This window comes from Chlamydotis macqueenii, chromosome 22 (genome assembly GCF_036417535.1).
Source record: "Chlamydotis macqueenii isolate bChlMac1 chromosome 22, bChlMac1.mat, whole genome shotgun sequence".
NCBI classification, from domain to species: Eukaryota; Metazoa; Chordata; class Aves; order Otidiformes; family Otididae; genus Chlamydotis; species Chlamydotis macqueenii.
This window is the reverse complement of record NC_141577.1, coordinates 2744884-3020028: the sequence shown is the minus strand read 5'-3', so window position 1 is coordinate 3020028 and position 275145 is coordinate 2744884. Positions and strand designations below refer to the sequence as shown.

General features: G+C 54.1%; 12 protein-coding genes across 20 annotated transcripts in view; 4 read left to right on the top strand and 8 right to left on the bottom strand.

Annotated features, from left to right (window-relative positions):
• THRAP3 (thyroid hormone receptor associated protein 3) overlaps positions 1–31619 on the bottom strand; it is a 32579-nt gene extending 960 nt beyond the window's left edge. Inside the window, exons 1-13 of one of the 4 annotated variants that reach the window (XM_086765296.1) lie at positions 31573–31619; positions 26406–26471; positions 20614–20699; positions 14311–14471; positions 9760–10665; positions 7636–8376; positions 6735–6907; positions 6170–6281; positions 5841–5925; positions 3292–3476; positions 2489–2681; positions 1682–1831; positions 1–602 (exon numbers count right to left, since the gene is read on the bottom strand). The exon at positions 1–602 is cut by the window's left edge and continues 960 nt beyond it. In XM_086765296.1, the coding sequence (XP_086621422.1) occupies positions 381–602; positions 1682–1831; positions 2489–2681; positions 3292–3476; positions 5841–5925; positions 6170–6281; positions 6735–6907; positions 7636–8376; positions 9760–10665; positions 14311–14447 (2904 nt within the window). In that variant the 5' untranslated portion in view covers positions 14448–14471; positions 20614–20699; positions 26406–26471; positions 31573–31619 and the 3' untranslated portion in view covers positions 1–380. Of the gene's footprint in view, positions 603–1681; positions 1832–2488; positions 2682–3291; positions 3477–5840; positions 5926–6169; positions 6282–6734; positions 6908–7635; positions 8377–9759; positions 10666–14310; positions 14472–20613; positions 20700–21076; positions 21204–26405; positions 26472–31572 lie in introns of those variants that run through there. The other 3 variants (XM_086765299.1, XM_086765298.1, XM_086765297.1) reach the window with 3 other exon arrangements.
• A 757-nt stretch (positions 31620–32376) lies between these two features.
• MAP7D1 (MAP7 domain containing 1) lies at positions 32377–47644 on the bottom strand. 2 transcript variants are annotated; one of them, XM_086765213.1, is made up of 18 exons: positions 47489–47644; positions 40554–41213; positions 40371–40439; positions 39537–39700; positions 39110–39224; positions 37368–37478; positions 35779–35901; positions 35496–35638; positions 35240–35373; positions 34882–35141; positions 34625–34799; positions 34400–34559; positions 33986–34090; positions 33808–33861; positions 33638–33695; positions 33395–33497; positions 33115–33320; positions 32377–33025 (listed from the first exon to the last, which is right to left on the bottom strand). In XM_086765213.1, the coding sequence occupies exons 1-18, from the start codon at positions 47547–47549 to the stop codon at positions 33015–33017; spliced, it is 2712 nt and encodes a 903-aa protein (XP_086621339.1). In that variant the 5' UTR covers positions 47550–47644; the 3' UTR covers positions 32377–33014. The 2 variants fall into 2 exon arrangements, with proteins under 2 accessions (XP_086621339.1, XP_086621340.1); XM_086765214.1 differs by lacking the exon at positions 37368–37478.
• A 3418-nt stretch (positions 47645–51062) lies between these two features.
• On the bottom strand, positions 51063–55234 carry LOC147598076 (uncharacterized). Its single transcript, XM_086764948.1, has 14 exons — positions 54952–55234; positions 54638–54798; positions 54347–54506; positions 54037–54207; positions 53871–53962; positions 53622–53779; positions 53438–53541; positions 53132–53356; positions 52907–52992; positions 52609–52745; positions 52357–52446; positions 51924–52132; positions 51584–51790; positions 51063–51464 (listed from the first exon to the last, which is right to left on the bottom strand). Exons 1-14 carry the CDS (start codon positions 55180–55182, stop codon positions 51177–51179), a joined length of 2319 nt encoding a protein of 772 aa, XP_086621074.1. The 5' UTR covers positions 55183–55234; the 3' UTR covers positions 51063–51176.
• A 2543-nt stretch (positions 55235–57777) lies between these two features.
• Positions 57778–63718, top strand: TRAPPC3 (trafficking protein particle complex subunit 3). The gene is made up of 5 exons (XM_086764949.1): positions 57778–57896; positions 60640–60737; positions 60967–61066; positions 61182–61364; positions 62027–63718. Exons 1-5 carry the CDS (start codon positions 57855–57857, stop codon positions 62144–62146), a joined length of 543 nt encoding a protein of 180 aa, XP_086621075.1. The 5' UTR covers positions 57778–57854; the 3' UTR covers positions 62147–63718.
• Positions 63719–79606: 15888 nt separating this feature from the next.
• Positions 79607–106619, top strand: COL8A2 (collagen type VIII alpha 2 chain). Of its 2 annotated transcripts, none has more exons than XM_086765075.1 (3): positions 79607–79702; positions 99589–99771; positions 104671–106619. In XM_086765075.1, exons 2-3 carry the CDS (start codon positions 99606–99608, stop codon positions 106590–106592), a joined length of 2088 nt encoding a protein of 695 aa, XP_086621201.1. In that variant the 5' UTR covers positions 79607–79702; positions 99589–99605; the 3' UTR covers positions 106593–106619. The 2 variants fall into 2 exon arrangements, with proteins under 2 accessions (XP_086621201.1, XP_086621202.1); XM_086765076.1 differs by lacking the exon at positions 79607–79702 and adding an exon at positions 99165–99254.
• A 5271-nt stretch (positions 106620–111890) lies between these two features.
• On the bottom strand, positions 111891–116293 carry ADPRS (ADP-ribosylserine hydrolase). The gene is made up of 6 exons (XM_086765212.1): positions 116059–116293; positions 115004–115100; positions 113992–114199; positions 113697–113881; positions 113506–113606; positions 111891–112962 (listed from the first exon to the last, which is right to left on the bottom strand). Exons 1-6 carry the CDS (start codon positions 116291–116293, stop codon positions 112670–112672), a joined length of 1119 nt encoding a protein of 372 aa, XP_086621338.1. The 3' UTR covers positions 111891–112669.
• Positions 116294–116928: 635 nt separating this feature from the next.
• On the bottom strand, positions 116929–123613 carry TEKT2 (tektin 2). Of its 2 annotated transcripts, XM_086765211.1 has the most exons (10): positions 123575–123613; positions 122688–122859; positions 122187–122312; positions 121390–121595; positions 120676–120819; positions 119999–120113; positions 119422–119529; positions 118852–118995; positions 118516–118595; positions 116929–117361 (listed from the first exon to the last, which is right to left on the bottom strand). In XM_086765211.1, the coding sequence occupies exons 2-10, from the start codon at positions 122841–122843 to the stop codon at positions 117148–117150; spliced, it is 1293 nt and encodes a 430-aa protein (XP_086621337.1). In that variant the 5' UTR covers positions 122844–122859; positions 123575–123613; the 3' UTR covers positions 116929–117147. The 2 variants fall into 2 exon arrangements, with proteins under 2 accessions (XP_086621337.1, XP_010114661.2); XM_010116359.2 differs by lacking the exon at positions 123575–123613 and having other exon boundaries at positions 122688–123053.
• Positions 123614–124010: 397 nt separating this feature from the next.
• On the bottom strand, positions 124011–162770 carry LOC104485254 (argonaute RISC catalytic component 3). Its single transcript, XM_086765295.1, has 19 exons — positions 162617–162770; positions 153902–154073; positions 150783–150903; positions 150011–150219; positions 148681–148817; positions 145972–146106; positions 143747–143834; positions 143454–143601; positions 143027–143146; positions 141642–141764; positions 141307–141440; positions 140648–140832; positions 140233–140392; positions 138948–139038; positions 138263–138457; positions 137775–137909; positions 137030–137131; positions 136115–136314; positions 124011–135493 (listed from the first exon to the last, which is right to left on the bottom strand). The coding sequence occupies exons 1-19, from the start codon at positions 162633–162635 to the stop codon at positions 135385–135387; spliced, it is 2583 nt and encodes an 860-aa protein (XP_086621421.1). The 5' UTR covers positions 162636–162770; the 3' UTR covers positions 124011–135384.
• A 2908-nt stretch (positions 162771–165678) lies between these two features.
• Positions 165679–191845, bottom strand: LOC104481146 (protein argonaute-1). 2 transcript variants are annotated; one of them, XM_086764922.1, is made up of 19 exons: positions 191733–191845; positions 182901–183084; positions 182002–182122; positions 181687–181868; positions 181239–181375; positions 180970–181104; positions 180580–180667; positions 179027–179174; positions 178570–178689; positions 177606–177728; positions 176960–177093; positions 175488–175672; positions 175161–175320; positions 174781–174871; positions 172611–172805; positions 172350–172484; positions 171344–171445; positions 170329–170528; positions 165679–169923 (listed from the first exon to the last, which is right to left on the bottom strand). In XM_086764922.1, the coding sequence occupies exons 1-19, from the start codon at positions 191755–191757 to the stop codon at positions 169815–169817; spliced, it is 2574 nt and encodes an 857-aa protein (XP_086621048.1). In that variant the 5' UTR covers positions 191758–191845; the 3' UTR covers positions 165679–169814. The 2 variants fall into 2 exon arrangements, with proteins under 2 accessions (XP_086621048.1, XP_086621047.1); XM_086764921.1 differs by having other exon boundaries at positions 165679–169916; positions 170359–170528.
• Positions 191846–193352: 1507 nt separating this feature from the next.
• AGO4 (argonaute RISC component 4) lies at positions 193353–209433 on the bottom strand. Its single transcript, XM_086764866.1, has 18 exons — positions 209152–209433; positions 205875–206040; positions 205058–205178; positions 203821–204002; positions 203315–203451; positions 203099–203233; positions 202839–202926; positions 202247–202394; positions 202047–202166; positions 201692–201820; positions 201404–201537; positions 200448–200632; positions 199977–200136; positions 199063–199378; positions 198689–198823; positions 197783–197884; positions 197359–197558; positions 193353–197252 (listed from the first exon to the last, which is right to left on the bottom strand). The coding sequence occupies exons 1-18, from the start codon at positions 209168–209170 to the stop codon at positions 197144–197146; spliced, it is 2586 nt and encodes an 861-aa protein (XP_086620992.1). The 5' UTR covers positions 209171–209433; the 3' UTR covers positions 193353–197143.
• Positions 209434–212851: 3418 nt separating this feature from the next.
• On the top strand, positions 212852–227634 carry CLSPN (claspin). Its single transcript, XM_086765093.1, has 26 exons — positions 212852–212875; positions 213627–213756; positions 214303–214787; positions 215466–215630; positions 215980–216069; positions 216312–216384; positions 216915–217023; positions 217685–218241; positions 219251–219442; positions 219896–220080; positions 220633–220681; positions 220850–221003; positions 221304–221368; positions 221765–221970; positions 222442–222602; positions 222699–222925; positions 223152–223266; positions 223946–224027; positions 224353–224444; positions 224860–225024; positions 225114–225235; positions 225456–225583; positions 226084–226192; positions 226872–226954; positions 227150–227311; positions 227521–227634. Exons 1-26 carry the CDS (start codon positions 212852–212854, stop codon positions 227632–227634), a joined length of 4044 nt encoding a protein of 1347 aa, XP_086621219.1.
• Positions 227635–244159: 16525 nt separating this feature from the next.
• On the top strand, positions 244160–247701 carry C22H1orf216 (chromosome 22 C1orf216 homolog). Of its 2 annotated transcripts, none has more exons than XM_086765053.1 (2): positions 244160–244218; positions 245451–247701. In XM_086765053.1, exon 2 carries the CDS (start codon positions 245467–245469, stop codon positions 246295–246297), a length of 831 nt encoding a protein of 276 aa, XP_086621179.1. In that variant the 5' UTR covers positions 244160–244218; positions 245451–245466; the 3' UTR covers positions 246298–247701. The 2 variants fall into 2 exon arrangements, with proteins under 2 accessions (XP_086621179.1, XP_086621181.1); XM_086765055.1 differs by lacking the exon at positions 244160–244218 and adding an exon at positions 244984–245364.
• The last annotated feature ends 27444 nt before the right edge of the window (positions 247702–275145 follow it).

Sequence of the window (275145 nt, the reverse complement as noted above, 5' to 3'; positions counted from 1 at the left end):
GACTACTGGGTTAAGATGGGCACAAACCAAAATCCACGTTGTCTTCAAAGCTTGTTACCAAAGGGATAACCGACCATTCCCTAAGGTCACGGACGAGAGAAAAGCTAGGATCTCACCCAGGGCTTGACCTCATTCAGTCCAGAAGGGAAGTCTTTGGGAAGCCGGACTCCACGCGTGGATCCGGGCAGAAATGATTTCTCAGTGCTAGTCCACTCCTGGGCAGGCCGGACTCTGGGAATGCAGTTAACTTCGGGATGGTGTCAGAGCTCCTCTCCAGGGCTCTGCTCAGCGCTCCTGTGGCCCTGGCAATCTCCAGCACTAGCCTTGCGCTGAATCCCTTCCCTCCTGCCAGGGCGCTGGGAAACACGCAGACGGCGCGGCTATTCAGCCGTCGTCTGCAAGGTGTCCTTTTCCTCTCTGTTTTCTGTTCCGCTTTCGTCATCTTCGATTTCTCCTTCCTCTCCACTGAATTTGTCGTGAGCCCACTTGGGGCTGGTGCTTGACTTCCGGAACATGAAGCGACCTCTTCCTCGGGGGAAAGCACCCCGACCGCGGCCTCTGTTCACCCACTTGTCCGCGCCTTCGCCCTCCCGGTCGTCGTGCTGCACAGGAGGAAGCCAACGACATCAGGTGAAACAGACTGACTAACTCGCAACGCAAGGGCGGGAAACCTCCGGCTCGTGACACGCAACGCGAATGCTGCCGTCTAAAGAGAAACACTGCCTTGTTTTGGGGAAGAACAGCAGCAGATAAAGGCAGGGACGCACAACCGCCACGCAGGCTCTTTGTGCACGGCAACCCGTCCTTGCTGGCAGGAAGCTCTCTAGAGAGCATTTACGGATGGACAGGGGAGGGGTTTCTAGGCCTGGGGGACCACTGCTGGTTCTGCAGCTGCAGGATTTAGATATTCCACACATTTCCCCTTTACTTTCTTGTCAGTCAAACCACTCGGGCAGCTTCAGTCCTTACTGCTGTGTACTCAGGGAGTTCAGCACGTGCCGCTTTCAGGAACGCTTTGTGTGAGCTAAGGCAGAGACAACGGGTACAAGCTGACGCTGACACAAATGGATTCATTTCTCTATTACAATTCTGCCCTCAATAAGATCAGAGAAAAATACAGTTTAAAAACAATAAAAAAATAAAAATCAAGGCTTTCTTGTCTGAGGTACAAGACTGAAAATACTGCATTCCTTAATGAGAAGATCGGGGATCTCGAGTACTCCAGATCAGGAAGAGAAAGTCAGTTAGTGTCTTTAAAACTACCCCTCTTTCGAAGAACAGTCACACCGGATTCTCCTAGAGGAATGCCTGTCAGTACGGCAGCCAGCTATTGCCAGAGATAAAGGAGCCGTACTAACCCGCCCAGGCAGCTGGACGCTTTGTGGGGACAGAAGAACCAAGAAATGCAGGCCACGGGCAACACAGCCTAACAGATTTAAGCTGTGTTTTCCACAACGCTGTGAAACTCTTTAACTGGCCTTAGGATCCGCTTAACGGCAAACCACTCGACAGTGAACAGAAACAAGTTCTCTTTAGTCGTGAGCCAGCAGCTTCTTGTGAAGCAGTGTCACACGAAGCCTTAACCTGGAGGATTAGATCCTTTAATGACAGCTGGGGCTTTCACCTCTGACATGTTTAAGAACAGATACCCAGAGCATGTTGCAGTACTTAAGCCACATACCAAATAGTACTTCTTGCTCTTGGGTGTGTACTCTGGATCCCACTCCTCATCTCTGTTTCGTTTCTGGAAGTCGTTGTTGCCCCCACTGTTGCTGTTATTGTTGCCTGAAAAGTTGCCTCTGCCCCATCCTCGCCCTCTTGCTCTGAACTGCTGCAACAGCAAAACATGGGAGAAAAATAAAACGGGTGCAGTGGCAGTGCCCTCCCACCCCCAGACAGCTTCCAGGGCTACCAAGAGAGAAAATATCCCTTCTCTAACCATCCAACACCTTCAACCTATCATTAAAATAAGAGCTCAGTCCATTTTAGGGTTTTCTAGCTCATCTGATCCCACAGTGCATTACGGTTTCAATAAAGCTGCTTAAGGTCATGTAGAGGCATTTCCAGAGCGCCCAAGGGACAGCATCTGACAAACACGATACGAACGTAAGACAGCTGTGTAACTAAGGCACACAAAGTGCAAACAGGGAGCGTGGTTACGACCAGATGAGTCACTTTGGTAGCCTAACCCAAACTGATACACATCACACCGCCCGCCGGGGCTGCTCAGCAATGACTACCACACAAAAGCTTCCAGCCTTGATTCTGCTCCAGGTATCTTCAGCTCAACTGCCCAGACTGAGACAGCACCCTGGTTTGTGCTCCAGACCCGGAGCGATCACATTCTGGCTCATCATCCACAACCAGATGATGTCCTTGCGGTTTCTCCTTCACGGTATGCTTTAACTGTGAAAGAGCAACACACAACGGCCACTTTTTGACCGCTTTGGGAATTGACACTTGGGGCACGGGGGCGCAGAACACTTACAAAGGTCCCTCTAGCTCTTCCTCTCTCATTTGGACCAGTGAATTCTTTAGTCCCAAGCCGGGACTTGTCAAAGCCTGTGGTGCTTTCCTCCCTCTCCTCAGTCTCCTCAGGATATTCCTCCGCCTTGACTGAATGAGAGGATCGTGAAGATGATGAGCTGGATCTGGATCTCTCACGCACCCTTCGGTGTTTCCTGTTTCAGTGACAGGAAATGGAAGTGAGGGGGACACAGTCAGCGTTAATAAATCAGTTGTGACTTGCTTGTTACAGAACCATTTCTTTATCACTTCCCTATCAATGCAACGCTCTCCTTTTCCTGCTACAAAAAAGGAAAAGCCATAGTAAGAGCTCAGCATCAACTCCAACACACAGATCTAACACAGAACCCAAGTTTTCTCCAGAAAGAACTCGCTGCTTCTTTCTAAGGTGTTTACACCATCTCCTACAGGATAAGCATGCATCTACAAAGTTTTAGTTAAATGGAAAATTAATCTAATAGAAAAGGATTAAATTAACATTAAAGCAAAGTAATTTAAACATGGCTGTTCTCTGTAACACAACAGGAACGAGAAGAAAAAGTGACTCACCCATTCTGACACATGGAGCCTTCTCATTTACCTTTAACAATTACTTAGTGTTTCAGATAGATATAATGATATCAAGGCGACACGCAGAGGAATAATTCACGCCACTGGAGCAGCTATGTCAAAAGGTGTACAACTGTATGTACACGATGTCATCTCCAGCCTTAACAGCAGAAACACGAAAGGCAGAAGGAAATGGCTATTAGGTTTCCTACATACTTTTTCTTAGAGCCTTTGTGACTTTTCTCCGTTTTCTCAGTTGATCTTTCCCTTGAGTGACTTGAATCCCTTGAGTCCACCGATTCTCTGGATTTATCACGTTTAAGATCTCTTTCCTTATGTTTTTTACGGCGTTCAATATCAAGGCGCAGGTCAACAGGGTCATCCTTATATTTCCCTTCAGCCTACAAACGCAGGGAAGAGGGGAGAGTTTAATACAAAGGTTTACGGCGCACTGGCTCAGCACCACTATGCTATTGACTTCTGGAGAACAGGAGTTTATACTAATCAATAATCCATTTTAAGATGTAAAATAATGCACGATTAAAGTAAGCTTTTATTTGTCAGAATTCCAGTTTCCTAGTGCATTTTAAGATCACTGCTTTTTAACTTTCAATCTCTTCTTTCAAACAGCATTAGCATAAATAGTCTGGTAATAGGGGAGGGAGAAACATGGCAGCTGACACTTATCGTACACCACAGCCAGTGAGAGATGAGAACAACTTGGAAATCCCATCCAGCTGATTATGTATCAGAACTACAGCGTGTCAAAAGTCTCTTAACAGCCCATGGACGTTTGCTACTGAACAGCAGCATGCTCACTATCCTGCTGACAGACATCATCTAGCAGGGTGGAAGGAATTTTAATCACCAGGTCTGGAAACAGTACTTCAGGAGAAGCAAAAGCTGTTTGCTGCTTGGAGATACCTAAGATAGCGATTAGCGATCAACGTGGTAAGAGATGGAGGCCACTGAAATGCAGCAACCAAGTGCATCTGGGAGAATGCCAACATCTCACTGATACGTAGCCTTTACTACGGCTGTCAAGAAGATTTACTCCGTGGCAGATGTCACTTAGAGCACTTCTTCCCCCTCGACTGGGGGCACCGTGTGAAAGATGCCAAGAAGTCACTGCAGACAGAAGCATGCGTTTCTCCACACAATCCCAGCAAGTCTACTAATGCAAGCTGACCCTGGTGTTTCACACAGCAAAAACCAACTAGCTGTATGAAAAATACTCAATTAGCTTTTTTTTTTTACATTGTTAATTAAAAAAAAAAATCTAGTAACGCTTGCTTTAAGTTCTATTTAAATTGCTGCTTAAATAATGGATTTTCTGTGGAAAATGAGAGGTTGTGTTACCTGTGTGTGCTTTAAAACCAGTGGCACCTGGATGAGATTCTGCTGACTGCACACACAGAGCAGCAAATTGACAGTGGCTGTGGTTCTGACAAACATTTGATTGAGCAGCAGTATGTCTGCGGGAAGCCTGTACGACGTTGCTAGCAAAAACACACATACAGCCTCGCTGGCTGGGCTCGGCGATTGCTACTTTATTTACACAGTGCTAATCTTGGGAACTGAACGACTTGATATGCAACAAACATCATATTAATCGTCTTGAATTAAATACAAAAGGATTAGTAATTCTCTAGCTATTAAATTTTTTACTTACATGAGTTTCTAAACACTTTTTTGTTTAAATAAATATGTCAAATAACGCAGGAGTGAGAGCAGGCGTTTTGTTTTGGTATTTTGCTCTTCTACTTTCCCCAGGCAAAGAGCTTTAATTTCTACTCTGAGAATAAAACTGCTCCCAACACGATGGATGACAGATAAGAGACAAAATCAGCAGCAGCTCCCTTATGTGGTACAGCAAACACCTATTTGGGTTTGTGAGGGCACGTCTGTTTCACGGAAGGCTGGCGAGCTGTTTGGAAACCACGTTTATAATACACTCTGCCAAGCTGATGCTCAGAGTTCAGGCCCATCAAATCCATCTCACCATCGTCCATGTCAAGCCACAAGTGTGTTTGGAAAAAATCGAAAACAAATATGAAACAAGTAAGGTTTCAGCAGGACTGTTTAAAATCTCTTCAACGTTCAATGTAAATATGTATGAAGGTGAATAAACAACGGTTAAAATCCCAAACATTTTACGTTAAGCCATTTTTATGATTGTTTACAGCGAGTGCAATGGCTTAACAGTCATCTACTCAGAAAAGCTAACACACTAAATTCCAAATGGTCTGGATCTACTAAGACAAGTGCTGAATGTTAAAGTAACAGCAAATCAACAGAAATGGTACAGTAAGTTGTTAGAACAAAATTTATCATCTGCTTAATAGTGTATTTGGCTTAGATAAGTATTAAGTTTTACTTTCCTCTTTTTGACATGCACGTCTTTTTGAAAACATGGTTGGAAATATCGCATGTATACAATTGATTTAATAATACTTACAAGCAGAAAAATATCACAAAAAGTCTCTTCTCTCATCATGGGCACTTGTTCCAAAAATCCTCTCTTTTTTCTCAAGCTCACCTCAATTGACTTTGGGGTCATTTACCATAGTCTAACCACTTCACAAAGGTTGTTGATATATTTTTAATAAAAATTAACCCTTTGTAGTTCATTTTTAGAATTATGCCCATCCTTAAAAGAAAAACACAAACTTAAGTAGAGAGTAATTTAAACAAAAACATCACTGTTAAGTTCATGCCCAATGCACTCATTTTGTTGAATTAAACTAATCAGAGTAACAGTTCACCTTGAAGCCAGGATCTCTGGAGCTTTTTGTTTCCTCTTGAGAGAATCCATGTTTTCTAAAAGTACTGGGAGATATATCTATCCTCCTAAAAGTAAAAAAAGTACAGATATAATCTTGCTTGTAAGAAGAATCTGAAGTTTTTAGATCAAATGTCACACAAAACAGAGCAGTATTTCCAAAGGTACTTAAAACTGCCCATATTTTTCCTTTTTTTTTTTTTTTTCTGAAGCTAGTTATACACTTGAACTATTCCAGAGTTATTCTGGAGGTTAAGAGAAGGAAATCTGAAACACCCCTGAAATGTTAAAACAGTATCTAACGGCACCAACCTGTGGATTTCAGGGCTCTTTTTGTTTTTAGCTGCATCTTGTTCCATTCCTTTCTTTAGATATTTGGTAAAGCGTTCATTCAGTGTCATTCCTGAAGACCCAAAGTGATGCTCTGTTCGGGGTTTGAGTAAACAATGCCAAGATATTAATAAACGCCATTTTTGTAACTAGACAAAGCACATCAGTCCTACAGCTTGGTCAAACTGAGACGCAGGGCACGTGAAGCACAACGGTGATGAGCTCCAACTAACGCTGCTGACAAATTTCAGTTGCAATCTTGAAGTTAACAATTTATTCAAGCGAGTCAGAAATTCACTAGAACAACAAATTCTGAGTCACAGTTTCTGTGACTATTGCTCAGGTGAAAACAAGAATGCCTCTTCTGCCTTTCCAGAAGAAAAGTTATTTAGGTAAATAAAGACGACTCATGATTGGGCTGCTGTTCTCATCTACGACACATCTGCTGTAAAACAACTCTAAGCATTAACTAGAGTGCACGAAACCCACTGACGTGGGCAGGGGAGGAGGGAACCTTCATCTGAGGATACATGGACTGCTGACCTACCTCTGACATGGTGGACTATAGTCACTATATGTTGAGCAAACAGTTCAGAAGGACTTCGCTGAGACTGAGCAGACTGAATGTGATGGAAAATGGAACGAAATTCTTGCTCTTTTTTGTTGCTGTGCACAAGGTCACGACACAGCTTGCGTTCCTGAGCCAATATGCCACTCGGGCTAGGAAAAGAACAGACCGCATGAAATAGAAGAACAGGATAAAGGGAGGCAGTTTAAGATCATTAATGTTTCAGAAGTCAGGAGCCGACTGCATTTTTTTATGTAGCTTTATGAAGGCAGCTAAGAACATTTCATCATACGAGCAGGACATTTATTTAAATATCTCTAAAACATCCTGACCTAGGTTACTGTAACAATTCAGGTCACTTGTTATTCTGTGTTAGGAGGGCTGTGCAGGTATTAAACCCTGACATCCTACAAAACACAAGCTCATTCTCACACCATGACCTGGCTGTGATCTTTTGACACTGTTCCTAAATTCTAGATTAACCTCTAACATCCCACAGAACATATTAAAACTTCCTGGCTACTGCTGTACAAATGTACTTTCTGGAATAACTTTTTACTGTCTTAAGACTTCTTGAAGCAATGCTGCAGTGGCTCTCAGAGCTTCCCAGAGTTTCAGTAACACTATGTTGAGAATAAAAGTAATTAAACATATCCCAAAGAATAAAAATGGCATTTAAGCAGCACCGTAACTTTACCATACCACTAAGCTTCTAGCGGCCAGAAGCCACTGAGTGGCTAACTCTTTCCAGAGCCCTGGAAATTGTGAAGCAATATTATTTAGCTTTCCTCACACTTGGCATGCATTCGAGGATCTCAGGAAGAGAAACAGAAAAAAAAAATCACTACTTAGACTTCTCAAAAAAATAGCAAATACTTACCGTGCAAGATCTTCATCAAAGGAATCCATTCGAATATTGACCTGGGCCTCACGAGTAATGGAAAAGGAGGATTTGCCAGGAGCTAGCCCCTCTACTTTGGTGCCTGGTTTCTCTTTCACCTCGGAAGTCTTCCTTGGTGGAGGGGAAGAACTTTTTTCCTGGCCTGATTTGTAAGTGGTCACTCTAAAATTCTTTTCAGGAACAAATCCCCTGTGACCTGGTTCAGCTCTCTTGGATGCTGGTCTCTCTTCTTTTTTAGATCTTTCAGAATAGCTTTCCTCCTCCATTTCATCAGGTTTCCTTTGCTTCTCTTTTCCAGGTGGCAAGAACACCACGCCTTCCCATTTTCCTGGCCTGTCCTCTTCTTGACTTTTACTTGCAGTTGCTACAACTTTAGACATAAATTTGGGCTCATCATCAAACTCCGAATCTTTTCGGCCCTTTGCCTTGTCTTTCTTTTCCTGCTCATCCGTTTCCTCTTTGCCATAATGACTTTCCTTGTGGAACTCCGGGACCTTTACCTTGTCAAAGTCATCCCGGAACTTGTAGCGCTTGGGTGACTGGCTGCCACGGTACCCCTTCTCAGAATCGGCTTTGGATGCATAGGAGTCAGATTTTGCCTTTCCATCTGTTGATCCCAACTCAGAGAAATTCCCTTTTTCTTTAGTTTTTTCTTTTTCAACATTTGTTACTTTCTGTTCTTTGTCTTTCCCATTCTCAGACTTCTGCTCTTCCAGATACCTGTTCACAAAACAGACAATACAGAAGTTTTCTTATTAAAAAAAAATCAACACTTCAGTTGAAAGCAGTCCAATTTTAGACAATACCAAGCTATGCATGTACAGAAAGCTGTCTCTAGGCCCTAAAACAGTTAAAACGTAAAGCAGATTACTCAGCCTGGATTTAGACTTTTAGTTCTCAACAAATTCAGCAAATGTAAAAGAAAACGGATACGTAGAACTGATGAAATGAGGCTTAAGAACACACAAAAAACAGCTTACCCACAGATTCATTTTAAGGAAAATAGTAACGTCTTACCCAATCGATTTATTTACTTACAAACCTGGTTCAGGAGAACAACACATCAAAACTTTCAAACTGGGCTGTTCTGCTTTAAACAACACACTGGAAATAAAAGCCTCAAAAGCTACTTCAAATTTTGGATGCAAGTTTCATAGGTAAGCTAAATATTTCATGACAGACTGCAAATACAAATAAAAGCAAAAAGGTTAACAGAGAAGAATATTTCTTTTGCTGGGAGAAGACAAAACACATCTAGTGAAAACAACAATTTAGGCAGTTTAAAGCATCAGAACTACGTTTTAAAGCATTCATTAGGCAAAACCCCGGCTTTGAGGAAACAGCAATATAGCCCAAGGACATTAGTTCAGTGCTTTGGAAAGTGCAGCAGTTACAGCTTCCCCCCCCCCCCCCCTTCTTAAATTTCAGACATCCTTGATAGAGACTCAGTTCAAAATAACTTCAAAAATAATAAAAGATTTAAAAGCACTTGTGAATGCTATGGTGTCTTTTAAAACAAAGCGTCACCTTCAGGCACGAATCTGTACTGACCAAGCACCCAGAAGGCGGTCCCTTGATGAAGGATGTCTTAATTTTGTGATGATCCTGGCGCTTTAGTTTCTCATACTACTCACGTACTCAGGCTCAAGCACTGCAACCACACCTGCCTTCGGCTGCTTGCAGCAGGACATGCAGGAAGATTTAATGAAATTTTGCTAGTTTATAATATCTAATGCAATTCAAGAATGTAATGCTAAAAAAAAAAATGTATTTAACTGAAAAGTAAATAACTTGGAAAGGCAAGCTTCCAGAGTGTGCTGTTAGGTTGCTAGAAAATCTCATCAGGCACATCTTCACAAGCTATGAATGTTTTTGCAGTGATCCTACGCAACCATTAGAACTATCCAAGTCCGAAAAGTAACTCCAGCTTCATTCAGCACAGGGCTAGGTCTGTGTTTTGTTCTGCAATTTAGACAGCACCAGGCCCCACTCTAGCTGGAACCTGCACAGACACTGAGAACCCTACAGTGCTCACGGAGGGCACCTACACAGGCGAGCTAGCTTGTCAAAAACCACTGAAGCACACCGAAACTCATCACTTGCCTTTTTGAGAAGGCTCCTCCTCCAGGAGCTGTGGTTTCCTCCTTCTGAGATGTACTGTAAACCGAACCAACTGGTGTTGGACTTTTGCACACAGGGCTCTTCCTCGTTGGGCTCAAACCTGCCGAGCCATGGTCAAAGGGACTCTGATGAGAGCCTGCCTGAAAGGAGGTGCTGCTGCTTTGTAAAGCAGAGCTCATCTGTGACGTGTTGGACTGTGGAGGGCTCGACTTTTGCAATGGGCTTGGCCGAGGAGAACGACGCCTCACCACAACTGACTGGAGAGGGCTTTTTAATGCAGGACTGCGTTCCCTTGGGCTAAGTTCAGACACAGAAGCTCTTGACGCTGAACTTGTACCATAGGTGGTCATATCTTGCCACGGTTTTGATCCCTCAGATGCCTTGGCATCTTGAGACGCTGCTCCTGAAAACGGCTGCTCCTTAGACTCATCACCTTGATTATCTCCTGCAGCCTGAGATGCCCGGGCATCCTTGGAAGATGACTTTTTCTCCTTTCCAGATTTACGCTTGGAAGACTCAACTCGGCTATGATTTGAGGAAGACCGGGAAGAGGAAGACCTCCTTGACCGATCAGAAGATGACTTATCAGAATTTCTAGAATGACTTCTAGATCTTGGTGAAGGAGACCTTCTCTTAGGTGAACGAGAGCGTGACCTCCCTCTACGAGGGCTGTACGCTTGGCGATAATTTTGCCAGTTTGACCTGTAATTCCCATATCCTCCTCGATTATACTGGCCCCATGGATAAAACCCTCGATTTCGGCCACGAAAATAATACGGTCTCCTGTATCCTCTATTATGACCTCTGAAATCTCGGTTTTGATAGACTCTTGGATGGTTCCTTTCCCTGTTATGAGACGGAGAATAGGATCTCGAACGGGACCTAGAACTGATAAAAGAGAAAAAATTACACAAATGTTTTGAAGTTTATTCTTCTGTCATAACTTTTTACTTGAAGCCTTATAAAAACATTAAAAAGCTCAGAAATTGTTTTTTTTCAAAAGTAATTTCTTCGGTTTACCCTCATCCCACTGAGGTATTACACTTTGCCCTCGATAAACTGCAGAGGAAATAACTGGTATCTGTGATACCGCCAGACAAATATTTGACTTCAGGATGATTGCAGAGACCATGATGAGTACACGTTGCTCTTCATTTTTCCTGGGATGAACATGGCTGCTACCCAGCTTCAGAAAAAGTGACAGAGCTGAAACTTCCAGCCCTTTACAGCTGAAGGACAGGGTTACACCTCACCTTAGGTCTCCTCCGCAAAGAAATATTTCTTCACGTATGTCATGCTAACATTATCAGAACAGATCCAAAAATCTTCCTTCTATGCCTCAAATTCTCATGTGCTTTTGAAATTCTTACAGTCAAGATGAAACCTCACTTGCTTGCCAGGTGAGTTAAATAAATTGCCACACCTCAAAACGAGATGGGCAGCACGGGAGCAAACAGCGCACTGCTCTATAGTTTTAAGTCTCAAAAGGTGCACTCCTCGCCATAATTCAGGAGCTGGAGCTCCAAACAGGCAGGAGAGCAGAGGGATACGCTCGCTCTCCAGCCTGACGCCGCGAGATGGCACTGTTCAGTGTCCCTCTGCTCGCCTCACGCCATGCAAGAACATTTATAAAGGACAAAACTGAATCCAAGACAAGCATATAGTCTGTAAGAATACAGATTTCAGCGGCAAAACATTAAGGGTTCATTGTTCCCATCATCTCTTCCCTTAAATTTTTGGAGCTGCAGTTGTGTAACTGTTTAAAAGCCCCACTGTAGCTCAGGATTAAATCTCGGCTTTACAGGAAGTATTTCACAGCTGTTGGAAAAACAAACTTCCACTGAAAGTCTGAGATTTTAGCAAATTTGCATTAGTAAAACAGATAAAGTGTCCAAACTAGTAGGTTTAAATAGAAGAGATTTTTCCAAATGCAATTTTAGTAAATCATATTAATTGAAATCATTTCCACAGTCCCTTCTTGCACGCAGAGAGATCTGCCCCTGAACCACTCGCTGGTCACACCCCAGACGTGTACTTTTACAGACTGGCAACACCCAACTCGCTGCTGCCCCCTCTCCGCTCACACCGCAAACCCCTGCAACGTAAGGGAATACAACGCTGCGGTCAGAATTCCTACAAGGTTAGCACACGTGCATGCAGTCAGAGACAAACTTCAGTTCTGTTTTTATTTTTTCCACCTATCAAATACGTTACAGTTCAGCAGAAAGCAGCTTACTCGTACTATGTCATTGCTAGTGAACAGTTTAATAATAATTTTAACATACGCATCATCCTTTACCTCAAATAACCAAAAAACCCTAAGAAACTTATCTGAGCCGCTTCCTCATTCGAACAACAATGACAAGAAAAGCAGAGAGGCAGACGGCAAGAACCAATGACAGCAAGCCCTAGTCAGAAGCACTGACAACACATTCGCTCCCGTTTCAGACAACTGCTGCATTTGTGACTAATTACTGGCAAGGGACCTGTTGTACACCGCTTCCAAAATCTGTTCTATCATTTTAGAGAGGCTTGCGGCAGGAAAATTTCACTCTAAAAGTTCCAGAGATTATTTACAAGAAATCTTTTTAGAAAAATACAGTAAAGGTTACACAAAAACTCTACAAGAAATAATTGTCCCAACTCTGCCAGCTCCCGCAGCTAGCCAGCTAACGCACGCTGCTCCAGCTCCAAAGCACCTACCATTTTAAAACAGGCAAAAATGAAAAAGAAAGTCATAGAGAAAGCAAGATATATTAGGCAGACTCTAACATGCCAAACATAGAACAAACAGTAAACCTACCAACTGAACAGTAAAAGAATTTTTGTGGTGTATGAAGTACACAATAACGGACTTTTATGCCAAGATACCACGAGACCTACCTCAGAGAACATCCTAACGCCACACAATACGACTTGTCTGTACCAACCCCCTCCATTTATGATTATTTTCTTAAAAAATGAGTTATTTACAAAGCACCGAGTAGATTCAGCAGCAGCACAGAGGAAACAATCATGTTTGCACAGGGTGCCTTTCTTTTCAATTGTCAAAGTTCCTTCATAGCTAGGCAGATATTCCCAAACGACTGCGTATTTCCAGCACTCCAGCTTCCTTCTGCCCAGCTCGGTTTGACTCAAGTCTCCGCCTCTAAATTAGTTTTGTCATGTCCTTCTCTCTCCAACTGTACATTTATTAGAGCCTCTGCATTTAAAAAAATCTCTTTAATTGTTAACAGTTGCATGTGTTTACAGTCCAATGATTTTCAGAATATGTGTTATTAATTTAAGATTAGAGAAAAAGCAACTGGCCATCATTGTAACCAGTCCAATTGGAATGCCTTTGCCAGATACAAAATGCTTAGCCAAAAGAAAAGGAAAAAAACAGATATCCTGATATATCCAGGGCAGATATAAGGCTGATCAGAAGCAATTCAGGGAGGTAAGAACAACTATTACGCACATTAACGATTTCATAAATTAACTGCTGTGAAATTAAGTTTATCTGCTTTATCCATCCAGAATAATTTCTGTAACTGACTCCTGTATGTTGAGGGGAGGGGCAGATACAACAACAAAAACTGCCCCTACCTTTCGTAGCAGTACCTTAAACAGACATTAGAACTGGTTTGAATTCATTTTTAGAAAGAGGGGGAAAGCATGCAACATGTGCCAAGGCCGCTCAAGTCTGGGATCAATGACATTAGAAGCCAAAGATGTTTAACAAAACAAGCGAGCATGTTTTTGCTATGGACCTTCCCAGCTCCTCTTCCCCACTCCAACCACGGCAAATGCACTTAAACTCCCTCACTTACAGCAGCAGTAAAACAAACATCAAAAGCAAAATCTCAAAATAATCTCAAGTCAGGATAAAAACCTATGGTTTTTTGGCCTCTGTCATGCTTTGGCAATTTCAAACGTTATTATTAACCCAAGTTAATAGTGGATCTTGGAGATTGCGCGTACTTAGCACTAGGAAAAGCACAACAGGCCATCCCATTACATACAGCAGCAGTTAATAACTGCAGAAGAAAGTGGGGAAAAACAACACATGCATTTTGACACATCTATTAATATTTTTGAGGAAAAACAAAGTACAGACGTCTTCTCTAAGGGCCCAGCCTAAAAAGGCTGGAACAACTTCCCTGTGGACTGTATCGGTGACAAAATGAGCTATACTAACAAAACCACCTCCTCATTTCACTGCACGTTAGAGCATCTGTTGGTATTCATACTAGGGGAAAGAGACCTGCACAGAAAAGTACAATTATTTTTCACCAAAAACATACTACAGAGACCAGATTCAGGGCTCAAAAGAAGTATCTTGACAATGGTGAGTCGCCATTTATTTTTCCAGCTCATTGAAAACACTTCAAAACAGCTCAGGTTGGCAGGAAACAGCCTAAAACACAGGACATAATCTGTCCTAGAATCTAAACAAAGTCTTTATCTAGAAAAGAACTAAGTGGCAAACCATCTGAACAGAGAGGAAAAAACAGAGTTACACCCTTCGGCTTCAGAGCTGCGCGCACTTACCTAAGTCTGCGTTTTCTTGATCGTGAGACAGAACGAGAACGGGAGCGAGATTTGGAGAAGGAACGCGAGCGTGATCTTGATCCCGATCTTGAACGGGAAGAACGGGATCCCGATTTTGATTTGTTAGTTTTAGACATCTTTGCAAGCACCTGTCAGGTTACCTGAAGGAAACAGGGAAATAAAAATATTTGAAAAACTAAATCACCTGGCAGATTTGAGAGAACAGGCAACATCTGGCAGTCTGACAAACTCCGGAGTGACGTGAACCTTGATAAGACTGGAAATAGGAATGTTTGAAGTGGCTGCCTAATAACAGATGAATGGTGTTGGGCTCAGAATAGAAGGTTTATTTCAGTCTAAGGAGGAAATCTGCAGAAAGAATAAAAGGTTTACAACCCAGAGGAATTACAAATTTGAAAGCTACAGTTGAAAGCGGTGAGTTAATACAAAACCCAGGAACAGGCAAAGACCATGCTGCTAGCTTAAATAAGAATGCCTTTAAAGAGACAAACCGTTTCATTTCAGTCACACCACTGTCAATACAGCCAGCTGTCACTGGTTTAAGGAACAATGAAGGAATAAAAGAGCTTAAAATAAAAAAAACCAAACAAACAACACCCCACAAAAAAAAAACCCAAAAACTAAACCACCACCAATCCCCACCTCCTCCAGTTTTCTTTAAATTTTCTGAAAGAATCATGAACAAAAATTACAACCCCAGATACACGACCATAACTCTATTTGCAGAGATCTGCCTCGTCACAAACGCTCGGGTTAAACCCTGGATATACGTGTCCCGCCTGCTTCTGCAGTTTATGCAGTTGCTATGATCAGTTACAAGCGTGTATCGGCCAGCGAGGAGTTCTGTTGCAGCCAAAATAATTCAGATGTCCTTCCAAATATCCACAGAGTCATTCAAATGCTAAAGACAGAAGAGATTACATTGTAGCATTAAATGACTTGAAAAAGCTATTATTATGAATTACCTGGGCTAATTTCAGGCAAGTATCCAGGTAAAGGTTAAAGAGTCCCTTAAAAGCTGTTTCAGGGAATACAGTCTGACCACATACTCGTTTCAGTTACACGCTATCTGATCTGTTCTCTTGTAAGCATCAACAAGCAAGATTTTCTACAGGATTTTCATGATCTCTTACCCCTACGGAAAAAAAAAAAATACTCAAGACTATTAACTGAAGAGGGGGAGTGTCATATTGTTCACATTTGAAGGGTGGTATACACGTTTATAAAATTCAAGCTGCTGTATTTCTTTCAGCTGGTCACATTTTCAAATCAGTATCCAAGAGAGTCAAATGCCTAACACACAGGTTTGTGGCTTCAGACAGAGGCCTTCATAAATTTTCCTCTGCATGCTACCAAGAACCTTCTTTTACGATCTCTCTTCCACGAAGGGCTACGGAAGCAAACCCAGAACATCCGAGACGGCTCCGCAGAGCTCTAGTGCCTTTTCTGTCCAGCCATTACAGTGCATCTCAGCTGCAGTAATAGCTGACCTATTTAATCCAGCCATAAACAAAACCCCTTACAATTTAAAATTTGATCTACTGCAAAATACGCTCTAGCTTTTGAATCTCTGTTGGTTCCAGGATAGTTCCTCAGCTTAAATGGAAAATGCTTTGGCCTCTGACTTGGCAAGGAGGAAGGGGACTCCACTCTCTTGCTCCTCAGATTAAACTCCCGATCTCCTTTACTTCCATTCCTAGAAACTGGAGGTTTCCAGTAGTGGGCTGGAAAAGGGACTAAGGGCTAGTTTGAGTTAAGGGTTTGGATTGTTGAGTATTCCACATTAGCAGCTGCTATTGAGATTTGAATTCTGCAATTCCAGAGGCAGCTGTCGAAGCTGAGAAGAAAACCTGCTCTCTTTAAACAATACATAAATTTCATTCACTACATCAGAAGCAATTTATTTAGCATTTAGCAGAATTCTTTAAGAATTTCTACAAGAAATTACATTTTGACCCCTCAAAGTTGGTAAAATACTGCATATCTCTCACATTACTTACGGAAGATCAAAATACATGAGAGCCACAAAAGCTCATACAGTAAAATCTAACGAATGTTTTTAAAATACACGACAGTCCACAAATGCCTGCGGCTCTCAGACTCCTTAACAATCTGCTCCCTTTAAGTAAGCAGAAGTCCTTGGCCTCTGCTGCCCCAGGAGAGAAAAAAAATAAACACCGTGCAAGTACATGAGATCACGGAGTCCTCAGGAAAACCGAGTATCAATAATTGTTGCAATAGTCCAGAGATTACACACTCTAAGTTATTTTAACTGCATATTTCAGTGGCTGAAAAGCATCTCAAACCACGAAATTAACAAAGAGGCATTTTGACAACAAATTGCTCAAACCTGAGCATCTGCGAAACAAACGCTCTGCAGCGTTCATCACCCACATTCTAGAACAAGGGGAAAAAAAGAAGATTGCTCTAGGAAGTAGGAAAAGGACTGTAAAGACAAAATTTGCATTAACTGAGTATTGGATAAAAGTTATCAACAAACTTTTCAGCAAGTGACTCATGAATAAGAGCCAGAAAGAAAAAAAGAACTATATTAGAACAACTTCATCCTTTTTTTCACCTACTAATTAAAAATAGAGACATTGAGGTATATAAACACAACCGATCGAGTACTGCTGCTGCTGTATCCATATTAAGCAAATTCCAGAGGACTGACTTGCAATGTCTTCGCTTTCAGTCGCTCCCCAAAGCCAAATTACATATATGGTTACCAAATACTCCAGCTGCTGCCAGGGCGTTTTCAGGAACAGCACAGCACCCGTCACAGGAGCAACGCCTGGGAAAGTGGGTTGATCGTCATCATGAGAGCTGGTACTTTCCAGAAATGGGAAGTTGGCTTTTATTTTAAAACTCACGTTACGTGTTCCCATTCTTCCATTTCACTATACTAAGATACTATATCAAGTATTTTAATATATTCCACATTAGAAAGTATGTAAGGAAAAAGATCTTAATGTTTCCTGTTCTATTAGGAAAAAAATAAATTGCACTAGGGATGAAAATTTAAGCACTGCCACTGAAGCAGCAAAGTTCATTCTTATCCTTGGTCAGTTTTCGGAGAAAGAATGTGTGAAAGGACCCTTTATAAATATTTACTTTAAATTTACTAAATATGTCTGTTGAAACTGCAACATTTCCTAACCTGCTGGACAAAACAATCAAAAGTTTAGCACAGCAAACCAAAACATAGAAGAAAAGCAGAAGCTTAAAGGAAAGATGGGGAGAAATTCTTTAGCAGGGCCTGTTGTGACTGGACAAGGGGTAATGGTTCTGAAATAGAGGGAGGCAGATTCAGGCTTGATGCTAGGAAAAAAATTTTTACGCGGAGGGTGGTGGAGCACTGTCCCAGGTTGCCCAGAGAGGTGGTGGAGGCCCCATCCCTGGAAACATTCCAGGCCAGGTTGGCCGGGGCTCTGAGCAACCTGATCTGGCTGGAGACGACCCTGCTCCCTGCAGTGGGGCTGGACTGGGTGGGCTTTAAAGGTCCCTCCCAACCCAAACCATTCTGTGATTCCATACAGGAAGATGATTTAAACTGCCTCTCAGAATCAGAGAGCTGCTCCCAACTGAATCCTGACTTTAATACAACAAAACCAGAAAAAAGCTACATTCTGTAAGCGATTTATTACAAATGTATCCTGTAACTTGTGTAATTTCAGGATAGTTCTCTATCAACTTACAACCCTGTAGCTCAAGAACAAATTACACTTCAACCTGTAAGTGATCTTTATTTACACTGAACTTAGTACTGCTCAAAATACTTTAATAGACTAATATTAAAACAGCTTTCACCACAGCTCTTCTCTGTTGCAGTCTCTTCTGAAATTTTTTTTTTTTTTAAAAAGCACATAGATAGAGCTGACTGACCAAGTAGAGCAGAAGTGGCAGTAACTCTCAGTAAGCCCTGAGATGGCTCCAAAACAGATTTTAAAAGCATCACTTGCTTTGAGCTGTTTGAGAGTATTTGTATTTCACTTTGCTCCCCAGCTCTTACTAGCCAAACATTAGTTTGGTATGTGTGATGTGCGCCAAAAGCTCTCTTGTCTTAGAAGGTTTTTTTATCTTTGTCAATGTTTTTGAAGTTGATTCATTCCTAACATGTGACATAACTCCAACTGGAATAGACACCGAGTTGCCATGCTCTATCAGCACTCAAAAAGTTAAACAAACTAAATATTGCAGTCATTTCAGCTCCCCTATGTTAACAGTGCAGTTGCAAACTTATTGCGATATACATTCAGTTCTTCTAAGAACTAATGATTGACTTACTGAGATAAAATATGTTCAGCTGGTAAGCAAAAAAAAAAAAAAAATCCCAAACTGTTCTGCTCTGCCAGAGGTCACGTCTCCTTCCTGCTTTCAGCTACAGAATTCCTTCTCATGACACTGGCTCCACCTCTACCTTGAAAGGGACACAGTCGATCCCTGCTGCCTGATCCAGGTCTCAGCTCCCAGCAGAGAGAACGTGACTGCACACATCTGCTGGAGATGCGCTCCTGGAAACATCGCCAGGAATTTTCAAAATTGTTCTTTTTGGTTTGTCCTTCCTGAAGACCCAGTTATAAGCTGTCCAGCAGATCTTCCCAAGTAGTGTAGCCTCACATACAAAAATACCAGCACTGATCCTGAGTGTGCTGAAAGTAAAACTTCTGGTAAGGTATTGCCCTACTGGAAAACAGACAGCTTGTTTATCTGCCATAAAACCACACTGTATAACATACCTCATAATACAACACACACTTCTGGCAGTTCTGGAGCTGCTTTAAGGGTTTTTTGGTTTTGTTTTGTTTTTTTTTTTCCACACTACAAACAATACCATCCAAAAAGGGAAGACTCTTACAAAGGTGCCTAATACAGTAGAAAATGAGTTCTGGTCAAGAACAATAAGATTTTTGTCTTTACAAAACTATTGTGAGTCTTTAACATCTACAAAGAAAAAGCAATAAAAGCCTGGTTTCTATGGATGTTATCCAAATAGGATCCATACTGGGAACTACAGGCAACTCAAGTAATCTACCAAGTGAAGACAAAGGCCACAGTGAACCTTTTTTGATGTTTAACAGTAACCTTTGCAGATGGTATTCTGCAGAGATCCACTTCTACCCCATCAAGAACTAGAACAAAACCACAGATGTGGCTGCCTGGGGCTATTTCTGCTGATGTGCAGTTTGACTACTTACCGCCTTAGCAATGGGGCCCACGTAGAGAGTTCCTATCCTGTCAACAGAACAAACTGTTCATCTACATGAACTTCATCCATGTCATGACGGAAGTTACAAATGTTCCGCTTTGCAAGACTATTTTCAATCCAGACCAGTTCTGTGACCCCATTCACATGAGCCCCGCTGACAAATAAGGCAGGGCTTGAGATGGAGAACCAACCCCTGGAAGCCTCTCACTCTCAAAGTGTGTGTTTCCTAAAACTTGGAGGGTATTTCAAGAAGCAACATTTGCCTTCTCCATTTCTAAATCCTCATAGCAATCCATCATACCACTCAAAGGGGTGAAAATAATGTAAGAGTGAATGCTCCCACTAAGACATCACAATGGACTTTGCCCGGAAGACAAACTTTTGTCAATGAACAGTGACAGGAAAGTTAATGTTTTACCTGTTTTAAGTCTCCTGACAGAAGTCAAAAGAGCAGCTCAACTCTGCTCCACAGCAATGGAAAAAAGGCACTGTCAAGAGTCTCTTACTGCTGTACACTTCCACTAGCTTAAACAGCTTCAGAATTTCATTATTCAGAATAGTTAAGGAGTTTTATGGCCACTGACTGAAGTCAGTAAAAAAACAAATGGAACGGGGAGCAGACACCACAGAGGTTTAACAGTTTAAATCAGTATGACGTTTAATAGTCTGGCCAATTAAGGTATACAGGGGGAAGCACTCCTTTTGTCCCCACATTCACCAGGGTGTAAATCCAAAAAAAAATGACTCAACATAGCACTAAAAAAAAAAAAGTAGGTATTACTTCTTCCAGGACATCCAAGATTATGTAACAAAATTGTTCTGTTTTAACCTTATGTTTACCAGCTATTTGGAAAGACAAGCCAAAACATTCCAAGACATCAGGTCAAGTTTTTTTCTTCAAATCCCGTATACTCCTTTTTGCACAGCAACAGTAACAGTGAAAAAAGAATTCAACAGATACAGTTTAACTTGCAGCACGACCAGGATAGAAGGGATGTAAGAAGGTATATGCCAAATCCCAAGGCAGGCAGTTTTACCACTTTTGAAGATTTTATTTTCTATTGCGTGCCTACCTGCTTCAGCAGGCTCACGCCTTGCACCCTTCAACAGTCAGGTTTCACCGTCTCAGCTTTGTCAATTATGAAATCAGGAAGCAAACCTGAAATGAGAGGAAAATGCACTGAAGGATCTTTGTTTGTACTTTGTTGTGCTTACTGTCACCGACGATCAACAGGAATCAGGCGTCCTTAAGCATTCACCCAGTGCTGTACCCGAAATGTTTATCATATCTTAGTAGTTCAGAGCACATACATTGCAAAAGTTCCTCATCCACCATGAATTCTTTCATGTACTTTTACGAATAACAGTTTCTAGAATGGTTATTCAGGCTTTCCAAATTTTAAGTCTAAGTACTCTCTCCTTCCTCTGTCTCCCCTGCCGCTACCCGATCTCACGTTATATACATACTAATTGCTGTCATTACATCAGCACAGTCATACTGAAGTAATTTCTCTCAGCTCACTTGTATGGTCTTACTGGATTCAGGACCAAGGATTTTCCCATATTGTTAAAGAGGGGACAAATTCAACCATCAGCATATCGCTGTCTTCAAAGGGTCCCACCAGTCCACTGGGAGCTGTTTTGACAGGTCTACAATTACATTTCAGTGTCCTTCCATGCACTGCTAGAGAGGTGTAACTTTTAAAAAAGAAAACAGTAAACACAACCTCATAAATTACTCCATGTTATTAAAGCCCTGGTCTAACAGCAAGAATGTAATTTACTCTGTGTTCAACCATAAAATAAACTTGTTTAAAGCTATTAATTTCTTCTGTTTACTTCATTGAAAAAAGGTTTCAAGGCTACTTGAAGATTATACTTTCTCTGAAATGGTGATTAAGTCCTGTTCTGACCCAAGAGGGAAGTTTGTATTGCGAGGTTTAGTGTTTGCTAAATCACGCTTTCCAGTCTTTGAAATAAGCCAAATAAAGAACAACACACCACAGACATTTGTTTTACTGTTGTCATATCTGTCTGTCTAAACATTGATGAAAGAGAGGTGTCTTGCCTTTTACCTTACAAAGACCTTTGACATTCAGCCTTTCACAGTGGCTACCAGAAAAAAAAAAAATTGCCAGAACCATTTCTTTTCTTGGTTTGTGACAAAACACTTGGGGTTTGTTTGTTTTTCCCAAACACCAACATAACCACAAACTTCTGGTACAATCCACTGCACACAGATGTCATCCAGGTAAAAAGCTGGCTGAATTACCCTCTGTAGAAAAACACAGTTTTCACATTTAGAGCACTACTACAAAAAAATGAACCAAGACAACACACAACAAGCAAGAACAGCTAACCTTTCTTCCAGATATGGAAAGGAAAGTAGGAAACGTGCACAACGCTCTCTGCTGAAGCAGAAATCATAGTCCAGGGGTTTCGTATTCCAGAACACTGTAAAGAACATTTCTGTACGCCAAGACATGGGTCAAATGAAGAACATTTCTAGTTTTCACAATGCCTTTTTCCAAGAATTTGTTTCCTATTTCCAACTGGCCTGTATTACTCTAATGACTGCCTCTTTCCATCTTCCACTCCTTTTTTTGAAGTCTTTCAAGCAGTACTCATCATTATTTCAGACCTTCCACAGATGTTAAAGCAGAACAGAACCACCACGGCCTGTACAGAAAAGCCATCTAACAAAATGTTACAGCTGAAATCGCTGCATCTCAAGCGTGCCACTGAGGATTGCTGCACCACGTAGCACCACGATTTGCCAGCTCAGAGAGAAAAACACAGCAGCTATGTCCCCACCAAAAGAAGCAATTTATCTGTCCTCACATCTGTTTACAATACACTGAGCATAAACACCAAGAATATCTGGAAACAAGCGAAACGGCTCATGTACCTACCTTAGAAGTGTGCACAGCACCGCAAAACTGGTTACAGTAGTTTCACTTTATTACATAGTGTTTATAAAACATTAACTTGCAAGTATTAAATCCTTTGTAAAAGCATATGTAGAAAGCTCTATATAACTGTGGTAGGAAAACAAAAATTTACTTGGTCGTTTCTGCCCAACTTTTAATAAACCAGTTACAGTTTATTTTGCTGTAAGACCCAAAGTAAACAAGATAGCACCTCACTAGAGAAAACATTCCTGCCTGGGCATCTTGTCATCCTTTCAGTGTTCACTAGCACAAACATCGAGCTTGGGAAGAAACAGTTGAACTGCTACTTTATTTGCTCGCAATGGCCTTCATTATCAGGGAAGAAAAATAATTAATTCTTCTCCAGCCAACTCTAGAATTCATAATCTTAAGCTCCAAAACCCAAACAAGATTAGTCAATTCTTAAAAAAACCAAAAAACTATAAAATGTACTTTGCGTAAGAAGGCAACAGCAATCACTACAGAAATAAACTTGTACAAAAAGTCACAGAACTACAGAGTAAAAAATCAGTTTCATTTCCCACAAAACAAGCTTTTTTAACATATCGATAAGATACGTGAAAGGCTTACATTCATTTAAACTGCAGTCTTTGTCCTCTACAACTTTAAAATCCCAGACGATAAGAAGTACTTCTTGCTGATTGACCCTATATTTAGGACTCTACAAAAATATTAGAAAATGCTGACACAAACAGAAGTGTCGGCACTGTACTCTTTTTGAAAGCACTGCCAATAAGAAAGTAGCTGTTTATAAACTTAAAGGATAGTAATCACCTAAATCCACGCCTAACAGAGGCAGAGAATCTGATCAAAAATTTAAAAATCCAGTCCTATGCATGATCTTGTACTTCACAACCCCGCAAAAGCACCACTTCCACGCATTTCAATTCATCTGCCTCCCGGAGAAGCAGAGGAGGTAAGCGGCACCTGCGGCTACGTCAGACTTGGGTAAGAACACCACTGCTAAGAACCGCCAGTATTAATTGAGATACAATGACAAACTCTAGGAAATAAAATGTGTCAAATAAAACACAACAGTAACTAACAATCGTCAACATATTTTAAAGCTAATTTCAGTATAATCGTGTTTCAATCTAACTACCTACCTCCAGAATAAGCGTTGTACTATGCCCAATACCAAACTGCTACTTGGTAGTAACACTGATACGAACAAATTGGTTAAATAAGCCAAACGTGAGCTCTGGGGCTTAGGTAAAACCACACATGGAACTGTAATAAAACTGGTCCCTAGTGCTTCCTCTTGCACTCAGGCTCAGTACTCTTAGTAAAAGCAGCCTGACACCAGTGCCAAATCAGAGCAATCTTTGTTTACCATACACGTACCTGGCAAAGAATAGAAGTGTTTTGAGTTTGGTTTTGTTTTTTTGTTTTGTTTTGGTTTTTTGGGGGGGGGGTTTGTTTTTATTTTTTTTTTAATGCAAGAGGTGCCCCAAAAGGGTATTTTTCACACTGCACATTAATTCCCTGGAAAGATCCGCAGTCCTGAGCAGCACTTTGCACTTACGCCGGTTGGGGCTGCTGCAAGGATGGCAGCACACTGGCAGTTCATGCAGAGGGACACAGCCCGAGAACACCCCAACACCCACCTCCCTCCAACCCAACCACGGTTAGCACCAGGACACAACATCTGCTCCTTCCTTGCAGCTCCCAGTTTTATCAAAAACAAATCAAAATAATGACCACAGTGGTTTGACTATCACAAATTCCTACATTAGATTAAAAGTTTAAAATAATATTCCTACACCAGTTAAGATTGACAACCACCAATATACTGAAGTGAAGTAAAGCTCCTGTTCTAAAAGAGCAGCCCAGAAGCACGACAAATTAATCTTGCTATGCCTGACAACTACGTAAAACCTGCTTCCCAACAAGCTTTGTACTGCAGCTGCACGAGATTTTGCTGTGAACTTTCTTGAAGTGGAAAAAAGTTGAAGCTATCTACACGTCAGAGCACACTGGACGTGCCAGCAGCACACACTGGTTTGGCTAGTTCAGAAATCAAAGTCTAATAATCTCACTTTCTATTTGATTCTTCCTTTTCAAGCTAAGGTTTGGTCTTGCACCAAAAATTAAGTATGCTCTTGATATCAACAGAACACTTAAGGGGAAGAAAAAAGAGCCACCTGCGTAGCTCGCACTGCCAATCCAGTGGACTGCAAATTAAAATGCTATTTCTCATCATCCAGTTCAAATTTCATTAGGGTAACAAAAAGTAGAACAACTCTTCTTTCCAGATCAAGTATCCAGCGTATGTTTTCAGGAGACACAAGTCAAACTAAAGCCTACAACTACATCTACCAAGCTCCTCAATGAAAATTTTCCGTACAACACTGCTAAATCAAAACCAGCAAAAACCCAAATCAAGACAGCCTGTTCCACTTTAATACACGCCAAACACTTTCAGGGGGGAAAAAAAAAAAAAGTTCAGATCATTCTGCCATGGCAGGAGAAGCACTAGTTTGCCAATAGCAGTTCCAATTTCTCTCTAGTCTATAGGCTTTCAAAATTAAGATTCTCCTTCAAGCATGTTTGGGTTTTCACACAATTAAACTAATCCCTACGGAAGTTTAACACGGCGCTCCAGCCCTGGTTTCAGGTAACAAGAAGCAGGTTCTACAGAATGGTTTAAAGACTATTTCAAGGAATGACTGACTCTGCAAACTGCAGTGCTGAACAATCCTTTTCCAAATAATCTGAGCAACTATAAACACCAATCGGTGACTTTAATTCTGACACTAGTTACTGGACTAAAAACTATTTTATATATCTTTGAGCTCAAAAAGTCTTATGTTATTATCCAGACTGTTTAGTGACAAGGAGCTCACGGAACACAAATCCAAGAAAAAACTGATTAGAAATCTCGATATTTTTGTTACAAAAGTCAGGCAGCTTGATTTTCCATTAAACATAGAAGAAAACATCTATAATTTTTTTAAAAGAGAGAGAGAGAGAGTGAGAGAACCTGTTTAATCAGGTTTTTGCTTCCAAACCTATACAACGTGGGAACAGACGAGCAGAAAAGTCAGACCTTCCTCAAAACCAAGGGCTTCATCACAGCGCAGCCCTACTATTTTAAGCAGTTTTGGGATGTGAACTGAACCCTTGTTAAAACCGTTGGGGGGTCTGTGAATCCTTGTGCCTGCAGTTTCAGAACCCCCAAGAGAAACAAGAAACAGTTCGGTTTACTTTACGTAAGAAAACCATTCACAAATCAGTTAACCAAAAGAATTCAAACTTGTGCATAATTGAATTGTGCTACTCCCCACACAGCAATGGAAGAATAAACTGTGACCTCCAGTGAGGTTTTCAACCCTCTCAGGTCACTGCAGTCTGGAAACCAGCAGGCTCCACACACCAGTATTTCCTTCATTAGAGTGACCGCGCTGCACTTACAAAAATGTGGAAGTTATGCTTCCAAAGAAACAGAAAGTCACGTAAAAAAAACCCAAACAATTCAATGTGAGGCTCTTGGGAATATCATCTGAAATACAAAGTAGAGTTACAGCCAAAACTGAATCTGTCCTAAAGGACTGCTACTCTTCGTACATTTACCTCATGAAAATACAAGCTCTAGCAACTTTCATTTAGAAGCTGCAAAAAGCAAAACCATTCACCCATCTATTCTCAAGCCAGCACTGGATTTCTCTCTTTCTTAACTTGACTCTCACTACCTCCGGGGAAAACAAGGAAAAGGATTTCCATGACTTGGTATAACATTAAAAGCTCTCTAAAAAGAATTTAAAAATCATGGAGTTATTGCAAGCACAAGCCCTCAGAACAGGCTATCCCTACACTCTGCTAGGCTACAAAACAGAGGTGAATGCTTGTCCACAGAAATCTTGTATGTACGGAGTAAGTTTCTTCTAACAGTTTTCAGAGCTGTGTTTACGTACCTTGTGTAGGTCTCCCGTCAATTATGTTTCTGAATACTGCTTTATTAGAAACGATTGAGCTCTCACCTAAATAAAAAGGGAAAAAAAAAAAAACAAACTTAAACCAATCAAGATACTGGCAAATCCTCATATTTTACAAGCAGAGGAAAGGATTCTGATTTAGCCATTCATCCCAGCACCATTTCCCAGTAAAAAAAAGGCTGCCAAAATTACTTAATCTAATCAGGTCGTGCATACACCGATCCTTACCTCAGGAAACCGAGCCCACTCACAGCCCTGTAGGAGCAATTAACTGTGAGAATTTACAGATACACACGGCCTGAAATAACGAGGTACACAACCCCCACAAGATACCATGTGTACAGCCCTCTGTTAAGGCACAAGTTAACATCAGTAATACTGAGCCTAATTCCCTTAAGAACAGAATTTCAGCTTAACAGCCCCCACACCCCCAAGCCGTCACCTTTGGTGCTCTCAGAGCACACACCCCTATGGGGTTACCTGCCGAGCTTTCCTTTCTTCCTTCCACTCAAGCAAAGGGGAAAGCGAAATGCAGGCACGGTGGGGAGAACTTACGCTGGCTAGCTGTGCAAGCGACAGCACCCCTCGCATGACAGCAGGGGCTTTTTTGGGTTTTGTACAGCCACCTTACACTGTAAATCACGACAAGCTAAAAATGGCCGGATGACAAATTTGGAGCTGAAATGATGAGCAGTCCATTCCCTCTTGATCAAAGGAGTAGCTGCGAGCAGAGCTTTGCAAAGAGGCCTCATTCTTGTACACGTACAACAGAGGAGAAGCATACAAAGTATTTTCATACGTGACATGAAAAAAGGACAGAAAGCTTCCTTGGGTAGGAAACTACACCCCTCCTCAAGGACCCAGGGCTCCAGCGCTCCCGCAGCGAGGCTGGGTGTCATTTCTGGGTGCCATTATTTTTTTTCTTATGGACATGACAGCTTCCGGTTACCATGGAGTGAAACAGCGCAAACACAATTCTCAGCTGGCATGAAATGTAATCCCATGATTTTACTATTCATAGCTCTGACACGATAAAGCTAAATTAAGCAGGAACTCTAACTTTCTCAAGCCTAATAGCAGCGACTCCCTTCACCATTTAGCCTCTGCTAATGCTCTGTTTCACTAGGAAGAGGGAAAGAATATTTTCCTTTATGGTAAAGAGACTCCAGACCTACAAACCTGGCCTGTCATCCAGAAACAAAATGGCACCTGCTTGTTCCCAGGCACCACTTCCGTGTGACTCCAGCAGGAACAAAGGAGACAAGCTGAGCTCTCCTGCTAAATCCAACACCTTCTCCTCACCCTGAGGCCCATTACAGAAACCCACAAAGCAGTTTTAAGCCATGCTCCCAGGCGTGCCCAGCAGTGAGTATTTGCTGCACGAGAGCCCGCCAGCACAGGAAGAGGGGTCAGCTCAAAGCACAATAGGAGATAGGCTAAGCAGAAGGTAAGCCAGCACAAGCCCAAGGCCTACCGTTAGCTGTTTACGCAGCCTTGCAGGATTACCTTGCACAAGCTCCCCAGGGAGCCAGAAGAGCTTTTGCAATTAATACCACTGTTCCTCTCCCTTTCAATGCCCGTGGCCTAAACTACACGACTAAAAATACAGCAGGAATCCTGCCACACAGAGGAACTCTCTGTACCATCATCATCCAGAGGAAACCATACGGCCCGAACCCCACGTTACTGTACTGGCACACGCAGCCATCAAACTCAGCTCAGTGTATTGTGAACTTTTCCAGATATGGAAAAAAGTTCAAGGGCTATGTTGCTGCTTAAACAATTAACAAGTTCCGACATGGCAAACTGGAATTCCAAAAAGACAAAGTCATGTGAGCCAAGGAAAAAAAAAAAAAGAAAAAAAGAAAAAAAAAGAAAAAAAAAATCAAGCTTCCAGCAAAACTGCACTATTCTTTCAGGGAGCTAGGGATGCAAGTACAAACCACCACAGTTTTACAATGAAAAGCATCCTCGGGCTTAACCAGTCCAGCTCAGTACTTCCTAGGCCGCTCAAAGCAAGATTTCTTTTACAGTAGAGAAAGTGGAGCAGGTTAAAAAACAAATTACATCTGCCGACTTGCATGGATTGCCACCCATTTTATATCCTGGTGTTTCATACACGTAATGTTTTTGTTTTCTACGTCAGAAGGTGTTCACTAGCTTTTCTGAACCCACAGGGCACAGCACTGGCTTGACCCAAATTACTATTTTCTGAAATAGTTTACAAAGCTTCCTGGCTTAAATAAGCTGGAGAAACCAGCGAACAGCTAAATGAGATCGGCGTAACCCTAACAGCAGAACCTCTGTTTAATTTACAATCCACATGACAAAACTTTACTTTTATTGAAACAGAGTTAGAAAAAGTTAAGGTCGGGCACACGGCTGCTCCGAAATGCCAGCGTCCAGGGAAATCTCTTTCCAGACAGCTCTTGCTGAAGCGCTAAGAGCAGAACTACGTTTTCCAGAGATACAGAGCTTCCGGAGAGACAGGGAATTAAGACAGAAGGAAAAGAAGCAGGAAGAGACCAGAGCATAACTCAGCAGAAACGCAGGCGTGACTTCTGCAGACAGGGAATTACACGCAGAATACGGGCACGGCTCCATCGCAACGCGCAGCTGCCGCTGCCAACGCACGTTCCGTACGGACACGCTGCAGGGCAGCGAGGTCTGCCACCCCCTAACGCATTTACAGCGCGCGCGCCTCAAAAAGAAACCAGGTGGATTGCGCTCTAGATGCCTCCTCACCAGGGCCAGGTTGTTTCTTTGCAGTAAACTAGCAGGTAAAAGGCATCATCTTTTAATTCTTGGATAAAAAAAGGACATAAAAACGCGGGCGTTCAAGTTTGCACGTGGCAGGGCACCCTCGCTGGCGACAGCACGCTGCCCTGCGCCTTCCTCCTTCCCACGGGTAGGAGCCCCAGCTGAAGGGGAAGGGTGGAACGCTGCAGCCACCCGTTCAGACTCCAGAACTCTGCAAAGCCCCTGCGCTGAGAGCGTCCCGTTTACAGACCACGCACCCTCACGTGTAATCAACATCCGTTTTGAAAAGACATCTCGGGACACTGAGGCCTGTCTCCTGCAGCACTGCCTTGGGAGCAGCATTTTTAACCGGCAACGTCAGCTGCTTAAGGACCTCGGAAAGAACTCTTAAAGCTGACCTCTCACGTGTGCCCCTCTCTGTTCTTGCTAAAGTTGGAACAACTCATTCACACACAGCAAAAATATAGTAGGATCCAAAGAAAGTTTAGATATGATCACAAGGCCCCAGACTCCACAGAGGATCCTGTGCCACACGAACACGCATTTTAGACAGCTCTCTGCAGTAACTGCCTTATTTTACAGAATCATAGAACAGTTTGGGTTGGAAGGGACCTTTAAAGCCCATCCAGTCCAACCCCCCTGCAAGGAGCAGGGACATCTCCAACCAGATCAGGTTGCTCAGAGCCCCGGCCAACCTGGCCTGGAATGTTTCCAGGGATGGGGCCTCCACCGCCTCTCTGGGCAACCTGGGACAGTGTTCTATAACTCGCATTGTAAAAAATTTTTTCCTAATATCTAATCTAAATCTACCCCCCACTATTTTAAAACCATTACTCCTTGTCTTATTGCAACAGGCCCTACTGAACAGCCTCTCCCCACCTTCCCTGCAGCCCCCTTTGGGCACTGGGAGCCGCTCTCAGGTCTCCCCGGAGCCTCCTCTTCTGCAGGCTGAACAGCCCCAACTCTCTCGGCCTGGCCTCATAAGAGAGGTGCTCCAGCCCTTTTATCATCTTTGTGGCCCTCCTCTGGATAAAGGCTCTTCTCCTTCCACCCATCAGCCAACAACCTGTAACGTTTTCCAAATGGTTTTACACACTGTGCATTCCAACGAACAGATCTGTTCTTACACCACAGCAATCAGACACACCACCGCATGTTTAACAAAGCGGCACAAGTACCCAACCTCCGACAAGTCCCGAGGAAACGCTGCTGCACACACACCACGCCACCACCCACTCCGTGTCTACAGAGTCCTCGCGCACGCGAGCAGACAGAAGCGAACCTGCGCCTCCCAAGGCTGCTCCACGGAGGACTGCTTACTCCAAACTCATCGCGTCACCTTCCGGCACACAAACGCGCTCAGAAAGCCGTTCAGGAAGCAGTTACAGTGACAATTACCTTGTGCGGATTTTGAAACGTATTTGTAGAAACCTCAAACACAAAAATCTCCCCAAATCAAGAAGAGTTAGGGAAATGAGCCCTCGTCAGCCTGGTGAAAACAAAGACTCGGGGCTCACACGTGCCTCTGTGCCACTGCAAAGCTCCTTCCACCACATTGTCACCGAAATCGGGAATCGAAACTCCCGGGGTTCTACAAAACTTGTAGAGCGGGGAACGCGAGTGAACAGATCCATCCTGCTGCACCGAGAAGCGCACGGTGCTGAGCGCCGCTGCCCGAGCTCAGCGAGAGCCGCACACCGCCGGGGGCCCAGCGCCAGCTCACGGGGCCACGGCCGCAGCCTGGACAAGTCGCCGTCCCTCGCCCCGCGGGCCCAGCGGCCCCGCCCGGCCTCCCTCGGGAACACGGGCAGCGCCTCCCGTGCCGCAGCGAGCAGACGGGGACGCCGGACACAGCCCGTGACCGCGGCGAAGGGAGGAACCCTGCGGGGACAGGCCTAAGGCCCGAAGTGGCGGAGGAATCGCCGAGGACGGGGCCCACAGGCTCGTGCGGAGAACGGGAATCTTCGGGAATGGGCCGAGCCGGGACAGAGGGATGAGCCTCCAGGGACAGGCCCGGGGCGGGGTGGGACAAGGCCAGCCGCCGAGGACAGGCCCGGGCCGGCCCCAACCGGCCACGGGAACGCGGCCAGAGGCCTGGCCTGGCCCAGCCACGAGGCCCCGCTCGGGCCGAGCCCTCGGAGCGCCCGGCGCCGCATTCGATCCCGGCCCGGGGGGGGCCGCGGGGCCGCGCCCGGCACATGGCGGCGGGGGGGCAGCGCCGCGCTGAGGCCTGGGGAAGGCGCGGGGGCGGGGGGGGGGAAGGCGGGACCAAGGCTCGGCCGGAGCGAGCGGCGCGGCCGCAGAGGGTCCTCGGTGCGAGGGGGGAAGAGAAAGAGAAGAGCCCGGTAGCGGAGGGCAAGGCCGGGCCCAGCCTGGTCGCACTCACCGGCCCCCGCTCCGCCCGCGGCCTCCTCAGCAGCCAGGCGCCTCCACCTCCTCCCCACGCACTTCCGCTTCGCGCCCGCCCGCTGCCCGCCCGCGGGGGCTGCTGGGAGCGGCAGTCCCGCCCCCCGCCGAGCTCATTGGCTAGCTGCTCTGGCTTGACTACAACTCCCAGCGAGCTCTGCGCTGACGCTTACGTCACTTCCTCCCTGACTCCGCCTGCCCCTGGCGCCACGGAGAGGGCGGGGCTTCAGGCGGGAAGGGGCGGGGCTCCGGGGGCCCGGCCGGGAAATGGCGGCGGCGGTGGCTCGGGGACCCATGAGCCTCCTCCCGCACCGCCCGGTTCTCGGTGCTTCCCCCGCTCTGGGCGCGGAGCAGCCGGTCGCTGAAGGGGCCCTGTGGGCGCTCGCCCGCCGCCCCTTCCTGCCCGGGCCCCGGCGATGCAGGCCGCGGCCCTCGGGAGCCTGGTTTTCCCCGCCTGGCCTGGGCCGGTTGCGGCCCCCGAGGGCCCAGCTGCCGGTCCCCGGGCTCGGAGGCTGGGCCGGGCAAGGCGCCGCTTTTTGGGCAGGGGCCTGCTGATGTGTGAGGGCAGGCAGGGTGAGGCCGCCGCGTCCCCAGGAGGGGAGCGGGGAGCTGACAGGGCAATGGGCGCTGGGGGGCTCCGGGGGCGAGCCCTGAGGTGGGGGTGAACCTACCCCCCTGCTGCCGGGGGCCCGGGAGAGCGCCCAGCCCGGCCCGGCACGGCACGGCCACCTCCCCGCAGCCAGCGCGATTCCCGCCCCGCGAGGACGCGGCGAGGCGAGGCGAGGGCGGTTGTCCACTTTTATTGTCGGCAGAGGTTGTCTGGATGCATAACACTGTCACGACGGCACGGAGAGCAGCGTGGCGCCCGCCAGGCCCTGGGCGCCCAGACACGCGTGGGGACGCGGGGAGCGACCTCCTCCCGGCCGGGCTGCGGCCCCGCTGCCTGCGAGCGCCGGGCAGCCCCCAATCCTCCCGCCCCGCGCAGGGCCGGGCCAGGCGAGCGTCCCGGGTGCCTGGGCGAGCTCTATTTACAGTATTCACATACATTGTACCCAGCAAGTTAAATAACTACATTATTACACCACAAGTCTGGGGCGGCTCTGGCAGGCTGCTAGGGTGGGGGTGTCAGTCTGATAAGGTGCATATTTAAAAAAAAAAAAAACAAACAAACAAAAAAACCCACAATGAAATAAAAACAAGAACAGAGAGAGAAACCAGGCGTCCCTGCGGTGGGCAGGGGGCTGGCGGCCGCCTCGCCGGGGTCCCACGCGGCTCAGGCCCCCCGCGGCAGGGCCGGGCGCGCGCGGCAGGCAGGGGAGAGCAGCGAGGTTTTTCTTCTGACAACAGCTACGCTTCTGCACCGGCGTCCGGAGTCGGGACGCGTGCGGTGGCCCCGCGGGGACGTCTGCCAGGGCCTGGCCCTCACAGCACCTCTGCGGGAGGAGAGAGGGCACGGCCGTGAGACCGGGCAGCCATGGCATCGCCCTGGACCACCCCCCCCCGTGCACCCCCTGTCTCTCACCTGTCACCTGGGGGGGCTTGACCACGGCCTGCTTGAGGAAGGGCTCCTTGTCACCGAAGGGGATGATGCTGCTGGGGCTGCTGCCGTGGTGGGAGAGCTCCAGCAGCTCCTGCGACCCCTCTGTGCCCGAGAAGCCGTTCTCGTGCTTGCCGGGCTGCACGCCGTTCACCAGGGACGCCGGGGACGCCATCTCCTTGGCCGGGGAGCTGTGGGGTGGGAGGAGTGGGGTCAGCCAAGGCCCCGCCACGCCCCAAATCCCCCCAGCTGTCCCCACGCTCACCTGGGCTGCAGCCCCTCGCCCGCCAGGCCCTTTGGCGTGCTTGGTGTCTCCGTCTCGGGGAGCTCCTCCTTCTTCGGCATCGGCCCCGCACGCTTCTCGCGGCCTGGGGAGGTCGGCAGAGCCCCCTCTCAGCCATGGCCACGGGCGGGAGCATGGCTGGGGGTGGGGAGCAGGACGGGGTCGCGGCTCCACGGATCCCAGGTGCCCTGGAGGTGCGGCAGGCTGCGGGAAGGGGCCACGTACCTGGGACATCCTCCTGCTCGGCCGCTTTCCCATTCACCACCTTCTTGTCCTCCTTCTTCTGCAGGGAGAGGAGAGCCGTGAGGGGCACGGGCGGCTGCGGGCAGGGGCGGGAGGGCTCTGCAGAGTCCCCCGTGTCCCCAGGTGCCTCGGGACAGGGGACAGGCACCCACCTTGGCATCAGCTGCGTCCGACTTGCGCGTCCTCTTCATGATCTCCTCCAGGCGCTGCGGGGCAGAGAGGGGCTCGTGCACAGCCCTCGCCAGCAGGACCGGCCCTGGCTGCTGGGCAGGACCGCTCGCAGGGGAGACCCCTGCCCTGCCACACGCCCAGGGTGCCCTCGGCCCTCACCTTCTTCCTCTCCAGCCGCTCCTGCTCCTCACGCTGGAAGTGTTTCTCCCGCTCCAGGCGCTGCCGCTCAGCCTCTTCGCGCGCCCTCGCCTCGGCCTCTTCCCTCTGCGGCACAGCGAGGCGGCAGGGACGGATGAGACAGGGCAGGGACGGACGGGATGGGGCAGGGACGGGGGGGACGGGCTGCCTGGGCGGCTCGGCACAGCCCTGCCCCGCGTCCCCTCCTGCCACCCGGGGCATCGAGGGGCTGGGCTGGTCCTCGCCCCTGCATCCCTCTGGTGCGGGGACCGCAGGAGAGCATCCCTGCTGTCCCTCCCCATCCCTGCCTTCATCCTCCATCCCACCTCTTCCTCTCCGGTCCCCTCCAACCCGCCTCCCCTGCAGCCCCTTGCCCCCGCGCCCGCCACCCCAGACCTGTCTCTGCAGCCGCTCTGTCTCCTCCCGTTCGGCCCGTGCCCTCTCCTGGGCCTCGCGCTCCTCCTGCAGCCGCCGTTCCTCCTCTCGCTGGCGTGCCAGGGCCTCCCTGCGGGTCTGCTCCTCCGCCGCCTGCTGCGCCCGCTCCTCCTGCAGCCGCCTGCGGGGAGGGGACCCTCAGCAAGGTCGGGGGCCGGGGCCGGGGGCCGGGGGGGCAGCACCCACCTCTCCCGCTCCTCCTGCTCCCGGCGCTCCCGCTCCTCGCGCTCCCGCTGCTCGCGGGCCTGGCGCCGCTTCTCCGCCAGCAGCCGGGCGGCTTCCTCCCGGTCCGTGGTGCCGGCTGGGGGTCTGCTTGCGGGGGTGGCCGGCACGGGGCTGGGGGCTGCAGGGGCCGGAGGGGCTGCAGGGCGCACACAGCATCAGTGCTGCTCCCACTGCCGCTCCCCCCAGCCCCACTGCCCCCCCAGTCACCCCGTACCCACCTGATGTTGGTTCTGCGGGCACTTTGGGGGGCTCTGGGAGGGCTGAGGGGGCTGGGGCCCGCTCCTCCTCCTTCCTCTCACGTGCCTTTGCCTGGCCCTCCTGCTCCCCCCGCTCCTCCCGGGCCCTGGCCCGCACTTTGGGAGAGGAGTGGGCGCTGCGGGGCAGGGGCGGCTTGTGGGGAGAGCCGAGGGCTGGGCTGGGGGACGCCGGACGGGCTTTGGGGGTGGCAGGGGATGAGGGACGGTTCTTGGGGCCGGGGCTGCAAACGGAGCGAGAGACGGCGTTAGCGGGGCGCGGGCAGCCCCCCATTGTGGCAGGGCCGGGGGCCGGGCAGCCCCCGCGGCGGCGGGTCCCTACCTGCTGTCCGCTGCGGGCAGGAGCCGGGGCTGTGCTGCTGGCAGCGACTGCCGCTTCTTGAGGCTGCGCTCGCGGGACAGGGCGCTGCGCTCCTTGGCGTTCTCCCGCTCCTTCTCCTTCTTCTCCTTCTTCTTCTGCTCCGGCCGGGGAGAGACAGGGACAGCATCAGCGCCGGGTGCTCCGGCTCGGCCGGGAGCCGTGCTGTGCCCCGCGGCCACCCTGGCACTGAGGGGTCCCCAGAGGAGGTGGCACTCACGGGCGAGGGCTCGGTCCTGCGGCGCGGCGTCACGTCGGGGCTGCCGGCTGTCCCCTTCCGCCTCTCCCAGCAGCGGTGCTGCAGGCGGTGGTTGTGGCAGGGGCTGAGGGGGCTGGCGGAGGCCGAGCGGGGGCACACGGGCACTGGGGGCAGGAGCGACCACGCTGTCAGGACAGAGCCGGCGCGGCACCGGCACCAGCTCTCTGCTGGCCTCAGGCTCCCTCGTCCCAGTCCCCCGCCTGCCCAGGACCCGCGTGGCCCTGTGCCCTCTCCAGCTGCTCACCCTGCTCCTTGCCGTTCCCAGCCAGCGTCACCGCGCTCCTGCTGCGCGCGAGGAAGGACAGGGTGGGAGTCATCAGCCGGTCCACGATGCTGCTCTCCCAAGGGCTCAGCTGCAAGCTCCGGTCTGGGGAGGGAGAGGGGCGCTTAGCGTGCCACCGAGCCCCCAGGCAGCAGCCCCGGCCCCCAGCCCCACGGCCGCCTGCCAGGAGGGAGCAGCTGCGCGGCTGCAGCAACGCTGGGGCGCGTGCGTAGCCCCGGGAGCGCCCGAAGCTCAGCCGCACCGGGGAGGGGTCCCCACTGCCCTGCACGGCCAGCTGAGCGAGACGAGGGGCTGTGCGGGCGCAGGGGTGGGTGCACAGCTGGGCACCTGCGGGACGGCGCTGCGGCACGACGACGACGGTGTCCCCGTGTCCTGCGGACACCCCAGCCACCGTGCACCCACAGCGAGCCGCACCAGCAGCTGACAGCAGCCCCTTCCACTCTGGCCCTCTCCTTGCACCCGGCGCTGGCGTGCACCCTCCCTGCGCCCCTGTCCTGGTGTGGGCGAGCCCCTGGCACGCCGCAGCTGCCGCAGGGACCCCACAGAGCACCCTCACCCCGAGGGAGCGGTGCCACAGTCGCCGAGCGTGCCGTGGGAGCCACGCCAGGCTCACGGCACCCAAGGACCGGTGGTCTCGGCCACGCTGCTGGCTCAGCTGGGCACGGGGCTGCCACTGGCAGCGCACATCACCAGCACCAAACACCCCACGGGCACAAGGGAAGCACCCACAGAGACAGGGCCCCCCGGCCCCTCTCCATCTGGGCCCCCGATCAGGCCGGGAACAGCACCCGCTGCCAGGAGGGGAAAAAACAGAGCCATGGGTGCAGCGATGGGGACATGGAGCCGGGTCCGGCATCAGCCCAGGGAGGTGCTGCTCCCACCCAGGTGGTGCCCACAGCCCCTGGGTGCCTCTCCCCGGGCTGAGCCCCCAGCACAGGGCTGGCGGGAGCCGCCTGCGTCACCGCCGCCTGCAGTCGCCCGCGTCAGCTGCTCTGGCTATTTATACTGGGCCGGGAAGGCGCGCACGCATTGCCAGGCAACCCCGAAACACAACAGCAGCCCCAGCGCTGGACGCATCCCTCCAGCGCGGCCGGCAGCCTCGGGCAGCTCGCCCAGGGCCAGGACGACCTCGCAGCACCCGACACAGCACCGCGCCCACGGTGCCCTGTGGCACCCAGCCCTGGGTGCCCGTGGGGCACAGGCATCACGGCGCCCAGCCCCGAGAGGGTCCCGTGACAGGCAGCCCTGCACCCACTGGAGCTGCCTGAGGGCAGGGAGCCAGGGCTCCCGGTCCCCATCCTGGCTGCCACCACGCAGCCGTTCCTCCTCCTCCTCCTCATCCTCATCCTCCCAGCCTGCACGCAGCCTCAAGGAGCCACCAGCTCGCTCCAGCCTCCTCCCGCAAACAGCAAACGGCTTCTCCTCTCTCCGCAGGCACCGTGCTGCAAGGCAGGGCCTGGGGATGGGGGACCCTGGCCTCGGGGGTCCCCAGCGCTGGGCGGGGGCCAGGCTGCACCCCCTGCGCTGGGGCAAACGCAAAGGGCTCTTACTTCTACTGGGAGAGTTCCAGAGGGTGGCGGAGGATTTGGAGAGCCGCTTGTTGATTATAGAGTCGACGTGTTTGGGGAGGTTTACAGCGGACACCGAGCACCGGCTCGCACCTGGAGGAGGGAAAAGACACAAGGGCATTAAGGTCCCGGGGCCAGGGCCGGGCCCCCCACATGCAGCATGCACGGCCGCGGCGGGGCACTGGGGCGGGAGCGGGACGCAGCACAGACAGCGGGGCTGGGAGATGCTGGTGTCCGGGGACACGACGCACGGCACTGGCAGCTGGCACGGAGCAGTGCCCGAGGCCTGGGGAGTCATGCTGGGATCGTGCAGGGATCTCATCCTTGAGGAGCCAGGGCGGCTCCAGGGCCCCGCCATGTCGGTTCCCCCAAAAGCAATCCCGGGAACTGGGAGCCGGGTGCCCAGGGACGTCGGCAGCACTGGGCGAGCAGCGAGCCCAGGGGAGCAGGTTGAGGGCGACAGGTCCAGACAGACACGGGACAATGCTGACACCGGGGCCGGGTCCCTACGGCAGTGCCAGGAGGACGCTGGTGGCCGGCAGTGGTGCCAGGACCCCTCCGTCCCAGCCGGGCTCCTCTGGTGGGGGTGGCCAGAGGAGATTGCTGCCGGCAGAGGCGAGGAGCAGCAAGGAGATCGGCGAGCGAGAGCCGGCAGCAGCTCCGGCAGCGCGTCCCGCATGGGAAGGTGCAGGGGAAGGTGTCCCCTTGCCAGACTCTGCGGGTGCCGCACCGCAGACGCACGGGTCTGTCCCTGAGTGTGCCACAAGCCATGGCCAGGCACAGGGCGCCCGTACGCGTGACCTGTCTGGGCACAGCTGGCCACAGACCAGCTGTACGCACAGCCCGCCGGGCACGGCCGGCACCCCACACTGGCACGCGCAGTGCCGACGGGCACGGCCGGGCACACCGTGCCGGCACACGCAGCCTGGCCAGGCGCAGCTGGGGCTGCCGCAGCCGCCCCACGGCACAAACAGCGCAGACGGGTCCCAGGGGTGCAGCACTCCCCTCCATGCCATCAGCCTGCCACTGGACACGCCAGGCAGTGCCAGCACCCGCCAGCGCAGCCCTGTCCCCTCAGCGGTCAGGGGACAGCAGAGACGCCCACGTGCCCAACCCCGGTGCAGACCCCTGTGGGGTGTCCCCGCCGAGAGGCACCGGCTGGGCTCAGTGCTGTGGGGCAGCGGGCACAGCGGCCGCCGCAGGGGCACGGCACGGCACGGCGCAGTGAGGCACGGCACGGCCACGCGCACCCAGGGCACACGCAGCCACGGTCACCCCCACGCTGGGGCTGGAGGGGCCAAGCGCTGCCCCCACCCAGCCGGGGGACAAGGGGACACGCCGCAGCACAGACCCCAAGAAGAGACGGCAACAGCCTCGCACGGCTCCACAACCCGCGCCCAGCTGCGAGACCAGCGCCGCGGCCGCAGCGTCCCCGCGGGCAGCCGGGGCCGTCCCCACGTGCGTCCCTGCGCAGAACCGTGACTGTGACGCACAGCCTCCAGCTTACGCCCGGCCTGAGGGACACGCCAGCCGAGAGTGGGGAAAAGCCAAGGGACCCCACCGGGCCCTGGCACAGCCCGGGGTGGGCAGCACAAGCCCACAGCAGAGCTGAGTTTGCGGGGTCTCAGCCTCCCTGCACAGAGCGCCGCAGAGCCATGCCCAGCTGCCCCTGCCGCCGGCACAGCCGCGGGGCCCTGGGTGCCCTCACCCAGCCCGGCACTCACCGTCCTTGTGCGCGGGGGAGCCGTGGTGCAGGGCTCCAGCCCAGGACCACCGCTGCTGCCGGATCTCTGCCCACGTCTTCTTGGCCGACCGCTGGATCGCCGCCTCGTAGCGCTCCTGCCCGAGGGAGAGGGACGGGGTGAGGCCAGCGGCCGGGGGAACAGGGTTGCGACCAGGCGGAGCTGCCTGGCACGAGGATAGCGCAGCGATGGGGATGCTTGGAGGGAGACAGGGCAGTGATGCCCACCCTGGCCAGGGCATGTGCGCTCAAGGAGCCGGGCGCCACGGAGGCCCCGCACCACGAAGGATGTGTGCCGCGGAGGATGGGCACGGTGGGCAGCTCCCATACAGCTGCTGGAGCCACAGGGTCTCCCCAGCGAGCGCATCCCCGGCCCCCCACCCGCTGCGCCCGTGATCCCCCATCCCCACCTTGTTCTTCTCCAGCTTCTGCCTCTGCCGCTCCTCCAGGACGGCGCGGCGCTTCTCCGCCTTCAGCCGCTGCTCCTCCAGGCGCTTGCGCCGCTCCTCCAGCTGCTTCTCCCGCAGCAGCCTGGCCTTCTCCTCCTTCTCCAGCCACAGCACCCGCTTGGCGGCTGCGGGAGGGAGCCGGGGCGGCAGGGTCACACCCGAGGCACAGCCTTGGCCCCGCTGAGCCCCGCAGTTGGGACGCGTGTCCGTGCCGGCGGCGTGGGGCTGAGAGCTGGCTCCGGCAGGGGCACGCGGCTGGGCTCCCTGGGCGAGCGGGGCAGGCGGCATCGCGGCCGGCCGGCAAGGGAGGGGTTTGGGCGAGGACAAAAGGGAGGCCGGGAGCCTGCCGAGCCGCGCCGGCAAACAATGGGGGAATGAGGGTGGAAAAGAGCGCGGGGACCAGGAGGCCCCATGCGCGGCGCAGGGGCCCCGCTCGCCTGCCGCCCCATGCTGCTGCGGGGCTGCCTGCAGCTGCCTGCAGACGGGAGAGCGCTGGGCACCGGGCTGGTGGCATCTGCACAGAGCGGGGGGCACTCATGTGCCCGGGGGGCACCCGGACCGCGGGGAGCAGCCAGGGCAGCGCGGCAGCGGGGGCCGCGGCATGGCGGGGGGGCAGCACCGCCGGCACAGTGGCTCCTGCCCGGGCTCAGCTCAGCTCAGCGCAGCTAATGGGATTGCCCGTGACCCGGCAAAGCTCCTTAGCTCCTGCCTCCCCGCCCCCGTTCACTTTCCCTCCCGGCAGGCGCCCAGGGGCTCGCCAGCCCCACGTCTCACCCCGCTCCCCCAGCCCCGTACCCAGGTACTTGGCCCGCTCCTCGCGCCGCTCCTTCGCCTGCTTGTGCCTGGCCTGGGCTTTCTGGGCATCTGCAGCGGGGAGACAGGGTCAGAGCGGCGCCCGGACCCCCAGCCCCAGCCGGGCGTGGAGGCATCAAGTAGCACCCGCGGGGTGCCAGCACCCCGGCTCCCCCGGGCACCCACCTTGCTTGGGCCTTGGGCTGGCGGCAGGAGTCGGCGAGGCTGCGGCTGGGGTGCTGCGGTCGCTCCGGGGCGGCGCATCCTTTGAGGGCCCCGCTGCGCCACCCGGGGGGCTCTTGGCATCGGAGGGGGCCCCTTCGCTGGCAGCCGGGGCTGGGGGATCGCTCCCACGGGGCAGCGTCTCTGCTGGGCAAGGGGCAGCGGGGACAGGGACCGGCTGGCCGGCAGCGTGGGGAGATGCCTCTTCTTTGGGGTGCTCCTGGAGGAGCCCAGGGGGGGACTTGTCACACCACGGTGGGACGCTCTCCGCTGAGGGGGCCACGGCTGTAGGGACGGGGGAGACGGGCTGTCCCGACGGCGTGGCGGCTGGAAGGACGGGTCGGTCAGGCTGCGGGGTGCCGCTCTCGGTGCGGGGTGTCACGGCCGGGGGGCAGACGGGCTGCCTGGAGGGGGTGACGGCTGCCGGGACGGGCAAGACGGTCTCTTTGGAGGGGGTGACGGCTCGTGGGACGGGCGAGATGGTCTTTTCGGAGGGGACGAAGGCTGGAGGGACGGGTCGGTCGCGCTGCGGCGGGGTGCGCTCTCCCTGCACGGCGTCCCCGGGCGAGGGGGGCGGCGAGGTGGGGGGGGGCATGCTGTCTCCCATCTGGGACGGTGGGTTCCCTGCAACACAGGCAGAGCAGAACAAACGGTCACTCGGCGGGGGAGCCTGGGGCAGCCCTGTCCCCCCAAACACAGCCCCCAGGAGCAAGGCTGTCCCTGGCCGCAGGGGCTGGGGATGGTCCCCAGTTTCCCCCGCGGAAGGCAGTGGGACCCCCACCCAAGCCCTGCCGCTGCACCCATCTCAGTGGGCACCCACGTTGGGTGCCAGGCGCTGGGTGCACAATGCACAGAGCGACCGGCCGGGGCTCTGCCAGGCACCGCCGCCACAAAGCCGCCCTTCTTCCCCCGGCAGCTGCCACCCCGGCCCCACGGCGGGGTGGACGCAGGCACGGGAACCCACGCGCTTCCCCGCTGCTCTCTCCAGAGGATGCGGGGCCGCTTCCGCCGGCGCTCGCAGCATGGCCGCAGGCAGGATGGGCGCGGGCCCCCGCGGCCTGACGTCACCGCTCCGGCCCATGTCCCCCAGCGCCGCGTCGTGCCGCAGCCAGGCCCGCGCGCAGCCATGAACTCACGTCCCAGGAATGCACACGAGGCCGCCGCTGCCAGCAAACAGCCCCCTCCCCACGCGGTGCACAGCCGCTCGCTGCCCCACCACGGGGCAGGCGGGGGGGCACGGTGCCTGTCCCCGCATCCCGAGGGGAGCAGCCCGGGGAATCGCATCCCATCCCGGCCAGTCCTGGGGAGCGCGCTGCACGCCCCGGCGCTGGGGACGGTACCAGCCGCCCCGCGAAGCCGCAGCACGTGCCCTCTGCATGGGGTGGATGTGCCGGGACCGCCTGCGGTGACCAGCAGCGGTGATCCCCCCCTCGCCCCGGATGTCCAGCCCTTTGCAAACGCACCTTCGGGGTGCGTGCCGGGATCACAGCCCTGAGCCCTGCGCCGCGGGCAGCACCCTCGCTCCTGCCCGAGAACAATGCCCGACCCACGCCGGGGCCGCGGGCACCTGGTTCCGGCACCCTGGGCACCACTGCAGCGCGTGGCCGCAGCTCCGGCAGCACGCGATGGCGAGGACGCCGGCGACCAGCACCCACCAGCCCCCGCGAGCGGCTCTCGCCATGGGGTGATGTCATGCACCGGGCTCGGCTGTGTTTGCAGAGCTCTCCACAATCTTTGGCGAGGGGCAAAGTGTGGGCTCCGCAAACACGGGCCGGCGCCGCTCCCTCAGCCCCAGGCTGGCAGTGAAGGTGCCACCAGCCCCCCCCTGCGCCGCGGGCATGGGTGCACCCCCACAGTCCCTCAAGCAGCACCCACAGCGGGACACAGCACCCACAGCAGCACCCACCTGCCCAGGGAGGCGCTGGGGGTCTGGCTGCAGCCCCCCAGCATGCAGGGGCTGGTGCAAGCAGGGTTGACCCACCCGGGCTCCGTGGGGGACACAGCCAGCCCCAGCCCCCCCCGCAGACCTGCGCAGCCTTCCGGGTATTTTCTGCCGCAGGAAGCCGGCCCATCCCCTGGCCCCGATCCTGCACATCCCGCGTCCCCATCGCTGCGCCCTGCGAGGCAGCCGGGAAGGTGCCAGGGCTGCAGCCGGGGGCTCGCCTGCCCTGTCCCCCCAGGGCTGCCCCAAATCAGCCCTGCCCCGAGGCAGGGGAGCTTGGCAGCCACCGGACGCCAGGTCTGAGGACCAGACCCACGCGTGTCCCGGCCGGGAGAGGTGACCTCCCAGGCAGTGGCACAACCGGGTGCTGCCCGCAGAGCCGCCAGCCGAGAAAGCTTCAAGGCCAGGCTGGCACCCCTGAGCAGATAGAAACGCCTCGGGGAGCCCCGGACACGCGGGGAGCGGTGCTGGGCGACGGCGGGTGAGGCACCACCGGGCACGGAGCCCTGGGAAGGATCCGTCCCGCTCCACCGGCCGGCGGGACGGTGGTGCCCATGGCCAGGGCAGGGCTGCCGGGTACAGCCAAAAGCCCCGCGTGCGGCCGGGGCCAGCCCTGCCGCCATCTGTCCCTGTCGCTGCTCCGGCACGGCAGCTGCCCTGAAACCCAACGCTGCCTGTGGCCCAGGCGGCGCGGGCGGCCCCTCTCCCCCGGCCGGGGCATTCCGCAGAGGATTAGCTCTCCGGCCCCCCAGACACACAGGCATGGCTTCCCCGCAGCCCCCAGCCCGGGTGAGCCTGCGCGGCACCAGCACTGCTGCTGGCACCGGGACGGCGCTGTGCCCGGCCGTGGGGTGACGCGCTGCCACTCGACGCCAAGGTCACCCAGCCCATCCCGGCTCCTCTCGCGGGTCCGTGCGGCACCAGCGTCCTCACCACCCAGCACCAACGGCACCTCCAGCCCGGCGCTGCTCCGCAGCCGGCACATGGCTGGGGATGCTCAGCCAGGCAGAGGCAAATTCCCCGGTGCTGTGAAGCGAGAGCACATCGAGGCCCCGCAGGGTGCTCCGGTCGGAAGGCGAGCAGCCTTCGTTAACCGTCCGCCGCACATCCCCGCGGGGCGCTTCCCACGAGGGTGGGGGGCACCCGCCACGCTTTAACCTCAGCTCCCCCCGTCCGCCGTATCCTCACGTACCCGCTCGGCGGCACGGCCGGGGCTGGCCACGGGATGCTCCATGTGCACCACACACCCTGGGCTGGGGGCATCGGATGGGGCCAAACCCTACCCCAGGAGGAGAGGAGGGCAGGGCCGGTGGGCGCAGCAGGGGCCCACCAGTGACCACTGCAAGGCCACCCGAAGGGGCTGGTGTCACTGCGCCCGGCCGACGGACCCCCGCCACCCTGGCCATCGCACACAAGTCCCTGTGAACCCCAGGGATGAGGTCCCGAGGGGAACCCCAGCCTCAAGAGCCACCGCCGGCTGCGCAGGGCTGCTCCCCACAGCCCCCGGGGACACCCGCACGCCCAGTGCCCCCCGCTTCGATGGCAGCCCCACAGCCGTGCCAAAGGAGGGGGAAGGACGGCTCCCCAGGGCCTCTCCTCATTGCCAAGAGATCCCGGCGCTGAGCGGGGAGGCAGCCGAAGCCCCGGGACCGACCGGGATACTCTGGGTGCCAGTCTCCAGCGTGGAGAGCGGCTGCCCGAGGCCACCGGAATGCCGTGGGGTGCACAGGGCTGCTGAAAGCCCCTGGGGGTGCTCGGAGCCCTGCTGCTGTCCCTGATCCCACCCCGCCTCGCCACGCCTCAGGTGTGCCTCGCAGCCGAGCCCTGCCCCGTCCCACCCAGCTCCCGGGATTCCCCTGCGCTGCAGCACCCCTCACACCTGGATGACACGGACAGTGAGCAAGCGTTCCCAGCACAACCCCGGCACGCACGCGGCACGTCCCAAGGCGCGGGTGCAGCGCTGACGCCCACCCTCGGCCCAGCTCGCGTGCGTGGGCAGGGAGATGCGGGCGATGCACAGAACAAGCGCCAGCAGCCCCGCACCGCGGGGATGCCCAGTGCCACCCCGGCAGCGGCACCCCGTCCCGCGTGGCAGGGCGTCCCACGGTGCTGCTGCCCACAGCCACGGGCTCCCTGGCCCCGGGTAGCACGGGTGCTGCAGCCCGAGGCTGGCTCCTCTGCCCGCCGGCCCAGAGCCAGCAAAATGCAGCCGGCAGCGCCAGGGCACGTCAGGTGTCGTCCCACGGCGCCCCACGCGCTGCCCGCAGCCCCGCTTCGGGGACGGGCCCCCAGGGCCAGGCAGGAGCAGGGCACGGGGACGCAGGCAGCAGGGCAGGAGGGGCGGCACAGCTGGATGCCCATGGTGGGCGCCGGGCCGGAGGAAGGGGCACGGCAGGGCATTGCCCACCCGGCTGGGCCGCGCTGCTTTTGCACCCGCTCCTGGGAGGGCTGGATTGGGAGGGGGCTGCACCCGCTGCCCAGCCCTCCCGGCACAGAGCACCCCCTTCTCGGGGTCTGTACCCCCCCAAGGCACCGGGACGGGTCGGGGGGCATGGGGGCAGCCACTGGTGAAGCACGCCAGCCCCTGGCAGAGGCCGCTGAGCTCCTGCAGCTCAGCACCCAGCCGGCAGTGACGTGCCAAGCTGGAGAGCAACAAGGGGAACTTGGGAGATGGGATCTCGTGGCCAGAGCGGGGCCAGAGCGGGGGGGTTTCCAGGGTTTAAAATACACGCGGAGGAAAGAGCCTGAGCCCGCACCGCCCCGGCACCCCCACAGCAAACTTTCCGTTCGGCTGCGGTCACGGCACGGCCCCAGCCAGACGGAGGGCCGGGGCGGGCAGCACCTGCCTGCCATCCATCCGGGCAGTGCCAGCCGTGCCCTCGTCCTTGGGGCGACCCGTGCGGAGCCGCCAGCGCAGAGGGCAGCCAGCCCAGCCACGCTCCCGAAAACCTGTCTGCTAGCATCACACTGGAAAACAGAAACCTGGCTCGAAGGCAGGGCACAGGGCTCCGTGCCTGCTGGGATCTGGCCTCTTGGGGAACAGGTGCCCAGCACCTCCGAAAAGCGAGCCCTGCCTCACAACGCGGATGCGGGCACCTACCGGGACTGCGGCCGTGCAGGATCAGGCTCCGCTCGCAGCAGGCTGCCTGCCCTCCTGCTCGTACCTGGTCGGAGCCCTCCGACAAGCGAGAGCTGCGCTAACTATTTTGGACATGGCACCACGGGACTGTCACATCACCGCTCCGCACGTCGCGTCACGTTGCTGTGACGGTTTCGCAGCAGCGGCTCTGCTGGCGTCCCCGCACTGGGAGAGCTCCCGAGCTGCCTGCTCCCAAACACAGGCCCTGGCTGGCACCCAGCTCGCCCCGCACCCTCCCTCTCTGCCGCGCCAGGGAGGAGAAGGGCTGGAGAAATCAGCGGGCACTCGGATAAGAACCAACCCCCGCCTGCTCCCTGCCCTGGTCCTTGCCCCTCTGCCCACCCGTGGGGCAGCATCCCACCCGGGCGGCTCCGCACCCTGCCCCATCTCCGAGTTCCTGCTCCGCTAGTGCCACCAGCTGCCCCACGCCACGGCGGGTCCTGGTCCCCAGAGTGCAACCCCAGCCCCGCTGGTGGCCAGGACGTGGCACACTGTGAGGGGCTAGGGGCTCTGACCCACACTGGGTGGCGAGACAGGACCCTTGCCCACACGAGTTGCCCAAACGAGAAGGGTCGGGGACGCTCCCCAGGGCGGGACATGCTGCAGAGCCCCCGGCGCTACCGCCATCCTCCTCCGCTCGCAGCAGAGCGGCAAGTGCCTCCGCGCACCGGGGAATCCAACCGCCCGTGGGGCGCGGGGGGCCCATGCGGCTGCAGGAGAGGCTGGCGCAACTGGGAGCAGCCATCCCCCCTCCCCGGGGCAGCGAAGGCCTCGAGAGGGAAGGAAAGGCCGCAGCGGCTGCGTGTGCGGCGGGCGGGAAGGCTGCGGAGGCGGCGAGCGGGACACAGACAATATGTCTGCAGCGCAGGACGCACTGTTTCGGCAGCGCGGCCGGCGATCCGCGGCCGGTTCACCCGAGAGCCGCCGGTAACGGGCGAGCGGCGTTTCGGCATCGCTGGGAACCGGCAGCCATCCCTCCCCGCCTGCGACGGCCCGGGGTGGCCGTGGGCGATGAATCGCGGAGCGGTGGCGGGCACCGGGGACAGGGGGGAGGGGAGCTGCCTCTCCTCTTCCTCCATCGGTGGGAAGCAGCTCCGCCACGGAGCCCTGCTTAGTCACAGCCTAGAGGGAGCGGGCGGCCCGGCGAGGCCAAAGAGCGCTTGGCTGGAGCCCTGTGGGGAAGAGCCAAAACAAACCCTCGCCCCGAGACTCGGCCTCGCCGGCGGCCGCCCTCCCGGCTCCACCGAGCCCAGGGTTCATCCCGGGGCAGCACCGGGACGGGACGGGCCTGGCCGGGACCCCCGGTCCCCGGGGTGGGGGCGAGCGCAACCGGCCCGGGGCAGGCGGGGGGCAACGCCTGCACCCCTCAGCCCTCGGGCTGCGGGCTCTGCCCCGGGCAACGCCGGTCCCCTCCGACCGCCTCCGGCCGGGTGCCACCCGTGCGGTGACCCCGGCCCAGCCAGGGTGCGGACCCCAGGGTCGCCCACGCCCCACGGCACGAGTGGGGCCGCCCCGGCAGGCAGAGCAGCCGGCCTGGACAGGGCCTGGGACCCCGACCCCAGAGGCGGCAGCGGGGCCCTGGGACCCCCGGCAGCCGCGTTTGGGGGGGGCTCGGGGCCAGGCCGGCATCGCCCATCGCCCTCCCCCACCCGGGGTTGCGCGGCTCCGTCCCACCCCAAGATGGAGCGGCCGTGCCCGGGCTTTGTCCCCCCCGGGCCCCCGCCCCGCTCTGCCCCCCAGGCGGCGCCGCACCCCCCGCTCCCCGCCGCATCCCCCCGCGGCCGCATCCCGGAGCCGGTCCCCGCGGCGGAGCCTTACCCTGGGCCGGCTGGGGCTGGGGCTGGGGCTGGGGCTGCCGCCCGGCGCGGCCGCTCTCCATGGCGGGGCGGGGAGAAGCAGGGGGCTGGGCCGAGCCCCGCCGAGCCGAGCCCGGCCCCGCTCCCCCCCGCACGGCGCTCCCCGCCCCGGCCCCGAATCCACCCAGCCCCGGGCGGGACGGGGGTGCTCTGCCCGGGCTCGCCTCTCCCCTGCCCCAAACGCGGCCCCGCAGCTCCGGCCCGGCACCGCCCCCCCCCCCCCCCGCCCAGCATCCTGGGGCTTTGCTGGGGCACTCGCCCGTCTGCAGCCCCTCCTCTCCCAGATTTTGGGGCTCGCAGCCACCGTTTCCCCTCCGCACATTTTAGGATGCTCGGGTCGCCTGCGGAAGCGCTGGTCCCGCAGCGGACACCCCCTGACCCCGCTGTGGGTGCAGCCACGGCCAGCAGCACTCTCATCAGCTGCCTGATTTCCACGCACCCCAAAAAACCACCGATTTCCCGTGCCAGAGTCCCACCTTGGCTGCTCTTCAGGCTTCAGAGCTGCTTCCCCCGCCACCCACCCGTCGCACGTGAGCCTTAGTCACCGCCAACAGCCGACCCCGCTCCCAGGGGCGCGGGCTTCGCCCCCACGCATCGCGCTCTGCCTCGATAACAGGCAGATAACGAGAGGCCTCGGCTCCGGGGTGAAACTCCTCGTGGCCTTGAGAGAGGCGGGGGTGGGCCAGGAGCACAGCCCCTGTCCCGGCCCCACGCAGCATCCCGCAGCAAACGCACCCACGCACCCCGGTGCGGGTGCCTGCCTGCCGCAGCAGCACCTCCAAGGGCACGGGACACGCAGGCAGCAGCAGCCGGGAGGGGAAACACCGCTTAGGGCTTTGCTGGGGCGGCGGGAGCCAGGGACACGTCCCCATTCACCACCCAGCTGCCCTGGACCCCGCAGAGCACCCATCCCTGGGCTCACGGGGATGCGTTGATGAACAGATTGAGTTTTCTGCGGGCAGCGCCCATCAGAGATGCCTGGTTTTGGGATGATGTCACCGCGGGGCCAGGAGATCCCCTGCCACCCCATCCTCCCTCACCTACTAGGCAAACAGGTTTCCTGAAATCCCAGCCCTCTGCTCCGGAAGCACGTTCCTCTGACTCAGGGGATGGGGAGCGGGCAGGAGGGCTCCCTGGCAGACAGGGCGGCCCCACTCTGTGCTGCTGCAGGGGTGCTTGTGTGCCCCAAATAACCCCAAATACCCCAGAGCCCTGTGCTGCGGCCAAGCCGTCACCTTCCTGTGGCCTGCAGCCCCACCGGCTGCTCGCTCAGCTCAACCGGAGCAGAGGCTTCCCCGAAACTCCCGACAGCCTCACCCACCGGCTGACTCCCCGCCGGGGAATGCTGCGTGGCCGAGCCGCGGCTCCGGGAGCTGTGCAGCCCCGGGGGAATGGCGGGGGACAGAGTGCATGTGGCGCAGGAGCGTTTCACTGTGAACCCACAAACACAGGGAACACCCCGGGACAGGGAAGGGGAACAGCCCCGCTCGCCTGCGTGGCCGACCTCCGAGGGGCTGCGGCAGGGCCCCTCATTTCCATGGCACCTAAGGGACTCAGCAGAGTGGGGCCGGGGCCACCCCATGGCCCTCTGAGGGTGCCGAGGGGGCGGGGGTGGCTCCCAGAGCCTCTTTGCCTGCTGGGGGCCATGGCCCTGTGGTCCCGGCAGGGTGGGCAGGGGTCCCAGCACAGCATCGCCTGGAGCGAACAAGGATCCTGGGACTCCAGGACAGCCGGGCACTGGGTCTGGCCATGCCCGGGCTCCATCTCCCCACCCCGGGGCCAGCCCGGAGTAGGGGGCACAGTGGGGAAGGGGCAGCCTGCGGCTGTGCTCTGCCGGCGCTCCTGGCGCGGGCAGCGATGCAGAGGGCTCCTGGCCGCCGTGCCAGCCCCAGTCGATGGGCTTACACAACAAGCAGGGCATCGATCGATCGCTCCGCTGCAGGCAGAGCCCCGCCGCGTGGGGGTTTCTGGGTCCAGCCCCCCCCCATTGCCGCAGATGCCGGGAACAGCCACCCTCCTCGTGCTGATGGAAAATCCGATGAGCTCATGACGAGCATGCCGCCCAGCCCCAGCAGCTGCACGCCCCACAGCACCCTCTGCTCCTCGGCGCGGGGTCCCACACCACCATGGCTCCCTCGGGCTGGCCTGGGGAGGGGGCTGCGCCTGTCGGGCTGGGGCCCGACCATGGCTCTAGCCCCCACAGCAAGCCCAGCGCCTCGCCCTGACGCTGCCTGCGGGGAGCCAACGGGGTGCCAAGCCCCCCAAAATCGAAGGACAATTACGGCTGCAGCTCAGCCGCTGCCCTGCCAGCACACACAGACGCTGCCGGAGGCCGGGTGCAAACAGGGATGGGGACGGCAAACAAACCCCGCCAACCGCTCTGGGCAAAGTACTGCGGGGGACACCCCATCCCACCCGCTCCCCACCCCTCTGCCCCACACCTCCCTCCTCCGGCCTTCGCCGGACTTTGCCTTCGCCCCAGGCTGCTTCCACCCCACTGCTCCATGCGGGCAGTTTCGGCGGCCACGCAGGGCCAGCGCCAAGCATGGAACCATGGCTGGGAGGGCTGATCTTAACCCCTGACCCCAAAATGCTCCAGCTGACCCCCACCAGCCACAGGGCAGCGACTCAGCAGGAACCTGGGGGCCAGGGTCTGTCCCTGCATCCTGCCCCAGAGCGCACGGGTGCGGTACCAGGCGGTCGCCAGTGGTGTGCCGGGGCAGCCGCCAGCCCCTGAGCATCTCGCCGTGGGGCCAGTATCGCAGCTGGCTGCAAAGCCCTGCTGCTGCAGGACAGTGCCTGTGGGTGCTGGTGACAAATGGACCAGCCACGGGCTGAGCCTTGCCCTGCCCTGCCGCGGCCCTCGCGCGCTCTGTAATTATCCTAGGCTGCATCTGTAATTAGTGCCCTGATGTCATGGTGTCAGGCCTGGGCAGCCCCACGCGCTCCCGCCAGCCCCACCTTGGCCCTGAGGCTGAAGGAGATCCTGGCCCTCCGACGCCATCCCGGGGAGCTCCTGCCCGGCTCTGGCTCCCCATGCTCCCTGCCAGCATCACTGCTGGACCCCCGTCCCGTCCCTGCCCTGCAGCACCCGCGCTGCTGCAGGGCTGGATCCAGCCCCCTGCCCAGTGCAGGGCTTGGCCGCTCCCACTGCTGCATCCCTGCACCCCCAGCACCCTGCCTGCTCCTCTCCTGGCTGCACGGCTGCCACCCTCCTGCGGATGTATCCTGCCCTTCCCAGCCCCCCAGGCTGGGGATGAAGGCAGCGCTGCCGGTCCCCCGCCCTGTCGGCATGGGAATGCGCTGGAGTGGCTGCAGCAGCTATAAATAGAGCGGGAGGCGCAGGCGTATGCCGGCCAGGGCGCACGTGGGTCTGGGCGGCCGCTGGCCCTCGGCCGGCGTGGGGCACGGGCAGGGTGTGGGGCTGCGGCAGTGCCCCAGGGTGGGACAGGGACGGGCAGGAGGGTGAAAGCCCCGGGCAAGGCAGGGGCACTGCCATCCTGCTGCGGGGAGGCACCCACGCAACCGGCGCGGAGCAGCATCCAGCTCTTTATTGCGACAACCACGGTCCCCATGGCACACGCAACCGCCACGTGCCTCTTCTCTTCGCCAGCACCCCAAGCTGGCTGGTCCCACAGCCACCCTCACCTCTAGCACCCGCGCAGGGGCTGGGCTGCGCCGGTGACGGTGAACCGTGCGCTCAGCACCTCTGAGGGCACCTGCGTCTGCTGGCCCGGCTGCTGCCCGCCGGCGAAGAGGGTGAAGGTGCCGGGCTCCAGGCGCCAGCCCCCTGCCCAGATGGCACGCTGCTCGGCCACCACCTGGAAGAACAGCTTGGTCTCCTGGCCGGCCGGCACGGCCACGCGGCGGAAAGCCACCAGCTGCCAGCGGGGCACCGGCACCGACGACTGCTCCCACCGCAGGTACAGCTGCACCACCTGCTCGGAGGGACGGGAGTCAGCGCTGACGGGACCCCCTCGCTGCCCCCTTGGCAGTGGGGACCCTGGCTGCATTCATACGCTCTACAGCTGCACCAGCGCGGAGTGGCTGCACTCACCTCCTCGCCATCCCGCTGCCCCGTGTTCTCCAGCACCACGGATACGGAGAGGTTGGCGCAGATGGGCAGCGCCGGGGGGCTCAGCACCAGGTCCCGGTAGCGGAAGGTGGTGTAGGACAGCCCGTAGCCGAAGGGGTAGAGCGGGGCCTCCTGCCCGTAGTACCGGTACGTCCGCCCCTCCATGGTGTAGTTCTCCATGGGTGGCACCTGCGGGAAGCAGGGCTGGTGGAGCGGGGCAGGGCTGGGCGGGCACGGGCAAGCATCAGCCCCGCATCCTGCGGCTCCCCCGGCCACCGAGGTGGGGAAGGGCTACGGGTGCCACCAGCTGCCCCAGTCTTACCTGGTGCATGCCCGCGGGCCAGGTGGCCGGCAGCCTGCCAGCCGGGCTGGCCCCCGTCTCGCCCAGCAGGACCCTGGCGATGGCCAGACCAGCGGCCTGGGCGGGGAAGAAGCACGCCAGGATGGCCCCCACGCCCTCGTGCGCCTGCGCCCAGCTCAAGTCCAGGGGCCCCGCGTTGAACAGCAGCAGGATGACGGGGCGCCCGGCGGCTGCGGGGACACGGCTGTCACCAAGAGCCCCGTGCCAGCGCTACTTGCATGGCTTTGGGCTGCCCCATGGATTGGTTACGCCTGGGGGGGTTGTGGTCCCTGTCCCTGCACCCCAGCCCAGCACCACCACCCTCTCTGGGCCGACCCCAGCCCCCAGGACACCAGCCAGTCCCCAGGCACGGGCGCGCTGCCCCGGCCGGGAGCCGAGCCCCGCAGACCCCTACCCGCCTGCACGGCGTCCTGCAGCAGCTCCAGCTGGTGGCCCGGCAAGGACAGGTCCCTCCGGTCCTTCCCCTCAGTCTCCACGGCCATCCCTGTGTGGGGACATCCCGAGGACAGCCCCTTACACCCCACGCCGCAGATGACGGGGCAGTGAGCACCGACCGCCTCGGAAGGGTGATGGGGACCTGTTCGGCTCTGGGGTGCTCCCCCTCCCCAGGCAGTGCCCACCCAGCGCCCTCCCTGCTCCCACCTACCTGTCCCCAGGCAGACGACCACCACGTCAGCCGCGCCCGCTGCACCCACCACCTCCGCCCGCGAGTACTGCTGGCACTGCGGCTTGCGGCAGCCCGCCGCGAAGCTGACGTTGGCTGGCAGCGTCTGCAGCCCCCTCCTGCGCCGGGGAAGAGCAGAGGGCGCAGGGGCTGCTGAGCCCCAGGGTCGGGGCACCTTGGGGACACCCTCCCTTGCCCCAGCAAAGGGTCCAGCGGCTCCAGCAGCAGCCCCGGGCAGTGCCCAGGACCGAGGGACGGCGGCGGCACCGCGCTGTCTCACCGGGGAGTGTAGATGTACCGCGGCTCCGGTACCGGCGCGTAGTCCCCAAACAGCACCTGGGGGTTGTCAGCGAAGGGACCCACCACCTGCGGAGGGCAGGGGGTGAGGGTGGGCACCGGCAGCCCTGTGGCTCTCCCAAGAAGGGGATTCCTGTGTGCCCGGGGTCCGGAGCCAGCAGCCCCTGGGTCACCGTGCCCCCTGCCCGCTTCCGTGCGCGGTGCTCACTGCGAGGCGCTTGCCGGGCAGGTCCTGGGCCCGGAGGGGCAGCGTCCCCCGTATGTTCTTCAGCAGCACGAAGCTCTTGACGGCAGCTTCCAGCGAGAGGTTGCGGTGCTCAGGGCTCTGCACGGCGCTCAGGTCCAGGGCGCTGTAGGGGTTCATGGCCGGGGGGTCGAACTCCCCCAGCCGCATCCGCGTGTAGAAGAGGGGCCGGACCCGGTCACGTAGCGTCTGTGAAGACCTTGATGTTAAAACCTCGGCTGTGCTGGGTGGGGGGCAGCCCCGGCGCTCCACCCGCTGCCCCCCGCTCACCTGCAGTGTGATGTTGCCCATGGCCAGTGCCTGGGGGATCTGCATGAAGACATTGTTCCTCGTGCCGTAGGAGAGCTCCAGGTTGCAGCCCGCGTTCATCGAGGCTGCCGTGCCGGTGAGGAGAGAAACTCCCCGTCACGGCTGCGTGGTGCCCGGGGACCCCGCGCCTGTCCCGCGAGCTCACCGACTGCCGTCTCCAGGAAGGTGCGCGTGTAGCGGTGCCCCAGCATGATGAGCTCCAGGGCCCCCTCGTCGCTCACCACGTAGCCCTCGAACCCCCACTCGCCGCGCAGGATGTCCGTCAGCAGCTTCTTGTTGGCGCAGGCGGGAACGCCGTTGATCCTGTCGGAGAGGGGATGGGGCAGCCCGGCCGGCGGGGCACCGGCCACCCCGCGGGCAGCCCGGCCCACGCAGCCCCCGCCACGCTCGGTACCTGTTGTAGCTGCACATGAAGCTGTAGGAGCCAGCGCGCACGCACGCCTGGAACTGGGGCAGGAAGGTGGTGCGCCAGTCCCGCTCCAGCACCTGCAAGCGCCGCGGCAGAGAGGGGTCAGTGGCCGGGGGGGCTGCCTGCCATCCTGCGGCCCCACCGTGCTCACCTTGGCATCGAAGCTGAGCCTGGAGACGGGGATGTTCTCGGGGCCCCCGTGCACGCTGAAGTGCTTGCAGCCCGCGCTGGCCTTGACGTAGCGGGGGTGCTGGCCCTGCAGCCCCTGCACGAAGCTGCGGGCCAGCTCCCCACTCAGGAACGGGTCCTCCCCGTAGGTCTCCTGGCCGAGGCGCAGGTGGGTCACTGCCGGGACCCCCAGCCCCACACCCCGGGGAGCTGCTGCCACCCTCCAGCCGGTCAGCCACGGTCCTGCATTGCCTGATCCCAGCCTGGGGTCACCCCCTGCCCCATGCTGGCACCTGATTCCTGCCCCACAGCGGGTGCCTCATGATGTTCAGGACAGGGCTGAAGCAGCTGAGTCCCGTGTGGTCATCGTAGCGGCCGGTGGTGGCGAAGGCGTTGTGCTTGGCTCTCACCTCGGTGGCGGTGGCGTTGGCCACCCGGTAGACGAGCTCGGGGCTGTGGGGAGAGTGCAGGGGTACTGGGGAGCGCAGACGAGGCGAGGGGGCCCAACTCGCAGGGCCACGTCCCGCATCCCCAGGTGCTCCATCCCATCGGGGCCAGTCCCGGATGGATCCCGGTGCCGGTACCTGAAGGCGGCGGCGAGCCCCAGAGCCTGGGGAAAAGCCGTGGCCCAACCGGGCGCTTCGGCGTCCCCCCGCAGACACTCGGTGTTCCAGTTGTAGGGCGCAATGCCCAGCCGCGGCACCGGGGGCGCGGGGCCGTTCCCCATCGCTCCCCCCCTCGCCACCTGCGGGCCAGCGGCGCTGAGCGGGGGTCCCGGGGAGGACGGGGTCCCGAGCTGGGGGTCCCGGGGGCGAGGTCCCCGGGGTGTGGGAGGTTCCGGGGGGGGGGGTGTCCCGGCGGGCGGGGGTCCCGGGGCCGCCCCCCGCCGCGCCCTCACCTGCAGCACCAGCTCGGCGGGGCTCAGCCGGTCCAGGAGGTCGTCGAGGCGGCGATGCCAGGGCAGCGTGGGGTCCTGGAAGGGGAAGGGGGAAGGGGAAGGGGAGGGCTGTGCCCGGCCCGGTCCGGCGCCCAGCACCCCGCACAGCAGCACGGCGGCGGCCCGGAGCCCTGCCAGCCCCGCGATGGCCGCTCCCGGGGCCGCTGCGCTCCGCCGGGCTCGGTGCGGCATGGCACGCTACGGCTCGGTTCCCGGGATCGGCCCGGCGCTCCGAGGGGCGGGGAGGGGCGAGCTGCAGCCCGGCCCTGCGCTCACCGGACGGGGCGGGGCGGGGCGGAGCGGGGATACCGGTGCGGGAGGTCCCGGGGCAGGAGATGCCGAGGCCAGGGATGCCGCTACCAGGGGGCTCGGGGGATGCCGGTGAGAGGGGTCCCGGGGTAAGGGATCCCAGTCCCAGGGGTGCCAGGGCATGGGGATCCTGGTGCTGGGGGAAGCCGGTGCTGGGGGTCTTGGGGCGCTGCCGGGCCCCGGCCGCTCTCCCCCCTGCCCAGGAAGGCACCAGAGGAGCCCCAGCCGTGTTCCCCTGGCAGAGCGACCTGACCCGGTGCGGGTGCGGCGGTCCGTGCATTGGGGTCTGCGTTTGTGGGGCGGCAAGTCCCAGCTGGCAGCACCAGAGCACCATGCAAGGTGCAGCCAGGCTCTGGCTCCTGTCCTGTGGCTCCAGCGCAGCGGCAGATCACAGCATTTTGGTTCCCACCCCATCGAGTACCTCCCGGTGTGGGCACGTCTGCGAGCAGGAACCGGCAGAACTGCCCGGTGCCACCAAACCGGCTCCCGGCATCACCTCAGCTGCAGCGGGGCTGCCCACGGCTCCGGCACTGCCGGCAGCGGAGCTGGCACGGCACGGCCCCTGCTCGGGGCTGGGGGGCAGAAGTTGCCCCACCAGTGCTCCTGTCTCAGATACGGGACGCGGGACGATGAGGAAAAGGGCCTTCATTAGCACGCTGCGCTTTAATGAGAGCCATGGTGTGTGATGCCAGCGCAGGCCGCCTGCGTGGCCCCTGGTCCCCGGCGAGCTCAGCGCAGCAGGACCCTGCCAGGGCCGCAGGCGGTGACGGGGGACACGGTACCTCTGGCGGGCACCCGCGCAGAGGGGCAGCCACGATGGCTGTGGTCACGCTTTCGGCGCCCAGGAGTCGAGGCTGCTGGTCCTCCGCCCTGGCCCCACACGCGCAGCCTGGGGACACAGCGCAGGGCTGGGCGGCGGCTCTGGTGTGAGGACACCGGCAGGGCTGCGGCCGGACCTGGCACGCGTCCCAGGGCCCAGCCAGGGGACTCCCCGGGCGGCGAGGGCCGGCACCGCGTGATCCGAAGCAGCACGTGCGGCTCGGGCAGCCCCCGGGCGCGTGGCGGTGTTTGTTCTGCGGCTTTCTCACGCGGTCGTTCCCACAAGACAACGGGCGCGGCGACAGACGGGGTTTGGCGTGGCACCGGGCAGCCCAGCCTCGCCGCTCGCAGGGCAGGAGCGGCCGCGGGCTGGGCACTGCCTGCGTCTCCTCGTGGGTGAGCTCACACATCTGCTCAGGGGGCTCGTGCCCACCCCAGCACCACGGTTTGCACTGTGTGCTGCGGGGTCTCTGCTCCCTCCACCTCTGCGCTCCCCTGGATGCGGCTCTCCAACCGGGAGACGCACTGGGGGCGAGAGGAGAGCATGGAACAGCCATTTGCTCGCCGGTGCTGGGACGGGTCCGGGAGCAGGAGGGGAGCCGGCGCTCGCAGGCTGTTAGGGCTGGGACACGGGGGAGCACGGACATCGCGGCCTCTCGCCGGCACCGTGTCCTGCTCCTGCCAGAGACGGAGGTTCCCCACCCCAGATCGACCACACCGAGAGCTGGGACCAGGCCTAGGGCCTCGCAGCCACCGGCAGCCGAGCGAGCGCGGGCCGTGCCGTCCCCGTAGCCATGTAAGGCAACGGCAGGAGGTTGGCCACAGCCGGCGAGAGCCCAGCTGGCCCCTGTTGCTCGGCGGTGACAGCAAGCCGTCACCCAGTTGCCGGATTCCGGAGCAGCTGCCTGGGGGTCCCGCTAACGGCTCCAGAGGCCGGCGCTCAGGCGGCCACGCTGCCCGGGGGAGGGCCGGGGGGACCTCATTGCACCGGTAAATATTTACCGCAGTCGCACGGAGCCCCAGCCCCAGGTCTCTGCATTTCCACCGGGCTGCGTTGGGTTTCTCACTGCGTGTAAAACCCCACGTCGAGCGGCTTCCGTCCCCGCACCGAGCCGCAGCCCCGGGCACCGAGCTGGCCCTGCCCCGCCAGCCCCGGGCTCACCCCGTCCGCCCCGGGGAACCGGTTTCTGCCAAGGCCCACAGGCCCTCGCTTTGACGACCGCCCTTCCCGTGAGGATTCGTTCATCCAGCAAAGACCCTGGGGCTGCGGGCACTCCCGGGAGGCCTCGGGCCGCCATCCCGCCCGCACCGGGGACCGGCCGCGGGGAGCGGCGCCGCCATCACCGCTCCAGTCCCCGGTCCTCATGCAGGGAACCGAGGGCTGGGGGAATCGCTCGGGGCGGCGGGGCCCGGGCGGCGGCGGAGCGACCGATCCGGTCGCTCCGCCGCCGCCCGGGCCCCGCCGCCCCCTAGCGGCGCACACCCGCCCCCACCGGGAGCGGCGGTCATGTGACTTTCCCCGCACGCCAGGATTTGCTGGCGCCCGTCACGTGAGGCAGGGCACACCGCGCAGGGAAGCGTCGCCACCGCAACGGCGCATGCGCACAGAGGAAGCGGCCGCGTTGCCCTCTGGGACACGTAGTTCAGCGGCGCGGACTGCGGACTGCCAGTCCCGTCGTGCCCCGCGGCGCGGTGCGGGGAAGCGGCGGGGCCGGGAAGGCGGAGGGCCGGGCAGGATGTCGCGCCAGGCCGGCCGCGGCACCGAGAGCAAGAAAATGGTAACGGCGGGGCCCCGGCGGGACCCTGCGTCGCCCAAGCCCGCGGGGTCAGGCCTGGCGGGCCCGGGGCGGGGGGGGTGCTGGAGGAGGCGGAGGCCCAGGCCCCGCTGTCAGGCCCGGTCCCGCGGCAGGGCCCGGCCGCTGGGCCGCGCTGCCCGCCTCGCTTGGCGGGGTGGGCTCGGCGGGACCCGCCCCTCGCCGGGCCGTCACCTGCGGGCGGGCACCAGTTGCCGCCTTCCTCCGCCTCTCCCGCAGGCCCGAGGGGGCTCGGCCTAAAGCATCCGGTACCCGCAGCCGTGCCTGGGGGGCGGCCCGAGCGTCGGGATCAGAGATCGGAGGGGAGCGGGGGTTACGGAAAAGCCTCGCGTTAGCTTGACAGTCAGAGCGCAAACGCTTTCCTCGCGGCTCTCTCCTCTCTAACCCGCCTCCGCGTTACCAGTCCAGCTGAACCAGGGAGGAGACGGAGAGCAGAACTGCAGGGCTGAGCTCTAATTCCGGCTCAAAACAGATCGAATTCATTCATTTTTGATGCAATGTCAGTATTTGAAAGCAAGTAACAAAAATAAAATCCGGTTTTTTTCTCCCTCTTTGGCCACGTTTGTGGGCAGGTTGAGGCTCAGCGGAGGCCACGGAGCTGCCCGCTCCTACCCCCTCCACACGGGGAGGGGTCCAACTCCTTAAATACGATGATTTCTATTTAAGGAACTGGTGTTACTTCATCGGGATCCGGAAATTTTTGTAGCCACGGAATGGTTCTGGCACGTTGAGGCTATACACTGGTCTGCAATATGAAAAAAATATAAATAATGGAAAAGGCATTAGGCACTGTAATTCCACTAGATGGGCTGAAAAGGAAGAGTTTGTTTACGAATACGAATTTAGAAGTTTGCCTTGGTACAGCGCTTTAAAGTTACGCGTTGCGGGCGATAACCGCGACCCGCGCAGGGTTTGCACACTTTGGGGCTGATAACAGTAGGTGACGGCTTCGTGGCTGTGCCCAGTAAATGACAGCATCTTGGACTGGTAACAGCTGGATTTCCTCCATCCACTCACCCCCTACTCTCTCCAGCTGCCAAGCCCTGTCTTGACTAAAATTACTGAAATCCTTAAAAATAACGTAACTTTTCTTGCATGCTTGTTAAATTCTCTGCCAAATTTCTGACTCTGCCAGTTGAGCTGGAGGAGACTTCCGCCTTGTTTGCTCGAGTGACGTGAGCTTGCACAACCTTTCTCTTTCCAAGATGAAAGCAGAACTGTAAGTAAAAACCCCAAAGAATGCGTCAATTCTTTAAATCTAAAATTGGGCCAAAGAGCCTGCCTGGTTCTTTTCACCCAAAGCCTTCTGGTAGCTGATTGCTGCCGACCTCTTGGATCGCAGTGACAAGGTGGAATTCCCTCCGTCTTCTGACGAACCCGATTTCTGTCTGTTGAACGTTGCGGTTTGGGAGCAGTTCCTCTTTCTGTTCGTCCTGGCTTTGTGTAAACGCGTTTAGAATGCTGTGTGATCCTTGTTGTCACCTAACTCTGATGTTGTCTCTTTTCCCTTCCTTTCTGCCTGCCTGCTTTCATGCTGTAGTATTGGTATTTGCCATTCATTTCACCTTCTGCATCTATGCATCTCATGGTAGGTGATAGGCTTTTAACCTGAGATCAGACTCTCTGAAATGTTTCTGAATGCTAAAACTGAAAGCAGAAATAAATGATGGTGGTTTATTTGTTCCTGAAAACGCTTCCTTCGGGTTCTGTGAAAAGCTGAGGCCTTTTGTAGCTTTTTGTTTCGCAGCCTTTAATCGCTGATCTGGCTTAACGACTCCCAAGAAAACGCACTTTGACGTCGTTGCTTCAGGTTGAGGATTGGTGACGGTGGTGGCTGGGAGAGGGAACCTCTTCCCTTGGTGTTTTCTGCAAATCTGGCAGCTGTGCAAAGAAAGGCCGAGTAGCTTTGATCCTAGCCAGGCGCAGAAGGCGGATACGCAGAGCACGTATGCTGACCTGAAATTGTCCTTGCTGTTCCCCTTCTGGGTCTGAGGAGCTGATTTTAATGTATGAACCAAATTATGTGCCCAGATAACTTTCTAGGGACATTCTAGAGTCTTGTTTTTTCTCAGTAGCAGAGCGTAATAAATCTGTGAACGGACGAGCATTTTTTTGTCCTGTTGAAAGGACCAGAGATAGAGCCTGACGAGCTTGCCCTGCCTGTTCATAAAACACAGATAACGGACGGCAGCTTGAGGCAGCTTTCACCTCCAGGTCAGTGGCTGAAATAAATTCAGGTCCCTAGCGGCTGCACGTTCAGCCGTTCAGGAGGTGGTGGGTAGCACACAAAATGACCCGGAGGTGTCATTCCGGTTATCCCGGGATGCGCTCCCTAAAAAGCAGGGAGACGCTAATTGGCAGCTGAGGAGAGTTGCCGAGAACGGCCGCAGAGTGCGAGCGGCTGCCTGGCTCGCCTCTTCAGGTCAGATTTGGACACGTTAATGGGAATTGCTGTGCGTGCGGAGAGAGAGGGAGAGAAAAAGTGCTCAGTCGTTCCCAGTCAAAGAGGATTTCGCTTTCCAAGGAGACTGAAGTTACCTTGCCAAAATGTGAGCTGGGATCTCTCCTTATTAAGCAGTAAATTCCTCTGAGACAGCAGGTTTCTGTTCCCTCTCTCTGGGCCAACGGAAGCGGCGCTGGACAGATGCAGCAGTGCTCAGTCAGTTTTCGCTTTGGCTTGTGCTAAATCCCTTTTGCCTCTCTCTAGAACTCTGAACTCTTCACGCTGACGTACGGCGCTCTGGTCACCCAGCTGTGCAAGGACTACGAGAACGACGAGGACGTCAACAAGCAGCTTGACAAAATGTGAGTGGTTCTGCTGCAGCGGAGCCTTGTAGGAGCTCGAGTTCACAGCATGGCCTTTGTGTGCTGCTCTGGGAAGGAAAGCCTGGCAGACTGAATTTTATTTCATACTGATATTTCCCAGATTTAGTTCTTTTTTTTTCCTCCACTATCTTCTTTTGTAAACGTTGGCTGTCTTTCTAAAGCTACGCTCTTCTCACTCTCTAGCTGTTGTTCTTTGGTACGTTCACAGGGGTTACAACATCGGTGTTCGGCTAATCGAAGACTTTCTGGCCCGGTCCAACGTCGGAAGATGCCACGATTTCCGTGAAACTGCAGACGTTATTGCAAAGGTAATTGTCAAAGCACAGCTTTGTCAGGTTTTGCATCTGATTGGTAATTTTACAAAGATCAAACCTGTGCTGTTGCTTAACGGGGTGTGTTCTTGTTCGTACTCTGGCATAACAGATAGCGTTTAAAATGTACCTGGGCATCACTCCGAGCATCACCAACTGGAGTCCCGGAGGCGATGAGTTCTCCCTGATCTTGGAAAATAACCCCTTGGTGGACTTTGTTGAGCTCCCTGACAACCACTCGTCTCTCATCTATTCCAACTTGTTGTGTGGGGTGCTGCGAGGTGCCCTGGAAATGGTGAGCCAGCCTCTCTCTTCCGGCGAGGTAGATACGTGAATAACCAAGGTGTCAGCAGATCCTTTAGTGTCTGGTCTGCGTTCATGGCTTCTGTGTTTGCTCTGGACTTGAAATTCATTCCCAGGAGAGGAGCAGAGCTCCAGGAGCGCTGGGCTGCGGTTGTGAGTCCCAGCGGTGCTGCCCAAGCCCCCTTCACCTTATGACCCAAGCACAGGCACTGGCATCTCCTTGGATTTTTATGAAGCTTCAAAATCCTCACTTTGTAACTGCTCTGAGCCCTGGTTGGGAGTTTGCTGGAACAGGAGAGCAGCTGTGTCTTAAGTTTAGGAGTCTGTATTTAGGCTTAGATTATCTTGCTTAGCTGAAATTTTTGAGTGGCGTACGTGGAGCAGCAGGACGTGTAGCCCGGAGCGACGGGGTTAGCTGGGCTCTGATCTCTGCAGGCAGTCCTGGTTACGCTGCGGGAGGTACGTTTGCCCGCTCTGCGCCACGTAGGCCACAACGTACGAGGATATGATCTTGGAAAACTAACGAGTGCTTCCCTAGAGCTCTGCACCGCGCGTCACGCCCTCCGAGGCCTTAAGCTGGTGCTTCACGATCAGCCAGGTCCTGGAGAAGCTGCTGTTGTGAGGGAGGTAACAGCTCTTCTTTCCTCTCCCTAGGTTCAGATGGCCGTAGATGTGAAATTTGTCCAGGACACCCTGAAGGGCGACAGCGTCACAGAAATAAGAATGAAGTTCATCAGGCGGATCGAAGACAATCTTCCAGCTGGTGAAGAGTGAATCGCAACCCAGTCCTCCTTTGGGGCTGGAGAGGACCGGCTGGTTTTGGCCGTTAGCTTTCACCACCGATCTGTAGGGATATAGCGCTTTCATCACGGATCTGTAGGGATCTAGTGCCCCTGTACGTTCAGACTGACTCACTGACTGTTTAAGATGTTGTTCTATTCTTCTACTGTTACTTCCATCTTCTGTAGGAGACGTTTGTCTGGTTGCTGTTCATTTCACAGGTTCATTCTGAAGCTTTTTCATAAGGTGATGTCTTTTCCGTGTTCCCCGGGGACTCTTTCTAACTGTGACATTTGGTTGTGTGAGAACTACTGCTCGAGCTCTGGGAGAGCTCCAGCCCAACTCTGAATCTGTGCTTTATCACCGGAATTGGAGACCGAGCTACGAGAGCCCACTGATTTACTGTTAAATGCTGTCCTTAAGAAGAGGTGTTTAAAATTCATTCGGAGATAAGCGCGTAGTGTTTCTGTAGACCAAACTGGCTTCCTGCATTTGATCCTGAAGTTACCAGTAGAATGCAAGCTTGCTACAAAGGGGTGATTTGGGAGAGCCGTTCGAGCGCTGGCACCCGGGCGGGGAGGCTCCTTTTGTTGGAGAGCGGCGGCATCACCGCAGCACCAGCGGATTCTGGAGGTCTGTGTGGCCTGGGCCTTGCCGCAGCTTCTTTTCCCCAGCGGCCTCGTGACACCCATCTTGCGAGGGGAGGACCATTCCATCGCGGTGGAACATTTTAGATGGAGAGCAGGACAGAGGGGCTAAAACGCCGTCAGCATTCCAGAGCGCGTACGGCCCCCGGGCAAGGCCGCGGCGTGAAAAAGAAAACTCCGACTAACGCCTGGGAGGTGTTAAGAGCATTTCAGCAAGCGGAGTCTGTTCTCCTGTTCCGGTGTGTCAACACTGCGCGGCGTGGAGGTGGTGCCGGGGTGTGTTCTCGCAGATGTTTAGGCAGCAACAGAATTTCCCGTCGTACTTCACTTGGCAGGCTTAGGCTGTCTGTAGCACCTGCTGTTCTGTAAAATAAATACACAGCGTAGTGTTGTAGCTCCAAAATCAAGACGCTGGGAAGTCAGCCTCCCCTGCCATCCGTTCAGCCAGAAAATGCAGTCAGATGTTCGGTTCTCAGATCACTTTACATAGCATGAAGGCACAGATCCGCAGAGATAAGTAGGAGCTTAAAGTCGCTGGCTCTTCCTTCCGCTGGAGCTGGCGGCTTCAGTACCTTTGTAGGTTTGTGCCTGAGCGTAAGGTGAGAGAGAAAGCCGCTGCTCGCGCTGCCGTTCTCTGGATGAACCTTGGGTCATGCAGGCGGCTCACCCTGTCCCTTTCTTTTCCCAAATGAGTCCTGGTGCTGGGAGGGTTTCGATGCCTGGTGTGGTTTGTGTCCCGAGAGTGGCTGTAAAAGCAGGCGGAGAATGACGCTGAGGAACAGCGGCGGTGGCTGGTGGCTTCTGGAGGCAGAGCTGCCACACGGTCACACTGTGGAGATGAAAAAGATCGGTCATTTCTCGTTGTTGACCCGTATAAGTCATTTTAAAAGCAACTGCATTAAAAGAATCCTGGTGTCAACTCTTCGGTTTCCTCTTGCCTTTTTTTTTTTTTTTTTTGGTGACACAGGTACTGGTGTGGAGCAGCGGCTGAGCGGGGCTGGCAGGGTGACGGCAGCGCCGCACCAAGAATGTCTGGCTGCTGGCGCGCGTGAAAGCTGCTGCCTGGAGGAAACCTGCCCGATATTCAGCGCACGGAGGGATTGTGGCCGGGGGGGTGGGACTGGGGGGGCTGATGGGCAGCGCTGGGAAACCAGACAGTCAATGTTTGCTTGTTTGAGGACTGGCCTTTCTCTGTCCCGGGAATACCCGTGCTCTTTGTGGTCATTCAGGAGGCGTCTGTGCCGCCCTGCGCCAGCTCGGCATGGGAGCTGCTCCGCGGCTGCCGGCAGCCACGCGGTGCTGCGGCTGGGAGCGTGCGGGCGAGGAACGGGAGCTGCTGCCCGGCCGGGAGCAGGAATTCGCGCCCTCCTTGCTTGTATAAGTGGGGTGAGCGCTCCCCAGGAGCCCGCGGCGTGCGGGTGAGCATCGCCTGCGATCCCGGGCAGCACCCTGCAGGCTCGCTCGGCCCCGGGCGCGCAGCTTTTGCAATCTAGTGGCTTTTCTCTTTGGCTGGAGCTGGTGAACGTCACGTGTCGCCTGCCCGGCCGGTGACAAAAGCCAGGCTTTGCCAGGCAGAGCGGCCCCAGAACAGCCCCGACACGCACACGGGTCCTGAGACAGCCTGCTGCCGCCGGGGGCTGCGTCCTGGGGGTCCAAGGGGAGGGAGGCCTCGTGTCCTCGCCGACGTCGCGGCTGAAAGGGGGATGTTTTGCAACCGTGAGCTTTTTGCAACATTCAGCCGGGTCCTTTTTCCTCCTTTGGCGAGCAAGGGAACGTACTCACCCCCGCGGGGAGCGGGTCCCCGGCTCCCGCCGCCGCCCCCCCGGAGTTACGGAGTTGTGCAGTCATTTGCTGGGGCGACTGGGTCAAAAGCAGCCCAGACCCTCTGGAAGAACCAAAAGCAAAAACTGCATTAGGTAAATTAAAACTGTCTACTACCGAGTAGCTCATTGTAGACAAGGGAGAATATGCAAAAAGCTCCGTTTGAAAGCTCCTAAATATTACCATGTGCTGTTTATAGGAAACAAATGGGGAAAGGCATGCCGCGTCAATAAAACCCCGAACATGGTTGGAGTTGGACGGAAGCCCTTCCACGGCTCTGGGTTATTGAATACCCCTCACTTTCATGTGGTGCCAGGCCTGACCCCTGGACACGTACCGCAGAGGGGAAAGTTGTCTCGTGGGAATAACAGACATTCCTGGTGAGCGATTTAACCTGGCAGGAAAAGAGGTGACTTCCAGCCTTCCATATCTCCGCGCGATATTAGAGATGACAACAGCGACGAGTCGCGGCGGGGTGCGGGACACGGGGCGGGAGCGCTGCCGCAGAGCGACACTGCAGGACGCCGGCGGACGGCGGTGCACGGGGTGAGCCCCCCCGCCACGGCCGGCCCCTGCTTGCCCGCGCTGGGCACTCAGCTGGCCTGGCCGCTCCGCAACGGTGGAAGACGGACCCCGCATCGCCCAGACCCCAGGTCCCAGCCGCAGAGCTGCATCCCAACCCCATCCCCGGCTCCCAGCGCAACAGGTCACAGGAGATTCACTTGTGGCGGTGCCCACCGAGGGTGGAAGGAGCTTTTCCAGCCCTTGCCCTCCTCCATCACAGTTCCCCCCTACAGGTAAGCGGGACTTTGGCCGGTGTCCTGACGGTGCGCGCTGGCGGGAGCCGAAGTCCCGTGTGTGACTCACCAGGGTCTAACTCGAGGGTTTAAACCCGTTCACCTCCCCAACGTGGGGACAACCCAGCCGCCTCGTGCCGACAGCACCCTCATCCCACCCGCACGTGGCCGGTCCCTTCGCCCCTCCGTGGTGGGAAGCAGAGCTCCCAGCCCTGCTCCTGCCACCAAAACCAGGGGTGGGTGGCAGACCCGGGGCTGTCCCTTTGGAGACCCCACGGCCTGGCATCCGCTGACGGGGCAGGGATGGTGCTGGGAGAGGAGCCGGGATGGGGTGGGGGAATCTCTCCAGGAGAGAAGCGTTTCCAGACTGGTGTCCTCATTGCCGGGGCAGCTCCCACAGCTTTCAGCCAGATGTGCTTGGCCAGGGTGCCGGGTGCTCACTGGGGCCGTGCGAAGGAGGTTTCACCCGCAAGGGCTCGTGCACCGGGGACGGCAGCTCCTCAGCAGGGCCGGCACGGTGCTGGGGGCCCCAAGCAGCTGAGGAGGGGACAGCACCAGTGGGGACAGGCTGGCACCATCTGCTCGCAGCCCAACAAACGGCCCCCTCGAGCCCCACACGCCCGAGATGCTCAGCCCCAGCCCCTCGGGGTGCTCCAGCCCCGCATACCCGAGCGCCTGCTGCCGCCGTGCGCCAAAAGAAACCTGTTGGTCACTGGCAGCACCAGGGCCAGGCAAGAGGATGGGGTATGAGACCCCCAGCTCTGGCTGACCCCCAGCTCAGCTGAGCATCTCTCCACAGCCGGCACCACAGAAACGCGCTCTCTGCCTGACAAGTTTGGGTACGTGGATGCTTTTATAAACCCTTCTGGTCCCCTGTGCCAGCTGCAAAACACATTCAGCCAACCCAGGCACCCCGCAAAACCCTTCCCCAAGGTGCAGCCACGCTGCAAAACTGCTGCCCCAGCCCAGACAGGGTTTCCGAAGCCGGGAATGCCCACCAGCAGCAGTGCCGGGTCTTGGCAGCCCTTTGGCGATGCTCCTTGGCACCTGCCCTCCTGCAGCATCCTTCGCCAGGGCCGAGGAAGAGGAGGAGGTGTCTGCAGCTCCCCTGGGGCCGGGGGACACAAGAGCCACCCCAGCAGCACCGCTCGGACCTCTGCCACAGTTTGGTGGCGTCGGTATTTCGGGTGAAGGGAAAGAGGCTCCATTGTTCCTCTTTTATTGTTTTGTGTGTTTCCGAAGCGGGCCAGGCACCCTCCTCCCACGCTCTGCCCGGCCGCGGAGCCGGTCCAGCCCTTTGAGAGTCAACGCTGCAGCGAGGGCGTCTGTTAAAGTGCTGGGAGAATGGAAACGCAGCGAGAAACGTCCCCGCTCCCGGGCACAGACTGGGACGGGCAGTGCGTGCTGGGATGAGGAGGGTCCGGGTCAGGGATCCTCTTTGCCTCAGCGTCCCCCTTCCCCTTGCACCCGGTCGGGTCTGTGCTCCCCAGTCACCGCGCGGCGTTTCGTTTCCGCACGCGGCATTTTAGGCAGCGGCAGCTGGTGCCAAGCTGTGATGGGAAGGGACAGCCCTGGGCGACGGCGCGACAATCCGAGAACGGATTGACACCAGCGCCATCGTTCCTGCCCCCGCGCCGTGACCCGGCCAGGACGCTGCTGCTGTCCCGGGCGCGGGACGGTCCAGCCGCCCCCACCACGCCTCCTGTCAGGCAGCCGGCCAGCGAGCGTCCTTCCCGCCTTTCTCCCTGCCGTTTTGCTGCCCTCGGTTTCTCGTTCCGCTCCACACAACCGAACTCCAGTAATTAAAACCACAGCCACTATTGTCCCGCCGGCAGCGGCACCGGTCCCCTCTGGAAGCCGTACGGCATCCCAAAAACAAAGGCCCTGCAGAGAGCAGGGGAGCACTGCTCCAGCCTGTCCAACTTTCTGCAAAATTCACAAGATTTCCAGGCAATTACCAAACACAAACGAAGCTGTGAGAGTCCAGCTCGGGCGGGTTTGCCCGGGGGCGGCCGGGGAAGCTGCTGGTGTCGAGCAGCCTTGGCCCGTGACGAGCCCTTCAGCCGCAGGCCGGGAACAGGCAGGCGTTTTGATGGGAAATGTTTGTTTTCTTTTAAAATAGTTTTAAAAGGGAGCTGCGGAAACGGTCTGTGTTTCCCTGAGCTGGGTTTCTGAAGGGCATCAAACCTGTCGCAGGGTGGGAGCTGCTCTCAGCCCATCCCCGCTGCGTTTGGGCTGCCCTGGGCTCACAAACCCGGGGACGGAGCTTTCCCCCTCACCCCAGGCAACGCAGCCCCTTCTCAGCTGCCCCCAAAAGCTGCTGCTTTCTACATTAAATCTTCCCTGCGGCCCTTCAAACCCTCAGCGCCCTGTCCTGCAGCGGTGCCCGGGGAGAGCGGCTCGGCCACCCGTGAGTCCTTTCCCGGTTGCCGTTAGCCCGTCCGGTCACCTGGCTACGAGCCGCCTCTGGCAGAGGAGTCGCGAGCCCGAGCCCTGTCAGCACGTGCTGGGGTGCCGGCCAGCCCCAGGAGCCACCACCGGGTCCCGCACATCTGGGCAGCAGCTGGGGGCCGGCATGGCTACTTGGGGCAGCCCCAGGGACCCGCATCCCTCCGGCTCGGCCACCATCTCCCCTTGCAGGTTCTGCTGAAGCCCCCCGGGCAGCCCTGGCTCCGGGCTGTGGGATGCTAAAGGCCGTTCGATGGCTGGCACAGGGTCAGCACACGGCGTAGGCGTGCGCTCAGCTCCTCGCCCCCGCGGGTGACCTTCCCCGAGCCCTGCGGAGCCCGGCATGGCTGGGTTTGGGGGTTGGTTTTAAAGCACTTGTTGCCAGCCCCCACGCCAGCGGCACAGATGGCACCAACCGGGGACCAGGCAGGAGCCCCCCGGGACACAGCCCATCCCCAAACCCAGCACCTTCCCTCGAGCGGGACCGAACTGGATGCCTGGATGGCAGGGAACGGGCTGCGGTCAAGGCTTCCAAGCGGTTACGTTAATAGAGAGAGGGGCACAGCGATTCGAAACTTTAAAACCCATCCCCTCCCCGAGCAAAGCAAAGCCCCAGAGTTTTGTCTCGGCCCCGGGATCCCGTTGGCTTCTCCCTGCCCGTCACGCGCGGGCAGCCGAGACATGAGAGCTCGCTCAGGGAAAGTGCTTGCCAGAACAACATCTCTTTTTCCAGAAGAAAAAAAAAAAATATTGATTTTGTTTTAATTACTGCTAGCGCTGCCATCCAAGAGCTCAGAGAGAAGTTTCCGGGCACGGGGCCGGCTCTGCCCCAGGCTGTGGCTCCGCATCCCCGTCCCACTGCTGGGTAGGGAGCTCCCCACAGCCACCCCGTGCCCCAGCCGGAGCCAGCGTCCCACCCCAGGGCCAGCGCTGCCATCACAGCCTCTTGTCCAAGCTCCCCGGCAGCGGCCGCCGTCGCTCCCCCGGGCTCCCCGGTGAGCCGTTGCTGGGAAGGCGCTTGAGAAAGATGCCACTGAGGAGCTGGAGGGGCATCCCCCGCGGAGGGGAGAAACCCAGCGGCTTCCTCGAGCATGGAGCACCGAAACAACCCGGTGGGACCTCTGCCTGCCTGGTGCGGAGGAGCCTGGAGGGAGCGAGGAGGCAACGGGGGCTGCCCTGGGCTCCAGCATCCCCTTACCCCAGGATCCCGCATCACTCAGGCTCCAGCATCCTCCATGCTCCAGCATCCCAGCCGGGCAGGGCACAGGGAGCCCTGCCGTGGGTGCCGGCTGGCCGGGAGCCGGGGAGCAGAGCGTTAAGCAGGGCAGCCCTGCCGGAGAGCGGAGCCGGAGGAATGAGGAAGCTGAGGAGCGGGTACCCATAGTGGAAACGGCTTGGCACGGGCTGTGGAAAATGGAGGCCTAGAGAAATGTGACAGCAGGCTGGACTGGCTGGGAGTACCACACAGGCATATTTAAGCCTTCAAGCCTGCCATTGTTCTCCCCTAATTATTCCCACTCCCTGAGTATTACACCCCATAATTCAGGAAAGCTGAGTAATGGAAGAAACAACAGCAATTTTAATCTCTCAGTACCGGTGGTCTCCACCAAAAAAATGCTTTCAAGAGCTCTGTGGTTGCAACTTCCTCGGTTTGGTGGGCAGCGGAGGGGAGGGAGAGCACAGCCACCGGCCCCTGGTGTTGGGCCGAGACCGGAGGTGAGGAGAGGAGCAGGGACAGGACCGCGACCTTCCTCCGGGTGATGGAGAGGAAGAGGAACACGCCGGGTGTCGGGAGCATCCCCGCCAGGTACAGCCAGGGCAGCTTTGGGGCTATGCCGGCTGGTGGGTGGGAGCAGCCCCTCACCCCGGTCAGCGCGGCTGCCGCTGGGGAGAACCAGAGCTGGGCAGGGCACCGGCCCCGCACCACCGGCACTTTGTCCTCTGCTCTCGGCTAGACCACAGAGAAGAGAACTGGGCATCAGTTTTTGGTGAAAACACGTTTTTCTAAACGGAAACTGGCTTTCGGAAAAGGAAATTCTGATCTCCCTAAAAATGTTCTTCATTTTTGGCAAAAGCCACCGTGGGTTTGTTCCCTGAGGAGCAAGCTTTGGGTAAACACGTCCCCACTCCTGCGAGGAGCAAGACCAGGAGTCGGAGCCGGAGCACCCGGGTGCTGCGGAGGAGCCTGCGCGGGCGGGAGGGACCCTGGGAGGGACCCCAGCCCTGTCCTTCCCTCTGATCCGGGCACCTGCATCTTCCCGCCAGCGCTGCTCCCACCACGGCTCTGCAGGAGCGGAGTGAGCGGTGGGTTAAAACCGGCCTCTCCGCTCGCTTAGTGTGGCTTGTCCCCCAGTTCTGGGAGCGGGGAAGGGAGGATGGGCAGCAGCGCCGGGACACGTGCACCGAGTGCGGCTCTGCTGCACCGCATCCAGGGACCCGGCACCCCGGGAACACCCACCAGCCTCACACTGCTGGTGTCAGCCATCGCCTCCATCCATCCCTCCTCCTCCTCAGCTCTGAGCACAGCAAAAGCACCAAAACAAGCCCAGGTCCGCCCCACTCCGGCTCTCTGCAGACGCAGCGGCTCACCTGGAACAAGTTACACCCATCCTCGTCCCTCCCATTTGAAGTTTCAGCAACAGCCGCGCTCAGGCCAAGCGAACAGCAAACCAGCTCGCCGAGCCGGGCAGCGACCGAGGAGCCCATCGCGGGAATTGCACCAGGAGCCGAGGGGACGCAGCCGGCGGGTTCAATAGTTCAGCATCACTTCTCAGCAGCTGATCTACAGCCTCGGCTACACGACGCTCGGCTCCCCGTTACGCTTCGCAAGGCTTCGCTGGAGGTCGCATCCTCGCCCCAGGTACAAGCCAAGGTGGTGGCTGTGCCGCAGCGTCCCTTGGAGCCACGCAGCAAGCCACCAGCCCCGGGGGACGGGTCACCCCGCAGCCACCCGCTTGGGTTAACCCTAACGACACCCAGCTCGACCCGCTGCGTGCTCCCCCTCGGCACGTCCCAAAGGCCCCCGGGCGTCACGGGACGCGGTGGCCCGAAGGTGGCCGTGCCGGCGGCGGCGGGGCGCGCTGCCTCTGTGTGGTCTGCGGCCATCTGGATGTACTTACAGCAATACTGCAGCAATTGCGAAAAGATCAAAAATCTTCAGGCCAACCTTGATTCCCATTGCATTTTTTGCATTTTTGAGGACTAGAGTCTAAAACCTGACAGCGGGGAGGGGCGCTGCCTGCATGGCCCGGGAGCACTCGCAGCACTGCCAGACTCCGAGAGGGACGGCCAGGCTGCCCCGGCATCACTGCGAGATCCCATGGGATCTCAGGGAACGATCCTGAGGAAACGCTCTGCTGCACCCCTTGTCCGTACCGGCACGCAGAGCCGGCACGGTTTCTGCTGGGTGGGGGTCAAGATCCCTGAGCAGGGCCCTGCTGAGACCCTGCTGCACCCCGGGGGCTCCCACTTGCAGCGACAGGAGGGGGCACGTCAGGTCCCCCCCAACCCTGAGGCCGGGGAAGATGCCAAAAATCAATCAACACCCACGCCTGCCCCCAGCAGTGCCCGCCCGGCCGTGTCCCCCCTCCCGGGGCGGCTAACCTCCTTGGAAGCTCAGCTGCGGGAAGTCTGTCCCAGCACCCGTGCAGCCCTGCCGGGAGCTGGTTGTCCCGGCACCGAGGCGAAGCGATGCTGATTTACCAGCCACGTGCCACCTCCACTGGCGAGTGCCAAGGTTTGAGCATCCGGGGTTCCGGTGCCCCGCAGCACGGCTGGATCCTGCCTGAGCTGTGCCTGGCCCCAGCCCTGGGAGCCACCCCTTCACCCCTCCCTTCATACCCTCACCCAAAGCTCCCAGCTGCTCCAGTCCCCCCCCAGCCAAAGGAGGATGAAGCAAACACACCCAGGAGCCACCGCCAGCACCCACCTGTGTCCGTGGGGTATGTCCAGCCCTGGGGCCAAGGGTTACTGCAGCCGTGTCCCTGTATTTGCGCTGGGAAGAGGAAAGGACACATGTCAGGCTGCTGGTTCCCAAAGGACATTACATCCTATCAGCAGGAAGTCGTTACCAGCTCTCATTAATTGAGCAGGGCTCAGGCAGGCACAGCCCACACAGGTGCATCGCTCCCTCCAGCCTACACCCAAACAAGCTGGAGGCTCTCAGCTCCGTGACTGCAAGAGCAGATCAAGGAAAGGACCCTTCTCCACCCCACAGTTCCCTCACCCAGTTCCCCGTGCCTACAGAAAAGTCTCCATGTTGACTTTGGGCTGGGATAAAAGTTGAGCTGCGCTGGCTCCACTCAAGGCTGCTGCTCAGGAAGGCGACCGCAGGGTGCCCGGGTGCTGCGCAGCCAGGACTGGGCTGTCCCAGGGCAGGCAGCGCTGGGTTTTACCTGACTCAGGCACAGCCCCCTGCAAGGGAGAGTCCTGAGCCACTGCCCCAGGCTGTGCTTTGGAGAGGCCAGCCAGACCCCCGCACCCAGGACCCTAGATAGTCCTCAGCAGCAGTCTCCACCTGGATGCTTCCCAGGACAGCGCCTGTCCCAGCTCCATCCTGGCTGCTCCCCAGGCAGCTGTGCCACACGTGCCCAGGCTCAGCCCTGATGGTTCAGGAAATCCCACGGGTGTTCCCACCCGGACCCCAGCACCGCACTGGGCTGGAAGGCAGCATCACAAAAGCCTTGTGCAGAAAGAAGCCCCCAAGGAAGCCCCCAGCAACAACACCCCAGCCTTACCAGGGGCACAACCCCAGCCCAGCAGCCAGCTCCAGACTGGGCTTTCAGCCCCTAATATAGGGCACGGGAGACAGCCCTCACCTGGGGGGGGCGTCAGCCCCAGGTGTGCCCTCACCCTGCCCTGCCTGCTCCGCTGGAGCCTTCCCGCCTCACCCGGCACGCGGTCCTGCTGCCCGCCCCGCCCCGACGCCAAGCTGTGCGCCCTGGGCGTAGGAGAGGGAGATTTTATCCCTGGGCACGGAAAGGGTTAAACCTCCTCCTCTTCCTCCCCGGTGGGGTGCCCACTGCTCACCCCTCGGGTTGCCCGTGGTAGTGAACATTCCCAGTCCGACCTCCCAGCAGCGGCCAGTCCTGCACCGCGGCATCGTGGCACCGCGGCATCGTAGCACCGGGCTTGGGTCCGGTTGCTCTCACACTGGGAAAACCAGACACGCCCTGGGCATCCGGAGCAGCCAGCTGGGTCAGAGCAGCGCCGTGCCGGCGCGTGCCGAGCCAGGCCAGACCCCTCGGCATGCCAGGGTGCCAGCCCCGGCACCCGGACACGCGGGCACTGCCCTCCGTGTGTACGCGTGGCTCCGGCACGCTCGCCCTGCACAAAAGTTGCTCAGAGAGGTGACGGCCCCAGTAATTTGGCATTTAAACTCTTGGTCCTGGTGGTAAGGGGGTGAGGGGGCGGCAGGGGCCCGCTGCTCTGCACGTCCCTGCCGGTGCGGAAAGGTTGAGCCGTTAACGGGAGCGGGGCTCGCTTGGCTTTTCCCTTGTGCCGCCTGTTTTACAACTAAAATAACAAATTATTTCATAGAGCTGCCGGGAGCTCTTGGGCCGGCCGCGGTGCGGCGCCGGGGCAGGCGGCACAGCCCCCCGCGCCCCCTCCCCAGCCCTGGCCTGGGGCCACCCGAGCCGAGCCCACGCAGTTCCCTCCGGCGCAGGCAAGGAGGGGACAAGTGATGGAGCAGGGGGGACAAGTGATGGAGCAGGGGGTCACAAGTCATGGAGCAGAGGGGACAAGTGATGGAGCAGGGGGGACAAGTGATGGAGCAGGGGGTCACAAGTGACGGAGCAGGAGGAAAGGGGAGCACCGGGGCCAAGGGCTGGCACATCCCACGGCTGCTTATTCCTGTCGGTGCTCACCTCTCGACGGGGACCCCATCCTCTGGCGACGCCCAGGGACCCCCAGCCCCTCAGCAACTCGGGGGGGGGGGGCAGGCTCTGGGCAGTGCTGGGGGCTGCAGCACCCCCAGCCCCCCGACATCCCCTGGCACCCTCATCCCACAACCCTGCCCCGTGGCTCTGGGTGCTGGCGATGCCATGTCCGGAGCGCTTGGCTTCCTCCGAGAATGGGAAGCTGTGCCGTGCCCCGGCTTCCTTTCCCCAGGGAACGTGATGGGAACCAGCTCGGGCCCCCTCTCCCGTGCCCTGCCCTCCGGAGCCGCTCACGCACCCTCCGGCCTCGCAGCCGGATCTCAGGGTGCCGCAGGACGCGGCCCCGCGCCCGTGCCCATTCAGCAGGGCCCCCGCACCGCCTCGCCGGGGCGGCCTGCTGACAGCCCCAACAATAGCGTGGCCGATAAAAATCATAGAGCAACAAGTGCGCTTCCCGTCCCCAGCGCCCGGCCCGGTGCTGCGGGGTGGGGGAGTCCGGGGGGGCTGCGCTGGTGGGTGCCAGGAGCCTGGAGCCCGCCAAGACCTGGGCGTTGCGCCTCTGCTCCACCGGCCGGCCCTCCTCGGAGAATGACCCCCATAAAACGAAGCAGCAGCTGTTTGGTGGATAATAAAACGTTTTGTTTTTTTTTTTCTCTTTTACAACTAGTTTACTGCATAAACGTTTCAGCAGCGCAGCAGAGATGCCAGGAGCAGCACACCTCCTCCTCTCGTGCTGCTGCGTGCGGGGTGCGGGACCCCTGCGGCTCCCGGATGGGCTGCAGGACCCTGCCCTCCTCCCGTGGGATGGGTCCCCAGCACCCATGGGAGCGGCGTGCAGAGGGCAGCACCCGCTCCGGCACAGAGAGGAGGGATGCGAAGCAGGAGGGTGATGGCAGCCGGGCGAGTCCGCTCCCGAGGGCCCCTCTCCTGAGCCACCCTCTCTGGGGACGGCTGGGTGCTGCGGGGTCACACCAGCCCCGGGACGCGGCAGCCCCTGGGACCCCCGGACGCCCCACCCACCGCCTCTGCGGGCAGATTTACTAGCTTGCAGCCAAGGGTGTTTATGGTGGGCTGGAATGCGCGCCCCCCCAGCACGTGATGAATTTACAACGTGCCAACGAGTGGATTTATTCCCACCCCGCTGATGGTGAATTAATCACCGCAGCCACGGGAAGGCTGGGGGCTCAGCGGGGGAAGAGGGGCGTGGTGGCGGGCACACCGGGCACGGGGCACCACGGGGACGGTGCCTGGCCCTGGGTGTGCCAGCTCCATCGCCTCGAGCCGCCAGCGAGCTGCCATGGCCGCTCCAGCGCTGCCGCCAAACTGCCAGCCCCGGGGAGCTGGTTTGGGTCAGGCGAAGGCGGGACAGGAGCGCGTTTTCCAGCGATTTCACATTTGCCAGTGTTGCCGCTCCCTGGGAAGCCGCATTTCGCCGCATCCCCACCTGCCCCGACAGGACACGGAGCCTGGCGCGCAAGGGTGGGTAGGGCTGCTCCGGCCGCAGGTCCCGGCTGCCCTCGAGGGATCGCAGCCGTAGGCGAGGAGCATGGCGCTGCAACGCCTCCCCCGGAAAGCAGCTGGGAATTGATGTGTTCTGGAAAAATGCAGCCTGGGGGGGTAATTCACCAGGAATCTCCCCAGTTCCCTGCCCTGGCACCGCTGCGGGGGCCACGGGCAGGCTGCCCTGTCGCCATCCGTGGTGGGCGAGGGACAAGAGCAGCCGGCGCGGGAGCAGATGCTGCTGCTGTTGGCGTGAGCGCCGCATCCTGAGGCCGGCGCTGAGCTATTTCGAGCAATACCCTGCGGCAGCGTTCCTGCGTCTGGTTTGCATTTGCTGTGTTGAGCGGCGACGGGGGTCACTTCACCCCTCGCTCCCATCTCCCGGCTGCCTGTGTGAGTTGGGGCTCGGCCGAGCCCGCGGGGATGCCCCGCTGCTGGGGCCACCTCGCTCCGGTCCCTGCCGCCCTCGCGGCAGCGTGGGGCCGGAAACATCACACGCCGTTGCTCCTGCTCTTGCTCCAACTCCTGCAGCCCAGCAGCCCTCCTCCTCCTCCTCCTCCTCCTGCGCCCCAAACCTCAGCAGCATTTCCCCACCGCTCTACTCAGGGCTTGGCCACCTCTGCCCGCTGGCTCTGGGCAAGCTCTTGCCCAGGAAGGGCGAGCAGCCTCCGGGGCCGCCGAGGGGAGAGGTTTAACCTTCAGCTCCTCTGTGGCTTTCCAAACAGAGGTCTCAGGCCGCCGGTTCCCACCTGGGCCGGCTCTGCAGGAAAGGGAGCCGTGGAAACGTTAGGTGAGTGCAGTTTTTCCATGCGTATGTATATACGAGCAGAGCCAGCTGCCAAAGTAAATACAACCCTTCCCTTTCCAAAAATGTCCTCCAGGAATTGTAAAGGATCCTGGAGCAAGAATTCTGTCTCAGATCCTTTATGCTTTCTATCGGGGGAAGCGTATAAACCGGCTTCTTTTTTTTTGCTCTAGCAAAGTCGGCGCGCTGAGAGTGTTTTTTTTACAACATGCACCAAAGGCGCTGGGAGCCGGAGCCACGGCCATGTGTACCCCGGGCAGGGCTTACGCAGAAAAACAATCCCAGTAAAGAGCTTTATAGCCACCGAGGAATGTGGAACCTTCCCCAGCCCGGCCGAAGCTTGCAAAGCTAATTGCTTCGGGATTTACTCTTTGGGGGGGTCGAGTCTCCGTGGTTGCTGCCTTAGAGGGTCCCAGCTGCCCCTGCGGTTCATTAGGATGCTGAACGGGGAACTAGAGATGCTTTCAGGAGGCTGCAGTGGTTGTGGGGTGAGGGAAGGAGCCACGCGGTTCCCAGCTGCAGCTCTGCCTTCTCCCGTTACAGCCAGGGACCCCTCCTGCCCTGGCCGGGTCCGCGCACGGAGCCGGCGGTGGCCACCGTGTCCCCACGGCTGTGGGTGCAGAGCCAGGCGCTGGCGGGACCATTCCCCGCTGGGACCATCCCCTGGTGGGACCATCCCCTGCGAGCCCACCTGCTGACACCCATCCCCAGCCTCCGGTGGAAATCCGGGGGATGCTTTCGGAGGCCTCGCGTCTCCCAGGGCGAAGGCTGTGGTGGCCGATGGCCGATGGCTGCCGCTGCCTGAGCTGGCACCTCGCAGCGTGCGGCAGCGCGGCCGCTCCGGGGTGCCGTGCCCGTGGCCGCTGCAGCCGCTGCCCTCCAGGCCCTTACTGGCCGGCGTGTTTTCTTTACTGATCTTTTCTTGCTCGTTTAAGTGACTTTGGAAAATGGGATTTTGGCTCTTAAATCGTTCAGGGGCTTTTGAAAATTTGACTCTAAATACTTTCCAAAGTGCATTTGTATGAAGTAATTCTCTCCAACCTCCCACAGTGGTAGTCAGATTGCATTTAATCCATCACTGAATGTTCCCGAAGGCTGGGATCTGGCACCACGCTCCACACGGAGCTGCGGCTCGCCCCGCACTGTGCCGGCACCGCCGCTCGCTGCCCGGCCCCCTCCCCGCCGGGGCACCCCTCACCTGCTCGTCACCGCCTGCAAAGCCGGGGCGATGCCCCCCGGCCCCCTGGCGCAGCCCGGCACAGCGCTGCCAGCCAGCCCGGCGAGGACCGCAGGGCACACCGGCCCCCACGGCCGGCGGGGCGCAGCCTCCCGTGCTCTGGGCACACTGGGCTGTGCGGCCGTCGGCATGACGGGGCTCTGCTCTGCAGAAGTGTTGCCGGACCCCCTCCCACCCCCGCGGCAGATTTTCCTGCCGAGCACTGAGGGCTGGTTTTCAGAGCACAATTATCCGTCTTGTGGAAACATGGAAACGATATTCCAATGCACGGGGCTGATTCGATTACGTCCGTGACCCACCAAAATTAAGTTAAGGCATTTTTCAGCCCTAGATTGAATTATTTCTCCTCCCTCTCTTTCGTTCCTCCTGTGCGGAGCAGCAGGATGGCTGGGATGGGGCTTTTGTGGGGGGAGCAAACCCAGGACCCCGTGAGCAGCCCCTGGGTGCAGCAGTGCCCATGCACCCGGGCCTCGGTGCTGCCGCAGCGCCGGAGCCCTTGCCGACTCGCTCAGGGTCGCTGGCACGGCGAGCTCGACGGCAGTGTCTTCGAGGCGGCGTCTCCCACCGCCCCGGGAGGCCGGGGCCACCGTGGAGCCCTGGCACGGCAGGCGGGCGCGGGGCTGCCAGAGGTTAGAGGCAGCAGAGCCGCTAAATCCCGCGCTAAGCCCGGCTTCCCTCTCGCGCCGGGGAGGAGAGCCCTCAGCAACAGCTCGGCCCTGCGCCGCTGTGCCCAGGCTGAGCTGCGTCCCAGGACGAGCTGTGTCTGGGGACAAGTCCCGGCTGTGTGCGCCCTCGTGGGCACGCTCATCCCTGGAGCTCCACGTGCCTGACACTGTGCGGACACGGCGAAGCGAGTGTCCCCGGTGCTCCGGCGTGGCCGCGCGGAGGGAAGGAGCCGGTGCGTGGCCAAGCGCAGCAGAGCATCCACGGCCAGGGTGGCACGGCCGTGCCCCGGGCTCCGTCCCACCGAAGGGGCAGACGTGGGGGCCACGGAGGAGCGAGCCGGCGCGGGGGTGATGACAGGCGGGAGAGGCCGGCGCGGAGCGAGGCCACAGCCGATGGTTCGCTCGCTCTGTGGGACAGAGGAATGTCTGCGCCGGCTAATGAGTCTGCGTGCGGAGGAAATGCTTCTCCGGTGAGAGCTCCGGTTCAACGAGGCCGGTCCGCTTCTGTGGGAGCCGCCGCAGCAGCGGGGGCCCCGCCGTGCTCTGCCTTGTGCCAGCGCTCCCCGGCCGGTGCCCGTGTGCCGAGGCTCAGCCGTGGGCAGGAGCATCCTTGGGACCGCTCTAAGCTGCTCGCCGCGGCCTACGGCAGGGACCAGCTGCGGGCAGACCCCAGCCCTGCCTGCCTGGGGGTGCGGAGGGGACCCCCGCCCATGTGGGGCAGAGCACATCAGCATTCCTGGGAGGAGGGTCCGGCCCCGCGGCGGCCGCTCGCCCAGGGAAGGCATTGAGGGGGGATTAGCCTTCCGATGCCCCCCTGCTCAGGCGCTTAATACGGAAAACAAACACCCTTGTGCGCCCCGGCGGCCTCGATCCAGACGGGCTTTCTCCGTGCCCGTTGCCTGAGCAACCCTAATCTGCCTCCCGGGGCACCCCGGGGCCCCGCACCCCCGGGGCCCGCGCACCCCGGCATCCGCGGCGGCGCTGGCCGTGTCCTGGCTGTGCCTGGCACGCGGCTGCCAGCGGGACGCCGCGGATCCTGGGGCTCGGGAATGGGCAGCACGCGGCTGGGAAAGGCGGGAGGTGGGGGCTGCGGGCATCCCGCTCCCCCGGGATTAGGGCGTCTCTGTCCCGGTGCGTGATTTGAAACCGTGCTGAGCCAAGCGGCGGCAGGACCTGGCTGCACCGCCACCCGCGTTCCCCTCCTTTTCCCGCTCAGGGCAGCAGGATTTTTGGGGGGGCGAAGTCCGCACTGTGCCCACAAAGGCAGCGGGCGGTGGGGCTGGGAGTGCCACACGGGTCAAGAAGGGGGATGGGGACCGAACCCCAACCTGCCCCATCCCGGGGCACCGCGCATCGCCGCAGCAGGCGAGCGCAGAGCGGGTGCAGGGGTGCGGGGAAGGGGCCGGGAGCCCCCCGCTCTCACCCCGCTGGGGCCAGGTTTATGTTGCGCCCAGTCTCCCTCCTACGAGAGAGGAACGGAGAGCTGCCGGGCTGGGAGGGGCGGGGGAGAGGGGTGGGGGGGGGGGGAGAAAAGAAAAAAAGGAAAAAAAAGGAGGGAAAAGGACGAAATCGCAGGCAGCGCAGCCCGGCCCCGCTCCGCATCGCCCCGCATCCCCCGGCCCCGCCCCGCCCGCCCGCTCCGCCCCGCGGCGGGGGTGCCCGGTCGGTCCTGTCCCTCCCGTCCCGTCCGGTGCCGCCGCTCCCGTCCCGTCCGGTGCCGCCGCTCCCGCGCGTGCCCGCGCTCCGCCGAGGTAAGGGCTCCGCCGCCGCGCTCACCTGCGCGTCCCCGCGGGTCGCCCCGCGCTCGGGCCGGGGGAAAATCGCTTGAATTTCTCGGTCACCTGGAGTTCTGCTGGCTTTTCCCCGTGCCGAGCACAGCATCGATCGCATGGGCGCTTCCAAACGTCTCCCTCCAGGCGAGGTCCTAGCCTGCGCCCTTCGCTTTATTCCTTTTTCCCCGTTCTCATCCCTCCTTTTTCCCCATTCTCATCCCTCCTTTCCTTTTTCCCCATTCTCATCCCTGCTTTCCTTTCTCCCCATTCTCATCCCTCCTTTTTCCCCTGACCCACTTCAATCGCGTGCCTTCTCCGGTGCCTGGCACCCGGAGGCTTTGCCGTCTTCGGGAACCAGACCCACCAAGCCGCATCCTAACGTTCGGACTTTTCTATTCTTGCTGTTACGAAACATGTTTGTGGGAACAAAAGCGTTTTGGGGAAAGCGCGGCGACCTTCGGGATGGCCGCCGCTGGCACGTCGCGCGGCTCGGTGCCCTGGTGTCGTCCCCTCCCTGCAAACAGCTGCACCCAGCGGTGCCCGCGTAGCGGCAGGATGAGGGCAGGTCGCCGCGGCTCCTTCCGCAAACGCCTTGGGAAACACAAGGTGCTTGGTTTATTTGTGTTTTTTTAAGAGAGTTGCTGTTAATTGGCTCCTGATCTACCAGGTTCCCTGGCTTTGAGTGTTCCCAATAAGCCAGGAAAGATCCCCCCTGTACGGTAGCCCCAGGCGAGGCAATAACCTACCGGAGATATTTTCTCATCCATGGGCAGCTTCGCTATAAGGAACATGTTTAATAAATCATAAGGCCGGTGAATTCCTGGGATTTTTATTGCTTCTGTAAAAATGCAGTTTTGATCCGTCTGCGAGGGACACTGGGAAACAAAGCTGCTCCTTTCAGAGCCGGATCCTACGAATTTAGGACACCGAGCCGGTGGCGGGGCCGGCGGCTGCGAGCCCCCCCGGGCAGGGGCCACGTGGTGGGCGGTGGGAGACAGGGGGTCCTGGGGGCCATGCTTGGATTTTCTTTCTCTGCTCTTTGAGGGACCAAACGCAACCCGGGTGCCCGGAGCCCCGTCTGGGCGTTCCTCGCGCTGCCGGAGCAGCGGGCGCGACCGCGTGTGCGGAGCTGAGGCGGCGATGCCAGGGGAAACATCACAGCTGGAAACCCAGCGAGGCTGCGCCCGGCTGCCAGTTCCATTTTTCTTCCTCGCCCTCTTGCCCAAGGGAAAAAGAAGCTACAAAAACCAAATTGCTAACAAACGGGAGAGATTTTCGCGGGGAGAATCGGCCGGTTTCCATCAGCCAGGCTGACTCCATCCCTCCCGCCAGCGGGGCAGCGGGTTGCCCCGGCGTGTTTGGGCAGGGGAATGGAAACGCAGCGATTTTCTTCAGCTGCTTGTTCCAATCCGAAAAGTGGGGTTGAGGGCTGGGAGCTGAGCCGAAACGCGAAAGGCGCACGGAGACGTGAACGCGGGAGCTGTCAGGAGCTCACCGGGATTTCGGCAAACACGAGCGCGGTGGCCAGGGCCGTTGGTTACGGGGCTGCGGTGGCGGAGGGCGCCCGGCTCTGCCCCAGCCAAAATCCCGGTCTGTCCCCGGCTGCCCGGCCGCCCGGCAGAAGCAGCGGTTTGGTGGTGGGGGTTTGTCCCCGTCTCCTGCCATGCCTTTGTTTTAGGCTGCGCGGAGCCTGGCCGCAACAGCAGAGGCGGGGAGGGAGCTTTTCTTTGTACGGGGAAGCATTTAAATTCTTTACAGTGATTCATATATTCCATTCATATGAAACACAGTCCTGTGGAGTGTGAATGGGGACTGCTGGGGGATTTTTTTTAAGGCAATAAGCCCTAGAAGTGTCAAAAGTTATTCACACCTTGGTGAAATCAAGGATATTTCTGTCCGTGGCTCTTGGCAGGGGCTCAGCACAGCTCGCCTTGCGTCGGGTTTTTGGTTTCCCACTCGGGCAGGGTGTGGGGGGAACGCGGGGGCAGCCCTCTCGCTCCCACTGCCCGGTGCTGTGAGCGTTTCTCGGTGTTTTCTCAGCGGCCGGAGGGGCCCAGCGTGGGCTGTGCCCGGGGGGTTGCAGGGTGGTCCCCAGTGGCCTGGACCCCTGTGGGTTGCAGGCCCAGAAAGCCCCCGGGGCTGGAAAGCAGCCGCGTCCCGGCGAGCCTGTCGCTGGGTGAGATGCTGGCCGTCGCGTTCCGCCGCTCCTAGGGCGAGGACCGAGGCTGCGACCCAAGCTGTGCCCGTTGGGGCTGGGACCCCGGCGAGGGGCAGCGGGGGTCAGGCATGGCCCTGGGAGCACTGACCTGCTCGGGGGGGCGGCTGCCAAGCCCCCGTTGGGGAGCCTTAGTTTGGGGGGAAACAAGGCAGAGCGGCTGGGAGCCGAGGGGTGTGGGGGCATCGCCCCGCTGCCAGGATGTGCCCCAGCTGCGGGGCCAGCACCCGAGGAGGGCTCTCGCCTCCGCCAGCCGCTCCGGGACGCTTTGAGCCACTGTAAATCCTCTCCGAAGGAACTGGGAAGACAGTTTTATGGCTGCTGGGGAGGAAGATTAGGAGGGTGTTGTTTTCAGAGCCGATCCATCACGGGATGCAGGCGCTGCGTGGTGCATCCGAGCGCTCGGCTGCTGGCGGGCGGCGCAGCCCTTCCCGGGGAGGCTGAGATAAAACCGCCAGGTTTCAGTGTTCCGTCTCCCCTTGGGATCTGCCATGCGAGGGACAAAATCGCCTCCATGGGCCCCGGGCCCCCACGTCCCCCTTCTGCCCGCGCAGCAGCCGGGCTCCTCGCGAGCAGATTGAGGGGATTTGGGCAACGGCACCTGCAAAAGGCATTAACCGCGGTGGGAGGGCGTGGGGGCCGCTCCCTGCCCCTCCTTGCGCACTCCCTCTGTCATTCTCTCCTATTTCAGCCTGCCCGCGGCCCGGCAAGGAGCAGAGTTTCCATTCCCCTGCGCTAAAGAAAATGTCTTTGACAATAAAATCTCATAGTTCGGGAGGGGGAGGGATAAAAAGGCGGTGAACTGCGTTTGCCTTCTCCCTCCCAGCCCCATCCCTGCGGGAGGGGGTGCAGGCTGTTCGCTCTGTCGGGCACGCGCTGGGCTCCGCGCCTCCCCGCTCCCCTGACTTGGACGCCAGCGCAGACATAATAAACCGCTTTTCCTTTTCCCCTCGTTGCCGGAGCCGTTCCTGAGTCACATCCCTGGCCGCCTGGCCTCTTCCCCACGGCCGTCTGCTCTGGCTGCCTAACCCCGCGCAGCGGCCGTGACCTTCGGAGCGACGGGATCCAAAAGACCCTCCTGCCTGGCTGGACGGCTGTGAGAGACCTGCGCGGGGCCGGGGGGCACGGGGCCCGTGCGATGCTCTGCTCCGTGGGCATCGCTCAGCCGCTCCCGAGGAGCTGCGGGAGCCGGACCCTTCGCCAGGGCCACCTCATGCCCCGTCCCTCCGTGTCCTCGCAGGAGCACCCCAACGGGGACCCCACGGCTCTCACTGGCCGCTCTCTCCCCACAGAGCTCCCGAGCTTGGCCAAGGTGCCGCAGGCAGGTGGGCGCTGTCAAAAATGAGGTGGGAGAAGGAAGGAGCCGAAGGTAGTGACGTGAGGGGTCCCGCTGCACCCTCGGCCCATTGAGGCAGAGCGCTCCCGTGGCCCCCGGCCCCGGTGTCACTCGAGTTCACGCAGCAAAGCCGCAGGTCCCAGGCAGACAGCGCAGCCAAGATCTGCAGAGCAGCCGGGTCTGCTCTCTGCCACCTCCCCCGGGGCCCAGCCGTCCCGCTGGCCCATCTGGAGATGTTTGTCCTCAGAGGCTCTTCCCGGCGCCTCCATCCAGGATGGCGCTTGGCAAGAGGCAGCCAGGGAGGAGGACAAGGATCCCGCTCTGCACCTGCTGCGGATGCAGCGGGGCGGAGGGGACGGCTTTCCCACCTTGGATATTTTGCACCCAAAAAACCGAGGCCTCATTTCTTGTGTTGAGGCACAGTGCTCCCGGCACAAGCCCCTGTCATCCCCAGGCCCCGGGATCCCCCAAACCAGCGGAGTCCTGCAGACCTGCCGCAAACGCGCGCGGCTCGGCGATGCCGGACCCCCGGGACCTGGCGGCGCTGCCCTGCAGAGCTCTCTGGCCGTCGCCGAGAGCCTTTCATTGTTCTTGCGGAGGGTTTTGTTTCACTGCTGCCTTCCAAGTTCCCAGGGATCTAAATTCTAAAGCAGGGGCTTGTGAAGAGCCCCGTGCAGATGGATGAGATGATACTGCTGGTATCAGATGAGATCTATCCCCTCTCTTTATCTGCAGACAATGCAGCGGCGGGAGCAAACAAGGATACAGCCTTTCTTCGGAGGCACATTAGCCAAGTGCGAGCCTTCCCTTTGTTTTGCACCGAAACCCAAGACCCTGCGGCCAGACCACCTCGCGTAGCTGCCCCAGCCCCCGTGGCCGCGTGAGGATTTACCCCCTTTCGCTGCAAAATCCCCCGCAGCGCAGGGCCGGCGCATCGCCGGCGTGTTCCCTCTCCTGCGCCCACCACCGGTGCCCCCGGGGCCGGGACGGAGAGGCCCTCGGGGCGCTTTTGCTCTGGGGCCAAGCGACACGAAGCTGGCACCTGCGGAGGGCTTCGGTTGTCCCCCATCCTTAAGGAAAGAGCTGAGCCCGTTCGGCCAAGGATCGGGGCCATCCGGAGCAGCCGCCTCCGCTTTGCGCACAGCGTTTGCGGTGATGCTTGACGCCTGTGACCACTTCACCTGCTTTCACGTTTCATTACAAGCCCTAAAATTCAGCCCAGGTTTGTTTTCAGAAGTTACCAGAGGCCGAGAGAGCCTGGGACTGATTTACGGCTTCGCATCAAAATCATGTGGTTTGCCATGAAACTTGGAAGCTCTGGCTGCATTTTTCCTTTGGAGATTTTGGCTTCGCTCCAGGCGCGGCTCCGAGGGGCGAGAGTGTGAATCCAGGGCGTGCATCGGGGCTGGAGCCTTCGGGTGCCGGGAGCGAGATGGAGGAGATACGGCTCGCTGCGCAGAGAATATTTAATGTCAGGACAACACAGCCATCTTTTTCAGGGAAGCACCGATAAGGCGGCGGGAGGCTTGGCACCGAGGGAAGCTGCAGCGGTTCCTTCGCTTTCAGCGTAGCTTTAATTTCAACCCTCGCCGCTTATCGCCCTTGCGTCCCGCTCACCGCTCGGCTCGATGTCAGCAGCCGAGCGCGGCGTCCCGCACCGCGCCTGCGCGCCCGGGGAGGGTGTGAGGTCCGGCCGCGCGCGCCCGTGCCCCGCTCCCGGAGCTGCGGGGTGAGCCGCTGGCGCCCACCGGGGTTAAATATGTGGGCTTTTGCCAGAAAAGCGTATTTTCAGTCTCAAACATGCATTGTCAACGGCTGCGGAAAGGTATTTCTCCGCTGCTCCGGTTCCTGTAAGCCAGCCAGCCGGCGGAGAGGAACAAGCGTACTTTTATTGCTATTTCTTCATATTTCCTGATGTTGCCAGTCTGGCACTCACAACCCATGGGCAGATCCCCGAAGATCCCGGGTTTGGATTACAGCAGCGATAGTTTTGGCTTTTTTTTGCCTTTAAGTTCAGATCCCTTGGGCCCCAACGGGGTCAGGCTGATAAACCCACCCGCTGCGGCCGGGCGGGCGGAGACCGCCGCCCCCGGGTGTGGAGAGCAGACCAAAAACCGGGGTCCGTGCCAGCTCATGGGTGATGCGTGACCAGATGACAGCAGCGCTTTGCGTGGCGTAAATGAGAAGTTCAGGGGGTTGCGAGCCGCTCTGGCCACGAGCGCGTGCCACGTCTCACCAAGCATCCCCGGCGCAGGACATCAGGGAGTCTCTTCGGGGCTTGGGTGGCTTCGCGGGTTTAATTTGGTGGCTTTTTAAAGTAAAGATGGAAGGGAGAACCAGGCAGCATGGCGTCAATTCCCCCGTCTGCCTCCAAAGGCGGTGGGATCACACTGCGCAACAGCGGCTCCGTGCCCGCTTCCCGAATCTCCACGCGCTCCTTCCCACCCACAGAAACATCTGCGCCGCAACCGGACCTTCCCGTCTGGGAAGCGGCAGCTCACGCGGCACGGCGCTGGTGTGAGCTGCTGGGGCGGCCAGCCCCGCTCCTCCGGCCGGGCTGCGTTTGGTGCCGCTCGGCACGTCCGCGCATGCTTTTTTCCATTGCGCGTTCTCCCGGAGCTTTTTCTTCCAGACCACGTGTGACGTTATTGCCGAACATGAACTACGAGCTAAGATGAGGGCAGTTACAAGCAGAGCTATACGATGAGTTTGTAATTATTTTACACCAGTCCCGGTGTTTTCCTCCCCGCGGGGAAGGCCGGCACGGTGAACAAGGGTGAGCCTGTGCCAAACGGTGCCCAGGCAGCGCTTTTATGAAATCTTGGGTTTGTAAGAATTAATTTCATTTAAAACATTCTTGGCGTTTTTTCATAAAGCACAGCAAATCCGCGCTACTTAGGGCAGGAATGCAGCAAGAGCGCTGCCGGGCAGGCGGCGAATTACCCGCGGCAGATGAGCTGCGACGGCGGGGTCGCCCGTGGGCCGGAGCTCTGCCGGCCTCGGCTTCCTCCGGGCGTCTGGCTGGGAAGAAGGGAGATGCTGGAGCATCCATCTTGGGCGCAGCCGGATGCGGGTCTCCGGCAGCCCCCTCCTGTCCTGCGCTCCCAGGGGACGTGGGAGTTTGGACGTGTTTGTCCCCAAAGGTCAGGCAAATGCCAGCGTGGCTGTTTCCCAGCCCGGCGCCTGCGGGGCATCCCACGCAGGTGGGACAGGCTGTCACGAGTCCCCTGGTTGGTGACGGCTGCTCCAGGGGTGGAGGCTGGCCTGAAGCCCAAGCAGACTTGTGCAGGTGACAGGTTGCAAATAATTCGTGTGAGTTTTGGGGCTGGGGGTAACCTGGCCAGGGCTGGGTGCCCGGGGCCGAAGCGGGGGCTGGCAGCCAGTGCCCCTGCCCTGCATGTGAAGGTGTGAAGACCACGGCTGTGGGAGAAGCAAACCCCTGTCCGCCTTGTTGCGGGGCTGCCGGAGGCACGGCACAGGCGCCTTTCCAACGGCAAGACCCCTCCGGGGCCAGCTGCTCTTGGCATGGGATGGGAGCTCCAATCCCAATTGGAGGAACAGCCCAAAACCCCACTGGGAAAGGGTTTAACTCTCCTCCCTTCGGGCATTTCCCCCTCCTGCAGCCTCCCAGGACAGCACCCAGACGGGCACCTCCCGTAACACCTCCCCATGGGATGCACATGGGCTCGCGTCGCCTTGGGCAAACTGCCCCGGTGACCTCGGGTCTCCGGCTGCGGGCAGGTGTGGGACACGGCCGCGGGAGTCGGAAGCCGGTGGCAGCCGATGGGTCTGGCTGGCTGGGCTGGGATTGCTCCCCGCTGCGCTCGTCGGTGTTCCCGGAGCGCCTCGCTCTCCGTAAATCTCTGCTGGCGGGCTCCACGCCCGCTGGAGAGCGGATGGCGATGAGCAAGAGGAGGGGTGGAGGGTTCAGCAGGTGTCAAACCTCATCGTTCCGGCCGGATTTGCTGCTGAGCCGGAGGGAGCGGGAGATGGGGCTTCGCAACAGCGCGGGGCGAGCCGGCGTCCCCCCGGGCCGTGGCAGGGGTCTGCGCTGTGCCCGCAGCGCCCCCGGGACCGTCCGGCTCGGAGAGTTGCGTTTTTGCCGGCTGGATGGAGCGCCTGAGGAAGGAGAGGCCGGCCGCCCTCCAGCGCGGCGTGGTGCGGCACGGCCGAGCAGCCGGTGGCCGGGGAGCGGGGCGAGCGGGGCGATGGGGTTCGCCGGCCGCGGTGTCGGGTTAAGCCGGTTCGCTCCGCGGTTTGCTGGGGAGAGCGTGAGAGCGCAGGGCTGGGCGCGCTGTTTATTTTGGTTAAATTGAGTTTTCTTCGGGAGATTGGGGGGCGCGGGGGGCCTCCAGACAAGGGGCTTTTGTGAGCCAGGCTGCAAGCCGATCCTCTTTTGTGGTTTGGCTTTTTTGGATGATACAATTTGTTATTCCAAGAACTACCCAGCAAATGGACCCCATTAGCCAAGTCCCCACAGCGGCTGGAGCTGGCGCGCGCCGCGCCTTTGTCTGCGCCCACCTTGGGCCGGGTGGGAGCCTTTGCCCCTGGATGACGCTGGGGGCAGATGGGGGGGCCGGGGGCTGCCACCCCTCCTCGCAGGCTGCGGGGCTGCGGCTGTGCTGACGGGGCATCTCACGGGATTAGCCCGGGCTGGGAAAGCCAGTGGGACGGGCGGAAAGCGCCGGGCTTGTTGAATTCCCAGCACACTTGCGTCCCCGGCGGCGCGCTGACAATAACCCGATTGTTGCTGCGCTGCCGGGGGCTGGAGCCGGTGCCGGGGGAGAGCCCACCTGTGGGGCAGCCCCTTTGCCCCCTCAGACGGGGCTGGACCCTCACCACCGGCCGTCCAAGTTTGCACCCCTCTCTGCCCGTGGGCGCGAGGGCTCCGGCCCCGGCCCTAGCCGGGATTTAGGGTACTTCCCCCCCAGCATCCCTGGGGAGAGCGCTGATGGAGAGCGGGGCCGGCTGCCCCACCGGAGTGCCAGGGGAAGAGGGAGGCAGCCGCAGCGCCAGGGATCCCACGGTAGCTCTGCAGCACCCCGAGCGGGGCACGGGCACGGGCACGTCCGTGCCGCACACGCACAGCGCAGCAGGACCTGTGCTGCTGGCAGCACGCGGGGTCCTGGCGCTGCCCCCCGCCTGCTCCGCGGCAGCTGCGGCACGTGCGGGCCCACCCAGGGCGGCCGCGCAGCCGCAGCGGCAGCCTCGTGCTGTCGAAGGCCGGCCCCGGGGCCGCGGTGCCAAGGCGTGTCCATCCCGGCGGGCGGCCCAGCGCCGGGCGGTTCAGCCGGAGCATCCTTGGCGCGCTCGGCGTCGCCTCCCTCCGTGCGGGGATGCTGCTGGCCCTGTTTGTCTTGGCTCCGCAGGGCTTTTTCCTGCATGTGAGCCGGCTGGAGCTGGGCAGGAGCCAGTGGGTTTATAAATAAAAGCATCGGACACCTCTCCGGGTGGTGCTGAAAGCTCCCGAAATAGGCCTGCCGCCCCGCCAAGGCGCGCGTGGCCGGGGTGTTCGCAGAGCCGGCCCCGGGGCTGGGTGTGGGAGCAGGGCTCCCTCCGCTCCCCGAATCCCGTCGGGAACAGCCCCTGGGTCTTCTTCCTGAGCCGGGCACCCGCCGTTTGGCCAGCCGGGATGTGCCCCTGCTCCCGCCAGCCTCCGATGGGACGCGTCCCCCGGGCTGGCTGTCCCCCAGCGAGGGGGGACCCCCCAGGAGCGGGCAGCGGGTGCCAGCCGTGCCCGGGGCTGGGTGTGCCGCAGGGGCCGGGTGCCCGCGGGAGCCTCCCCGGCAGCGCAGGGGAAAGGGGAGTCGGCGCTGGCGGGGACCCGGTGCCACGCTCCCGCGAGGGGCGCAGAGCATCCCTGGGGCACGGTGCCTGGCGGGTCCCGCTCAGAGGGGACGTCGGCTGCGGCGAAACCGGAGGGCTGGCTCTGGTTGATGGAGAAGAGCTGGAAGGAGAGCGCTGGCTTCTCCGCTGCCTGGCCGTACGCCATGTTTTGACCGCAGTGCTGGCCCGCGGCGGGCAGGGATGGCCGGAGGCCGTGGGACACTGGCCTTGCCCAGTGTTTGCTTTCTGCTGACGGAGGAAGCCTGGCTTGCCGCGGCCGCGGTCCAGCCCTGGCAGAGCCCGGGGGGGCGTGGGAGGGGGCAGCCGTAACATCCCGACAAAGGGAGCCCGGCAGTGGGCAGGAGACGGCGCCGGGGACCAAGCGTGAGGGCAGGACCTCGACCAGGGCTCCTTGCGCCGGCCGCCTCCGCTTGACGCTGCCTGCGGCGTGCCGGGAGGGACGGAGGCGGCGGTGGCCTCGCCGACCTCCCCTGGGGTGCCGGCGGCAGCGCGCCAAGGGCCAGCGTGGGTGGGGGGTTCCCGGTGCCCGGCTGTGGCCAGAGCCATCCTCCCACCGAGCCTCCGCCAAATTCCACCCGGGGCCTGGCATTTCACTGTGCCGTGCCTCTGGAAAACGGCATTTGCTGTAAATGAGGTGGAAAATGTCCGCGGGCTCGTGCGGGAAGGCTCCCGGGAGCCCGGCCGCGCCGTAGGCGCGCGGGGGCTGGCTGAGCCCTGGCCCAGCGGCTGGGGACGGGGTGGGATCCTCCGGACCCCCGCGTCTCCATGGGCCGTTCCCTGTCGGAGAGCCTTTCCCTGTCCGTTCCCGCACAACAGCTCCCGGGTGGAGGGCTGAAGCGTTTCTTGGGTTTCTTTTTGTTGGTTTGGGGTTTTTTTTTTTGTATAATTGTCTTCTAGAAAAATGGTCAATTTAATTTTTTCCCCGTGTTTCATCACCTCGTGTGAAGGCTCACAACGCCAGGCCAGTGCGGCAGCGCAGCACCCACGGCAGGCGCACACTGCTCGCCCGCGCCAGGGCCGCCACGCGCCCGCCGCTTCCTAGAAGGCAGCGACACGCCAGCGCCTGCCCCAGGCCGGGTCTGCTCCCCGGGTTTGGGTCTGCTCCCCGGGTTTGGGTCTGCTCCCCGGCACGTGGGGACAATCGGGATCGGCGTTGGGGTCCCTCGGGCGCCTGTGCCCAAACAAGCGGGTGCCCCCGTGCAGACGCAGGGGGTGCTTGGTGGGCTTGCGTGGCCCCGGGCGGGACGAGCCCCAGTTCGGGCAGCAGGTCCCGGCCGGGGATGGAGGGAGGTTTCCGCACCTCGCAGCCCAGAGGAAAACTCTGCCTGGAAAACAGGAGGGGGATGTTTTTCCAGCTGGAAGCCCAAGCAAAAGGTTTTGCAATGAGTGCGTCCCCTTGGCTTGGCACTCTGTCCCCCCGACTCGGTCCCTGGTTCTCCCAGGATGGGGCACGGTCCCGTACCGTCACCGCGGCAGGCTCCGTCCCTTCCTCCAGTGAATGTGTCCCCAGGAGACTGCGGGGACGTGGGGACATGGGGCTCCTCCGTGCCTTTCCCGGCTGCTGGCTCCTGCGCTGTCCCGGCTGCTCCCACCGCTCCTTTCTCCGGCCCAGAAGCCGTTTTTCCCCTGGGATGGTCTGGGGTACGTGGGATCCATCCCGTTTTCTTCCAGGCTTCCTCGGCGTGGCCCAGGTCCGGCTGTGCCGGATGGTGCCGCGTCAGGAGAAGCCGTGGTTTGTGGGCGCGGGGGTCCGGGTGGGAACTGGCGGGGGGACGCAGTGGGGTCTGGATCCTTTAAATCAGCTTAAACGAGACGCTCGGTGCCACTGGAAATCGGGATCCTGGCGATAAGATTGCGGGCAGCGGCACTTCGGTACTGCTGGAGGTGGAAGCTCTTTGTCCATGACAAATCACGGCGGCGCACGCCGGAACGGCGAGCGGCCCCCCACGCTCCCCGGGCCATGGCGCCCGGCCGGCCCAGACGCAGGAGCCCCGGGAGAGGAGGGGAGCGGAGCTGCCCCGCGGGATGCGCTGCCGCCTCGGTCACGGGGCGCGGGGGGAACGGGGGTTGTGGCGTAAACCCCAGGAAAGCCGGGCCGCTGGAATGCCCTGCGAGGCTTTCGGCTCCCAGACAAAGGAAATGTGGAAACTGAAAAAAAATCTAAAAATTTCAAATCGAAAAATCAAAGCAGCTGATTCAGCGATGTTGAAAGATCTTGTGACAGAGTCGGGCAAATTTTTTCCAAACAAAATTCTGGGAAGAAATCAGCCTGATTTTACACGACCCGCGTCCGCCCCGACGGAAAGGCACGTGCTGGGGGGCGGCGTGGGGGCTGGGATGGGCGCGCGGAGCCCCGCGCTGCTGCCGAGCCCCGGGAGCGCGGCCGCGCAGAGGCTCAGCACCCGCCGCGGCGCCGGCCCCGCCGAATCGGTCGTTACAGAGCGCGAAGGAAAAAATCTGAAACCCAAGCCGGCAGCGCGGGGCCAGTGCCGGCAGCGCGGTTTATGGTAGCGTCTTGTCAGAGTTTCCACTGAACACCTCAGGCTTGCTGGGATCTCGCATCAGCTCCCATAAATTAAATTAAATTAAATAACATAAACTAAAGTACTGCCTGAAAAGCGTGCGCTCCAGGCCCTCGCCCGGGTGTGAATACGTGTAAGCAGCTCCGCCGCCGCTGCCGTGCCAGAAAAAAATCCTTTGTGGTGCACAGCCCCGCAGGCAGCAGGGGATGGGGATGGGATGGGATGGGATGGGATGGGATACGGCTGGGGCTGGAATGGAGTGCTCGGGGCAGCGAGGTGAGGAGGATCCGGGCTGCAGCAGTGGGGGACGAGGGTCCTGCCGGGAGACCCCGCTGCCTAGAGAGAAGCCCCCGCTCATTTTCTTTACCAGGTTAATTGAGAGCGCGGCGTGATCACATGCTTTAGCCCCCCGACAGCCCTGAGCCAAGGCACGGCGAGGGGCCCCGCCAGCCCGAGGGGTGCAGACCCCGCTCCTCCTCCCCACCTGGCACGGCCGCCCTGCAGCTCGCCCGCTGCCCACCCCAACCGCGCCCCGCCGGCGCTGGTCCCGGTGGGATGCTCTGCCCTGGGCGCTGCTCCGGGGAGACCCTGGGATGGGACCCGGGCGGGGGTGGGTGATGGCACGGGGGTTGGTGCCCACCCCGGGGTGAGGAGGGTCGCCGCGCCCGCGCTGCCCGGAGGGGTGCCGGTGGGAAGCACCAGGACCCCCGTGCCACCCCGCCGCGCCCGGGGAGCAGCATCTCGCCCCGGCGAGCCCTCCGGCGTGGCGCCAGGCCGCGTGCCGCCGCGGCGAGGGCAGTGCTGGGAGCAGGCAGGGCCGCGGCATCGCCCCGGCGGGTAACCCCATCGCCCCGGCGGGTAACCCCATCGCCCCACACCGCCCGCCCGCCGGGGAGGGACGCAGCTCAGGCTCCTGCTCCTGAAATTTATTTTAATGTAAACCTAGCTCTAAGGCAGCTTTTTCTCATTTTTAAACTATTTCATATCAATCCTTGGCCTGACATTTGTTTTCTTTGAGTGCGGTGGGGAGCGTGGTCGGCATTGCTGAGGATATCTCCTCAGGAATCTTGGCAGAGGTGGCTCCCTATCTTTGAAGAAATGGCAAATGCAAAACAGAAGGCAGATATTAGAGAAGCATAAACAATATTTTCCCCCTGCTAACCCCAGGAGCGGCACAGCGGCCGGCTCGGGGACACGGCAGTGGGGGGACCCCACCGGTGGCACAGGGGTGACCCCCAGGGCAGTCGGAGCGCGGGCCCCCAGCCCCGCTCGGGTCAGGTCCCTGTCATCTGGCCGCGCGCTGTGCCCGTGGCCAACCCGGCCCCCGAGGGTTGCGACCGACCTGGGACGAGGCGCGGTGGCAGCTGAGATGCGGTCGAGCTGGTGGGGTTCGCAGGGGATGGGGGGAGGCTGGTGCACCCGGGGATGCCCCCGTCAGGGTCTCGTCACCCCCCAAATGCTGAAACCCCAAGGAAACGCTGCTCCGAGGGCGATGCTGGCCTCACCGGCGTGTCATGGCAGGGGGGTTCTGCGAGGCGTGCGGGAGCGCGGGTGGCTGCCGGAGCGCGGGCTGCTCAGCCGGGCGCACGCGGGCTCACCTGGGGCTAAAAAGCTGGAAGGGGAGAGGAAACGGAGATCAAAGGACCCAGCAAAGCCATGGAGACAGGATTTCAACCTCTGACATTAAAATAAAATGACTGTTAGGATAAACACCGCGAGGCAGCTTCCCATCCCGGCAGGCAGACTCGCTGGCGGGGCTGGAGGCTGGGGTTACGTTCCTCGGCATTTCACCCGCGAGAAGTTTTCGCGGCAGCTCACAAATTTGCCATCGTGTCTGGGCAGCTGGGAGAGCGGCGGAGGGCGACACTGGCGAGGAGCGGCGGGAACGCTGTGGGGGTAACGCTGTGCCGGGGAATGAGCTGCCGACCCGTGGCACCGGCTCTGTCCCTGCGTGGCCCCGCTGCTCCGGAGCCCGTTTCCGCCGTGGCACGAGGCCGCGGTGGACGGAGCGCGTCCGTCCTGCCGGCGGGCAGGCGCTGCCATTGCTGTGGCGCTGGGCGCCGTGGGGATCCTTGCAGGTGGCGAGAGGAGAGCCGGGCGTCGGGGCTGGGGTGGCGGCGGCGGGGTCTGGGGCAGGAGAAGCTCCTGGATGCGTACGCACGTGTACACGCGGCTGCTCGCTGCTTAAAACCGAACCCACCGGACGTCCGCGGGCTCCGACCTGGCCTCTCCCCTGTTCGCTCGTGGCAGCTCCAGCGTTCGCCTGCATCCCCCTCACGGGGGGTCCCGTCCCGCGGGGTGCAGGGGCAGGGGCTGCAGTAGCTGCCGTGCCGCTGCGCTCACTCGGGCGCGATGCTCGTGGTGCCACGGGCTCCAGCAGCGCCGGGCTGCTCTGTGCCGCGCCATCGCCCCGGCGCTCGGCGGGGACGTGAGAGGTCTCTGGGGCATCCCTGCCCCACTCGTCCCGGCCCGCAGCGTGGGCAGCAGCCCCCAAACGAGCTGCCCCGCCGCGGCGAGCACCCCTGCCCCAGAAGGCTCTGGTCTGGACCACAGCTCGTTATAATTAAGCTGGTGACCCCAGCACGAGGCTGGAAGTTTAAATGTCTGCGGTTGATGGCCACTTGCCCGCAAATTCCCCGAGATGGGAATCGCTCTCTGCGGGTCCCTGCAGGCTTAGCAGATTTCTTTACAAAATATTGCGCTAGAAAACGCTCTTTCTGCCCAGGAGCTGCGGGGGCAAAGCGGCGCCTGACCCACGGACGGCATGTGAATGCCCCTCGGACCCCGCGCGGCCTGGTCCCCGCCGCCACACCTGCACGGAGACCCCGGGAAAGGGGCTCCAGACCCTGCGCGGCCGCTGCCGGGGCGGCGAAAGGGATGGGACACCCCAGCTCCGGCCCTCGGCTCGCGCTCTGCTCCGTCTTTCGGCTCCCAGGGACGGCATCGCTGCTGCCCCCCGTGCCGGGAGGAGGAGGAGAGGGGAAGAAGAGGGGGAGAAAGAAATGAATCCCCACAAAAATGTCTTCATAACAGGAAACGTCTCATAAAATACCTGTGGTTTGGCATGTGCGATCCGACTGGTCAAACTATGCACCTGGCAGGCAACCCTGCTATTAATGCTGCGCGCAGTCTGGTATTTCGGTGGAGCTGGGGCTGGCGGGGGGAGCAGGACGGGACCGGGGAGCTCGGGGCGCAGAAACCCTCCGGCGGGGCCGGGGCGAGGGGGTGGACACGTCCCCTGGATCTCGTTCACCTCCACATGTGCCCGGGGGGACACGGCGGCTGTGTTTCGGTGAGGGGACCACGGTGCCCCAAGGGTGCGGTGAGCCGGGCCGAGCCCCGTGTCCTGCACAGAAATCCGGCGTTTCTGCGGGACAGGGGTTTCCAGCCAGACCCAGGGCCAAGCCCGCGCAGACCCAGAGGTCTCTGTCCGGGTCTCCAAATGCCGCCATGCTCGCCGTTCCCCAGGGACGGCTTCGTTCCCGTGCGCGCCCGCGGCTCCGGCCTCGGCCGGGCGCGTCAGCAGCGATCAGCCGGCGGCTCTCCCGCGCTCGGCGCAGGAGTTTTGACAGCTGGAGGTGAGGGATTAAGCCCTGAGCCGTGACCTGCGGCAGGCTCACGCCTTGCTGCGCTCCCGGCGCGCACGCCCGCGGGGTCACTAATCCGCCTTCGCTGATCCCTGACCCGCCGGCTGCGGGATCAAGCGGCGGCACCGACCCTGATGTCAGCACTGCCGCTGGACCCCCGGCTCGTCGGCTCCGGGCACCGCGGGCAGCGTTCACCGCACGTGGCCCTGCCATGGCCCAGTGCCGGCCCAACACCTGTGCGGGGCCATGCCATGCTGTGCCGCAGGGCGATGCACCATGCTGTGCCGTGCCGTGCCATCCCATGCCATGCCATGCCATGCTGTGCCGCAGGGTGATGCACCATGCTGTGCCGTGCTGTGCCATGCCATGCTGTGCCGCAGGGCGATGCATCATGCTGTGCCATGCAGTGCCATGCCCTGCCATGCTGTGCCATGCCATGCTGTGCTGCAGGGTGATGCACCATGCCGTGCCATGCCCTGCCGTGCCATGTTGTGCCATGCCCTGCCGTGCAGTGCCATCCCGTGCCATGCCATGCTGTGCTGCAGGGCGATGCACCATGCTGTGCCGTGCCGTGCCATCCCATGCCATGCCATGCCATGCTGTGCCGCAGGGCGATGCACCATGCCATGCCCAGCCCGCTCCGCGCAGGGGCCGGGCGCGGGCGCTGCAGGGGTGGCGGGAGGCTGCCTGCAGATGGGGTGGGGTGTTTTTCTTTCGTCAAGGAAAATGTTTTCTTGTTCCCTCCGCTGACGGGCGGGCGAGGCTCCGGGTCCGTGCGGCGCGTACAGCAGCTTTTGGATGGGATCAGGTGTCAGGCATTTAAGGGCCGGCTCGCGCCAAGACTCTCCCCGCGCGCTCCGGCGCTGCTCGGCCGAGCCGCTGCCTGATGCCTTTGGCTGTCGCAGCCCGGCCTGCGGAAACAACGTGTTCGCTCTCCGTTTCAATAGCTCACTTTTCGTTTCTGACCCTTTTTATTATTATTTTTAAAGCATGCGTAGCGCAAAGCAAACCATCCACCTCCCGCTGGAGTCAGTCCAGCCCCGTGTTGGGCTTGGAAAGCCTCCCTGCTTTATTTTTTATTGTAAATGACCGGAGGATGGAGCAGCTCGATGGGACACGGCGGCGTCCAAACCCGCGCTGCTCCAGCCCACCCACACGCGCCGGCTGCTCTCTCGCTGCTTTCGCTTTGCGGCGTCGGCCGGAGCCGGGCGAGCGCGCGAGGTGCTCAGCGCTGCTCCCAGCAGCCCGGGGCGAGATCTGCCGCCGTCGGCGGAGGCGACGGCCGCGTCCCGTGCTCCCGATGCGCTGCGCGGGGACGGCCACACCAGCGAGGCCGAGCGTGCGGTTGAAACGCGTCGAAGGCCCCGTCTCGGCTCGTCCCTGTGCCGCGGCAAACCTCTGCGGGGGCTGGCGCGGCCCCGGGTTCGATCGCGCTTTTACTGCCGGGTTTAAACAAGTTCTCCATTTTACTGACCTTCGACCGCAATCGCAGATTCCCCGCGGGTTGCATATATTGACTTAAAAAATAATTACCCTTCCAGGGCGCAGGCGCGGTGCCTGCCCGCCAGGCCCGTAATTAATATTTAAATAACAGGGGCCATAAATCAGCGGCAGCTGGGCCAACAAGCCCCCCCCCGGCTGCGTCGCTCGCGGCAAAGCGGCCGTGTCTGCGGGCAGGGCCGTGCGCGGGAGCGTTGGCGTGGGTGCTGCGGGGAGAGGGGGCCGGTGCAGCCCCTTCCCCTGGGAACAGCCCGCAGCTCGCCATGCCAGCGCAAGCCGCCGGCTGTTTCTGGAGCGACCGGGGCGGCCACGGGCTCCGGCCCCCCGCGCCCCCGCGCAAACAAGGTGACATTTCTTGTCTCCTTTCTCATGCTTGAAGTGTGAGATTTTATTTTTTTTTCCCTTTTCCCGGAGCTTTCATTGCGTGCCAGGGGTTTTTAACACGTCTGCTCACCGGCTGCCAGGGGAGCAGACGCTCGCGCGGCGGCGGCGCGCTCTGAAGCCGTGCCAGGGGTCTCCGTGCCGCGTCGCCGCACCGGGCCCCTGCTCCCCCCGGAGCCAAGCGATGCGGCGCTGCCGAGCCCCATCCCTGCTCCAGGGTTTTGGGGGAACAGCGCTGCCCCGGGGGGCTGGAGCCGCCTCCGAAGGACGCCCGGCCGTAGCCGTCCCGGGCGCAGCGGCCCTGCCCGCGCCATGAACCGGCCGACGCTCGCGACCTGCCCTGGGAGATGGGAACGCCGCACGGCTGCTCCGTGTGATTAATTATCATTTCATAACGCAGGAGATTTCAGGCATGAAAGAGCCTCTTCACAGGCACGTTGTGCACACTTTATCCATCATATGAGACTCCAGATGTTTCCATTTTGTTTTTATTAAATCACCGCCTGGAGAGCCCGGGTAACGTGAGGCCTCCCGCCCCGGTGCCGGGCACGGCCGCGGGGCACCACAAAGCACCCGAGACCCCTTTTCCTCGCTGGACGGAGCCGTGCGCCCGGGGGTCTCAGGCCAGAGTCCCCCCAGTTGTCCCCGTGGGAGAGCGGGGGCAGGAGGAATGAGCCGTCCAGAGAGAGGGAGAAAGCGCGGGAGCCAAGCCCGTGTCCGGAGACGCCACCGGCTCCGTTTCGCATCCGTCGCGCAGCGGAACCACGGCCGCGGCCAAAGCGAACGGCTCCCCTTGTCCCTCTGCCTTCCCTCCGTGTCTCTGGGAAAACATCCCCGGCATGGGGCGGAGCGGGGGGAATGAAGCCCAGGTGGGAGAAAAAAAGAGCTGGGAAGGGAGGGAGCTAGAGAAGGAGGCACAGGGGTCATTCCAGGTAAGGAAAATAAATAAATAGCTGATTCAGGGGTTTGTTCTCCTCTTTTATTTAACAGAAACTGTATTTTTACAGCTGCAATCCCTTAAAATGGGATCCTTTTTCCCTCAAACAAATCCTTGTAAAATAATGCTTCATAAAAATAAGCGTTCCTCTTCTCGACCCCGAAGACAGAAAAACAATAACGCCGGCAAGGCCCTCTCGGCGCTGCGGCGGAGGCGGACGGTGGCTGTCACGCGTGTCCCCGGCCGCGTCTGCCCGAGCGGCGGCACGGCGGGCGCCACGGTGGGCACGGCACAGCACCGCTACCCCCAGCCGCGGCAGGACGGGCAGAGCAGAGCTCCTCTGCCAGCATCCTCTGCCAGCATCCGCCGTGGCCACCTGCATCCTCGCAGGGCCCGGGCTCCGTCGTGCCGCCGGCGCAGAGCCGTCGCCGTCCCCCGCAGCCCCCAGCACGAGGAGCCCGGCTCCCCGGGCTGTCACTGGGCAGGGCAGCGGTGGCCCGGGCTGCGTCACCGAGCCCTCAGCCGGCCTGCCACACGCTTGTCGCATCACAAACCATCCCACGCCAGGGCTCCCCCCTCCCTTAATTTGTTTTAATTTCAGGGCACCACGTTGGTTTGTTGGTTTTTTTTTTTATTCCAGGCTGCAGCGTTTTTTTCACTGCTGCTTCAGCAAAAGTGATTCAGGAAATTCCGACCAAATCCCGGCGCAGAGCAGCCCTGCCCCTGCTCCCCGGAGGGAGAGGCAGCGAGCTTAATTCTCATTAATAACCACCGCGGTCGATTATTGCGAGGAGGAGGAAAACTAGCAAAGCTCTTTGCTGTCGCGTGTTATTTAAGCTCCGAAAATAACTGTTCCTTGCAAATCGATCTGTTTGCAGCTCCACGCGTGGAGCTGGCACAGAGGAAGTTGCTAGAGGAAAGGAATATTTATAGACGGTCTTTATTTTAAATAAACAGGCACTTCAGGCACAGGCCGCCGCTCCCAAGCGCCGCAGCCCGCCCCTGGGCTTTCCTGGCCAAGGGCTCCCCGCCCGCGCCCCCCGCGCGAGCTCCCGTCGTTGCCCGCGAAGTGCCACAGCCAGGCCTCGAACGCAGCGAGTCCCGGGCTCCGACATCGCGGTTTTGGGCCGGCACCCGCTCGGGAGACGCAGTGCCCGCCCAGCCGCTCCCAGGGCGACAGCGACGCCGGGCTCAGCGGGCTGTGGGGTTCGCCCTGCCTTTTTCTCCCCCTCTGTTAAAAATGCACGGGGGAAGGCTGAGAGGGCACAACCCCAGACAAACAGGGACCGGGGCGGCCCCCGAGGGGCTCAGCTGGTGCCCGCGGTCACCGCGCGTAAACCACGTACTCACTGCGCATCTCCCAGCCGGCGCGCGTGGGGAAGGGCAACGCTTTCAGGGCATCAGTGGTCCGGAAAAAAGGCAAATTCAGAGCAGTCCCGCTCCCGCTGGGATCCTTCCTGCGTTCTCAGCCGATTCTCAAGGGACGGGGGTCGCAGACGGGGGTCGCGGGTGCCCGCTCTCACCGTCGCTTTGTCCACAGGAGCAGTGGGGACCAGGATGCTGCCGGACGCCGCGGCGCTGCTGCTGCTGGTGGTGATGGTGGTCGGCCTTCGCTCGGCGGCGGGAGGAGGCGCGGTGGGCTACGGCCAAGTGAAGTACATGCAGCCCATGGTGAAGGGACCCCTGGGACCCCCCTTCCGCGAAGGCAAAGGGCAGTACCTGGGTAAGGGACGCGCTCTGCGGGGGCTGGGAGGACGCGGGGCCACGGCTGCCCGGGAGGCCTGCCAGCACGGCGGGAAGGGGCCGTGGCGTCCCGCAGCTGCCAGGCACTCGGTATCCCCTCGCCCTCGGGGTCGGTGCCCCCACGGAGCGGCCTGGCACGGCCAAGGGAGCCGCTGCCCAACACATCTTCAGCCAAGCACGTTTAGGTCTCCGTAACCCCTTGCAGAAGGACAGGGACAGGCACAGAGGAGCTCAGCAGAGCCCTTTGCTCGGGCTGGGTGGGCACCCTTGGGTGCTCAGCCCGGGAGCTGGTGCACAAAGGGCACCCATGAGCCTTCTGCTCCCTCCTCCTCCTCCTCCCTTCCTGCACATTTGAGGTATCTTTGAGGCTCAGCCCCAGGCTCTCGCCATCTCTGCCTGTCGTTGCCGTTCCTGCGAGGCTTTTTCCACTCCTCCACCTACTCTGTTTCCCTGCCTGCGCTTCGCACCAGCTGGGAAAGGAAAGAGGGCCAAGGCCGGAGCCGAGACCCAGCCGGGCGAGGGGAGAGCAGCAGAGTGACGTTTCCTCCCTCGGAAAGCAGCGACCAGCAAATCCCCTCGTGTTAGATCGCCCCTTCCTCGATGCCAAACCCAGCATCCCCACCGCTCTTCCCAGAGCCAGCCGCTGCTGGCGGCGCCGCGGGATGGGGCAGCGGTGCCCAGACGGTACTGGGTCCTCGGGAAGAGTTGCCGGAGCCTTCCCCTGGCTTGTGTGGATCCGGACCCCCTGGGGAGCCGAAGCCTTGGCTCCGGGAGGAAGAAGTGGAGAAGGGTGGGCTGCCGGTGGCTGATTTACTGCTGGGCTGAATGGCTTATCGCGAGCTCCGCTCAGCACCTATGTCAGAAAACACACAGCAAAACCTGGAGGCGAAGCGTGCGCCGAGCCCCCCTCCCTGCCCCCTTCCCAGCTGTTGTAAAGCTGCTCCCTGAACCCCAGCCAGACACAAAACCTTCCAGCGTAGCGCAGGAACATTTCAGCTGCTGGTGGGACTGGATTCAAATATCTCCCTGCTGTTTTTCCTTCTTTTTTTTTTTTTTTTTCCTCCTTCTTCCTATGCATGGGAGCGGCTTACGCTGCCTCCGAGCAGTGCTGCCTGCTAACCGCGGCGGAGAGAGGAGCGAGCGTGCCGGGCTCTTTGCAAGGTGTGAGCTTGGCCGGGTTAGACTGGGCACGGGCAGAGCACAGGAGTCCCCTGGACATCACTTTCCTAAAACACCTGGGAAATAGAGGACAGGCAGGGGGACGCGGGGCAGGGGGGCAGCTGCAGCCTGAGCCGCCGGCCACAGGCCCGCACGGAGGCGGCTGGGGAAGCTGGTGCCTCCTGGATCCTACCAAGCTCCCATCTCTGCTTAACCTCTAATTTGGCAAAGAAAATCCCTGCTGGCCTTCTGCCCTGCTCAGGGAGCTCAGCTGACTCGCCGCGACGGCGCAGGGCCGTGCCGTGCCCCAGCGGGTCACCCCCGAGCCGGCGGGGGGCTGTGCACCACCCCAGCTTGGACCTGGGGCTGGGACCCCCACCCGGGGAGCCAGGCCAGGCCCTGGCACCGGGAGGCTCCCGTCACCTGCGGGTGCCATCCACTGAGTGACAGGGCTGGTTTCCTCAGGGGGCCAGACACCTTTTCTGAGCCAAAAACCAGACTCCGCAGGTGCGCAAAGGCAGCTCTGGGCAGGAGATGCTGCTAAACGCTACAGCGCTAACAGCACGGAAGCAGATCTTTGCACAGTTAGGTTTTACTTTGGCTTGGTTAAAACCACGTCCGTGCAGCTCCCAGCCAGGTAAAACCACGGCTGGGTGCTGACCAGGGCTCAGGGAGCCCAGCATCTCCCCGTGTGTGGGGAGAGGGGAGCCAGCAGCACCCCAGCTCGGGGCACCGATAAGGCACAGGCGATGCCTGGGGAGGGGGTTTGTGCCGGGAGCCCCCCTTCAGCACCATTACAGAGGGTTCACCCCAGGGCAGCCGCCTCAGCTGCAAAGAGAGACGAGTGCTTTTCACCTCCGCAGGCTTGGGGGAGCTCAGCGGAGAGCCAAGGCCCAGGAGGTGGGAGCAGGCAGGGGCCAGGCAGTGCCTGGGCTGCTGCTGCCCGGTGTCCCCAGAGCGGGTGGCCCACAGGTCCTGCTGCTTTTGGAGAGACTCAGTCCTGTGACCCCAGCGGGGCTGCTGCTTCCTGCATGCAGCCAAGGGGCCTCCAGGTCCCTTAGCTCCTGCTAATGGGGAAACTTTGCCACTTCCACGCTTCTTGCTGCAGTTTTCTCCCATCCCGCTGCCATCCTCCTGCACAGCAGCTCCATCTGCATGGGCTGGGTCCCACGCTAAGCCTCTCCGTGCGGCTTGGGCAGCTGTTCAGTGGAAGATGGGACGAGAGATGCAGTAACGGCGGTCACATGCGATGTCCCTGTGAGCCTGTGAAACTCGCTCTCACGAGACAGGGCTCGGCAGCAGCGCTGGAACAAGCTCAGCCAGGCTTTGCCATGGAGCAGCCAACCTCTCCTTCCTGCAGCGTCATCCGGCCGCGCTGGCCAGACCCGCTGCTGGCTGCTCATGGCCAGGAACCACTTCCCATCTTGCTGGATTATTCCTCTGCCGGCCAGTCCGCGCTGGCAGGTCCCTCACCAGGACGAACGCAGCTCCATGGACGTGTCCATGCTCCTTAGGAAGTGAAAAGCTCTGTGGTGCCCAGGCAAAAGCTCGCAGGGGCCATGCCTGCTCCTTCCCCTTCCCCAGCTGCTTCTTCGCATTCGCATTCATGGCAGCTTCGTTCCTGCTTCGAGGGGAACACATAACCCCATGCCGCTGCTGTGAAACGCAGAGCTCCGAGACATGCGCCTGTGGTAAGACATGGGCTTTTGAAATCGGATACCGCTGGGGCTGCAGTGTCCCAGTTTCTCTCCGCTAACGTCCCCGGTTTGGTTTTCCCGTCTGCTTTTCTGGCCGCCTGCAAGTTGGCAGCTCTCGCCTGGCGTTGCTCTTCGCTGCCTTATGTGTGTGTGTGTGCGCTTTTTTCCTTCCTTCGTGGGCTCAGCTGTAGATCCTTGTTCTGATTCCATGCAAAATGACCTAGAAAACTAATTCTTTTCAAACCATTGCAAGAAGAGAAAAAAAAAAAAAAAAAAGGAGGGGGGGTGGGGGGAGAAAACACGTTGAACTAATTTTCTAAAGAAACTTTTTTTTCCAGAATTCAAACCCCTGAAATCTGCTTTAGTGCAGCACTTCACATCTCCCTTGCCTGCTTTCCCACACCATTTTCTGGGGTGAGGAGCAGGAGGTTTGCAGAAATCCAGTGGCAATGTCACAACAGACAAGCATTTCCTTAATCAAAACAGCCAAGTGACCTCTATCACAGCCCAGGCTGCGGGCCAGGCTTTGATGTGTAGATAAGCTCCGAAAATGATTCCGTTACCAAATGAAAAACAAGCAGGCACCAGGCTTGGAATCGGCCAGAGCGAACTGCTGTGCTTCGGAAAGGCGAAGCTGCCCCGACGCGCCCGGAACGGTGCCTGCTGCTGCCACAGTTATTCTTTTCACGTGTCTCAAATCTCTCCTAATCTTTTCCCGTTGACTGGGAAATCGTGTCGGCAGATCCCGGCGCTGCGGGTGTCCGTGCTCCCGAGGCCCGGCTCAGCTCCCTGCACGCCCGGGCTGGGGATCGGGCTGGTGACCCCCCTGCCTCCTCCTCAGCGCCGCGCCAGGGCACACAGCCTCGTGTTCTGCTCCCATCCTGAACGGGATCCGTTCCCATCCGGGGAACCTGCCCGTACAGATGTGTTCCTGACTGGAATGTTCAACTTCGGGCAGATTTGGTTAAGGTTTGCCCACGGTGTCGAGGCCCTTTCCTCTGCCCTTCAAGTTTCTCATCGTAGTCCCATGGAGGTGCGACCGCCTTCCTTTCGAGCATCCTAAAAAACCAGTTTGTCAGATTTATTCTTTCTCACCCATTCCTGGTGTCACGCGGGCAGCGACACCCTGCCTGGGCTCACCTCGAGGAGTTATTTCTGCTCACGTCTGCGCTTTAAGCGCCGAGCTGCGGTGGGCATGTAATCTGCCTCTCCTTGGCTTTGTAGTCTCCCAGGCCATTCGTTTCTTTCTTATATCCGTTTGCAAAAGACCTCCATAAATTCTTTAAATGTCAAGTGGTTACGGCCTATTCCCAGCTGGGCTGACTCATTTGGACGTAACCGAGGTTGCGCCTCCCTTGCAGCTATTGGCTTTTTCTCCATCCTCAGCACTTTTTTTTTCTTTTTGGTAAGTTTTTTTCTGCCTTGCTGGACACGGGAGCCAAGCCAGCGAGCACCGCGGGCATGTCTTAACCCATACACGAATCACCTCTTCGGTCTCTCAACTTACATCTCCAAGAGTTTTCTTTTTAATCCCAAAGGATTAAAGGTCTCCTGAGGCTCTTGTAGGATGGGGCGGAGGGATTATCCTCAGTCTTGGCTTGTTCTGTCGCCACTCTCTCGGCTGAGCCCAGGCAGGAGCAACTGAATCCCACGGTGCTTTTGAGGCTGCTGGGAAGTGAGGCAGCGGGAGGTTTGAATCCAGCTCCTAAAAAAAAACCGCACAGTAGGTCATCACGAAACAACGCTGCCAGGGCCGACGGCAATTGCTGGTCTTGTTGACGCCCTCTGCGGAGGAACGGATGGAGTAAGGCTTGGATTAGTACCCTGGGCTCTGGCCAAGGTCTTGCCTCAACACAGTCCTGCTGATGTTGTGGCACAGGAAGCCACTGTGGCCGCGTTTAAATAAAACCTTTTCTAGAGAAGGGCACTCCTGCAGCACCGGGGCTTTAACACCCGAAGGGCATCACCAGGCACGCTCCTCTAGCGCCAGCCCCGGTAAAGCTCTGTGTTTCCTCTCTCCACAGACATGCCGCCGCTGCCGCCGATGGACCTCAAAGGGGAGCCAGGACCGCCAGGAAAGCCCGGCCCGCGCGGACCCCCCGGCCCCCCCGGCTACCCGGGAAAACCAGGCACGGGAAAGCCAGGAATGCACGGCCAGCCCGGGCCCGCTGGGCCCCCCGGCTTCTCGGGCATTGGGAAACCCGGCATCCCAGGACTCCCCGGAAAGGCGGGTATGAAGGGGATGCCCGGAGCCAAGGGCGAGCCCGGCATGCGAGGAGAGCAAGGGCCAAGAGGACTGCCCGGGCCCCCGGGGCTGCCGGGCCCAGCCGGCATCTCCGTCAACGGCAAGCCGGGCCCGCAGGGTGGCCCCGGTCTGCCCGGGTTTCGGGGTGAGCCTGGCCCAAAAGGAGAGCCAGGTCCCCGTGGAGAACGAGGGATGAAGGGCGAAAACGGCGTGGGGAAGCCAGGGTTACCCGGGCCCCGGGGGAACGGGGGCCCTCCCGGCCCTGCGGGGCCCCCAGGGCCCGTCGGCGTTGGCAAACCCGGCCTCGACGGCCTGCCGGGCGCGCCGGGGGAGAAGGGCGACATGGGCCCTCCAGGCGGGCCCGGCGTCAACGGGGAACCCGGCCCTATGGGGCCCCGTGGCCCCCCCGGCATCGACGGGATCGGCGTCCCGGGCGCCGCGGGAGTGCCGGGGATACAGGGCCCCATGGGACCGAAGGGAGAGCCCGGGATCCGCGGCCCCCCTGGTTTGCCGGGCCCAACGGGCTACGGGAAGCCAGGCTTGCCCGGCCTAAAAGGAGACCGCGGGCAGCCCGGGGTGCCGGGAGCCATCGGCGATAAGGGGGAACCTGGCATGGACGGGGAGCCTGGTGAGCCGGGCCCTGCTGGCATCATCGGGCCACCGGGCCTGCCAGGGTCCATGGGCCTGCCGGGCAAGCACGGGCTGCCTGGCTCCAAAGGCGACGTGGGGCCCAGCGGGCCCCCGGGAATGCCAGGGATGCGCGGTGACCAGGGCCCAAACGGCTTCGCGGGGAAGCCAGGAGTGCCAGGAGAAAGAGGCCTGCCCGGGTCACAGGGACCCCCCGGCCCAACGGGCCCCAAAGGAGAACCAGGGTTCATCGGGCTCCCGGGAGTGCCAGGATTAACGGGCGGCCCCGGGCCAAAAGGGGACGGCGGGATCCCGGGGCAGCCAGGGCTGAGGGGCCCCTCTGGCATCCCGGGCTTGCAAGGACCCACGGGTCCCATGGGGCCTCAAGGGCTACCGGGGCTGAAAGGGGAGCCCGGGCTTCCTGGGGTTCCTGGCGAAGGGAAGACCGGTGAGCCTGGCATGGCCGGACCCATCGGCCCCCCGGGAATGCCGGGAACGCCGGGGCTGAACGGGCCCCCAGGCCCACCGGGGCCACCTGGGCCGCCGGGAGCGCCCGGGGTGTTCGACGAGACGGGCATCGCGGGGCTGCACCTGCCGGACGGCGGCGTGGAGGGGGCTGTGCTGGGGAACGGCAAGCCGGGGAAGCCGCAGTACGGCCGAGGAGAGCTCTCCGCCCGGATCGCGCCAGCCTTCACCGCCATCCTCACCTCCCCTTTCCCGGCCTCAGGCATGCCGGTCAAGTTTGACCGGACTTTGTATAACGGGCACAACGGCTACAACCCAGTCACCGGGATATTCACCTGCCCCGTATCCGGCATCTACTACTTTGCCTACCACGTGCATGTCAAAGGGACTAACGTTTGGGTGGCGCTGTACAAGAACAACGTGCCTGCCACCTACACCTACGACGAGTACAAAAAGGGCTACCTGGACCAGGCCTCGGGCAGTGCCGTGCTTGAACTCAAGGAGAACGACCAAGTCTGGGTACAAATGCCCTCGGACCAGGCCAACGGGCTGTACTCCACGGAATACATCCACTCCTCCTTCTCCGGGTTCCTGCTTTGCCCCACATAACGGCTGTAGGGCACATATCCTTTTCACCCACTTTAGCCATAAACTGTCTTTTTTTTTTTTTTTTGATAAAAAAGTTTTTTAAAATGAATACAAAAAAGAAAAATCACTGGGAAGAACGCGCAAGCCGTTGTCGTGGGACTTTGCTTCACGCTGTTTGATCCATGAGTCAAGAGGGTAATGAGAAAGGAGACATCTATCTTTCTTTCTTTCTTTTTTGGGGGAGGGAGAAGGAAGGGACGGGGAGTGACTTCCTCAGCAAAGCGTATTTGGTATAAATTTTACCCCAGTGACCGTACGTCAAACATAGGAATGCGCTTGGGATGGCAAGGATCTGGCTCTGCAGTAAACTGCTCTGTGATCCAGCGAGGGCTGTCTGGAAGAGCAGACCCTTCTGGTCCATAATCAGGTGCCCCTGTTTCCCATTTTGAGTCCCAGTTAAATAAATACAGCTGCTGTAGCGGATGGCGTACGCGCTAACCAGCGCAGGGGTCCTAGGCACTTCACACAAACCCGTACAGCAGCAGAGATCCATGCTGGATTGAGAAATGTCCTTCCCAAACCACCAGACGCCCAAGTTTCAGTCCAACTGATGCCTATTTTCTCAGGCTGTGCTTTAAGGCAGTCTCCCTGCTTCACTCTGGATTCAGTGTGGTTGGATTGCTACTCACAAAAAGTGGAACACTTTGCATAAGCACCTTCTTATAAGAAGTAAATATTATTTCTAACCCTTCCCCCCAGCACCTTTAGGAATAAAAACATCCAGGCACTGGGATCTGGGAGGATGACGACCTATTCCAAAGCCGTTGAGGGGAGCTGGGACCCCTGTGACGAACAGCGATCCTCTCTCTACGGGCAAGTCCCAGGGCTGGTTCTGTCCCGTCTCTTTGCAGCCCAAGGACTTGCTCGGCCTTGTGAGCATCTTACTCTTTGACAACACAAGGACGGCTTACGGTGCTTCTCGCCTGGTTTGGTAGAAGGTTTAGTTATGCTTTCTTGAAAGTGCCACTTACGGACAACTTGCTTTTACTGTCTCGCTATTTCGGGATGTGTAACTTTTGCATTGGTATCCCCCCTTTCTCTGGGGCCCTTTTAATTAAGAAACAGTAGTGTTTGTTCTAACTTTCCATTCAGTCATTTTACAACGGTGCTATTATCTACTTAACAATGTTATTTACAAGTCTAGTGCAATATGTACGTGTAAAAGCGCACCACGCCAGGTGCCGATCTGTGACTTAGGTTAAAAAAAAAAAAAAGGAAAAAAAAAAAAATCACATTTGTCTGTTGTTACCACTTTGTCTCATAAATGCTTGAAATGTTACTGACCTGAACATGAGCTACAAGGTTCTGGGAAAGGTATGCACGGATACTGACCACTTGGCTGCTCTGTCCTTTGCTAACGGGAGCAACTGAACCCCGGTGCTTTGCGGATTCTCTCGCGGTAGAATAGTCATTGCCGTCTGCACTTCCAGTAAAGCGATTCTTCTCAGCCCAGGCAAGCAGCACGCTGCTGAAGTTAATCCACACGTGTTACACCGCATGTCCCTCTGCAAAGGCACATCCCTGAGAAAACAGCAACAATTTGGTCACCAGCTGAGCCACTATTACCCTTAAATTCTCCTAAAGCCTGTTCTATGGCCAAAGAAACCTAGCAAGAACGGGACTTGGGATTGTTCTCCAGATGGACTGTACAAGATATTTAAACAACTTTTCTTTTTCTATTTCTAGTTTGTTTGTTTGTTTTTCTCCTTAAGCCTGTCCTGTGATTCTGCCTCTTGCTACCCAGGGCTTCCCTTTAAAAACACACCTATCCCTGAAATGAAGAATCACAAAAAGGAAATTTACAGTTGAAGGCCAGCGCTTCAGCTACCGCCTGGCTGGGGCGGGCTTGTCCACCTTCTGGGGGTTTTCTCCACATAAAGCTGCAAGTTTCATTTAAAGATGAAACCTCAAGCAGAAAGGCTGCCCCAGTGTCTGATCCCACTGGGCATTTTTAACTCCTGAAGGCAGGGGGGTGTCAGGGCCACTCGGGCTCTGATCCTACTGGGTTATTTCCCAGCAGGAACAGGAGCCGTAGAGTCCCTACATTTAAAAACGGAAGCTCAGATGTTTTCTTCAAGCCCAGGCTTTTGAGGAAGGTGCTAGGACGGGGCCTGTGTCTCCTTTGTTGACGCATCTTGCCTGTGGAGAACAGCAATGAACTCGAGCCGGTGCCACGCGAGGCTCCCGCCGTGCGGCACCGCCGGCAGCGCGTGCACACTACCTGCAGCAGGGCCGGGAGCTTCTCGCGCCCCGGCCACGCGCCGGGGTGGAAGCTTCAGTCTGTTACTCAGCAAAGCGACTTATTTATACTGTGTTCTAACCTACATTCCATCTCTTCTTGTTCTGATTTATTTGAAACTTCTTGTTCTAGCTGGCAAAAAGCAACGACAAAAATACTCACTGTAGCCACACCGAGACATTAACTTGTTCAGTGCTGTAGATATTGTTTTGCAATTTCACTTTCCCTTCATGTGCAGAGCATAAACCATAATCAACCTTCCGCAGCTATATAACCTGTTACATTTACACAGCAGTTGAAAGGCAAATATTACACGCACATAGAGTTAGGCTAGGAAAAAAAAAAAAAACCAACAAAAAAACGATGCACAGGACGAGGGAGGCTGTTCACTAAACCGGACACTGTCAGGAAGAATTTTTTTTCTGGAGTACTGAGAACGTGATATTCGCCAGCAGAAAGGATTATTTTCTGTCGTGTGTGTGAGCGCATGGGATTTTGGTTTCAATCACCATAGTAAAAAAGGTTGGGTTGGATGAAGTATGTCTATTTTTAATTATGAAAACTGCATTACAATGTGCATTTTTATATACAAATTCTTACTATTTTTTTTAAATTTGCCTCTAGTATCCTCATTTCTAACCTAGTATATAGAGGTTTTTAGTTTTGTAAATACTTATTACGTGCACTGTCTGTCATAGTAAAAGTTGGTTTAAAATGCACTCTTTTGTGATCAGAAACTGGCCTTCTCTTCAGAACTAAAACTGCAGTACTTGATTGTATTGACAAAACATCAATAAAACTTATTGTACAAAAGCTGGGCTCAGCGGTGCCTTTGTCCTGGTATTAACAGCCCTGCTGTAACACCATTCGTACAGACCTCTCGCGCTGTATTTCCTTCTCAAATCCAGCTCGCTTGTTCCCAGCAGATCTGCTCGCTGATTAATATTCTTACGTAAGAAGGTATATCGCATGTTTCTTGTGATTAAGGAAAAGATTCCTGTCTCCAGCAGTTCAGTTTTTAAAAAGGATGAAATCCAGACCCTTCCAGACTGGCGATTATTAATTTAAGGAATTTAAGTCAAAGTGTTGGGGATTCCCTTTCCCTTTTTTTTTCATTACTTTTTTTTTTTTTTTCCTACGTTACACAACCTCGCTTATACCAACCTCCGCATCCTGAGCTGCAAAAGCAGTCAGTAACACACAGAAGAAATGGTGAATGACCTGTTAGCAAATCACCTTCGGAGGTCAAAAGTAAAAAGAGAAGAAAACACGATTTCTTACCTGGAAGATGAGACGTTACTTGTCAGAGGTGAAACACTTCCAGGGAAGCCTGGCTCCTTCAGAAGCTGACCATGAAGAAAAAGCGACTCTCCTGCTGCAGGTCGCGGGGCACCCAGCGTGCTTCCTGGTCTCTGCACCATCATCGCACGCTGGGCTCCAGCAGCTGAACTCCTTCCGCACCCTGCTCCTCGCTGCAAACAGCCCACAGGCCACAGCCAGCAGAGGAAAAGGTCCTCTCCAGCAAACCTCCCTGCAACGCACGCAACCGACGCTGCCGACAGCCTGCTGTTAGCCACAACCACTACTCCTGGGCTTTGCCAAACTTCAGCTGCCCCGTACCGCTCACAGGCAAGAGCGACCGCCTGAAAGCAGGTTTTACAGCAGGTTTCCAGCGCTAAAACTCATCCCAAATGAAACACCAGTCTCAGCTACACACAAGGTATCTCTAACCAGCAGCGAAGAACTTCCGCTCTGCTTTCTACAGTAACAAAGCAGCGTCAGGTTGAGTCTTAAAGTGAAGCATGGGGCAGGGAGAAATAGGCAAGAGGTTTTCATACGACTCCTCTTTTAATTTGGTATGGAAGCATGACTTCGTGTCCTGAACAAAAAGACAGGAGCAGTGGCTAATTAACAAAGATAATGAAGTGATTTTATTTCTTTCCAAGGAAGTCAGAGCTAAATGTTTCAGTACACATTTAAATTCTGGCCTAAAATGAGCTGTATTTTTTAAACAGGAGCTTTTCTGCTCTCATGAGTTCCAAATATTTAGAATGATAAAGCTGCTTTCAAAGGAAAATATCTCATTTTAAATAATTCTGTGCATACGTTCACAAACCTGACATTTTACATCTCAGATCTGCAGCACAACACATAAATATACAATAGGCCAAAATTCCACACGTTCTCAGGAGAAGCATCAATTGATACAAGGAAAACCCATTAAAGCATCACACAAACCACTGGCACTTGAAGGAAGGAGAGTACAGGAAAAACCGGAACGACGCATCGCAGCCAGGTTTTCCAGATGTGCATGCAGCCTGACGCACACCACAACCACATGTGGATAACGACGGGGAGCGAGCTCTGAGCAGAACGGTCGCTTCCCGGTGTCACCAGAAACACTAGAGAAATACACTGTCACACCCACGTTCATAAACATTTCCTCAGATGACTGCTTGTCTCTTTCTTTCAGATTTCCATTATTAGAAAGCTTTCCAGCCTTTTTAGACATGTCATGCCCAGCTCCACTGGGCAAAGGTTTTAAACATAAAACTCTGGAAAAATACAGCTTTGCTGTATTTCTTGGCCACCAGTATCTGCTTCAAATGCACAGATTATTTTAAACTTTGATAAATTCTCCCCCAATTAACCTACGTTTCCCTTTATTTTCAGATGATTCTTACCAAGTGCAGAGTTTTAAAACTGTGAGAAGTTTTCCTGCTTCCTGCTGAAGTCGTTTTTGTCACTGACTGCAGCAGAACCAGGAACTCAGCCCTTGTGTAACACCAGGTTTCACAACTGTCTCCACCCACAGATTTAAACAGCGATCTCACTTGGTGCTCTGGACATAGACAGGACAGCATTAAAAACGCAGGACGCATGGCTCAGGAACAAAAGAAACAGCTAAAGTAGCTGCAGCTGCAGCAACGTGAAAACCAGGAACACAAAATGGAACGGATCAGGACGGTGCCAGGTGGACCGCAGAGCAAAGGAACCAAAGGAACCAAAGGAACCCACCAAAGGAACAGTAACTCGTTACGCCCTTTTCCAGCGGTAACAATGAGCCAACTGGGATTCTGTCTGCACGCACCAAAGGCATTTCTCACAACGCCACTGACACGGCAAAGAAATCCCTGCTCCAGGCTCTGGCACCTTTCACTCTGCCTTGAAGGAAGTGAACCTCCCTGGGAGGACCATCCCCAGCATCCTCACTCCGCAGCACAGGTGGTCACGGTGCCGCCGGGCAGGACACCCGCCAGGCTCTCCAGGGATGTGCCTCTCCGGTGACTCCCACCTCCGGCCCTTAGCTGGTCAGCTGAGCGTGAACTGGCATTTGGAGAGGGGTGTGGATCAAAGCCACCGCAGGACAGGCCACTAACAACAGAAACAAAGGCCGTGGCACACAGGAGTAGAGAGAAACAACAGGAAAAGTCAGCAGATTCAGACGTTCAGACACCCACCCAGTCACTGCACTGACAAAATGACATAGAAGTGGGACAAAGCAAGAAGCAGAAATCTTATGAAAAAGTCAATGCTCCGGTACACTTCAGAAGAGATGCACCCACTGTCCAAGGCGACACATGCAGCCACTTCCCAGCTGAACGGTAACGAAAGGGTACGTCCCCTCGCTTCCAAACCAGCTCACGCTTCCAGCCCTCAACTCGCAGCAGCAAGGGTCTTTCTCAGGTGGAGGCTCACCAGCGTCTGCAGGTGGCGCGGATCCACCACCGGATTTCGGACCAGAAAAGCAGAGGTGGCCAACCTGCTTCGCCTTCAGCAAGCACGCTCCCCTTGGAGCTCAGAGCCGCTGGCAGTAGAGTTCATACAAGCTATTTGCCAGCTTCTGTGTCTCTTGAAAAGCTTCACAGCTCTGCTCCCAACTTGGGGGTATCTGTTCCTCCCCATAATAAGCCCCTGCAATGGCTCCTGCCATGGTAGCAATGGTGTCTGTGTCTCCACCCAGAGAGATACAGTAGATGATGGTCCTCTGCAGGTTGTTGTAGTGCTCAGGAATATCCGGGTCAGCATCCATACAGCGCAAGAAGGAGTAAATTGCAGTAGGGACAGACCGCAAAGCGGCAATGCCGTTGCCTGTTAACAAAACCAATCGTCTTCAGTGCTGCAGAACACTTGTGTCTGCCTTCCCGCAGAAGTACCTTTTCCCTTCTGCCTGCAATTGCCCACTCCCCGTTACTTTCAATACCAGTATCACTGATTTTATCACGACAAGGTGCAAAAGCTTGCATCTCTGAAGAGAAACCTCCACATAGCTCGCCAGTACTGCTCGCACCCTGGAGACCAACTCCCCGTACAGCAGTATGGTTTGGCAACACACATCCACCTCTTCCCATCCAACGTGACAGTCATTAAGACAGGAGATCTTACAGTATTTAGAAATGTTATCCATGGTAAGTTTTTCTTAGCAAGACATTTTTTTCCCCACCAATACAGGGAGAGAGTCACTGGGTCAAGATCTGGAGAATTACTGACCGGTGAGCAGGGGCAGCCTTTCCAGCACGCTCAGTGCCTGACGGGCAGCAGAGCCGGAATCCAGGGGAGGACACATCACCAGGCCTGCCGACCTGGTCCTGCTTCCAGCTCTTCCCTGATACTTGTAGTAAGGAAAGTACTTACCTAATTCAAACAGTACATCTGTTTTGGGAACACTGCTGAGCTCCAAAAATTCCTTTATTTTCTTTAAACGCCTTGAAAATGGTAAATCCTCAAATCCCAGCCTGAAAAAGAAAGAGTACAATGAAGAAGAGAGTGTGTGAAGAGCCGGAGTAAACTGTACACAACAGGTAGTGCTCCTCACAGCCACTTACGCTCGGGCGTCAGTAAGAGACTTATCATCTGCCTCCACGTCTTCCATGTGGCTGATGAGCTGCTCCAGGAAGGTCTCCTTGCTGAGCTGTCCCTGCATGGCGAGGTGCACGGCCAGGGCCTGCAGGATGGCCCCGTTGTAGCCCAGGGAGTTGGCGTGGGTTAACTCCGCACTCAGCTTCGCAAACTGGGAATGAAAACACATTGTTAGCAAACCCAACTGAGAGATCAGGGTGGGAGTCACCTGACAGCAAGGACTGCCAGAGCCCAGGTGCCCGCAAGAGCCCAGAACGGTACCTTCTTAACGTCCTGGACATCAGAATACACGAGCGGGATGCCTGCCACCCTCATGGCACCGCCATTCCCGTAGGAGCCTTTCCCGTTAAACTGGGCTCTGGCTGGTTCAAACACATCATTGCACTTGGGGCTCAGGAGCTTCTTGAAGACATTGACAACAGCCATCCCATAGCCCCTGTTCGGTTCCTTCTTGTACTCCTCAGCAAACCTGGTGTGGGCAGGAGAGCAGCAGTTACACAGGTGAGAAAAAAACCTCTCTGGTCTGTTACTGAAGTTGGTAAAGAGGCTGCATAAAGCCACTCGATAAAGTGAATTAATAACAGATGGGTAATTCAGTGACAGCCGGGGTTCAAGTGATTCACTTCTGTAGGGAAAGAATCCAATTCCCAAAAACTGGCGTGAAAGCGTGTATGAACACCACCTTTCACAGCCCGCTTGTTTCCCTCTCAACTTTGCCTCGAAATAGAAGCAAACTGGAAACATTTCCGTGGGTCACAACCACAAAGAAAGTCTTTTGTTCAAGTTCAATGGAAGGGTTTTCTAAGTGGAACCAAATGCTACCAGGGCTGTGGATTCAAAAGGGAAACAGATCATAAACAAACTGAAGCTGACCTCACCAATAGTCAGTGAAGTAGGGGAAGTACAAACTTAAAAAGCAACAAATAAACATGAAAGGAAATGCTTTTGAAATTTCCAAGCATTACCTTCCACAAAGGTGCATACATGTACGTGGGTGCAATACAGCACGTCCCACCCTTCATTTCAAAGCAGACTCTGAGCCCACGCTAAAACTACCAGCGCTGCGTGTTCCAGCACAGTGCAAAGCACACAGTAAATTACAGGATTGGTCATCACTTCTCTATTTTTTTTCCTCCACAAATTAACGACGACTTTGCCTTAGCCCCTGTCGGCTTTCACAAAAAAATTGCAGCGATTGCTGAATCTCAAGGAAGTTTTGCCCTCACTAGTAAATGTCAACACCCTGGCCCGCAGAGCTGGCTGCAGTCCTTACCTCTTGGCCATATCAACTTCATCAAACTCTCGCTTGGCTAGCAGGGACTGCACCACCGACCTGCTCATGGCCGTGTCATCCGTGTACGAAAGCGTTTCTAAAACAGAAGGTCAAAACATAACATGACCATCCAGGGACAAACTCTCCTCCTGTCCTTCTCCACTGTCAGCGCTTCCCTACTCTCCAAGGCCTAATAATCTGTACAGCCAGAGTTAAAACATCACCAGAAGTTCCCCAGTACTCAGAGCTCGTCACTAGCTGTGGTCATCAGGGTAAGAAGACAGACAGCACGAGAGACGCATCCACAGCAAGAATGAGACAGAACGCATTCCAAGATCAGTAAAAGCCAAGAGAAAGTGTGTGATATCCAGAAGCACATGTGGACAAGTAAGACAAACGTTGTTCTCAAGGACTTCACAGTGTACGCTGACAAGCGGAGACGAGAAAGTGCAGTCGCATTTCTGGACAAGACTGCAACAGAATCAAGTACCTTTAAGATCCTACTGACGAGGTGACAGGGCTTGCTGCACAGCTGAGAACCCCAACACGAATCCATCATCATTTGCTAAGAGTTAAATAACCGTTCTTGTCCTTCTCTTACTCTATTTTTGGTGTATTTGCTCCTTGCTGACACCCCTGTGCTGCCATACCCTGGCTCCCAGCCGGCTACAAACCCGGCTTCCCCGCGGGAGGAGCGGCAGGGGCTGAGCACAGCACACCAGACCTCAGCACCGGGCACGCGTTCAGGGAGCACGAACTGCCCCGCAGCTACCAGAAGCCGGGTGCTGCTTCAGCAAGGTCATCCTCACCCCGCGAGGGTCCAAACCCCACAGCGGATGGGACACACAGGGCTGGGGACAGCCACGGGTGTCCCAGGGAAGGTGTCCCACGCTGAGGTGAGGGGCAGGATTGGGGCGGTGGGCCTGGGGGGGGGCGAGGATGGGGAGGGGATGCACCCCAAAAGCCCGATACTGAGGGTGCTGGGGGCCAGGCCCGAACCTGTGGGTACGAGGAAGGGGATGCGCTCCGGGCCCGACCCCCGCCCCTCTCCCCACCTCTGCGGGCGCTGCCGACCGGTTCCCCCGCTTCGGGCGGCCCGCTCGCCGGTTCCAAGCCTCGGAGGAAACGTAGCAGATCGGGTAACTTCACGACGCTCCTGCCTTCGAAGACGGCGCCCAGGCAGTCACCTAACAACGCTCCGGCCAAACAACCACGAAACCGGCCGGCTCCCGGACGAGGCCGCGCTGCCGCCCGCCCGCTGCCTGAGCCCGAACCCGCGGCCGCCGCCATTTTCTCCCTGTGCCGCGGCCGCGCTCCCGCGGACAGCGCCCCCTGGCGGCCCGGAGGAGCGCGGCCCAGAAAGAGCCACTTCATTTCCCTACTTACAGGAGGGAAAAGTGTTGATTTCTTTTCTTTTTTTCTTTTTTTTCCTCAAAAAGAGTCAAATCCAGGCTGCTTTCCACCGGGGTGGTCACTGAGCATCGCCTCTCACCTCGGGGAAGAAGAAGAGGCCAAGTTCCGGGTCCCGTCGCACGTGCGCTAATAGCGGCTTGCACAAGGACACGGTCTTCCCAGTGAGAGCGTGCCTGGAATAAAAACAAATTCATGGCAAAACGCAAACGCTGGAATTGAATTTTAACAAGACCGTGGCCACAAGAGCCAAAACGGACTCCAAGCTCCGGCTTTTGTAGCCGCGTGAGCTCCGCAGGGCTAGCGGCAAAGGGAAAATCCCAACGCAAACTTTAATCGTTAAAGTGAGCGGATCAGAGCCGGGAGCCCCGCCGAGCGGATCTGGCCCGCCGCCACCGTGACAGAGTCCCTTTTCAGCGCGCTGCCTCGCGCTTTAAAAGGACTTAAAAACACTAAAGAGCCCAGATGGATTCAATCACCGCGAAAGGCTTCCAACACTGTCAGACGACAAGAGCTCTTGGGGACAGACTCTTTATTGTTTATAATGCTCCTTGGAGTGCAAGAGGCAATAAACATCCTATACGGGGACAGACGGTTATATAACAAACGGGAGGGAGGGAGGAGAATTACATTCTCCTAACACGACACAGATGTCTGCTTTCCTCGCTACGGAACTGAGTCACTGGTAGCTTTCTCCTCAGCGCCGCTCCTTGCACAACACACTCCTCGGAGCACTAAGCCAGCTCCAGCTGCCCGTTCTTCAGCGGGGAGAGCGCGTGGGTCGCAGTTCCCTTGAAAGTGTCGACCTCTGGCACTAAGGTCTCGGCAGGGACCATGAGCTTTCTCCAGTTGTCCATGCACTTGTTGTCCAGCTCCAGGGAATTGGCCTTGTAGCCAATATCCGTCTGAATGCGGTGAAGTTGCCTGTAAAGAGTGTCCAAGGCGTTCCTGGGAACAAGCAGAAGTGAGAGGAGTTGAGTTCAAGCACTGCATTCATTTCCCAAGTTGGACAGGAAACACCCAACTTCCCACTTTCTGGCAGCAGAAATATCTGTGCAGCCTTTGTACGAAGAACGACAGCGTCAGATATTTCTTGGTGCGTCGTGGTTTAACGCCAGTTGTCAACTAAGCACCACGCAACCGCTCACTCACCTTTCCCCTCCCAGTGGGGATGGAATCAAGGAGAGAATTGGATAAAAAGGAAAACTTGTGGGCAGAGAGACAGACAGGTTACCAGGACAGCAAAGGAAGAAATAATAATAAGGATAGATAATAAAATATACAAAACGAACTAAGCACAATTTCTCACCACCCGATGACTGATACAGCCCGTTCCAAGCTGTGATCACGGAATGGAACCAAAAGCATTCTCAGAGCGATCCCAAAAGATGGAGAAAGAGCATGAGCTGCCCCCCTGCCAACCCTCCCTTATATCCCGAGCATGACGTCTATGGCATGGGACACTCTCCCTGGCCAGTTTGGACCAACCGTACTGGCCACAGCCCTCCCAGCCTCCTGCACCTGCATGTTAGCAAAACTTGGGAAACTGAAAAAGTCCTTGGTCTTTTTTAGCAACAACTAATAACATCAGGGTATTATCAGCGTTCTTCACATACCAAATCCCATACTAAATACAAACCACAGCAGCTACTGGGAAGAAAATTAGCTCCATCCCAGCCGAAACCAGGACAGTGCATAGCAGCAGCATGGGGGCTGTGAACAGCAAGCCCACACGCTGCTCCTGGAGCGCAGCGCAGAGATGTGCACCCTGGGAGCCCACACCAGCCCAGAGCAACACTGATGTTTCCTCCTTTACTTTTCACCCCTTTTTTTTTTTTCCCTTTTAGATCTGTCTGTGCCTGGCTGAAGTCAGAGTCAAACAGAGACCGTGGGAACCCCACTCCCCCTCCCACCACACAGACCTCTCGTGCCTTGCTTGCACCCTGCGGCCCAGTCCAGCTCCCTGCCGAGCCTGAAGCCTCCTTCCACCCCAGATCAGAGCAGACACGAGCTCCAAAACGCAGCTTCTGGAAGTGTGTCAGGCCCACACCCCTCACGTGGGTGATGCCGCGCCACCGCTCCGCCCCAGAGAGCAGACTTACTGTGACTCCGTTAGCTTCTGTTTGAGCGCACGGATCGTTCCCTCCAGCTGGTGGACCTCATCTGTTAGCCCGTACTGGACCTGCGAGGTGGGGAGGGAGGTGGCAGCAGTTAAGAGGACTGAAGTGTTGTTTTACAAAGGCCACGGTTCTCCTGTTCCCTTTCCAGCCCAGCTGTGACATTTATTTCCTTGCTTTGCTAGGTGACTGTAGGATGCATTGCTCAGCCCCTCTGTAGTTTTCTCCAAAGTGCACCCACATTTTCCAGACTCACGCAAGCCCGCATCGCTGTCAGTGCCCCCCCGACCCTCCTGGCAGGGAACTGGGTGAGGCTGGTACCTGATCCCGGCAGAGGTCCATCTGGGGCCGATACGTGCGGGTCTCCAGGCGGGTGTGTGCCACTTTCAGATCTTTTGTTTTCCTCTGAATATTTTCCTCCAAGCGTCGGATGTCCTCCTCCATCTCAGCAATTTCCCCCAAGGTCTACGGATAAAAGACATGCGTCACGAGGGACAGAGACTGGAAAACAGCCCCCGTGCGTTCTGCGTTTTACTGCGGTGGGAATGGATTTTAAACAAGGGCTGGTGGGCTTCTGAGTGCTGAACCCCTCTGCTCATAGATCAGGCTTTTCACAGAGACCAGGCACGGTGCTGCTGGTGTTTTACAGCCACGGTGGTTGAGACCAGGAGAGAAATAAAAAGGTCAAAACCTGGCACGGCTGCTGGGAAATGCCAGAGCAGCAATTGTGATGGCAGAAGGAGGTAGGATGTCGCGGGGATCATTCATGTGCTGCTTAACAGCTCTGGTGGAAACCATGCTGAGGCCAAGTAGCTTTCCACATAACAAACATCCTTTTGGACTCAGTTCCCATCCAAGGTTGCATTCAATGATGAAAAAAGCAACATTTACATTCTGTTCCTGCCATTTCAGCTCATTGTAGGCACTTTCCAGGTCTCTAATCCTCTTACGCAAGGCAAACTTCGTAGCTACGCGCTGAGCCTCCAGCTCGTTGTTTGTCTGAGGAGAGAACAGGCTCCAGTCACACACACTGCCGTGGTTCAGCCCTGCCTGGGACCAAGCTACGTGGTCCGTCTCTCTCATCTAGAAGGTGTCTCCCTCCCAGCAGTTGCCAATATGACTGTCACATGAGATGACCTCCTGTGAGGCTGGGACAAGCCTATGAGCAAAACCAGCCGGGTTCGGGCTGCTGCCACGCGTGCGCAGATCATGCACCCCCCTGTAGCCAAAAGGCAGGGAAGGATGGACAGGTACGTGTCCTGCAGATTGCTGAGACTGCTGCAAGCTCCGCAACCTCACCAAGCTCCCCTTTTAAACCAGGAGGGCAGCGGCTCTCAGAGAAGCACATGGGCCAATGCTGTCTTTTCAAAGACTCCCTTTCCCCTGGCCACAGCATGTGCCAGCCCATTCTCCCACGCTGGCTCCAGAACTTCTGCACCACCAGTTCACAGCCACGGGATTGATTTACCTGGGCAATGGTAAGCACTGTTGCTTCTCGGAGCTCAGTCGAGGCTTTCATTTCTGCCTCAGCGTGCTCCTTGTTACTTCGGCTATTCTGTTCCCACTCATCAAGCACAGTTGACCTGTGAACAAATCAGCAGTTATGAAAATAAGTTGAGTGTTTGCAAGACAGTTCAAAAGGAACCACCCGCTGCAGGCCAAGAAGGCTTTGCGCTGCACAGAATGATTCAGGAATTCTGGAGGTCACATCCTGTCTGATCTCCTCGCTGCACCAGCTGGAGTTCTAACCCCATCGCTCCTGCACAGAGACCAACATCTGCTCAAACCGCGGACACATCCAAACCATGCTATGAAATGCCAAGTGAGTGAAAACGTGCAGCAGCTCCCCCACCAGCTGTGCCAAAGGCTGATACCACACTCCTTACGGAGCGTCACCTACAGCCAAGCGTGAGGGAGGCAGGGCAGCTAGTTCTCTGGCTTTGTGGTGACAATTTAGGTAACTCCCAAAAGTCTGTGGCTTCACAAATCAAGAGCCACAACGATCCTAGCAGCCAGCTGCTGTTCTGAGCGCTCTCAGTAACTGCACTCATCAAGCCAGGACATAGCATGGAAGGAAAAAGCATTCCAGGGCTCTTTCAAGCACCAGCATGGATTTGGCCACTCAACGGCAGGCTCTTTCCTTACCCGTCTGGGACTCGTGTTGGGTTGACCTTGAAGGAGATGTTGGGAGAGCTGACGCTGAGGGATAAGCACCCGCGATCTAGTTCCAATGCTTCCACCTTGCATCGGTGGTCACAGCTCAGCTGCTGGCGAGCTTCCTGTAAGCGGCTGCAGAAAGAAGGGTTGGAGTCAGCAGGGAGTACGCAGAGGGGAGAGGCAGCCCACGATTTGCAAAGCTTTCATCACCGACTCAGTCATCTTTCAAAAATGAGTGATGAGCTCCTGCCACCCCCAGTGAACTGGGCCCAACTCCATAAAGCAGCAGACCTGCTCGACTGCCTGCCTGGCTGCCCCGCGCTCTGCTCTGGCAGCGCACTGGTGAACCAAGCTGTCCGCCCTCCTGCAGCGGGGCAGGGACCCACGAGAGATTAGGGCCTGGGAGCTTTAACACCTCCAGGTCACTGGTTCACGAATCAAGGCAGCTGGCACAAGATACTGGTCCGGGCCAAAATTTTCTGAGGATGCTTACGGAGTCTCCTTTGACGTGCTCTCCCCTACAAACCCCAAAACTCCAGACACCTTGACAATGATCATAAAAAGCTCCCGAGTGGCTCACTGCCCCAGGGTAACCACGCCTGGCCTGCTCGCCCATCTCAGCATGGAATTAAAGGCACATTAAACTGCTGGGGCCAAGCAAGGAGGGCAGAGTCCTGACAAAAGCTGCCTCATTCGCCTCACCAGAGCTGTTCGAAGGCTTCGCTCACTCTCCGCTGCAGTTGTCTCTTGGCTTTCTCTATCACCTTCACCTCCTTGTGCAGCTCCTCTTCCACAGGGTCCCTCACCACATCGATGGCGCGACGGCTCTCGCGGAGCGTCAGGCACTCAATGGAAACCTCCAAAGGCACGTTCTTGGCCTGGAGAGCGCATTCTGCTGCTTCTTTCACCTGGAAGAAAGCAGCCAGCTGGGTTGTGTGCGATCTCCTTCAGGGATGGGAGGAAGAAAGGAAGGGGAACCCACCGATACCCTCGCACCGCCTGTCTTTGCGGTTCTAAAACCTTCTAGCAAGTCTGGAATGAGAGCCAAACACATTGGTCCTCTACATCTGCTATTTGTACTGGGAATCACACCTCACTGGGGGCTAACGACTCCAGGAGCACAGCCTCTGGGTTTAGATCTAAAGGAATCCAAGAGATTTCCCACTCTATTCTCTATTTAAAATAAAATGGTTTTGAATTATGGTGTTAACATATTTCTCATTATCCTTCGGAGCTTAAAAAAAAAAAACGCAAAACAAACTGAAACCAACAAAACTCACTGAAAAACACAAACATGAGCATGCAATGCACAGCTCCACAGAACAGCTTGGCTCAGCCAAGAACACAGGAAGCCATCAAGTATGGATCTCAGTGTGCCTGTGATAAGCCCCCCTTGACCTCCATATGGGCTTGCCCATTGCAGAAGACAAGCCTCAATTATTTAACATCCCACGTTGAGAGTGTAAGTTGATTTCCAGCCATCTGTCTTCCCAACATACTTTGGCTAAAGCATCGATTTCCGCATCTACGTCTGCAAGGCGTTTGTCCAGGATCTCTCTCCATCTGTTCACGCTGCTGATACGTTCAGCCAGGCGGGTTTGGTTGTCATGCTCATCCCATTTCGTCTGGAATTAGAGGAGAAATGCCATTAATCTTTTTTAAAATGCTGTAGTGAAACTTGCTGAAGCCTTTCCCTGTTTTCAGGAGTGACTGACCCCTCACAGGAGCACAACACATTGCCATTTGGTCTCATAGTCCTCTACAGAAAACACCACGAGTTGTGGTGGACACGAGAATCACGCCCAAGGATTTCACGACACTACACAAGCATCATTGCACGTGGGCTTACAGGAAGCAAACTATTAAATATTTAGCAGGTTCTGTAGAGGTAAAGCCTTCTCCTATTCCCTCGTCCATACACCCAGATCCAACGCTCTCCCATACTCCTCAGGCCGCTACTCCGACAAACCCAGGAGCAGGCAGCCTGCCAGAAGGCCCACCTGGTTGTCGGCTTCGTTGCGGAGAGTTCGGCCTGCCTGCCGGACTTGGTGGGAAGCAGAACGCTGGTGTTCGGCGTCAGCCGAGATGAGATGGGAGTTGGTGCGCCACTCCGGCACGGTGAACCGCTGTCCCGGCTTTACGCTCAGCGTGGCCATCTCGCTGAACAGCTGACTACAAGGGAGCGGAAGATTTTTGTGTTTATTCATGGAAACGCACCAGAAATGGGAGATGGGTCCACAAACTTGAAAGCTCAGGGGCAGGTGATTGGAGCTGCCCCTGGGCCAGGAAAAAAGCCCTGTTCACCTGTCCCTCCCTGGAGAGCGGTGCTATTTCCAGAGACGCGGAGCGGCTCACGGCACCATCTCCCACATGGTATTTACGGAGCTTGAACAAAATGGCTGATTGCATTACTGATTCTGCTCTTGTTACAGCTGCGTGGGCGCAGCCCAGCGCTGTCGTCCCCAGGGACACAAAGGCTCTGCAGAACAGCACAGTTTGCTGCCATCTTCCTTGCTACCCAGCACGTCCCTGCAGAACTGGCAGGAGTTCCAGAGACCGCTCAACGGGATCGGAGCGGCTCCTGAGGAGACTGCAGACCCCCCCCAAAAACAGCGTTAGGTGGAGTTCTGGGGCAGAACCGCGCCTGTCCCCCAGTTCTCTTCGGGGCACGGCCATCCGCACCAAGGGCCGCTGGAGAGCTGGGGGGGAAGAAGCCCCCCCCAGGCAGGACGTGGGGTGCAGAGCCGGCCCGAGGGGCTGCAGGGCCCGGCCCCTCCCAGGCCGGGGAAGGGGGAAACAGGGAAGCGGCTGGCCCCCTTCACCCTGAGCAGGGGGGCCCAATTCCTCCCGCGCCCCCGGGACCCATCCCGCCCCGCGCCCCTCTCACCGCTTCGGGGCCCGATCCCGCCGCCGGGCCGGTTGCCAGGCACGCATGGGCCGTTGCCGGGCGGCGGCGCACGGCAGCGCCGGGGGTGCGGGGGGGGGGGGACAGGACCCTGCCCCTCCCCTCCGGGGGTCGCGGCCCCGGGTGCCGGGGGGGCTGCAGCACCGCTCGCCTCTCGATGGCGAGTTACACTGCAAAGCAACGCCACAGCCAGTTAGTGGTGGTGTTATTAAAAACAAAAAAAAAAACCAAAAACCCCCAAATTCCACCAACGCGAACAGCAAGGGCTAAGGGCAAAGGCGTGCTCTGGGACCCACAGCCGGCCCCCAGACACCGCAGCTCAGCTCAGCGCCTCCACCCCCTCCTGCGGACACAGCTTTGGGGAGAAATTAAAATGATGCACATATTAAAAAAAAATAAAAAAAAAAAGTATCACATATGCGTTTCAAAAAAAATTTATTTTTCAAATGAATACGTTTCGTTACAATACACCCAACTTGATGGTATCTAAAGCCAGCAGAGATCTGATGACTGCTGTGTGTACTACACAGTCGTACAGAGGTTACAGATGCCTACGAGAGGGAAGGAACAGTGAAAAGTTGACATTTTATTGTGCTGGAAAGAAAGCAACTCTTGCAACAGGTAGAAAATTTTGGCAAGAACAATTGGTGTGGAAAGGGAGGACGGGCAGAGGACACCGCTTCTGCTTAGCAAGTACATCTCGCAGCACACCCAGGCATGGCCTCCCTCCCGCCCCACATGGTTGCACCCCACATCCGCAATACAAATAGGCACACATGGTCAAGATGGGTAAGTAAAAATAAAGGCTTTTCCCAGTTTGTTTGCCATCCGTCTACAATCCATTTGTGCAATGTCTCAAGTCACAGCTCTTGCTTTATTCTTGAAACAATTCCCTTTTGCTTCAGAACCCCCCCCGTACCTTCACGGTGGGAACGCATCCCGGTTCCTGCCTGAGCAGCGGTAACGCCGGAACGAGCGGAGCAGTTACCAGCATATGAGAAAAAGCAAGACGCACGTGGAAGGGGATCTCAATCCACCGGACTGGTTTATTAGAATTTTATTCTGAAAAGGAATCCCAAACAGCACAAGTTTGGGTTTTTTTCCCAATTTAAACATACGGTATGAAATATGCAAAATTTATATGCACAACATTGCTTCCAGCGGTTCCCCAAACAAATACTGCCGATCACCAGCAAGGTTTATGGCACACACTGCGCCACCCGAGCCGCCTTCTCCTGGAGGCTTTAACACCCATATTGGCTCATCCCGAACGCTGCCAATTCCCCTGAAAGCTTTGAAGTACCACCTGCTGATAGACAACGTTCTTATCTATGATCAGATGCCTCCGGGCCACGCAAACGGCCTCGGTTTTTCCCCATGTCAAGCAACACCACTTTTTATCCACCAACAGGCTACCCGGGGAAGCGTAACTGCTTACGCCAAGGGAAGAAACAAGAATAAAGCAGACAGGAGGATCTGTACCCCGTGAGCCCAAAGCGCGTCACCGAACTGGCGCAACGCAGAGCTGTACACCGGTGTCGCTGGTCACGGCAGAAGGGGCTGGGCAATGAGCCTACAAAAAAAAAAATCAACGTTTCAGAGCAAAAACCTCCTCCTGCCAACTCTATTGCTGTGCTGAGGCTCTACCTTCGCGAAACTGCCTGCAAAACAGACAAAATGCAACTTTCCAGAAGCAGGTTTATCTACAGGAAAACAACATTGTCCCAAGGCTAAATTCAACACTGAAAACTGCAGAAATCAGAACATTTTGCTGAAGAATAGAAATCAAGTCCAAAGAAAACTAAACACTACAGCCACAGGAGGGAAGTGATGTACAAAGCCGAGTACCCAGAAGAAGCCATTTTTCACTGCAAAGTTGCCAGAAGCCAAAACCTCATCTCCAGCAGTTCTCCTCTCACCGAGTTTTTTCGGCATTCAGTTTTCCTTGCCCGCTGAAGAGTACTACTCAAGTTTCCACTTTGCTGGCACGCCATCAGGTTCCGAAGCTTCAAAAGGTTCTCTGAACTCAGTACTGCTCCAGCGGGAATTACTTTGCTAATATGTCTGAGTGAACGCTAACTGGCGAGACACGGATTTTTCTATCAAAGAAACCGGTTTTGAATATATTTAAGAGATTTGCACGTGTAAGCATAATGCAAGTTGATTAGTAACTATTTCAATAGCTAATTTTTGCACACCTGTACTTAAATGGGTTGTGGACCTATGATTTATGGGCTAGCACAGCCTGAAACTCAACATACAGTCCTGTTTTTCTGCGTTGCTAGACAGTATTACAGTAGGTATTCACTTTCCAACTGCCAAATGAGTTTGAAAGACCTGTATTATTCTCAGCAACGAAAAAAAAAAAAAAACAAAACCAACACTTTCGTTTAAATAAACTTGCCCTCTGACAGTCTGTTTTGCAACAAATGGATTTCCTTAAAAGAAAGCAACAGGTAAGCATCGTGGGACCCATCCCAACGGGCAGAGCTGCGGAGATGTACGTACAGAGCACGGGCTCCCGTCAGAGACGGACGCCAAACAGAACTGGATTAACTGAAGGCGCAAACTTGCAAGAAGGTGCGCAGGTTTGTATCAAGAATTTAGCACTTCCACAACACGGTTCATCCTCCAAACGCCTAATACTTTGCTCTCATAAGGCAATGTGAATCATCACAAACATTTTCTAGATTGGGTGAAGAATGAGGCAGAATTGTTTACCCAAAGTCAGAGAGGGAACCCATTTTGGAGCCAGCGTTGATAGCAGAGCTCCTGGCTGGATAACTCACCAGTATCTCAAAACTGAAAAAAATAGAGTCTATTTGAAAAGCTCTTCCATTTTGGTCTGAAAACTCACTTTTTTAGCAGCTTTAAGCCCAAACTAGCGTCTAAAGACACAGGCGCCTACTTTTGCGCAGCACGCAGTCTACAAGAGCCTTCCCTCTGCTAGTACCTCGGTACCAGATGAGGGGGCATCTTTCCTCCCCTCGTACCTCTGTGCACTCGTGCCACACTCAGGAGACCGCACGATTTTCTACGCAGACATCACTCCCCTCAGCTGCTGGCAAACGGGTTCTTGAAGAATTATCTGTGGTATTTAACCCTCACCTCCACGTTCCCACTTAATCAGACCTCGGCACTGCTCCCCGACATTCCCTGGACAACATTCCTCATGTCCTTCCAGCCACCCACCGGGAGCAGGGGGGAAGCAGCAAGGGAGTGCATGGAAAGCTGCAGGAGCACAGTGAAGAGTGATGACATTACTGGACAGGCAACATTCAAATCAAGGCAGAATTAATGATTCTCTTTAGATAAACAGATCAAGGTTAAATTTTGTTTTTAAAACTGCAAGTCTACCAGGAAGTATGTTTATTTGACGACATTACTCTCCAGAAACTACTTATTTTAAAAGCTTCTCCTCTCTGGGTAGTTCTAATTCACAAATAATTCAGGGCTCACTTTGATTAAGTAATTCAACGCAAAACCAACTACATTCTGACCAAGGGCTTTAAAAGCTTTTAAAACAGTTTAAGAAAAACACTAACCGTACTACCAACGCAAAAGCAAAGTTTTCCCAGCTTCTGTTCTTGATCAGAAAAAGGCACATGCTTGCTCTCAACGAGTTCAAGTCCGACACAAACCGTTCAGGACACCTAAGCTACCGGTTGATGTTCCCACAGCTTACCTGCCGCCCACCCAACTCCCACCCAGTCCTACAGGCAGTTTCGGCCATCACGGTCGCACCACCACTCCCCCTCGCATCCAGAGCTGGCTCACTTCCACGCAGCCACGGCATCTCAACACGGCTCATTCTACAGAGGCAGCGCAGGGAGCGACCCCGCGACAGGAGCAGGGAGGTAGGCGGGAGCTGAGGAAGAGCAGAGCAACCGTAGCGCTCCGGCAAAATGAACTACAACCGCTCACTGCCGTTGTTCTCGGTAGCCAGGCGCGCTTCTGCATGAACTGCGTGAAAATTGCAACCAGAAATCTATCAGAGCGTCTGTGTTTTACGGAGGGGTCAGATATTGCTCACAAAACCCCTTGGCTCCATTGTTTCACCGGTCTACTGGAACTGGTACCTGCTTTGAACCACCTAAGGTAGCATCAAGGCTTAGACACAAAGCACAGAGGGCTGGATTAACTGTTCAGCTGTCACAGGCACTGCCACCTGCTTCTCAGCACCCACCTTTACGAGGTGAACAGGCACTCAAAAAAAAACAACCCCAAAAAAACCAGGAAAACACTTTTCCCCTCATGTATTAGTTTCTGAAGTAGCCACGTAGGGTCTTTTTGGGTAAACTGGATGCAAAGACAGAGGTTCACAAGGCTCTAGCAGCATAAGACTTTTTTTTCAGTATATCCAGCTTTTGCAATATGCAGACAAGTTTCCTCCTTGCATTTTTTAGAGCTTTCTACTCCTGGTTTAACAGCACAGTCACCACTACCACGTCTCCCCTTCACCAAACAGGTAGCTGAGTCAGTTCAGTTTTCGGATTAATCCCAGCAGGGTGTACTACGAGTAGCATCAATTACAGCAAATCTTCAGTCTCAAACTTTGCCAGGAAGGAGGATGAATTAAAACTATCCCTGTGCTCTAGGTTGTTGGTTTTTTTGGTTTGGTTGGGTTTTTGTTAATTGAAGTATTTTCATAGAGCGTCTACATCTTCAGCAGTTGATTAGCTTGTATTTAAATTAGATACTTTAAAACATCACGCAGCCTCCAACGAACGCAACAGAAGCACAGAGAACATCTCTGCTGTAATGAAACCCGTGCGTGCTGCAGTTCAGCATCACCAAGGCAAGACCTCTCGGAAGAGATCCGCGCCTGACAGAAGCCAACAGTGTCAGATGCAAGCCCATTTTATTCCTTTTGCCAGAAAGAGGAGGCGGCAGCTTCCTTGTAAATCCCAACAGCTTCAGTATCAGCTAAATGTAGAGAGAAAAACTGGCTGATAGGCAAGGGGAGAGATGGAGAGTATTGCTGCAAACAAGCTCATGGTGCAAGATTTTTGGCCCTTTTTAGTCTAAAGATAAAAACACCTACTACTAAAAGGGACAGAAGGTACAGTTTTGGCTCAGAATTTAGACTGAAAAAAACACTTTCTAAATCCTAGCCTAATAACATTGAGAAATCGGGAACAGAAAATAATTTAACGTCACTGCAAGCTGAAATACCAACACTGGGCGCTGTAGTGAGACAAGAAAGTCGGTACCAAACTACAAGAAACATGGGTTCATTTCTCTCACTTGAATCAGAAGAAATCTACGCAGCAGAAAGAGACCCGAGTCAGTCTCTGGGGGCAGCGTAAGCGGGAGTGCTCTACGGCAAATTAATCTGGCAGCACCCCTCTCAACAAGGAGGCGCGGGCAGCTCCAAAGAGGGGTCACTGCGCACCCTAAACATTTCGTTGATTGTGTCCAAACACACACATGTCCAAAAGCTCTGCTTACTCCTCGAAAAGGCTGGACACGAACGTATTCCTGCAACGGTATCGCTCGCAATTGAAGTGGGAGTTTTGCGCTTAAGCTCCTGAATGTCAAAAATATCCTGACTGACATCAATTTATTGTAAGTCTTAAATGCCCAATACTGTATGAACATTAATAAAATCAACACAAAGTCATTTCAGTTTTAAACTTAAAGAAACAAGCTATCAATTAAAGCAGTCTGTCCATCAAGCTGTTTTATTCAGTCTCCTCTCAAACATGACTAGTTAAGCTGACTCGGGAGAAGAAAAACAAAACATTCAGAAACCTCTCCCACCTAAAAATAAGTGTTAAAAGCAACATACAGACCAGCCACACAGACCTATGAGCTGCACTCAGATTACCAATAAATACACAGAAACACCACAATAAAGGACAAGGTTCATCATAAAAGAAAAGTCCGATAACTGCTCTTAAGACCATTACAAAAATGAAAGTTAAGTGTGTATTTTTTGCAGGCATGTGCAAGCACATTACAGTGTAATCAAAGCAGAACTTTGCTATTATTATTACTTTATGCAGCATTACAAGGTTACTGAGGTGCAGTGTTTAATAGTCTAGTCTACAGCTTTTCCTGACCGGAGGAATGCTCACCAAACTCACTATGGACCCACACCCTCTTCAACCGCCGGCGCCGGGCAGCGTCACCACCCCACCACGCTGCTCCCATCCAGAGCACCAGAACCCCAGCGAGGAATCCCCCGTCCCACCGACACACGCACATCGCTCCTTCACACACGCCAGCCGCGTGAGGTCTGCTCGCAGCGGGACTGACCATCTCTAAGTCTTCAGACAGCGTTCAGTTGGTCTGCTTCAGCTTTGGGACCTTGCTACACCCATGAGACACCCTTCAGCACTACGGATTGCCTTTCCGCGCTAATTACATCGCCCGAAGAGTCCCGTGCCGCTGCTTCTCCTACCCGTACCCACACACCGCCCTCAATGTGAAGAGGTAAATTGCATTGACTCCATCAAAACTGATTCTAGCCTACCAGCTGAATTTGGTGATCGCTCCTCAATGCCTCTCCCTCCAAACGACAACGCCTTCCTGGTTATTCTTAGTCCTGACTCAGAGAAGCTGATGCTTGAAAGTACCTGAAAGATACCATCAAACACTTGGCATTTTCAATAATTTATCTTAAATTTTCAGCCACGTACAACTGGAAAATAAAAATCTACAGCACCATCTTCTAAAAAGGCACTTTCTGAGGACTGTCTTGCTTAAAAAAAAATAAAAATCACTCCAAGTTTTAAACAGTGGAACTGATTTGTTTTAAAAGGACCCTATGTTAACGACCCGTGTTAGGTGAGGGGGTACCTCAGACAAGATTCGAAAAGGCCAGGGCGCGTGGGATGGAAAGTGGATGGAGTCTCTCCATCAACACTCTTGTTTCTGTAAAACTGATGCTTCTGTATTTTCCCTCGCAAGCCACTCCCTTGCAATTCCTTCCCCTCCATACGCACCTTCGCCTACTCAGGGACAACAATTTGGTTTTGCTTTAGTGTCATAGACATCAGGATTCTTGAGACTCTGCTAGGGAGGCAAAATGTAGGATCCTGAACCCATCTCATTCACACCTCAACTACTGAAAGTACAAAATCTTCTACTAGCAGAAAGCATCAATGAGCTCGAGCTCTAACCACTATCTTTTCAGGTTTACACAAAACAAGGAGTGAATTGGCTAAGTGGAGTTTTATTTAAACATGTGTCGAAACAAAAATGACCTCCTAACACCAAGTATCAATCTAAAGTACCATCTTTGGGCAGAAAAGAAAGACAGGAATCTTTCCCTTTGACATCCCTACAGATTTTTTCACTGGATCAAATCAATCTGCCAGTAGCAGCCACGAAACTGCACCGCATTGAAAGGGACAGAGTACCTGCCTGGCGTGACCAGACTAAGATGGCCGTTTAGAAATAACGATCTCTAAAAACTGAATTTACAGTTTCAACAACACGTAGTTCGAACTTTTGATTCCTTGGTTATAAAAGTGCTTCGAGTAAGGTTCTAAACCCTCAGTTCCCAAAACGAGGAAAATATCAAAAGAGGGTAAGATATGAAGAAAGCTTAAAAAGAGGCCTCAAGCTTTTTTAAGAGTAGGCTGAGCTTAAATTTCACCAGAGTGGACTTCAAGACTAGTAGAAAACCACTATTTGTAGCTGGAATTTGTACAGAAGATGACTATCTGGTATCTCATGTTGAGCACTTTATAGGACAAAAATGAGAAGTGAAAATAGTTTAGGACCAATAGCATCTGGAAATAATTTGACTGACAACTTCCAGAAACCCATTTTACTCCTGAAAAACATTTCTGTGGCTGAACTTCCAAAAGGATGCCAGAAGGAACCCTATAAAAATAACTTTTGGATGCGTTTAACCAGATTACACATTTAACAGTAATACAGCGATCCTGAGTAAAATGGCCACAGCGGAAGTGCCCTACAAAGAAAAAAAAGCTACTTACAGTGGACTCATTCTGTTAGCAGATGTTGCAAGTTTAACGCCTCAACTACAAAACACTCTACTTCTCTCCAAATCTGGATCTACCAGTCGCTAGATCGCAGGTTTCGGCAAGGCTTTCCGCTGGGTTAGGAGCGGCGCCGCCGCCAGCCCCGGGGAGCGGATCCACCGCCGGCACGGCACCGGCGCTGCAGGTCTGCGCGGCCGGTGCTCCTTCCCCAGCCCGGCGCTGGGGCCCTTGTGCGTGCTCCCACCACGGAAGCAATTAGTGGCACTTGTTAAGCACAAGTGAGGTCTCGGTGCAGTGTCGTAGGAGACAGGAACCGTTTCTCTAGACAGGCATATAAACGAGGCCAGGACGTCTGCAAAGTAAGTAAACTGTCAGCCTTTGCCCGCATCTCTCTTTGGACTATATATAGACAGCTCCCAGCAAGAGAGGGGGATCTGGTATACCACTCAAGATTTCCCCAAACAGCACATAAAATTGGAGATTTTTTTTTTTTTCTTTTTAAAGGAGAGCAGGTACAAAAATAAAAGAAATCCATATACTCTGAAAATATACTGGAAACTGCCACCACAGATGAGGTACCATTTATCCCAACCCCCCACCCCCAAACTGCAAACATCAAAATATATATGTTTTTAAACAAAGGAAGAATATCTGGCTATTTAATCTCGGTTAAAATGACAGCACCCTTTGTTACGCTTGATATTTCACACCATTAATTGCCTTTTGAAAAAAAAAAAAACACAAAACCAAGATATCTAACTAACCTTGATTCCTTGCTTATCTCCTCATTCCTTAGTGCAGTAATTGTCCATCTCCGTTTAAATAAATATAGCAGCTACAGCATCATAAATGTGTGGCCCTCACAACGCCAGTAACTTGATATCGTAATACAAATAAGTATCGGCACTTTACGTAGATATTTGCAAAACCAAGAATAGAGATTAAAACTTCCAAATACTCTTCACATGAAAACCAGGTAAAATGCTAGCTCAGCAAGTAATTTAAGTCACTTTCCCAATGTCTTTAATTTATTTTTTTGGTGAAAGTAGCAAGCAAAAAAGCTTCTCAAATCACAGCCACTGAGCGCGGGCAGGATAAGAAGCATACAGTGTGTTTGAAAGGAGCGTTAAAAGACTTTTTAAAAAGGAATTTCCATCTAACCACCAGAAATCCACAAAGAGTCTTTGTAAAAGAGACTGTTTTTTAAAAAAAAAATTCTCCATTTTAAAAGAATTTTCTGTAAAAAGCCTAAACTGAACCATTAATAAACAGAACTCCTAGCTAGAGTGCTTCTGAGAGAAAACGGTCAGGTCACAGCCCAAGAAAAACCATTTGAGAGACTTATTCAGAACCCATCTTACTCAGAACCCGTCACGTTGCGTAGTTACACCGACCTCCCTGCAGCAGGTTTGTCTGAAGGCGCTGAAAGGTAAGTGCATTAAGAAGCCACAGAGCGCGGCGGGGCCAGTCCTGGCTCTCGGGTGCGGCTGAGCACGGCGCGCGGCTCGCAGGAGCCCGGCGACTCGCGGACCCCAGGGCCCGCCGAGTGTCCCCTGATCACCCTGCCACCTCCTCCGCGAGGGCACCCGAGCCACCAGCCAACCGCCCGCCGTCACCGCTATTTCCAGTGCAATTTTAACTTTGCAAAGTTAGTCTTTTTACATTATCTTCCTCGACATCGGGAGATAAATACGTATATACACTAACTGTTTAGTAAAGCTCTTTGAGACAGTGTTGTGAACAGCACTACGTACATTTCAGTACAATATACAGATGCATAAAATACAGTACTTTGTTTTCTGGCAGAAAAAAACCAGGGGAGATTCATGCCTGTTGAAGCAAAACGGGCTCAGATTTTAGGCTCAAAATACAGTATGTTGGCTAACAGCAGATTTCATGAGAATGGCAGGAGATAAGCTACGCATACAAACCCACTGGTTTTCATGTGAGAGCAGGTGGAGTTCAGAAGGGCTGGGATAACAGCAATGCCCATACAAACGATCTGCAGTATATATACTATGAACCAGTGCAAATAAAAACAGTCAAAAATGCAGTTCACGAGTTTACAAAGTGCAAAACTCCCCAGTCCCTTCACTGAATAAACGCTCGTCTCTGACATCTTAAATATTGTTTTACCTTTAAAGTGGAATGAAAGAGTCCCATTAATCCGTTTCACATTTCAGTGATTTAACATGTTAGAACTATCCCAGCCCTCTTTATTTGCAAAGTGAAATGAAGTTACCAGTAACTTAATTTTAAAAGGAAAGTCATTATCAAAGAGGAAAAAAGCCTAAAAACTTTTATTAATTCCAGACATTTTACTGATGTCAAATAGATTTAACTAAGCATGTAAAAACTTAGATCTTAATAAAAAACCCTTCCCATTTAATTCAAATATCCTCCGCATTTCAAAGCCAAAAATACGGCCAATTCCTTTGTTAAATCAAAATACTGCAGCAACAAGTAAAGCTTGCAGAATTCTAGAAGCATTTTTGCTATTTTTTTGATTTAAAAAAGGAAAATTCAAGATTCCTTCTGACTATAAAACTTTCCTTTCAAAATTAAGGCTTTTACTTTGTCCTTTTAAAATCATGGAGGTGTCCATTCTTCCACAGTTAGTGGTACAAACACTGCTTTAGTACAGCTCAATGGACACAGTTTGCCTTTAGAACGCTTATTGCACTAAAAGATAGCAAAACAAGTTGTCAGTTTTTTAAAAATAAACATGGTTACATTTCTAAAAAATAAAAGTTGATGTTGACCATATGTTCTGTAATAATTAAATTAAAGCATTATTATTACTCTAATAAATATAAAAGAAACAAAAGGAAGCTAAACTTCAAAAACACATACATATGAAATCACATTAAGGTGTGAGAGGCAGCAAGTAAACTAGCATTTTTCTTTTGTCCAGAAAGACTTTAGCTCTGAAGGTTCAGTTCTGGTGTTTACTACATGTAATCCCATAAAAGCCGGGACATCGTGATCTCGTGCAAAGTTTCAACATATTTGACTTGCCAGATAGAAAATAATTGAAACTTTTGGACTAGGTAAAACAGCAGCTTTAGTAAATTCACCAGGGAGCAAGACGAGTTTGGATCACTACTGCCTGCACGTAACACCACTAGCTTCTCTGCTTTTCAAAGGGAACTATTGGAGCTGAGAACTCCAAAGCTGGGAAGAAAGACACAAAGGCAGCAGTTGGCTAAATTATGTTCAAATTACTGGATTAGTGTGCAAAACATCTTCCCCCCTCCAATTTTTTCTAGCTAGTACTGTACATTCAAATGTACATGGATATGTTCACATTTGAATGGCTGATGGCAATACTGAGAGAAAGATTCCTCAATGCAGTGGGGTAAAAAACTTTTTTTTTTTGCACACTTCTCTCCCAAAACAATCATTGTGATTGTTCCTATAAAGGTGGTTTGCTTTTTCTTTTTTGAATTACACCATCAACTTTTTTTATTTTATTATTATTATTTTTTTTTTTGCAAAGATAGTTGTGCTGCCGAGCAACTTGAGGTAAAGGCATAAGAGGGTTAAACTACGAGAAATAAAAAAAATAATAATGATGGCGGTGCTTCCTACAGGAGACCGCCCCAAAAAAGCAGTTGGCTGGTTTCATATTGCATAATAGTGCTGTGTTCCTCGATGAAGTAAACAATCTTCCTTGTGTCAATTTAAGGGTTAGCCTCTCGCCCCTGCACAGTGTCAAATTCAGCATGATCAGAGGCACACCCCATAAACCAACCCCACTGGAAACATACATTGTATGTGGCTTAATTTTTTTTCAGTTCTTCCTTTCCGTGAGTATGCTCCCATTTTATTGACTTAAGCGAAGTACATCGTGCGTAAGGTGTCTTGGTGAATTTGTACAGCCTTCGCGAGGGCCTGTGGATCTCTCCCATTGCTTTGTCCTGAAACATGGCTTCCTTCAGCACTGCAAGAAGAGGAAAAGACAGGCAGGGCTGTGAATCGTACTAATTTAGATCAAAAAAGCCACCTTCACATCTCTTCAATGTTTAGGAGAGCAACATCACAACAGTAACAGAGCTGGATACTGAGAAAAATCTACCTCTGTATTCAGCCAGCAACCCCAAGGCTTTTGACAAATCCCTTTACTGCTGCTCAGTTCACCTAAAAAATAAGCCTGTTACAAATATATTGATGGCTTGAAGGTTATAAAATAGTTCAGATGTACAAAGCAGACTTAGATTAGTGGAAGGCACTTAACATTTGCTTCATGCAGGACTCCTGTAACTCTAAAGCAAAAAACTAAATGCATGGCTTAATTCCCTCAGACCACCTCAAAGTAATGACAGAATACTCTATCAAACTAAACTTAATTCTTTTAATTTGAGTGTTATTCTGTAGAATCCACAACTCACTCTTGTCCAATACTGAGCAGCTGCTGTCAGGAATGATGATCTTAAGATTAGTCCCAGAGGTAACAAAAATTAACTGCAAAACAAGCAGTAATTATCTATAGTCAGATGGCTTCATGCCTGCCAGTGGAGCAAAGACCAACGGGACAAACAGTTAAGCACACGTTGTCACTTACCTGTCGTGTTCTTTGTCCACAAGATGGTATCGTGCTCTGAATGCTACCAGGTGAGCATAATACGCTGGTGCAGGTATAGAAACCGACCGTGTACAGCGCACATACGTGTGGCAGAGCTGGTAAGTCAGCAGCTGAAGTTCATCTGCAGTAAAACAGTTATCATCCCACAAAACGTGATAGTGTGAGGGACGGCTGGTACCCTAAGAAGAAGGGAACATCAATTCAATCATTTGTTTTTTCCATACAATCAAGTCAGATTTTTAAGTTCAGAAAGGGCCAAACTACCTAGCCTGAAATCCTAGGTAACAGGAGCCGAAGAAAATTCATTCTTATGTCAGCCCAAAATGTATTTAAAGATGAATAAGTAGTCTAACACTTACATGCTTATGTTACTCTAATTATTCTTGCTTAGAAAAAAACCCACATGCCTTCCAGATAACCCTCAATGATCAAAACCTGCTCGCAACCTGATTAAACCACGATTACACCACCTTTTAACTACCTTTGAGTAAAACTGTTTCTCACTGAGACACATTTTCCAGAGAAAGAACTGCTGCCTTTAACTCTTTCCAATTCCTTAGCACCTTAACTTAAAGGATGAACACTAGAAACAGCTCCAATATTTCAGAAGTTACCTAGAGTTCTATACAAAAACACACACTGCCTGATTTCCACACAATGTCGTCTTTCCTACAGGTTCAGGAGTTGCACTGTTCTTTGGCATTATGCTGAATCAGATCACATCACTCACGTCAGGGCTCCCCCCAGATACAGGCTTTCACCATCAGTGCTTGAACACTTCCTTACAGACCACAAACAAGTACTGAGTGCTGAATACAGTTCCTAGGAACTCTTAGACGTTCTCTATTAAACGACTGACTTGCACTTACTTTACTCCAGAACAAACCATCATACCTGTATTCCAGCATGGCTACAGAGGTAAAAATCAAACTCATACGGATGTGTAATGTCTGTATCTACAGTTGTTCCAGCTGGAATATTGCCACTTCGTCCAACCTAGAGGAGAGGTTTTGTTAAAAAGTGCAGCTAACAACTGTTTATGCATCTCAAATGCAATTAAAACCACAATTCCTATTCAACACATGCAAGGTTTCAGCGAAGGACCTGCCTCAGTACTGTTTGGAATGTGTCGCTACAGCAGCTGAGGATGTTTGTTGAGAACGCTGTACAGCTCTGTACCATCTCAGCACAGAACGCTGCACCTACAGCACTTTAGAACTTTCCATCTCAGAAAGACAGAAGAGTTGCACACACATTTGTGTTTAGAATTGTCAGCCTGGGTTTGGATGGACTCACTCAGAACAGAAAAGTTAAGGGTTCCATCATTTTGTCTTCCCTTTATTACAATTGCTGTAGATTCGCTCCTAGTCACACGAGTATTACCTACAGTTCACTGACACAGACTGCTATCAATGTGCAACACAACAAAGCCTGAGGGGATTTTTTTTTTTTTAACACACTTAAGGTCAGTGATTTTTCAATGTGGGGCACATTTTGTGCTTATCAATTCAACATCTTCCCTGAATGAAGAGACAATCAGACTGACAGAGAAGCCCATGCTAGTTATTTTCTCCAACAGGCCGAGTGTTTGACATCAAGTTTTTCACACACGGCTACTATGAGAGAGGGCAGTGGTTACCCTTTCTGTTCTGTCAGCACAGAACAATCGTGTATGATGTCGCTTCTGCACCACAATATAGGTTATTCCAGGCTGGTAATCTTTCTCCAAACTGATGCAGGCTTCTCTGATGGCTAGCAGTTCATAATACAAAACCTACAAGCAGAAGAAAAATAATTAAGTTTCCTTCCATTGTACTCTACACACGTCATCTAATAAATGGTTTGTAGTTAACACTAAGTGCAACTTTGCCACACAATTAGTTATCCTAGGAAGTACTTAGAAATATATTGTTTCCCAAGTTCTAAAACCTCTCCTTCCCAGACAGGAAAGAAGTTGCAACTTTTCTTACCCAACACGCTTAAGAAATTCTCTCCTTAGAAGTCTTGGTTGTTTTGTGGTATCTTGGTGTAACTGCAAGCAACTCTAACAGTACAGCCATTCAAATATGACAAGTGGAACTGTTATATAGTAACACAGTCCTTCAAGAAACCCAGAAAGGAACCAACCTGTCGAAACTGTCCTTCAGAGACCCCGTCCCTGTAGAAGATGATACGCGTGGGCTTGAACCGTGTTGACTTGTAGAACTGGATGAGAAGCTCTCTCACCATGGAGGCTAGATCCTGGATGATTTCCTGCCGGGGTCGCTGAACTCTCACCGTGGCACAGTACCGGCTTGGATGAGCATCCATACTACCTACAACCTTCAGGGGAAGATCACATGCGTAAAGGCTCTAAGATCAAATCTACATAAGGGGACAAAATAGGAAAGGACTGACCAAGCACCCCATCACCACCCTGATCTCCTGGACTGTACCAAGACAGAAAGTAAGAAGTATCAAAAACATTCCTGCCAAATCAGGCCTTTAATTACATTTCTTATCCTTTAAAAATATAAAAATGTTATTAACTAATGTCACAAAGCTATATTACTTCCTTTAGAATATTTTAGAGAAATGTATTACCATGATTGTCATTTAACCTTGACTTAAAAATTAAAAAGCTAAGAAACCAGTCTGAGGTATCAAGCAGTGTTCCTCTTTTAAAGACATGATTTTTATTAACATTGGAGATGTGTACAAAGAACTGGGATGAGTCCTGAAAAACATCTGACATAGACATAGTCCATGCATTGCATTACTATTCTAACATTTGCCCGAGATGGAAACACAATGCTAATTTAATAAAACTCACAGCAGCTATGGAAGGCTTCTTTCCATCTCCAGCAGGAGGGTGAGTGACATCGGCTCCCAAAAAGATCACTGGCTGCTGGAACACAGAAGGTCTTCAAAAAGAAAAAAGTGCTAAGTCACACTTCTAGACGAACAGTTGGTGCAAGGTTATTGCTCAACATGGGGTTTTGTTTCTATTCCAGCTAAGCTGCACAGAGAAGTCTCTTATCAGGTACTGTGGCCAAACCTAAACAATGAAGTCTTTGTGCACAAGATGTGAACTTTGAAATCACCATGGCAGTCCTTCCAAAATATGCTGCCATGTAACTGTGGCATGATTCTAGTGGAGAAAAGCCACAGAGCTACACCTGAATGGCACAGATAGCTTCTTACAGAAACTATCATTCTGTGGGTTGATCACACTAGTGCCTGGAGGTCAGCGAAGCACCAGTTTGGTACCACGAAACAAACAGCTGGGTGCAGTAGCACACACATTATTCTGGCTTACGGCATTTAAGCAGCAGGATGGTCACCTATTGCCTGCAAAATCTTCCATGCATCATTGTTTCACGTTTAAACTTTGATTCCAAGCTCTCAGGAAGCCCCAGAAAGAATTCTTAAGACTTGCACTCCAAGTTTTTCTGGCTTGCTATCTTGCATTATGCATATTTCCACTCAAAGAACAGATACGCTCTAGTAAATGTTAGAGTCAATCTGAATTTCTAGTCTTCGGGACCAAAAGACTTGTGCTTCTCCAGAATGATCGATGTGAAAAAGATGGGAGCACATGTGGGCTGGACTTCTCAAACCTTCTCACTGAAGACATCAAAGCAATTGGAACTTACATACAAATAGAGCACAGAGAAAACCCACACAAAGAACAAGTGTGAGCTGAATTATCCAGCCTGTAGAAGTGAGAGAAGATGCCTCCAGCATTCTTCTACCCTCATTAACAGCACATTGATAGGTTAACCAAGAGTTACATTCCTCTGTGATGCATTGTGTGCTCCTAAACCTGCAGATAACTTCTGAATATATTAGTATTTCAACATCTTTAGATATGCAGATTGTCTTAAAATTTTTGATACTCAAACATTTGGAAAGAACCTTGGCTTAAGACTTAACTCACGGGCCAACAACCACCCAGAGTCCATGCTACAAGAAATTTAATTCTACCTCAAATATCACATGCTATTACCAAAAGAGTACTTCAGCTTAAAATTCGGCTGCATTTAAATTTTGGGTGCTGAGTGTCAAATCACGTCTGTTAAAACAAAACCCAGATCAGCCTCCACAAAGATTCTCACCGTTGATGAGGTACAAGAATGTTGTTGATTCCTCCTAGTTTAACATTAATCTTCAGGCACAGATTTGACAGGGTCTGTGGAGATGTTTTAATGACATTCTTCACTTGAACACACTGTGTGGCCATTCCCAAGAGCGTATCTCCCACACGCTTCACCTCCGCTGCAAATATTAGGATACAACTTGAGTCCATTTGAAATTATTGCTGTATTTTGATCTTAAGTCACAATAATTTAAATGTACATACTCTGCAAAATAACTTCCAACTTAACTGCATGCTCAGATCTGCTTAAAATGAATTCAAGACCATTCTTTAGATATTAGAAAGGTCTTGAAGAATTTTCTAACGTATGCTGGGCAGGAGATTTCTCAGAACGATACCTGACCCAACAGGTAAAGACAGAGGTATTCCCTTACCGTACACCGGCGTTTTCCCTGGCAGGATGACAATGATGAGCTGAAGCCCTGAATAGGTGTTCTTGAGGTGCCGAAACATGGGCTCCACGCTGTCTGCACCCTGGGCGTATTTACAGAAACAGGGCTGGCCTTGGATTGGCATCCCTGCATCTTTGGAGATCTTGCGCAGCTGGTCTGTAAAACCCCTACAGATGAGAAGTTTTTTGAATTTTTGGAGTAGCAACAGCCCACAGTGCCCAAAGCAGAACGGGACAGAACAACTGTGTTACTCAAACAAAGACAATTCTAAATAGATTGTAAAGCAGCATTTTGAAAACATTCATTATGTGGAGGCCGTACATCTTTGAAACACCATAGGCCAGAATAAAAAAAAAAAAACCAACCACCCCAACAAACAAGTTTAGACTCCTTTAGCACTTCATTCAGGATGCTAGAAGGAAGGATATACAAAGCAGCAATGCCCGAAACCCCACAGCGTACCCACGTACAGTGTTTTGACTGTAGCTTCCAGCAAGGAAGCAAAACAGCTTGGATTCTCTCCCCAACATCTTAGGTAATTAAAACCAGGTAAACACTCATTACAAGTCCTATGTTCATGTTTTCACTAAGACAGCTTCATTAAGAGAACAGTCCAAACCCTGAACCACGACATGCCTTACTTCAGTATCTCTTCTCTGCACTGTCTCTGTGTTGCAAAGCAAGCTATAGCCCACATTTTGATCTCAACGCCGGTGTGAAACTGCTTTCCTCGCATGTCCCATACTCCATGGCTCGGGGTTGCCACTGTTCGGTTCTGTGGAAACAAAAGCAACAGGTATTCCAGTCACTGAAAAGAGAAGCCTACGCTATTTTCAGTTTCAGGATAACAAAACCAAGTTTAGCATTCAAACTCTGATTCCTGTATTGCACAATGCAGCTGAACTGACGACAATAGTCAATGTGCATGGGAAATTGCTCTTCAAAAGAGAAACAAAAGGAAAAGCGAAAACCTCACCCGTCCTCCATACTGCAACATCGGCGCTGGGAGCACGCGCCCCGTCACGTGGGCCATCTCATCCCGGACTTTGAACTGGAACTCTTGAACAAATGGGTCTGCATCATAATTTGCACTTCTCACCTAGAAGAAGAGTTTTTCCATATTACAGAAGTATCTAATTGTAATTCATATTACAAGCAAAAGACTAACAGGAATGCTGCAGAAGTGTTCTACAACAATTCCCTTGTCATTGAAAATGGCTCAGATTTAACTGCTCAACGCTACCAACCCATCCTCAGTGAAAACAATTAACACCATGAGATACAATGGCTAAGATTTTCCGGTTCCCCTATTTACTCAAGTCCTAATCTGCAGTATGCTTATTCAAGAGCAATTTATTTACTGACAGGCTAGATCAAAAAGCATTCTCCTTTAGAGACAAGCACAGCCAAGATTAAACAAATTAATTCCTTTTATTACTGCACATTCACGTCTTCTGTATCTTCCAGACCAGTCTTATTTTAATTTGAAAATATTGACAAATAACTTGTCAGCTAAAAAAATCAGACAGTTTTAAATAAAAGCTGCTTTACAGAACATTCAACTAAAAATATTCAAGTTTTATAATATTTAAGGCCAGAAAACGCACTGATGTTTAGAATGTCTGGATTCCGCACCAAGAAAAGATATCTGAGTTTTCAGATGAAAACATTTAGCGTGTAGGAAGGAAAGCAGTCAAACATCTCAAGTACAAAACTGAGGCTCAGGAGACCTAGAATAATTCTTCTGCCCTGTTACAGATTCCTTGTATGATTCTGGACAAATCAAGTTGCTAGAGTTTGTTTTCAGTGCCTATTAAAATTAAGTCATGTTAGAGTGACACTACCATCTTCAAACCAGTAACAGAAAAAAATGGGAAATTCTCAAGACTCAAGCATTCAGAGTCTACATCATGATTTTAAAAGTATTTAGCACTGCTACAAATATGAGCGTCCTGTAATAACCACAGAAGTATGGTGTTCAAATATCAACAGGAATCAAGGATAGGAAAAGTACCTAGAATGAAATCTTGCTTTCATGAGTTTGGGCACTAAAATTCACGTCCATTTCACAAATTTGTTTAAAAACCCTGAGGGGCCAATACAGCAAAACACTGGACTATTAGTCCCGAGGAGTTCCAACACCTGCTTGGACGTAACTGTAAGGATGATAACAGAAGAGCCCGTACTGCTGGGCTCATGCTATTTTAAATAAATCCTATTTTATAAAGAAGTTAAACTCTATTAAGTTAAAGGGCTAGAAGGAAGGGATGAAAAGAGTAGGTTGGTCATACAAGAAGTTTTTGCAGTAGTGTAATCTAGCCCAGGGTCACTTAGTGAGCGAACTGAAATTAAAGAACTAACCAATCTGCTTATTTCCTCTTGCCTATCCGGAGCCGACCGCGCGGTGGCCTTTATCATAGTCGATGTCTGATTGTCCGTTAGCTTCTTGATACACCGCTGGCCAGCGACAATGTTACACACCTGAAAGGAAATCAGAAGCATCAATACACAACAGGAGCACTTAAACAATCCCAACATACCATACATACACAATACTCTTACGACAAAACACCCCCCCAATGCGTATAAGCGACTGCTTACTTCTTCCTCATAGTTCTCAACTTTAAAGTACTTTTAAAAATGTAGGTAGACTTTAGCGAAATGAAAGAATAACAAACATGTAAATACGTAAACATGCTCGTACTGCAAAGTGCACTACTTCTTAGCATTTTGCAGAATTACACATTCTGCCAACAAACAAGCTGATTTATCAGAGTAAGGTCATTACTTCTAAAGGCAGGTAGGTGTGTTTCTGTTCTTGTCCCACTTGTAGGCAAGGAAGATGAGGGTATTTCAGCTGGAGGTTGTATTTCTCTCTGAAATACTGTGCTACTGTTCTCTCCACAGTCTGACCATTCTCCAACTGTAAAGGAAAGCTGAAAAGACATACATTTTAATAAAAAGTACAGAAATTTTAGTTGGCAAGTATCACCATCCATGAAGCTAATAAAATATTAGGTCCCGTTACACTTCCAGTGTTAAGCTACCACACGTTTTATGCTCTGACAAAAAGCATCTTACGTTTGATGACTTGCAGGACGCCTTGTTACGTTACAAACACGGTATTTCCTTCTCATCGTTCCACAGTGAGTCACTTCTACCTTTAGACCTGCACAAAAGTACCAAAAACTCTGACGTCACAACTACACAAAATTCGCACAGGAGACACAAGGTTTCTTATAACAAACCATGTTCTAATCCAACAGCTTTGATGGTCAGTGTCAAACAGCACAACGTAAGGAATTATTATTCTGTAAACATTTTGCTTTCATTGTAATTTGGCTTCTGACTAATCAGGTATTATCTTCAAAACCAAACCATAATGTATAATACTTAATGTTCAATGCAATCTGAATTTCTTGTAGCAGTTTCATTTAACAGGCATGTGACTCATCTCAGGCCCAGGCGGCTGTTTTCACCACGTTCTTTTGTTCTCATTCTCAATGCTGTATCCCTCTTAAAACCAGCAGTTCCAATATAACTGAAACTAAAAACCAGACTTCTGCTTTATTGGTCATTTTTCCCTCTAGTGTGTCCACATTCAGCCTGTAATTTTCTTTAATTTCACTGACCAAGTTTAACTTTAGATTTTGAGGAGCTGAAGATCTCGTCCAAAAGCAGCCAGCCTATGCACCAGAGGCTCTGTACTGCACACAGAGAGTAGACTCAACTTCTGCTGGAAGGCCTGAGCTTGTCACACAAGCTCCACATAGCACAGACACGCTGTTATGTCTTTCCCTAGCCCCATGGAAGAAAAGGCATTTGAAAACAGAGCCTTATTACCCCAAGGATTCAACCTCCAGTCTAGTAGTAAAAGCTTTTGAGAAAGCAGCTGGATGACTTTTCCTTTTGAGGCTCGTGTGGATTGTAGACCACAGACTGAATATTCCACATCCAACCAGGTCCCTAAGTACCAGATAGCAGATACCGAGTTTAGTTTACTAGGGACAAAGAAGTATCAACTGTACTTCATTGATTCCTGACAGAACTAACTGCAACATTAACATCAGCATTCCTTACAGGATGGCATAATCAAAAGTAAACTACCACTGCCCTGATATAGCATGAAGAGGAAATACAAAAAAGAAACCATGAAGCACTGTGGCCAAGCAGAAAAGGTTGTGAACACAGAGATATCTGGAACCCATTCACCGCTTTCCCATTAATCTGCTGCGACGCTACAGAAGGCACTGCCCTCCCGCAGAGCTGCGCAGACCGCCAACTCTTTAATGCAGGGCTTGTCTCACTGTATGTGATCACAGCATTTTGGCTGGAGTTGCCAAATACTACAGCAGTAAAAACAAATATCGACAGCAAAGGTAACCTTACAATATTTTCGGACTCAGGTAACAAAGCGTCCGAGGCATCCAAGATCAAGCAGAGACAGGTTCTCACTCTCCAGTTATCCGTCTCCCAAAATGAAGTAAGACGGGTAGATGTCAGGCATGTCAGGACTACTACAAAATAATGCCTTTAAGGGGTTTTTTTCCCCTCACTAATAACTATTCTATGAACACATCAGTTTGTGACTACAGTTCAGATGTATTTTTTTTGCTTTCTAGTATTTCAATGGAGTCAAATCTTGCATGAGGTCACATAAGCGTTTAAGAGCAGAGCTTTGAAGAGCCAAGCTCTTTTAAGGCTTCTTTCTCTGCAAATTACATTGAAATGAAAGAACAGGGGAAAACACAAAGTAAAATAGCTTCCATGGAGGGAAAGTACTCAAACGAGCAGCTTATGCAAATACTTTAGAATGGAATTTGGCCTTCAGCTGCAAGTTAGCAAGTGGTACTTGTTTTTCCGTAAGGCAATCGGTTATTAGAAGTCACTGCCACAGCATACTTTCAAAGAATCAATGATGTTAGCTTTGAAATCAATTTTCACTTATCCTCAGCATTTAAACAGCGGGAGACCTACAGCACACCACCACTATGGCCTCAGTGACCCTTGCTTACACAAGGTTAGTCATCCAGCACAGCAACAGCCACTCACCTCTATCCAGACAATAAACCACAGGCTTCCTATTTCCCTGTAAGCCACTGGGAACACGTCCCACTTTTAATCTTTCATTTCTGTACAGCTGCATTGTTTCATTCAGGACTGGCACTACAAAGAGGGCATACTGCCATTCTCCTGGCAGTCCTAAGGCCCCTCTGATGCATGCTAACCAGGAGGTTTCCAGTAAAAACCAGTCCCTTAGAACTAGCTTGTGTTACCTGGGACAGAACAGATACGTTCCTACTCACCCTTTATCTCTTTGGTGAATTTTACCCGATGAGAATCAGTCAGAGGTCTTGGTTGTTCATCAATATTATGAATGTCAAGAACTTCACACATAAACTGAATTACAGGTTGTGCTTTGTAGAAGGCAGTGGCAGAAACTGAAAAGAGCAAAATATTAAGTGCAAAAAACCACAAGTCAGAATGTTGTGAAGCAGTATATAAATGAATGCTTTTTAAAATTCCATGTAACCCTCAAGCAAATGTTGTGCAGCACACATTTTTAAAAACAGATTAGCAAGCCCTGCAACAACTAAGTATACAAAAGCCAGCATAGGGCCCACGGTGACACAGCCGCCAGCACAGTCATCCTCCAACTACTTTGCATTTTGGTGTTTTGAAAGGGTTTTTCCCTAGATAACATTTATTTCTAGAGAGCGGTAATGTCGCAGAGAGGCATTCTCTTTGACTCCGTACGGAGCTGCAAGCAGAGACAGCATTAATATATCTCTGCTGAAGACTTTTTAACATGAAAAGCTAAGATTATTGAATATGCAATATAATTTTGTCAATGATATGATCTGCTCAATTACTGAGACAGTATTTGGTAGAAACATGAGCACCGTTTTGACTACACACAAATTACCCTAGCGTAGTGGTGAGCGCAGCCCTTGATCTACTACCATCTTTCACCCTCCCTGCATACCAATGACACAATCACATTAAGTGACAATATACTGTTTTTAAACAGGACAGTTGACTCATTCCACGGAAGGAAGACCATCAACAATCTGCTTGACAAATTCCTAAGTAACTGAAACAATATCTTTTAGTAAGAAATGTGAGGTGGCACTAGATAACACAATCAAACTACTCCATACATTTAAAACTTTAGATGGCAACAGCAGAAAAGAAATACTTGACAAGGATTTGAGTAGTTTTCTGGATCTCACGTACCAAACCCACCAAATCTCTGTGCTAACACAATGAAACATTCTCCAGACATGCGTCACTTCAGCAGGCTGCCAACTTTACATGACGCACTCCAGCCAACACCTCCGGATGTCGATTACTGAATGAACACAAATAGCTGACGCCCTCAGCGACTGGCAGCGCGCGGTTTGTCTCCCACAGCAACACGAGCGACACAGAAACAGAGTTTGCAGGGAACCTCGTACAAGTTAAACAACTAAAACAAAATCAAGCAATGGGACTCGAGCACAATCGTCACAGCCTCAAACCACAATGCAGTGACTGCCCCTGTAAATCGTAGCTTACAAGGGTCTGAAGTTTTTCACTCACAGAAAGAAATTTTTCAGTCCTACGGATGAGTAACTACTACGCTTTCTAATGCTGATAAGAAAAAACTTACTTCACAGAAAGTAATAGTGCAGTGTATCAGAAATTGGTGTAAATTAATACTCTTGTCCCACCTGAACTGTAGTTATCCCGGTACCTAGCACGCAGATACTAGTACTGATTATTTCTCAGACTGCTAAGGTTTGTACATTCAGTTTTTGAACAACAGCTACACCATGGCTGCTGTGTGAAAGGTAATTTTACAGGAACAGACCCATCTGAAGTCACATCAGTATCATCCACAATTTAGGCAAATCAGAACACATGGACTTGCAAATTTTTATCCTGAAAGCTCAGTATCGCCTGCAACATTTTATTATGCTCCAAGACAGATGCTAAGCACAACCTGACTTGGAGTGCTTAACCTAGTGCAGAAAAGACAGACTATTTACCTTGGGTTTATAAAGCATTTCAAACAGGCAGTGAGAACAGAATGTGAATTAGAGAAAACTCCAGGCAGCACCTGCATCTCAAACACCGACATTTTTCAATAGGGGTTTAACAACTAAATAGACTCAGGGTGCTTACAGAACCAGTTGCTCTCAGATGCATTCATCCGGGACTTAATAAAGTGGTGCAAAGCAGATCTGATTTTGCATAAGAAAGCCCATCTCAATTAGCCCTATTCACAAACGTGCCTGTGATACATTTTACAGAGTTTTCTTGGAAGTGCTGAACAACACCTACCGTGGACAGCTGCATGGAGACACGTCTTAAGCAACTTGCCTCCATTACTGTGGGTGTACCAATTCAGAAAATCAAGAAGGAAAACAAGCTATGCTAGGCTTTTCCTTCCTATATAGGAATTTTTATTTTTTGATATGGCAGGTTAAACTTCTGCTGAAACTTTGACATGATGACAAATCCAGAAAAAAAGCCTTGGATTTCTAGGTAGCCTTTGCTGTATTGGTCTGGTCTGAACTGGCTGAACTGGAAGCCAATGTATGCATACATACACCTCATTATTACAATTTCACTCTACATAACTTCCCAGTTAGTGTGTTTCATAACGATATTACAAGAGACAACTACTAAATGTTCAAACTGACCAATGAGACAAGTACTTTTCAGGTGAAAACCTCTTGTTTCTAAAGCAACTGAAGTTTGAGTTTTCTTATTCCGATATAAATTTCAGCAAAATACCCCAGGCTACTTTAACTCTATTATTTACAATATGGATTAAGAAATCAGTGTACAAGATGGCTTCTGTTTACTAAATCCCTCTGTGCAGACTGCACCAAAAGTTATCACCACCCAGAAATGTGGTACCACAAACTCAAACACGTGACAGTAAAATAACCGAATGGTAAGGTCATTTTTATTCTTAGAGGCATGTTTGTTATCATCCTTATTCTTTACCCTGAATCCCATCTTACCATCAATATTGAGCATCATCTTCCACATGGCAGGCCGAACAGACTGATGGAATCCAAACCAGACCTCCCTACCCCCACCCAGGGGGTGATCATAGCCTTCTGGAGCCGAGAAGAAGGAGCGGCCCACAGGGGTATACCTAGGGAAAGAGATGACCACACACTGATGCTACTGCTTTCCAAATAAAAAACTCTATAATAAAGATTATAACACAGAGCAATTTTTTTTCCTATTCCATGCATCAGCAATCTGTGCCTAGAACCAAGTTTAAACAGTACACCATTGTATTGCCATTCCCATTGCAGTGGTTTTAAACTTAGACAAAAGATTTACTAGTTTTAGCAATGCACAACAGCTTTCAGTTTTTCCAACAAATCGAGAACTAAGTTAATTTACCCTTTCTGATCTTCCACGTCAAGAAAGTACAACCTCCACCATGGCAGGTTCTGTTCAACAGCACTGTATACACTGGCCCGACTCTCAAATATCATTTGGCATGTTTTACTAGGGAATATTTGAACAGAACGTACACGGAGACAAGGAGTAACTATGGTGGAAATAACAAACTAGAAAAATGAATGTTTCTCTGCCAGGTAGTAAACAGCTGCTCACGAACCTCCACGCCCCCCCACATTTCTAAGGGACAGACGTTAGTACAGAGTTAACATCTCTCGTGCTTCTGTTAGGATCCGGGGTAGCTGGGGAACACCAGCTCCCATAAAACCACAAGCCGTTTTTTTAAGTCAGTCACACCCCACGGAAAACACCTGTCCAAAGCCATCCTACTCTCCGAAGTCTGCAATCAAACTGCTAAAGTAACTTTCATTGATCAAACTAAGCAAAATTAATTCAGCCTTCTCTAACATTTCAGGGTGCCAAGATAAGGAATAACAGACTTTGTTAAGAGAGGCATCTGATCTCAACTGTGCACTTAAAACACAGGAAGCATGCGCACGGGTACAGCACTCAAAGACTCGTGTTTTCAGACAGTCACTGCCATCAAGTGCACACTACTTGGCTCAACTTGAGCAGAAAAGATGAAAGCAGTGCCGCAGCGTACTGTAATCTCTCCGTATTTCAATTAAGGCCTATTCTAAGTGTCTCTTGTTTCCTGATCTTTTCAAACAAACACATCACCTGCTCTGGAGTTTCAACGCCTACAGAAACACACACTCAATGTAATTAGCCTCAATCTCCCCAGTTCAGCTAACCAGCTGTGCTGCACAAGGGGAACCATCATTTTTTCTTTTCACCTGTGAAGAAACAGGGATGAAGGCCTCCCAGTGGGGATGCTTCAGGGAAAGACAGACCGCAGGAAGACAGTGAACCTACTTCATGGAGGGTAGGTGTCGTAGCACCACATCGACAGCATGAACAGGGTTAGTGCTGATAGGTTTGTCTAGTTCCAGAGGCTCAGGCAAGGTTCTTCCCGTCAAAACTTCATGCAGCAAGTGCCAGCTCACCCGAGAAACAAACTTTATTGACACTTTGAAGGGACGATCTTTTCCACCTTCTCCTGGTAATGTCACATCCAAATCCACCTGGGTGGAGGAGGAATTTAAAAAAAAAATAAAAAAAAAAGCAAACCAGTTGTTTAATCTCAAGTCTGGTAGCCTTGAGTTTCCACTCCTTCCCGTAATTGGACCAGAGATTCAAAAGCTCAGACATCTAGGACACAGCACATTTGACAAAAGTACATTTTTAAACGCACAAAATAAAGAGAAGTGGGTCCTCACCAAGCAGAAGAGGATCGCGCAACTTTTTGTAATCTTGAATCAGAAAACTCTTCATTCCAGAGAAACTGTGGTTTCATTTTTTAATAGTACTTCATCGTAAGATAATGTATTATGGTCTGTAAAACTGAGTCTTTAATAGATTTTGCTACAGAAAGAGGCTACTAAATTCTAGGGGAGGTTCTGAATGCAACTGTTACATGCACATTTACACACATGGGAATTTGCAGAAAATACATTAGGACTCCATTTCAACACAGAGACTGGAAAGTACTTTCAGTTTTTCTCAACTCAGCAATATTAGAAGTTGGGCTTGTTTCTTCTTCTTCCCTAATAAATGGTTACAAGTATCTTTTTTCCAGTTATCTTACCCCAGTAGTGGCCACAGGAAGCGGATTGGCTGTATAGAGGCTTCTCTTCCCATCATAAACTGGTCTGCGGTCCCCAAATATTGTCACTTTAAAATGCTGCACCATTGAGTCCACCACCTCCCTAGAAAAGTTGATATTTACATTGAAGGTGTTTTCAAAGAAGCATCAGACTGGGACTGGCTCCCACACACCTTGTGTTTTACTACAATAACAGATAAACATTGAAGAATAAAATTAGAATCAACACAAATGCTCAAATATTGGAAAACATTGTTACTGAAATTATTTCAGACAGTCCCAGGAACGACCGAGGCCTTTGTAAAACCTTTATTGTACAAAGCAGGGACACGCTTACCTTGGGAGAAACCCACAAGCTCGCCCTGAGAAAAACGAGCACCAGCTCAAGGGAAAGCTGCGCTAGCTCATGGAAGCGGCAGTTAGTTGTGCTGTCCACCCTGTAACGCTCATCTGCTCTTCAGTTCAGAGTTCTGAATTCTGCCTACACTGTATACAAAAATGAGGTACCCTCACAAAAAGTCTTAGCTTTGAGTCCTTAATCTGAGTTTTTACAGCAAAATCAAGTAAAAGCCTGATCAAATTTGCACACAATTATAGATTCTCCTCACTTATTTTATTATAAGTTGATGGCAATAAAGGAGATAGTAACCTAATACAAGCACTGAAATTACACTTGAAAAAAACACCACAAAATTTTAATGTAATATAAAAAAAAGAAGCTTCTTGATACAAGTAACTTTATGTTACTAAACTCCCAGAATCCAAATTATTTCACTGGCTAAAAGCACATCAATACACTTAAGCAACTTCAAAATATCCACTTAGCAATCCTATCTGAAAATCCCATTCTGCACCGGCACACGGCTCCACCGTGCCCTGGGATAAGCGTGCAAAAGGAACTGTTTCTGTCAGTGGCAGCGCGTTGTCACATAACCCGTGACAAAGGCAGAGGGATCAAAGCCAGCGACGAAGAGCAGGAGCAGGAGGGAGAAAGCAGGAGGCTCTGTAAAACCAAACTCCCACACCAGCTCTCAGCTGCAGCTATGCTCTTCAGGAAATCATTAGCTAGGTAAGCAAAAATATTGAAAATTTCACACAGAGTTACTTCACAAACTCAGACCAAACGCTTTCACCTCTCCCAACACTAACCGAAACCTTCAGAAGACACAGCATTTCTCTAAAGCATAACCAACTAAGCAAGCTGTGACAAACATACATTTTGGGTTTGGAAGCAAGCTTGAAATTACCCTACAAACTGCACCACAAAAGGGATTTGTTTTTTTTTTTCTTTTTGATTGTAAATAAAACTTAGTTGCTATTTTAAAACAACTTATTTCAAATGCACTATTTCCAAACATCTGTAGTTTCTCCCGCTGTTACGGAAACAACTACGCAGAATCACAGACTGCAATTGCTGGAGCAACCAGAGTTCTTAAACCTTTGTCTCCCTTCGTCTATTTTCATCAAGCATTACCATGCAACAGACAAAAGAAGTGGTTTCAGTCAACAGATTTTAAGTGAAACTATATTTATCTCCATGACAAGATCACACTTGAAAAGAACCATCAGACGTACCAACCAGCCAGTCTAGAGCAGTTTATATTCTTCTCGTATCCCTGTGAGCATGGCTTCACAAGTGTTCTTCATTTAACAGCATGGTAGCAAATTAGCCTTTCATAACAGTAAGGTTATATAAAACATTAATTCACATGGAACTATTACATCCCAATTTTAGCAATTTATTAGTTTCCTTTTAATCAATGCTTAACATAGGTATTTATACAGCCTTCAAAACCGCAGTATGCAACTAGCAAGAGAAAAAAAAAATCACCAGCCAGAATAAGCCCCTAGTAATATGGTATTGTTAAAATGTAAAAAGAACAGAGTTGCAGATAAAAGAGGAAAAAATTGCTTTTCAGCTACCCTGAACTTCAACTTGTGAAATAGATTTCACAAGAGACTAACAAGTAACTCCTCCTAAAAAATTATTCAACGCAGAGAAGAAATACAGGAAATACCAAATGTTGTAATCTTTAAAAAGTAACAATTATTATAGCTCTAATGTCAGGTTTTCAATTAACTACTCCTTCCGAGAAGGCTTCTCTAACTCCCAGAATTTAAGAGCTTTAGGACAAAATACACAAAGCCCATACATAGCTGTACTAGCAATCCGTTAAGGCTGAAGGATCCAGCACTCAATACGTACAGTTTGTTGGATCAGTAAATGAACAGGGATACAGAACATGAAAATATTCCCTCCATTTCAGCAGCAATCTAGAGATAAAGTAGCCTAGCACGGGATTTAACCCACCCCAACACACAGCAGACATGGAAATAAGGTGAGCTACAATGTGCTGTACAAAATGCTGCAACAACAAAGGAAGGAGACAGGTGGAGCTCAAACCAAGCCCGAGCATTTCAAATATACGAAGGTGACTGCATGAAGTATTATTTACAAGGGGAAAACGAGTTTGTTCGCAGTGCCTTCATACCACTGCTCCTATTGGAAGCTTTCCAGCTGAAGGCTGTCTCCTTCTCTACATACAATGATGGCTTTTAGTCACTAGCTTCCGACCACAGTAGTGCAGCGAATTAAACTGGGGGGTTGGACCAGATGACCTTTAAAGGTCCCTTCCAACCCAAACCGTTCTATGATTGTATGAAACCAGGGCACCCTTCAGGTTAACCAGTACTGCAATGTATCTCAGTGTGAACTGAGGACAAAAACACCCGCAGGAGCAGACGCCTGCTAACTGAAATGGCTCAACAGCCAGTACTGCAACCAAAACAGGTAACTGCTTACAGCTAAACCAGATTTATGCTGCCCTGAAGAACGGAGGTTCCTGCCAAACAGCTCACAAAGCACTGTGACCACTAATGGCTGGCCCACTTCATAGCGTCTGGTCACAACCAACTGAAGAGAAGCTGGAAAAGGCTCTGTACCCATCTCACAGACATCTGTGAGAACTTGCATACAGGTCTCCATAGCACAACGTTCAGATTTTAAGCTACACAGAGACTATATTTACTTCAGTAGGTCCCTCTGTGGCCTAAAAATTTCAGTGTCAGTATAATTTACAAGAAAAATGTCACCTTCTTACCTGTTCACCCTCCGAGGACACTTATCTGGTTTGATATCCACCTCATAGAGGTAGACATCAATCTTTGGGATTTCAACTTGGAAGCAGTTGGCCAGCAGTTTAATGGGTTTGCCCATGGTGCCATAGCCGGGACGCCTGGGCACCATGAGCAGGGGCTGTGCCCCGACGGGTCCTGCGAAAGAAAAAAATATCACAGGTGAGAAGACGAGCACAACAGACAAGCTATGTCGTAAAAGAACTACTTGCTCACACTTCAGCAGTTTAAAAATACGTAAAGCTCCTTGCACTACAGGTACACGTGCTCGTCTCCCGTTGAGACTAACTAACGGACTCCTCTTGGCAATTCCCCGAACCAACTTAGAGGACAACCTGGCAGGCACCAGAGCCAGCAGACTGGAAGAAGGGAAATGAGCTGTATCACACTGCACACACCAAACAGCACGCTAACCCAGTAAGCTCCAACCACTTGCTCCTTTTAACTCCTTGAGCATCCGCCCACATCTGGGCTGTTTTCTTCTGTGATCAGCCTGAACAAAACCACGAGATTCCCAAAACAAACACAAAAGCGCGCTTTTCCTTGTAACACCTCACTATTGCAGAAACTCTATCTGCCATTAAAACACAAAAAATTTTACAAGTTCTCTCTGAACACACTAGTTTGTCGCAGAATACAGAAACATGGAAGCAGTTCTGGACTGATGTACGCTGTTTGCGACGAACTCTTGACTTCATTGCCATTACTAGCTTAGTCCCGGAAGACAGATTATTCCTGAACTTTGCTGGCTGAAAATGGATGAAGGGTAAACCCATTACCTCCTGCCTAACTGCAACAGCAAAGCCAACTGGCAGAAGAGGAAAGCCTCAGATTAACACACAGGACTGTAAAACTTACACACGACATGATTGCTTATACACCAGGGAGGAATACCCATAGCTGCTCAGAGAAACCACCAAAATCTGCACTAACAGATGGGCATTTTGAAAGTCAGCTGAAAAGGCCTGTCTAGTAATACATGCTACATTCTCATCTGCTTATCTATTTAATCTACTTTTCATCATTTAGATGAGAATCCTCAGCTCAAGATCCGGGTTGCTCATGCCTTACAAAACCAAACACAGTAGTAAACACAGGCCACTTTCAAGAATTCCTACTGGTATTTCCACTTACAAATACATCTTTCCAGTCAAGAAATAACAACAAAACCAACATGCTTCGCAGCCTGAGTTTTAAAAAATTACTCATCGTACAAATGTCATGATTTACAGAGCATTTGATTAAGGTAAAAGTTCTCCCCTCTACTCCTACTCAGTGACGCAGACAGTCATTCCAGCCCACTCATTTTCATAGAAGAGTTAAAATGTCAAGTGCTGGTAAAAATGTCGTCTTTGCTTTTTGATTAATCTCCACCATTCCTGGGGAGTGGGAAGGAAACTGTGTACTGAGAATAGGTGAACATCAAAGCTGCATTCCACCGTAACATTTGTCTGGCTCTACTGAGAAACCTACCAAAAAATCCTGAGTGGGCTTGACTTCCAGCCACAAGAGAAAACAAAAACATAAAACAAGAAGCGCCATTTAAAACACCCTCACCGACTATGCTTATGCAAAACTTGTTCCAAGCATCTGTTCACTTCAACTCTGTCTTCATTTTAATACTGCCACACAAGTAAGAGCAGCTCTACAATTTACTCCAGCTGTATTTTCAGAATGTAAGCGTATGCAAAAGTTACTACTACCCATTTGAGTGACATAAATGACTGCATAGCTTATTCCAATATTTCCAAGCTATGCCATGCTTTATATCTAATCCATATCTGTTAGAAAAGCTAAAGAACTGCTGAAATAAAGATAAGGTTTAAAAGGTTGCTGTAGTCTGGTCTGCCCTGTTTCTCCGCACCCCATTTGTTAAAAATCATGTAAAACGCAGAAATGGTTGCTAAAAATCTCTAAGGACAGAAAAAACAGTGTGAAGACAATCTTCACGAAGGTTTGGTGAAGAAGCTGAAGCACGTGTAACAGGGAAACACGGCATGGCCGAAATCACCGTCACCATCTCCTCTGGAAGCTGCGCTAAGTCGAAGTTTTGAACTGAGCGCTGGAGAAGAGCTGAACCCCTTTACGGGAACGCCGTCCTGTCCTTCGCTGCGATTAACAGAACCCCAGGGATAACTGCACAGGGGCCAAAACCTGAAACAGCGAAACGATATTTCATGACTAACACCAGGCAGGGCGCGCTTCAAAATCCTGGGGCATAAAAGAAACCCTGTGCCCAAAGCCAAGTACGCAAGCAGGGCTCAGATCTCTGCTCCTTGGAAAACAGTGGTGAAAAAAACAAGAAAATACCAATCGTTAGACAAAAGCTTTCTGTAGCTGTACCACACACAGCTCACCCTGGAAGAACTCAGAACCCAGATTTTGGCAAACAGAAATAAAGTGACTAATAAATGAATAAGAAGTGCAGGTCTACACGCTATTCAGGAATAATAATGTGGGACACACACGCTCCCTTGGACAAGTTAACTTAAAAACCTGAGTACGTTGTAATTCAATTCTGCTATCGCCGTCCAAGTACGCTAGCACCCACTCGGAATAGCCTGCTTTCCAAACACACGGAACTGCCAGACCGCATGTTGTGAAAGCCTGTGTCACCGGCTTCAGACCTGTGACTCAAACCCCAGCAAAACAGAAATACCAAGCGACGCTCTGAGGACAGCTACTGCTCCCGTATCGCACCAGTGACTCACTCAGCCTCATGCCTAAGTCCTGTGTCAAGCTCATGAAAATAAACACACGAACCAGAAATACTAAAAGGAGAATTATTCTAAATAGAACACAACAACTATGACCGGCAGGCCAACTCCTTCACGTTATTTAACCATTGCAAAGCCCAAGTCATTAACGTTTCCAAAATCTGTGCACTGCTGCAGCAGGGGCTGGCTTGGCAGCAGACGAGGAACGTCCCGTCGGCCGGCGCCTCCGGAAGAGCAGCTCTGCACTGCTCAGCTGCCCACAAGACAAGTTTTAGAGGAGAAACTCTTTCGTGTTTAAGAAATTATTACTACTCTGCCATTAGAGCACCAAGTACGCACATCTGCCTAGCATGTTCTTCAAAACCCAAGAAAAAAGATCAGGCGGGTCTGTTCAGCACGCCAGAACAGCACTCAATTCATAGCCCCGGTTCGGGAGAGTCCCTGGCATTGTCACTCAACCGACTGATAACGCAGAACAAGGAACACACAGACAGGAACTAAAACCGACGCTCCAGACAGATTCGGAAGGCTTTTAGACAGCAAGGGAGCACGTTTTGAGAAGATACAAGATCCACCACTAAATAACTTGAGCCTTCTGAATGTACGGCTACTCATTAGAAAATACACAGGAAAAATCCGCAGAGAAATATTTAACCAGGCATTTAAATCAGTAATAATGCAAGCCAGGAAAAACGAAATCTCCTCGGGACCTAAAGGTTTATCAATCTATAAACTGCCGTTCACAGCCTTTGCTGAAGTCATTATTCACGAACATCCTTCAGCGACGCTGGAAGACTTTTTCCCACAAGCGGGTGCTCAGTAAACGAGGAGGAGCAAAACCCTGATAACGCACCTGCAAAGCAGTCCGATACCAAACCGGGGAAGGTCCCGCGGCGCCCAAAGAGCACGGCTTGCTCCCCACCACTGCCACACGTAGAAGCAGGTTATCTCCGGTCCCCGCTGTGTTTTACGGGGGATTTACTCCGTATACGGGACGTTACTGTCCCAGCTCAACACGCACAGGAACGCGAGGCGGTTACCTGTGCCTGCCGCAGCACGCCGGGGAACGCGCCGGATAACCGACATCCCGTAACCAGGTAGGTCGCTGACGAGAGGGACGGCCTTTTGAAAAGCTTTGCTGATATTCAATCCAATAGTTCAACAAAACCCCAAAAGAGATGAAAAAGAAATTGCCACTTTTAGAGGGCTTAGTGAGGAAACTGATATTTCAAACCATTTTTAAAAACGGCTAAAATGGAATAAGTGTATTTTTTATGAAACACGTTCTGAAGCAAAATCTGCTCTCAATACTGCTTTTTCAAAGAGCTAAAGTTTAGAGTAACATTAAAAATATGCCAGCAATGAAATTAATTTCAAGTGTAATTGTGTGGCACCTCCATCTACAGAGCCATTTACTCCAACAGAACTTGAAAACCGTGGAAATCTGCAGTCGCCAGTGTTCAGATCCACAATTTGAAAATTCCCGTTAAAGTCGGGTCATGTTCCAGACCAGTACGGAAGACCCTCTAATGGTTTAAATGAGCTCTGAATCAGAATCTCCTCTTCTGTGGAATTACAGATGTTCTAATAAAGATCAGACCCAACAAAAACGGGCTGTGATGTCCACGGCAATACAGCCGGCAGTCCGGGACACATCCGGCGTGCACCCAGAACAGCGGCGTGAACCTACCCAGCAGCCCGCCGGAGCCCTCATCGGGACAACGCCTGAGCAGAGAGCACGAGCACAGAAACCTGCAAACACTTGCAACAACCATTTTACAGAAAATTGAAGCTTTTGGCATGGAAGACAGTTTTACAGCATGAACACCACTGATTCCTAGCAAGGGGCTAATAGAAAGCACTGATTTCCTTACAGAAAAGGGCATCGGTACCAAACTTCCAGCAAAAAAAATTATCCTCTTTCCTTCTGTGGACTTCAGCATTATAAAACAAAAAAAAAAAGTAACAGATTATCACTTAATATTTTTATTTTTGTTTATAAAACAGTTCTCAATCTCTCACTGAACGGGTGACTCACCAGCCCTAAACAGATGATAGAGGGCTGAACAGGTAAAGTATTATTGAAACTCTGGCTCGGTAACACAAGGCAGATTCGTCCAACAGATCCTGTCCTCAGGCTGGAGCCCGCACGCGGGAGAAAGCGCTGCGAGGACGGGGGAGAGGATGGAGGGGAAAAAAGGTTCCCTTTCGGAGGGCCCCCGGCCTCTGCCTGGACTCGGAGGCCCAGCCTGTGGAGCTCAAAGAAAATCCTAGCACTACCGAAAAATAAGTTAATTCTAGCTTAAAAAAAACCAAACAGATAGGGAAGATTAGATTTAAATGTTGGTTTCAATAATCGAGCTCCTTACTTATGCCAGAAATCATGAATTGCCTTATTTCTGCAGCAGCAGCCTCGCTGGGTGGCATTACATTATTTATGAGTAATGCAATCCACGTTTTCTGAACATTCCTACTCTCCATTTAGGCTGGTGGAGGGCTTTTTTGTTTGGTTTGGTTCGAGTCGGGTTTTTTTTAAAGGTTTCAGATAATAAGTCATGTCAAAACTCGTCAAAAGCCAACTTTTCGACGCCGTGCTCAGTGATAACCAGCTGCACAAGCAAATACCAGCGCGCTAACTCGTCCTCGCCCTAACGAAGTCCCACAAAACACAGCAAAGTGTTTTGGAAGCATTTACAGGACAATAAATGCTTCCGAACCATTAAAAGTCTCATCGTAAAGAACTTCAAGCTCAAAAAAGCAGCTTATACGCAGACTGTAAAGTTAATATCTAACTGCTGTAGGAGAGGAGAACATGACAGCGCGCACACAACGCTTTTCCCTTGAAGGTATTTCCACAGACCCAAATCAGGAAGGTAAACTGCCGCAATCCTCACCGTCGGGTGTAGATACACCGCATTTTGCCACCCAAAGAAATCTTTACCAACATGTACTTGCATTTACGCTAAAAAACCCACTCTACAGGAAAACAGGCAATGTGTAACGCACTCGTTTTTATTTTCCTGGTTTCATATTTACTGTTTTGAACACTACACCGCTCCTCTCCCTTACTCACTAACTTGAAATGGCTGTTATGGAGAGAGGGAAACACGCTGCCCATCTACTGCGATTTAAGTTTCAAATTTAAGATGCAAGCAGTTCCCCTTTTCCTAATTTAATGTCTAAAAAATATCTAAGAGCAGCACAGTAAGATCTGAGACACACGGTCACATCACCCAATTTAGAACCACGCTACCAGAAATCCCCTTGCAAAATAAAATACATTTTAATCCGTACTAAACAAAAGTTCTTTAAACACAGTACTAAAATTTACTTTACATCCCAACAAGTTTTGCACGCGAACAAAATTAAAAGCAATAAATTCAGGATGAATGCCATCGTTTTCAGAAAAATGCATTAGAGCAGGAAGAAACGAGCAGCTCTGACTGAAGAACACTCAGGGCAAAACCGACTTGTAGCCAGCCGCAGCCTTTTCTTTAACGAAGGGGTGAACGCTTTGCACGGCAGTTCGGTTACACAGCCTGCTCCAACGAGAGAGAAAAATTATTTCTCTTATCAAGATCTCTCCAATCACTTGGCAAGCCACCCTGCTTGCCGCTGCTTCTCACTCCACATTCAATACAGGTCTTACGCCTGCCAGCTGAATTTTCCGACTGTCCTGTCCGGTTGCGGGCTGACTCTCGGCTCTCCGCTGTAGGAACGGGCTGGACCTAGGCACAGCGGGAGGCTGCGCTTCCATCAGCGCGGCGTTGAAACGCACACCCGATGTGTCGAAAGGCATGTAAGCCTTGTAAGCCTTAAGGATGTCATTCCTGTTATTTCTTTAGGTGTCTGCTGTAAATGAGCCCAAGACACATCCCGACACCTTTACCAGTAAAGAAGTAAAGCGATAAGGGTGAAACAATTTGTGAAGTTCCCATTGTGAGTCAGACACAGCCTCCGCCGCAACTCCCGAGGAGAAGTCCCGCTGTAACTCCCATCACACGCCTTCTGGAGCCGAGTAACTTTGGAAGGCACTTATGATTCATTCCCCTTCCTTCCTCTACCCCACCCAAATGCAGCTTCCAGTGGTCCTCCCAAACCACTGCCCTTAACACAGAAAGAGAAAAGCAAATTCTCAGAATCTTATCTGCCCAAAGTTTGTATAGAAAAGCCAAGAGAAGATCAAAGGTGCCTGTTAAGGCACTCTGAAGGAGCAATCTGTGAAACGTAAATGGAGACACGCACCGCGCCCCGCTTTGGCTCAGCTGCACCCCAGAGCATCCTCAGCGCCCTGGCAGCACTGTTTCAGCATTCCTGTCTTTCGGAAGTTTACTTCACACTCTCCTGGTGGAAGAGTGACGCGTGGCGCCGAATCTGATCTTTTACCGAGAGCTGCTTTTGCTTTGCCTCGCCTTTTTACAGTGAGTGTTTTATTGCTGTTCCTCACCAGAACCTGCACCCTGAACAGCCAGCTTCACATCCTCCTTCTGCTTTAAACTCTGTTGGAATTATTCGGAGTGGAAGGGGCATACCTGCTAGATTTCACAGGCTAAGCTTATCACACAAATCAGAAGGCACCTACAGCACTGCTTCACCTAAAATGCTCTAGCACACGCTTCCGTCCTTCACTCCAGGTATGCTCACAACCCGCTCGGCTTCACGCTGGGGACTCTGCTTATTCTGTCCCATATTTTCCCTTCACACACACACTTCAATGTCCTTCTCCCTTTTATGACAGAATTTTAACCCTTATTCGCTCCGCCAAGGATGTACTGGTCTGTGACAGCCAGAAAGTTCCCTGAAACACGGAACGTTACCCTCTGAATTCTACCAGATTGCTAAAATCCAGCATCTTCCCAAACTGGTTTCAACTCCATCACATATCTCATCAAGCAAGGCCGTAGCTCAGGTGGCAAAGTTATCCAGCCAAATCCACCACTAACTTAAATTTCCATATCAGTTACAGAGCTGTCTACACACGAAGAGATGAAAATGCACATTTTGCATTGACATCTCCAGCCTCAGACCCGTATTCTCACTCGCGGTGCCACCTCCTGAAGTGACAGAAATGGAACCCAGGTACTTTTAACGTTCCCTTTGCCACACAGCTACATCACGAGTTAAACACGGCCCGCATCTGAGCTCTCCTTCCACTCTTCTGTCAGACTTGAAGGCAAAAACCTTTTGATAAACTGAAGAACTTCCTTCTCCGACGCTCAAAATGCATTTTAAACACAAAGTTTATAAATACTAAGCACGTGCTTCCCATAGAAAAGGATCAAGTGACCGGAGGCAAAAACGTAAAGACCTCGGGGTGGCTGTGGCGTGGCCGCGCTCCCAAAGGCGGCGAAACTCCAGGGTCCCGCGGCCGGCTGCGCAGCGGCCCAACGCCTCACCTCGGCCGGGCAGAAGCGGCCGAGAGGAGCCCTGGTGTGTCCCCGCTCTGCGGGCACGGCTGCAGCTTTCCAGGCGGAATCTCAGAGGCATCATCGCAGCGACAAGATTATGCAAGCCGGCCTACAGCCGCTGCCTGGGAAACACGAGTTATGAAATACGAGGAAAAAAAAAAAAAATTAATTCTCTACGATCTTCGGCAAACGGGCAGCACAGGAGGCCGCTGCCCGCTCTCCCCGGTTACCGGAGCCACACCGCAAGCCCCCCTCCCGCTCCCCCCCGGGACAGGGCTCCTCCGCGCCCCGTTCACCCACCGGGCCAACCCGCCCGGCCCGGCCCCGCGGCTCCCGCGGGCAGCTCAGCGCAGCCCCCGCCCCGCAGCCCACGGGAACCGGGCCGGGGGCTGGGGCGGGGGCGGGGGGAGGCGCGGCGCAGCCCCGCTCCGGCCAGAGCGGGGGCGGGCGAGTGCGCGGGGCAGGGCCGGCGGCCCGGTTCCTCCCCCCAGGCCGTGCGGGGCACCGCGGCCGAGCCCCGCCAGGCCGCCCCGCCGCCGCCGCCGCCCGCGCTCACCTGCGCTGCCGATTTCCATTCATGGAGCTGGGCGCAGCCGCTGGGGGCTGCGGGCTCCGCCGCTGCGCCGGGCCCGGCCGCCGGCTCGGGGCTGCGCTGGGCTGCGCTGGGCGGCGGCCCAGCCCCGCTCCCCGCAGAGCCGCGGCCCGGAGCTCCCGGCTCCTCGGGCGGCGGCGGCGGCGGCGGCGGCGGCGGCGGCGGCGGCGACCGGAGCCCGCCCCCCCCCCCCCCCCCGGGCCCGCACCCCCCGGGCGGAAGTTGCGTGGCCGCCCGCAGCCCCGGCTCGCGCTCCCGCTCTGTCCCGCCGCCGCGCGCGCGCGCGCGCGTGTCCCGGCCGCCGGAAGTCCTGCCCCCGCACGCCGGGCCGCGCGCTCTTTCCGGAGGCGGGGCTTCCGGGCGCGCGCGGGGCGAGGGGGTGGAGGAGGCGGGGCCGGAAGCGGCGGGGGCCCGCGCGGCGGAGGCGGGAGCCGGCGCGGTTGCTCGGCAACGGGGCGCGGGAAAGGCGGCGGGAGCGGCCTCGGGGCCCGGCCGGGCGGAACGCGAGGAGCGGGGGGAGCCCGGGAAGAACCGGGCCGGCTGCGGGGGGACACCGGGCCTTCCCCCGCGGGGCTGAACGTGGGCGGCCGCGGCAGTCGCTCGCGAAAGCACGGGGCTGGGTTTTTCCCCGGGCCCTCGGAGGAGGATCGCCAGCCGCAGCTGGAACCCGCAACGGCGGCGTCCTTCCTCCCCGCCTGCCCAAGGCGCTGCGGCAGCGGTACGGTCCGGTGGGGCCTGCAGCCCCGTCCCAAGTGAATCACCGTGCCGTGCTGCTGATCCTCCCTACGCCTGCCGGCCGAAAACCCACGCCTCGGCCTTAGCCACGCTAAGAACGTCGCGCTTGCCAGGATTTCCCTGTTCGCGGGACGCAGCAGCGTGCGGGACGGGAGCTCCGACGGCTGCCGGCACGTTCCGCACGCGCTGCCAGGAACGCTGACCGCACACGCTGGCTTGTTCCTCTGCGTTGAACTATCTCCGTTACACGTGTCGCGTCGGACCGCAGCGCGGTCCCTGCGAAACAGCACCGCAAGGACACGGGCAGAGCGCTGACGGGAGGGCCGGGAGGGCGAGGGACAAAGCGAGGCAACTGTAGGCAAAGCTAAAATATCAAACGCTGCTGCAGAGAATGAGGGTGCACGCGTGAACGTGCAGCCTTCCCACTGCAAGGCTTGAACACAGCCTTCTCAGGGAAGGAGATGTAAAGACATCCAGCAAGCGTATGCTCAACTGACTAAAAAACCCGATAAATGCAGGTTATCCCGCACCATTCCCATAATAACTGATGGATTGACATCAGGCATCTTTCCAATTTGCAGAGGAGCTATGAGACTCTTAAGTACGTAGGGTTGCTGAGAATAAAGACTCTGATTCACTAAATCTGCAAAAATTCAGAGCATAGTCTGCCCTTTTCTCAGGTTTTGGCGGTGTTTGTAACAATGTTTAGTACCGCTTTGTTACAGATTTCGTAGACAAACTGCTACCAAACAAGCAGAGGGTGAAACGAGCAAAGCAACTGTGTGCACACAGGGAAGCGAATCAGATGTACCAGGCTCAGCATCAGGTCGGGCAGTGGCACCTTTATCTCTTAGTTCCTCCTCCCCCAAAAGATCATGTTTTGGTAAGAACAGTGTCCCAGCAGGTTTGAAACTGCTACTCATTTTGAAAAAAAAAACATATCACCTTCGCCGGTGTTGAGAACAGCTGGGGAGGTGTCGCCAGAACAACTGGAACTTGGGGCCAGCAGAAGAGGAGTTTGAGATTCATCATCCGGATTGCAGGATCATCATTAAGAACGACCATCCTGGAGACTGCCAGCTAAATGAGTCTTTCAAAGTGTAAATTTAGTGAACAGGTAAGCTACAGAGTGAGGATGCTAAGACCATGCAAATGAAAAGTAAACCACTAGAATATTTCCTGAACTGAAATCCTGAGAAGGAAGGGGAAATGTGATCTCCAAGATCAAGCAGATATGGCAGAGGGAGACATCTCTGCCAGATGCACGTCCCTCAGAGGCACGCAAGCACTTCTGTTTCTGCAGCTTTGGCCACTGTAACCAGAACCAAGGGCCAGGGCTCAGATGCCAAAATAACATTTGAAACCAAGGCGTCTGACCTGTTTTCCAGGACTTCAGAGCCAGCTGCACAAGGCACAATTATCTGTTACACCTCTCACAGAAGCAGTCTGCTTGAAACTGCAAAAGATTTCTAATATACAGTAGGATTTAAAGAAAAGGTGATCCAACACTAAAAACAGGAGGAGACGCGCAGAGTCTGTACCGACGCTCAGTTCAGTACAACACGTTCTGCTTGCCGCAGTTCAAGTAAATTAGCCTGTGATTATGTGCATGCCATTAGCAAACGCTTCCTTAAAATTGCTAAGCATTATTCAAAACCCCACAGTTACAGCTCCGCTGCTAAATAATTCACCGTCTAAAGGTATGTCAATGCACATTTGCAAAGTAAAGCACAAGCAGATCCAAAGAATCGGGAGGACTGCCAACAACCTCCAGCGTGACCCTCGGACCCAACCGCAGAGGACGAGGACGTTTGCAAGGAATTCCAAAGCTGGGAAACATAAAACATGACGCAGTACAGAAACCCAGAGGACCAAGTCTAACCCCGATCCAAAAGGGGTCTGAAATCTGCCCTTAGAGCACCTTGGAGCCAAGGGCCTTTTACAGCCCCCAAAGCACGTAACGTAGCTGGAGCAGCAGCGTATTTTGATGTACACTGCGACATCTAATAACCCAAGGAGCTCCAGCGAAGCCAGTTCTCAGATGGACGACATTTTAATACAAAGTGGAATTGGCCACCATACTCCAAGAGCTTTAAGCACGTATTTGTTCGCTGAAGTGCTTCTCATTAAACTGAAATCTGGAAAGTGAGGGGTTTTGGATCCTCCACTGCATCTGATGCAATTCAGCTACAGTCAGCTTGGTTCTCCCCAAGCCCTCCTCGAGCGAACGGCCGGGACCGCGTGCACACAGCCTTCCCCACACAGCCCGACTCAGGAGTGTCACCCCAACGTATTCACATTGCTTTTATTTAGGTTTTCTGCCAACAGTTACAGAGTAACAGACACTTGGGACTGCAAAGTCAAAGTTGCAAGCAAAAATCAGGACCAAGGCAAAAAAAAAAAAAAAAAAAAATGTCCACAAAGGCAATCAAAGCAAATCAAATATAAATACAATGTTCTGGAGCTCTTTAATCATACCGTTTTCTTCAATAAAGAGGTGGTTATGATCTTATAGTATTTTCTTTTGGCCTAATCCAAGGATTTTGTTACTCTTTCCCAGTCTTGATTCCACGCATACAAAAAAAAAAATTGATATTCAACCTTTAAAATATAAGCCATATTTTCTTAATAAAATAAGTTTTGTGCTGCTGCTTGTTTAGTAAGTACTGTACATCAACTGTTCATGTCTATTTAACAAATGGACCATACAGAGTTCAAGCTAAAGCAAAAAAAAAAAAAAATAAACCCACAAGAAAAATAACCCAGAGTGTCCTGTAAACACCCTACGTACAGTTCAACACTTGCTTGTATAAAGGAGGTACGAAAGGGGCTAGAAACCGAACACAAAAGCACTGGAGTCCCGTAAATTTTCTTTCACAACTATTGAAGTGCAAATCACTCAGGCAAGATATGAATTTCACTTGTTTATTGCTGTCCTGCTGTCTGGCTTCCCTTCCTGAATCACATCTTTATTTCACACTGATTTTCCAAGAAGAAAACCTTTCCACGAGGCAACGCTGAATGCTTGGGCTTTTTGACACTAGACATCAGGTCGTACGCTTGCGAATACCAGAACACCCCGACCGCCCCTGGAAGCTGGGGGGAGAGGGCTGCCCTGCCCTCCCGCTCCCCCCGTTACGTTCGGATAGGAGATAAGGGAAACAAACAGCATTCAACAACCGACAGGTAAATGAAAGTTACTCCTCTTCCCACAAAACTGCGTGCACCCGGCCATGTTTCCAGTTGCAGAAGGAACGCGTGAGCTTGGAGAAGGCAGAGACTCGGGAGCCGTTCGGGATGTCCGTGTGGGGGCTGTGGCTAACTACAAATCCCGACACGTGGCTGGGTGAACACCTATCTGCTATGGATAGCAAAATGCACAGCACCTCAACATGCAGTTATTCGTTTGCATCTCGGAGAAGAAAAGGGTAGAAATGCTGGATGCTGGAGCCGCGGAGAAGGTACAGTGCATAGTCCGTCATAGAAAACATGCGGGTAACTCAAACCCCTTCTGAATTTCTTCAAAATGGAAAGAGGGTTTAAAGGGCACAGCAGCTACCGAGTTTGGCTTTTTTGTTTATTCAAAACCATGAAAACCCAACGCAGAGGGTGAAACAAGGGCAGAACACGATCTGCAAGTCAACAGCTGAGAGTTTCAGAAGCTGTGAAGCTTTTGTGTAGTTAAAATTGCTGTTAAAGGTAGGTGCTACATCAGCAAGTCTTCATTCATAGTTTTCTAGGAACAGCCACCTTACAAATGAGTGCAAATCTTAAAGGTCCATTTTACATTTCAAGTCTCGAGGTTAAAAAAAAAATTGTTACAGAGCAACAAGCTGTTTCTGTAAATGCCCACACTATCTCTTTTCAAATGGTTAAAAATGGCACGTGCTATGCCACAACTACTAAAAGACATTTCAGAATTCTAGACCCAACTAAAACACTAAAATAAAAACTAGAAACCAAAATACCTTTGCCCCTCGCTGCAGAACAGCAGCCAGGTGCTTCCCGTTGTAATGCTGGTGAACAAACCGATTTGCAGAGAGAACCTTGACCTGAACCCCTGTTTTATTCTTAAGGAGGGGCTTTCTAACACAAGGTGAGCGGGTAGAGCCCCTCTGAGATCATCTTGCTTTCAAAGAACACAAGCCAGAGTTCTGAGGATGAGATGGAGAGGTGCTGAATTTGTGTCACTATGCAGGCACTTGTGTATAGGAATGTAGGCTTCTCCTGTTGACGCTTAGTGTTGACGCACTCCCTACTCTCTAAAAGCCTTCCTAGGAGTTCACTGCCCTACTGACCGTGAATAGTTCCTGGTCTCCTCCCCGTCACCTTGCAGAGATACAGCAGTGGAGGTTGACACAAGGTGCAAAGGAGAATATGAACCAAATACTGTAGTCTTGAGGAAAAACAGGACCGTGCTAAACGTAGGATCTTCACAAAACGTGACATCAGTGGGCTCAGCACTTAAGTTTGCATAGCATATTGATGTCTTCATTTTTCACAAACACGTTGCCCAAAAAAGAAAACGGGTAGAGCGAATTCCCGGTGTTAGGACAGATCAACGGGCCAACATGACCAATGCGGTTTTCACGAAGGCAAGGCAAGTTTGAACGTCAGAAAGTACAAAACAAAAAGGTGTGCTTCTGTCCACGCGGGCTGACGAGGGGCAGTGCTTGCGGTGGATCTGTCTGGGAAACGCGTTCACATTTGGCAGTAAAATGACAACAGAGCTCTTCCTTTTAAGAGCCTGCTAGGAGTGTGCGCATCATTTTTTCTCTTGAAGGAAGCGCTGTGCACACTTTGATATAGAAAAACCCCAGGTCATCTGCCCACGTGATATTGGTAATGAGTTGCTAGTACTGCCCCGCTGTGCATAACGGTCACTGTGCAGCAAAATGAGTCTGAGAAGCAGTCACTATGTTACTGTAAGGAAAAAGGCTTTTTTCCCCGTTACAAACACAAATCAGGAGGAGTTTCCTCCCGTGACAATAACAAGGATTTCATCATTCTGACTAAGGAACAAATCTGGTGTGCTTTCAGAATAAAAAACCCTGTGCATGAGATCGCTGATACCATGACACAAAGAGCAGCAAAACCTAGCAGCAGAGAGGGTGACATTTGGAGGTGCTGGAGTTGGGGTAGGTGGTACTTCAGAAAGCAGCCGACCCAGGCAGAGATGTGCCGAACGCACACGGGAGACGGGCGCTGAGGAGTACCCGGCGCTGCACGGACTGCAGTTGGTAACACTCATCGGACAGGAAACGTTAGAAATCTCTGGCGTGAGCGCACAGCCTCAGGAAGTGCTGTGATGTAAACTCCGAGAATGTTAATGACTTGTGTATTTTGGCAACAAACTCAGTATCATATAAAAATAATGTTTAGTAAAAAAAAAAAATCCCGGTGTCCATCATAAAAATTCAGGAAAAAAAAAAAAAAGAAAAAAAAAAAAGAAAAAATAATCAATAGCGATTTCTGTCCTCATGGGATGAAGATGCCCCCATTTGTCAGAAGCAGTTTTAAATAACAAGTAGTACATTGGAAACAAAAATGGGTCAGCAGCCATTAAACGTGTCCTATATGAAAGTGCACATCTTTCAATGGAGTTTAACCACCACGAGGTCGTGATCTAACACAAACTGCAACTGAGGACCATAGAAATTAACTCCTTCCGATGGAAATATGGACCACCATCAAGACAAGATTACTATTTTCCTTACAGGATTAAAAACATTGAAATTTTGCAGCATCATAGTAAGGCACTCACCCATGGAAAAGTCTGTGACTGTTGCTTCAAATGGCAGCAGCTAACTAGCTTTTAACGCAAGGAAGACAGTTTTCAGTTCTGAGCTAAGTGCTAGGGTGCCTTACATTATACGGGGGGAATTATTCAGGGGCGGGGAACTGTTAGTGTTAGAATTCTCCTATAAACTAGTTGTTTTTCCCCTTAACCCATTAAAGCATCTCATATTCTAAAATATTAGTTTTATAAATCTAGTCTTCTGTTTTAAGGCTCTAAAAATCCCCTCCCCCCAACCCCCACAAAAAATACCTACCAGCGCCTGGTGGGCAACGGAGGACCAAATCCGCCATTTCACAGTCAGGAGTCTATAGTATTGCATCTTAAAAATGAAAACCTGCTTCCGCCTCCTGGGAGTTTTATCCCTTCCTTGAATGCCTTCATGTGTTTGGTCAGGTCAAAATTTTGCAAAGCCAGAAAAATTAAAAAAATAATCATCGGTCTCTTCCAATCCTACGAAGGTGTTGGATCTTTCTGTCCGGTGGTGCTGGTCTCCTGCCTCGAATCGACGCTGCCTGCCCTGCAGTGATTTCTCATTGGAAAAAAACCAAGGTGTCCCAATGCTTCCTTTTTTGTATGGCTCCTACAAATCTGAAAGCTTTCTTGAGTGAGGTAACAAAAGTTAGGCTTTCAAGCAAAGTACATGGTACGTAAAGTGTCCTGATGAACCTGCACAGCCTTCGCCAAGGCCTGGGGGTCTCTGCCGTTGCTCTGTCCAGATATATGGCTGCCCTCGCCACTGAAAATCAAGGAAATCACTGCATAATTATTTCATATTTCCGCCCCCCCCCCCGGAACACTGAGAAACCCCCTTGTAAATCGGGGTCTGTGAGCGCTGGCGGCACAGGGAGGCATCCCACTGCAGCGCACGCGGATGCTGCGCATGCCAGCGACCGTGCCTGGCACTGCAGAGATTCCGTGGCCGGTAACGTTCAAACACCCCAGGGATGCTCCTCCGTGCCCGGGATGGGATTTAACCCTCCTTTACCCCGGTTCCCCCTAGGCTGGGACCTAAGAGGATGCAGGTCTCCCCCCTAGGAAGGGTCTGCTGCAGCGCTGCTCTGGCACAGGCACTTTCGAACACCAAGGCAGGGTGCTGCTCACGGCCCCTGCCCTCCTGGGGCTGCAGGCAGAGCCCCCTCACCTGTCGTGCTCCTTGTCCACGAGATGGTACCGCGCCCTGAACGCCACCAGTCGGGCGTAGTACGCCGGGGCCGGGATGGAGACCGAGCGGGTGCAGCGCACGTAGGTATGGCACAGCTGGTACGTGAGGATCTGCAGCTCATCCGCGGTGAACCGGTTGTCATCCCACAGCACGTAGTAATGGGATGGCCGGCTCGTACCCTGGGAAGGAGAGGGGGCTGCGTGAGAGGTGCTGCCTGCACCCTCAGCAACCCCTCCCTGACCAAAACGACCTGGGAGACAGCCTGGGCAGGAGACGTGCCCGTGCTTCCCTCATTCGAGAGCCCCACACGTGCACAGGCACCACGAGGCAGGAAAGCCCTCAGCACCAAGGTGCACACCAGCACTAACGCAGCTGCCCCGTGCCAAGGCACTGCTGGTGCTGCTGCACTGCCGCCACCGCAGAGCCCACTGCATCGCGTATCACACCGGCTCCCCACCAACCCGGGCCAGCTCCCCGCTGTCCTTGCAGGGGGAGAGGAAGTCAAAAAGCCTCCTTTGAGGAAGCAGCTGTAGATTAAATGAGTGCAATTTTTTCAGTCCAGTTTCTGACTAATCTTGGCTGCCTGAAGAAAAGCAGCTGCAAAGAGAGCCGCCTGCTCCAGGGATGGCTGGGCCCCAGCTCTCCCACCCACGGCCAGACAGCAGGTCCCTGCTGACGACCAGGCGCCCCAGTGAGCCCAGCATGCTCAGACGCCAGCTGACAAGCTGCTGAATTGGCCACTCTGAAGGAAGAAAACCTCACAGGACAGATCCTTGGCTCCAGGAGAGGAATCGAGTATGTGTCACATAACGCAGCAGTGCTGCCCAGCACCTGCTCGCCAAACCACCACAACGGCAGCGTGGATCGAGCTGCCCACGTCCCCGGTGCTGAGGGAGGCTGGGACAGGGCCGGGTCAGACGCACGAGAGCGCGATCTGCGCCAACCACCGAAGAAAACCAGCAGCATCACAGCAGCCAGCTCCGCAGCGCGGTACCTGAATGCCTGCATGGCTGCACAGGTAGAAGTCGAACTCAAAGGGGTGAGTGATATTCGTATCCACTGTTGTTCCTGCTGGGATGTTCCCGCTCTTCCCAATCTACAGAGAACAGAAAGAGAGATACAAGCACTGCAGAGTTTGGTTATTTCCAGTTGCCCATACGCCGTCTGTAACACACTCGCCCTGCTCCAGGGCCACGGCGCAGGGTCCCCATCTCAGCACCCTAGTTTGAAAGCACCGTGCAGAGCCGCTCCCCAAGTGCCCAAGTTAAGGGGGGACAGAAGGAGCTCATCCTGCTCTGCTCCCTGCCCAAACAGGCTCGCTGGCGTTTTCTGCTAGCATCCACACCAGGCATGACACAGAGATAGAGCAAATGGCATCAGAAAGCAAGCGGGCAGGGTGAGGGCTGGCCGTTGGCCAAGCCTGCTGCAGAAATGAGGATTAAGTGAGCACAACTCCAGGATCTCTGTGGAGAGCGTAAGCTAGAGTCTCTGCCACAGGGTACTGGAGCTTTTGCACCCTGCTCAAAAACTGTCCTCAGTTCCTAAGATTAATTCTTCATGCTCAAGTAGAGCCAGTCTGGTTAGACTAGATCTAACCATTAAATTCAGACCAGATCTAGGAAAAGCTACAGCAATCAATGTTACTGCACAGCACACATGAACAAGCTGTGAGCAAGCAAGGGGTTATTCATTCTGTCACGTCAGCGGCTGCAGCTATCACCAAAACAACAGATGTTTTCAAGCTGACAGAGGCTATTTCAAGAGAGTCACCAGGATCATCAGCACCCAGTAACTCAGAATAACAGCAAGCAGCTGTCTGGGTTTCGAGAAGCAGCCTAATCCGCACGGATGCGGGAGTCAACCGAGTAGCACGTTTCATTCAAGAAAGAGCTCTCTGCCTGCCAGTGGTGAGCTTTCCCCTTGGCAAAGTCAGGGCTGGCTCTTTCTAAAGGCCAGGGATGACTCAGCCGCCTCCGGCCCTGGCACCCCGCGGCGCTCACCCTCTCGTTCTTGTCTGCGCAGAAGAGACGGGTGTGATGTCTTTTCTGGACGACGATGTAGGTGATGCCAGGCTGGTAATCCTTTTCCAGTTTGATGCAGGCATCTCGGATTGCTAGGAGCTCATAGTGAAGGATCTGGAGAGACAAGCACACACCGAATGAGGGAACACGTCGGCACCCAGCCGTCCATGTGCACCTTTGGGGAAACCCACAGGAGCCAGCGCAGCCCTGCTGGCCAACGGGCACCCGAGGGGTCCTCACCTGTGGGAGCTGCCCCTCGGGAACGCCGTCGCGATAGAAGATGATCCTGGTGGGTTTGAAGCGGGTGGATTTGTAGAACTGGATGAGGAGCTCCCTCACCATGTATGACAAGTCCTCGATGATTTCCTGGCGAGGACGCTGCACACGCACTGTGGCACAGTACCGGCTGGGGTGGGCGTCCATGCTGCCCACAACCTGCAGGGACAGAGACAGGCCAAGCCCACACGTTACAACAGGAAAGACGGAGGGGACGTGGGACATTCCCAGCCTCTGCCTGCTTCCAACACCCACAGCTGGCAGGGGACAGAGCACCTGAGCTCATAAACAGGACAGCAAATATTCTGCAGGCAACTAGCACCCAAAAAGGACATCCTCTGGTTTCACACCCTGCTGTGCCCTTTGTGGTGTTTAGGGGAACTTCCAGTGAGATAACTCGGCTGGTGCCATTGAGTGACGTGGCTGAGGGCTGCTGCTGCTCTACCCCAGCTTCACCTCTCCTGCCCAAAAGCAGAGGGGTGAGGGGTGAGCAGGGCTGCCCTTTCTGCCTGCCTAAGCCCTTCTCCCTCCACCCCTCACTCCAGAGGGTTTTGGCTTCCATGAAGGACTGGACTGTGCGACTCCAAACCCTGCTCTGCTGTTTCACCAGGGCAATGACATCCCCAGGTACAAAACCCCACCTGCAGCTGCAATGCTGCTGCTGAGGTCTAAACCACAGCAACACCGCTGCTACCTGCCCTGCCCCTCCCCGGGCTGCCCAGAGACCCTCTGCCCAAGCCAACGTTTGCAAAGAGCATCTGCCGGCATCGCGTCCCTGCCCTCGCGCAGCCGCAGGCAGTGGAGCTGCCCCAGCAGGCCACGGTTCCGTCGGCGCTGCCGCCTCCGAGGACACGGCGGGGTTGAGTCACCGCACGGCAGCCCTCAAGCAGGGAGCTCCTATTGCAGCTGGGCGCTCTGCAGGGGAGACCTCAAAGACAGCAGGGCAAAGAGACCCGAGAGCAGCCGAGCTCGGCTGTGACGCAGCGCTGGGGGTGCAGCGTGAGTCATGGGCGTCAAAAGAGGTGCTGAGCCATGCTAGGAGACAAACACCCTGCTGCTCTGGTGCACCGCATGGTCCACATCCCTCCGAGCGGAGGGAAAGCACCGCAGACCCCACATCCTCAAGTGGCGTAGAGTCTGCTGGCTCTGCGCTCAGCATCAGTTTCACTTTTGCTTCCCAAACGGAGCTCTAGGGTCTGGGCTGCACCACCGGAGCTGATACACTCAACAGCTATGTTTCCTTTGGCCTCAGCCACAGACGCCCTTCTGTTGTGTTATTAGCAAGGACGGAGGACAAGATCAAGGCCACCTGAAGGCTCTACTCTTCTCCTCCCCTGCAGCTTCAAAAAAGCTTTCATAAAAATTAAGAAAAAAAACCCCACAGTGATCCTGCACAAAAAAAACACAGAAGATGTTTTCAGAGGGAAAGCGCCGCCGCCAGGAAACAGACTGTTCTGTCCCGCCCACACCTACAGCAAACAGCCAAAAATATTTCCCAACCCCTTCTAATTAAGAAAAAAACCACTCCTCCAAAGATGCCAAGGAAAACCTGAGCTATGAGTCCTGGAAAGTGAAGAACTTAATAGGAAAACGCTGACGTGTTTAATTAAAACAGACGCTACGAGAACCTGACACTCTCCTTCACTGCAACGAGCAACACCTTCCAGCCTGACAAAGGGCGCGAGCTGCCACCCAGCCTCCCCGGCACGCGAGCAGCACTTCACTCGACGGATGCACATTATTCATTTGTGGTGAAGGGAAATTCTCCCCCCTAAAATGCTCTGAAGCAGCCCCGCCACCCCAGTTGTTCCCATCTCTCCCGCCCAGGGATGACTCTGGTGAGCTCGAGCACACCCCGTCCGACAGCGCTCGCGGGGTCCGGCACATCACGAGCCCCATCTGCTGGCAGCTGCCAGCCCTCTCAGCGGCTCCCCAAAACCGCAGGAGGGGTCTGGGGACCCACCACCCTGGGAGTGGGATGGAAACGCCCGACAGGGCACTGGGCCACCCTGAGAAGTGTCAGCACAGGGACAGCAGTGGCACAGCCCCTTTATAGATGCACGAGTCACGTTTCAGCTCCTGCATCCCTGCAGGGCTCTCGGGCATCGAGCCTGGCCACAGACAGGGAACTTACAGCCGTTATGGAGGGCTTCTTCCCATCTCCTGCCGGTGGGTGCGTGACATCGGCCCCGAGGAAGATCACCGGCTGCTGAAAGACGGCAGAGCTGGTGGGAGAGAAGAGAAAGCAGCAGTCAGCCTTTTGGAGCCATCTCGGGGCGGCGCACGGCCCAACGGAGGTGAGCAGATCACACAGAGGGCATGTCCTGACCTCCAGGCTCTGGCCTGGGCACATCACATCATTACAAGGCGAGACAGTGCAAATCTACGTTTTAAAGAGCGACTTTGTGCAGCAGACCACAGGGCGCCTCTTCCCCGGGTAAAGCCAGGTGGGCAGCACCACGAGGGATTTGGGAAATAAGCCCCAAAGCTGCAAGAAAGAGCAGCCATACGAACCGCTGGTGAGGCACAAGGATGTTGTTGATCCCGCCAAGCTTGACGTTGATCTTGAGGCAGAGGTTGGAAAGGGTCTGCGGGGAGGTTTTCACCACGTTCTTGACCTGGACACACTGCGTGGCCATTCCCAGGAGGGTGTCTCCAACGCGCTTCACCTCGGCTGTGGGCAGAGGAACCAGATAAAGACAGATGCAATCAGCAACGCACCGCTTGCAGCGGCATCCTTGGAAACAGGGAGAGAAAGCACAGCGGGAAGAGCAGAGCCAGCCCTGCTGAGCCAGAGCACAGCTCCTCTCCTGTCCCCGCTCGCCCCTGCCCCAGACGCACCGTACACCGGTGTTTTCCCTGGCAGGATGACAATGATGAGCTGAAGCCCTGAATAGGTGTTCTTGAGGTGCCGAAACATGGGCTCCACGCTGTCTGCACCCTGGGCGTATTTACAGAAACAGGGCTGGCCTTGGATTGGCATCCCTGCATCTTTGGAGATCTTGCGCAGCTGGTCCGTAAAGTTCCTGTGCCCGGGAGGAGAAGCAGTCAGCCCTGAGCCCTTCCGCACAGCAGCTCTGCCACGCACGCCGGCCGCCGAGCAAGGTGCAGGGACCCACGGCTGGAGTGCTGCGGCGCAGGACAGAGACAGGGACATCGCATCACCGCGCTTGCGCTTTTACAGCATCCAGCAAGCGCACGGCGCAGGAGACGCAAGATTAACAAGTGTTAGAGCTGAACCGTCCCCTCCTGGTGCCCTCTTACCCAGGTACTGACTCTTCCTGAAGGGACAGAGCTGTGAGCCATTCTCCGTTAGAAAGCTGGAGAAGCGGGAAGCAGACCCGCTGCCTGGGACAGCTGATTTCCAGGTGATTTGCAAAGCTGATGCGAGCCTTCCCTTACCAAACCAGACAAAATGCTCAGCTACACTCCAGATTTTTGGATTGCCAAGGACAAATTTGATGCAGGGAGAGCTAGAGGGAGCACAGGGCTCCCAGCTCTGCTCCAACGGGGTCACAGCAGGAGTGTGGTGTCACTCCCACCTCCACCCACCTACTTCAGACGCAGAGACTCTGAGCTGCTCCAATCCATCCCGAACATTAACCATGCCAAACACCCAGACGAGGCACACAAAACGCTTGCCTCAATGCATCCACTCTCTCAGGAGAAATCTGAGTCCCCAGCAGAACCCAAACCCAAAGTGACCATTTTCTTGAATCAAATAAACCGTCCCCACTCTGTGTCACTTTGTTACCAAAGCAGAGACTCTCTAAGCTACCAAAGCTTTTCATAAAGCCTGAAGACTTCTCTGCAAAAAAACCCCGTGGTGAGTTAGGATGCTTCCTACATGAATTACGTTATTTGAAGGTAGGGTATTGGGGAAACTTTTAATTAAACACCCCTCACAACCCCATCTCTCTGAGATTCAGCTTTGGAGAGTTCCATACAGCTTCAGAGCTGGCGGTATCTGATCGTGGACCGCAGCCACCTGCTACAAAGAGCAGATCAAGGAGAGCCTGACTGCCGGCTCACACAGGCTGGAGTGCCGATGTGCTCAACTCCAGCCTGGCAGGCTTTGCAAAGGCGCAGGGACTGTTTGCAGCCAGGATAAACAGTCAGGCACTCTGGATAAACTAACAGAAACAAGATGGAACACCCAGTCCGAACCTGGTTCAAATTTGTACCACGAGCAATTCGGAGCCAGCATTAACAACAAAGGATGTGCAGACTCAGGTTTGGAGCAGCAGGGTGGCTGCAGCATGAGCCACGCTTCCCAACATCATCCCACCCGTGCAGGCTGCCCCTTTCCTTACTTCAGCACCTCCTCTCGACACTGCTTCTGCGGGGCAAAGCAAGCAATCGCCCAGACTTTGATCTCAATGCCGTTGTAGAACTGCTTCCCTCGCATGTCCCACACGCCTTGGTTGGGAGTTGCAATGGCCCGGTTCTGCAAGGCAAACAGATGGTCAGAGCGCTGCCGCGTCCTGCCCGGCCCCACGCCGGCAGCCCCCGGGGAGCACCCGCACGGGCCGTGGTTGTGCTCCCCACCACAAAGCCGTACGCCCTCACCGGAGCCAGCGCCCTGCACTGCCGGGGTCTGTTGCAGCACTCGGCGATGGGCAATTCACAATCTCAGCTCCTCAAAGGTGATGGAAAATTCACCTGAGCTGCCTTACCCTGAGCATCCCTCTCCCCCTTCAGCTCACTTTTTTGTCACCAAATGACTCTCGGCTACAACTTTCAGAAGAGTTATATTGCAAAAAAAAAAAACCAACAAAAAAACCAACAAACCAAACGAAAAAAAAAAACCCCAAACTCAAGGCACTCTGATAAAAAATTCCAGCTCTAACCTACAAACTTGAAGGCAGCACAACTTTTATTCAGAAACAGTGTTTTCTGGTGTGCAAGCATCTCTCTGCACAACGCAGCCCAACACCCAGGCAGTGCAGCCCTGCTTACCCTGCCTCCGTACTGCAGGATGGGCGCTGGCAGGACCCTCCCCGTCACCTCCGTCATGTCATCTTTCACCTTGATCCCAAACTCCTGAATGTACGGATCCAGGTTGTAGCTGGCGTTCTTCATCTGCAGAGGGAAGGAAGGGCCGTGGGAGGGAGTGAGACCAACCGCAGCATCCCACAGAGCTTCAGCTGGCCAGGAGACACGGGCATCTACAGTCATGTTCTCTACACAGCTGAAGTCCTCTCCGTAAGGGATGGGCAAGCGGTTTAACGCAAAGAGTCAAACCTTGTCCTCCAAACTGACCCACGAGGGACCTGATTTTTGAACACACTGACTAAGGCAACCGAGAGCAGAGTCTGCTCCTGAGATTTAAGGCTTCAGTGGGAAGGTTCAGATTAGCAAGAGACTCTTATCAAGAGTCCCAGAAGGAATATCAAATGTCTGCCTTCAAGAGCCCAGAGACATCGGTTTGGGTAACAACAGCACCATTAACCAGCTCCTGTCCGGCCGCTGGCAGAGCCGGGATCCCCTGGCTCGCCCCGGGCTGAGTCGCAGAGTTCCCGTACCGCAGCCCCACAACACAGTCACCAAGTACACCCAGAGCTGGAGTCATTTCTCAATCTTATTTTCCTGTGTTTAGTTCCAGCTCCCTTTGGGTCAGGTTCCATCAGCGCGAGGACCTGAATTTGCTGCAGACAAGTTTCCAGGGTCACTTTGAGCTGGGCTCCTCTATGCAAGTGTCCATTACACATACGCAAGCTTCTCTGACCGTGGATTCAGTGAGAAGATGGGGACAAAACCAAACCACTAACCCCACCAGCAACTTCTGAGCAGGTCGCAGCTCTCCAGTGCAGAGCACCTGAGGAGCAGGACCGCAACAAGGTTCATCACGGACATGACGCAGTAACCCACCATCAGAGCTGCAGCCCCAACCCCGTCCCTCCCAGGGACTCAGGCCACGTACCAGGCGACTAATTTCCTCCTGCCTGTCCGGAGCAGATCTGGCTGTTGCTTTTATCATGGTTGACGTTTGATTGTCTGTGAGCTTCTTGATGCACCGCTGGCCTGCCACGATGTTGCACACCTGCACAGTAGGGGAGAAACAGCAGCCAGGCGTTAGGGGCAGGCGAGACACGGGGAACCGCGGTGGAGCTGTCCCGCGGACACGGCACGCGGGCCCGGCAGCCAGCCCCACACCGGAGGTGCCAAGCCTGCAGCTGCAGGAAAACGGCATTTTTACAGCATGGTCTCCTCCCTCACTTACTAGAAGCAGCTCTTGCCGGGGCAACACTGATGCAATTAGTGCCCACAACACATCAGCTGCAGAATATCTTCATGCATCTGCCAGCAAAGGCCACTTGCCTTTGCTTTGCACGGCGCCCAAAAGCCGGGGTGCCCAACGGTGCAGAGGCAGCACTCACCTCCAAGGGCAGGTACGTGTGCTTCTGCTCCTGGCCAACCTGGAGGCAGGGTAGGTGGGGGTATTTCAGCTGCAGGTTGTATTTCTGCTTAAAGTACTGAGCCACTGTGCACTCCACTGTCTGACCGCTCTCCAGCTGCAGGGGAAACCTGGCAAAGGCAGGACACGAAGGATGCACCTACTCAAAACAGACACTGCCAGACCTCAAGCACTACTTACTCCGGCTCGGAAGAGAGGGAACTGGCAGGCTCCCACTCCAAGCTACCATAAAAGAAAATAAAAAGCAGAACAGTGGTATTTTCAGACATCAAGTCAGGAATACTGTGACCCCAGTGTGGGACTGAGGTGCCTAAATAAAGCTCTCCCTCACTAATCCAGCTAATCAGGACAAACGTTTATTGCAGGACATGCCAGGCATGCCACTGCCAGGTACATAAATACAGCACACTGGCACTCAGGAGAGCTTCTGTGCTTGCTGCCCTCCCTGAGAGCTGAGCTGAGCCCCAGGCAAAGGTTAACTGGCCTCTCCCAGTACAGGGCAGTGGCTTCGTGGTGGGCAGAGTGCAGGGGGCAGGAGGGGTGCATCTCCCTTCAAAACCACAGGAAAAAAAAAAAAAAAAAAGAGAGAAAAAAAAAAATCAAACTTCCCGGCAGCAGAGCTGAGGGGTGCTGCACCGTCCACAGCCGGAGCGCGTGATACCCAGCCTCACCCAGCACCAGCTGTTCCCAGCCCCATACAGAGCTCTGTGAAAATGAAGAATTGACCCGATATTCTTTACGGAGCCAAAATTAGCCAGGCGAGCCAGCCCGAGCGCCCTGGCGAGGCACATCTTCCCCCTCCCTTTTTTTTTTTTTTGTTACTGTTGGCAAAATTTCTGAAAACATGGAAGAAACCTGGGGGACAGACAGCCTGAAAAACATCCTCCCCTCCAGCTTCACTCAGCAAGCACAAGCACAGCCCCTCCTGCCCCGGCACTGTCCCCACCTCTGCCTGCACAGGGAGGTCTGGAGGGTCCGCCTGCTCTCCCCCAAGCCCCGTTTTGCTTCTTAGCCTCCCCAGGATCAATTCCCAGGGCAAATCCCAGTGCTGAGCCCTGGAAACTGTTGTGGGCTGTGGCACCACCCCTGCAGGGGGCTGTGGGGAGCACACGCTAATAATTTCAAGGCAGGGAATCGCTTTATGCCTCGATAAAACTTCTGCTTTGGCAGTGTCTATTTTAAGAAAGAAGAAAACCAAATTCGGAGGTAAAAACTAGGACAATTCCTGGCATGTCAGTTCCCGCCCGCTGCAGTGAGCCGCCTGCCAGACAAAGCATCCTCTGCACTCCCACCCTCCCCTGCATCCCGCTCGCCTTCACCATGCACGACATGGAGCTGCGCAAGCTGCTGCGCCCAAAACCGTTGCAGAGCACGAACACATTTCCTTTTGCCACGGCAGGAGTTTCTCTCCAGGAGAGCTGGAGTTTCCCGTCCAGCTCTCCCTAACGACACCAGCAGCTGCTCAAAAGGAGAACAGCTCAGATTTTTCCAAGGGCATCTTCCCACCCGCCTTACGTCTGGTGGCTGGCCGGCCGCCTGGTAACGTTACACACGCGGTATTTCCTCTTCATCTGCCCGCAGTGGGTAACCTCCACTTTCAGACCTGATGCAAGACAGAGAGACAGAGCAGAGTCACTAGGAAAGGGGGGAACGATTCCCCTTCGTCCAGCTTCCCTGGGACACCGCCAACACCTTCCGTAAATAATTAGCCGTTTGCAGAGCAGGCATGCCTGCAGACGCCTTGTGAAGCGCGCAAGGGAGGCAATGGTGCCCCTGGAGACATTTTAAATGTGCCCCCGCCATGTCCCCATCTTGCTGCAGGGGCTGGGTGGGAGACAAGCCACAGCTGGTGTCTGGGCAGTGCCTGGCTGGGGACAGGTCCCCAGCGCTCCCCGGGGGCTCTACCTTTGATCTCCTTGGTGAAACGCACTCTCTGCGAGTCCGTCAGGGGCTTCGGCTGCTCGTCGATGTTCCGGATGTCCAGCACCTCGCACATGAACTCAATTACGGGCTGGGCCTTATAGAAGGCGGTGGCCGACACTGTGGGACAGACACCACGATGCACCTCTGCTCTCTCCAGCAGATGGACCTGGCCCAAGAGCCAGCCAGATCCAGCCTCACCACACACACCCAGCCCCACCGCTGCAGTTCCCCAGCATGAAAAACACGTTTACCATCAATGTTGAGCATCATCTTCCACATGGCAGGCCTGACCGACTGGTGGAAACCAAACCAGACCTCCCTGCCGCCTCCCAGGGGGTGGTAATAACCTTCAGGGGGGGAGAAGAAGGAGCGGCCGACGGGAGTGTACCTGCAAACCAGGGCAAACCATGTCAAACAGCACATGCCAGTCCCACCAGCAGCCATCAAGAAGCACCTCCAGCCCCTCCAAGCCATCGCTCACCCCATTGGCCCTGTCACCCTGTTTGTTTCTTTTACAGGAGCATCCAGAGCGGTCACAGCAAGCAGCGTGGCAGGCACAGCCACCTCCTCCCAAAGATCATCAAGGCCAGTCCCAGCCACAACAGCCTGCCAAGGGCAGCCGGTCCCTCCCTGTCACGCTCGGTGCTCGCGGCACAGCCTCTGCCGCCCACCCGCCGCGTCGCCCCTTGGCGCAGGTACCTCATGGAAGCCAGGTGCCTCATGGCAACATCCAGCGCCTGGACGGACTCCAAGGGGACAGGGATCTGCCCGCTGACCAGAGCCTCGTGCAGCATGCGCCAGCTCACGATGGCCATCCATTTGATCGAGACTTTAAATATCCTGTCCTTGCCTTCCCCCGGGATTGTCACCTCAAAGTCAACCTGGGTGCAGAAGGGAAGGGGATGTGATCACGGCATCCCCGCAGGCGCAAGGGCCAGAGGTCGTTTTTACCCGGTCCTTCCCAGGCAGGAGGCAGGTCGTGCTGCCCACACAGGGCTCTCCACCCCCCCTTACCCGCTCGTTTCCAATGGGCAAGGCCGTGACAGTGTAGATGTTCTTCTTCCCATCGTAGACTGGCTTTCGGTCGCCGAAGATCTGCGGTTTGAAGTGCTGCACCATGTACTCCACGACTTCCCTACGCAGGTCAGCGGGGCAAGAAAGAGGGGCAGGAGGAGAGAAGGGCGACGTTCGTTTTGCCAGTTTCTTTACAGCCCGACATCTTCTGCGACCTGCCTGGTCCCGAGCCTCCCTACCCAGGGCGCTTCTGAGGGCACCAGAGAGCAGAGCCGGTGCCCCAGGGGCAGGAGAGCCCCATGACAAGCAGCCACGCGCTTTGCCCCGCAGCTCGGTGAACAGGCTTCAGCAGAAGGAGTTTACGCGGCGCACAGGAACGCGCACCCGCTAGAGCTGGCTGCAAACCCGCCGCGCGCGCCAGGAGGGCGAGAGGGAGCAACTCGCTGCCCACTGCTGCCAGGAGCATCGGCAGCATCTGCTCCCTGGCTCTCGGGCTGCAGAGCTACCCAGGCTGCCAGGGCAGGCAGGGACGGGCAGCAAATAGGACGTCAAAAAGAAAAAAAAACACAGAAAAGAAAAGCACACGATGGCTGAAGGTCTTGGGCTTGCTATTTTTAAATACGGGATCGTTGCCAAACTAGCACAGCTGCCGTGAAGAAGCAGGGGACTGTGCTGAGGTTTGGGACCTTCGAGGCGTCAAGGGCAGGAACCAGCGCCGCTGCACAAACATGGTTGGTGGGGTCCAGCCACCTGCGGACGCTGGGCAGCCCTGTGACCCCTGCCACAATGTCACCCCGATGGCTTCCAGTGGTGAAGACAGAGCGCCAGGCACTTATAGAGCCTCCACAAGGAAACTGGAAGTGGGGAACAAGCGCCAAAACCTCTAATACTTGCCTTACCTGTTGACTCTGCGCGGACATTTGTCGGGTTTGATATCCACTTCATAATGATACACATCAATCTTGGGAATGTCCACTTCAAAGTAGTTGGCCAAGAGCTTGATGGGCTTCCCAACGGTTCCTATCCCGGGCCGACGCGGCGCTTGAAATACCTGCTGCAAGGGTGGCAGGTATGCGCCTGCAGCTGCGCGGACAGAAAACAGGTCAGGAGGGCTGGGAGAAACCCCGTGCGCAGACAGACAACGCGCAGACACAGTGCTCCCCTTCACCGCATCCCAAACCGGGAGGTTTCCCACTACTCACGCTCCTGACGGGAGGCGGCAGTGGCAGAATTTGGACCAGCCCAGCTGGAAGCAGCTTCCCTGAGCACCATCCGGCACGCGCCAGCTGAGCAGTCGAAGGGCAGTGCCAAGCCCCCCGCTCCGCTGTGCCGCCACCAGCTGCGTGGATGTCAAACCATCCACCGGCAGACAAATCATCTCTGCTTTGCCTTGGGGAAAGGAACTCATCCGGGGCCACACGTGGCACCAGGATGGACCACGGAAGGACAAAGGACTCCTACCGCCCATCCCAAGCTTCAGAGCACGCATGTCCTGGCATACACGACACCAGTAAATCAATTCCCTGAGCAGATGTGGGGACAGAAGGCCACGTTCAGCTCCTCTGACACTGAAGAACAGGTTGTACCTAACGTCCACATTAAAAGAGCTTTGAAAGCGCCTGCTACGCTGCCGCAAAGCTGCAATTCAACTTCTGTTTCACACAAGAAATGTTGCAATATGCAAACAACCAGAACAGAGGCAAAAAACTCTGCAGCCCTGGTTTCAGAAAGCAGGTAGAGCCTCGGATCCGAGCCGAGAGCTCGCCACAAGTCTGCAGCAGCAACCTCTGCCTGACGCACGTGGGAGGTATCGGCACGCTGAGTTAGTGAAGAAACTCTTAGGCCAAGGCCAGCTCTCCCAGGGCTGTGGTGTGTTTTTATTGCCCATCTTCCCCGGCTCCTGCAGCAGGAATCCCTCCGGCAACATCTCTCTGGGCATCCCCAGGATCCCATCCCGCAGGACGGCGTTTGCCGACCAACAAGGGCAGCGAAGGCCAGGCATCGCCTGCCCCGCTGCACGGCAGTGATGGCGACATCAAAGCCGACCCACGCTGGGCTCCGGAGCGCAGAGTGCTTTGTTGTGAGGGCAGCTCCAAAAATAGTCCAGGTCTGACAGCTCCCCAGCGCCAAGCAGGAGGCGGCACCAGGCTTGCTGGGTCGCGGCGTGAGGAGAAACGGGACGCTGTTACAAACTCCAGAGAAGAAAGCACCCATCCAGCGCGGCCAAGGGGCTTTGCCACAAACAGAGCAGTCTCACCCCCTTCATTCTGCCGGTTGTGGCTGGTGGATACACTCTACCCTCACCTCCCCGCATTTTCCTCCAAATACGTCGCTCTTCAGCTTGTGGAAAACCCGGGCTCAGTTTTAGCAGGGAAGGGGTTTGCAGGCACCCTCTGCCCCTGTGCCAGGGCTGGGGTGGTCCTGCCGTGGGGAGCTCAGCCAGGACGCCCCGGCAGCACAGGCAGCCTTTGTCCCACAGCCAGGCCAGCCCCGGCCCTGGTGATTTACAAGCCAGCGCTGGCACAATGGGGAGGCTCTGCCCAGCGGGAGAAGGCGAGAGACCACATCTGCTCCGGGGAGAGAATTACAGCCCCACCGAGACACCAAGGACTTCTGCTGGAGGCGAAGCAAGGGGTCAAGGAGCCAGGAGCGGCTCCATCGCCTCCCTCCCCGCCGGCTTGCGTGGCGCAGGCTCCAGCATCTGCCACCTCCAATGGGAGAGCAGCACCGGCTCCACTGGCACTGAGCGGCAGGTCTGCCCCTCTCCAAGGGGATGCAACCCCCCAGGGACTTGCAGACCCACACATCTTCCCCTCCATCCTCCAGCTAATTCCGACTCGCTGCCGGAGGGAGGACGCCACACGAAACAGGAAACACGTTATTGGGTCTGCACTACGCGATTATTTAACTGCTAGATTTTGCAGGGCAACAGCCCGCTCTGGTTTTATACCAGTTATTAACGATCGTGTTTGGAACTCCAGGTCGCAGGATAACTCCAGTCCCAGTACCGGAACTTTCCTTTTATCCTTAACCGCTCCCCAGTGTAATTCTCAATTGCTGTTCAGCAAGGAAAAAAAAAAAAAAAAAAGTCACATTGATGAGGAAAGTTAACTCCAGGGAAGCTGCTGATAAAAAACAGAGAAAATTAAAAACAGTTTGATGAAAACCTCCTATGAATTATGGTGAGTAGTGAAAAAAAAAAAAGATCCCAAATCGCCACTTCAAGCAGCATGGGCCCCAAGCCCATGAAGAGGGAAGTACTAGTTTTTGCACAAAGCTCATTATACAGACTTACTAACGAAGCTGTGGAGACGGAGCGATGGATACCAACACCCGGCCACAGGACTGAACTGCAACCCTAACCTGGCAGCACCCTTGAACTCAAAGGTATCTGAAATATCGCCAAAGCAGCGGTCAACACCGCTGCTCTCCGAGGCAAGATCTGCCCTTCCCGCCCCGTTCCCACTTTGCCCGTCTCCACCTATCCCAGTTTGCGTCTTCTGTCTGTGTCTCAAACACCGGGAGGTCTCAGACAGCTGGGCCGGGTGCGGGGAGCGCAGCGCGGGGATATTCGGAGAGCTCCATCTGGGTGGCCAACTGTCCAAGGCAGCCCCGAAACAGCGTCCCAGCTCCTATTTCAGCTCCGGAACACATGGTGCTCTTAGCACTCCTTTCTCCCATCCACTTTCTTGCTAAATCCAAATTTCAATTCCAGTCTAAAAATATCAAAAGCAGAAAAACAGAAGAGCAGCAAACCAAGCTTCAAATTTGCTTTTTCCTTTGGCGCTCCATCTCCGCAAGACGCTTCCTGTTGATGGAAGGCCACCGCGCCGCAGGACACCAAGGGGACGGGATGACACTCGTGAGCGTCCAGGAGCCGAACTGCAGCATTAACTTCTGCAAAGTCAATTCCTGCTCTGCTCTTGCTTCTCCGCTGTGGCAGGAGCCTAGGAGCTCCAAAATTTGCCGAGAGCCCTGAGCCTGGGGCTAACCTGGCCCCAGCACCTCCTCGGACAAGGCAGCCCGGGACTCGGAGCAGCCTGACGAGCAAGACAGGGATCTCGGGGGCTGACGCGGGGCTCGGAGCCCCGCGGGCACTGGCAGCTGCTCTGGGGCAGGGCGGCTGCGCGCCTCCGAGACAAACGGCTGCGCCGCGCTCCAGGGGCAGCTCATTTTAAGAAAGCGATTTTCAGATGAGCTGCTCACGGCGTAATTCGTGTCTCCACACGATGAACATTTCTTGGCATTCGCCAGCTCCCTGGCTGCAAGCTGATGCATTTTTAAATCATGGTTTGTGATCAAAGAGGTATTTGCCAGCGCTGCTGGAGCCTCCGGTCCCTGCTCTGCCTTTCGAGCGAGAAACCACGCAGCCCACTTGCAAGACCTGCCGGAGGACAGCAGCTCTCCGCCGCCTTCCCTGCAACCGCATCAAGGCTAGCACCTGCAGCTTCTCGTCTTCTGGACCTTCTCACTCCCGAGATGATCCCGGCGGCCGCGCAGGAGCGGGACAGCATCTCCGCACGCCGACAGCGTCCCCGCGGACGCAGGGGATGCAGGGCAGCAGCCACTGCGCGGCAGCCGCCCCGGCAGCATTTCAGTGCCCGAGAGGAGCTGGAGCAGGTTCGGGACTGGCAGGAGCCACACTGCAGAGGGGAGACCGAATGGTCCCGCACCCATCCCATAACCCTGGTGCTGCACCGCTCAGCCCGAAAATAACACTGTGCCACACAAACCCTCTCCCGGAGGATCGCGGGATGCTTTATGAAGGTAAAGCCTCGCAATTAGGATCATGAATCACAGATGAAGGACTGAGCCTCCAGCAATCTAAAGCTGGCTCAGGAGTTTGATGCGAGGCACAAGATACTGCAAAGACAAGATCAGATAAACGGGAGCCTGGCTGGAGGAGCAGCACGGATGGCAGGGAGATGCTCCGCAAAGGCCAGGGCGGGACACAAGATCAGCACCGAAGATGGGAAAGTTCACCCCTGCGCCAGCTCAGAGGGTTTTATGTTGGCGACCGCAGACACACAGCCCTCAGACACGGCAAGCCAGAGCCGCCGCCTCGGCACCCAGCCCCAGGCTTGCTGCAGGGATCGTGCCGCCCTCCTGGAGCTCACCCAGCGAAGTGGGGAGCGATAATGACTTTTCCTTTCTAAATTACTTTGAGATACAAAAATTTTTAAAAAGCCATTATCTCCCAGTGCCTGCGCACGGCCTGGCACAGCGGTGCCTACGCGGGACACAGCTGTTTATAAGGGTGGTGACATGGGGGCAGCCAGCACGGGGAGGGGGACCAGGGGTGACGCTCAGCGCCCGACGGCAGCTGCAGCATCTGGGAGAGACCTCAACGTCCTTCGGTGAACACGCAGGCTGGGCTCACTCCTTCCTGCGCCACGTCCCTGCCCTGGGGCGCTCAGAGTCCCCCCACGATTTGCCTGGGTGCAAATCCTCCCAAAAATCACCCTCCAGATGCCTCAGAGGATGCTGTGCCAGGCAACACGGGGCAGCACGACGTGGCATCCCTGGGCACCTCGTGCTCGGACCGGCAGAAAAGGGACCAGTGGCAGAAGAAGTCTCATTAAAAAGCGCCCCGAAGCGCCCGGAGACAGGGTGGCTCCTGCATACCTCGACTCTCCATGGCGAAGCTGCACAGGCTCCCACTTTGTCATGTAAATGCGAGCGCCCCGGGCCAGGGGCTGGAGGGCGAGTGTTGTTCCTGCAGCACAATGCGGCCAGTGAGCGGGATGAAATCTGCCAGCCATTATAAATTCAGCGGCCCGGGAGGAATCACGGACTTTCGCACACAAAAGCCGTGCCCTGGGGACGCACCGGTGGCGGGAGCATCGCCGCCACCGCCAGCCCTTCACCATCCCTTCTCCGGGCGCCCGCGACGCACCAACGGGCAGAGACGGCGGCGAGGGGAGCGTCGCCAAGGTGAAAGTCTGTTTGGGGTAATTAGCGCTGGAATACGCTTTGTTTCTATTATTTATTGTAACAGCTGGGGAACACGACCCACTGCCCAACAGCTGCTTGCGCCCGGGCAAAGCCGCCGGTGAGACGGCATGAAATTACCATGTCATTTAAATCCTCTCCAGCGCCGTATTCAGCCGAGGGGCCGCGGGAACGGGGCCGAGACAAAAGGGAGTTTTATTGCGGTGGCAGCAGACCCGCGACGGCCCCCTCCCCATGCAGCCGGCCCCGCCAAAACACAGCCGGGAGTCGGAGGGAAGCAAGCAAGGCCACGGCACACTAAACAGCGCCAGAGACGCGGCGTGGTCCATCCTCACCCTGAGCCATCATCTCCCACCCTAAACCAGCCCCAGAAGCCCCTCAGAGAAGTGAAAGCCCCTCGTCGGGCTGCAAGCAGCAGCGCCAGCAGGAAAGGTAACTGCTGACGGGACAAGCAATTGGCTTTCCCAGCCTCCAGGCTCAACACCATCGAAACCGCCGGCCCTAAGCAGCGATCGCTGCTGTCCCACAAAGCCCAGACTTCAAAAAGCATCACCTCACCTCTGCCAACCCAGACCTCGCACCCGCCGCCTGCTCCTTCCCGAGTCACCGTGAGCACAACCAGGTCCAGGCAGCTCCAGCCCCTTTTTGGTTCCACGCTAAACTGAGTTTAAGTAGATCAGGCCCACGCCGGGCAGAGAGCTCCGGCTGCAGCCGTTGATGCGCTCTGTGCCCAAGAGCCCTTCTTCCGAGGGAAAGTCTGGGCTGCACAAGTGCTGCTCCTGCCCCACGTTGTGGCGGCTGCGTCCAAGAAATGTGCTAAAACAGGGTCTAATCTGGTTTACTACGGTGTTTCCCTCTGAAAGCAGTTTAATTCTTTGTATCCTTGATACCCAGCGCCAAGCGCTGCAAAGGGCACGGTTGTGCCGTGTCAAACCTCAGCTTTCCGCTTGGAAATCACAGGCGATGAACTTGAAAGCAGCAAGTTAAAAATCTGCCCTGATGCCGCCGCAGCCGAGGCCGGCGCCCCTGCACGCCAGCACGTGCAGTCCCGCAGCCCGGGCTGGGCCAGAGAGCGAACCGGCGGACGCTGCGACGGAGCGTAAGAGCAGCAAGAGCATCGCCACCTCCGCCGCGCCCGCTCACGGGGATTGCGGACCAGCTGCCTTGGCTCCAGGGAGCGCGGCGTGGTGATGGCAGTGGCACGGACACGGCTCGACCCGCGGTGGCACGAGCCAACCCGCGAGGTCTTGCTGAGCCAGCCCTGGCTGCCCAGCAGCTCCGTGTCCCTTTTTTTAGCCCCTCTGACGGGGTGTGAGAAGCACCCGGCACCGTGAGTGCCACCACCTCTGTCGAACGCACCGGGCGGCTTGTCCGGACAGTGTGACCCCGCACAGTTAGCCCAGGGTCCCTGTTGACAGCACCTGGACTGGGCGCAGCCTGACACCCCTCCTGCCTGCCCCGCGGGGTCTCTCACCGCTCCCGCAGACCTTCCAGACAGCAGCCAGGGACGCGCAGAGCCAGGAGCGGCAGACAAAGCCCCCAGCGCCAGAGGGGACGGGACAAAGACGATGCTGGCTCCTCTCCGCGTCCCACCACGGCCCTGCAGAGCCACTGGCCCAGGGCTCCCGGTGAGGAGGTTAAAACCCGCAGGCAGCTCCGCCACAGATCACCCTGCTGAAAAAGCCACGCTTTTCTGCCTGATTTGGCTTCCTTTTAACATCTGCCACCATAATAACTTGTCCCTGTTTTGTTCTTCCCCGGGTTTAGAGAGAGCCTATATGAAGTGTTTAGAGATAAACCATACGTGCTGTGTCTCCAGGCAAGGTGCTTCTCCCAGCTTTGTTTCTTGATATAATCCCGTCCCAGAAACAGGCACATGCGATTTCATGTTTCCTGAAGATAAAGAGATCCAACAGACGGAACAGCTTTGGGGTTTTTGCAGGCTTTAGCACAGGAAGACAACGGTTAAGATTAACAGTGTTTAGGAAGTTTGTGAGGGACAAAGAAAACTAAAAGGAGGGGGGAAACCGACTTCAGTTTTTAAAACCAGTGCACGCATGCTTCCTGGAGCCGTGCCTGCGGGTCAGAAGACGCCCCAGGTTCCCTCGCCATCTTTCCAGGCATCTTCGTGTTGGGTGAAGGCACACGATGGGTTTCTGCTTTACTAACCTGACAGGTCGCAGCCCGGCATCGCCAGAGCTCGTGCGCGAGGCTCAGCACTGTACCTGGGGTCCGCTGGCAGGCAAAGGGATGCTAAGGCGGGGGGGATGCGCAGCGGCTCCCGTGACACGGGGTAAACGTCTCCCTGCAGGCACGGTGACCCAGGCGGGAGCAGACATCCCCCAGTCAGATTTGGGGAGGAAAGGGGAAAATCCTGAGAGCACAGCATCAGAGCCCCGTTCCCAGTGCAAACCCCACCACCTCGGGGATCCCTGAACCGTCAGCGGGACCGAAACCCAAACCCAAGCGTGGTCCCATCCCATTGAGACGTTGTTTTAAGCACCTCAACAGAACGAGCAAAGGCTGGCGGTAGGAGGGTGCGGGCTAGGACAGTGTTATCTGCGTCGCCCCGATCGTTGGCAAAGCCCACGTCGCCCCCGCGCAGCTGCCAAATCACGACTCCCAGAGGCCAATAAATCAGCCCCAAACACAAAGCGCCGGCAGCCAGCAGGTAACACAGACGCGAAGAGATCACCATGCTGCACTTAAATACCGTAAGGAAGGACCAAAGTTTGATTGCAGCAGTCTTGTGTCAAAACCTCACCACGCCACCGCATTACAGCGGGCGGCACACTTGCCAGCACGAGCTGCAAAAGGCCAGTGGTTCCCATCGCTGCCTCCTCTCCTCTTGCCTTATTTTAGACACCAAAATGGTGCAAATTAGAGCAGCAGTAGTTCGTGATGCTCACGTCGGGCGAGCGTCTGCTGACGCGATGGCCGCATGGGCGAGTTTTGGGGAGCAGCTCCCCAAATCCCCGCGGAGCAGCCCGGCACCGACAGCACCGTCGGTCGCTCTCATCTCCAGCCAGGTGCGGGGGTACGCAGGGGTACGAGAGGTCTCTGGAGCGCAGCCCCCACGGCCCCTCGCTGGCAGCCGGCTCCACGCATGCCCCGGTGCGGGGACAGGAGCCGCTTCGTGCTGTCACGGCCGTGCAGCATCGCTGGCCCCGCACCAGCTGCCAGCTTGCGCCCCGCTCCCCGAAACACCGCACCTCGGGGGAACGGGGAGCTTGGAGGGGGGGAGAGCACACGGGGAGCTGGGGGGATGCCGCTGCCGCTCCTCTGTGCGGAACAGGCCCTTGGCACAGGGCTCCGGGCGGCTCTGCCCCCCACGGGCCCCTCCGTCCCCCCCGCTCCTGCCCAGGGCCCCCCGGGGGACCCGCCTGTCCTCTCCCTGCGCCCACCCCGAAGCGGGGCAGCCCTGCAACCCCCACCCGACGCCCCCAGCCCCCCCCACGAGGGGGCTGCAGAACGGGGCAGCAACGCTCCCCGCACCGCCCCATTGCAACCCCCCCCTCCCCGCACGGTCTGCCCCTCACCGCTCAGAGCACCCCCGCACCCCACCGCGGCCCCCCCGCACCCCGCATTCCACGGCGCAGCCCCCCGCTGCGCATCCCGAACCCCCCCGCCCCCGCGCAGCTCCCCGTTACAGACACCCCCCCTCCCCGGCACCCATTGTGCACTAACGCCCCCCCCCCGCCGCCTCACCGCACAGCCCCCGGTGCGCGCTCCTCGCCCCGCGGCGCGCAGCGCCCCGGCCCCCCTCCCGCCACCGCTACCTGCTCCCGCGGGTCCCGCTTCCATCCCATCCACGCGGGCGCCGCTCCGAGCCGGGGGCCGCGGGCAGGGGCCGGGGCCGGGCAGGGCCGGGCAGGGCCGGGGCCGAGGCTGCGCCGCCGCCGCCGCCGCCGCCCGCAGCAGCCGCCTCTCGCCGCACCCCAGCGCGCACGCGCCGCCCGCCGCCGCCCGGCCCCGCGCCCAACAAAGGCGGCTCCCGGCGGACCCGCCGCCATCTTGGGCCCGGGCGAGGCGGTGCGGCGGTTACCGGAGCTGCTCCCGGCGGGCGAGGGGCACCGGGGAGGCGCAGGGGGGGAGGACGAGGAGGCACCGGAGGGCGGCCCTGCGGGGGAGTCCGAGCCGGTGCCCCGCCGCGGCCCGGGAGCAGGGCAGCATCGACCACCCGCACTCGGGCCTGGCCTCTGGTCCACCGCTAGAGACATTTTTTCGGTTCCCCCCCCCCTTTTTCGGCTTATTTTGTGCTGCCAGGCTGAGGAGAAAGCGGCAGAGGAATCAGTTCTCGTCTTGGCAGCTTTTATTCTTTTATTTTATTCCTAAGATGCCTCGCAGGCCAGGAGCAGGGCAAGATGCCCCCACAGCCCTGCTCCATCTAAACCCAGCAAAAATGGGCAGAAATGCCCCGTTTTTCACCATAATTGTTAGAATTGCCCTGCCCAAGGAGTGCTCGGGAGTAAAATCACTGATCCCATAGCATGTCTTTGATATCAAAGGAGCATTGCTACAAGACCGTGCTAAACAAGATGGGGTTTGTAATCCTCATCTAGATTGTGTGAGGCAATGGAAGAAAACCTCAGAAATTCAAGCTATTAAAGCATTTTCACTTCTTCCTGCACCATGTAGTCACAGGAACGAGCATAAGGAACAGAGCAAAAAGGAATGGGCAGTTTTTTGAGGCGCATTTGATGCTGGAAGCTGCCAGGGCAGGGCAGAGAGGTGGGCAGGAGAGGGAGGTTGGGTACCTGCGCAGCTCCTGGGCTTTGATCATAATCAATCTTTGCATCATTTTCAGAAGGCATTAGGATAAAGTCAGCCTTTGCTTTGGGGCTTCTCAGGCTCGCCTGAAGCTGAGCAATCTCAGCTCCCACACCCACAAGATCTCCGCTGGAAAAAGAAAAAAAAAAAAAAAAAACAAACCAAACAAACCCAGGAGCAGGGGGTTGCTGAAGATGCAGGTTATTTTAAGCAGTCATGTGTCCCGAGTTCATTTATAGCCATCACGGTTTGGCCTCGTCCAAAAGCTTTTTCTGTCCTTAGCGCAGTATTTTTAGTGAAGTACAGTTATCTGAGGAAACAACAAACCCTCACCTGAAATAAGATGAATCAGTAAACTGCTTTCAATTATTAATTTGTGACTGACTAGCATAGAACCACTTCTCCAGGCAGATACAGACTACTGACACCATATTTTCTCTAGATATTGCTATATAAGTATTGACAACATTAAAAAAAACACACCCGTTCCGCACACCTGCCCCCAGGGCCAGCACAGGCTCGGAAAACAGGTCATTTAAGGGGTGCGTTTGGTATCGCTAGAGATGTGACCCCTGTTCTAAGCCCTAGCACATCAGAAATAAATATGTTGTGGCAATGAGTTCCACAGGTTACACATTGTGTACAATTTTTAATTAAAAGTTAAATAATTTAAGACATTTGTTTACAGGCAACAGTATCGGTTGCTCACTCTGTACATTGCATTTATTGGACATCAACAAGGAAAAACAGAACATTTGGCACAAGAATGCCGATTTTTTTATTATTATTATTATTATTATTTTTGGACACATGAACACAAAATATCCCTGCAGGCTAAAAAAAAAAAAATAAAATAAAATACATTGCAAGTTGTACACGACCAGCATCTTACCGCAACATGGGGCTGCTAACCCACCCAGAACAGTTTAGAAAGAGTACCTCGTATTGCTATAGACATACATCCAATCCAAATTTAATAAAATACAATTTTAAACATTACAAGTCTAACAATATAGAAACAAAAATTACATCATAAGTCAAAATGAACAAATGCAAACATTTTACATTGAAGTTTCAGCCTCTAGACATAGAAATATGAAAGTGTCAATAGCAAGGTATAAGAAAATCTGTAAGTGATATTACAAGATCTTTCCTCCAATGCACAAGGAAGAAACCTTGTCGTTGAAACAGTATTGATACAATGCCCTCCAAACCCTGCCTTCTTAAAATGAAAGCAGAGTTACGCCCTTGCTATTGAGCAAGAAAAATCCTACAGCACATCCACAAAGGTAGGTTGGGGGGGGGAGGTTTTGTTAAACACTGGATCTGAACAAAGGTGCCCTTCCCTGTCCGAAGAGCAAAGCCGTTGAGAGAGGTTAAATAACTCTGACGCTTGTGTCTGGCACAAGAGACGTACAGCATGAAGCGTCTTTGCCTGTACATGGCCACCTCTTACGCCCTTTGGATGCAGCTACAGGCACTACACTAAACCGTGGTACTCACAACAAGAATAAATAAGCCAGGCTGTTCAAATGTTGGAGACAGGCTAACTAGCGATTGCCAGAGCTTGTTCAGAATTCAGCTGTTCACAAAAGCAAGCAGAACTGGTTTGAAAATGGGATTTCTGCCTTTTTTTTTTTTTTTTAAATGTTAACCACCCCCTTTCCCAACTCTTTAAACTTTGCTACATTTAAAATCTTTCACACCACATAGCTAAACAGTGGCCAACAGGCTTTATTTATTTAAAAAAAACCCAAACAGAACAAAACCAAAACACAAACCAAACAAAACACCCTAAGAACTACATCTACAGAATGCACATCTTCCCATTGATTGACACATGCATAACGATTCAGTCAGTCCCAAGGGATTAATCCAGATCGTGAAGCCCAGCCTCCAGACTTGGACTCAGACCTGCGTAGGACAGCACTGCCGAAACTTCGATCTTACCGTTACTGCCACACAACGGTCCTGAACTTCAGTGCTCTTCTCCCAAAGCGACAGCGCCACACCCTTCGCGGTGTTTCTCCACGGCGGCGTTTTAACACAAGATCGAGTTAAGGTTCTCGCCCTGCATCCCGGGGCCAGCCGAGGTCTAACAATCCACGGAGTCTGAGGTTAAATATTCAGTCCAGTCACAGGCAAACAAAGGAGAGGCTCTCACTTCACTCAAGCCGAACTAGGAGTGCTTGGCACTGGACAGCTAACTAACTGGTGATAAAATTAAGTATTTTTTTTTTGCACCCTCGATTAAACCAGTCACATTCTTGCCTAGTGCACAAACTCAAAATAGCGATCTTAGATCCTATAACCTAAAAAGGGTGCTCAGTTTTTTTTTCAAGGTGCCAAAGTTCTCCACGTGTGTTGGGTCAGTCAGAGTTCATTCTAAAAAGGGGTTTTTTGTATTCTCCCTGAACGAGTACTGAGAAAAGCAGCCATCTAGCTGAAGCAGCGGTCAGTATCCCACCCACATGTCCTGATTTTATTACACAAGTGAGGTATTCTTTAAAAAAAAAAAAATTTAAAAAACTTAAAAAGAATATATTTTTTTTCCCCCTCAATCTAAACCTGTCCACAGTACGTGCCAGGAGCAGAATTCGCTTCAGTCCCATTTTCAACAGAAAAGAAAGAAGTTTAAACTTAATTTAATGAGACATAGTACTTGAAAGAAGATTATAAAACTGTTTGAAGACTAAGTTCAGTGTACTCAGGTACAACTGAAAAAACATCATTTAGAAATGTAAACTTTAATTTATTTACAAGCTTAAAGACTGAAGGAAACAGCATTTCATATTGCTGAAATTTTGAGGGGGCTGGTTCCTAAGCTTTGGAACAGCAGACAACTTAGCAGCAAACCCCACACGAGTATCAGAGACCACAGTGCAATCGTTGGACTTTTCAAACTCCTGTTTTCAAAGCAGTGGTGTTGGCTCTACTCAGTTTAGGAATAAGCTTTTAATCTGCGCTACCTCGAGTTAACACTAAGAGGAGTCTAGTCTTAACGTACTATGTTCGCGGATTCCAAGAGTATTCAGTGAAACCAAGCCCCTGTTCTTTATTACACGTTGCAGCTGAAAAAAGCCAAGCAGATTTAAGAAAACCCTAATTTCTAGGCTGGGACAGAATCAGTATATGCGACTTACATTGGTTAAACATGCTGTTGACTGCAGTTGTGTGTGCAACCTAGATTCCCAGGGGAAAAAAGTTTAAAATGCTGGTACAAGTCCTTAGGTTGCCTGTCACACAATACATTTAGACTGTACAGATTGGCAAGCCATTCCTACACATAACACCCAGTTTCCAAGCTTATAAAAAATGTTGTAGACAGGACACCAACAGTGAATATAAAACAGTTAAAAAGAATTCTTAAAAAAAGCATGGAAGTGCGTCTTTTCTAATTAGTTTCAGAAACTGCCAAATTGTGTGTTCAGAAAACGACACGAGAATGTTGGTTAAACTCATGCACAATCCTCAGCTAGAAAATTACACTGTTAGGGGGGCTTAAAAAACAAATATTTATTGCCAAAGTTCAACCTTCTATGAGAAAAAAGTTTTAAAATCACTTAGATTTATCAAACCACACAGCAGCATAAAGTGGGCACTTTTGTAAAAGTTTGCAAAATACCTAAAAGCTAATTTTTTTTTTTTGTTTTTATCATTTTTAGAGGGGGAAATGATGGTTCAGTACTTGTTACGATACCATGGCAGTATTATTTGTAACCATTATAATTAAAATCTACTGACAGGCATCACTATCTGGTTATATTACACATTCACAGAACAAGAACCACCTATCTGAACTCGCAGTATAGTGCAATTGCTTTGCAGCCGAAGTCTGCAGAGATTAAAAAGATAATTAGTAAAACTGACAAAAAACTGCAATACCTGTGAAAGTCATGTTTGTTAAAAGGCATTTACAGTAGTGAAGTCTAAAATCTCCATTAAAAAATCTATGGCCCCACACAATAGAACATTACATTTAACTGGAGTAAAACATTTTGCCGTAATATGCGTACTCACTAAGCAGTGCATGAAGACGGGGAATCGGTCGTCATGACAAACTAATGGGATGGGAAGATAACTTAAAAACAATAGCTAGCAAAATATTCAATAGAAACCTTTCGTGCCAAGTCCTTTAAAAATTTCAGGATGATCGGCCTTTTGCGCTTTGAGGTAAAAATTCAGTCCAATGCATCAGAAAAGACAGTCTATGAATTTCTATTACATAAAACAATGAAACAAATGGCTCAATTGTGTTGGTGCATCAGACATTGCTGTGAAGTACAGATTCAGTGCGACTGTTCAGAGCTGCTGGTAGTGGGCAGTCTGAAATAAACTGGGCCCTAGCTATAGCAGTAGGCATTCAAAACATTTCAGGACTGCATGGGTTGTTGGTTTTGCCTCATCTTCCCAGATGCTCTCAGGCAAAATACATCGTATGCTGAGTGTCATGGTGGATCTGCACTGCCTTTGCCAGAGCCTGAGGATCGCGGCCATTGCTCTGTCCTGACACATGGCTGCCTTCAGCACTGTAAAAACGCAGACAGATACGGAGAACCATGAACAACTGGGCCAAGCAGCATACGATTCGAGTCCATTATCTGGCTACCAAGACGACGAGGCACAGTTCCTTACCTGTCATGATCCTTGTCCACAAGATGGTACCTGGCCCTAAACGCTACCAGCCTGGCATAGTATGCAGGAGCTGGAATAGAGACCGATCGCGTACACCGGACGTACGTGTGACACAGCTGATAGGTCAACAGCTGTAGTTCATCTGCAGTAAAACAGTTGTCATCCCACAAGACCTGGTAGTGAGAGGGCCGGCTGGTTCCCTGTGGAGAACAGACGAGCAGTCAGCTGGAGAGCATCAACAAGAACAGAGGTGGTACCTGAAGGTTGCACCTCCTGTCAGTGCATTGCAGAGTAAGTGCCAAACGGGCACTGAACTGATGCGACTGTAAGTTTGCCAAGCTATAAATAGAAGCTACGTTACTCATCGGGACAATTATTAAGGATTTAGTCTCAAAGCCTGAGCATAGCAGAGCTGAAACGTTACCTGAATTCCTGCATGGCTACAGAGGTAAAAGTCAAATTCAGAAGGATGTGTGATCGTGCTGTCCACAGTAGTGCCGGCTGGTACGTTGCCGCTCTTACCGACCTATTGAGGAAAGTTTATTATTAGCCCATGGTTTTGGTTTGGGTTTTTTTGTTTTTTTTTTTTTGGGAAGCGATCCAAAAATACCTCCTAAGGTAGGCTCTACTTAAAGCTGTTTGAGAATTCACTGCTTAAAAAGGTAGAAAAATACTAAGGGCATTTACACAGGAGGAATGGAAATGTTCTCTGAGAGCTCATTTTTAGAAACGTCACCAAATCCAACTGGTGTGTCATCAGAGAAAAATAAAATACTTGCCAGTACCATTAAAATTGCAGAGTGGAATAAAGCCTACACAAGTAATTCAGTAGCTGAAAATGCCAGTTTTCTGAAATACATTTATTTCACACCCTTGTTTGCACTCACACCCCAGAGATCTGTATTTTTCAAGCAAACTGGAGATCGAAAACTTTCCTAAAAAAGGTTCCTTAGTTGCCTTGTGGATTTGTGGCATAGGCAAGTCTTACAGGTTCAACTAGAGACAGGACAGGCAACAAACTGAACAACTAGTTCAGTTTATAGTCAGGAATCCCAGACTACAGCTCCAGATACAGAATACAGGGATGTAGCGTACGCCTACTCCAAAAGGGGCTGGGAACAAGCTGTTCCACCTGACCGCCTATCTAAAGCACTAAAAAAGGGGAGGAACTGGCTATTTTGGTAGAGAAAGTCTGTTACTGCACAGAACTGCTACTGCTCGTCCAGATTAATTCAGTGTTAGTAGGCAAGATGGATACCACCCCACTTAACCAAACAATCTTACTTTCCTGTTGCCATCACCTCCTTCTTATGTAGTCAACATTACTTGCCCTTTCAGTTTTGTCAGCACAGAATAGCCTGGTGTGATGCCTTTTCTGCACAACAATGTAGGTTATTCCTGGTCTATAATCTTCTTCCAAACTAATACAGGCCTTCCGGATTGCTATCAGTTCCGGCCAAGCTACCTAGAAGCAGAAGATTTCACCATTAGTTGCTGAATTCAGTACATGTTATTTTCATTTTTCCCGTGTCCAAACGCCTCTTTGTAAGGAACATGATCAGACAGGATAACTGTACGTTGTGCTTGCCCAAGAAAACTCAATGAAACTCTTAACTGTCCCCTTAACAAATGCAATCCACATAAATATATGTATTTTTAAGGGCTGATCTCTTTTCACAAGCAACAAGAATCAGTAGACAATACCTGCTTCATCTGTCCTTCTGATACTCCCCCTCTGTAGTAAATGATCCTCGTGGGCTTGAAACGAGTGGATTTGTAAAACTGGATCAATAGTTCTCGCACCATATTAGTCAGATCCTGTATCACCTCCTGACTGTACAGCAGCTCCTGGGAGGTCTCCTGACGCGAGGTCTGCACGCGCACCGTCGCACAGTATCGGCTAGGATGGCCGTCCATGCTGCCTACCACAGCAGCTATGGAAGGCTTCTTTCCATCCCCAGCGGGAGGGTGAGTGACATCTGCTCCCAAAAAGATCACTGGCTGCTGGAACACCGAGGGCCTGTTCAAGATGATTAAGGTTTATTAAATAATAAATAATAACAATAATAATACAAAGAAGCGGGATGAGACAGGAAAAAAAAAACGATGACCGAGCAACATTCAACAGAACTAAAACCTTGTCGGAATCTTTAAAGATGAAGTTCTCTACCTCAAGCACTTACAGTCCAGAGAGAACAGAAAGTGAAAAGGAAAGGACCAAAGGCAAAGTTACAAGCATTTATCACAAGTCACTCTTCCTTACTCCTTTCCTTTCAATTTGGAAGGAAATACAGTATGCTTAAGGACATGGCAAGAGGAAAAAAGGTAGACTGAGTGAACTCAAAGGCAGGAAAAGAGAGATATGGGAAAAAAAAAAAAGCCTTTGTGAGCTTGTTTTCACACGCATTGCTGGATGGCTCTAACACTAGAGATGATCCTTGGCACAGGGCTTAGTAGGCAGATTCTGAATGCAGAAGCATCCCTCTCTGATCATTTCAGACTGTGGGCATCTCTAAAGCACGTAATATTTTGAAAGGTATCATTTTAGCAAACAAAACAAATTACACCATTTTGCTTGATAATCCAGAGTTCAAAGAGAGCTTTAGATTTGATCTTACCTTTGATGAGGTACAAGCACATTGTTGATTCCTCCAAGCTTTGCATTTATCTTCAGACACAGGTTGGACAGCGTTTGCGGTGAGGTTTTTACCACATTCTTTACCTGAACGCACTGAGTGGCCATTCCTAGGAGAGTGTCACCAACCCGCTTCACTTCAGCTGTAACAGAAAGATAAGCTAGTGGTTCCAATTACCCGAACGGTCAGTAGTTCCATCTGCCTTCTCTTTCTCCCTTTTTTTTTTTTCCCCCAAATGTTGTAATAATTCAGGTCTTTAAAGCTTCACTGACAAAGGTTGTTTGCTCTTTGATAATATACAAGCACTCCAATCAGGCCTCACAAACCCATGTTCAAAACTCCCTTTTAAATGGAACATATTGCTTTCTCTGTCTCCTTCCTACCACCGACGTGCACAGTAAGATGCCTACTTGCCATACAACTAATTAACACTTTACAGCCGCTTCTCCGTACCGTACACGGGAGTCTTTCCGGGTAGAATCACCACGATCAGCTGCAGACCAACATAAGTCAGTTTTAAGTGTTTAAACATGGGCTCCACGCTGTCTGCGCCCTGGGCATATTTGCAAAAACAGGGCTGGCCTTGGATCGGCATCCCTGCGTCCTTGGAGATCTTGCGCAGCTGGTCAGTAAAACTCCTGTGAATTAGATAGAAATGCATTTGTCCTGGCCTTTTCACTGTGTTTCACTTTGCCGTTAGTTTTACCAACAAGATCTAAGCTATTTTAGAGCACTTCCAATTTGACACTATAGTAATTATTTTTTAGCCATAAGAAACTCACTAATATGATTCTAATCCTACTTGAGGAAGTTTCAGAAGCCTCTGTTTCTGTAATTTTAGAAGTCTTGGGGAAACAAGCATACATTTGAGTTGAACATTCTGAGGGAGATTCCCAAACTAATAACTGATGCTCTGGTAGATTTTTACTTGTCCACCAAACTTATCTGTGCATTATTGCAACCGTGATTTTCGCTGAACATTTCAGTGAGTCACATGACCTCTATCCTTAGGATTCTGTAGAGTAATTTGAAGGACAGGGGAAAAAATGAGCCGTATGTTGCCTGAGAGGCAGTAAAGGTTAACAAAAAAAATAGTTCAGGGTTTAGAATGAAAGATCATCAGCAGTTATTTGTAAAAACAACTGAATACAAGTGAAATGCAGTCTCCAGAGCAGGAAACACAGCCTCAGCGGTAAGGGAATTAGTGTTTTTCCTGGCTGGCCGATTAGGTTATGAACTTTGTTGTAGTCTCCTCCCAAACTGTAAATATTTAAGACGCTGTAGAACTGTTGTTTCCTCTTTTGACTGTTAAATGCATTAAAATCAACTTGTACTGCACATCACCTCTCAGAAATATGAGGAAAATAAGCCTTGAAATAACTATGCTGAATAAATAGGAAAATACTTACTTTAGTAAGTCTTCCCTGCATTGTTTCTGAGGAGCAAAACAGGCAACAGCCCAAACTTTAATCTCAATGCCAGCATAGAACTGTTTCCCTCTCATGTCCCACACACCTTGGTTTGGTGTGGCCACAGTCTTGTTCTAGGTAAAAGCCAAAAGCAAATGAAAAATAGAATGCTGCTTTGTTTTGACGATAGCCAAACAGTGCTCATACAAAGGAAGCCTTATGAGAAGAATACCTCATCAATTTAAATAACCACAGGACAAGGTATTTGACAAGACACTGAAAACTCACCCTGCCTCCATATTGCAGCATCGGTGCTGGCAAAACTCTGCCTGTCAACTCCGTCATTTCATTATGGACAACAATACCAAACTCCTTCAGATATGGATCAGGTCCACCAACCATACTGTTACTTTTCACCTGGTGAACGAAAAGTATTTATGTAACTATACCTAACGCTTCAGGTGGCTCTGTCTTCTTTGCCATGAATAGGCCTTCTATTTTAAAGGATTCGTTTTAAAGAAGTCAGATCTTTTAACTTCTGCAGTTCTTGGTCATTCTGCTTATCATTACATATGCTGCAACACTTCTGGAAGAGCCATAACAAGTGACAAGTGTGGACTGTTCAGCTGGAAAAAACACTTACTAGTCTGCTGATTTCTTCCTGTCGATCCGGTGCAGACCTTGCAGTTGCTTTTATCATCGTTGACGTCTGATTGTCCGTTAGCTTCTTGATACATCTCTGGCCTGCCACTATGTTACACACCTGCACAGGAACAGCGAGAGGCGGCGTGATACCATTTAACAGAGGATATACCGCAGCGCAAGAGAAAGTTAGATTCTTACCTCAAGCGGTAAGTAAGTGTGTTTCTGTTCCTGTCCTACTTGGAGACAGGGAAGGTGAGGATATTTTAGCTGCAGACTGTACTTCTGCTTAAAATACTGAGCTACTGTACACTCCATAGCCTGCCCATTTTCCAGCTGCAGAGGAAACCTATAAAGGACATTTGTTCTGGTTAGACTTTGCAAGATCATTTTTTTTTAAAAGGAAAAAAATGGTGTGGGGAAAAAAAAAAAAAAAAAAAACTATTCCAGACTAGAAATGTTGGAAACATTTATTTTCCTTAGCTACTGGATCTCTTCCTTATGAAAAGATTTTACAGACTATATACTGAATTTTTCATAGCTATTTTTAAAATTACAGCCTTTGATAACGATATTTAAAGGCCAGTATACAGCTTCAGTTCTCTTATGTTGAAGAAAATAAAACAGTGGTCTAAATCCACACTATTCCTTCCCTCCACTAAGACTAAACATTCTGTCAAAGCCACACAGCTGCCTCACCTCCAGAATCAACTATTCTTGCATAACCAATATGCCTAGTATATCTAACAGGTTCAAGATTTTAAAAATTGTCAGGAAGTGCTTGTATACATACGTCTGATGACTGGCTGGTCGCCGAGTAACATTGCAAACTCGGTATTTTCTCTTCATCTGGCCACAATGGGTAACCTCCACTTTCAGACCTGAAAACCCAACACAAAAGTCATCTAAAATTCAGGCATAGGAGTCACCTTTGAGAAAGACGAGGGCAAAAAGGAACAGGCCCACTGCCATGTCCCTTGCAAATTTTCATTACAACGTAGTATGAGAAGGTTTCCAGTATTTTGTTGCAGCAGCTTTAGAACAAGCCTTTACCTCTGATTTCTTTGGTAAACTTGACACGCTGGGAGTCCGTGAGAGGCTTGGTTTGTTCATTGATGTTCTGAATGTCCAAGACCTCGCACATGAACTCAATGATAGGCTGGGCACGATAGAAAGCAGTTGCTGACACTAAGATAAAAAAAAAGGGGACATTTAATTTAGAAGCAGAAAGAACTCTGTTACGTTAGTGAGACAGGATTTCCTACATACCGTCAATGTTGAGCATCATGTTCCACATGGCAGGCCTGACCGACTGGTGGAAACCAAACCAGACCTCCCTGCCGCCTCCCAGGGGGTGGTAATAACCTTCAGGGGGGGAGAAAAATGAGCGACCCACAGGAGTGTACCTGGAAAAAAAAAAAATTAATACTTTGATCATTACCTTCTGATACATGCCTATAGTGTTTAAAACACATCTCTACAGTACGTTAGAACTGTTGGCAAGCATAAAAAGCCTTTAACAACAGTGCAGTTAGAAAGGCTGTAGCAAATTCCCCTTAGAAACATGACCAGCAGATACAAGTCCTGAGTTCAGATCAGATTTCCCTATTCTAGTGCAAATTTGTAAGGCAGGTGTTGAATTACACAACTGCATCCCTATCCCTTCTAGAGCAGGAAAGTGTAACAGCAGTAGAATAGCAGCAAGTAATAACGCATACAAACGTTAAGACAGATACAAGATTAAGCCAGTTCAGGAAGGCACCGAAAGTACCCACCTCATGGAGGGAAGGTGCCGTGTGATTACGTCAAGTGCCTGTACAGAATCCTCAGGAACTTCATTCAAGTGCCCTGCCAAAGCTTCCAGCAGTAACTGAAGGCTGACGACCGATACCCACTGAATGGATACTTTAAATGTCTGGTCCTTCCCCTCTCCTGGAAGCGTCACCTCCATATCCACCTGATAGAGTCAGAACAGAATTAAGCACAAGCTTTTGTTACGGATTGCAGACTATCACAACAGTGATCAACATTATGTTTTTCTCCTAGGTATCCTTTGAATCTGTATTTTTGATGATTAGTTTGTGTAATTATCTTAAAATACTAAAGATTATTTCCTTAGGATTTCGAAAGCTTGTAATTTATTCATCTGAGAAACTGCACCGAGGCATCTTTAAGTGTAAATTTTAAGTAATAATTAGTATGGTGACATCAAAGCTCTGGAGAACTGTGAGTCATTTTTTTAAAGTCAGATAGTTAATAGCAAGATGTCTTCTGAACCAAATGGGAAGGCAAGAAAATCTTTTGGTCAAAAAGATGACTCTCTGGGAAACACAAATCTCAGTGTTCTAGCACAGTACTTGTGATTATTCTCACACACCGTCAGCCCAAAGTGTAAACGTGAACTCATTCTATGTATTCCTCATGGCACTGTACCAGCAATAACCAGATCCCTGAGGAGAAGAGTAGAGGGAGGTTAAGTTTTGTATCAGGACTGGTTAACATCAATCGTAATCTGTTAGAGCCAGCGTGCTGGCAAGCACGGCCCAGAACGTGAAGGGTCAGTGCAGCCAATGTAGTTGCTCTTATGGAACAGGAGAACGTATCTCAACAGCGCAGCCAAACCAAACCAGCGTATTTGTCATCTACAACTACTTAGCATTTAGCAACAGAACAAGGGGTAGAACAGAGAAAAACGAAGTTTCTATCCGGGTGAAAAAAAAAAAAAAAAATCTACTTGCAGCTGAAAGAGCACAACATACTAATTCACATTATCATTGACACATTCTCCAAATGAAGAGCTGGGAGTTAGAAACCCCAAGACGACAAAGTTCAGTAAGACACCAGTAACACCGGTACACCTAGAGATCCCTGACTGGCACCGCCTGCCATTTCCAAGACTATACTAATAGGTGTGACAGCATTTTGGGTTTATGTCAATAAAAGAACGCTTTTTAAATGACACTGTGACAGTTTTCCCACAGAAACTTAAAACCTGCTTATAGCAACACTTACTCGATCCCGGCCAATAGGTAGTGGGTGTGCAGTATACATGTTCCGTTTCCCATCATATCCAGGCTGTCGATCACCAAATATCTGCATCTTGAAGTGTCTCACCATAGTATCCACCACTTCTCTACAGAGGGATTTATCGAGTTAAGACCAGAAAATCCAGCAATGATCTTATACAGCTGAAAATCCATTGTTCAGTTTCTCAAATGAGCAAGGCAGGAGAAACAACAACGCTTTAGAGTGTACCCGAGTCAACACCAGGAGCTTGAAAAGTCACCTCCAGATTACGACACCTAAGTTTCAACATAGAGGCGTGTCTATACGCGAGGCAGGTATCCGTACTGTCAGCAAAGGTACGGGCAGTACAATGTGGAAAGCTGTTCAAACACAGGAGCAGATACAAGCATCTGCCTTGAGGTAAGCAGGGGTGCTCTGCGGATTCATGCTACTGACAAAACATCCACGTGCGGACCCTAAAACGCTGCTGGTCAATCTGCAAGCTGAATTCCCTCCCCTCAGCTGCTAACACACGGTTGTATAGCAAACCGTGGACCAATTATCAGGGACATTCACTTGTAGACTGGAGCATAAAACCAGCTGTGGTTTAAGGCTTAGTGCATTTCCTAGAGCCTTCCAGATTGAAAGACATATTAATAAAAACAAGGAGAATATGATATTATAATTAACTGAAAAATTAAGCAACTGCTAACCACAGCACAAACATAAAATGGCCTTTAGCAGATGAAGAATCTCTAGGAGGTACAGCTTTCTTTAACTGAGGCATACACAATTTTAATTTTTTTTATTAAACAACTCATACCTGTTCACTCTTCGGGGGCGTTTTTCTGGTTTGATATCTACATCATAGTGATAAACATCAATCTTAGGGATCTGAACCTGAAAATGATTGGCTAGGAGGCGGATGGGTTTCCCAACAGTTCCCAGACCCGGGCGACGGGGCGGCTGGAAGAGGCTTGCCGGGGGCCCTAGGGAAGTCAAATAAATACAAATGAGATGTAATTGATCATTCAGTGCAGTAGCCTTTCAGGTGTACTTTAGTTGACTATCTGACAAGGCAGAAAGAAAGCTTAAAGTAGTTTCTGAGGTGGCAAATGGAGGTGTTCCAAGTGGCTCACAGCCTTCCAGCTGCTCGGAACTCCCAGGTAACAGAATGTGCTCCCTAAAGCACACGTAGGTTAGCGCTGCAATGCTTTCTTGGAACCTTAGTGACGTTTATTCACGACTGTGGTTATGAACTTGACAGAGTCCTGAGACGGAATGCAATCATTTACATACTAGGTATTTCTAAATAACAAAGATAAAAACATTCCTACCACCATTGCTAGACCTAGACAACAGCCACACAACCTGCATTTTTTCATTGGTTTGGCTATAGGCTTCAAGTTCAGATGTTAATGACTCTCACTCTTGGCATACTTAGAATATATATCTCCAATTTTTATGTTAAAATTGATATTAGCTGGAAATGGGTACGGGATATTTTTATTTTAAACCAAAACCATATTTCTACATTGGATCCAGGCTAACACCGTTTTGTCCTTTCCTTTACAACATGAACACATCACTTTTGTTAACAGTGAAATCCTGTTTCCCTAGAGCACAATTTCAGCCAATTTAAAATTCCAACATGAAGAAAGGAGGGAGGAAAAGTTTGACTTTCTGCTGAAGAAGAGTAAGGGAGAAAGCACAAAGACAGGTAGAAACTCCTAACAGAAGAAGATAATTTCTTTGGATAAAAGCAAGAGCTTGAGGAACAGTTCTAAGGAGGAAATTATTAGAGGCTTGAAAAGGTATTCACATGCAAGCTAGTCACTAGTTTACTCTTTAGTTAACTTCCTCAAAGTGTTAAGATCTGAGGTGCCATGTTAACAAGACTAAAACAGACTTTTTTTTTTTTTACACATCTATCGCAGCCTTAGTTGACACAGCAGATAAAGTAAATTGAATTAGTATATTTTAATGGGTTTTATATATATCTGCCAGTGCTTAGTGTGGTCAAAATTTATTCCCTCCATTGTAGAGTAGCAAAGGAGAGGGGAAAAAAGCATTACAATACAAGCATGCGATAATAAAGCAATCATAAAACTTTGGCCAAATTTAGTATCATAAAACTCTGCCAACCTGCCAGTTTATACCAGGACAGAAGAAACATAGATAAGCAGTGGGAGGATGAAGCTCATACACTTCAGGGTGCAGCAATAAACTTTAACACAATCCTAAACTAAACCCAGGACCAAATCCAAGGAGCCTTCCACACGGGGTTTATAAGCCATCCAGTGGCTACCACAGCAGCAATCAAAATTACTGATCTGAGGACACTAACCCTAGAACATTTTTAAGCAGAAGTAATACTCAGAGCATGTAAGCCCACTCGACACGTCGGCTCCCCAAAGCTGCAGCAGCAGGGTGGCTGCCGGGGCCACAGACACCCCAAACAACACAGCATCGGCTCTGCACCCGCCTGCCTAAATGCGATCCGGCCAGGAGGAGCTCGCAACGCCTTAGTGAAACAGGTGGAGGGGTACAGTTAGTACTTTAAAACTACAGCTGTCTTGACACACGTGGATCATCAAGGGCAATCAAAGTTTGCTGCGCTTATTTGGATGCTAGAGAGATGATCCACTAATCCTGTGCTAATTAGTCTGAAGTAAGTGCAGGCACTGACCTCCTGCAAGAGATTAAATGACAACTATATTTACCCATTTTCCTTCCTCGGTATTGACAAGTTCTATAAACAGGCACCGCGACGCTGACCTCAGTTTTGATCAAAGGAGATAAAATCTACATCTTCTCCTTTCTAAAGTTATTTCTCAAAGGATTCCAGAGTATCAGCTAAGAACTGTTTTCCCACTTGAAGCCAGGCTGCCCTGCAAGTCACAGTGATTTTATCAGGATTTTTACCCCACCAGCCTGACTAGGGTTACATGTGCTGTTACTCTTTTAATGTCTTCTACTCCGTGTCGATTATGGCCTGAGCACCCTCAACCAAGTTACTTCAGACAGGAAGCAGTTTCACAAAAGTAAAAGAGGATCTACTTCTACAGTTGGAAGTCAGAGAGGACATGCTACATGATATACACATAGAGCAGACTCTCCCAGTCAGCCCTCCACTATCTTAGAAACTGGATTCTTCTGGAATTGCACCTTTGTGTCAATAAACATTTCCTATTGCATTAAAATCAACACTACTTCGATTATGCCAATAATTTGATGGGGAACTTGATGGATAAGATGTGCAGACCTTAGGTCAAGAAATACAGCTTGCAGACATTTGACAGAAGACTCATCATGGAATAATACATGAGTAGGAAAATGCCACATGCAAAATACCACCAGTATTTAAACAAAGTTTGTAAAATAAAAAAAAAAAAAAAGAAAAAAATAACGTCCATATTTTCAGAGAGTATTACCTTAGATTCTTAAAAATGGCTCAATGTCAAAAATAAAACTTATCATTGTACAGCTTACGGCACTGGGGTGCAGGGAGCACATCGCTGCCGGCACCCAGAGACCGACGCGCGTTTCCCGGTCTCCTCGCTATTCCACCCCCGAGCCGAGCCGAGCCCGGCCGCGCTGGAGGCCGCGTCCTATTTACTCTCGGCAGGGTCAGTCACCCGATAGCCCGGGCAGAAAACTTCCACTGCAGTTAGCGACCTGTTCAGCCGGAGCTCTCGGGGCGCATGCAAATCTCCTCGGAAAGTTTAGCGACCGGCTGCAGTTCCTCTTTGAAGGAAGGCGCCCGGCGGCTGCCCGGACGCCTCCGAGCCCGCTGGCCTGTCAGCCCGCCGCCGGGGACCTGTCGCGGGGTCACCGGCGGCCCCGGGGCCCGGCCTGCGGCACAGAGCGGCCCGCCCGGCCCAAGCCGGGGGCCCGGCCCCGTCGCGAACGCCCGAGGATGGCCGGGGCAGCCCCCGCCGGGGCCAGGCCGGGCCCGCGGCCTCCTTCCCCCCGCTGACACGGCCCGCAGCCGGGCCCGCGCCTGACAGGGCCGGCGCTGACCGCGACCCGCCAGGCCGCGACCGGCCAGCCCCCCCCGCCCCCGCGGGCCGCCCCCGCCGCGCCCCCGCGGCTCTCACCGGGTCCCAGCGCTTCCATGGCGGCGGCGGCCTCGCTGCGGTCCCCTCCGGCCCCGACGACCGCCCCGGGCCCCGCCGCCGGCCCCGCCGCCGCCGCGTAGCGCTTGATCTCGGGAATGTTGGCTCCGGGTTGGGGGCTCGGCGCGGAAACGGGGGCGGCAGCGGCGGCGGGGCGCGGGGAGGAGGAGGACGAGGAGGAAGGGGGGGCGCGGCGGGGAGCGGTCCCCGCGCTCCGCTTCCCCGAGCGGCGGCGCAAACAATCCCCCCGCTGCGCCGCCGCCGAGCCCGAGCGCGCCCCCGCCGCCGCCAGCACGCGCCGCCTCCCCCCGCGCGCGCCCCCCGCCGCCCGGGCGAGGAGGAGGAGGAGGAGGAGGAGGAGGAGGAAGACCAGGCCCCTCCACGCTGCCCGGCGCCGCCGGCTCGCGCACGCGCGCGCCGCCCCCTGCCGGCGGGGGCGCGCACGCCGCCCGCACCCTTTCAACGCCGGCGCGGCCCCGCGGCGGCAACAGGTGACGGCGGCTTCCCGCGCGCGGCCCCGCCCCTGGCCTCCGGGGGCGGCGGGAGGCTCCGGCCCGGTTGCCGTGCGCAGCGGAGCCTCCCTGCCCGCCCAGGGCCCGGTTTCTGCTCGCGGGTTGAACCGTTCACCCCGCGGGGACCGAAAGCTCGGCCACGCTCCGTGGCTGCACCGCTCTGGCTTCCACCGGGCCTCGGCTGCAGCCCCAAACGGGGAACTTGCCGAGCTTAACGAACTACAGCCTGGATAACGTCCCATACCAGCCACCCTGCCCTAAGGCGATTTAAAACACCTGAAAAAACACCGAGGCCTGTGAAAGCCAGGCGAGCCGCTGGACACTGAGCCCCTCAGGGCTGTAAGCAGCAGGCCAAGATGGCCCAGTTGGCCAGTTTGCGAGGGCTAAGGATCAGCGACCGCCCAGCAGCTGGAGTGGGGATCAGTGGCGACCCTGGGACACCACCCAGGAGCTGCCCGAAACGCACAGGCGGGCAGGAACCAGCTGAGGCCTCGCCGGCATGGACCCTCAGCTCCTGGGGCGCACCTTGCCACAGCCCCTGCGCCCGCCTCAGCGCTCCCCCGCTCGTCCGAGAGGGTCCCCGAGCTGCGTTTCAACCAGCACCACCAAGGGAGCAGGCTCACAGATTTGTCTTTTTTTTAAAAAGCCAACATTTCAGGCCACGGGCCCCTAAATAAGGAGCTTACTGACTTTTCACCTTTTTAAGCAGCTTTGCTATTTTAGCGAGCTGCTCTCTCGTACACCCCTCAGGTTCTGTTTAGCCAACAGTTCTCAGCTGACTCACAAGGTCAGAAGTCAAAACACTTTATAAATAATAAATGCCGAGTCCATTTTCTTTGCCTTTTTTAACCTGCAGGGTTGATATTTTCCAAGTTGAAACATCAAAACCCTATTTTAAAATGAAATCTGAGATTCTCATATAATTGCCTGACAAGCAGTTGATGAATATTTAAGGGAAAACACCAGTTTTACAAGACCAGGAACAAAACCCCATGGTGTCTGGCAACATTTCCGTGCTATTATTCAGCGTATCTATGTATAACACACACATGTAGGGCCACGTAAATAGTATTTTAGAAAAAAAAAACAAAGATACAATCTCTGCCTCAAGAAATCTGCAACACAAAGGCTTGGTCCTGTAAGATGCCGAGTATGACAACTCAAGCCTGTACTTAACGTATTACAAATTCAAAAAAAAGTCAGCAAAGCGATTAACTTTATAAATATTACGTATACACTGAGGCACCCTGACTGCCCAAGCAGTCACCACCTTACTCCTATAGGTTCACCCACCCTTATCAGTTACGTGTTTCCAGAGGTAATTTGGTAATGACAGACAATGGTAACGAAAAGCTCGGCCCTGAAGATTTCCTTCTAAACATCTCACCTGCTACAAGTTGTGGAAGGAGTATGTTATTTAGTAAAAAAAATTCATACACTAACTTTCAAAAATGAATGTTTTAATATGGTACTTTATCCAATTCCAAAAAAAGTTTGTATTTCATTTAGAATCTCCTTAATGGCAGAAGTTTACCAAGAGTTACCGCTCCCGTCAGACTGCCTGTGTGCCAGCTATGAGTAACAGAACTCGGGATCAGAAATAACCTCATATGGCAGGTAGCTAATCTTTTTGACACCTTTTCTTGCCAGCTGATTCTCAAAACTGTTCCTAACATAGCAATGAAATTACAGCCTATGAGTAAGTATGATAAACTGTTTGCTAGTATTTTCTTCTTTACTGGCAGACTCCCTAGAAAGATATCCAAATTCCAGGAATTTCCACCACTCTTTTTGCATCGTCAGTTACCAGTTCAAGAACAGCAGCAGGAAGCAAAGATCTGCACAGTTAGCGCAGTAGCAAGAACACAGGGTTCTGCAGAACAAGAACAGACTTGGGTCTTAAATGCTGGCTGCACGTGTTTTGCTTACATCTGCACAACAGTCCAAATACTCCAAGGCTTTATTTATTCACAAAAGAAAATATCTTTTTTTTTAGGAGCAGGTTATTTCATTTGTTACTGAAATTGATGACTGTTTTTTTCTCTTCTTTCTCTGACTCTAGTAAATTACAGACATTCATCATATCAACTAATTATGTTTCTATAGAGCCAGCATCTGTCCCTGCATTACTAAATAGTAATTATTGCATTACTGTAGCTCCTGCAGCAGTTAGAGGAAACCAGAACTGTACTGTGATGTTTGCAGTAGGTTTCACAGACCTTTGCTTTTCTCACTTTCCTCATTCTCAGGCTTCTTGGCTATATGGGAACTGCCATAGAAGATTGGTCCATCTGCTCCTTATCCCGTAGAAAACCTTGACCGGTACCAAACACTCCACAGTTTGTGTTTTTCTGTTATTTCCTACGGATCTGGAGGAGCCTCTTGAGCATCAGGGTTAAGCTCAGCCTGCCATCTTTTCTCCTCCTTGGCAGAGGTGGGGCCCCACGTGCTGCAGGCTTGGCAGAGTTATGCGGTGGCATCTACGGAGCAGATGCAGAGAAACAAACAGAGGTGAGAGATCTGTCTCTACTCAGACTCACCTGTACTCACCAGTCCCAAGCACAAGGGGCTTTTGCGCTCCCACTACTGAATGCCTGCAAGGTGCCCAGGAGCAGGTCCGCGGCCTCCACAGGTGACACAGCACCGGGCCACGGTGTGAGCTCACGCTGGATCTGGAGACCGGGCCAGGCCGCCCTCGCAACCCACGCCCCTTCTGGGGCACCGAGCTCCAAGGGGCCAGCCTACCTCAGGGAGGCGGGCCTGCAGGCCCCCGAGCCCCCCACACCGCACCGGGCGAGCTGCGCTCATGCCCACAAGGCCCGGCACACGGCCGCGGGCAGGCCCGGCGCCCCAGGTCACCCCCACCCGGCCCCGCGAGGCCGCCAACCGCTCCCCGCCGAACCGGGCACCGCGCCCCACCCTGACCACAGCCAGGGAACCGCCGCAGGGCGCCCTTATAAGGCGTGCGGGTGGCCTCGAAGCGCGGGCAATGATTGGGCCAGGCGGAGAGGGCGGGGCTAGGCGGCAAAAAATCTCCCAATAAAAAGGGGAGGGGCGGGGCTTCCGGAGCAGCTCTGGGCAGCCATTGGCTGTCTCCCTCGCTGGGCGGGACTGCGGCAGCGCGCGAAGACTCAAAGCGGCTTCCTACGCGGCTGTGTCCGGCCGAGGTCATGGCGGCGGTTGCCCCCGCCGAGGTGAGTGCGTCCGCTCCGCGCAACCGAACGGGTGGCGGCTGCCCGCGGCCTGTCGCCTGCCTTGGGGCTCCCATGGCTGTGGCGCGGCGGAGGGCTCGGCTGGGCGGGGCGGCGAGCGCCGTAATGGCGGCAGCGGCGCCTCTTCAGCCTCCCCTTGAGCCCCGGCGGCACCGCGCCCGCCTCTGCCTTCGCACCGACCACGCTTCCCAGCGCGCCCGGCGGCTCGTCCTCCCGCCGTGCCGCCCGCGGTGCGTGCCGGGAAGGCGGCGGGCGCGGTGCCTGCTGGGAGGGCCCGGCGGCGGGGCGGTTCCCGGGGCACTGCGGCGGCGGGGGCGGCCGCACACGGGGCCGGGGCACCTCGGGTCACGGAGGGGCCTCTCCGGGGCGTCCCCACGCGTGTCTCCTGGTCCCTGGGTGATTAATTCACGTGAAATGCGGATGTGGGGCGATAAAGTTTTACGTTTCTCATTATCCTTTCCATTCCGATGGCTTTGACGAAGAATCAGTGGGCATCAGCCGGTGTGGCGGTTCTCTTTTGTGCGTGTGCGAGCTCAGCTTTAAACACTGGTAAAAGCTGACATAATCTCCCTTCACATAAATACCAGTTAATTCTTAAAGTATAATGGTAACATACATGTCTGTGAGTGTGTGTGAGGGTGGAGCCAAGGTTTTGGCGTTATATTAAGCACTAAGACTCACTCCTAATAACCAACACTTGCTGTAGTAAGGAACGTTTTATTTTGGCTTGTAGCTTCCGTTGGAAGACTTGAATTCAGACCTGCAGAAATCCCCGGACAGCGGCTCTGACAGCGGGCAGGGCAGCTGTGAAACAGCCTCTCCGGGGCGCTGCGGCAAGGAGATCGTGTCTCTGGATGACAGAGGTCTGTAGTATTTCCGTGAATTGTTGACGCCTTCAAGGGTGCGTTTTTTGTTTTAGACGTACCTTTTTAGGAAGTTGTCATTGCTTGACCTGCGTGGATCCTTTTTTGTTGCTTGGAATGAGGGCAGACATTTGTAAATCTCTGAAAGGCATTTTTCTGAGGTACAAAAAGAGAAATAGTAAATGGGATGTAAGTATCTTAATTGCTTATTTCCTTTCTTTTTATAATTTACTTAACCTATGTACCTATTTAGTTACTTACTGTGGGTGTTATTGCCATTTCAAGGCAAGTCACTAATCTGTCATTGAAGGATTTTCAGCTTTGCCTTTTTTTAAAGGTTGAAAACCTATAACATCAATTTGGGTCAATTACGTCCTGCACTACAGGGAGAAGGGGATTTTGAAAACTGGAGGTCAAGCTGATTTGCTATAGATGTTGACATCTGTGAAATTTAACAGATATGTAACTTTATGTTTAACTGTTTCTTAAACTTGTGGAATTTTCCTCTCCGTAGCATGCATCATTTCTTTTGATATGTTTTGTCAGATTCAGAGGAAGAGATTTCTGTACATAAAAAAGCAAAAAGCAAGAAGGTGCTTCAGGACAGTGAGAGTGAAGATGGAGAGGATGGTGGCTCTTTTGTGCAGAACGATACTCTGGGTAGAGACATGGAGAATGGAGAGGAAAAAGAGAACACTACTGCCCAGAGGTACAAGAAATCTCATCGGATTTGCCAAGGTCTGCTAGATAGTGATGACAGTGACACTGGTGACCAATTGCAGATTAAAAACCTTGAAACAAGCGGGAAGTCTGGCTTGCCTGAGAATGAGTTGGAAGAGGAGAGACCCCTAAAATCTGGGAAAAAGTACAGAAAACATAAACAACATAAACGTGACTTGGAAGAAGAGACAGCAAAAAAAGCTGTAGGAAAACCAAGAAGGAAGGAGAAGGAGAGAAGAATGGAGTCCCTTAAACAGCTGAAAAAAGAAAAGAAGCCTAGAGCAGAAAGAGAAAAGAAGCCTGGAGCAGAGGTATATATTTGGGCAGAAGATCTCAGATGTGTTCTCAACTAAGTTTAAATTTATTCCTGGATGTGGTTATTGTGTTTCAGTGCTGCAGCAGGTGTGGTGTCCTTAGGGATCCACGGAACGCATATGAGCCTGCCAGTTTCATTTGCAAAGAAAGTAGAAACTCTGATGCTTGATGATTTCACATGAGTGCGTGTTAAGCCAGGCAGGAATTCTTTGAGTTCTTTGGGTTTGTTGTAGGTTTATTATGCCCACAAAATGCTTTGATTGGTATTTCAGCTTTTCTCTATGTTGCTGTGCTGGTTTCTGGAGGAAGCTTTGGGCTACTTTCAAATTAGAGTTCTAGCCTAAATAAATGGCTGCTTGGGGGGTTGTGTATTGTCGCTATTTATAAAATGCATATTTCAGGTGTTAATTTATTCTCTCTGAGCCATTTTGGTCTTCAGTAATTATTGAAATTCCCTGCTTAACCATACACGCTCCATAAATTACCTTACCAACGTGGCAGAGCCATAAAGTGAGTACGACTGGCTTACAGGACACGCAAGGTGCTAGATTAAAGATGTCACGTACTTTTTCTAAGTTCTTTCAAGACCTTTTGAAAGTAATGACTAATGCCAAAGAACTGAAGGGGAATTTCTGACACGGATTACACTAATGCTTTATTCTTGTGGCGAGCAGGCGGATGGTGGTGAGAGGTATCCTTTTAATGACAGTGGATGTCTTCTTGATGACAAAGAACTCTTTGATAATGGCTTAGAAGAGGAAAATGATTATCCCCCAGAGGATGAAGAGTCCATAGAATCAATACGAGCGGCTGTGAAAAACAAAATAAAAAAATATAAGGTAATATTTGATGGTGATACGAGATTATTGGTTATTAGTGGGAGGTAGCGTACCTGAGCATGTATTAAAACTCTTCTGCTGCTATGAGAGAGGAGGGAATAGTCCTCTGCTTTTTGTTCTGAAAGATGGAGGGATGTTGTCCTGGAAAGCTGTAAAGATAATGCTCCAGTAGAAGCTTTGGAAATCTGCCATAAGTATTAGGTGGAATTTGTGTTGGTTTATGAGAATACTTGCTAGTTTTGCTGACCAGTGATGATTCTGTACACTTGTTTTTTACTTTTGACTTATTTGCCCGTGGTAGTGCCTGTTTATCTAGACAAATAAATGAATCTCTTCGTGTACACTATAGAACAAGGAACAGTTTTCTGAGGGTGAAGGCTACAAACATGTATTTGATGATGAGGATGAAGAACCTGTTCTACAAGAACCAAAAAGGAAGGTGAAGTATTCTTCTTTTTAAAGCTCTCCATTGTTTCTTGTACTGACTCAAATGCTTTTTATATGCGTGTTGTTCAATGTTTTTGTTGAGTTGCTATTTTTAATCTTTTTTTTTTTTTTAAATTGGCTGCTTTATTTTGACTCCTTTCTGTTTGAAAGGGAAAAATACACTATGCAGAAAGTATAGATAGAGTTCTAGATTTTGTTTTCCGACTTCAGAAGCCTTTCTCTTCTTTCCTTAAGGAGCGGAAAGCAGCAAGGTTAAGTAAAGAAGCCATTAAACAACTACATAGTGAAACCCAACGGCTTATTAGAGGTAAATCTTGAATTCTTTGTATGTAGAGGGGTATAAACGATGATGAAATTCGGGAGAGAAATTGAAAGGATTTAACCAAAAGGCTAGCGCCTTCTTTCACCTAGCATGAGTTATTTAGGGTTGAAGGGTGTAAGACTGTTTTTATTCAAGGATCTGTTAAGAGATCTTTATAACAAATTTTTAAAAATCATTGTAGAAATACTTGAGCCTGTAAACTTGTATAAAGTTAATGCAATATTTAGAGTTTGATAGATATGTAATAAAATAGAAACTGGTTCTGCCATTCTGCTATTAACATCACAGTTCATCTCCTAATGAATCCATGGACATGTTGGAAGTTCGCTCTTCAAGACTTGCTACTCTTTCCAAAACAGCAGTGTTTACTGCATCAAGTTTACACTGTGCTGGCTGTGCCTGGTCAGATGTTTTTGCTGCAAAATACTTGTGTCAAGCTTCTTTGAATTTCAAAGATATCAAATAAACGTCTTGGATGATGTTTTAAATGTTATTTCACCTCCTTTCTCTGGTAGAATCGTCTGTGTCTCTCCCATATCATGTGCCTGAGACCAAAAGTATTCATGACTTCTTCAAGCGTAGACTTCGACTAGTATGTCAAGGAAACGCCATGGCATTGCTGAAGTAAGGACTTAAACCTTCCTCATGATTTTTTCATAAATTTTGAGGATATCCCAATTTTGCTTTTGAGGATAACCAGGCTTTTGTGTTCTACAGGCATTGTATGATGTACACACCTGCTCTGTGTACAGTCACATCCTGTTCATGGTTTAATTTTAGCTGTTGCTTTCACTGGGAAGTTTTATTAAGAAACTTTCTTAGACTCCTTAAATTCCACAAACACCTGGAAATTAGGAATATGTCCCAGTTAACAAAAGGCAATGCTGCACACAGTGGTACTATTGCAGTAATCGGGGCCTAGGAGTAAGTCCAGATGAAGTAACATGCTCATGCAAAGTTACTTCAATGTGGTTTAGACTGGACCCCAGCATTCTGCTTGGACTCTTCTTTTGAGTAATGTGTAGTAAAATACTTAAGCTACTATAGTCACAATCTCTCAGGAATTTTATACTGTGATAATGTAACCAAGTAGTGCAAACTCATGCTGTTCTACACTTCAGCTTCCTTATCTCCTCAAAATGAAGTTTTCCAGACTTCTGTCCTTCACCTCTTCCTACATATTAATGACAATAATTAGAAAATTTTCTTTCTTTGAGTTTGTTCTCAACCTCCTCTCCCCTTCCACAATAGCCATGGGTGATATATTTATTTCTGCCTTCATTAGATCCACTAAATACCAGCTATCCCTAAATGAAGACTCTGCAGACACTAACAATTTGAGCATGGATTGCAAAGGTGGACAAACTGAAAGTGGTCAATCAGCAGCTGATGAACCAGAAAGAAGCCTTGGCAGAGATGTTGATGCTACTGTGAACAAGCCTCTTGCCGATGTAGGGAAGAACTTGACAGAAGACTCTGCTGAAGAGCCCAGGCAGGACAGTGATGATCCTCATACAGTTAGGACTGTAACAACCGGTGATAATACAGGAGAACAGCAGCACTCAAACTTCCTAAGCACTGATGGTAGTGAACAAAAAGAGAATGAAATTCCTCCAGCAGTTGGGGGAGCTGCCCTTGAGCAAACAGGTGAAACAGCAGCAGACTCAGAATGTGAAAAAAACAGTCAACAAGCGGGGCCTGGATTGGTGGCACAACCAGAAAAAGTGAGGAAGTCCAAGCTGGATAAACTTCGTGAACTGGGAATAGACCTGTCCATCAAGCCAAGAATCTGCTCTGGCAATGAATCCTTTATAAACCTCGATGAATCCGATTCAAACAAAGGTATTGCTTTTATTGTTGTGATCCTGTCATATCTGTCCAAGTAAGCAAAATTAATCTGACTTCTAACTGGAACATCTCTGAGAAATGTTTAAATGATAAAACAGTCAGACACGTTCACTTACTAGCACAGATTCTTCGCTTGGTGTTGGTATCCCTTTTCTTTCAGCTGATGTTTAGCAGGGAAGTTCTGAGTCCTTAATGCTTGAAAGCTTGAAGGAATGCAGGGTGACAGCTATTTAGTGATGAATGATTTATTTCCATTTTGGTATAGTGAATTGTTTTGGTACTTAAAGGACATGGGAGCACTTTAAAAAAATTTATTCAAAACAAGGCATGTAGTAATTATCTGGAAAGACAACTAGCTGTGCTCCAGAGTGTTTACCGCTGAGTTTGTTAAAAGGCAAGACTGGATAGCAAGCAAAATTTACTTTTGTAGCTAGAATGTTTTGAATGTCTTTTAGGTACCCAGATTTGAACATTGAATATTAAATAGCTGACCTTGTTTCAGGGAAAGATTGCAAATGGTTAGGCAAGTCTATAGTTCCGTTAAATCTATTATGTGTCAGAAGATAGTAAGAAGATATCTGGATGGGATGATACTTCTGTGCATGCAGGAAACTGACCTCTGCCAAGAAAGTGTTTTACCAGCCATCAGTCTGGTTTTAGATATCTGTGTCAGCAGAAGTGTAGGGATGGCTGAAAGGCTAGACTGGAAGTAAACTGAGGTCTTGTGGATAAATCATAGTCATAGGTAAGGTAATTTAATATTAGCTAGCATCAATTAAGTACAAGTTACAGCAAAATATACTTTAATACTTTATTGTGTTGTCACTCAAATAGAATGGTTTTGCAAATATTAAAATATTAAGGTTTAGTTTTTAACTAACTTCCTTGAAAAAATAAAGAATCTCAAAACCTACTCTTGGTACAACTTTAACACTTAATGATTTTAAAGGCCATCAAATTGATTTGATTTGCATTTTGAAATATAATTAATATGTGTTTAAAGAATTAGAAGCCTTGAAAGCACGTTTCTTGAAGCACACCCTTAAAACGTCGAAATCCAAAGTTGAACGGACCGTGAACATGAACATTATTCGTAAGGAGACTACCTCTGAAGGAAAAGAGGAGCTGAAAGCAGACGTGGTACCAGCAGTGTTAGCTGCAGAGAGCCTGGATGAAACACTCCACACAAAGCCAGGTTGGTTTAAGAGTACAAGTGATGATGATTGAATTGGAAAACACTTTTTTGTATGTGGAATAGTATCCATTAAAAGAAAAGATCACGTGTTATTTTTAGCTGCTCTTATTCACATGCTGTAGCCCATCTGCCCGTGGCAACTGGGTGCTCTTGTTCCCAAAAGACGCAGTGGAGAAACAGACCCTGCTCTCGTTGAGAGTGCTGCAGTGGTGGTTCTGGATAATGAGGGGTCTTGATAATTCGTGAGACTGTGTGGTCTCTGAGTTGAGCTCACAGAAACTAACTGCTCTAGCTCTTATAAGTGGCAGATCAATTCATAAAAATATTTTAAAACATGTAATTTTTAAATTCCCTTTTTATGTGTATAGTTACATTACATTGGATGCTCGAAGGCAGTGAAGTTAAGAATTCACTGTAGTTCATCTCATTATTCATTTACTCATTTCTGTCCAGGTGAAAAGCTACAAGTGCTGAAGGCTAAACTCCAGGAGGCCATGAAACTCCGCAGGACTGAGGAACGCCAGAAGCGGCAAGCATTGTTTAAACTAGATAATGAGGACATGTTGGAGGAAGAAGAGGAGGAGGAGGAAGAGATGACAGATGAATCTGAGGAAGAGGAGGAAGAAGGCAATCATGAGGTCTGTATGCAACATTTTTACATAACCTAGTCAGCTTCTCAGTTCTGCTGCCTCTCTCCAATGAAAGGAGATTTTTGTACACTGTTAATGTTAGGGAAATTGCCAAGAATTATTCCTAGAAACAAAAAAAAAAGCTGCAGTTAGCATGCTCAGGGTTTGGATTGTCTAAAACTGGATGTATTAGTCTTTTCTTTGTTTAAACAGTATTAAACCCAAATTGAAGTGTGTAAAAGATTCTGGTGCCACTTTCTCTTTTTATATATCTTCATTGGTAGCAGGGAACAAACTGAGGTCACCTGTCTGATCTGGGATAGGGTTTGCCATGGCCTTTCTTTTCTAAAAAGGATCAGGATAGCTTGGCTGTTTCGAGCACCTCTGTCGGTTGTCTCAGTCGGTTGTCTCAGAGTGGAAGAGCTGTGTGTAAGAACTGTGCGTGCCATTCAGCTTCATCCTCTGTATGTTAAAAACGTTTTCTTGAAAAGTACGCAAGGAAGTTGACAGATCAAAGCAGTAATTGCTGTATCTCTGCTGTGTTTGGGAATGTTTTTTTAGAATGTGGAATTTCTGCTTGATGAAGCAGAGGAAGATAATGAAGATGAAGCAGAGGAAGATAATGAAGATGAAGCAGAGGAAGATAATGAAGATGAAGCAGAGGAAGATAATGAAGATGAAGCAGAGGAAGATAATGAAGATGAAGCAGAGGAAGATAATGAAGATGAAGCAGAGGAAGATAATGAAGATGAAGCAGAGGAAGATAATGAAGATATCCAAGAGAAACAGGTTGAAGATGGCGATAAAGAAACCGACAAAGAATCAATTGATGGAGAAAAGCTGGAGAAATCTGTGCACAGTGATTCTGTTCTCAAACCACCTTCAACAGAGTCTACGCTGATGCTTTTTAAGGACAGCTCTTCCAAAATGGGGTAAACAAACCAAGCTTTAAAAATGATGCCTGAGCAATTTTACGTTTGATCAATACGCTAGAGGTTCTTATTTAAAGTACTCTTTGTAAGTATTTTTTGGTCCAGTAAGTTATATGTGCATTTGTATATATTTTTTTAAACTTAATGACTGCAATTGTTATTTAGTGGAATAATCAGTTTCTTCATCGAAGTATACTACATGTATTTTTGTGTTAGCTTGTTATTTGCAATTAGATTTGACAGACAATAGCAATTAATCTTATATATATTGGCAAATGCATTTTATTTCATGAATTGCAGATATTCTCTTCCTGATGAGAAACTTGAAATGGAAGAAGCTGCAGACAAAGGATCTAGCAAGTTAGGTAAAGTAGAACTACTATCATAGCTAGTGGGTTTTTTTTATATGACGCATGTAGAACTTTCTGTTCAAGATTGGTATTCAGTACTTTTGTTATTTGCTCACCTGTATAGTTATACAGTATGATTATAAAAGTTTAGACTGATGAAAAAAAAAAAGGAAAGGCTTGAAAAAGCTAGAGGAAAATGAAGTTCAAAATGATACTGGAGAAAATATAGACACAGTCAGAAATCAGTAAGATGAAATTCAGTTTAAAAAGTGTGCTATGCGTCCTCTATGAAGAAAGAAATCTAACATAAGTAGAAAATAATGAATTTTTGGCAAGATATCAGTGTTGCAAAATAGTATCTTGAGGTTTTACTGGTTCACAAGAAAAAGTTAAGCACTTTTTTTTTTTCAGAGGATGATGATTCGTTTTCTCTACCAACACTGGCAAAAGAGAATAGCCATAACAGCAGCTTTGAGTTGATCGGCTCCATGATTCCATCGTATCAGCCCTGTAACAAACAGATGTCACGTGGAGGGAACTTTTTATCTGCGGCTGGAGGTTTCAGGTCACCCTCCCCAGGTTTTTTCAAAACAAGCTTTATCAGCTCTGCTTCCAAGGTGAGGGTCTCAGTTGTATTCCCATTGTATGTTAAGACAGTGAGTAGTGAATAAATGTATTTTATCTGACTTTCATATCTATAAAAAAAAAAAGAAGGCATCTAGCCAAATGCTTTTATATGAGTAAGATTTCAGAAAAGCAAATTGTCCCTGGAGTTTAAAATATCACCACATTGGAATGGATAAAAATTACATTATAAAATCTTACATTCTAAAACATCAGAGAAAATATGCTGTAATCTTATTTTTTATGTCTCAGATATGTACATCATAAATAATTTTAAGCATACTTACATAGGCTGCACAGCATCTGATGTCAGTGAACTTCTATGATTTATCAGAGCAGCGTGGACATTCTTGACTCCCACATGGTGTTAATCCTTTAAAATAGCTTAAATGTTTTATCCCATTCTTGCTTTTGACTTCTAGGATTGCAAAACAAATAACTTATTTTTATATTCCTTTGACTAGAGCTCAGGAAAGACGTCTGAGCCCTCTCTTCCCATAGAAGATTCCCAGGACCTGTACAATGCCTCTCCTGAGCCAAAGAGTTTATTTCCAGGGGCTGGGGAGTCACAGTTTCAATTTTGTCTGGAAGATGACACTCAAAGCCAGCTGCTTGATGCAGATGGGTAAGTAATAGGTGTGAAGGATGATGTTTTATGCCCTTTAACTGAAATAGGATATACAGACCAGCAAGATTTTTCTAACTACGAGCTTTCTTTCAGGTTCTTGAATGTTGGACAGCATAGGAATAAATACCAGTCCACAAAGCATCAGCTGACTCTGGCCAGTATGGATGAGAATGCAATGGATGCCAATATGGATGAGTTACTGGACTTGTGTTCTGGGCAGTTTAGCAGTCAAGCTGAACACGTACCAAATACCAGCAGCAGCAAAAAGCAGAACATGGAAGAATTGCTCAATCTTTGTTCAGGAAAATTCGTGTCTCAGAGTATGTCCTGAATTCTGTTGTCAGCTTTGCTGGTTACTTGATTTATAAGCTTCGCACTAAGGTACCCTTTAGTTCTGGGCACTAATGCAGGATGTGGAACTTCCAAGAGCTTTAACAATTTATTGCCTTTGTGGGAGCATGCTAACACATTTTTAGGATGCTCTCTGAGGTTCTAAGAGTATAAGCATGTATGTCTAATAAGTTGCCATCTTATTACTTTTCATAGCAGGTTCTCCAACGTGGGCATCTTCAGTATCTTCCAGGGCAGAAAAAGATAGTGACATAGAAGATCCAATGGCAGAAGCTCTAGCACTTTGTTCAGGCTCCTTTCCCACAGACAAGTTAGTATTATTCCTCCTAAAAGTTACAGAAGCTTATAGTGGTAATTGTCTTGTTTCGCTCTTAATGTGTTTTCTAGTTTTCCATCAATTCAGAATGCTGTAAGCAAAAGCGTGGTCTGTTGTGGAGGTGAAGGGAGGAATATTGTGAATTGCTCAGCCATTACTCTCTGAATCAGCAGCATATACTCTTTAGTACAGCTACTCTGAAGGGAAATTGTTCTTCATCTTTCACTCATAGTGAAAGAAATGTTGAACTGTCATCAAACTGATTGGCAGAACGTAGGACTTCTGGGTTCTGTTCTGGGCGATTGCCAAACCACAGGAGCCATAACCAGATGGAAGTTGGGTACTTGCATTTTCTCCGTTGGTTAAACTGTAAAGGTGTGTGGCTGACTGACAAAAGAATAATGAGGCTTAAAGAATAGGAATGGTAGAGGACCGAAGAGGAATTTCAGAGGGAAAAAAACTCAGGATTTAATACTTCTCTCATGGTTTCTGCAAGTGAAGACCTGAGGTCTTAAAAAGTCAATGCTAATGGGGATTTTGGGCATCTAGAGCTAATGCTGTTGAGAAACTGTAGCTCTTTGAACACTCACAGGTAACTACCTGAGACCAGCTAACATGATGGTTGAAATCTTGCCTTGAATTATTACGTTCCTTCCATTCACTTTTCCCGTAGGGAAGAGGAAGATGAGGAGGAGCAAGAAGAACTTGGTGATTTTCAGCTTTTAACAGATGACAATGCCTTTGATAGTGAAGAGGTAAGAAGCAATGGAGCAAGACAACTGCTATAGCATTCTGACTATGAGAAGTCCATTTATCTACTTTTATTTTTAATATAATCATCAAAGCAAAGTACTGTGACTTTGAGAACAAGTTACTGAAACATTCCTAAGAGCAATGTTTGGATCACTTAAAATGTCCACTTAATAGTATAATATACTGGATAAAGCATCTTAGCATGGCAAATCCTCTGGAAAATATGTGGTGTTTTAGTCTGTGTTTGTTGATTGAGGAACAGAAGAAACTGTTATTGCAAAGCAATCCTGCTTTCAGAAATTCCATAATTTCTGAAAACTTTGACAGGATGAAAAAAGCAGAGACACTGATCCTGAAGAAGCAGAAATTAGTGATGAAGAAGAAATGCTTAGACGTACACAGAGCTTGAAGAAAAAACTGTAAGTACATCTTTTTGTGTCTTAATTGCCAGACAGAATAAAATATTAACAGCACTAGGAATTTAGTCTCTCGTTATTCCCTCCCCAGCATTAGTAGCTAATGCTTACATAGCGTTGGCTTTGGTTGTTGTTTTTTTTTTTTGCCTTGGAGCTGTCATGTTGTAGAAGTTTAACTATGCTGCTGGTGGGCTATAGAGGATTTCCATTATAATTTCCATTATAGATTGCTGTTATCGTGCCCTTTTGATTTCAATGCAACTTTTTTTTAACCAAAATTAGTTAGTCTTTTTCAAAAATAAATGAATAATAATTTAGGATAGGTGTTAATTTTATATCAAAAGATAAATCTTGCTTTCAGGATATTTGTCATGATTATTGGTCTACCAAACTAAACTTCTTCAATGTTGTCTTACAGAAAACTGCAGGATTTCATGGAAGATGAGGCAGAGCTGTCAGGGAGCGATGTGGGAAGTGAGGATGAATATGATGGTGAAGACCTGAACGAGTATGAAGAAGAGATTATTGATGAGGAACTCCCTAATGAAGTGGAATTAGAAAATCAAATACAGAAGTTTCACATGTCAGTGAAGTACTAGTTTGTTTGTGTGTGAAGTCATGGCTCTTGGATGTAATCTGGACTAACCTCCTCCCATTCTTCTGTGTTGATAGGAAGGCAATGCTTGATGATGACAAGCGTCAGCTGCGCTTGTACCAGGAGAGATACCTCATTGATGGTGACCTGCATAGTGATGGCCCTGGCAGAATGAGGAGATTCAGATGGAAAAACATAGGTGCCTTTCTGATCCGTAGTTAATAGATAGGGGTGAGAGATTGGAAAGAGCAAGTGTGTGTGTGAAATAGCACTCAGTAGTCTTTCAGAGGTAAATAAAGTCTTTCAGAAATAAATTGCGTTGGAGAGGGGTCTGCTTTTTTAGTTTGTTTTGGTTTTTACTAGTCTGCATATCTTGTGCCTCTTTTAAAATTGATAGCTATTTTTTTTTCTTTGCCTAGATTATGCTTCCCAGCTTGACTTGTTTCAGAGAGATTCAGATAACGATGATGAAAATGAGCAGTTTGATGAGACAGAAGCTAAATGGAGGAAAGAGCGATTTGAACGAGAACAGTGGCTTCGTGAGCAGGTAATAGCATCTTGCTCAGCGCTTCTCTATACCATTGCTGGATTTTAAACTGTTAGTTCCTCAAGTTAAACCCTGGAAAAAACACCGTTCATAAATGTAGCTTTGTGTTTTTTGCTGTGAATTCTGCTCTTTCTCCTCTATAACTATTGTACAGAGAGAAAAACTGATTCAGAAGTGAGAGGCAAAACAGCTATGTTCTGAAACAAGTCAGCTTCAAAGCTGGAATGTCTCTTATGCTGGGAGCATGACTTCAGGCTTTAGAAGTTTCAGTATTAGGTCATCTTTGTCAGCTGAGTGTGATACTGCATGTTTGCTGTTCATTAATAGAATGGGGATGATAAAGTAAGAAATTGCAATAAACTTTTACAGTAGAAAGTATATTAAAAATACTGTATTAATTTGCATAATGAAAGGACTTGGTCTACTTAAAGTACTGAATGAAATGTTCATGCTTAATATGAACCTTTTCAGTTATACAAAGTGTCTTCCCTCTGCTACAGAAAGAAAAAAATAAAGAGGAGGAGGAGGAAGAAATCGGTGAAGACAGCCAATTCATGAAACTAGCAAAAAAAGTAACTGCTAAGTCCCTACAGAACCTACAGAAGAAAGGTAAGCTTACTCTTTATTGAAGTGAGAATCAAATGAGAGAAAGAAAACTTAACTTCCAGTTGTCACTCATGGCCTCCAGTGAGGCAGGGCATGGATCAGAAAACTCCAGTGTCTAGTTTTCTTACACCAGTCTGAGCGTATGTCGTCCAGAACTTTAAAAGCTAAAGATACAAAAGCACTGAAAATATGCAACTGCAAAGCTGATGGTAATTGTGTGCATTTACTTAATAAAATAGTGTGCTGCCTGTTGGAAAGGATGTTATAGAGTGGAAATAAACTCCTCTGTCTTTTAGTGTTTTATTCTGTTTGCTGGCCTTTAAGATACAGAGAAGTAGACTGTAAGTGATATTCAGCCTAGCAGTTTCTACAAATAGCTGTGAATTAAGGAAAAACTATGTAATGTAGTGGAAATAAATTTAAGTTTTCCTTGGTTGTGGTGAAAACGTGACTCTGAGTGTACAGAGCTGTTTCATACCCATATTTTCCTTTCTGACTGATAGATTGCTCTGGCAATTAGTTCTATCAGTTGTATGGCTTGTAGTATAATTTGATGCACTTTTTTTTTTCTCCTTACAGTCTTTAGTGTCTGTTGTCAATTCTAAGTTCTTCGGTTTGTTTATAAAATTGTATTCCTTCAAATAAAGTTCAGAAACTGACATTTTCCTTTTGCCTCTGCTAGCAAGCCCAGCAGTAACGGTACAAGACACAACGCTCTTACCCAGGAACCCGTTTGAAACATTCAGACCTGCCAGTGATGTCCAGGTTGGTGATGGTTCTGAGAAATGGTATTTCCAAACTGCATGTGTAGAACAGTCAGCTGACCCTGGATTCTGACTGTTTCTAGTTTGTACGGCAGTGAGTAATGTTGTAGTAGAGAGTAGTTTTTCTATTAAGTATAAGCTACTAAAAGAGCTGTCTTCTGTGAGCGGTTTAACGCAGCATTTCTTTGTTCTTCAGATAAAAAATGGGTCTCTCTTGAACAGACCTAAAGCTGTCCTTCAGAAACTAGCAGCAATGTCAGATCTGAATCCAAACGCCCCTCGAAATTCAAGGAATTTTGTCTTTCATACACTTTCCCCAGAGAAGAGTGAAGAGACAAAGGAGAAATCAAAACTTCAGGTAAAGATTTGTGTGGAATGTGCTGCCAATTGTATAGATTATTTAAACATACAGGCACTAAGCACTGCCCATTAGCTAAGAGCATTGCTGCTTTAAATATTCCCTATGATTTCCTAGTATGTGCTCTCACACCAAATAATTTGCTAATAATTCCAAATTTAAACTTTGTGGAGATTCAGAATATTCTGATCTATCTTACTCCCCTGTAGGTGAAGAAAAGAGGCCCTACTGCAGTAATAACGTCCGTGGCCAAGCGGCCCAGGGTGGACAGCACAGAGGAAACGAGTCAAAGCCGAAGCATTTTCCAGTACTTGGAGAGCTGAATATTTCTGTTTAAGGCCAGGGTTTGTGTCTTGTCTCTTTGCCAGTTGCAGTTTGTTTTGCAAATCTGCCAGCAATCATGAGGAAGGTAAACAAGTTGCTGTACATTCTCATGCTGCCACTTAATTCACAAGTTCCAGCAATTTCCAGGCAATGGTTGTGTTTATTCCCTTTTGTTTTTCCCAGTGCTCCGTGGCAAATAAGAGCACAAAATCCATGCTTGGTTTGGAACGAGATGTGAACTTGGTCTTTCCCGAGCATTAAGGAAACTTACACTACTGTACACTGTCCTCACAGAATCCGGCATGTTTCAGCGGTGTCAGTTCCACCTGAAAATACCCTTTGTGTGACAGGCATGACGCAGAAATCCTGCAGTTAGCTTAAAGCACAGGTGAAGGAGGTATTTCTGCAGTTTTGGGTGAGAAGAAAGCAGTGTTAACTGTGGCAGGACGTATGTTGTTTACACTTGCAGTATGAAGGTAGCTATGGTTTCCTTCGCTGTCTTACTTTCTCTAATGTTAAGCATTTATTAGCTGGAGATTTTAAGAAGCTCTAAGTTAAACTTCAAATGTATGGGTTTTTTTTAAAAAAAAAAAAAGGTTCCAGTCTTTTATCAAGCAGTGTGATAAGGAATTCTTTCCAAGTTTTTATTACTGTTTGGGTTCTTACATGTGCGTATGAATGTGTGTGTGGAGAGGGAAGAACGTGAATAACAGATGTAGGAGAGGAAAAGGAGCTGTGTCAGGGTTTGTTTGGTTTGTTTTGCCCAACTGAAGACTCTCTTAAACCATCAGTTCTGTTGTTCTCGTGCAAGCTGCACCCATCCAAGAGAAGCCGTCCATTTCTAAACAGCTAGTAAGGACGGGCCTTCTCTAGAGTGAGGCAATTGGGTAATGAGGAACCATCACTCACAGCTCTTCGAAGTAGCGTGAAAGAAACTGGAGCCACAATATCCAGCACTTCTGACATTTCTGGTTACGTGTTCGATGTGTTGCGTAGAGGTTAGATAATGGTAAGACAGTGGCCTGCTCTGTAAGACTAAACATCTTTCTAGGGCTTGATGTCACATGCTTATGTTGCCGGCTCTGTCAGAGAGGTATCCTGAATTGTAAATTTTGTAACATCATAAGCGTATGCCTGGTGTGCTATGTGTAAATATTTTACTGTATATTATGTTTATAAAGAATTATGGTACTAATTGGAGTGCAATTTTACAATAAAACGTGGTTTTAATTTTGGGAGGCAGTTGGAATTAATTTACAGGATTTCACTCAGTTGTGTTATGTGGGTTTGGTTCCTTAATGTTTGTCTATCTCTGTCTCTTTTTCATTGCTGCTTTTGTTTTGTAGCCATAACTAAGTCCTTCACTAGGAACAGCTGCGATAATATTGAAATACACCAAAAACAACCCCCTTGTGTTTATGGGAGTGTAAATTCTCAAGTCCTAAAGTCTTCCACTTAGGTTTGCATAAAATTCTTGGCCCTAAGAGTATGTTTCTTTCTACTGCTTCAATAGTTTTGGTTTTGATAGTTCCTAGACAAAACTTCCTTTACTCTTGGCTTCAGGCATGCCTATTTCAGTTCATTCTAGCAATTCTAATAATTGGTATACCTGGCTTTGGGATGGGAGGTTTAGGGAAGAGAATGAGGGAGGAAAGGTCACGTAACTGAAAAGATATCTGAATATCCAGTTAATTCTCTGCCACGGTGTTTGCACTCTTTTGTAAGTTGTACTAATTCAGCACGAATTTACTGGGCAAAACGTGCGCAGCTGCAACATCCAGCGTTCTGTGGGTTTGCTAATGCTGCCTGCCAGTAGAGAGCAGCAGGAGAACGCTCTTCCCCTGGCAAAAGGGGACGGAAGAGCGGCTAAAGCTTAAACTACACTGAGTCGAGGCGAAGTTCTGCTAGTTTTCCATGCTCTGTGGCATTGCAAAGGATTAAATTTATAAAGACCTGTAACAGCTCCATTTTTGCATTAGAAGGTAGGTGCTGTTAGAGGGTTGGCTTTGTCCTAGTGCTCTCACTGGCCTTTCCTTGGCATATGCTAGCCCCAACCATGGCATTTGTGGTGCTTTCCCTTTAGAATTTTCCCTTCAAAATATATTTTGCTTGTTCTAGAGCCAAGAGGAGAAAAATATTGTTGGGCCTCTAGAGCTTATAAACTGAAATACCTAGAAGGGGAAGATTTCTGGCTACTGTTGTCCAGAGGAAAACTTTCCCCCACAGCAGCCTTTCAGGAGTTCAGTGTTTGCTAGATGCTGTTGGTAAGCACTACATTGTGCCCCAGAAATTCCGTGCTGTGTTCTGAGGAGGCTGGGAAGAGTTCTGTAGGAGCCGAAATCTCTGTAGCAGGAGCTGCTGAGCCATGTGCTGAGATGCTGCTGCTGCTTGTAGGGCCAGACTCCCCTCTTCCCAGTGGGACCAGAGCTGCGAGTTTGGGCCTGACCCTGCTCTCACCCGTGCTGCTGGCCCGCTCTCATCCGTCTCATCCCATCCCTCCGCTCTCCCAGGGCTGCCCCCCACCCCACCTCCCGTCTGGCACGTTCACTCTGCTTTGCCTTCTCATTTTCAAGTATCGATTCGGCTCGCCCCTCCTGGCGCTGAGATGATGCCGCTGTGCTAATGGGGAGAAAAATCCCCCCCCCCCATTGCTGCTGGAAGTGCCAAGAGCCAGCTGGGAAGGAGGGACTGACTGGGAGTGAGTGGAGGCAGGGAGGGATAATGGGGTGGGAATGGGAGTCCTGCGCACCGCCCTGGGCATCTGCCCTGGTCCTGCATCTCAGCCTGGGCAGAAATGGCCTCTGCAGGCCTGTCCTGGGCTGAAGGCAGAGCTCCTTCCACTGCTGCTGTTCCCCTCTGATCACATCTTGGGCCAAATCCTAGCAATCACAGCCCAGTCAGGACTGGTGATGTCTGGTTTTAGCTTTGCGTGAGATGTAAACCCGGCTGCGCCTCGGTAGGAGACCGAGGTTTTCATCCACATTGGACAGCGGTAAAAACTACGTCTCCGTGCCTCAGTTGCTCTTACCCGCACGAGGGACGGGGGGGAATAAAGCCTTTCGGATCTCGGCTGTCTATCTTGGACTGCGCCGTGGGAGCCTTTATGAGCAGAGCGCTGCTCGGTATGCAATATTACCTGCTGAGTTTGCAGGGAGAATGAGCTCTTAGGAACCTAAATGATAGCGAAGAAATTAACAAAAAGAAGTTGTAAGCAGAGGAAGGAACGCCCTTCGGTCCGTGTTAAAGGTTAACATTGCAGACACGTTTATAATCACGGCTCTCACCACCGCGTGGCTCCTCGGGGGCTCAAGGCAGTTGCTGAATTATGTTTTCTTTCGCCTTTTTTTTTTCCTTTTTGCCAAGAGACTGAAAGGGGGAGAGGAAAAAAACTATTTGTTTGTCTTGTCTAATTTAATTTATGTTATTTATCAAACAGACAGGTTATTTGGGAAACCAGATGGACCCAGGCTAAAATCATCTGTATTTCCAACATGTGAAAAATTATGTCAGGGTGGACACATAAAAGAAGCGTGCTGTACGTTTTGTGTGTGCTTAGCACGTGAGGCTCTGCACCTCATCTGTCCCGGACCTTTAATCAGTCATCCCAGACCTGATATGAGGGTTAAAGGACAAAAAGACCCCCGGGCATCCACGCCAGTGCAAACGAGGGTGTCTTCTGGAGCAGCCGTGTCACAGTTATTTACCCTCTCTGGCTCTCGACCCGCTCCCTAGCTGGTGCATCCTTTCTCCAGCAGTGACGAACGGGGCGCGTTTTGGGGCCCGTGAAAACGTCTTTTGCGTGTGCTCGGTTTGAGAACTGAGCAGGTGCTGTTTTCAATGTCTGTTTCTTCTCTCTTCTCCTTTGAGTTCTCCGTTGTTGGAAAAGGAAACGCAGAAGACCGAGCAGCAGGAATGGCTATAGTCTAGCGGAAATGGAGTAGGTAAGAAATCAGAAAGACCATGTAAGAATACAGTAAAAGAAAAAGGAGCTCTCTATTGCTATCAGACACATGCTTTCCTCCCTAAGAAGGAGAAGATAACAGCAGAGAGGGGGAAAAAACCCCACCCTGCAGCCCTGGTGCTGCCAGGGTGTTGCCTGGCACGGGTAGGAGCGAGCTGGCAGGGACAGCTGGCCAGGCTCGGTGCGTGGTCCCCTTCTCGCCCCGTCCCTGTGGCCGTTGCTCCCGCTGCCCCCACCTGGCAGGGCAGAGCTTGGGGCCACGGCGCTCGTCTCAGCCAGCTCTGGGGTCCAGATAAAGACCCCCCCTGTGAGAGCGTGGCCCTAGCACACCTGGGGTGCCCGTGCTAAACGAATGATCCCAAATCCAGTGGGAAATTGAAACATGGCGAAGACCTTTGTTCCCTGGGACCCGCCGGGCAGCTGCGAGAGGCCGTGTCCGGGTGGGACGCCCCGGTTGCTGCGCCCGAAGCAGCGCTGCCCTCACCAGCCCCCCCTGTGCCTCAGCACCCCGCTGCCCTGCGCCGGAGCCTGGGAGCAAGAGCTGTGGGGGCTCCTGGCTGTGCAGAGTCCGGCCCAGCTCGTGACACGGAAAATAGCTCTGTCTGAGACTCGCAGCGGGGCTGGGGCTGTTAGGTGACCTGGAAAGCGAAAGTTTCATTCCCTATTAACTATTAGTCATTAATATTAATTACAGCGTTGCGTGTGCTCCGTGTGGACAGATGTTCCGTCCTTGGGGGTTACAATTTTCTCTTGTAGCATCCAGGAGCCCAATTTATGGCCAGCTCCAGCTACGCTTCTTGGGGCAGCGGAGATCTAAACCAGCTGCAATTAAAGAAAACGACACAAAAGATTGCAGCACAGGGGGGTGGGATGAGAAGCAAATCTTACAGCTTTACAAGAGAGTAATTTTATTTTTAGCTAATATTTTTTTCTCTGCTCCTCAAGGCTGTTTTCATGCAACGTGCTCTGCGCTGCTTCCCTCACAGTGGCCCATTGATTTTCTGTATTTGATGATCTTCGCGCACGCGGTGACGGAGGATCGCTGTCCGAGAGGCGTGTTCCCTTTGGACGGCGCGACACGCACGCGTTCACCCGCGTCCCCGCACCCACCCAAAAGCCGCCCGCAGCATCCCGGCCCTCGCCTCTGCCACGTGGGATGCTGCATCCTGGCGTTGCCGTACCGCGCGGTACCGGCTCGAGGTCCCGGCTGCAAGCCGGGGCGGCCGCGTCTTTCTGCACTGTCTCATTTCCAGCCACCGCGGTTCACGGAGACTCGAAGTATAATTAACCACTGAGGTGCTAACGCCGCCTCCCCGGCTGCTCAGGATACGCAGAGGTGGGATTTCCACATTCCCGTCACACGCGAAGCCTGAAGGGGGGCTTGGAAAAGCCGCAACCTTTCACAATTAAACACCAAATTAGAAAAAAAAAAAAAAAAAAAATTGCTTTTCCTCCCTCCTTTTCTGCAGACCAGCGAGCCTGGATGGGATGCAGAGATCCGATCCTGCCCCGTGCAGCCCCTATCCCTGCCTCGGGATTTGAGATGCGGGAGCTGCCGCTTCGGTTGGCTTTTTCCCAGCGTGGGATGACGCCGCTGCTTGAGGCTTCTGCGGGGCGGTTCGCCGAGGCACCCCGAGCCCGCCGTCCGGCGGGCTCGGGGTGCCTCGGCGAGCCGCCCCGCAGCAGCAGCCCAATCCTTTGGGATGCCAGAGGTTTTGGCATCCAGGCCATTTCCCATCCCATCCCGGCTCTGCCGCCAGCGCAGTGGTGACGGCAGCCGGCATCTCCCACCGGGATGCGCATCCCGGTTCCGCCAGCCGCGGCTGCGGACGCTCCGACCGAAAGCATCCAGCCCAATGATGTGAAGAAGATAATTAAAGCAAGAAGCAATTATACCTGCCATGTGTTCCCTATTTCGCCTGACGCGAGGGCGATGCGCTCGGTACAAAGCTCTGAGCAAGGCGTCCGGGGAGGGGGGATGATCTCACGTTTTGGTAGCCTTCGCTCCACCTACGGAGAGGGGATGACATGAGCCCCAAAGTATGATAACAGCTCCCAAGGCCTCGCTGCCGGGCTCTGCCAACGGCCCCCGGCCCGTCCCCTTCTGCTGGAAAGGGAAAAGAAAAGGAAGGAAGAAAAGATTAGATGGGGTCAACGCAGTTGGCAAAGACCCCCAAACATCTGCAGGGGACAAAAGCACGGCTGGAGGAGCTGGTTGTGATCCTCATCAGCCAGCACTGAGGCTCCAAACCCTGTGGAAGTCTGGAGGGGTTGGGATTTTTCCGTGCGCTGGCTGGGTCTCGTCCGTAGCTCCTGCTAAAAGCCTGCAAGCGCTGCTGCTGGTGTCTCCAGCGTGAATGGAAACTGCAGATGTCGAAAAAAAAACCCTATCGCGGTGCTGGCGGTGACCCCGCTCCAGCCAGACCTTGAGAAACCGTCAGGTGTCAAGGAAGGCGCAGCGGGGACGCGCTGGGGTCAGCACCCGGCGCCCGCGGGCTGGCGGGTGAGCCGGGGCGAGCCAGGCACCGGATCCGCTCCCCAAAGCAATGGCTTCATCCCTGGAGCTTCGTCCCCGGGGCTCTGGGGGTCGGGGCTGGCAGAGCCGGTGATGCCAGGAGCCGCACGTGCATCCTGCGAGGGGAAGAGCACCGCTCCCAACATCTGCTTGGCGTTTGTTTGCCTTTCATTCCCGTTCCCGCCCTGCCTCCCGCCTCCTCTTTCATCCCTCCATCTGCACAGGCCTAAAAATAGGGCCACAGCCCGGCTCGATCTGCTCCCCGTCAGGCCTTCGGGACTCCAGCGAGATCCCGTTTGCGGCACGGCGAGGAGCGGATGGGACCCACTGGTGTCCCTCTGGTGTGGCTTTCCCGGCACAGAGCAGCGATGCCGAGCGGACCTGCGTCCCTGCATCCCCGGGTTTTTGCTCCATGTGAGCAAACCGCCGGGTGCCACCCCCTGACCTTCCCGCTGCTTCCCGGCTCCGGGCTCAGCTCCCCCAGCCCTGGCCCCTGCTGGAGCTGCAGTGGGACCCGGCTCTGCTGCCTGGGGGTCCCCATGGCTGCTATGGGGGTCCCCACGGCTACTCCAGGGATCCCCTTGGCTGCTCCAAGGGTCCCCATGGATGCTCTGGGGGTCCCTATGGCTGTTATGGGGTCCCCATGGCTGCTTGAGGGTCCCCATGGCTGCTCCGTGGGGTCCCTATGGCTGCTCTGGGGGTCCCCATGGATGTTCTGGGAGTCCCCATTGCTGCTCCAAGGGTCCCCATGGATCCTCTGGGGGTCTCAATGGCTGCCTGAGGGTCCCCATGGCTGCTCCGGGGGGTCCCTGTGGCTGCTCTGGGGTCTCCATGGCTGCTCTGTGGGTCCGCATGGATGCTCTGGGGGTCCCCATGGCTGCCTGGGGGTCCCCATTGCCTCCCGCTCCCCGGATGGGCTCAACCCTGAGCCTCTCCCAGGCAGGGAGCAGGGCGAGCATCGCTTTGGCACTTCCCCGCGTCCCCCCCGCCCCTTCCCCAAGTCGCTATGAATAAATCATTGTTTTATTAAAGAGAAGCAGCTGCTTTTTTTCTTCTCCCCTTGTTGGTTGGTTTGGTTTTTTTTTTTTTGGCCACTCCGCCCGCGCCCACGCGAGCCCCTTGGCACATGCTCGAACGCCGGCGGCCCCGCGGAGGGCCCCCGCCGCGCAGCAATTGATACACAGAGCTCCCCAAATCCTATTCAGGGCCCGCTTTTCTGCACGAGCAGCCCCTGAAGAGCCGATTCACCGCGCTTTTTGTGGCCGGGGTTAAGTGGTTAAGTGTGTGCGGGTCCCATAAAAGGCCTTTACTCCATGAAAAGCTATATTGACATTGTAATCGCCAAAGAACTGTTTAGGGAGTCAATAGCGGGGATGGGAAGGGGCAGCGATGGACGGCGGGGGCTCGGCGTGCCCCTCACCTCTCCCGCTGATCCCCCCACCCCCCCCCCGGAGCAGGACTTTGGTGGGATTACGTCCCCCCGCGCCAGCTGCCGGGGGGCTGCGGGAGCCGGCGCTCTTTGTCTCGACGCGGAGCTGGGGGCGGCCCGGGCACCCGACCGGCCACGCGTCCCAGCCGCCGCACCCGGCGTCCCGCGTCCCGGTGGCCCCGGCCGCCCCGGCGGGGACGGCACCCCGGGGTCCCAGCGGTCCCGGGGCCGATCCTGCACGCGGGGGCCAGGGCCAGGGCCAGCGGCACGGCCCCTCTCCCATACGGAGGGACCGAGCCCCCATCGCCCCGTCGTTAACCAGCCTCCCCTCGTTACCAGCCGGGGCCTCCCCGGTACCCCTGTGTGTGAGTGCGAGCCGAAATGGTCTCGTTTTAACAAGATTAACTGAGCACAGCGAAGAATGGCAAAAGTGAAATTAATTCACCGAGAGCAAGGCGAGGGCTTCCCTTTCCACCAGGAGTGATTTCCACGGAATCAGTTCGATGATGTTCCGACCGACATCCCCGCTGGGGAGCCTGCTCTCCCCACGCGGGTGTGAATATTCCTAACGGCTCCACGCCAAGGGTAAACGCAGCAGAAATCCCACCCTGTTCCCCTGCAAGCCCCCAGGAGGGGCCAGCGCTGGGGCGGCCAGTGGGAATGGGACGGTGCATCCCGCCAGGAACAAGAATGGGGATGGGATGGGATGGGGACGCGATGGGGACAGGATGGGGACAGGATGGGATGGGTATGGGGATGGGATGGGGATGGGATGGGGATAGGGATGGGGATGGGGATGAGGATGGGGATGATGGGGATGGGGATGGGGATGGGATGGGGATAGGGATGGGATGGGATGGGGATGGGATGGGGATGGGATAGGGATGGGGATGGGATGGGGATGGGATGGGGATGGGATGGGGATAGGGATGGGATGGGATGGGGATGGGATGGGGATGGGATGGGGATGGGATAGGGATGGGATGGGATGGGATGGGGATGGGATGGGGATGGGGATGGGATGGGGATGGGATGGGGATGGGATAGGGATGGGATGGGATGGGATGGGGATGGGATGGGGATGGGGATGGGATGGGGATGGGATGGGGATGGGGATGGGATAGGGATGGGGATGGGATGGGGTAGGATGGGGATGGGATGGGATGGGATGGGATGGGATGGGATGGGATGGGATGGGGATGGGGATGGGATGGGGATGGGATGGGGATGGGGATGGGATGGGATGGGATGGGATGGGATAGGGATGGGATGGGATGGGATGGGGATGGGATGGGGATGGGGATGGGATGGGGATGGGATGGGGATGGGGATGGGATAGGGATGGGGATGGGATGGGGTAGGATGGGGATGGGATGGGATGGGATGGGATGGGATGGGATGGGATGGGATGGGATGGGGATGGGGATGGGATAGGGATGGGGATGGGATGGGGATGGGATGGGATGGGATGGGGATGGGATGGGATGGGATGGGATGGGATGGGGATGGGATGGGGTAGGATGGGATAGCGATGCTGCTGCTGCCGGCCACGTGCCAGTGGAGATCCCTGTTGAGGAGCAATTGCAAACCACGCTGGTCCCCTTGCAAACGGCACAGGGCGAGGCGGCTGCAGGCGGTGGGACACTGCCACCAGCCCCTGGGTGCTGGAGCGATGGCGCAGGGAGCTGCAGAGGATGCACGGGCCGTCGACGGGTGCTCCCTTCTCCTCGCTGTGTTTGTCTCGTCTGCTCCTGAAAAACGGAAATTAAAATATTTTTATAGTTATCAATTGCACACTCTGACTTTTTCTAGTGCCTAGTGCGAGCTTTACGACAGAACAAGTGTAGAAGTGTTTAACCGCACCCTCCAGCTCCGGGGAAATGGAAATGATGGGGCTGAGCAGGCTGGTTAAGCTGGGGAGGCGATCGTCCCCGCTGGGCAAAGCACGTCCCCCCTTGGACGGGGCACTCGGCTCCAGGACGGCCTGAGCCACAATTTTCCCCCAAAACGAGCTGGGACACAGGCACCTGGTGCCCCGGGATGTTCCTGCGCCTGGCAGCACCACGGCTTTTTCCAGCGTGTCCCTTCGCTCAGACAGCACGGCCGGAGCCTGCGCTACCGTCACCGTCACCGGCCCGCGGCCCCGCGTCGCCGAGCCCTTCGCATCCCCGCGGGGTTTTGTTTTCCCTCTGGTTTGGCTCCCGCCTGGATTTTTCAAAGGCTCCAGAGCAGCGAGCGCCCTTTCCTTCCCCGGCCGGCGCAGATTGTTCAAATTAGTGCCTAAATGAAAGGATATTGTTGGTTCCTGTGGGGAGATAATAACCTCGGTAGCGGAGGGAATTTCACCCATGCAGAGAGAATTTGCCGGGCCGTTCCCGCCAGGAGAGCCCCTCGCCAGGGTCCGTCTGCCGCGGCTCAAACGGGCTGATGGGAACGGACCCGCCAGGAAGCGGGGGTTTATCTTGGCACACCAAAAAATCCGCTTTCTGGACTCAAAAACGTGCCACCGGTCCCCGTCCGGCACGGGGGCACCTGCGGCATGGCAGAGCCCGGCCACGGCCGGGATTAGCGCCGAAAAGCAGCAGCTGCCGCCACCCGCTCGCGCCGTCCCTGCGGAAAAGTGCTCTCATTCCCAAATGCCCACGGGATTTTGGTTTTCCCACTTGCTTTTCATCCCTTTCCCTCCTCCCGGGGCTTAGGGAAATTTCAACCCCTCAGCCCTGCCATGGAAAAGGGAGAAGGAGGAAGGAGAATGAGCCCAGCCCTGGAATTCCGCTTTTTCTACTTTTATTAAAAAGCAGAGGATTTCAAGCATAAGGAAAATGTCTTTTTCGGTTCAAAAGGCGCCTTCTGCCCCCAAGGCCTTTGCTGCCGGGGGGAACGCGGCCAGCAGCAGCTCACCCCGAGCAACGCCCCACGCCGCGCCGGTGCCCATCATCCCCGGCAACGGCATCCCTGGCCGGCGCTGGCAGGACTGTGCCGGGACAGGGCGGCGGGGCATCGCCCGGTGCGGGACAGGGCGGCGGGACACCACCCGGTGCGGGACAGGGCGGCGGGACACCACCCGGTGCGGGACAGGGCGGCGGGACACCACCCGGTGCGGGACAGGGCGGCGGGAAGCTCCGCGCTCCTCGCAGGCTGCGCTGGCCGGATCGACACCCTGCGCGCAGAGCCCGCCTGCCGCCGTCCCACCTGGCTGCAAGGTGGACTGTCGTTTAATTTTGCACTCAGAATTTTAATTTTTTTTTGCAGCCACTTTTGCTCTGCTTGAATTTTAACAGATGTTTTGACTTGTTATAGGTGAAGGGGAAGTTGAGAAAAAAAAAATCCGAAGTGTTTTCTGATTAGAGCTTGTTCAAAGTTCTCAGTGGAGCTGTTTCCACAGCAGAAAATTCCGACTATGTGCAATCAAACGTTTAATTTCCACGAACACAATGTAAGATGAGTCCTTCAGGTTAGAATCTGTTACAGTTATTAATCAAAGCAGGGCAGCTGAAACGAAACCTTTCATCGAATATTGTGACAAAGGGATAAATTAAAGCATTTATGGAATGCATCAGATTTGTGTCCAAGACCGAAATTTCCAAATCCTGATGTTTTCTGAGTTATGAGGTCCAAATGTGGAGCCTTTCTGGCTCAGGACAAGTGTGCAGCAGTCGGGGGGTGCGGGGGCCGTGACGGTGTCGGCAGCGGGGCGGGAGGGGCCGGTGCCACCGCTGCCGCGGGGTCTGCGCCGCGGTGGTGGGGGACGGAGGAGGACGGTGCTGCCCCGAGAGCGGGGGTGCCCTTCCTCCAGCCCTTCCCAAGGAACGACACCCGCCCTTCCCAGCGGGAGCCCCGCTGCGGGGGCTCGCTTGGGTGTTGGGGAGGGGAGCGGCGCAGCCTCTCCCAAACACGCGCTGGGCATTTGCAAAGAGCAGATGATGGAAGGATTTCATTTGGCGCAGCCGACGGACGGCGATCAAAGGAAAAAATCCGTGCTTAAGTGTATGCAGAGATTTTCATCCCCAAACCCTCGCAGAAGGAGAAATCCACCCGCCGGTGAGCTCTGGTCGCGGCCAGGCTCGCACAGCCCCCGCGCTGGGCTCGCGCCGTGGCCGGCGGCTGGAGCAGACGCGGGACCCCGAGGTGATGGGCGCAGGGAGGTGACGCCGAGGGGCAAAGCCGCCCAGAGCCACCGGCCCAGGCGGCGAGCGCCCGTCCCTCCCCCTTCCTCTCCATTTCCCAAACAATTTCCTAATCAGACCTTTCTGTCTGGAGTTTATTAGCGATTCACAGGCCAAGAGGAAATGGTGATTTTTGGGTCCTGGTCTGATGGAAGAGGTGGAGTCGGCAGCAATATTCCCCTTCTGTAGCGCAGCAGCGGATAAACCCCAGAGGAAACGCCTGTGGGACGCTCTTGGCAGGGCGCGTCTCCAGGCCAGGCCAAAGCTCTGTTTCGGTTTCGGAAAGCGAAGAGGAAGGACGCTTCTCCCCCGGCACGGGCGGTTTGGCGCGGGAGGTGTCTCCACCGCCGGGTGACGGGGCTGCGAGTGTCCCCATCACCCATGGCTTGTCCCTCTGGCCGCAGGTTTGCTGGGCTCCCTGGCCCTGCAGCCCCTTCCTCCTCCTCCTCCTCCTCCTCCTCCTCCTCGCCCTGGTGCCATCCCGAGGGCTGATCCTCAGGGCTGGGAGCTGTTCTGGGGAGCGGGCTCTGACCTCCAGTCCCGTGGAAGCGGTCTGGCCTCTGCAGGATTCCCAGCTTCTCTGAAATCCAATCTGGCTGCAAATTCCTGGCATTTTTCACCAAACACACCGCAGCTGTCACTGCCTCTGATTTTGATGGAAACGTAATCTGGTTTACAGGGAGACAGTGGGCAGCGGGGACCAGCCCGGGTGCTGGGGCTGTGGGGCAGGGGAGCTCGCCCAGACCCAGCCCCCTCTGCCCCCTTCCCCTGCCTTTGAGTGGTGTTTTCCCCAGAAAATCCCATAGGAAACACGGACAATGGGATGCTGCATGGGATGGGGATGGAGATGGGGACAGGGACGGCGATAGGGACAGGGACGAAGATGGAGCAGGGCCAGGGTGGGGCCAGGCTGGCAGCGATGCTCAGCTCCCACCGTCCCCCTCGGAGCCGGTGCTTTGCCGGACCCTCTCCGGAGAGGAATGCCAGCACTCGCATAGCCTGGGGTTGCTTTCCTGTCCCTCAGCCCACAAAAATGAGCAGGATCTATGAAAACAGGAGCGTTGGGTTTAAATTTTGTGAGGCCAAGAAGACAAACCCTGCACAGCATCGTCCTCCTCCTCCCTCCCTCGGCAGGACCCGCCAGCGCTCTTTATTTTTGGTTTTCCAGCCCCACAGTTGCCGGGCAGCACGATGGTCCCCACGGCTCCTCTTCCCTTCGGGAATGTTGGACCTGAAGCCTCGGCCATGCAAAGCCCCTCGCACCAGGGAGGCGGCACGGCCACGCGGCCCGGAGCCGTCGGTCCACGGCATCGCCCGCGGCCACGGCTTCGCCGATGCTCGGCCCCGCTTTCTGCCGGTTGCGGGGAGAGCAGCTCCCGCCCGGCCACCGCCTCCCCGGGGACCCCCTCGCCGCCCCCCCTCTTATTTACCCCAATGTGTTTACAATTACGCCGAATGCCAAGCCAGCGGTGGCGGCCGCAGCCGGGCCGAGTCAGCGGCGGGGCAGCGTGGGGTTGGAGGTCAGCGCGCTGTTTACTTTAATTTCTCTGAGAGCTTTTTGGGAGATTTCCCTCCTCCGTTATTAAACTCAGATGAGCCGCTGGGGAGGTTAGGTCGCATGTGGTTCAGGGCACTTTTTTCTTTTGTAAAATTTCTTTTTTTTTTTTTTCTTTTTTTTTTGCAATGTTTCACCCTTAACTCTTTCGGGACGGGTTCCCCGTCTCAGCACCGGGGCTGGGCTCAGCCGGCTGTGGGACGGTGGCTCCTGGGTGACCAGTGTCCCGGGCAAGCTGGCCCCGGGGTGCTCTTGGCCACGAAGGCACCCGGCCGAGCCCATCCCGGCATCGCTGCGTGGCCAAGCACAGCCATCGCCCATGGCCATGCGCAGCCGGAGCAGTGCCCCGTGCGGGACAGGCCAGGAGATGGGAACCGATGGGACCCGGGGAGGGGAAGAATGTGGAAATCTCCCCAAAAATATGTTTCATTTCCTTCTACCACCGCAGCCTCCAGCTGGCGTGCACACAGAGCGTGCGCACGGGCGTGCGTTGCACGCGTGCGGGTGTGCAGCGGGCGTGCATTGCACACGCACGCGGGGCAGAGGGGCTGCAGGCTGAACCTGGGGACCAGTTTTGTTTGGAGCCCGTGGCTGGGCTCCCATCTCCGGCGTTTCCCCGCAGCAATGCTGGGTCCCAGCGGTGACGGAAGTGCACAGGGGACTCCTGCAGCCGGGACAGACGCTGAGCCCAGGGGAAGGGTCCTGCACCCATGGTCCCAGGGACCCGCTTTGGTGGAGAAACCTGGTGCCAGTGCCTTCTGGGGTGGCTCAGGGGGTCACCTCAGCACTCTCCTCCCCTCTGAGCCCCGAGGTGCCCTGCGCTTATCTCGCCCAGGACGCCCCGCTCCAAAACCCCAGCGCATCAGTCCCTGCGCTCAGTCTCCTTAAACGATTTTTAATTTCCTGGAGGGAAAGCTTTTAATTTATTTCTGGATCAAAGTGGGGGAAGGGGAGGGGAAGACAACTCTGAAATCCATCACTAAGCCCCCTCCACCTCAAAACCTTCCCTTTCTCCCTCTCCCTGTGGGATCAGCCCAGCCCTGCCTGCGTCCCCCCTCTCCCGCGCCCCGAGTCGGGGTTCCCCGCTGCCGTCCCCGCTGGCAGCGTCCTTGGGGCGAGGGGCAGCTGGGGCTGAGGGGGCAGCTGGCTCGCGGGGAAACGGAGCCGTTTTCATCGCCAGCGGCAAATCCCTCCGGTCTCCGTCAGATACAGACAATCCCGGGACTGGGGGTGCTGGGCTGCCCCAGTGCAGAACCGCGGCTCCCGGCCCGCTTGGCGAACCCGCACCAACCTGGCTCCCACCACGGCCGGCATTTTGGGGAGGAATCCCCCAAACACGCCAGAGCCAGAGGCGAGGGCAGGTTTGCAGCAGGCTGCGGCACATCCGCGCCCACCGGCCCCGCGGGAATTCCTGGGGTGGGGACAAGCGAAGCCGAGAGAGGAGCAAACCCCGCTCCTGCCCCGCGAGCCAAACTTCAGCTGAACCTCCCGCTTCCTTCTGCTCGCTGCAATCCAGACCCTTGATGAAAGAGGCCTGTTCCTCAGTAAACCGGAGGAGAAGGTCCCTGAGCGGATGAAACTTTCTTCCTTGCTCCCAGCGCCGAATATTTCGCTTTGCTTTGCGTTCAGGCCCCGAAAGAGAGCGAAACGCGGACCGGTGCTAACGCGCAAACTCTCTGCTCAAGGCAGAGCCCATTGTTTGCCCAAATTCTGTTTTCTTTCCTGCCCATTCACAGGCGCGTCTGAGTCGGCTTCTGCCTTTCCGGTGCGACGGGGAGGTTTTGTTTCGTTAATCTCGGGCTGTCCTAGGAGGAGAGCTGCAGCCCCAGCGCCCCGGTTCCAGCTCCCACTCCCACCCCACCGATTTCTCCTGGATGGAGGCATCGACGCCTTCGGGGCCGGGGCAGCGGGAGCCGGAGAGGCTGCCTAGGGCCTGTCAGGGAGATCGGAAGTTAAAAGAACTTATTTATCACTTCTTAGCGTTATTCCACCGCTCCAAACCCTTGCAATGTCACGGGGGAAGGTCTGCAACCGGCGTGTCTCCCCCACGTCCCACCTCCAACAGCCCGCAGCTTCGGAGGGGATCTTTGTCCACCCTGAAAGCACCTTCATCCCCTCCTCCTCTTCCTCTGGGCCGAGCCCTCGGCGGGGCGCACTTTGGGCAGAGTGGGCTTGGGCTGTGGAGCCCGTGGGGTGATGTCACTTCCATCCCACGGGACGCTGCTGGAGGCCTCCTCAGGGAGACCCACTCGGGGCAGCCCTGTGGGTATCGGGGGGGTCTGTGGCACCCTGGCCGCCCCCGCCGCGGCTCCCCGGCGCCGCCACCCGCTGCATCTCCCCCCAACACGCACCCCGGTCCCACAAAGCCTCATTTATCTCCCGAAATGCTCGTGGTGCTTCATGTGACACCCCCCCGCCCCGCGCCAGCCTGGCGCTCGTGGGAGCCGTGGGAGCCGTTTGATGTCGCTTTCCCAGCGCCCCGACACCCCAGATCTGGGTGAGGGGAATAAAGGGCCCCATTTATTGGTGTCCTCCCCCACCCCCGTGGGGCCCTGCTGAGGGACAGGGGCTGGGAAGGAGCCATCGTGTCCCAAATCCAGCCGCCACGCCCGTGGCGGGACAGCACCCACGTGCACCCAGCCCGGCGCCGGGGCCGTGGGTGGTGGCGGGGAGGGGGGGGGGGTGCAGCCCCCAGCCCCCTCGGAGCGTCCCCCACGCATCTCCCTAGGATGAGTGACACGAGTGGGACTTTCCCCTTTGCCCCCCGCAGGGCGGGAGGAGTTTCCCGAAGGATGCGGTGGATGGCGCGCAGGATGGAGATGCGCGCGGGCGGAGCCGTGCGCGGGGGGTGGGAGCGGGGGGGGGGAGGGGGGCGCGGAAGTGCGGCCGTGACGCCTCCCCACGCGCGGCCGCTTCCGCTCCCACCCGCGGCGGCGGCGAACGGGCCCGGGGCGGCGGTGAGTGCTGGCTGCGGGGGTCGCAGCCCCCCCCCCCCCCCCCCGCTTCCTCCGCCCCCCCCGGTACCGGCTGCTCCCGGTTTCCCGGCGCAGTGGGCGGAGGGACCGGCTGCCCCCACGCCGGTCCCGGGGGTGGGGGAGTGGGGGCTCTGCAAGGGGCGGGGATGCTCCTCGGTTCGCCCCACAGATGACGGGACACGCGTCCCACCCGCGGCGCAGCCCCGGCCCACGATCGCGCGGGGCGGTGCGGGTTTGACGGCGGGGCCGGTGCGGCGGGGGGGGACACGACACACGACACAGGCCCTCACCCCCCTGTCCCTGGTGCCATCCTCGCCCTTGCCAACAGCGTTTTTGGGTCTGGGCTCTCCTTCCCCTGCCCGGGTCATAGCCCACGCAGGGCACGGAGCGGGGGCGGTGGGAGCGGGGTGGCACCGGGTCAGGGGCATCTTCGGCCCCTGTCCCGCACCCCAGGCTGGGCGCCTGCACCCCTCCTGCCTCCCTGCTGCTTCCCAGCGGCGAAACTGGGGAGCTCGACGGGTTTTCCCTTCGCGTGATTCTTGGGGCGCGTGTCCGTGCCGGGAGACAGCTCGGGGATCGGCTCTCGCTGCCAGCAACCCCGCACGCAACGCTGGGCTGGTCCCTTCTGCGCCCAGTCCTGCAGAGATGGAAGCAGCCCAGTAGCCTTACTGGTTTGGGCGCTGGCCGAGACCAGACCCAACCCATAGCCCGACCCAGCGGAGACGGGGCAGTTTGTGCAGAGGAGCCCAGGCCGTCTCACCTGCCTTAAATAAATTTTACTGCTGGTAGGAAACCAGTAAACTTCCAAGCAAGCCTCTGCCTGCCCTGAATTAACGTTAGGCAGCTACCAGGAGCACAAACGCTGCTGGAGCCAGGCGTGCCGGCTGCGTGCCCGCGCCACGCTGTGCCCTCCGACAGCGAAGGGCAGCCCCGGAAGCCTGGGTTTGGGCTGGAGCTCACCGGGAGGAGAGACGGGAGCGGGGTGCCTGTCCCCAGCTTCGGCATCGGGTGAGAAGTTGCCCCTGGATGGATGGTGTTGGCTGGGGACACGCTGAGGGCAGCGGCAAAACGCCGGGACAGGGTGAGCCCGTGACTTGGGTTCGGTGGATTGAAAGAGCGGGAGATAAAGTAAAAAATATTTCAGCTGATGGGAGCTCTGGTTTGCCAGCTCGTGTACCCCACGGACGCGTTACGGCTCTGCGTCTCTCTTGCAGGCACGAGAACGGCGAGATGTTTGCCGTCTGCCCGCCCGGCGCCCCGGCGAACGCCCCGTTCCGGGGGGGCCCGGCGCTGGGCACGGCCATCCCGGGGCCTGGGTGCGGGCAGGACTCCAACTCCAACTTCGTGGGAGAGGTGTGCGACAGCAACGAGAACTGGAGCCGGCCCGCGCCGGGGTCCCCGCCGGAGGAGGGCTCCAGCCGGAGCGAAAACATGACAAATCCGTCCGATAATCTGCTGTTATTAACGCAGAGACAGATGGTCCAGGGCCGGCTTAGGGATGCCGCCCCGAGCCTGGGCGCCGCGCGGCCGCGTCTCCCCGAGCCGGGGGTGCGCAGCCCCCCCGAAGGAGCGGAGGTCAGCCGGGCGGGGGGCCAAACTGCCGCCGAGGAGCCGGCCGGGGGATGCAGCAAGGCCCCGAGCTCTCCCGCGGAGGACAACGGTTACGGCAGCAGCTCCCTCAGCATCGACAGCCCCGACAGCGCCTGCGGGAGCACCTGGGACCCTCCCGCCGCCGCCCCGCTCCCCGGGAGCCCACCCCAGTCGGGGGCGGCCGAGCCCGAGCCAGGTACCCTCTTCCCAGCGCTGGCGGAGGCCGTGCAGCACCTCCAGGACAAGGAGCGCTTCAAGGAGCGGGAGAAGGAGAAGCACCACATCCAGCTGGTGATGTACCGGCGCCTGGCCCTGCTGCGCTGGATCCACGGCCTCCAGCAGAAAGTCGTGGACCAGCAGAACCGGCTGCAGGAGAGCTTCGACACCATCCTGGATAACCGCAAGGAGCTCATCCGCTGCATGCAGCGCGGCCCGGCGCCCCCCGCCGCCGCTGCCACCCCCAGCCCCTGAGGTGCCGCCGGCGCTGCCCGGTCCTGGCCCTCGCCCTCCCGGCCGGCGCGGGGCTGGCTTGGCAGCGTCTCACGCCAGTGCAGAGCAGGCGCCAGCAAGCCCACCGTGTCCTTCCCATCTCTCTCCAACGCAGCTGAGAGTCCTCGAGGCATTCATCTCAATTTTCCCTCTGCACGGGAACTCCCATCCCTCTGCGCCGGGTCCGCCGGCCCGGGGACCGTGTGGCGTCGGGCTGGGCAGCCCTCAGGAGCTCGGCGTTTGCTGAGCCTGGGGTGACGAGGCTCAGCTTTGAAATTGAATTTACAGTCCCTCGTGCGAGCCCGGCTGAGCCGCGTGTGCCGGGCCGGGCCCCGCGGTGAGCTCCCGGTGCGGGAGCCGCGGCAGCGAGGGCCTGGGGGCCGCAAAGCTTTTAAACAAACGTACCTGGGCAAAGCACGGCTGCGCGGGCGCGGGCGCAAGCACAAGCTCATCCCTCGCGTCGCACCCGCACCGCTGCGCCCGTACGGGAACCTCCCAGCCAAAACATCGCTCGTGCTTGCGGTGCAGGTTCCTCGGGGCTCACCCGGTGCCTCACGTCGTGAACCACGTGTAAAAGCTTTGTGGATGAGATCTAAACTCATGCAGAGAGGGAGAGAGAGAAAAAAAAATAATTTTGCAAAGCAACCTCTGAGTGCTTAAAAATAAATCTAAGTGTTAACTGATTCAAATCCAATATATGGTTTTTTAGATTCAGTATTAGAGTTAATTTAGGTTTTTCCATGCAGCCCATGTGTGTTTGTGCACATCGGTCTGTCGCGGGAGACGCGTTAACATGGTGCATGATCAGGAAGCTGCTTGCAGAGTTGTGCTTCTCGTGTTCATATTCATCATTTGAAAGCAAAGTGAATATTTTTTTCTGATGTACATTTCATCCAGTGAGGACTGCGTACAGAATACGAAGAACACTCTTCTCAGAGATTAAAAAGGAGAGGCTGTGTGTGTTTGCTGTGTTTTGCTGGGTGTTGATGTGACATTATTCTGTGTAAGCTGCTGATGCGGAAGGAGCGGCGGCGGGGCGGTGTCGCTGCGCGCCGAGGGCTGAGCCGGGAGGGCACCGCGCTCCCCGTCCCGCCCGGAGCCGCTGTGCAAAGCCAGGCACTGATTTAGCTTCTTGTCTGCGAAAGGAGGCCGGTGAGGGATTTCAGAGCTGCCGTTACCCTCAGCCAGAATTTCTCCTGCTGTCGGAAGAGTGGAGCTGAGATGCGGCCGTGACTTCGCCGGGACCCCGCTCTGGTCCCTGCCTGCCTCACGCGGCCTCGCCGCCCTCCCGCTCGCTCGTGTCCAGCGCCTGCTGCCTCTGCCGTATCCCAGACGTGTGATCGTGGGCATGTTGCACTCTTTAATAAAAGCCTTGGAAGTGAAAGAGCCGAGCCCCGCGTGGATTTCTTCCGTTATTTCCCTCCGGAAGGCTGCCGGCCCTGCAGCGGGAGCGTGGGTGAGCGGCGGGTCGAGGGCACCGGTTCTGGCACCCTCCTGCCATCCCTGCATCCCTGGGCACGCGCCGGCCGGCAACGTGCCGTGCCAGCGCCGGCGGTTCGTTCATGCTCCACGTAAAAGCCTTTTTTCCTTTAAAACCTCGAGCGTGACACCGCTCGCATCCCTCCCGGTGGCCGTGGGGCGGCGGGTGGCGGGGAGCCGGCGTTGGCGTGCAGCGCGGGTGCAGGATTTACCCCCCCGCCCTGGGAGAGCATGGCTTGAACCGGGGCGACCGGATTCCCCGGGCACCCAACCGCCCTGCCCCGCGGCCCCGGCTGATCGGGAGGGCTGGACGGGGGCAGATGGGGGTGGCAGATAAAAACACCTGAGCGTTGACCCAAAGGTGACTTTGCCTCGGGCCTTGCAGAGATTAACTGGAGATGAAGAAACGAAGCTGGAGCAGGCCTTTGAACCTTCCCTCACCTTTTTTCCGCCCCCTCCTTTCTCCTTCTCCTTTACAGCCCCCGAGTCCGTGGGAACGCAGGGATGCGATCGCCCCTGTCGCAGCACAGGGGCTGGGTGTGCAGTTCACCAAGGGCAGAGCGGCTGCATTCTTCTGTCCTTACAGGTGCCCCGCAGCCGGGGCTACCGGGAGCTTTGTCCCCAGCCTCCGGCCGGTCCCGTGGGACGCATCCGTGGTCGGCTTTCAGCCGTGTCCCACCTCGGCTGCCGCCTGCGGAGCCCGGCCAGGTTTAGGGGAACGTGAGACCTCCCAGCCCCGCCGGGAGACCGCGCGATTCTCTGTTTATCTTGGTCCAATGCTTTAGACAAATCATTATTTCCAAGGTAAATATTGTCAAAATCCAGATTATTTGCTCAAGAAATGAAAGAATAACTGCGGGAGCACATCAAAGTGGCGGATCTGCTCCGCGAGCGAGAGGCTTCCTCCTCGGTTATTGGGAGCCCCGGTGCTTCTGCCCCCAGAGCTGCTTCGAGATGGCCAGTGCTGATTTGCAAAATCAACTTCAGACAGAGTTTTTTTCCACCCCCCAGCTCCGGTGCCCAAATGAGATTTGTGAATTAATTAAAAACCCAACCAACTGCAGGGGAAAAACAATAAAGATGCTGAAAGCTGCAAGGCTGAGCCCGGGCCGGCTTGGGGGGAGCCAGGAGCCCGCTCTGTCCCCGGGCACTCGCAATCCCGGGGGATGTAACCCTGCAAACCTGCCCTGCACCCAGCACCCAGCTCCGGCTGCGGCCCCGCGCGGGATGGGTGATGCAGTCAGGCACCAGCTCGGGTCTGGGGACGGGGTTGCACCTGAGGACCACGCTGGGGACATCTCCATCCTCAGGGATTTCCAAGCCTCCGTAAATAAGGGGCTGGGTTCTCAGCTCGCGGACGGATGACGCGGCTCTCGGGGGCTCGAAGGAGCTGCTCCGGCTCCAGACCCCCCAGGTCAGCAGGAGGACCGAGCATCACCGGCGGGGTCTGGACCAGGCCGTTGCGTGGGGAGCTGTGCTGGGGCTGGGGCTCACGCGCGGTCAGGTCCCCGGCACGCGGGGAGATCGAGCGGCAGAGCTCGGGGCGTGTGAGCTTGAATTTCCATGCAGGACAGACAGGGCCCTTTGTTTTTAAGGTCTCCTCTGAAAGTTTATTGTTATTCTTGTATTAAATCCCTGTAACACTGGACCGGTTTTACTGCACAAAGCAAGATTTGGCAAACATCGCGTTTCTTTGAAAGTTAAAATAATAGCATTTTAAAAAAAAACCCCAAGTATTTATGAAGCTTTGGAGGGAAATATTTTACCTTGTAATTTGAATCTGCTCTAACTCTTTCCAGCATTTTGTGGGCTTAAAAAAAAAAGTCTTCAAAAATAAAATTGAATGATGTGACAACTGATGCCATGAAAGTACAAAAGAAAATTAATCATCCCAGGCCATCAACATCCAGAGATCCAGACTGGGACGCACTTAGAGCATCCCGGGATCCCCTGCTTATTGCGTCTCGAAGACTTCCAGGTCTCGCGTGTTCGGTTCACAGCGGGAAAAGGGCTTTCCCGTGCTCTCGGCTGGCACGGTGACCCCGCTGTGGCGGCTCCCCTCGCCCCAAATGCCGCACCCAAGCAGCACCCAAAGCGGCGAGGGGCTCCGCGCCCCCGCGCAGCCCCGGGGTCCCACCGCCACCGTCCCACCCCGGTGCTCCCCAGCGCGCGGTGGAGCGGGGCTGCCCGGAGAGATGATCTCAGCCTTTATAGGATCCATGTGTGCCGCCGTGCTGGGAGCACCTGCCGCAGCCTGGGAGGTCTGTGAGGGTGGCGGGGGGGCAGAGGGGCTCTGTCCTCGCTGCGCCCTGGGCACGGCGTCCCGCCTGCGGGCACCTGAGAGCCTTATCCGGCACGGATCCTGCAGCCCGCTCCAGACGGCTGGAAGCATGGATGGAGGAGGCAATGGGGGAAAGGCAGGGGGTCCAGGTCCAGGGCTGGAGGTGACCTGCCCTGTCCCTGCCCGCCAGCATCGCCCACGGGATGCCCAGACGGGAGAGAGCTCGGAGCGCGGGACGGCCTTACTGCTCCTGCCTCTTAGCAGAAATGCTCCTTGCCCAGCCAGCGTTTGGGGACTGTCCCACAGCCACGCCAAAGCCGTCCCGCAGTCCTGTGCCAGCGCTGCCCGTGAGCTGCCAGGCAATGAGCCGGGCCCGGTGCCGGGGCCGCATCCCGCAGCGCGCTGCTTGACGTGCTCCTGCACCCCGCAAGCCTCTGCACAGCCGCGGTGGGTGACCTCTGCGAAAGCTAAATATAAACCCAGCAGCACTCCGAGCTGTTCCCTGCCAGCCGAGACGCAACGCTGCTGGCGTTTCAGCTTATTGGGGCAGCAAGTGCCGCGTTCGGGATTCACCGGAACCGCTCAGCCCTTTCCCTACCCCGGGTGCTCCGGTGTGTGGCTGGAGCGAGACTCACATGAGTTTCTTCAGGCTATTCTCACTCCCTGGTATTTTGTATTTAATTTTAAAGGCATTATGCTGGTGGTGGAAATACCTCTTGAATACAGTTCCGCTTGACAAAGAACAAAGCAGCGCCGATGCTGAGAGCTTGGGGTGGAAGGGGGCTGCAGGCAGGTTTGGGAAGTATCAGGGTCTTCCCCCCGCCTGCACTGCTAGCGCGTCGGGGCGCATCGCAAAACCCCGCTGCCCTTCCAGGGCGTTCCCAAAAACTCAGGATGCAGCAAAACCCGAGCATCGCCCCGGCTCGCCCGCACACGTCACGCTGCACCCGCACACGTGTGTCTGGAGAGCCCGCGGCCCCGTGCGCTGCCCGCGGCCCCGCAGCCGGAGCCGAACCGCACCGGGACACCATCCCTCCCCGGCCAGGCAGCATTCACTCCGGCGCAGCGCCAGCTCAGCGTGCGGGACCTCCTCGCCCTGGCTTGGACCTTTCCTTTTCCCAAAGCCGCTTCCCGCTCGTCCTTTCCAGCAGCGGCGGGACGGGCGAGACCCCGAGTGCTGGGCTTTGCCACCGTATCTGATGAAAACGCAGTTTGAGCCTGCCTTCTTTAATGATTCCCTTTGAAATGTTGTTGCTTCCGCACATCCCCCTTCGGGGTAGAATATTAAGCAAGAGCAACTCGGCTGGAAATTCAGATTGTTTTCGTGTCTGTTTTCATTTACATTTTAATGACGGAGAAATCTTAGAAATCAGGCTATTTGCAGCACGGCTCCTCAAAAGAAAAGGGAAGAAAAATCACCTGCAACCATCTAACCTTTGCCCTCTCGAGCGGCACCAGGGGCTGGGGATCGCCAGCAGCTTTCTGCGTGAAAAATGCTTCTTCGCCCCCTTTTCCCGCCCAGGCAGCAGGGATTTCCGCGGGCAGAAATCGGCTCTGGGGCACCGCCGCCGCGGCGGGCACGCAGGGCGGATTGGGCGCTGGTGAAGGGGACGGGGCGCGAAGGGCGCTGAGGCCAAGGGTGCTGCTCCGGGAGCAGGAGGAGGGGGAAAGGGGTGCACGCCGTGCCCGAGGCTCATCGCTTGCCTCGCGCACGGGATGGGGGGATTTTCCAGCAGAGCCCTGTCCCGGGAGCTGGCCGCGCTCAGCGCCTCGCCGGCAGCCCGTGGCTCTTCGGATGAGGTCCGGGGATCCAGGCCTCCCCGAGAAAACAGCTGGGAGTGGAGATCACCAGAAGAGAAGCAATAAACTCTCGGTTATTCTGCTGCCACCGAGGCCAATCAAGCTGCAAAGAGCGCCTCGAGGCCGGCTGTACATCATTATTTCACAGCGCGTTCCCCGTGTGACGCAGTGGCTGCCTTGCTGCGGGGAATGCCTTCCTGGTTTTCAGCATCCGCGCTGAAGTATCTGGAGTCCTGGAACCATCGGTTTGAATCCCAGAAGCCTCAACGCTGCACTTTGTTCCTCCAAGGGGACAATAATCCCAGCGCCGCGCAAGCTGCCTGTCCGTGAGCATTTGACTGAGGGCTTAAAAACAAAGGTTCTGCTTGGACAGCCAAAAAAACACCGACCCAGCCCCAAACGGGGCTCGCCGCAAAGCTCTGCTGGCTCCTTTGGCCAGGACGGGGGCGACGACCCCGGGGGCCGCTGCGCGTGGGGCCAGGGGCTGCCCACCCAGGACGGGCTCCGGCTCAGCCGCGACACGCGTGGGACCGCGGCGTCCCCGCTGCCGCCCTCGGCAGACCCGAACCCCCGGGGACGTCCAGCCCGGCTCCCGTGGGCCTGGGGACGCCGCGGGCCGTGGAAGCGGAGGAAGGCTCGGGTCGGGGTGGGTGGAGGGAGGCTCCCAGCTGATCTGCGTTGAGATTCAAACCGAAACGCCAGCCCTGAGCAACGCTTGGCTGCGTTCACGGGCTCTATCTGTGCTTTCCATCTTGGCATCTCCGTTTTTCCCTACCCTGCCTTCATTTCTCTGCTCTCTGGGAGCAAGAAGGCGGCTTCCAGTTCCCAGTCACGGATGGGGGCTGCACTTTGCACGAGAGCAAAACCGCGAATAAAGGCATTTGGGTTTTTTTTTAAGTCAGTTGAGAGCTCAGATAATTTTGTTTCGCCTTCCAAAAATCTCTTTCCACCCCACGGCTCCAGCCCTGCCCTGCGAGTGCCACCATCTGCATTTTCACGTCGGAGCGGTGCTGGCGGGAGGAGCGGCCGCCGCCGGCGAGAGCGAGCGCTCCGTGCTGCCGCGCCGTGCCAGGACCCGAGCCGCGCGGATCCGATAACCGCCCGGCCCCTTTCATCTCCCAGGCTGCGGGAGATTTTATTTCTCGAGCCATCCGAAAACTTTCCAGGCTGCGGAGAGCCAAGCTGACTTTCCGCCCGCTTTGTTTTCTGCGGGAGGGCGAGGAGGGGGACGCAGAGCCCGCGCAGGCACGGGGGCACGCGCGCCCCGGCAAACCCACCGAAACCCGGCGGATAAGACGGAGGCGCGGAGAGAAATGGAAACTTTTTAAAAATTCATGAAAAGCGAGGAATAGAAAGACGAATTAAGAGAAGCCGGTAGCGTCGGGCTGAGTCTGTTTGCTGTTGATACTGTGCAGAATTAAGCCACACTGGTCTTTTCTCGTGGCCAGAGGGTAGGAAAAGGGCTCCCAGCGGAGAGGACCCAGCCCGGCGCTGGCGATGCTGAGCGGGGATTGATAACCCGGCGCGGGGGGGTGGCGCGGCTCTGCCGGATGCCGCTCCAGGCCGAAAAGCCCGCATTTATCCCAGCGATAGCAGCCAAGCCAGCGCTGCGGGCCTTGGGGGTAAAAAAGGCTTAAAAACCCATCCTTCATTCATCAGGCAGCTGAGAGGGAGAGGGGGAGGAGGGGAAGACAAAAAATAATGGAGAACGAATTAAGAGTTGGGGGGAACGCGGATGAGGGCTGCCGTGCCCTGGACCAGGGGCTCAGCCCTGCCCGGACCCTCGCCCCCAAAACCAGCAGCGGGCAGGAGCCCAGGGTGGGGAGATGCCCACCCCACGCCGTCCCCAGGAGAGGATCGGGAGATGCCATTGAAACCCAGCTGAGATGTCAGTTCCCAGTCCCCGCATCGCATCCCTCCCCAGTCCCCGAGCCACCCACGCTGCTTCCCTGGGTCCCGAGGTCTGGGGTCCCGCCGTCCCCCTCCTGCAACACCGGGTGGCTACCGGGAATTCTGCAGGCAGGGGAAGGCGGTGGTGGGGGGGAAGGTTCGTCAGTCACTTCTCATGGAGCAAATAACGCGATGTGACAGCGAAAGGCTGCTGAGCGCAGCTCTCCCGCCCGGAAAGAAACCCACCGTGCGGAGACAATGCTGCCTGACAGCAGCAGGGCTGGGTGGGCAGCGGCAGGGCAGCGGCGGTCTCGGGGCTGGACACGCTCATCGCTGGGACACGCCGACATGCTGGGGAGCAGCCTGCCCCCCCCAAACCGCCCCGCTCGCCGTGGGGAGGGTCCTCCCGCTCTTTGGGGCACGCTCGTGTTGGGGGTGGCTGGCCATGGAAAACTTTCAAAAGGCCTCGCTTTGGTTGCACGCGGGAAGAAAGCCAAATTTTAAAACCTGGAACATTTGATGAAACAGTTCTTATTCCCCGGCCAACCCCACTTCTGAGCCCATCAACTGCAGGGCCAGGAGGGACGGTGATGGGAATCCAATTTGACGTCTTACCCGGCACGGGCCAAAGAAACTCACCCCGTACCTTCTCCACCAGCCCCACAATTTCTGACAGCAGCGTTGCTTTTGGGAAAGCATCCATCATCTCTGCAGCTACGAATGAGGCCTTGGGTGCATCAGTCACCTTCTTGCACCCTCCCAGGTTCAAAATGGGGGTGACCACGGCAGGTCTCAGAGCAGATGGAGAAATCCCCCTTCCTGTTCCTCTCTATGGGCTCAGGTGTCTAAAGGACATTTGGGAAGCTGCGGGACCCCAGGAAGACCCTCTCTGGGTGCTGTCAACAAGCTGTTCGCGCCCCGTGGTGGTCACCCCATGGCTGTGCTGTCACCCACCCAAGGAGCAGAAGGGCCACCACCCACGGACAAGGATGTCCCCTGCCAAGTTGCTTCCTAGGATCGCACTCTGGAAATAATTCAGATTAGGCATGCGTGTAATTACAGATATTTTATCCAAACAGGAGGAGCTGGAACATCGCTGGGTATCTAGGGAATCATCTAGATGCAACGCGGGAAGCGACGCGGCAGAGGGAGGACAGGCTCGCCCCCCCCCCAGCAGCACGGTGCAGGGCTGCCCGGTGGGACAGCGTGGCAAGAGGTGTCCTGACTCCGCGGCACTGGCTTGGACGTCCCAGCCGAGATAACTCCGGCAGCTGTGTCCTGTCCTTCATCCCTCTCCGCCTCTGCTGTCCCTCCCGGGGACACGGCACATGGCGGTGGGGCATCTCTCCAGGCAGCGGGTGTCCACCAAGGACAACCTGCACCCCAAACGCTTGGCGATGGCACGCTCGTGGAGCGTCCTGCTCGCTTGCCACCTCTTTTCAAGCCCTTCTGGAGCACAGCTTTCTCCTCCCTGTCCTCCCCGCCACTCAATTTGTCCTCTCTCCCTCCCATTTAACTTCTTGTTTCGTTTTCACTCTTCTCCAAGGTTTTCACTCTTCTCAGGGGATGAGGCGTGGCTGCAGGGATGCTGTGGGAAGTGAAGCCGTGCTGTCGCGCCTGCGGTTCTCGCAGGGGAGCAGGGGTCCCCCAGCTACGTTTGTCCAGACTGTGTCCCTCCCGTACCGCCGGGCCGGAGCATCCACCGCCCTCGGCGGCTCGTGTGCGGGCGGTGAGGCCGTGGCAGCTCCCGGCTGTGGGACGTGGCCTTCACTTACGGTCAGGTCCGGAGACCTCCCAGGACCGCGGCGGGAGCCATCGGCACAGGCGCCTCTCGAAGCCAGCCGTGCTCCTCCGGGTTCAGCTCTGAGCAGGTTTTGCACACCCTGAGGTTTTTTTATGTTTGTTTGTTTGGAACCAATCCACCAAGTCTTTGCATGATTTTCTGCCTCCGGCTCGTGCCAGGCGCCTGCCGCCGGCTCCCGGTGCTGCCAAAACTGCCCCGGAGCCCGCTCGGGAGCCGCCAGCTCGAAGCCTTGCCCCGTGCTCAGCACCGGCCCCACGGCTGCGGGGATGAGGTGGGGATGGAGCCTGGGGCGTGGGCTCGTCCCCGGTGCTTGGCCGTGCCGACGCGGAGCGTGTTGGAGCAGGTTCCCCGTAATAAAGGTGAAACTCGCAGGGAGCTTCTCTGGAATGAAAGGCAGCCCCTGGAGCAACTTTCCTCGGGAATTACCCACTGATTAACCTCTCCCGAAGTGACTGGTGATAAATGAAGCGGTTAAGGGACTGACCTGCCAGTGGGGCTGGATTTTTTTTGGAGAGGGCGGGCAGGGAGGGATGCTCTCCTCTCCCCTGCTGGTTTTTGGGCTCTTCGCAAGCCTGGCACTTCCTAAATCCGTATTGCAGAACTCAGACCATGCTCGGAGAAGGTTGCCCGTGGCCACCCGCCGTGCAGGGTCTGTCCCAGCTCGGAGGGGGCCGAGGGGATTTGGGGAGAGGCTGCAGAGCCCGGAGCAGGCCCCGTGCGGGCGGGGGGGCGGGGGTGCTGCTGCTCTCAGCTGCGTTTGGTGGTCCCCGCGTGTACCGGGGGGCTAACGCGTGTGAAAAGCAGATTTATTTTTGCCTACGTTTCATATTCTTCACGCTCCACGGCGGGAGACAAAGGATCAGCTCTTCAATGGAGTCCTAAGAATAAACCTTAAACCTCATCAAATCCAATCCGGCAATAAAAATTGGCCGAACAAAAGGCCGGGGACTGAGGGTGGCAGCGAGGGCCTTTTCGCCACGATAACAAGTTTTCACAAGACTGTTTATCCGCACAATTTGGAACGACACTTAAAATCTCTAATCCCAATAGGCATGAAAGTGCTTGTCCTGAGCAAGCAGGTGGATTGTCCCGGCGCGGCCGAGCTGCCAATGATGCTCGGTGGCCGCCGCGGCGCCCGTGGGGGTCACGGGGAATGTGCTGAGACGGGGCAGCTGCAGCCTGAATGCTTCTCTTCAACCTCAAAGCCTCGTCTCCTCTTCCACCCCCCACCCCAACCCCTCGCCATCCCACCCCCTATTCAACTTGGGTTTAAAAAGGCAGCAAAACGGTTACAAGGTTTAAAGCAGAGGCGAGCAAAATGCTCCACAATGGGGAGGACAAAGGAGCGCGGCCGGGCTGGTCCCTAATCCACCGCCCATGGCAATGCGGCCCGGACCCGTGGCTGCGAGGATTAAACCCACTGCCAAGGGGAAGGTTTAGCGGCAGGGCCGGAGGGGCTGCGGAGGGGTGTCCCGTCCCCCCTCCCCAGAAGGGGATTTCTGCAGCAAGAGCCCTGCGGGGCGGTCGTCCCCTCCCGGGGGCTCAAGGCAGGAGGTGGGGTGGGAGGAGTGGGGCGAAGCAGGGGGAACCGTGCCCCCTCTTTTCGGGGGGGGGGAGGAGCACCCATTCCCGGGCTGGCGGGGACCCCGTGGAGGCTGGAGCTGGGATGCTGGGAGCCAAGGGAGGATGCAAAACCATGGATGCAGTTGGGCACTGCAGAGACGCTGAGGGTGGAACAAGAGCCACCGCGGCCCCGGCAGCATCTCCAGCCCTGGGGAATTATCGCAACAGCCCAGGAAACGCAGAGCGGGATCCGGCCCCGGCCCGCGGCCGAGACCTTGCACCCGGGGGTCCCCCGGCCCATCCCAGGCGGGCGCTGCGGGTCATTACTGCCCATCTGCGGGCGGCCACGGCGAGGCCATCGATGCTGCCCGAGAGAAAGAATCAAGCGTAAAGACGTGAACGAGCTGAAGAGAAGTTGCACGGAGCTGCAGCAAGGGGTGAAAGGAGTCAGCAAGGGCCAGCAGACCGCGTGGCCTCGGGCCGCGTCGTCGTGCTGCGGAGAGTCCGTTCAGCGCCGCGGGACGGGCAGCGGGTACGACTGCCCCGTCCGACGCAGCTTAATCGATGTCTGCCGCTGGTCGTGGCGGGCCACAGCCCTCGCCGACACCCAACCAGCCTCTAGCTGGTTTCCCCGGAGAAATGCTTTCCTCCTCCTGTTTTTACACAAAAATCCTATAAAGTGCTAATAGCAAATGGCGGCTGCTAAGTTGCCTAACTTGACGCCTTCCAAGGCCGTGCCGCGAGCCACCAGGCCGGCTGGTTTTCCCTCATGGCTGTGATCCCCGAGCCCCGGCTCAGTGCCGCGCCGGGAGCTGGTGCTGACCGCCCCGACACAAGGCTACGGCGAGGGGGAACGTCCCCTCCGGGACAGGGACGGGGTGAGCCACTGCCCCCCGAGAGCTGCAGTCCTGTGACCGCCGGGACAGTGGCTGGGGATGCTCACACGCTTTTCCCCCACACACCCCAAGACCCCCAGCCTCGTGGCATCCGGCACCACCTCGGCTCCCAGTGCACGCTGCTCGTCCTCATTTTAGGAAAATCTCCTTTTTCTGAGCCTGATGTTCACCCCGGGGCCCAGGAAAAGAGCTGTCTTTCCCTGGAGCATCAGGCTTCTCTGTCTAAAGTTGGCCTTGAAATCAAGGGAATTATTTTTGCAGTCTCCGCTTCGGCACTGCTGCTCCCGCGCTATCTGCCAGAGCAAGGCGCCGTGCCCACCCGGCGCGCGCAGCAGTCGGCAGGGACCGCTAATCCCTTTAGCACCCCGTAACCATCGCCGAGACAGTAACGGGGCTTGGGATAAAACCAAACTGACATCCCTTTCGCACGTGGAAGCGAGGAGAGAAGCGTCGGACGGTCCTCGCTGGGAAGCGGAGGGCCTGCGGGGCGTCGGGGGACGCGTTACGGCGGCGGCGTGGCAGGCGGCGTGTCCCACCGGCTCCTTGCAGATGAGCGTTAGCACACCGCCACCAAACCGCGTCTGCGGGTGACAAGCGTGGCACCGCGAACGGGCACCGCCGCCCAGGCCCTGCACCCCACGCCCGCTGCGAACCAGCCGCGCTCCGGGCACGGCTGGTCCGCGGTGGGAAGCACCGCTCGGCCCGTGATCAGCGGATGCCCTGGTGTCCCGGGGATGGCTGGGACATCCCGGGGAAGGAGCAGGGCTTTGGGCCGTTTTCAGACAGATTTGGGACCCAAGGGGAAGGACAGCAATCCCGGGAGCACGCCGCGGTCGCTGGCGTCAGCGCAGCACGGTTTGTTTTTAACCGGCCGGTAGCGAGAGCGTGGCCAGCGGCTCAGCCCCGCACAGAGCTGCCCGAGGTGTTTCAGGGGAGGAAAAAGCTCAGAGTGAAAACCTCGTCCACACACAGCCATGGAGCTGGAACCGAGCTTCGACACGCTCAGCCCGAGCCAGGCCACCGCCTCCCTCCCTAAAATAACCCCTCTTTAAAACAACCTCTGTGAAAGCAAAGCAAAAGCAACACCATATTTGGCCAAGTCCTGTATTTTTTTTTTCCTTCCCAAGTTCATGGCAAAATGAAAGCGCTTGAATAAAGTTGAAAAAAAAAGAAAAAAAAAAAGACAGTGAGGTTGTGCTTTAAATTAGCATTAATTTACCGAGCCCAGCCAGACCCGCTGAGCAAATTGTGCCCATTAATATATTAACAACAGATTTTCCCCTACTGCTCCTTTGGGTCCAGGCTGTAAACAGGGGCTGGTGATTAACGTTTTCTTTTCTTTTCTTTTTTTTTTAGGATTCTAAGAGCCTCGATGACCGGCCGGACCCGGCTCAGCATGCCCAGGGCTGCCGGCTTTCGGGAGGGTGTCAGGGTGACCTCAATAAAGTAGGTGACCACGGCACCTCTAATCCCCTCTTTTAATTGATTACTCTCGCCCGGCCCCCGAGGCCACGGGGATGGGACCCACCCTCTATAGATTAGCACCCTTCAGTTTACAGATCAGCCACTTTTTCGGTCCTTTGCCCCGCAGCAACGCATGAAAATAACACTAATCTCATTAAGGACAGAAGGGAGCCCTTCAAAGTTTATTAATAACGGGAGCGGACAGGGAGAGAGCCGGGTGCTGGGTCAGATTTCAAAGCCAGGGAAGTGGCAGGAGCTTTCCAAGGGCCTGGTTTGGGCAGGGAGCAGGGTTTTGCCGTATTTCAAGCCGGGTTTGGATGCTGGAGAAGCTGCTGGTAGGCAGCGAGGGGACGAGGGCGGCTCCGGAGCTCCTGGGAACCCACCCGAGACGTGGCTGATGCTCCAGCAGCATCACAGCCCTGGTTTTGGTGCTTTTATCCTTTTCAGGGAGAACTGCAGAGCACCTCCCATTGCTGGGGTCTGCTCAGCTTTGGGCTGGTTCCACCAGCGAGGCCAGCAGCGCGCGGCCCCCAGCCCCACATCCCTGTCCTGAGAGGAAGCTGCAGGCTTGGCACGCATCAGCCAGACCGGAGAGCGAAGCTTTGCTCATCTCCAAACGGGACAGACCTCTGGGCTTCCCCCCCCCACCTTTCCTCTCAGCCAGAATGGGACAAGCCCCCTGCAAAAGGATGCTCCACCATTAACCTGCTCCCCATCCAGCCACAGCCCACTTCTCAGACACCCCCAGACTGGGAGGGGGGTGGGAACTGCCAAGCCCCCCTCCCCAAGGAAGAGGCTCAGTGCAAAGGCCCCTACCCCTGCTGCACCTCCTGTTTGTGCTCCTTCCCCTCCAGCTCCCCAATTATCACCCTGTTAAATCACACAGCTGTCAGGACTTCCATCTTCCAGGCTTCTGCACCGCAGGTTTTAACCCGGCCTCACACCACTGGTGTTAATGGGAGCTGCAGGATCAGCCGCGCTTCGGGGGCTCTGCCTGCTCTGCGTGAGGGGTGGGCTCCTGGAGGGGCACCTCCATCTGCCCCGGCTTTTGCCAGACCCAGGTATTAATTAGCGGGGGGGATCCCAAAGGATGGTCCCGGGGCAGCGCGGTCCCCCAAGAGCGGGTGCTGTGCACCCCTCGGGGCTGTGCTGGGGTGGTTTGGGGCTGGGGGTGAAGCCTTGGAGCGAGGGGGGAAACAGCTGCTGGGGGCTTCAGGGGGCTGATGGCACCCGGCTCCGGGCTCACTGCTTGCAGCTCGCATCCCCTTCCCTTGCCACGGGACGGGAGACAAAACGCCACGTTCGGATCCAGGTCTCTAGAGGGGACGAGCAGGCTGCGAGCGCTCCGGCAGGAGCGGTTTGTGAGGGGTCACCCAATTTCTGCCCGAATCCCCACCACAAAGGCCATGCGTTTTTAAAGCGTATTCCACACGCAGCGTTCCCAGGCCGAGGCGCAGTTTAGGGGACGAGCCCTGATTTACCACCTGACTTCAAGCAGGAGACGGTGGCACGAACGCCCTCGCGCCAGCTGAGCCTGCTTTGGCAGAATCGGGACCTGGGTGCTGCCAGACCCGGACTCCACTGGGATTTCCCTGGGATCAGGGCGCCGGGACCCCCACCGCCCCTGCGGGATGCTGTAAATCCCAAGGGATTTGTGGAGCCCCGGGGAGGCACCTGCGAGACGGCTGAATGCGGAGGGAGGATTTCCTCCCGTCACCAACACGCGTGGGGCTGGAGCATCCCGTGCCTCGCTGCCGGCGCTCGGAGCTGCCCCAAATCCGTGGGGCTGCACCCCGCAATGGGGCCGGCCTTCAGAACGGGCGTTTGGAGGGCAACACCAAGGGTCTGACGGGGGATGAGCCAGAGCGAGAGAGGAGGCAGGGTCCCAGGCTGCGATCCCTCCAGGCCTAACCTAATCACCATCGCTCTGCATTATTACCCTGCCTAACGCGGCATGCTTTTAAATAAAATATGCAAAGATTTCTCAAATTATTTCCCCGGGGCAAGTACGTTTTCTATCTTCGCTCGTGCATGTTAATCTGAAAAATGCAAATTCCGCACACACCCCCATCTGTTGGGGCTCGGCCATTTATTAACTTTTTTTTTTTAATGCAAAATGTTTCTTTCTTTTATATATATATATATGGAAAAGCAATGAGTTTCGTTATCTTTGCCCCTATTTTATTTCATTTAGAGAAAACAGGTTTAATGGATAAAATAATAATAATAAAATGGCCCTGAGGTGGCAAGGATTACGACTCACTCAACACCGGAGTTTTAATCAGAGATTGGCGTTGGGGAGGATTATGGCTGCGAGAAGGCTGGGCCCTTTTTAAGAAGAAATGCTATTCAGGGGTCAAGATTTACTTGTTTATTTATCCGGGCTGACGTGGGTGCTCTGGGCTGAGCCGACGGCACATCCCGAGGGGCTGGCAGCCTCCCCTCGGCCGCCCGGCCTTTGGTGGTGCGTCCCCTGGGATGCAGGGCTGTCCCCGTCCCCATCTCCATCACCCTCCTGGGGATGACCGGCATTTGGGGGTGACCGGCATTTGGGGGTGACCGGCATTTGGGGGTGACGGTCCCCAAGGGCAGCGGTGCAGCACGGCGTGACCCGCAAGCAGTGCCCTCATCCCCATCAACAGGGCTCCTTGGCAAAATCATCAAAAAAATCAAGAAAAAAAGCAACCACAGACAAAAAAAAAAAAGGAAGGATGAAGGATCCCAGCGCAGGGTTTTCTGTGACAAGAACTGATCTGACAGAGCTTGGCGTACTGAGCGTAATTGGCAGCCTGGGCCCGGGAGAGGCCCACGGACAAAACTTGCTCCGAGCCGAAATGATGCCCCGTCCCTGTGCCCCCGGGTCGCGGCGGCCGAGGCTGCGGTGGGGAGCAAGATGGGGACCGCGGCTCCGGCGCGGCCGCCTTGGGGAACGTCAGCCTTCACCTGAGTAATGAGACAAAACCCAGGGAAAACAAGGGAAAGAGAAACTCTTAGGAAATAAGATCAAAGTCCTGCCTTCAAAAACGTTGTCCTGCAGCTACGAAGAAACCCAGATAGCCCTAATTGCGCACAGCTCGGCGCGGCACGGCAGCGAGAGCTGGCCGCGCAGCGGGGCACGGCTTGGGGGGACCCCGGGGTCCCAGCACCTGGCCGGGTGGGACAGGAACACCATAGCCAAGCTGGGTTTGCCTCTTTTTAAAAAAATTTTGGAGTACTCCCGCCCCAATTCCCACAGGCCCACGGAGCGATGTGGAAAGGAGAAGCAGCGCGGTGCCGGTCCTCGTGTGAAGGGTGGGCGAGGGTGAGCGGGGTCTGCGCTGGCCACCTCCAAACCAGGAGGTTTGCGACCGCAGGAGACGCGGGGGTAAATAAGCCCTCAATCTCCTGTCACTTGGTTGGCAAGCTGGGGTTAATGGGCGCGCAGGAGCCGGGCTGGTCGGGAACAGGCCAGAGCTCCTCGTTAACCAGTTTGGAACAGCTTGGCCCGAGTTTGCTCTGGCTTTGGGAAGAGCCCCGGCTCCTCCCCTGCCCGGGGCGCTGCTGGGGTGATGGTGGGTCCTTGCCCCCAGCTCCCCATCCCGTGCCGGCTGCCCTCTTTGTGGCCCTGATTTTTCTCAGGGATATTCCTACGCGTTTTTTGTCTTTTTCCCTTGGCGGATGGAGGAGCAGAGGGAAGCTGCTGGCGTGGGACACGTTACACGCTGTATTTAATGCAATTGTATTAAATGCAGTTTTATTAAAACAGTTCCCTGTAGACATTTGTAAAAGAAACACTGGATAAAAGTCATGGCCAACCGCTTGGACACGGCATTGATCAGAGCGAGTTTGTGCACGGGAAATGGTTACAAAGGAGAACGGAAAAGGAGCTGCCCAGAGCCACTGGGGAAAAACGTCTGTCTTTCGGCAAACCACAAAGAAACTCCAGAGCCAAAGCTTTCCCAGGCTTCCCCGTGCGCCTTCCCGAGGGCCGAGTGACGGAGCAGAGGGTGGGTGGGGGACGGGGATGCCTGGGGGCTCTGCCCGGGTGCCGGGGCGGCTCCGGACAGCGTGGGCAGCCGCTGAGCTGGGCCGGCGATGGCAAGCCCCGGTTTATGAAGAGGTTCAGCGCACAGACTGATTCTGCAGGCAGGCGCTTCCTGCCTGCCTTCCGACAGGCTCTGGCGCACGGTGACGGACGAGGCCACAGGTTTGCCTCCTCTCGCCGCCGTTTCTGCGGGACGCCCCTCCATCCCTCCCTCTGCCACGCGCCCCGCGGCACCCTGCTCCTGCCGCGTGAGGGGCAGCCGGTCCCAAGCGGAGCCGGGGGTCTGGGACCCACGGCACCAACCCAGCCCGACCCCCGTGACGGGTGCTGGGGCGCCTGGATCCCCGCTGTGGAGGAGGGAAGCAGCTGGCTGGCCCTTTAAAGCCTTTTTTTTTTTTTTTTCTTTCTTGTTAAAAGATGTCTGGGAGGGGAACTGCCAATCTGAAAAATGATCCTTTCTTTTTTCCATTTTCTTCCTTCTCTCCTTCTAGCTTGTGCTCATCTGTTCAGGTGAACCGCAGGCACATTCATTAAATCTCTGTCTTTGACACCTCAGCTGCTTTGGAGCCCTGGGCTGCTCTCTCTTTCCTTTCTGTGGTTTTTTTTTTTTTTTCCCCTCTCCCCGTCTCCAAGCCCGCCTGATCAGCACACTAAGGCAGCGAGCGCGAGCTGCAGAATAGTTAACTAAGCATAACTTCAATCGGGAGTTGCTGAGCGGCCGGTTTTGTGGAGGGCGCTGGGTGCAGCCGGGGCCGGAGAGCATCGGGGCAGCGCGAGGTGCCACCGCCGGCATCAGGGTGACAAGGAGGGGACCTTGGCTTGCTCCGCTTCCCTCAGTCCCGCTAAATCCTCCCTCCGAGGAGCTCCTTCTCTGCTCCCCTGGGCTCCCCGAATCCACTCGGGGCTCGTCGAAGCCCCTCTGCCAGCTCTCCTTCCCCTCATGCACCCGCCTGCCAGGGAAGCACCCAGATGGCTCAGCTCCCCGCGGATTTTCTGCTTGGCCAAGGGGGACAGCGCTGGATCGGCTTCCGACGGCCTCCCCGGCCGAGCGGGGCTGGAGCACGGAGACAACCTGCCCCGCTGCCACCAGGAATGATTTGGGGTCCCTGCTCGCAGCCCTGGAAAGCAGTGGAGGCGGCAGGGAGACGAGATGCTGTGGCCACAGCCTTTGCACGTGGGACGAGGGATGTTCCTGCAGAGGGGCAGGAGCAGCAGGGATCCCAGAAAGCATCCCTTCCGGAGAGGCCAGGAGGAGGGCTGGGGCAGCACCCGGACACCTCGGGAAAGCAGGTGTCCCAATCCCAGCTCTCCCTGGGATGCACCCAGGGCGTGGCGGGGCGGTGGGTCCGATACGGAGCCCTGGTCCTGACGGAAAGGGGACCAGCCCAGTGCGGAGGACGAGGGCCGAGCGGCGAGCGCGGCTCAGCGGGGCCGGGCCCCGTAAAGCTGTGAATTCCTGCAGAGTTTTGTTAGCGGGATCGGCGCGCAGCCTGGTGCCCTGCTCCGAATTAATTATCCGCTGACACGATTTCGCTTCTTTCCCTTTGTGTTATTTTAATTAACAGAGATCTCCTCCAAGCAAGCCAGCTGTCATGTAAATTGTAAAACTGTCAGCATGTACAGGAACTTAACAGGGATTTTAAGAAAGCCTTGCACAAAGGGATGTGCTACTTTCCCTTTTTGTTTTTTCTCCTTTTTAATCTGACACATTTGTAAAGTTGGAAAAAAAGTGTGAAGACCAGGGTTGGGCTACAGATGGAGAAAGCCCAGCTTTGATTTTAGATCCATTTCTTGAAGCAGAGGCGAGGGGCAGAGGTACCACCCAAGCACTCCTGCTCATTTTCGGGCGGCCCTGCGGACGTGCCCAGTCCTGCAACCCGACCGTTCCCCCAGCTCCCGTCCCCTCCGTCCCATCAAACTGCAGCGGGACGGGACCCACCGTAGGAAGGGCTCAGCACTGAGTCAGGCGAAAGGAATCATCAATGGCTTTGCTATAATTAAGTGTCCATTGTGGATTCGACCTCATCCACGTTTATCCTGAACCTGATGCGACCGTGTGTGCCGACGGCCGGCTGCCGGGCTGGCAGGAGCTCTCCAGTCCTTGCCTCCACACCCCGCCATACCCGGGCTTGAGATTTTGAACCATGAGCTGAAATCAGCCGGTTCTTCCTAAGATCGAGCTCTGCAAATAAGCAAACCCGTGTTAACGGGCCCCACGTGTCTTTGGTTAAAAGCCGCTTCAGCAGCAAGCGCAGCAGATGCAGAACCGACCGCGTGTAGACGGAGGGACGGCGGGAGTTCACGCGAGGATACTCTGTGGGCACCTCGTCTCCCCCGAATGCCTGTGGTGACCCTGCAGTGATCAATTAATAGATGTTTGGGCCAAGCCAATGAAGGTTAGCAAGGCCCCGGCTCAACAGCGGGCTCAGCGAAGACAGCAAAAGGCGGAGATGCTCCGGAGCAGCGCGCGGCTCCGGCAGCCGTGCGGAAAGCGGGAGCCAAGGGGTGGACGCGCAGGGGCAGCCAGGGTCTCGGTGCATTGGTGGAACCTCACAAGGATGTGGGGCAGCAGGGATGCTCCCAAAACCTGCTCCCTGCAGAGAAACCCCCCAGGTACCCCCGGGCTGTAAGAAAATCTGAATTTTTCTCCCTGCCTGATTTTAGGTGCAGATCAACAGCTCTGGGATGGTCCTGGCTTTTCTGTGCGCGTCTCCTCCCTACGGACGACAGACCTGGGTTAAGTCTGGATGAGGACTGAGCTACTTAATTCTATTTCCTCCCTTCCTCATCAGAAATTATTTTCATTGTCCTTTAAGAACAAAGCAAAAACATTTCAAACCACATTTTGGTGAAGAAGGAGGGATTTTCTTTCCCGGCAGCAGCCAGGGACAAAAGCCTCCAGACAGCTGAGAAAGCCCAAACGCTGAGCTTATCCGGCGAGCACAGCCGGGCTGCGAGGGGTCCCGCGTGATGCCGAGGCTTTCGCTCCGCGGCCGGTTTCCCAGGGGCTTGGACACGCCTGGCACAGATGGAGGTTCCCTCCTCAGCCCCGTTTGCCGTGCCAGGCCTGCTGCCTCGGCCGCCGAAACAAACGACCTTGAGCAGAGCTGCGGGTCAATAAAACAATTTGCTAACGGATCCATCTTCTGTGGCAAACAGATGAATCAACCTCGGCTCCCTGGGCTGTTTTATGCACGGATGGGAGAGCCGCGAAGTTAAAATAACGCGTGTGTACACATCCATCTCCGTGCAGTAAAAGGATGGCTCCACGTGAATAAATTTGCTTATTTTGAGATGGGGGAAAAAAAAAAAAAGCATCTTTGCGTCTTCTAACAGCTGACTTTCTGAGATGGGTGCTCTTCCGCAGGACAGCGTGGCCCGGGCTGCCCTCTCCCTCGGCGATGCGTCGTGCCTCTCATCCCCGCTTTCTGCCAGTCCTCCGACAGCCGCTCCTGGGGGGTTCAGCCCCTGGCAGCCCCCAACCTCCCCGCTCTCCCCACCGCCTCGATCCCCTGCGCGGGACGGACGCAAGGCTCCGGGCCCCCGGCTTGGATTGAAGTTTCAGCCCCAGGAAAGTGACTTCCAGCCGGGAGCCGGAGCGACGCGGGAGGCAGACTCGGCTTTTACCGGCCTCCCGTGCAGCAAAGCACTAAAAGCGATTAAGGAACGGCCATTTCTGCCGCGGCCACACATCATAGCAGTAGGCAGGGGTGGGAAGGAGCTGGAGCCAACGGGGGGAACGCACCCGGACTGAGGGCTCGCTCGCGCCCGGCCGGCGTCTGCCTGAGAGCACGGCAAACTGGGGCACGGGAGGTACGGGAGCAGAAAGGCCCCGAGGCAGCCTGTGCTCAGTGAGCCCCTCATCGCGGCGAGGTGATTAATGCCCTTCTGCTCCCGCGCGTCGCTGCTCCCTTCCCGCGCTCCCCGCGCTCAGCCCTGCTGCCTCGGCAGGTCCCGCACCCGTGGGCACCAGGCGACGCGGGGGGCGGCGCTGGCTTTTCCCGGTGCCAAAAGCAGGGATGGAGCCGGCAGCGCCGCTTGGCCATGAAACGGTCTGTGAATTAACGGCCGGTCCCGGGACAGGAGGTTTGTGTCGCCTTCCTTCCCAGAGGATCCCAGTGCCAGTGGGTTTTAGGAATCCCAGGGTGGAGGCTGGGACCTGGCTCCTGCCACACAGGCGTCGCTCAGGCTGGGGCTGCCCCGTGCCGGTCTGTTCACAGATCAACCTGAGGAGCACGGTGCCTTCGTTTTTAGGCTGGGGCAAAGAAAAGCGGTGGCGGGGAGCGGGAGGCAGCCCAAATTCAAGCTGAGGAGCTCCCCAGAGAGCTGCATCCCAGGTTTCAGTGCCAAGGCAGACATTGATGGAGATAAAAATTCCATGTGCCCTGCTGCTCCAGCTGTTTATTTTCCAAATCCTTTATTAAAATTGCTGCAAAATGTAATTTTGTAGGAGGGCCCCACAGCCCCTGCGAGCCATGTACAGAGCGGGAGGAGAGGGGCTGGTGACCGTCCCCCGCGCCAGGAACGAGCCTGGTGCCCCGATGACTCCTCTGAGAGCCGGAGCACGGAGCCGGGAGCGGAAAGGGGGAGTCCCGGCTCTCCCCAGCAGGTTAACAAGAATAGGCACAGCTCAGGGGGATTAGGCGTGGTTCACAGGGGTTAGGCACAGCTGAGGGGTGTTAGGCACAGCTGAGGGGGGTTAGGCACAGCTCACTGGCACCAAATAATAAATCAGTGAGTGGGAGCAAGCAGCGGTGTTTATCATGGCGAGGTGAGAGGCTGTGGTTTGCACGTCCTGGAGGTGAACAGACCCCACACAGCCATCCCGCGGGCACAGGGGCTGCCTTAGCTGGACACCAGAGAGAGAAGAGAGCCGCTCAGAAGAAGCGGGTCCCTTCCACGGGGCCGTGGGAAACGCCTGGTGCCCCCACAGCTTCACGAGGGCTCCTCGTCCGCACGCACCGCAGAGCTGCGCTGGGACCGCTGCAGGGCACTTCCTGCGAGCCATTAATGTGAGCTGGGTAATTAATACCTTCCACGCATGAGGAGAAACCAAAGGCAGGTGGGAGGAGGCGGGGAGGGGAGCCGGGAGGAGGCAGCCCCGTTGGGAGGGCAGCGGGGCGGTGGTGTCGCTAATTCGGAGCCTCCCATGCGCGGCGGCGTTCGCACCTCCCAGGCACGTGGTGAACAGCCGGGTCCCGCGTGGCACAGGGATGCCGTCAGACCCCGCGTCTCGCTCCTGCCCGGCTTCCGACAAAGCCGTGTGGGACTCGTGCTGCCCGGCCAGGGCAGCTCTCCTCCCTCCTCTTCCTCCCGGCCCCGCTGCGGGACAAGCTGGGGCTGCCCCACGCCAGCACCACGCATGTCCTCCAAATCCCCCCCAAAGCTGCGGCGGGTTACGGGAAAGGCCCCTCGGTGCTAAAGAGAGCTCCATTTCAGCACCTTAAATGCAGTTTCTTAACAAACAAAATGTTTATTTTCTAAACAATAATCAAAAAAAAGAATTCCAGCCCCGGGGCATTTAGTGAAATGGTTGCAAGCTCGTTGGAGCGTGTGTCCATTACCGGCCCCGCTCCAAACCCCGCCGCGTCCCCAGCGCTTTATTCCGGGAGAGTGACTGACAGATCCCGATCGATGCCGGTTTCGGTCTTAGATAAACACATTGGCCCCGCTTCGCCGGGAACAGCGAGGTGTCGGCAGCTGGCTGACAGGCAGAGAGAGGGCAAACTTTGCCAAACGGGCTTTTTTTTTTTTAATTATTTTTTGCAATATATTTTATCTTCTGTCAGCATTGTGGCATGGCAGCCGGGCAAAGGCCGGGATGTGGCAGTTAGGACAGTTTCAGGACAGGGGTTATTTTGCATTTTTCTCCTTTAATGTGTGTTTTCCGTAGACCAAAAAATAACAGAGATGGAGTTCAAACACTCAAATAGCGTCGTCCCGCTGAAAGCCGTCAGACATCTTGCTGCTCAGACCAGCTAGCAGGGAAAGGTGCTTTACTGGCACAGCTGCTGTCAAGAGAAAAGCCCTTTGATAATTTGCTGAGCTACCGCAATTCACTGCCAGGGCCGTAGAGCTCGCAGAAACCCCAAGATTCTTGGAAATGCAAAATGGGAAACTCCTCCCTGGCTCTCGCACCAGCGTCATGTGGTTCTTAAACCATCAGAAATGGCACCGGGGAGGTGGATGTACTCAGGCTGCCGCAGGTTTGCAATACATCGCTCCGGTGGGTTTTTTTTCCCCCCTCTGAGTACCGGGTTTGTTGCTGCAAAGCCCCGGCAGCCTCCTCTGCACCGTGACGGCGGCCACCCCGGCCGCTGTCGCGCACCCGTGTCCCGGCGGCTCCCGGGCGAGGTGACTTCTTTATCTCTGCATCTCTGACCCCTGCGTGCCGGGCGGACTCCAGCCTGCTCAGAAACGAAGGTGGCTCTGACTTGAAGGTCACAAGTTACCAAGCCGAACTGGGAAAGACATTCCAGGAGAGCAGATTGGGATTGTTTTAATTAAAGGAGAGAGGCGGGGGAAAGGGGGCAGAGAAACACTTGAGCAATCAAACAACGTTTTCCCCTCGCGAAGACGAAGGGTTCGGGGTAGGATTAAGAAGGTTGAAATTATCTTTTTAAAGGAATGTAAAGATGTGGATGTCGGATGATTGACAAATAAAGGGCACTCTCCTTTAATTTAAATATGCTCCTAGTTTGTGCAGAATATGTTAATTTATACATTGCCTAAATAGCCGGTAGCTATTGTCTGTAAAACCACATCAGATCAGGGCAGCAGGGCAGTTAATGTACTGGCTAGATGTTATGGCTGGTCAGTGAAGCGATCCCAGCTTCCTTCCACTGGCTCCCAAACCCTAAATGGAATAGCTGAGCTGTAAAAAACTGCCAGGGGCATAAACTGCAGCTCATTCTGGCAGCCTTCGATGGGCCCAGGCTCTCCTTCCCACAAGGACCTGGACGTGCCCTCAGACCCAGCCCGGCTCCCGCACCCTGGCCACCCCGGAGCCGGCAGCGAGCGGGGGATCCTCGGAGCCCTGCAAGCCCCCGCGCTCTCCGTAGGGCTGGTTTCGGAGCCGTGGGGTGCCTGCGGCAGGGCCTAGGGGCTCGGGGATGCAGAGGCTGCCCGCAGCTCTGCAGTGCCTTCCTCTGTCCCCCGTGCCTCAGTTTGTCCATCTGCAGCTCTCCCGGCCCCTCCAGCCCAGCTCTTCTGGGGCTTTGGTTGCATCTTCTCTCTCTCAAGGTCCCACAGCAGCTCTCAGCCTCTCCGAAAAGTCCTCCTCCCCTCCTGCCATGCCGTGCCCCACTGTGGGTATCCTCAGCTCGGCTTCCAGAGCAGCCTTGGTGGTCCCGCTGCGTTTTTTTACGCTGTGACATTTCGCAGTGCCAGCAAGCGAATAAGACGTTGCGTCACATAAATTCATGTCTCTGCTCAGCAACATTGGGCAATTCAGGATGTCCCTTTCTTCCTTCTCCAGCCTGCTACTGTCCCTCGCAGGGGTGCGATGTGAGGTGGCCACGAGCGCTTACGGAGATCCTCTGCCCCAAACAAGACCTGGGTGTGATCCATCCCTGCCCTCCTTTGTGTGCAGCCGTGGCTTGGCCTGGTCACTAGAGCAAGTTTTAATGCAGGACAGCTTCTAATTAACAGGATTCTGAAGTTAATTAAGACAATCTTTCCCGTCTCATTTAGATCTCTCCACAAGCGCTCGCCGGGGCGATGCTGGGCTCCTCGGGAGCGCCCGCTCCCCTCGCAGCTAAATCCCAGGGGCTGTTGCGACTCGGGGACGTCTGCGATGGCACCTTGAAGGCTGCCAGGCCCTGGAACGCACGTTTGTCTCAAGGACCAAACGATCAGCACTGAATCTCAGCCTCCAGAGAGTCCAGAATTGTCCTTCAGCCTTCCTGGTCCCCTCCATTTATTTCTTGTACAAGCCCACTGGCCTCAATAGGTGACTCCTACGGGGAAACCGGCCTCGTGCCTCCCGTGTCAGCCCAGAAAACTGGCAATGTTACGGACTCATCCTCCTCCTCCCCGATGCCTTCCCATAGATCAGTCTGGATTAAGTTTAGAGTGATATGATAAGTAGTAATAACACCGCTTGCCTAGCCCCTAATTATTTTCAATATAATTACGTACCCTCCAGAAACCTTTTAAATAGCACGCTCTCATCAGCGCTCTGGTCCAAGGGATTCATTTGTTTCAGGAAATAAATATTCTTGGGGCTGAATCCTTCATTAGTCTTTACTAGAGAGACTCCTCCTGAAGTCAGTTGGGTACGCGTGCCCCACCGAAGGACGTGGGGCTCTGCCCGTCCGGGCAGCTGGCCACCAAAGGAAGATTTTTGCAAGCATGTCAGAATTTGGTTTGTTGGCAGCAGAAAGCTTTTGGCAAGAAAAAAAAAAACAAGCCTGGAAAGTATCAGCAAAAGGCTCGGAGTTTCAGTGTCTTTTATCAGCTTATCACACTTTCTTTTCTCGTGTTTTAATCCCGCAGAAGTGCTGCGGCTCTGATGTATGAAAGAAAAAGAGAGATTAGATCCCGCGGCTGCGTAGCTGGGAGCGTGCGGCTGCGCTCCCGGTATCTGCCCGGGCACGGCGAGGTGCTGAGTCGCCGTTTCGTCTCCCGGCGCTCTCCGAACCAGCTCGCTCTGCCCGACACCCAGTGCGGGGTGGACGTGCGCCTGTGCCGGGTGGACGCGCGTGGGTGGACCCCGGGGTGCGGCACGCAGACCTGTGCGGGCTTGGGGTTGAACCGCGGCTCCGAGGCGGGGTGCAGGCTGCCGAGGGAGGCTTCCCAAGGCGCGCTCCGTGTCCGGAGTCGTGCTTTGCCTGTGCCACCGCAGACTGTGTGAGCGGGTGCTGAGGGTGCAAACGGAAAGCGCGTAGCATCGCGTTACCGCGGCACGCTGCCCTACCCTGACGTCAAAATCAGGAAGGAACAGCAAGGGCCAGTGTGTTTGGAAAGGATGAATTAAATGCTTACATGGAATTTGTGCAATATATTTTAAGGGATCTATTGTTTTACTGAGCAGGTTGACTCCATTGAGGGTGCTCTCAGGTGGGGTCCTGGCCGTGGTAGCCCTGTGGAATTTCCTGTAAAAGCAGGATGTGTTCGGCTGAATTTTCCTCTGTCCCCATTACCCGCTGCTCTGCCGTCCCGCCGCTGGCAGCAGGTCCAGGGGCCGGGATTCCCCTGCGTGCCGACAGCCCAAATCCATCTTGATGCGCTCCTGCCTTCTCCATTCAAACCTGGGGGATGCTCAAAGCAGGATTCGGTTTGTGGGTAAAGATCTGTACAAATGGATGTTTTCCCACAATCTTTGGTTTTATTTTTTTGCTGGCACAAAGGCTGAGAGTCCAGCTGGACTTCGACCCTGCAGGGACTCTTCCGTGACTATCGGGGTGTCCTGAACGCTCGCCCAGAGTCGGGGGTTATTCCTAGTGAGGGAAGCATCCCCGCTCGACCAGGGACCAGGTACAGCGGCATCGCCCAGTCTGGATCCCCAAAATCCTTTTGGGAAAGGGAGGACTCGAGCTGGGAAGTGAAAGGCCAGCCCAGCCCTCTCTGTGCATCCCCACACAACCTCCACTGCAGACTGTCCCTTCTCTGCACCCGCGTTTGAAAACCAAGGGTGAGTTTTCGAGGAAGCTACCTCACTGAAATGGTTAATGAGAAATCAAACCATCCCCCACCTCGCTCCCCCCAGCTCACCACCCCTCTGAAAAAAAAAAAAATCAGAATAATAATTAAAAGATGCCTAGAAACGCTCTTGGAAGAGCATAAATTCTGAAGATGAAAGTAAATGATTAAAATAATTAAATACTTCAAGTTGACAAGCAGAAGCAGAATCTTGCCAACGGACATTTGTCGGTAATTAGTTAATTAATCCTAACACAAATTATAAGCCATAACAAACCAGTCAGGCTGAACGCAGCCGGCTGTTCAGAATTAAACTTAGAAAAAGAGGGAGCGAGAGAAAGAAGAAAGAAAAGTTTGAAGATTCTTGCGGATCTGAGGGAAGATGCTGTGCAGAAGCTGGCGTTCCTGTGGGAAGCGCGGTCGGGGTGACGGGCTGGTTTGCTCCGCTCCCGCTCAGCCCTCCGCTCTCCCCGCTCAGATCCTCGCCAGCCGGCCCTCGGCCCCGGCTTCACACGGAGAGACCTTCAGGCACCCCTGGGTCCCCTCCGCAGCTCCCGCACGGCATCTCCTGGGGGTGCTCGGCTACCGGCACCCCAGCCCCGAGGGGCGCTCGTGTCCTTTTTGCCCCACTGCTTGGTGGGCAACGACAGAGGTGACCAAGAGCGGGCACAGAAACCAGCACGCGTGCTGGGAGAGGGGCTGGTAGGCGCTGGAGAGCTCCTGCAAGGCTTTTGGAGGTGATGGGTACAGCAAGGATGGGGTGTGAGGTCCGGGCTGGGCGGCGTTCCCACCCAGCAGGAGCACAGTGGGACAGCACGGAGGGCTCCGTCTTGGGATGTCGGGAGAGGAGCTGCAAACTCGCTGCCCATTAGCACCCCTTCTAAAAGAGGCTGACAAAGCAGGGGAGCTGGGTCCAGCCAGGGAGGCTCGGTGCAAATGACACCAGGCCACGTACGCGGTCAGCAGGGACCCGGCGTGAGCCTGGTGCACGCCAAATTGCCGGGAAGACGGGGCAGACGGAGCCGCCACTTCACTTTGTGCAAAGGGAAGAGGTTAATGGAGCGCCGCCGGGTTTCCCACCTCCAGCCACCTCGGCTCAAGTCCATTTTCAGTCCTAGATTAAGCGAGCCCTGAGATCCACAGGCCAGGCGCGGAGAGTGACAGCTCAGACGCCGCAGCGTACCTCTGCGTTAACACGTCGAGTCGGGGCTGCAGGTGCACTGGAGGGCCAGGCTCTGCCCTTCCTCCAGCACACAAAAAAGCTTTTGAACAGAGAGGAGCTGGTGCTCCCATGGAGAGGACCCGCGCACCCCCAGCACGGGGACGCTCCTGTGTGACAAACTGGGCCAAAAGACAGCTGGCAACGCAGTTTAAGTGATAAGTGCGACATACGAGTTGCAAATGGGCTTGTATCGGTAAGGAAAAGCAGCCAGGAAATATTTTGAAAGAATAAGCAGATGCCGGGGAAGTGTGACTTTCCCGCAGATTCCAGATTGTCAGAGGAACTGCCAGCGACTGATGTGCCGCGTCCGGGTGCGCGTCATGTGAGTGGAAGTACGGACACATGACCCGCTACTGATGCGTTTTACACGCAGGGGAGAAAGATAATTTACAAGACAATAAGAACTTAAAATCAAAGAAACATAAGGCTCATCTCTTTTTTTGGCCAAAATTCTCCGGGGTGCGCGCAAAGCGGGTTCCCGTTTGCCGTAAAATCTATCCAGAGCTCCGCTGAAGAGGAAGTTTTATCCCGCATGTGTGTGAGCATGTGTATGCGCGTGCTCTAAGTGTTTTGCATGATGTGAGCTCTGACCTTCAGAGGGGAACAGAAGGAATATTTTCCCCCCTGAGGCTAGAGTTGTCAGTGAAATGTCTGTCTTTCTTAATAATTTCAATCCGGGTGACAGGGGACAGGGCATTTTGCTCTGAACGAACGTACTGTAAAAACTGTCAGATAGAATTTGTCTCAAGAAGCAACGTTTCTATC

What these genes read in the sequence shown, in the direction of transcription:
- MAP7D1 (XM_086765213.1), bottom strand. Translation starts at nt 47,549, where the DNA reads ATGGAGAGCGGCCGCGCCGGGCGGCAGCCCCAGCCCCAGCCCCAGCCC. An exon ending in GGAGCGGGCCAAGTACCTGG is followed by an intron (nt 39,701 to 40,370) that starts GTACGGGGCTGG and finishes TCCCTCCCGCAG; the next exon opens with CCGCCAAGCGGGTGCTGTGG. An exon ending in CTCCCCCGCGCACAAGGACG is followed by an intron (nt 37,479 to 39,109) that starts GTGAGTGCCGGG and finishes TCCCTCCTCCAG; the next exon opens with GTGCGAGCCGGTGCTCGGTG.
- LOC147598076 (XM_086764948.1), bottom strand. Translation starts at nt 55,182, where the DNA reads ATGCCGCACCGAGCCCGGCGGAGCGCAGCGGCCCCGGGAGCGGCCATC. An exon ending in CGCTGTGGGGCAGGAATCAG is followed by an intron (nt 54,208 to 54,346) that starts GTGCCAGCATGG and finishes CGCCTCGGCCAG; the next exon opens with GAGACCTACGGGGAGGACCC. An exon ending in GGCCCGCGGGCATGCACCAG is followed by an intron (nt 51,791 to 51,923) that starts GTAAGACTGGGG and finishes TGCTTCCCGCAG; the next exon opens with GTGCCACCCATGGAGAACTA.
- TRAPPC3 (XM_086764949.1), top strand. Translation starts at nt 57,855, where the DNA reads ATGTCGCGCCAGGCCGGCCGCGGCACCGAGAGCAAGAAAATG. An exon ending in CTGCAGACGTTATTGCAAAG is followed by an intron (nt 61,067 to 61,181) that starts GTAATTGTCAAA and finishes CTGGCATAACAG; the next exon opens with ATAGCGTTTAAAATGTACCT. An exon ending in TGCGAGGTGCCCTGGAAATG is followed by an intron (nt 61,365 to 62,026) that starts GTGAGCCAGCCT and finishes TCCTCTCCCTAG; the next exon opens with GTTCAGATGGCCGTAGATGT.
- TEKT2 (XM_010116359.2), bottom strand. Translation starts at nt 122,894, where the DNA reads ATGAATAAACACAAAAATCTTCCGCTCCCTTGTAGTCAGCTGTTCAGC. An exon ending in GAAGCCTTCGAACAGCTCTG is followed by an intron (nt 120,820 to 121,389) that starts GTGAGGCGAATG and finishes TTCTTTCTGCAG; the next exon opens with CCGCTTACAGGAAGCTCGCC. An exon ending in TGAAATGGCAGGAACAGAAT is followed by an intron (nt 118,996 to 119,421) that starts GTAAATGTTGCT and finishes TTTTATCCGTAG; the next exon opens with ACCTTGGGGGAAATTGCTGA.
- LOC104481146 (XM_086764921.1), bottom strand. Translation starts at nt 191,757, where the DNA reads ATGGAAGCGGGACCCGCGGGAGCAG. An exon ending in GATGATGCTCAACATTGATG is followed by an intron (nt 181,105 to 181,238) that starts GTAAACGTGTTT and finishes TCTGTCCCACAG; the next exon opens with TGTCGGCCACCGCCTTCTAT. An exon ending in GCGCAGACAAGAACGAGAGG is followed by an intron (nt 171,446 to 172,349) that starts GTGAGCGCCGCG and finishes TGTTCTCTGTAG; the next exon opens with ATTGGGAAGAGCGGGAACAT.
- ADPRS (XM_086765212.1), bottom strand. Translation starts at nt 116,293, where the DNA reads ATGGCGGCGGCCGCGGGTTCGGGCTCAGGCAGCGGGCGGGCGGCAGCG. An exon ending in GAAGTTGATATGGCCAAGAG is followed by an intron (nt 114,200 to 115,003) that starts GTAAGGACTGCA and finishes TGCCCACACCAG; the next exon opens with GTTTGCTGAGGAGTACAAGA. An exon ending in AGATGTACTGTTTGAATTAG is followed by an intron (nt 112,963 to 113,505) that starts GTAAGTACTTTC and finishes TTTTGTTAACAG; the next exon opens with GCAACGGCATTGCCGCTTTG.
- CLSPN (XM_086765093.1), top strand. Translation starts at nt 212,852, where the DNA reads ATGGCGGCGGTTGCCCCCGCCGAG. An exon ending in AACGCCATGGCATTGCTGAA is followed by an intron (nt 217,024 to 217,684) that starts GTAAGGACTTAA and finishes TGCCTTCATTAG; the next exon opens with ATCCACTAAATACCAGCTAT. An exon ending in AACAGTGGCTTCGTGAGCAG is followed by an intron (nt 225,584 to 226,083) that starts GTAATAGCATCT and finishes CCTCTGCTACAG; the next exon opens with AAAGAAAAAAATAAAGAGGA.
- C22H1orf216 (XM_086765053.1), top strand. Translation starts at nt 245,467, where the DNA reads ATGTTTGCCGTCTGCCCGCCCGGCGCCCCGGCGAACGCCCCGTTCCGG.
- COL8A2 (XM_086765075.1), top strand. Translation starts at nt 99,606, where the DNA reads ATGCTGCCGGACGCCGCGGCGCTGCTGCTGCTGGTGGTGATGGTGGTC. An exon ending in AGGCAAAGGGCAGTACCTGG is followed by an intron (nt 99,772 to 104,670) that starts GTAAGGGACGCG and finishes CTCTCTCCACAG; the next exon opens with ACATGCCGCCGCTGCCGCCG.
- LOC104485254 (XM_086765295.1), bottom strand. An exon ending in TGCAGAGAAGAGATACTGAA is followed by an intron (nt 140,833 to 141,306) that starts GTAAGGCATGTC and finishes TCTCATCTGTAG; the next exon opens with GGGTTTTACAGACCAGCTGC. An exon ending in GTGGACAAAGAACACGACAG is followed by an intron (nt 135,494 to 136,114) that starts GTAAGTGACAAC and finishes CTCTTCTTGCAG; the next exon opens with TGCTGAAGGAAGCCATGTTT.
- AGO4 (XM_086764866.1), bottom strand. An exon ending in TGCAGGGAAGACTTACTAAA is followed by an intron (nt 200,633 to 201,403) that starts GTAAGTATTTTC and finishes TCTAATTCACAG; the next exon opens with GAGTTTTACTGACCAGCTGC. An exon ending in GTGGACAAGGATCATGACAG is followed by an intron (nt 197,253 to 197,358) that starts GTAAGGAACTGT and finishes GCGTTTTTACAG; the next exon opens with TGCTGAAGGCAGCCATGTGT.